Here is a 288,358-nt window from a genome sequence, read left to right as displayed (position 1 = left end):
ATATAGTCTACATGTCTATAAATACTGACTGAATGAATATCCCACATCAAGTTAGTATAAGCTCAGGAAGAGCCACACAGCACCCCAACAGAGTTAAGGCAGGTGAGCTTTTCTTCCATTCTTTCCTGAAAATTAGATTCTTAGCTTTGATCAGTAAATCTGGTTGAAGGTTAGGAGCCATCTAGAATAGGTCAGAGAAGGTGAGTTTTTTTTTTTAAATAAAATATGATTCAAGAAGTAAAGCACCTGCTTTGCAAGTGAGAAGCCCTGGGTTTTAAACTCAGTCCCCCACAAAAAGAGACCCACATAGAAAATACTGGGCTGGTAGAATGGATCAAGTAGTGGAGTGCCTGGCCCTGAGTTCAAACCCCAATGCCATCAGAAGAAGGAGGAGGAGGAAAAGAAGGGAGAAGAAGAAGAAGATATAATAATAATTATTATTATTACTATTATTATTATTAGAGGACTTGGGATTCTAGTTCTAGACAGAGAACAAAAGCAGAACTGATTTCTCTAAATTAATGTGGACCATATATAAGAATATTATGTAAGTGATTGCATGAGAATACCATTTGGGCCTAAGGCCTGAGGTAAAGTCTCTTTCTGCCACTTCATAGCTGTGTGACATTTGAGTGACTTTTTCCAGGCAGATTCAATCCCTTCATCTGTAAAATGGAATAAGTCCTTCCTTGCAATGTGGTTGGGAAGAGTAGATAATGTGTGAAGATGCTTAACTTCACATGATAAACAAAACACACTAAACAGTCTTATCTCTGTTGGTACTATATTGCTGTTTTATTCAGTTCTAAAACTCTTTCAAAAAATAGATTTGTTCTCCTTCCAATGATCCACACAGTGCCATTCAGCCCCAACCAAATTTCATGAAAAATTCAAGGCCTCTTCTCAATGTACACATTTCCTTTGGCATCACCACACAATGTAGAACATGTGTGCAATTAGAAAGGAGAAAACAAAGCTTTGTGGCATAAATTATTGATATGTTTTGGAGCATATGCAAAATGAGACATGGGGGAAGGAAGAAAGTGAATAAAGGGATGAATTTGAAAGAAACTCGGTTTACAAGCACAATTAAATCCCTATGAAATGATCCTGGCCAAATAACAATAATTTAAACAGGCTGACTATAAATTAGGGGAAATTAAATTCACTAAACTTGTTTATTGGCAGGGATGGGTGAGGATGATTATTCTGAAGCCATCTACCTCATATTTCCCTCAACAAACAAGGTTTATCTTTAGCATGAAAATAATGTTGCTGTAATCCAGTGTGTCTTTTTTTGAGTATTTTCTAGGGGGAAGCCAAACTACAAATAGTAAGAAAATAAACCACCCCCCTTCCCCACACATGCATGCACATACATTTTATTGACGTAATTAACAAGTCATGTTCTTTCCCTGAAGTGTCTTTAGGTATAGAGCTTCTCAATTAGCGTGGGCTCTTGAGAGGAGCACAGTATGTATTCTTTAGAAAAGTGAAATAACCCGCAAGTATGCTCTCAGTTCTCTTCCAACTGAACATTTCATCTAGCCTTAAAAACAAATGTCAAACAGGAGCTGAAGAAATTGATTCTACCTAAGCAGACTTTTCTTTCCAGTTGAGAACAGGTGAATTGCACCAAAATAAATAGATCTTCAAATAAAAACTGAATGACTAGTCCTGCAGAATTTAGACTATCATTCATCTTAGCTTTGTTTTCACTTTCTTTTCCCCAATTTCATCATCCTTGGAATGTGAGTGACATGTTCCTATAATTTCTTAACCTGAAACTATAAGAAATAAGATTGCTTCCAAAAAGACAGGTTATATAAGAAACTGGTAGAAAGGAACAAAACCAGGTCTCTATAACTCATGTGCAAGGGGACACTCTCACAACTATTTTGATGTGTATTAAATTCTGTGCTCACTTAAAATTTTTTCAGCTACATTTTATATCTGCAAGGCTTCTGTGTACAGCAAGTCTTTGACTCTAGTGTTTGTCAAATTTTATCTTGCTGATTGTTGATGGGGCTGGTTTGCTCAAAGAAATACAACCCCATCCTCAAATGCTCATGAAAGCCAGAGGAGTATAAATTATAGGCCAGGTCAGATGGCTCTACCTTACATAGAGATTTAGTGTGTGCATGCATCTTCAAAGAAATTTATTCTTCCTCATCTTTCTTAAAGATATATTCATCTGAACTTTCTTTCTGCACTGCTGAATCATGCATGCATGCAGAGAAGTATTTTTTCTTAATTCTCCATCGAGGATTTCCTCAAGCTTGGTGACAAATGGCAGCTTGTGATGTGCTATGGGAAAGACAATAGCCAGTGTCAGGCCCATGGAGAACCCAAGGGGGCGAGGCCTCTCCCAGGCAAGGTGGGGGCTGCTCAGCAACTCAGTGATTAAGAAAACCAGGAGGATTATGGCAGACATGATTAGTGCTTCTGTAATTAGAACTGTTTCTGGCCACAGAAATCAATCGATAAACATTGGTTGTCATTATAATTGGTGTCATCATTGTCACTGGTTCAGAACTGGTGGGCTGGAGATGACATGAGAGTTAGTGCTCAGTTGAGTCAGAAGCTGTGACTGATTTACATTAAAGAAACTATTCACTTATCATTTCCATTCAGGCAGAAACTTGTTGTCCTCTGTTCCTTTACCTGATTTTCTCTCTTGAGAATATTCCTCCTCCTTATCTCAATGTCCAGAGGCTAAACCCTTCATGCTCAACTCAAACTTCAATAGCTTCTGTTTGATCCACTCCTATGTCACTCTAGAATTTGAATTTTTACAGTCCCTTGCCCAGTCAAGTGCTAGAGTAGGTCTTGTGTCAGCTGGCATATGTAGCAATAGCTAAATCTTTAGAATTTTCTAAGCCAGCTGTTAAACATAGTGTAATTAAAAATCAAATTATATCAAAGTAGAATTCAGTGAATGGTATTAAAAACAATGATGACAAAATACTTCCTAATCATTTTACTACATATATTACTATCTGTGTTCTTAGAATTATTTAGGAGAATCCCATCTCTGTGGCCAAAATATTGCATGACAGTGGGTTACTACTGTCTCTTCCCAATCCTGTGTTCAGTGATTTCAGATTAGTAGTTTAAAATTATTATGATGGCAATATTTATACTATGGAAATCAGCAATTGCTATAAATTAGGGCTTACTCCTACCACACAGCTCAGAGTCAAGTATTAAACATTTATGGGAACAACACTGCTTTTACCTTTTTTTGAATACTCATAACTTTTTAAAATAAAATCTGTACCTTTCTTAAGACTCCATGTTTTCCTTTGTATTACAGATCATGTGTTACAAGCCCATAAAATTCCTTCTCCACTACATATCCCTCTGGGGCAGGGGCAATATCTTGTTCACATTTTTATTCTCCTACCTATCTAGCACAGTATGTATTCAATATTTACTTATTAAATGGAATTAATTAGAAGTCATAACTGAGTTCTGGGGAAGTGGCGAGATGGACTAAGGCATTACAGTTAAATAAAATGCAGTTGTTTCTCAGTGACTGAGGGGGATTTGTTCCAGGACATCTTCAGATACCCAAATCTAAAGGTAGGTACTTGAGTCCTACATAAAATGGCAGAGCATTTGCACTTCACCTATGCATATGTTACATAGACTTTTAACCATCTTTACGTGACTTATTATAACTAATGCAATATATGTGCTATGTGTACAGTGGTACTATATATTATTTGGGAGACTAGCGATGAGAAAAAATGTTGTACATGTCCAATGCAGATGAAAAAAGTTAAAAAATATTTTCCATCCACTGTTGATGTACTCTGTAGGTGTAGAAACGCATAAGTATAGTACAGTAAAGTCAACTGTACTGCACTGTCCTGTGCTTGGACCCAATCAGCAGAGAGAGAGTTGCCTGCAGGGAGGCCATCCAGAAACTTATTGCCAAGGAAGCAGTCACTACAGGAAGAGACATGGTAAAGGGTGATGTGTTCCACAGTGTTAACAGATGAAAAATGGCAGAAGGGGGAGATCTAATTTGAATTCAGTCTGAGGGCCACTGATAATATCAAAGACCTTGTTTTCTTTTTCTCTTATATTGGGATTAAGAATTCTCATTCACAAGGAACTAGGAATGTGCCTCAGTGTTAGAGTATGTGCTTAGCTTACACAAGGACCTGGGTTCGATCCCCAGCATCACTACCACCACCACAAACAACAAAATTTCCCTACACAAAATTGCTGCTTCCTCAGAAAGTTCTCAGTCTTGGAAAAGGTTCTTTCGATAATAATATCAGAATGGGGACTACAGTGATTTTCTATGCCAACACCTACTGTGAGATGTCAGCTGATACCTTCCTCCTTACCCACACCTCCTTCTAAGAAGAACCTCCAGTGCAGAACCACTGCTGCTCACATGACCAATGCTTTCTGCCATGCAACCTTTCTTCCATAGCAAATTGGCTCAGAGATGGATATCTGACACAACAGGCTGCCAATGACATGCTACATGAAAAAGAGCTAAGCCAGCAAGTCATGTCACTGCACTTAGGAATTCCACCTGGAAATCAGAGTGAACTTGAGCCAGTTAAAATTTGTAGAAAGAGTCAAATGTTGTCACAAAGTTGTTCTGAATTAGAAGTGGTGCCACAGCAAACAGAAGCCATGCTATAAAACAGCAGGTTTTTGAAAACGCAGAAAGAGGCATTTAATAGATAAAGAAACTTGCAGCAGAGAGAGAGAGAGAAATTGTAGCCAGATCATAGGAACTATTTTAGTTCCTTTGTTTAGAAGTTATATTACATGGTTTTAGACATAGAGAATGTAAGTAATTTATCCAAGGTCACATATAATAAGCAATTAGACTCCTCAATCCCAGATGGGTAATTTTCCAAAAAAGATATGTGGTGTATTTGCTTCCTCTCCCACTCCATGCCCAAGATAGACATGCCTGATTAAACCAGGAACATTTATTTTGAATCTTGAATTTAACTTCCAAACTTTTCTCAAACTGAGCTCCCAGAAGCCATTTTCTGTGATTCAGAAGTTAGGAATGATTGTTGGACACTGGTGGCTCACATCTGTAATCCTAGTTACTTGGGCAGCTACATCAGTCCAGCTAAGATTCAAGGCCAGCCCTGGTAAAAAGGTTGTGGAACCCCATCTCAACTAATAGCTGGGCACAGTGGTACATGTCTGCTATTTTAGCTATAGCAGAAAGCATAAGATAGGAGGACCGTGGTCCTGGCCCATCTGGGCAAAAAATGAAACCATATCTTAGAATTACCAAAGCAAAAAGGGCTGGTGGTATGGCTCAAGCAGTAGAGAGTCTGCCTGGCAGGCCTGAAGACCTGAGTTCAAACCTCAGTACCACTAAAAAAGAAAGTTAAGAATGATTGATTTGGATTTCCTTTATGGCTAGAGATGGTGAGCATTTTTTCAAGGGCAGGTGACCGGGAAGTAGTAAAGAGGTCTGGTAGAGATGAATCAATTCGGGTTGTAATACACTTGTGCATGGAAGCAATACTAGGAATCTCTCTGCATAGCTGTCTTTATCTCAAAATAGCAAAAATACTATGTCTTTCTTGTTATTGCTTATGTATACTCTTCAACACAATTGGAGAAGAGGGCAAAACAGGTTCTTCCTGGAAGCGAGAGGGGATGAGGGGAGAGGGAGGATGTAGGGGAGGAGGAGGGGGCAGGGAGGAGAAATGGCCCAAACAATGTAAATGCACATATGAATAAATAAATAAATAAAAGAATGACTGAGTCTCAGCCACAAAGAAGAATGAAATTTTTGTCATTTTCAGGTAAATGGTTGGAACTGGAGAACATCATCTTAAGTGAAAATAACCAGGCTCAGAAGGCCAAAAGTCACTTGTTCTCCCTCATATGTGGACATAGCCCTAAAACAAATGTAGCAATATTATGGGATGAGGGTCACACTAAGGGGAGGTCACTCACAGGAGGGATAGGACAAGAGAAGGAAACCAAAAACTTGAATGTGACTGATGTGTTCTCTGTACAGGAATGAATATAGAAACTTAAACTGGCTGAGGCCATCATAGGAAGGGGCCTAGGGAGGAGTGAAGAAGACTAGAGTTGATGAATCATTTGGGGTTATAATACACATATGCATGGAAACAACACAAGGGAACTCTCTGTGTAGCTATCTTTATCTCAAACTAGCAAAAATGTCATGTTTTTCCTTTTATCTTTTATCTTTTTTCTTCTACAACATCAGAGAACAGAAGAGCAGAACAGGTCCTATGTGTGGGGTGGGGGTTGGTGCCAGTGGGAAGGTGTAGGTGGCAAGGTGGCAGAGTTAGGGGATAAGAGGCTGATTATGGTGCAAACAACATATAGACATGTATGCAAATGCAAAAATGATACCTGTTGAAACTGTTCCAGGAATCGGGGAAGAGGGGATAAAGCAGAGTAGTGGAGGGGCTGAATCCAAGTATGATATATTTGATACATTATAAGAACCTTTGTAAATGCCACAATGTACCCCCACCGAGCACAACAATAAAGGGGAGGGGAGGGGAAGCAAAGCTCAAAAAACAAAACAGAAAAAAAGAACGATTGAGTCTAGGGTTAGAGGTATGGCTCAAGTGGTAGAATTTCTCTAATAAATGCAAGCAAGGCCATGAGTTCAAAACCCAGTACTGTAGAAAAGAATGATTGAGCCTTTTACTTATATGTGCATTCTGTTGTGAACTCTATTTTGAAATATTGTTAATATTGGTGATCCATTTCTTCTCAAAAGTCCAAAGAGAATAAAATTATTCATCTAAGATTCAAATTGAATGTCCAGCAAATAATCTTGAAATGTTTTTTAACAGGATCCTTTCCCATCATTTTGGTCAACTATAAATGACTTGGATTGATCAACTGACTTTTTATTCTTTTTTTTGAATTATCATGCATGAATAATACAGGCAGATATCACTGTGATAATTCCATACACATGTACAGTTTACCTACCTTAAACAAGTCCACCCCCTCCAGCATATTCTCATTCCCCGTCCCGTCTCCCCTTTCACAGTGTCTGGTGGGTTTCATTATGCTGTTCTCATATGTATATACGTAGCATACTTTCATCCTCTTCACCCCTCGGTATCCTTTACTTGCCCCTCTGCTAACACCCGCATATACAGTCCCCTATATATTTATGTCCTATCATCATAATTATCACTATTTTAAGTGTAGGTTTCATAATTGGATTCATGCATTTAAAAGAAGCAATTGTTTTATAGTTGAACACATGGCAAATAAATTAAAACTTATTAAGAAAATTGTTGAAGAAAGAGTATAAGCAATAATAGGAAGGACCAAAGGTTTTTGCTAGTTGAGATAAGGATACAGGTTGTTGACTCACATTGATTTCTTGTGCATGTGTGTTACTATACTCTCTATTCAACAAAATTAGAGATAAGGGCAAAATAGTTTCTGCCGGGTAGTGAGGGGATGGGGGGGAGAGGGAGGAGGAGGGGGGTTAGGGAGGGGGGTGGAGAAAAGGGGGAGAAATGACCCAAACATTGTATGCACATATGAATAAAAAAAGAAAGAAAGAAAATTGTGCTGGGAAAAGATAAAACATTAAAAAATAAAAGAAATTAAAGCCAGAAAACAATTGGCCATCTAATGTAAGATATTTCTGACTGTATCAAAGAGTAAATTATTCAAAATATGATTAAGATTATAAATATAAATTGTACAAAATAAGTTGTATGTAACACACTGTATGATTAGTACTCTGGGTATATTTTGTCTTAAAGGACTTCCAAATTTACTAAGAAACATCAAATCAAACTTGTTAGATATTTTTCCACATTTTATATTTTCCAAGGAAGAATTTCAGTTAAGTATGAAAAGTTAGTTTCTGTCATGCTGGATGGTATTCCAGGTATGTTAGGTCAAAACTTCAAAGTCAGTTCAGCTAAAAAGTAAGAAATGTAAGATACCTGTATTGCTTTGCTCCACTATAAGATTTATATTGAAAGTATTTCTGCTCCATTTTCTAAAGCAGAATCTATGAAAAGCATCACGAGTGCAATTATTTTAAAATAAGAACTTCCAATTAAAATATAGTATTCAAATTGAAATGTACTTTTAACTGTAAATATGCACAAAATTTCAAAGATTTAGTCATAGAATGTAAAATAGCTAATAATTTTGCATTGATTAAATATTGATATGATAACAATATGGATATATATGATTTAATGAAATGTATTACTTAAACTAATTTTATCATTTCTCTATTTAAAACATGCCTGCTAGAAAGTTCAAAACCACATATGTAACTGTACTTCTGAGATAGTGTTATTCTAGAGATATGACAGCTCTATGTTGTGTTTTCTGTCTTAGACTTCCTCAGTTAATAAAGCAATAAGAAACCGAATATATTGTAATTTCTACTTTTCATTGAGGAATTCTATCACACTTCAATTTGAAAATCTGGAATATTAATTTTGTAAGCTAACTAGTTAAATCAGCATCCTACTCTGACAAAATAGAAACAGCCTATCTCTCAAAAATAAATGGAAGGGTGTATTAGACCTTTTGTTGCTGTGACAAATACTTGAGAGAACCACTTAAAGGGGGGAAAGATTTATTTTGCCTCACAGTTTCAGAGGTTTCAGTCCATACTCTGCTGGTCCCTTTGCTATGGACCTGTGGTGAAACAGAACATCATGGAGGTAAGAGCATGTGTTAGAGCTAAGTTGTTTGCTTCATGGTAGCCAGGAATCAAAAGGAGGGGGCAGGGAAGAGAGACAGAGAGAGAGAGAGAGAGAGAGAGAGAGAGAGAGAGAGAGAGAGAGAGGAAGAAGCTCCCGGGACAAGCTATTTCTTTCCAGGGCACACCCCCAGTGATTCATCTCCCCCACCTAGATCCCACCTTCTACAATTCCATCACCTCCCAATAGTCCATTCAAATTTTGAATTCATCATCCATCAATTGGTTAATCGATTGATAAAGGCAGAGCACTCATGATCTAATCACTTCCCCAAAGCTCACCTCTGAACACTGCTTGCATTGGAGACCAAGACTTCAACATATGAGCAAAAATTTCTGAGAGGACACTTCATATTCAACTATCTGTCAGACTATTTTGAAAATCTTTTGGGTTCCTTTAACTGTACAAAATACACATGACATAAACAAACTTTCAGAATCTTAGCCATTTTTCTAGTATATGGCTCTGGCATTAATCACATTCACATTGATGTGAAGTGATCACCCATCTGCAAAGCTTCTCAGACAAAAATTCTGACACATTTGTCATTAACTCTCCATTTCCCTTTCTCTCAAACCCTGGAAATCTCTATTTCAATTTCTTTCTCAATGAATGTGACCACTCTAGGTACCTCATGTAAATGGACTCATATAGTAAATGTCCTTTCATGTCATTGAAAATTATAATTGTATCTTCCAGTAATATATTTCAAAGTTTGATCACAAATTCCATTTCCAATGGAACATCAAAAAACTATACCTGGGTAAATATGTTATAGTAGTCAATTTCTGTAAAGCATGCTTTGTCTTTTTACTAGGGGGAATTAGGTTTAATGTCAGAAAAAAATGTTAACACATCTGCAAGATTATATTAGGGTGATGTTAGAATAATCTACATGGGTCTTAAAATAGTTCTCAAGATCTGTGATAACTCTGTAACCATGCAAGATCATTAGGCCCTTCAACGTGCTCTGATATTTGGACATGTATGCTGGTTCAACAGAAAAACAATAGCATAACTTAGTCAACATGATGGCAACTTTAAGAGTTATAATACTATAATTCAAACAATTCTCAATAGTAGCAAATGCTGCCATTAGAACACATATAGCAGTGTTTTCTGTTAGGAAGAAAGATGGGTGGATGAATGGATGGATTAGATTAGATCTAAATTTACATGACGTAGATATAGGATATAGACTGTTCACATTTCTTTGCCTTCCTTTTCTTTTCCAAGAGAAAAGTTAAATATCTTTAAACATATCAACAACCAACTCATTTTGTGATTATATGTTTTCTTGACTCTACAATAATTGTTTACATAATCTGTGCCTGTAAACACTTAAATACAAGTTTGTAGGTTTATAAACAACCAAACAACAGAAGGACAATGGACCAATGTGAGGAAAATCAATAAACCTCTAATTAAATTCTTCTGGACAAATGTTTAGCTTTGCCTTGAAAGTTCATCAGAGGGTTAAAAAAAAAAAAAGAAATTTTGAGTAGGGGAAAAAGTGTGATGATAAGGAAAAAGAACTGAACCAAGTTTCAAGTTAGTACACAAAGAAATCTTGCTGTTCCTGAAAACATAAAACATGAAAGAAAAAGAATTGTTTCCTGATAGTGACCAAGTCAAAAACTGGAAGAAACTTGAGTATTCACATCACTATTTAACTGACATTTTAGAGATGACACTGAGGTTGGGGAGAGAGGTACATGTGACTAACCCAAGGTCATGGCTGGTGTTATAGCAGAGCCCCACGCCAGTGCAATTCATTATTTGCTCCATCCCACATGGTATTCAGTCCACATCTGGACATGCAAAACAAACAGAGCTTTCATTTATTTTTTTCCTTCCTAAATGCAGGAAGTTTCTGCATTTCCAAGGAAAATATTTAGTATTTTTAAAGTGGATTCTAAGACCAATTGAATACACAAACTCAAACAAACTAATCTACTTGCCTGCTAGCCAATGCCTGTCCTAGGCCCCAGTTAAAACTAACAGAAAGTTTAATTCTTATGACAGAATTTAATTTTGTTATCTTGCTTTTTGGAGGAACAGATGCTCTCTTCCCTTTATAGTCCTTCTTCCAATGGATGCCATGGAAGCAGAAGCACACCCAGGCAGGAGTAACTTGAAAACCTAAGTGTTGTATTTCAGTTATTTTTGAAGGAAATTGGGTGGGTGGGCAGTGAGCATTTTAGGATCCCCTTTTCATTTCAACTCAGAATTACAGACTTGTTAACCCAGTGTCAGCAGACATTTGGAGAACCATTTTTCATTTAAGATTAGCCAACATAGCCTTTTCCATTTTAATGGAACAGTTACAAAAGCCCACCAAGGAGTCACTACAATAGCAGGTCACTATCTCAACACCATGTGACTCCCTCAGCTCAATAGCCAGAATAATCTCAAAAAATTAAAGTGACACAATGGCATCTCAGGATGCTTCACAAACACAAAGTGATTGTTGATGGGGGTAAAAATAAGCTTGAGTCTGAGTTTTCTTGCATTTGAATAGAGTGTTCACTTTGTGGCTGTGAGAACATGAGGCCTTGATTTCTTCCCCATGGTCATGTTGATTAATTGGTTAATGTAAATTCTAAAGAATCTCATTAGTTAGATTAAAGAAATAGCAGTAGGTGATGTTAAGTTTAAAATTAATTATAGAACTTAATGATCACTAACAACCACGAAATTCAACTCTGTCATATTTTCCAAAGGCCAAATGAAATAAAATGTAATAAACAAGAGAGCATTATAAATATTTAATTGGTGCCCTTCCTCATCTAGACAACAGTGAAGCTCTAAAAAGATCCACATAACTGCTGTTCAAACAAGTTTCTTCTGGTTTCTTTTAGTAAGCCTCTAATGACATATCTACTCCAATGTGGGTCTCTTCATTCTATATCTATTCATTGTCATCTGCTTGCTACCAAACCAGGACAAAGGCCAACCATCAATAATTGCTGTCATTGGAGGCATTGGACCACAGCTGCAAGTTGGGCTCTTTCTCTGACCCCATATACAAGATTCACTGAGGGATGACCTTGATCAACCTGAAACCTGCTCAGCAGACCTCTCCTTGGGTTTGGTCATTAGACTCCAGGCCCCAAAGCTGCCAGGGTCAGGGTCAAGAATTCTACATACAACTTATTGTTCTCACCAGCATAGCTTCTAACGCCTTCTTCTAGCTTGACAAGAGGCCGTCTTACAGATGAACAAGTTTATGACATCAGTGCTTTTTTTGTTGTTTAAAATTTAGTCTTATTGGCTCTACCTCCAAAACTACATCTCACTTCTGTTCCTTCTGGTGCCTTGAGTATTCCATTTCCACAGCACATCCAGTGAGCTGTCTTCTCTCACCTAAATACTAAAATGACCTCCTTTCTTACTGGTCTTTTTGATTCTACTTTTCATACCATTCACCTGTGATCTATTCTTCTCCAGGACAAATTAATTAATAAGTAAAGAGTCTTCAGAGTATGAATCACAGCATATCGATGTTTAAATTCCTCTAAGGGCTTCTCTAACCATGACCTACAATGACTCCCCCTAAAGTCCACCATATTTACATACAGGACTAGTGAAAAAGTTTGTGGGGGCCAGTGCAAAATGATAATGAGGTATCATTTGTTCAAAACTTATTACAAATCTCAAAATGGCAACAGAAGAGTATTTTTAAAGGGAGGAGATGGTTGCATTTTTTTTTTCACTATGGTCACTGTCTTCTTGTACCTCCTTGGAACAGTAAAGCAGCAGGCCTGGGAAAAAATAGGAATAGTCCACTCCTTATTTTTACTGGTATATCCACAAGGAAATGAAAGTTATGGTTATAAAACAAGTTCTCATGACATATTTTTTAAGTAAAAAGAGAAAAATATCACAGAAACTAAAAACAAGGAAGCCATAGGTACAAAAGCATCAACAACAAGATTGACAAGTTGATGACAGTCTATCTGCCATTTCCTAAGTCCCTTTTATTGGCTCAGCCCTACTGCCCTGTTTCCTGCTTTGTAGGCATTTGTCTAGTATTCAAGTAATTTTAGCACTTTTTGGAGCACAATTTTTAAGGTTGTACAGTAGTAATACTAATCATAATTGTGATATATTGAATTCTTATCACATATCCAGCCATGTACTTGTGTTTGACTTACACCCATATGTTTTGCAGGGTAGGGGGACCAACTTTTGGTTAAGCAAAATAAAGCCTAAGAAAGTTAAGAAATTTGACCAGTGATCAATGCTGCAGCCAGACTCATGCCCACTGGACTTGCCTGTTCCACACAGCGCCTTATTTCTGAAATGATGACCAATAAACACCTGTACCCAAACCACCTGGGAGCCTGTTAAAAGCACAGAGGACCTTCCTAAGGCCTAGAGAATCAGAGTCCCCTGTTGGGGTCCAGGGTGCTGAATGTATGTGCCACACATCTGTGTGTTTCAGCAAGTCCCAGGTAAATCTTATGCAAACTAATTTGAAAATTGCTGCTCCAACTATTCTTCTTCATCCATTTATCATGTTATTTCCCCCTCAGCTGGTTCTTTCTGCAGATATTTGATATTCTTGTTGTGTTAGTCACATTTCTGTTAATCTAGCAGTATAGCTGAAGTCATAAACTTAGACAGACAAAAGGTTTCCTTTAGCTACCAGTTTTGGAGGTTCTATGGATAGTTCATTGACCTTGTTTCTTTGGGGGTCATGAGGAAGAAGGACATCAGAAGCACATCATGGTGGGGAGTGAGTGGTAGAACAAGCTGCTCACCTCATAGTGGCCAGGAAGCAAAGAGAAGGAGGAACAGGAAGGGGCAGGGTCCCACCCTCCTCTGCAACGTCATGCTAGCTATGATCAGAGGACCCCCCCATTAGGCCCTATCCCCTAATAGCACCAGGCTGAAGAGAAGCCCCAGACACATGGGCCTCTTGGGGAAGCTGGCAGATCCAAAGCTTAGCATTTGTCCTTCTTTCTCCCTAGCTTGATGGTGGAATAGAGCTAACCCTGGTGAAGCAAGTTTTCAATGCAGGTAGGCTGTGCAATTTAGCCAAACACACAGCGAACAAAGTTAACTAATCAACAAAACCTACAGCAGATCATTTTCCCACACATGGTATGAAACTAGATATGCAAAACAAGGCTTTTAATGCTATGATATGCACCTTGCATGTGCCTCCATGCATGGAAGGTCATTTGTTACAACACATGTAACATTCCACAGTGCAGCCCAGCTCTGAAGATCATCAGCTGAGCAGAAGAGTGAACCCAAGAGGATGATGCAAAACAGGCACTGAGATAAGAGCCATGTCTGACCTCAAGGCCATTCACTAGATCACACAATCAGCACTGAATTCTATGAGTTAGGCCAAGCTTAAATGCAATCTGAGTTCCTGCCTCCTGCCACAATGCAAGGCCACAGCCTGTGTTTTCCTCTACCTCATTTATACCTGGCCATTAAATTCTAGCCCATATGTAGTTTCCAAATACCCAGTCATGATGTCATGCTTCTGACACTGCATTCTATTTTAGGACTTAAACCATTTCATATTCTCTAAATTCACTTGAATATTGTCGTATAGGGAAACATGTACAGGTTTTGATTACCTCTCCCCAGGGGGAAAAAATGAGAAGGAGAGAGGAGGCCTGTTTACCAGAATTATCATCTGTCTTGTGAAGCCAGAAGACAGAGGATTAACGGAATCTGGCCCCAGGATGTTTAAAAAGTAGTGAGGAAGGGAAATAAAAACATTGCTTGAGTAAAGAATCTTACACCAATATTGTGAGCACATCCTGTGAGGCCAGAATTCATCTGAGTCCAAATTATAAATAGATGAGAAAGAAGCAACATTATCAGGTTTATGTTTTCTAGTCAGCATTCAGAACACAGAAGCTCAGACAAGACGCGGAGTCACGTCTGTGCATGAAGTGTGGCACTAAAGGCAGATTCATCACATCTCTTTGGCTCTTGTCTCAGGGAATCTCACTTTCAAAGGCCTTGGTTTAGAACACTCTTTGCTGCGGTTCAACAGACTTTGTGACCCTCAGGGTCCTGTCCTGTAGCAGACAAGCTTCATCCTAAAATGGCTTTTGTCACAACTGAGCATTTATTTTCTCAGGAGGACTGAGGCCACAGCACTCTCAAAAGACCCATGGACTGTCTAAGAATAGCAGGAACTTCACTTGATCAGGAAGAGGGAATTCTCAGAGAGAGGAGCAAGTGTGTGCTAATGGTCAGCACGTTCCCTAAGCTCTCACTCAGATTTCAGCTGTTCGCTGTGCCTTACTCCACTAAAACCCAGTCATCACCATGCTCATTTTCCTTTGAGGAACAAAGACTAGTTTAGGGGATGCTGACCTTAAATTTCTTCTCAAAGGACTCATTGTCTGCTTCAAAGATGCCCGAGTTTGGAAAGACAAAAAAAGCATATGATTTAATGGGTATGTAACATCAGAGAATGTTCTTTTTTTAATAGAAGAAAGACATTTACCATCTTCAAATACGAAAATATCATAAGCATCAGTATGAAACATTAATGAAAGAGACATGAATGTTTACAGTGGATAGGAAATATAAATATAAAATGGTACTGCCAGTGCCAGACAACACATTGGGCCTCCAGGTATACCATCCATGGCTTAGAGTCCAGAGATGTATAATATCTTGTATGCTAAAGCATACTTATTTTATTTTAATATAGTGAAGTCGTCTAATTCCAGTCCAAAGAACAGCAGTGTTAGGAGTTATGTTTGTATCCATGTACATTTGTAAAATGGTGAAGGGCACTCTCCCAACTGGGCATACAACATCAAGTCACAGAATATCAGTATTATTCTGCCTGTTTTCTACATAAACGGTTGAAATTATATAAATAACCTTACCCTAAACCCTTTACCAGAGCTGCTCACATAAATTCATTATTGTAGCTATTTCTATGACTGTGACTGTACAGAGCAGAGATATCACATTGTCGGCAATCAGATAATGTAAATTACATTTGCTCTGAAATAGCAATGATTGTTGCTTTTGAAGCCAGCCAAGGTCAAACTTTCAAGATGGGGAACACATGCCCATATGGCTTCAGCACTAGATGAATGCCTATTTAAAATCTCAATTCCTTGAAACTCTCAAGAAGACAGATGCTAATGGGAAAGCTCCCATACTTGTAAAATACTTAACTGTACCTGCTTAAGGAAGGCACATGGCATTATCTCACCTAGTGAACTGAAAGGAAAAAAGACTGGCAGATGAGGGGAAAATGGTCACTGCACTGCATCACTTACATCAATCACCACTTGGATGATAACTAAAATAATACCTTTCATTTGTGCTGGGCTTCACAGTTGCAATGGATGCTCATGCACTTTTTCTTATAATGTCGGTTAAACTTGTCATCACAAATGTGCAAGTGACACAAGGTTACAAGTTTTTGTTAGAAGACAGAATCCAGGTTTCAGGCTTTAGAAGGAAACAGTGGGTCATATCCAACAAGATTAAGTGGCTGGGGTAGAATAGTGCACCCCTGTAATTCCATGTTAAGCAGAGGCACAGGTAAGAAAATCACCGTCTGAGTTTGACCAAGGGCAAAAAGCATGAAACCCTATCTGAAAAGTAACTTAAAAAAAAGGGCTGGGGGTGTGGCTAAAGTGGTAGAGCATTTGTTTAGCAAGTACAACACACTGAGTTCAAACCCCAGTACCACCAAACAAAACAAAACAAAATTAAGGGTCACAGGGTATGTATAAGACCAATCAGGTGTGTTAGTGTGAAGAGGAGGCCCAAGAGCCAGCAGAGGACCTATGGAAACAATTCAAGGATCCTGGTTAATAAGAAGTTTGACAGTTAGAGTCAAACATTAATGTAAATAGGGAATCATACATTCTACCTTAGGCTTTGTCACTGAGGGTCTAAGTGAGGTACCAACCACCTTACCATACCTCAAGTGTGGTAGTTCCGTACTTAGGACTCTTACTTGCTGATGCCTTACTTGCTGTATGCTTTCTACACTAAATATGTACAGGGACTATGCTAAACCTTTTATATAGATATAGAGAGAGATGTGTACATCTATATATTATTTAAACCTCAAGACAACCAACAAGGCAGTCATTATTATTATTCTCCACTCCCAAGTAGCAAGTAGAGAAGGAATCTGTCCATTGGCCTATCCAATATCCACTCTATTTTTGTTTCTTTGGCTAACTACCTCTCTACCATTATGTACAATCTTAGTGAAGATCAGTCAATATCCAAGTTAAAGGGTAGAATGTAAACCAAACAAGCCCATATCATTATCCCTTCCAGGAGTTTGAATCTTGAGTGGAGTCTCACAAGGACATGAAGTACTAGACCTGGTGACACCCTAGCAGTACTGCTCTGAAGACCTGGACCTACTATTTTGGTCCCCACACTCTTCTTTCTGACTTTTCTAGGTCCTGATTTTCTTCCATCACACCTCTTAACCAGTGCATGTGTTGCTAAAAACATTTAATAAAAAAATCCATGTTCTTATCATTTAATTTATCCAATTACTATTGCTTATTATTCAAAACCATTAAGTGACCTGCATCAAAGTAAAACTAGATTTAGTTTACAGCCATACCACCTTCATCTGATCTTGGAAGCTAAGCAAGGGTGATCCTGGTTAGTACTTTAATGGGAAAAACTAGATTCAAACCTTACAGACTGACTTCAGAGCCCACACACTTAACTGGTACAATAAGAAGGTAGTTGCAAAACTACATGCTGCCTGAAAATGTCAACATATGATATTTTATGCCTATAGGAATATTTCTATATATTAAAAATATATGTGATAGAAATAATTTCAGACCCTGGAGAAATTAGAAGGAGGAAGAGCATGGGGACCAAAGCAGTAGGACCATCTCTTTGGAGCACTACTGATAAAGCATTACCAACTCTATTAATTTACATCCTTGAAATACTCCACTCATGAAAAGAAAAGGGAGACCAAGAGGGAAGAGGCTAGGAAACCATGTGAAGACCAGTTATAGAATGCTTTGTTTTTTTCTAGAGAAAGACTGACATGGAGGTAAGTAAATATCTTGAAGTAATGAGAGGGCAATTGTTTGGAAGAAAGATTAAAGATGTTATTTATTCATTGTTTTCATAACACCATTGTATTGAAATCATTCAGGCACTAGGCTTGCAGAAGTGAGTAAACAGGAAATCCTTGCTGTCATGGAGCTTGCAATCTAGACATAAACACATGTTAGGAATAAACACATCAAATTTCACATGAGACATGCTAAGATAGACTGGATGGTTAGAGAAGACTTCTCTTGAGATGGTAAAATGTAAGCAGAGACTTACAGGAAGTGAGGAATCCAACCATGAGCCTATGTGAAGGCAGAGCATTCTAGAGAAAAAGAACAGCATGTGCAAAGGTTTGGGTTTATTTTAAGATATCCAGGACTGATTAGAGGATTGTGAATGAGACATAGAGGCAAGAGAGTGAGCCAGAAGTGGGATGGAATCACAAACCCTTGCATGTCTACATGATGGACACGCTGAGAAGCCAATGGCAGGTATTGCTCGGGGGAGTAACATGATACAATCTATTCCTTAAAAGCTTCTCCTCTGTGTGCTGCATAGACAACGATGGAGGGAGGCAAATATGAAAGCATGGAGCCCAGAGGGGAGATGAGTGCAGTTATCCAGGTTCAAGAGTGAAGGTAGCTCCTATGATGGTGTTTGACATGGAGATGAAAAGTGATGAAGTTTGGTGTAAAATTTGAGGGAGATCTGATAGTGTTTGTGGATGGACTACAGAGGGAGTATAAGAAACAGAGAAGAGTAAAAAATAAGTCTCGGACTTTTAACCTGAGCAACTGGATGGATGATGGTTCTATTTACCATAGAGCCTTCAGGGTGGAATTAGGATGGTGGGCGGCCTGCGATGCTATGTAAATGAGGTATTTCCAGCAGTAAAGTCTGGCAACAAGAGAATGAGATGCTTCCGAAGATGATGAATCATCCACACAGGCAGTGGCTCAAGGAAGCTAAATAACATTCGGTGAGGGCTTTGCAAAGAGATTCAATACTAGTAAGGGGTGGAACTAAGTCATTTGAAACAGTCCTTCCAATCACAAAATTCTGCCAATTATGAGGCTTACAGAATTAACAAGTAACTGATTATCTTTTGAAGTTCATGCCTCTAAAATGGAATAAAAAATACAGTCAAATTTTATTTTGCTTGTTTCAAACTTGGGCAAATAAGGGAAAGTGAGTGTTGGTATATCTGTCCCGTGACACTGTTTAATACTTAAACGTAAGACAATCCCTTTTCAAACTCAGAACATACTCAAAACCCACAGGGTATGGTTTGTTATTCTTGCACTTTCGTTTCCTTTTCTCAGGGTAAAGCAAGAAAATTCTATGCATCTGTGTAGTCTGGTAAGGTAGCAGACTATAAAAAGCAATGGCTGGGATCTGGTTATGCTTTATTCCTTGTGTTAGCCATCCTTGGAAAGATTATAAAAGCCATCCCAGACAAACCAAAGGGAAGGAATAATAGCCAGGCTCCCCAACTTCTAACTTGTTTGGGAGAAAAATACCTTCTATAAATTTGATAAAGAACATCTTGAGTTTTGTAAGATACATTTAAAGCTGGTTCCACTTGTCCAGTGAGTGTAAAGGTTCAAACTTTACTTGGCACTGATTCGATCATGCTTTCTTCAAGTTTACAGCTCCCTCTCTAGATATCCATGTGTCCTAATCCCCTAGGAACAAAGTTCAAAGTTGTAGATGTTCTCCAACCCTATCCCATTCATATCTCAATAAAGAAGAAATCAAGGGGCAAATATATACCATGATTCAATTTCATTTTTGATGCTCACAGTCTTTCTTTGCTTGATTCTCAGAGGCCCATTCCTTGACAGGACTAACTCATGAGCATGTATCCATCTTTGCCTGATCCTGGTGGGAACTTCCTCACTGACTACCCACTCTTCCTGCCTCCTTCACAGTCCATCATGCTGTGAATTCTTTTGAATCCCTGTTTGTGTCCAACACTCTGCCAAGGTGTGGAACAGGAAAGACTCCTCTCCACCCCCTTCCTGGCCCTCTTTGTTCTGGTTGGTGAAGGAGGGTTTCCAGATTAAGTGTGTGAATTTTGGTTGTGAAGCTCCTTCTTGTTCTTTGTTGGAAGATAAGTCTGGATACCCAATGTCAATGGTTCTTGGTATAGAAAAATATCTCCAGGAATCTTTGAATATACAAAGGAAAGTCAAGGCAGGAGTTTAGGAGTAAGACAAGAGCTCACCTGCTAGCTATAAACAAGTGACCAAGACATGGGAGCTTTTGAGTATTGCGGATGGGGACTGCTATTGCTATTAGGCAGAAATTTTTCTGGAGTGAGGAATGGTTAATATGATTATAGGAAAGAGATGTCAAACATTAAATCTGGAATCATATCAGGCTATGGTCTGTTATTGCCAAAAAATTCTCTAAAAGTCTCCTACTCACCACATTTCTTCTTATAGAGCTTTGAGCTTTGAGCACAGGAAAAGGATCTAGTCCAGGATAGAGGTGGTAAGAAAGGATGGCAGGGCCAAAAGGTAAGACCAGAGGCTGCACAGAAAGAACACAGAAAAAGAGACCACAGTGGGGACAGACAGGAGGTGTAAAAAATAATATTTTGGACCTGGACTCACTAAGTAGACTGTGTATCCCCCCTACTTTATATTCTATCTCCATGAATAATACCTTTCCCTTTATGCAGCTTTCATATCTATGCATATATGCCTATGCTACTATCCTATGATTTCCCTGAGAGTAGGATTATTCAACCAAACACCTGCTGTATAGTAAGTCAGAAACAGGTTCTGGTCATGCAAAGGTGAAGACGATCCAGATTCTTGATCTGTTCTTGGTGAGCTCCCTATCTAGAAAACCAAAGGTACAAAGAAAACATATTTTCTTCTCATGTCTTTACATGCTGAAAGAAGGCGGGCTCACAATAAATACTCATTAAGTGCATATCTGCATTGAAAAGGGACATAATTTGGTGATAAATACAGCCCACAAAAGAAACCATCCATTAAAGAAATAAATGTAAGTGAGTAGAATGCATGTGCTTCTATTCTTTGGAATTATATGGGGAGTAGTGACTGCCTTGTATGAGAAGCTAATCAGAGTACATTTTACATTTTCTTAATGTCACTTTGATAATTCACAAGACAAGAATGTATCTTCATTTCTCCTCTAATGTCACCCTCAAGAGCCCAAAAGATATACTTTCTGAATGTAATTTTAAAACTCCAAGACAATAATGGAAATTCAAAGTTAAAAACCACGCAGGGAGTAGATGACACAATGCTACCAAATCAATAAAAAATTCAATACAGAAAGTGGGACAATGTTCTTTCTCATACTGTTACTTGGCTTTATCTAAAGAAGCTCCACTTACATTTTTCATGAAAATTTTTCCCTACTGTTGCTGGTTTAATCCCAAGCTTCCAACTTTTTTAAATATTGCAAACCAGTTGAATGTTGTCTGGTCAGAAAGGAATGAGGACTGCAAGAAAAGCAAATGCCAGAAAATTATTAATGTTTAATGATATTAAGAAACAAGACCACTAAAGTAAAAGGGTAGGTCATTGCCTGTGCTCCCCATGGGGTCTCTCAGGATAGATTCTGACTTAATGATGACCCACCAGGCCAGGACTAAGTGAAAATGGGATACTTTGTTAGCTATGGTCCAGTTCCCCAAACTGGCATACTAGTCAGGGTTATTGCTTATAAACAACAGAAACCTCTTCTGGCTGATTCAGAAAAAAAAAAACATTTATTGGGAGGATATTTGATAGCTTATAGGCTCAAAGAAGGCAAAGCCACAGCTCAGGCAGGAAGTAGGAGGAGGCATTGGAAAAGCCAAGCTTAGCCACTGGAATGATCTAGAAATTTCTACAAGACCAATTGTTACTACCACAGAAAGCATTGCCACCAACTGCATGGCTCTCTCCATGCACCTTGACTCTGAGTGCTGCAACAAGTCACATCCACCTGCTGCTGGGTCTTTGTGTCTCTGCCCTGCTTTAACACTTGAAGCTTCATGCTAAGATCAGGAGTTCTTGCTTTCCCTGCCAGGAGCAGGAGAGAGAGCACATGCCTCTCCCCTTGTAGGTTTTGTAACAAGAGGTAAACCTAGATTTGTTCTTATTTTGGGATGCTCCAATGTAGACTATCCACATGCTCCGCCAGAAAAATGTCAGACCTCCATCTTTTGGGCCAGGAGGCTGGGTCCCAGGCCAATATTGTGACTGAGAAAGGACAAAATTGAGCCAGAGAAGCTTCTCCAAAAAGGAAGCTAAAGCAACATTGAGAGGAGCTGGGAAATGGGAGCAAAAGTGCTTTGCAGTCAAGCTCACATAATCAGAAAAGTCATGATCAGGAATCAGTGGGTCACAACAGTGACTGGGACATATCGTATGGCTGAAGTCTACAGGCAGGTACCCAATGGCCATGCATAGTGTTTCTCCTATTCTTAGATATTTAGGAGTAGATCCTGACTATGTAAAGGGTAGAGACAAGCTATTACCAATTCCCTTTGCCCTCCAAAAACATCTGCCATCCACCTGTCAGCACAGGACCTTCCCCTACCTCAGTGTTTCTAGCCGTGATACCATCAAGGTTATCAGTAGTGATCTTTTAGATGGTTGTTAAGCAAAACTTTTCTCTCATAGTTATGCATTTATTTTAATGACTTTCAGAACTGTACGATGGAAAGTAAGTCTAACTCCATAATGGGCCCTCCTCCAAGTCCTTCACACACAATCACACTCGTTTTACCTTCTCACCAACCCAAGGAGGTGACCATGACTATCATTACCCATTTTGCAGAGGATGAAACCAAGGCCCAGAGGGGTTAGGTAATATGTCAAGGACACAGGGGTAGTGACAAAGGGAGCCAGGATTTCCACTTGGGAGGTCTGGCTCCAGAGTCCTTGTTCTTCCTATGCCGTGGAGAGGGACACTGTTGTACGATGAGTAACTGCTGGAGCACAATGAGAAAGCCTATGATTTCACCCTCTTTGTTTTTAATAAGCATGACTATTTCTCTTCATCATAAGCCATTGAGAGGAGCAATAGCTTACACTCACACATAGCATTTAATGCATAGCAGGTACGGTTCTAAGTGGTGCACAGGTAGTGAACTCTGAGGTAGAGGATCTCATCATCCCCATTTCACAGGAACAGAAACCAAGGCACTGAGAAATTACATTGCCTGCCTGAAGTAACCTAGTCGGTAGGTGACAAACCCACAATTTGAATCATGATCATCAGGCTCAGAGTCTGTTCTTGCCCATCCATTTTATAGTCTCATTAGGCTGTCTTCCTGGGAGGTAGGTACCATTATTAGGCCATTTTGTAGATGAGCATAGTGAGGCTCAGAGAAGCAAATTGCCGTGCATCAGGAATCAGCAAACTTACTTGCAAATACCTAAATGATAAATATTTTTGACTATGTTGGCCTTAGGTTTCTGGTGCAAATATACAAAGATGGCATAGCATCACAAAATTAGCTAGCAATAAAACTTAAGTGAATGGGCATAATTATGCTCTAATAAAACTTCATGTAGAGACACTGAAATTTGAATTTCATATAATTTTCACATGAGACAGATTACAAGTCTTCTTTTGAGTTCTTTCCAACCATTTAAACATGTAAAAATCTATTCTAAGGTCCAGGACCATTCAGGAGACAGGATTGTGTACAGACCCTAGTTTGCCAATCCTTGGCCTATGTTACCAGCTGAATTGTGTCTGCATCCAAAGCAGGGTTCTTTTCCCTGAGTCATTTAGCTTTCACAGAGACAGAGAGAGAGAGAGAGAGAGAGAGAGAGAGAGAGAGAGAGAGGAAAGGGCTTATCTATGCCAGAGAATAATATAATGATAGCTCCTTCCTGGCCAATAGCATGGGGTCAGCTGTTGATAATCACAAAAGCTGGGCCATTCTGATGGATGGAAAAAAGGTATAAAGTATACTAGTTCTGCAAAGAAACCTGGAAGTAACATAGAGTTAGTTAGATAGAGTTGACTATGAAAAGCACCACTTATAACCTCAAAAGTAACTCATACTTTTGGAACCTTTTTTTATAAAAACGTCCTTTCCATCACAGAAATAATACAAATTATTTTCAGTCATGATGAAATGAATAGTTCTGAACCATGGCTTGAATTTTCCCCTTTACCTCAAAGAAAATCAAACTATAAAAGCACAGATTTCCCCGAGAGGGCTCTTTGCCCATTCAGCCATGTCTTCTAAGGGGTTTTGACTTACTGAAAAATAGAAACCACTCATGGTTGTAAAACCAGTGAACCTCTTTCCTTTATTTAACCTATTGCCCTTGAAAATTTACTTTTTTATGGTTTGCACGTGATTCAGCCAAATCTGTGCTTTGTTCTCCTTATGCATGGGTTATAAATAGAAGCACTTCAAAGAGAAAAGAGAAAACATGCATAAATTCAAGGTGGTAGTGTACTCCAATCCAATCTTCACTCATAATGGGGAACTCCACCACCAAGTACAACAGTCTATTATTGAGAAAGGAGTTTGTTGTTGCATGCTCTAGCCATGCTTCCTCTCCCCTAATCCATTTACCATATTTGTGTGTGCTAGCTCTTGGAATATTATCATGTCCAACAGCCAGCACCTACAGCTGTCTGTCAGCAAGAGCCCTTGGATGACTTGAGAGAGGTCTTCCTTCCTGCAGAAGAGCTAAGGCAGGAGTACCTGGAAATTTATTCACCCATGGGGTGGGAGGCAGCTCTGAATCAAAGACTAATTGGTCTGGAGCTCTAAATACTCTTGCTCTCTCATCCCTGATGGGGACAACTCTGAGCTATGAGGCACAGTGTTCAGAGCTCCTCCATAAGATTGAATTCACTTCAGCAGGATGGTATATAACCTGGCATCCTTGTTTGATCTCCTTCTCTGCCTGGGTTCATGTCTCATACTTCTCCATTGGTTTTTCCTTGGAACATTTCCCAATAAATTGCTTTCACACAAATCCTCATTGAAGATTTTTCCTTCTGGGGGAGTCAAAAAAAGCCAGGAGGTTAGAACAAGAATCTGAAAGTTATGCCTTCTAGTATATACTGTACTTCAGTTAAAACCCATTTTTTTGAATAGCCCTAAAGCATTAACCAAATGCTTTTAGAGCATTACCTATAGATATTCCCAATTAATATTATTACCTCCATGAATCAGATGAGAAAGTAGGCTCAGAGACAGTGAAAGACTTTGCCCATGTGACACTGATAGGAAGTAACAGAACTGAGGACTCCTGGTAGTAGCTGTGGCTTGGCCAGTTACCCAATTATTATCAATGGATCTATGACCACTATTGAAAATTAAAGTGCAATAGGGCATTTTCTAAAATAAAAATATGAAGAGATTCCAAGATGGCTGCTAGAGGGAGGAAGCAGAAAGCGAGCCTCCTATAGTGAAATCTTGGAGAGATGCTGGAAACACACTTTGCAGGCATAATCACTGAGAAGAGGCATAACTTTGACCCCTCCACACCTCCAACTGGCACAGAGAATCTCCACTTCACATTAAACGGAGAAACCAGGAAGGCCCCCGGGCCGCCAGTCACCCACACCCAGATGGCTTGGGAAGACACGGACCAGGTGAGCTTCACGGTACTGCAGTACTCCCACAGACAAGCCTGGGCCAGAGCAGCATAGCCCCCTGCACAGATTGACCTCCACCCGGGGAAAAAAGAGAAACTGACTAACAAGCAATAAGAACAATTAAGACACGCGGGAAAGAGGGTGGGGTGCACTGAGTGCCGAAGATTAGGGGAAGGGAATCTTTCCTGGGACTGTAAATAAACAAGCCAGGTGGGCCAGAGAGGCTCCAGCAGGAGCCAGGTGCGCACCCAGCAACCAGGAGTGGGAAAGCTTGTGAGAGTGGTGGAGGGAGGAAAACTCCACAGGAGAGGGGGGAAGACCCACCTCCCACGTGAGCTGTAAACAAACATGGCGGCTGGCAGGAGCAGCAGCACCACCCAGTAATCAGGAGCAGGAAAGCTTGTGAAAGTGGCAGTGGGAGGAAAACTGCACAGGAGAGGGGGAAGACCCACCTCCCACATGAACTGTAAATAAACACGCAGGCCTGACAACATGGGTGCGGTGTCACCTTTCCCAGTGTGCTTGGAAAGGGGAAAGCTTGTAGCAGAAGCTCCCGCACAGGAGAACTCTGGGTAATCAAAGCCTGCAGGGCCAGGTGACTGCTAAGCTCACCCCAGAGATCTGCATAAATAATGCCGGCAGCAACGGCAGGCTAACAGCAGTGGGCAGGCAAGCCACAGCTGCAGATACCATTCTCAGAACTGTCTCCAGGCTCTTTTTTTTTCTTTTTCTCCCTACCTTTGATGAGTGAACAACCAAATTACACCTGCATGCTGAAAAACTTACTGAAACTGTATTGCATTTGAACTGGGAACACTTGGTAGGGTTTGTGTGTGTGTGTGTGTGTGTGTGTGTGTGTGTGTGTGTGTGTAGTTTTGTTCTACTTTATGCGTCCCCTTTGATGAGACAACTACAGAACAACATCTGAGGTACCATCTCCAGGATTGGAGACTGAGACAGACACCCAAATTATTAAGACTGAAACTTCATTGCATTTGAACTTGGAGGTTTTCTGGTTTTTTGTTTTTTTTTTTTTAATTTTCTATTTTCCATTTTATTTTAATTCATTTTTATATATAGATATTTCTTTCATTTACTTATTTTTTATTTTTATTCTTATCTTTATTTTTTTTATTTTTGATTTTCAATCCTCTCTCTGTCTCTCTAATGTCTGTTCAGCTTACTGTCAATTAGTACACTAACGCTCCTTGTTTATACCTTTGAAACTTTCTTGTCTGAAACCTTGTTCTGTTTTCTCCTTCTTGTCTGTGTATTTGTTTTTCCCTTTTCTTTAACTTCTTGCTTTCCATCTCAGCTCACCCTTCCATTCTAAATCTTACCATTGTTATTATTACAAGCTAGAAAATACTTAATTGCACACAGTACAGGGACAGTAACAACACCAAAGACAATGACGGGAAGACAGAAAAAACAGGGAAACCAGTTTCCCCACAGCAAAAAATTAGTACAGGAACCAGAGGGGAACCTATATTCAAATAAATTTGAAAATCTTAAAGAAATGGACAGATTTCTAGATACATATGATCATCCAAAACTGAACAAAGAGGAAATTAATCACCTGAATAGATCTATAACACAAAATGAAATTGAAGCAGCAATTAAGAGTCTCCCCAAAAAGAAAAGTTCAGGACCTGACGGATTCTCTGCTGAATTCCATCAGACCTTTAAAGAAGAACTGATACCAACCCTCCTTAAACTGTTCCACGAAATAGAAAGGGAAGGAAAACTGCCAAACACATTTTATGAAGCCAGTATTACACTTAACCCAAAACCAGGCAAAGACACCTCCAAAAAGGAGAACTATAGGCCAATCTCCTATATGAACATTGACGCAAAAATCCTCAACAAAATAATGGCAAACCGAATTCAACAACTCATCAAAAAGATCATTCACCATGACCAGGTAGGCTTCATCCTAGGAATGCAGGGGTGGTTCAACATACAAAAATCAATACATGTAATAAACCACATTACCAGAAGCAAAGACAAAAACCACTTGATCATCTCAATAGATGCAGAAAAAGCCTTTGATAAGATCCAACATCATTTCATGATAAAAGCTCTAAGAAAACTAGGAATAGAAGGAAAGTACCTCAACATTATAAAAGCTATATATGACAAATTGACAGCCAGCATTATACTTAACGGAGGAAAACTGAAACCATTCCCTCTAAAATCAGGAACCAGACAAGGATGCCCACTATCTCCACTCCTATTCAACATAGTGCTAAAATTCCTAGCCAGAGCAATTAGGCAAGAAGAAGGAATAAAAGGAATACAAATAGGTAAAGAAATTGTCAAAATATCCCTATTTGCAGATGACATGATCCTATACCTTAAAGACCCAAAAAACTCTACTCAGAAGCTTCTAGACATCATCAATAGCTATAGCAAGGTAGCAGGATATAAAATCAACATAGAAAAATCATTAGCATTTCTATACACTAACAATGAGCAAACGGAAAAAGAATGTATGAAAACAATTCCATTTACAATAGCCTCAAAAAAATCAAATACCTAGGTGTAAACCTAACAAAAGATGTGAAAGACCTCTACAAGGAAAACTATACACTTCTGAAGAAAGAGATTGAGGAAGACTATAGAAAGTGGAGAGATCTCCCATGCTCATGGATTGGTAGAATCAACATAGTAAAAATGTCGATACTCCCCAAAGTAATCTACATGTTTAATGCAATTCCCATCAAAATTCCAATGACATTCATTGAAGAGATCGAAAAATCTACCGTGAAATTTATATGGAAACACAAGAGGCCACGAATAGCCAAGGCAATACTCAGTCAAAAGAACAATGCAGGAGGTATCACAATACCTGACTTCAAACTATATTACAAAGCAATAACAATAAAAACAGCATGGTACTGGCACAAAAACAGACATGAAGACCAGTGGAACAGAATAGAGGACCCAGATATGAAGCCACACAACTATAACCAACTTGTCTTTGACAAAGGAGCTAAAAATATATGATGGAGAAATAGCAGCCTCTTCAACAAAAACTGCTGGAAAAACTGGTTAGCAGTCTGCAAAAAACTGAAACTAGATCCATGTATATCACCCTTTACCAAGATTAACTCAAAATGGATCAAGGATCTTAATATCAGACCACAAACTCTAAAGTTGATACAGGAAAGAGTAGGAAATACTCTGGAGTTAGTAGGTATAGGTAAGAACTTTCTCAATGAAACCCCAGCAGCACAGCAACTAAGAGATAGCATACATAAATGGGACCTCATAAAGCTAAAAAGCTTCTGCTCATCAAAAGAAATGGTCTCTAAACTGAAGAGAACACCCACAGAGTGGGAGAAAATATTTGCCAGCTATACATCAGACAAAGGACTGATAACCAGAATATATAGGGAACTTAAAAAACTAAATTCTCCCAAAACTAATGAACCAATAAAGAAATGGGCAAGTGAACTAAACAGAACTTTCTCAAAAGAAGAAATTCAAATGACCAAAAAAACACATGAAAAAATGCTCACCATCTCTAGCAATAAAGGAAATGCAAATTAAAACCACACTAAGATTCCACCTCACCCCTGTTAGAATAGCCATCATCAGCAACACCACGAACAACAGGTGTTGGTGAGGATGCGGGGAAAAAAGAACCCTTTTACACTGTTGGTGGGAATGTAAACTAGTACAACCACTCTGAAAAAAAAATTTGGAGGCTACTTAAAAAGCTAGACATTGATCTACCATTTGATCTAGCAATACCACTCTTGGGGATATACCCAAAAGACTGTGACACAGGTTACTCCAGAGGCACCTGCATACCCATGTTTATTGCAGCACTATTCACAATAGCCAAGTTATGGAAACAGCCAAGATGCCCCACCACTAACGAATGGATTAAGAAAATGTGGTATCTGTACTCAATGGAATTTTATGCAGCCATGAAGAAGAACGAAATGTTATCATTCACTGGTAAATGGATGGAATTGGAGAACATCATTCTGAGTGAGGTTAGCCTGGCCCAAAAGACCAAAAATCGTATGTTCTCTCTCATATGTGGACATTAGATCAAGGGCAAACACAACAATGGGATTGGACTTTGAGCACATGATAAAAGCAAGAGCACACAAGGGAGGGGTGAGGATAGGTAAGACACCTAAAAAATTAGCTAGCAGTTGTTGCCCTTAATGCAGAGAAACTAAAGCAGATACCTTAAAAGCAATTGAGGCCAATAGGAGAAAGGGGACCAGGAACTAGAGAAAAGGTGAGATCAAAAAGAATTAATCTAGAAGGTAACACACACGCACAGGAAATTAATGTGAGTCAACTCCCTGTATAGCAATCCTTATCTCACCTAGCAAAAACCCTTGTCCTTCCTATTATTGCTTATACTCTCTCTACAACAAAATTAGAAGTAAGGGCAAAATAGTTTCTGCTGGGTATTGAGGGGGTAAGGGGGAGAGGGAAGGGGCGGAGTGGGTGGTAAGGGAGGGGGTGGGGGCAGGCGGGAGAAATGACCCAAGCCTTGTATGCACATATGAATAATAAAAGAAAAAAAAATAAAATGAAAGTTAAAAAAAAAAAAAAAAAACTTCAAGCTGAGCATAAATATTGTTATATTCCCATACAGAAGCAGTTCCAGTGAGAAGATGCTTTATGTGCTTTTTCATTTTATGGCTCAGTTTCTTCAGCTCCAAAAGAGAATTGAAGTTGCATTCTTGTGAGGCGGTTAGAAAAACCTGGTCTTATGATACAATCCATTTGGCCATGAAGTAGAAGAAGCTTTTTTCTCTTAAACACTCTATAAGATTGAACAAAGCTTTTAGCTCACAATAAGGAAAAAGAGCATAGAAATAAAATCATAGAAAAGATGGTATGGAGGAAGTAGAAGACAGGAGACCTCAAAGCCAAGACTGGAGCGAGGTGGCACCTTCTAGCTTCTTCATGTTCTTGCCTCCCAGGCTGGTCTTGAGCCACAGCCCTCTTGCCTCCGCTTTCAAAGTAGCTAGGATCATAGGCCCGAGCTGCGTGCCAGGCAGTGATTACTTCAGACTCCTATTCATCCATCCAGTTGTCCTCTTGGATGTTAATGAGAGACTGACTGATGACCATTTCTCCAGCAAGGACTTTGATTCTTAGTGTCTGGGTCCAAAGTGTTACACTTTCTCAGACTGTGTTTTCCCCTTCTTACCTGATTATCCTGTTCAAATTTCCCAGCATGACCCAAAAAGTATACTTGGAGTATAGATTTGTTATAAATTAAAGTTAATTGAAGCAAAAAAAATAAAATAAATAAAATAAAAATATAGTCACTTATAAGGCAAAGGGAAAATTATTGTATTAAATTATTCATTTGTGCCACGAATATCTACCGAATGCCTACCACATTTCAGGCACTGGGCTAAAGGATACAATATAACAGTGAGTTTTTATGGAGATTAGCTTTCCACAGGAAGATGAACAAGGGGAAAGAACTCAACTACACTGGCAATAATTGCTATGAATAAAATCTACGAGGAACTGAAAAAGAGAAACTCAGGCCTGTCTTTAGATAGAGGGGTAGGAAAGGCCGCTCCTTTCCTCTTCAAGGAGTTAGCACTGAATTTAGAATTAAAGATGAGCAGGAGTTGGTGGGGCAAGTAGTTAGAGAAAATGTGCTCCAAGAAAGAGAAACGTACGCTCATCCTTGGTTTAGAAAGGTGGCACTCAGACACGGGGTGTTATTATCGGTTATAGGATCCAACAGATAATGACATTTGTGGCAGAATTTCAGAGCCATCTACAAGTACTAAGACAAAACACCTGCCACTCTACTGGCCTGGCCCTTTCAGTGAAATATGCACCATTTGTCCATTCTCTAAAGATACTGTGCGTGAGTTCAGTTGGTTGACTTTGGCTCCACATATGCTGGTAACTGGCAGAGGAAAGTGTTAATTAGCATACGTCCGGTATCACACAGACTAGTAGACTGACCCTTGATAAACCATTCTCAACAGTGAGGACTTGTGAATGGCTCAAAGCCCAACACCCTAGATATGACCATGAGTAGAAAGGGCAGAGAATGAAGACCTTAGTTTGATTCTATTTTACTATTTAGTCCCAGTGTGACCTGCAGCAAGTTACTTATCTCTCTGCACCTCTGCTTCCTCCTTTGGAAGAAAAACAAATATGCTTTGTCTTAGTTTCTTCTGGTATCTTTAACAAAAATGCCACTGGCTGGGTGGCTTAGAAACAGCACGAGTTCATTCCTCACAGTTCTGGAGGCTGGGATATCCAAGATCAAGACACAGAAAAATTCACTATCAAGTGAAGGTCTATTTCCTGGTCTGTGGATCCATCTTCTTTGTGCTTTCTTTTGCAACTTCACCTAGTAGGATGTGCTAGCTATCTCTCTGGGGCCACTTGTATAAGGGCACTAATGCCTTTCCTGAGGGCTCCACCTTCATGACCCAATCACCCAGCCTCCTAGTGCAATCATCGTGGGGACTAGGATATCAATATATGAATTTTGAGGAGATACAAACGTTCCAACTTTCACACACTTACAGGTTGCTTGTAAAGACCATAAGTAATGTGTGTAAAGACCATAAGTAATGTGTATAAAGAAGGATCTGGCTCAGTTTCTAGAACTCTGAGAGAAATTCAGTATTAGTAGTGATGTTAATGGTAGAAGAATTGTAGTAGAAAGTCATTATGATTGTAGTAATCAGATTAGTAAGCATTGATATTGATATTGTTAACATGGCCCCCACCTATATCTCAATCACCCCAGTAATAAATTAGCACTGAAGGATGAACAGCAATTCCCACAACAGCAGTTGTAACCTGGTGCTGTGGGAAGTGACTTGAGGTTTGGAATGTTTCCAAAACATCACTGTCCTATAGAAATATAATGCACCCACATATGCAAGACAATTGTTTTTGGCAGTACTGAGGTTTGAACTCAGGGTCTTGTGCTTGCTAGGTGGGTACTCTATCACTGCTAGCCCTTTTTGCTTTCAGTTATTTTTTAAAGAGGGCTTTTCTTTTATGCCTGGGCCAGCCTGGACCACAATTCTCCTATTTATGCTCCCTGCTTAACAGGGATGACAGGTGCATGCACCACACACAACTATCGGCTGAGATGGAATTTTGCTAACTTTTGCCTAGGCTAGCCCCGATTCACAGTCTTCTTGAGATCTCCTCCTCACGGTGGTATGAGCCACCATGTCTGGCCTAAGATAAAATGTTCTACTAGTCACGTTTGTAAAAGTAAGAAGAGGTAAAATTCATTTTAATAATGTATTTTCTTTAACCTTATATAATTAAAACCATGAAAACCATTGATTTTGAAATGAATATGAAAAATTATTGGGAGATAGCTTACTTTTTTCACACTAAGCCTTCAAATTGCAATGTGTACTTTACACTTAACACATCTAATTTCAGACTAGACATATTTCAAGTGCTTAATAACACATTGGCACCATTTTGGGCAGCAAAGTCTAGAGAATAACAATATATTCTAGTGACTAAAAATAAAGTGTCAGGGGAGTTTGTGGAATAGGTTACATGTTCCCAGCTCCAGAAAGGAAAAGTCACTATTATTTGAGACATAAAAAAAGATCAAAAGAACATAAAATTGACTGTATAAACTGAACATAAGAAGCAATTCTATCTGTTTTCTAATGGTGGAATTTTTTCTTTTCCTCATCAAGATAAACATAAGAATTCTGAGCCTTTTGGTACAACCTGGCTAAAGTATAGCCTTAAATCCCACTTTTTCACCTCATTCAAGTCTCCATTCCAACATTACCTCCTCAAAGAGGTCACCACCTCACACTTACACACCTCTGCATGGTTTGGAACACAGATGTCTTCTGTCATTTGTGATTCCAGTTATATGATTTTTTTCTTGGTAACTGACCAAATAAAAATGCCGTCAATACAAAAGTCTCTCCTTTTTCTTTCTGACAGTCTTTCAGGGGCTGTATGTCACCAACAACCAAATCATTTGACTAAGTCGTATTTTAGATCTCCTTTCCTTATCTCTACTTTTTCTCATCAGAATCAAAATTCTTAGAAGAATCGCTAAGTCTCAACATGTAGGGGACAAAGTCACCTCCTGGACATTACTGACAGCTCTGGACTCCAAAGTTACGCAGACTCCATCATCTTCCTCCCCTCAATGCCATACTTAATGCTAATCTTTGGAGCCCCAGTTTCCTCACCTGTAAGATGAAAGTGTTAGACCAAGCCAATGGTTTTTCAATACTTTTGATAATGCAAACCCAATTCACATTTTAAAAATGATAATTTTGGCTGGCACCAGTAGCTTACGCCTATAATTCTAGAGACTCAGGAGGCAGAGATCAGGAAGATCGTAGTTCAAAGCCAGCCTGGGCAAATAGTTCACAAGACCCTATCTTGAAAAAGCCCATCACAAAAAAGGGCTGGTGGAGTGGCTCAAGGTGAAGGCCCTGAGTTCAAGCCCCAGTACTGCAAAAAAAAAATAATAATTTTGAAATATAGAAAATTGATATAATTAAATAAACATTTAAAAATGATCCCCCCAAATCATTCAAATTTCCCAGAAATAACCATTTTAATACCAAGTAACTATTTCATGTGATATTTCTATATATAAGAAGGCAAGAAAAACAAAAAATGAAAAAAAGAAGGGGAAGGGAGAGGTAGAGAATAAGAAAAAAAGGGCAAAAAAAATTATGAATTTAAAACAGTCCATATGTCAGCAAAGCAGACCATAGAATGAATCTGGATCCATTATGCCATGATTGAACTATGGAATAAATCAACCCTGACCTCCCACCTACTTCTGACTCACAACTTCTTAACTATGGCTTCCTTGGAATTGCCTGGAGTGCTATAAAAAATAAAGGCTTTGTAGTATGAATTCCAGAATTTCTCTTTTAATCGATATGGTACCTCTGAGGCAAGATTGTTTGAAGCTACCAAGATGACTGTAAAGTGTAACCAGAGAAGAGAACAACCGTTAATAAATCCACTATAGTTTAAGTCAGTATTTCTTAAATTCTAAGGCACATCTGAATCACCAGGAGATCTTATTAAAACACAGCTTCTGAGTCAGTAGATCTGGGGCAAGGCCTGAGATTCTGCATTTCTAGCAAGCTTCCTGGTGAGGCCAATGCCGCTGCTAAGTCACACTTGGAGTAGTGAGGTTGTAAGCCACTTTGGATCTGCTCTGTTCCTTACAGCCAAGGGCATCCAGATGAAATATCCCCTTGTATGTTTCTGGATTTTCTGCCCAGAATACTCCCATTCTCCGAATTGTCTAAAAAAAAGTTAAGTAACATTAACTTCTCCTAGAATATACCTTCCATTGTAATGTATCTTTTTTCCAAGGACATTGTGTAACCTTTTTGTCTCCAAATTAAAATGTATATCTCAAGAAAGTTTCTTCTGTTTTATCTCTATACATAATCATCCACTACATTTGTGATTATTCTTCTTCAGAAACCCATGATGCATATTTTCTAGCTTCTTTGTCTTCCACATCTATCATCTTTTCTACAATTTTATGTTATTATTTTCATGTCATTGTGCAGAATTTCCTCGAGCCTAACTCCTGTTTGAGTTATAATTTTTTTGTTCCATTTAATACCGGTTTCATTGTGCTTTTATACTCTTGCATGTTTTTCCTGAAATTTGCCTTCTCACTTTTCATCCTCTTTTATTATCTTGTAGCCTCTTCTTCACACCTTTTTATTTCTAGTTAACATATTTTCTTAATGAGATTATGTTGTATAGAATGCTTTTGAAATTGTTTCTATCATATTTCATCTATTTCTTTTCTTTTTGTGTATATGTGTGTATCACATAGAGAGAGAGAGACAATATATATATAATTTTCTGGCTTATATTACTTTTCTACTTTTTAATGCATCAACTCCATGTATAATCGTTTTGCTATTACTTGCTCGTCTTTGGAATGGCATACAACCTGCTGAAAACAGTATTTTGTAATTACAGAAGTGCTAAAGGAACCTGTAGCCTCCATTTGTGGGGACGGACACTGTATTGATGTTTCATCTCAAGCCTTTGTGATGGCTAGGCAGGCGCTCTACAGCCTGAGTCATACCTCTAGTTCTGGCTATTTTGGTGATAGGGCCTTGCTTTTTGTCCAGGCTGGTTTGGACCACAATCCTCATATTTTAAGCTTTCCATCTTTGCTAAAATGACAGGTGTGCACCACCATGCCCAGCTTTTTTCTGTTGAGATGGGTCTCACTCACGTTTTTGCTCTGGCTGGACTAGAACCTTGATCCTCCCCATCTCAGCTTCCCACATAGCTTGGGATGACAGGTATGTGCCAATGTACCCAGCTAATATGTTGAGATGGGCTCTTCAGAACTCCCTGCCTGGACTATCCTGGAACCACTATCTTCCTGATCTCAACCTTCCAAGTAGCTAGGCTTAAAGGTATGAGGTATGACACCTGGCCCAGGTTTATGCTCTCTTATAGTTTCTGACCAATCTATAATTTTTATTTCCTGGATACGTATCTCCTGTATTTTTGATAACCTCAAAATGCAAATATCTCAGTGCGAATGCCCTAATGAGGACCTATTCTTGCCGTTAGAAAGTAGAGAAGTGGTATTAGGAAGATAGGCTTATACAAATTATCAGGACCTAGTTGGAGGTCAGAAAATAAAACCAGCAAGACTCTTATGTCCTGAATTAAAGAAATACCAAAACACAAAAGCCAATACAATCCGTTAACATTGTTAATGAACTTGTGTTTGGTACACACACTAGCATCTGCAAACATTTGACAAAGGGCCCATGTCTGCGCCCCATGTGCTATTTATTCTGTCTGTAGTAACTGCCTTGTCTGCATGTGGATTCCTGACCTCCTTTTCATTCAGTTTCATTTATCAGCTGTTCACCATGTGCTCTCATGGAATTTGGTTGTGTGGTGAGACAAATAGTAAATAAGTAAGTTGATAAATAGGTTGTTTCAAAATGTAAAGGTATAAGAAGGAAATAGATGGGTGTTGAGATGAAGAAAGACCTGTGTTCAGAGATGGCCTGACCCTAAATCTGGACCCAAGAGACCTGTGAAGAGCTGGAGGTGGGGAACACACCTGCTAAGTAGAGGGAACACCACCAGGAACTCACTGTACAGTGGCCTACATATGTCCTCTAACCAAGAAAATGCTGCAGGACTAAATGTGTGGTAAATGCTTTGATACAAAATAACATGAGACACGCAGATAGGAGGCAGAGCAAACAACGAGGATTAAACTCTGCATCCTACAGGAAGCAGAACAATTCAGTGGCCACAGTGAGTGGATCAAAAAGTCACTGGAAAAGACTTGGACTGCTCTAGTTGTCCTGGAGAGGGCTGGTGGTCCTCACATTGGGGTGAAGGCAGTAGAGACAGAGAAAAGTCTGTGGAGTTGGGATAGATTCCAGAGGCAAGGTAGACAGGATGGCTTGAATATGGGAGGTGAAGAAGGAGGAATGAGAGCAGTCTCTTGGGCTTGGAAACCACAATTGCATGATTCTTTGCTGTTCTCTTCATGCTTCATTCAGAAATACTAAATCAAACCCAGCTTCAGACAGCATCCTCTGAGGGGCACACAAAAGAATTAGGCCTTCATACTAGCTCTTGTCTCTGTTCTGAGCCTGTTATATAAAAATCTAAGGCCAGGACCACCAGAACAACAGGGATGTGACTAGGTGTCACATCTGCATTTTCATTCCACATGCAAAGAACAGAAAGTCAGCATTTGCTTCCGACTGTCTGGAAATACAAGATGGGCACCAGTGCAGTAAAAGGTTCTTCTTTACTTTCATGCTTCGGGGGGTGGATTTGGCACATCAAGTATGAATTGCCAAGCTTTTAAAATGTAATGGTTTAGAAGTGATCAAAAGGTAGGTTAATTCTAAAGTTAAAAGAGGTTTTTATGTTCATTTCCTAAGAAAACTACCTCAGTTCTATTTGGGCAGGAAGGGGGAAGCATAGCGATGAAGGAGAAGAACCTGACAGCTTTTTTGTTACATTGAAGACGTCACTTACTTATTATGAATTTCTAACCATCTGGAAAATTCATAAAAGTCAAGCAGGCCCAGAAAACCAGGTACTCAATTGAATAATGTGTGACTGAAGGAAACGAGGAGAAATAATTCCAGGCTGAAGGAAAAAAGAAGTTGATGACTTTTTGTTTGAAAAGTAAACACTTCATTCTTTTCTCCTGTTACTAGGTTTAAATAATTTAATAGCCAGAATACTTGTCAGAGTTTGAAATATTATCATTACTGTCTGCTGTCTTTTACATTTTCCCTGTCAAATCACCTCTTTGCTTTATTTGAAGGGAAGAGGGGAGTGCATGAGCAGTTTGAAATAATAGCCATATCTAATAAGTCATGTTTGCATTAATTTTGTCTCAGAATTATGGAGAAGTTTGTTTTATGGAGCCATGGGATTCATTTTCCTTTTACTTCTGCTGTCTGGGGACTTTTCACCGACTAGATCAGGAAGGAGAGATGTTGTATTAGGATGAGTTAAATGGTCATAACAAATAAGGATAAAAAGCATGATGGCATAATTGCAATAAAAATTTGTTCCTTATTCCATGGAATTTGTCCTGAAGGTAGGTTGCTCATACCCTCACTGTCTTCCATGCAGTAATTCAGAGACCCAGTCTCCCTCCATCTCCAAGTTCCACCATCTTTTTCTTGTTGAATCTCCTATGAATCCAGTAGTGGAAGGAGAAAAGGAACATGGAAGAGACATGCCTTCCTCACAAAAATGTTGGGCCATATTCCATTGTGACCATGAATTCCATGAGTGTCCCACCAGTTGGTTCTAACTTGGCAGCCATTCATAGATGGGGAAAATAGATCTGGGATGGCAGTCAGCATCCAACACTACAGAAATCTTCAACCTTCCCACTATGTGGAATCCATTGAAACCCATTCATGGAATGGTGAGTTCAGGCTCTGGCATCAAACACATATATCAGAAATTCTGCTTGCTCATTCAGAGGTATTCAGAAAGTCTTGGGTATGTGGGGGGCTTATTCTCTTATTATCAAGTGGGAGAAATTATATCTACTACATTAGGTTTGGGAGGATTAAATGAAGTAATTTGTACCTTCTTTGCGAGGTATTTGGCTTAGAGTATGTACACTGTATATGACAACTATTATTATTGTTATCATTATTATTCAGCTAAACATCAAGTTCCTGGATATTTATTTCTGCTTAGCATGATAGCTTGTAGTTCGAGTTATTATTTTTGGACATTTCCACTTGTTCATGTCTTCACAACTCCATCCTCTGGGATGTGACTTTATAATCTGTTCAGGCTCTCTCCTTATTTGTCCCTGTTCCAAGGCTTCCTTAAGCCCTTACATGCGCCTTCCATCCAGGACCCTAAGCAACTTTAGCAAAGGCAGGTAGAGACAGGGCATAGCTGTGAAGCCAGGCACATGTCTATAGCTTCTTTGCAAATTCATAGCTTAGCACCGTGCTTTCACAGAATACTCATAAGAAAAAGATTTGAGTAGGCTACCCAGGTTCTGGGTGTGTGTGTGTGTGTATTATTTTTGTGCACACACATGCTTGGGCACACATTTACATGGGTTCGCATGTGTATGTATTAAAGATCTTCAGAAGTGTTAATGTCAAGATGCAAGGTACTGCTTACCTCATGTGCTCCTAGAACTACAGCAGAAAAGATATTCTGTCCTTTGCAATGTCTGCCAGGGGCTACCTCAAGCTGTCATGTGGTGGCAAAGTCCCCTACAGTCTAGTTAACAGAGTAAAGCCCAGCTAGTTATCTCAAGAATGTCTGTGACCTATCTCAGGTCCAAGGAAAGGTAGGGTGAGTGGCTCAAAGAGATAATACACTCATCAAATCTGTGTTATCCACTCCACATACCCCCTCAGGCCAAACACCATTAGTCCCATTCAAAAGATGAAGGAACTAAGTTTTGGAGAGATTATGGAACTTCTCATAGTTATCCTTATAATTGCTAGTAATAAGTCTTAAAAACCAAATCAGATTCTAAAATACATGCTCTTAATATATAGTTAAACTATCTTCTGCAACCATTTAACATACACACAGGTGCACACACACAAACATATCTATGTCCTATCTAAAGAGCCCCATCCTAAACCCTTTTTTTTTTTTTACAGTGTATAGGTTCACTTAAAGGATTCTATGGACCTTGAGAAAAATTTTGGGCCAAGGGAGGTGGCTCATGCTATAATCCCAGCTACTAGGGAGGCAGAGATCAGGACGATCATGGTTCAGGGCCAGCCTGGGCAAAAGTTAGTGGGAACCATCTCAACAAATAAGCCACATGTGGTGGCATGTGTCCATGATCCCAGAGACCATAGGTAGGATTGTGGTCTCAGGCCAACCCTGGGCAAAAATGTGAGACCCAACCTGAAAAGTAAGTTAAGTTACAAAAAAATTTTTTAAAGACTGGAGGTGTGGCTCAAGTAATAGAGCACCTGCCTAGCAAGGACAAGGCCCTGAGTTCAAATTTGACACCAGAAAAACAAGAAAAGAAAAAAGGAAAAATATTTTGATTTTATAAACTCAGAAACAGAAGAGAGGAATTTGAGACAGAAGACAAAATCTAATTGTCTGGCAAAAGAAAGTAATGCAAGAGAATTAAGTAGACCACACATATCCACACGTCTTCTGCTAAGGAAGTGCTGAGACCTATCTGAATGCTTAGCCTCTCACTTCAGATCACATGAGGAGTGGGAGAATGTAGAGCACACATATTTATCTGCATGTGAATTCAAAATGTGGTCATATAAATTATTTCTACCTTTATTAACAAGAGAGCACTACATAATAAAACATAGTGCATCCAATTTAGCCTAGAAAGTACAGGATTAGAAATGAATAAATTTTGAAACCAAGGACAGAATACAAACCCATATGTTCCTCTGAAATCCACAAATGCACTAGCATAAGCAGATTTTTGGCTGCTGGGGAAGGGAGACAGGTCTTTGTCTTATGGGAAACATGAGAAGTAAGGAAACCCATTCTCCCTTGTTGTTTCTTCTTAATTCTCTGATCAGCAGTGAGAACACTTCTACCCACTGTCTGCATCGCACGAGACCCATCTTTGTTTTTCTCTGTAATTACTAATTTCTGCTTTTTCCTCAAAATTGCAATGTCAATGAGTAAGTCAGTCATCAAGCATTTACTGAGTGCCAATTATGTGTGCCAAAGAAAGACGAACAATGCATCAATAATCAAAATACTTCCACAAGGAAATTATAGGCACCTTTCAAAGTAATGATTTAGTGGGAGCATGGGTGGTTGTTCTCCGAGAAGGTGACTATCGGAGCCAGCCTGTGTGAGTTGGTACCTGGCCTTGTGAGAAAGCTCTGACAGGTGACATTGAAGCCTATATAGGTAGGAGTTATGCAGGAGATAGATAAGTGACAAGGGGGTAAGAACAGGTCCCCCAAAAGCGTCAAGTCCCTCATGGTGCTTCTAGAAGATTTAAAGAGACAAAGGTGCCCTGAGTGATTCATTAAATTTCTGTAACACAGAGGTTGGCAACCAGGGGTGATAGCATCCCCAGGGAACACTTAGCAAGGTCTGGAGGCATTTTTAGTTGTCATAGGAGGAAATGGATGCCACTGGCCTGAGTAGATAGGCACCAGAGATGCTGCTTACCATCCTATGCTGAACAGCACAGTTCCTAGCAATGAAGAATTATTGGTTCCATGGGCTAAAATAAAGTATGATTATATAGCAGGGATACATCAAGAAACCTCTTTGGACATTGACTTTGGAATTAATAACAAAAGACAGGACTATTAAATAGGTACAGTGTCTGGGAGACAGGAGGGTGAATGAAGGAGGTGATGGCGAGGGAATATGGTTGATGGACTTCATATACTTACATGAAATAGACAATGAAACCTCTTGCAATTGCTTTAAGGAGGAGAGATGGTGGGGAGGTCTAACCAACATACAGCATAAGCCTATTTGTAATTGTCACAATGAATCCTCCCTGTACAACAAATGTATCCTAATAAAAAAGGTATGATGTGATGAAGTTCTAGTTTAATGACTAATGAGGTGAAATTCCTGAATCTTTTTTAAAAATATATTATTAAGCTACTTTATTTTAACTTTGAGAAAAATTCACTGAGGAAATTATATTCTGAAGATCCATGGCCTGAAATTTCTCTTATATAATAAATGTTAGTAATATTATCAAAGTGTAAAAACAAGAAAGACTTATTCGTTCCAAATTTCCAGCAATGCCACATTTGAGTAACTCTGGACAGAAGCCCAAATACAGAGGTCTAGACAAGAAAGGCTTGTTTTCTGTCATCCCAAATGGGATGACTTGGCTGATGTGGCCTGCTCTACAGTGCCATGAGTCCTGGCTCCTTTTATCTTTTTGCTCTGCATCCCCCAGTAGAGGGATGGGCAAAGTTTTCTACCAACGAGCAAATAGGAAATATTTGGCTTTGTGGGTCATGAGGTCTTTGTAGCAACGTCTCAAGTTGGATATGATGGTGGAAAAGTAGCGTGGACAATGCCAGGTGAACTGGAATATTGTGTTCCAATTGAACCTTATTTACACAAACAGACAGTGAGGACTGTGTATGGTGGTATACACTATAATCCCAGTTACAAAGGAAGCAGAAGTAGGAGGTCACAGTCTGAGGCTGGTCCCAGGAAGAAGTTAGTTCAAAACCCTAGTTGAGAAACAAACCAAAGTAAAAAGGACTGAGGGGTGTGGCTGAAATAGTAGAGTGCTTGTTTAGCAAGTACAAGGCACAGAGTTCTCTCTCCAGTACCACCAAAACAAACAAAAAGAACCAAAACCACCACCACCAGCACCACAAAATCCAGATGGTGAGCTCTGTTTGCCTGTGGGCTGCAGTTTGGAGCTCCACCTGATCAAATGTGCTTGGAGTACGTGTGAGACAGTAGGAAGAGCAGAAGTGAAGAGCTGGCCCCTGTCCTCTCACAGGCCTCTGTGTGCCCTGTTGGCTAGACCTAAAAAAGGGCTAGAAATGGAGTTTTGGGTCCAGCCTCATAGATCCAAGGAAAACTCAGCCTCTTTCTTTTTTTTCTTTTTTAATGTAAGGAAGAATGCCACTTAGGGGACAACTGGCCATGTCTTCCTTCGCTGGAGTGTGGAAGTAAAACTGAAACACCATATGAGGCTGGCAAGCCAGGAGAGTGAGCTCATGTCCAGCCTTCAAGGGGAAAGGCAGGGATCACGACTTTTGTCTGAGGAGGAAAGGCAAGGTGTTACCTGGTTTCAATCAGGGGTAATTCTGGACTGTTGCTTTCAATTTTAAGAAGCTTGCTCTGGCAGCAGTGTGCAGAATAAAATGGAAGGTCCAGGCTTACAGTGTGGGGGCTACTTTGGTAAAAACTGGCACCCTCTAGGTGACAAAGATGGCGACCTCAAGGAGGATGGTGGCAAAGAAATGAAGTCCATGCATGGCAGAAAGATTTAGAAGGGAGAATCGGCACCCTTTTTCAGGAATTTAGAAAACTCAGTTTTATTAGTCACATTTTACTAAATGCTAAAAGAAGGCTGGGTATCCATTTCTAAGTTCACTGTCCCTAATAGGGATCTAACTACCTTCATCTCATCCCTTCTGAACAAGTTCATCACTGTCTCTGAGGAAAATCCCTCTGGCCCTCCCAAGTGTGGCATGCAAGGCTTTAAGTGACCCAGGAGGTAGATTCAGCGTTTACACGTCCCAAATACAATGAATGAACAACTTCAGTGCCCGACATAAGCAAAATGGGGATGTGGCATGGGTTTTGAGACTGACTGGCACCAGGGGAGACAAAAGTCTATGGTGTAATTATGCCAAACACATAAAATGATGCTATCTATGACTGTCTCCAGCTGGGAAAGGGCTTTGAATAGCAGAATGTTCCAGACCTGTGTGTCTGTGCTGCTGGAAGCCTAAGAATGAATGCCAGCACCTTCTCTTCTTTTTGTCAGCAATGCCATGGTCATTTGTTGAGCACCCACCGGGTGTCAAGGACCATGCTCGATCTGAGGGATGCAGAGACATGAACTTGCGACTTTCTCAAACCAAATGTTTCTGTCACTTGTTTAAAAGGCGTTTCCAGAAAGGAAACTGGCATCTTCATTGGCAGTGTCAGTTCCAAGTTTTCTACAGAGTTTCTTTTGGTTTTGTATTCAGTGTGGCAGACACATTTGGACTTGAAAGACAATGCCATCTAGTCAGTCACTTTCAAGGAATTGCCTGAAAGACTTTTGGCAACATTTTTTCCTAAAGAGAAAGGAGAACACATTCTTTGTGTCTTCATTTGTTTATGTGTTGTCAAAATTGCTATAGTGACTAACTGGCTAATTCACAGAATTATAAATAACTCCAGGAGAGAATGACTCATGGAGCTCTGATATGGCCTCTGTTTTTCTTTATTATTTTTGTTTTTGTTTGTTTTGAGATAGGGTCTTGCTCTGTGGTCCAGGCTAGCATTGTACTCGTGATCCTTCTTTCTCAGCTTTATGAGTGCTGGGATTACAGGTGTGCAGCATCACACCCTGATGATACAGCCTCTTCTTACCTCTGGTCCTCTAATTTCTTTCTGGCAAAGTTTGTCAGCAAACTGTTTTTTGGTACTGTTCCATCAATTCCTCCACATCCATAGTCTACAGGTATATGCATAGTATCTTTGAATTCTGGATCTCCAGGGCAGAGAACCTGGACTGGGTTGGTGGGTGATACCTTCAGGACTCACTCTAACACTTGCACTGCTTACAGCCATTCCTTCCTTCCTAGGGTTATTCAGCTCAGGATGTACTGGCACTGTGCCAAGCACTTTACTTGTGTTTCCTAATTTAAATGTTACAATATTCATCTATATGCCTTCTATGAAGCAAGTACTAGTAGCATCTCCCCTTACAGATGAGGAAACTGAAGGGAAGTGGGTGACTTGCAAAACTTGTATAGCCCATAAGTGATAGAACCTGGATTTGAACATAGGTTTTTCTGACTCTCAAGCCCATAATACTGACTTCATAGAACATCAATTTCTGAGCATCTATGTTTTATAAAGTCCATATTACTCTAGTTCATTATGACGGCCTTAATGGTTTCGAATTCAGCGGACTTTGTCTTGCCAAAAAGCAGTATGTTTGTATACAGCAGGTATCAGCAAACTGAAGCCTGTGGGCCAAATCTAGCCCTTTGGAAAACAGAGTTTTATGGGCACAGAGCCATGCCCATTCATTTACATATTGTCTCTCCCTGTTTTTGTGCTACTTAGAGTTGAGTAGCTGTGACAGAGACTTCATGGTTCACAAAGCCAAAAATATTTATTATGTGACTCTTTATAGAAAATTTTGCCAACCCCTAGTGCAAGTCATATGTATTGTTTCTTTCATGAAGTTCTTCCTAATGAATTGACTGGTGCTACACAAAGACTGTGGATCAGTTAGCTGAAAAAATGAATATATATATATATATATATATATATATATATAAAATTTGTTTAATTTAATAAGTTTTCATCAAATGCTAAAAATACAGTGCCAGGAGTCAGTCCATGGACTGAATTCTCCAGAAACGAATACACACTGTATCCAATTAAAGTGTGAAATGTGCTACTCCTTTTGATCTTTCTCAAAAAGATATGTGTGCAATTCCTAGACCATCACCCCCCCACCCACCTGGTCACATTGCATTTACAGACCTGATAGTTCCCATCATGGTTCATCAGTTGCAGCCCCTCTAGAGAGAATAAAAATAAAAATAAATACCTAAATCACAGAAGTGAGAAGTGCACTTTCACTTATCTCTTTTAGTTTAAAGAACTATCAGAGACTTTGGAGTTTCTGGTCTAAGGAGAACCAGCAAGAGCACTTGGTTCATCTTTATCTTCATCTATAAGCTTACACAACCCGCAGATAAATTATAAGTTACTGCAAAGATTCCCACCAATGGTGAACTGACTCACTGTCCTCTGAGCGCTTTCATCTCCTGGATCCCACTTCTAAGACTCTGTCAAAATGGAGTACTGCTTGCCAACACAACAGAGGGGATGCCAGCATTTAGACACATTTTCCATCTTTCCTGAATAGAAAAATATTACCACTGGTGAAGTTTTTACCACGATTCCTTTTCGCCCCCGTAGAAAGAAGCTGGTATCATAGCCAGTTTTGTAAAACTCTTCGTGTCTGTTCTTGTACAGCAATGAGAACAGAATGAAAGGCTAAAGTGACTTTTGTTTGTTAAAATACAACAAACGATTATCCTACGAACACCATACCATTGCAGGACTATTTTAGTGAATGTTTTGTTTTAGTTTTGTCATCGCCAAGAGCCCGCTTGATCTGGGGACCAAAACCGCAGTTTTGGGACAAGATTTGAAAGAACACTGATGTCCCTTTTTTTTCTTTGTTGCTGATGTCTTTAAAAATCTTCTGCCTGAAGCCCTTCCAGAAGAATAGAAGTTATTCTTTGGTCATAAAAATGATAAAAAGAAACAGCAGAAAAGGGCTGGCCCTCTCTTTTGGTGAGATCAAAAGGCGTTTGTGCAGGAAGGGTGGGAGGTTCTCTGGAAGTCACCATTTGAAGAGCTGTAACTGAATCAGTGGTGCTCAAATAGATTTCTATTGATACTAATGCCAGAGCAGTTGACATTTTTCTGGAAAGAGACCCCTCCATTCACGAAACACTGACTACAACCCTGGTTATCCAAGGCACCATCCTATCACAGGATTTAGCTCGTCAAATCAATCAGCCCTAGGGTGGTGCAGGTAATCAGAAGCTTAGATTCCCATAGAGCCAGCCACGTTACAGTCTGACCTGACAATCTATCTGCCTGCAATAATGCTTAACACCTATGTGATGTCTTCACAGGTTTCTACACATAAAAATTAGTTAATTAGCAATTATTACCGCATGCTAGGTAAGCACTGATTATTATTATCATAATTTTACAGACTGAGTAAATGAGAGTGGAGAAGAAGGTGCCAGGAGAAAAATTAAAATTAATAAGTTCCTAGATCATAGGCTGGAGAGGCAGGGACTTTAAAGAGCTTGTTTACTTTAAAGAACACAGTGTGAAGTGATACTTGATGTCTGCAAAAGGGGACTTTGCAAATTCAAGTTTCTCTGTTTATGAATGGAGTGCAGGCGGGGGCTCTGTTTTGCATATATGTTTCTTTTCGTGATACCGCACCTTCATGGACATCTGTGATGGTGGTGTCACTTTATTTCTGAAAGGGAATTTGTGTAATCACAGGTTTCACTCTTTAAACCCCTTTCTTTGATTTTTTTTCTTTCACTTTGGGAAGATTCAAGTGGCTCTGAGGTTTTAGAAACCTAAAAAAAGTGTCTGAAGCAATACATACTGGAGTAATTGCATAGGCAGTCAACATGATTTTTGAGGGTAGGTGTTGAACTAAGGGTCTTGTACTTGCTAGGCAGATGCTCTACCACTTGAGCCATATCCTCAGTTGTTTTAAATTATTTTTCAGCTATAGATTCACTATTGCCCAGGACTGGCCTTGGACCACAATCTCCTATCTCTACCTCCTATGTAGCTGGGATTACAAGCGTGTGCTACCATACCTTGTCCTCTACATGATTATTGAGGGTCCACTTTAAGCCAGATCCCATCCCAGCCCTGGGGATTATTGAGGGTCCACTTTAAGCCAGATCCCATCCCAGCCCTGGGGATATAATACTGATGCACAGAACTGCTGCCTTTTATACTTAAAAATTTTTTTACGTTTCAATTTCATTTTAGAAATTATACCTTCATGTGCTTTGCTTTAGCTAAAGGAAAATGGTCTGTTGTATAAAAATACTTTTGAATGTATTTACTTAAAAGAGTCTTTTTTCCTCTACACAAATGATTGCTTCAAGTCAGGGCATAACTGATAATGGATAAAGAGGCTGATATTTTTTTTTAAATCATTTCAAGATGATAGTTAAATATAGAGTTCACAGGAGATGTTTTTCCCCTTTTAGGATTAGTGATGACTTCCATAATAAGATTGTAGTGAGCATCAATGTTTGCCTTTTCAGCATCTCTTGGGAACCACAATCTTCTCTACCTTCTTTCCTTGTGATCCGGGTGAGACTGTCCCTGCTTTCTGGTTCAGGAATGGGCAGATGGCCTGAGGTAGGCCAGAACTCAGGCCTTGGATGTTTACAGTAGCTATTAGGAAAATGATGGTCTTTGTCCTAGGGTCCATGAGCTAGTACGACACAATCCTGGACTATAGGGGCTCTGTGAACAATGGGAGAGAGACTGTCTCAGAAGGAAGCCAATCCAGGGGAAAGTGGAGCAGACTCCTGTGGTGCTTATGTGGACATCTGGATTCAGCCATACCTGAAGACTTTTATACCTCATGGAATTTTCAGAGACATCTCCTAGAGTTTCCCTTCCTTCTTTCCTTCCCTCCCTCCCTTCTTTCCTCCTCTCCCTCCCTCCCTCTTTCTTTCCCCTTCCTTCCTTCCTTCCTTCCTTCTTTTCTTCCTTCCTTTCTCACTTTGAATATGGTTTCAGGAACTGAAGGTAAAATAGTGTCCTAATGTAATTCAATTCAATGATCTTTAAAAACATAGTCTTTGGCATGAATAGGAAAGTAACCCATGTTCAAAATATACAAATGTAGAAAAAAATACCTTATTCATGTGTAAAGACACTTGCATAGTGCTACTTGTATCTAACAGTATCATTCTCTTCTCTCTTATTGACAAAACCTTATTTATATTGTATTTTTATAATAGTTTTAGTAAGATATAATTCACAAGCCATAAAATTCACCCTTTTCCAGAGTACAATTCAGTAGCTTTTAGTATATTTACAACTATGCAACCACAAGCACAAGTTAATTCTAGAAGATTTTCAGCACCTCCAAAAGAAAGCCCTACTCACTAGCAGTTACTCCCCACTCACCCTTCCTATAGCTCCTGGCAGGTATTGATTGAATGTCTGTCTCTATATATTCCACAAAAATGGAATTATATAATTTGTAGCCTTTTGTCTCACTTTCTAGTTGCTTTTTTTTTAATTCCATGGTTACTTGGATGTTTTGTTATATTGAGCCAAATTTTAATTTTTTGCTCTTGCATGCATATATGTTTGCAGGTATGTATATTTACAGATGAATGTTTACAGATGCATATGTATGACTGTGCACATATGTGTGTGCATATAAACCTAAATTTTCCTATATTAACAATGCTTCAAATGATGACACAAACTCTAAATAGGCCACGGAAGCCTATTTCATCCATACTGTGGTCCGTCCATCTCATGCCAGTAGCACTGACCTGTGCTTAGGATCCTAGAAACAGGAACTTCCAAGGATCAGGAAGAGGAAGGAGTGTTTTATTCAGCATTTATTAAGTACCTTCTAAGTATTAAACATGGAGGACAGAATGTGGACATGATAGTCCAAGACAGAATATAGAATGTAGGATAGAAAGTAGACACTGATCAACCTGTGCCTTTCCATTGTCCCAAAGCCTTCAGTGCCACCTAGCACTTAGGTTCAACTCAACATCTTCCTGTAGATGCCTGACAAGACCCTATATTTTGGGCTGTTGCTGACTTCTCCATCGGTATCTGATTTGCTTTCCCTTGCTCCCTCAGCTGCACACTCCAGGCATGCTGTAACTTAAATAGACCAAAAGTGTGGCTCCCTTTGACCCTGGCAATTTCTGTTGTTCTGTTTAGAACATTATTCTCCCAGGTATCACTGGAGCCTTCTCCCATCCTTCAAGCAATAGCTCACATTTTGTCCTCAGACTTGTCTATTTGAAATGGCCTCAAATTTCCCTCTAGCTCACCAGTTTATGATCTTGAAAACAGGACTCCTCAAACTTAAATTGTATACAAATCACTAAGGGATCCTGCTAAAATTCAGTTCCTTATTCAGTACAGCCAGGGAGGGACCATAAGATTCTACATTTCTAACAAGCTCCAGGGTTATGCCCATGCTTCTGGCCCCTGAACCACACTTTGAACAGGACTGCTTTAGATAACCTATTACATTTCATATTTATTTCATCAATTATATGTCTGTTGATAGTTGCCTCTCCTTATTCTGGAACGAAGACTTATTTGCCCATCTTGTAGACCTCTGCAGCCCTATCACAAAAAATAGAAGCATGTAGTAGTTATTAAATAAATGCAGACCTTTCAAGTGTGATCAGTGTTATACATGGCTCTCTGGAGGGAAGGAGGTCTCTCCAATTTGCAGAACTAAACTTTGAAGAAGCATTCATCAAGTCTTTTTCTACTTCTATCCAATGTCCCCGCTGTGATAGCTTGGCCTCATTTACCCAAGTTTTCAAAAGTCTCCAAGATCAAATAGTACCTTTTCTTCTTCCTACTCTCTAAACTGAGGCCCCCAGGATGGCTGGCATTGACCTTGTGAAGAGGCAAGCAATCTGATTGACATGTTTCACAATTGTCTGAGGATGACTGCTATAACTTACTACTGTCTATGGTGGTGCTACCATCTGGCAAAGAAGATTTTTTTTATCTAATTGTATTGTGCTGTTTCGCCTACTTGAAGTATAAATATTAAGCCTGGGGAAGCTAGCAAAGAATCTAAAACTCCTTGACTTTTTTGTTTTCTGTAATATTGAACTCACAAATGATGTGCATGCTAGGGGCAGCTGAGGATTAAAACATGGAAAAAAGATGAGCAAAGATGGAGGTGTGGCATGATTCTCTGCATCATTTGTAATGTAGTACCTCCCAAGTAAGGGTTGATGGAGCAGAAAGCACAATGTTCACAAGGGATCAGACTAAGGATGCTGGAATCCTGTCTACGTTCATAACTGCCACTTACGGAACTTACATAACCTCTGTAAACCTTCATTTGCAGAATGAGCTAACAACACACGTACCCCTTGATGTGCTCTGAGGATTAATGAGATAAGTGCTAGGCAACTAGTATGAGCCCAAAGATGGTAGACGTTGGTATCATCTCCTGATTAAACATGCTGAATCAAAGGACAGGAAGAACAGAGCATCCAATCTGATGAGGAGATACAGCATTTCTATGAGGCTCAGGCTTTCTAATATTTTTGTTAGAAAGTACAGTATCAGATTATAAAAGGAAGTGGTGGTGGCAGAGGTGGTGCAGGCTGTAAAAATTTCACAAAGTGACCAAGTCATCTGTGCGGAAGGAATTTGTCCGTATGTAAACACTCATATGCTTCTAAGACAGTTGAGTGTCTAATGTATGTCGGACACATCAACTCCTTTTGTCAAGACACTGCCAGCCAAACTTGCCTTCCTGCATTTCGGTTCATGTTGGCTAAGTGGTGCCTCCTCTTTTCAGCGTGACTCCTCTGTACGCACCAGCCAGTTGAGGATACGATTGAGCAGCACCTGACTTCAGTGATGAACAAAAGATTGTCCTAAAAAACTGTGGTTCTCAATCTGGGGACTATATCCCTCCCCGGGGGACATTGGCAATGTCTGCATGTCACACCTGGGTCTGGAGGGCAGTGGGTTACTAAAGATTCCACATGGCAAATGATAGCATGTTCCCCTGGTTCTGACAGTCCAGAAGGTTTTTTGTTTGACTTGATTTTTGCTGACCTCTAAGAAAGAACTTTAATACTAAAGCTAACTAACTAACAAGACTTTCCTTTGCTTAAAGTGGCCAAGTGACAACAGGCAATAGCTTCTCAGTGGCCTCAGCTGTAGCATTTCATCCACAACCTCTCAGTCTGTCACCAGGCAACACAGAGGCCTGGAGGGACAGCTCTGAAGAGAAGCATACATCCCAAGCAAGCACTAATTTCCCATTTATGGTATATTATGGTGTTCTCCTTGTTCCTCCAAACCAGTTTGGTTTGAAGATTATCGCCTTGTTGACACTAACCCACTCTATGAGACTGACAAGCCCACACACCTTAGAAAGAATCTTTTTCTTACCCAGTATCTGAGAACCTAGGAGCAGTTTAATAAACAGAATGATGGAAGGTTCCTTGGCACCAGTTTATCTGAACAAAGGCCAATAATAATCTACTCCACTTGAAATCCTATCAGAGAAATGCATTACTTCATTAAAGCAATTAAGAGAAAGCATCACAAATAGACAACAAGTGCCACCAACACTGATTAAAGAACACTGCCCAGTGATCTCAGCCCTGCAAAGCAAAATCTAGTGACAACTTTGCAAAGGCCAGTTCAGAACAACTAATCCTTATGGACATCAAGGCAATTCTTTCACTCCAAAGAAGCAGTTCAATAGTGAAGGTCATGGGTTTGTAGCAGCCACACAAAGGAAAGAAGTAAAAGCAATTAGACAAAATGGATGCTGTAATCCCACTTTTCAGGCTCTGGAGCAAGGACACTAAATCCCAAAGTCCCCACTTTCTGGCTTCACTGCTGAGAATCTTGGAAGCAGATCCCAAATGAAAATTCCATAACTTGATTTCACTCTTACCAATGCTGACTCGAGTTTCTTAGGAATGTCGACAGCCTTGGGAGGTTAAAAAAGCTTACCAAATGCACGGGATGATGCTATGAACTTTACACTTAGGTTGGAATCCTGAAAGTATCCTTTCAACGCTCACAAGGGTTGCTGGATACACAGGCAGACTCGCTGTACTGCTTAAAAAGCTTACCCCAGAGTAGAAGAAAAGAGTCACACCCATGGATGGCCAGGATTTTCCAATGAAGTGGAAATCCATGGACCGGTATGGTCCAGCAGCTCTGGCATCACCCACTTGGAGGTTGGATCAATGTGGAGAATGTTTGGCTCCACTCCAGAACCACTGGGTCAGAAACTGCAGCCACGTTAACAGGAAAAACACTGATCTATAGCAACCCACGGGACTTTTTTTTTTTTTTCTGCCTTGTCCCAGTCTAAGTTTTCCAACAGGAAGATGGAGCTATAACAAAGAGCGTACATAGGAGAAAAAAACAAAACAAAACTTCAGGAACGTAGTTGATGTGATCATGGAAGTGGGGGTTGTTAGAGGGAGTTGAAGCTCTACATTTCTGCAGTTTTCCTTCTAAGACCACCATTTCGTCTTTTGTAATCAAGGGAAAACGGTTTTCAAACGGAGCTAATACTGTCTCACACATCACTGTACAGATGGTTTTTAAAGGAACCGATTTAGAAGTGCCAGCACAAAGCTTGCCACTCTGTAGAGCAGATTCTTCAGAGATGGTAGGTGAAGTGGACAGAGCCAGCTTGCCTGCGTCTCCCACCACGACAGCGGGCGAGCAGCTCTGGTCCCCGCAAATTCGCCTCTTAGACTCGCCCTCCGGTTCCGGAAAGCTCCGCCTGCTAAGCGCTGAGGTACACAGAACCTCTGGTCGCCCCTGAAGTTTCAGCAGGAGAGTCGGCAGCCTGGGTAACTTTCCCTGGAATGAAATAAATAAAGACCGTAAGTGCTGAAATAGCGGGCCCCTCGACATTTTTCGTCCTCTAGGCACAGAGGTCAAGAAAAGTGAGGGGAGTAAAACGTCCTCATCTGTTGCGAAGGGGCTCCGGGAAAACTGGTCTAGGCGAAAGCCCCAGCCCCAGCCCCAGCTCCAAACTCAATGAGATGATCTCGTCTTGCATATCGTCGCCTACAAAGAAAAGTCCAAGACGACTCGGACAGTAGTGCCCCGAGAGGGTTCAGGTTGGCGTCCAGGGCAGGTCAGTCTTGTTCCGCAAATTTCAGGGTGCCTCAGGGTCTTCCCAACCTCCTCTGCCTCGCCGACCACCTCTCCTGTTCAGAGGGAGGACGGGAGGCCGCCGAGGGAGGATGTTCGTGCGCTCCCTCTCCCGCAAATACGGCCAGAGGAGTCCTGTTCCTCGGGCATTTTCCGAGGAAGTCTGGAGCAATTAGGCTCAGTCCGGGGAGAGCGAGCGAGCGAGCGAGCGGGCGGACGGCGCAGCCGGCGTGTCTGGGCCGCCTCGCAGAGAGGATAGGGGCGGCCGGCCGCCCGGCGGCGACCCCGGGCCCCGGCCGCCACCATGGGCTTCGAGCTGGACCGCTTCGACGGCGACGTGGACCCAGACCTGAAGTGCGCGCTGTGCCACAAGGTCCTGGAGGACCCGCTGACCACCCCGTGCGGCCACGTCTTCTGCGCCGGCTGCGTGCTGCCCTGGGTGGTGCAGGAGGGCAGCTGCCCCGCACGCTGCCGCGGTCGCCTGTCGGCGAAGGAGCTTAACCACGTCCTGCCGCTCAAGCGCCTCATCCTCAAGCTGGACATCAAGTGCGCGCACGCGGCGCGCGGTTGCGGCCGGGTGGTCAAGCTGCAGGAGCTGCCCGAGCACCTCGAGCGCTGCGACTTCGCGCCCGCGCGCTGCCGCCACGCGGGCTGCGGCCAGGTGCTGCTGCGGCGCGACGTGGAGGCACACATGCGCGACGCGTGCGACGCGCGGCCCGTGGGTCGCTGCCAGGAGGGCTGCGGGCTGCCTCTGACGCACGGCGAGCAGCGCACGGGCGGCCACTGCTGCGCGCGGGCGTTGCGGGCGCACAACGGCGCGCTGCAGGCCCGCCTGGGCGCGCTGCACAAGGCGCTGAAGAAGGAGGCGCTGCGCGCCGGCAAGCGCGAGAAGTCGCTGGTGGCTCAGCTGGCCGCCGCGCAACTGGAACTGCAGATGACCGCGCTGCGTTACCAGAAGAAGTTCACCGAGTACAGCGCGCGCCTCGACTCGCTCAGCCGCTGCGTGGCCGCGCCGCCGGGTGGCAAGGTAGGCATTAGCTGTATGCCCGCTGAGACACCCTCCCCCCAGGCCAGGCCCCTGGTGACCCAGGGCCCCGCCCTGTTCCTTTCAGTATAGGGATGCCAGGAGCATCCTTGCCAGCTCTTTCCCCAAGCGCAGGTCAGTCGCGCTCAACTTGCCTAAGCTCAAAAAGGACCGTCCCTTCAGGCTGGACACATAGGGCAAGGCCACGTACAGCCACTGCAGTTTTAGGGGGTTGCAAAGACTGGAAGGAACCCACAGCCTAGTGTAGGTTTAAAAAGAAGTGTGCAGCTCTGGAGTCAGATGTGTCTTCAGAGGCTTTGCCTTGCACACTAGCTGCGTGATCTCAGGAAAGTTGCATACCCTCTCTTAAGATCTGAAATCGTGGGCCTTATGGACGAGACACCCAGGGTGAACGGTGTCCATGCCCCCTCCGCGATTCCAGAAAGAATAAAGGAAACCTAGAGCCAGTGTGAAGCAGGTTGAGAAGCATACCGGCTTTGAGGCCAAGTCACTGGCTGACCTTGAGCAAACTGCTTAACCTTTCTGAAGTTGCGCACTGACGTTCCAAGAGGCACCCTCTGAGCTATTCATCGGGGGACTTCAGAACTAAGTGAAGGATCCCTTCCCCCCAAGAAGGGTCAAGGGATTGCAAATCTCCCGGAGTTAGAATTGTTTTCCAGTCTAGGCTTTTTTGCTAACCCGTAGAGTGACCTTGTGGCGTTATGTCCACAGGTGCCTCAGTTTCCCTGAGTGTTAAAAGTTGTTTCCTTCGGAGAGAGACAGAGAATATATTAAAAGGCCTGCCACAGTGCCTGTCCATGCTGAACACGTGTTACCTACAATTACTTTAAACATCTCCTCCTGAGTCGTCCCCTTGTCTGTGTAATTATAACAGCCTCCACTAAGTGCAGGCTTACTTTTCGCCAAGGCCCTGGTGCTTAGAGCTCTTTCCCATTCATTTCCTTTTTCGTGAAGAGGTAGGTGTGATGGTTCCCATTTCCTAGATGAAGAAAAGGAGGCTCATGGAGAGGCAATCTTGGGTCACAAATTTCAGTTGCCAGAGGTTGGGTCTGTGCCTTTCTCTAACCCAAGCTCTTACCACTATTGCGCACCTCTCAATGTGACCACTGGGAACCATTTATTTTGTGTTTATTAAGGGCCAGCCACTGTAGGAAGCACTTTTTGTGTATTCTATGTTTATGCCTTTGAGATGAGAAAACTGGCTGGGGACATTATGTGACTTGTCCAAAGTCAGTGACTAAGGGAAAAGAAAGAGCTGGATTCAGAGTCTACCTCGGAGAGTAGGCAGGTTCAGCGGCATTAAGTTCAGCCTCTGCTTGCATTGACATTTTGCTTTGGGTAACTCTTGGTGTGTGTTGGGGGGGCGGGCAGAGCCTGTCCTGAGCACTTTTGGATATTTAGCAGTATTCCTGGTCTCTACCCCCTGATGCCAGTAGATGTCCCTCCCAAATTCTAGCCACCAAAAATGTCTCCAGATACTGTCCTTTGGGGGACAATATCACCCAGGTTTAGAACCTCTGGTTTCCCTAATTGTAAGAGCCACGTTTTCAACAGCTGAGTGCTTCTGTCTGTCTGGAGAGGGGCATGGGCCCTGCTTCTGCCACTCTGGTTCCCTATTCCAGATGGCCTGGCAAAGAGGGGAACATATTTGCCCAAGGGGTCCCCAGGGGCCTGTGTCTGCTCTGCCTCCCCCTGCCCTCCCCCAGCCTCCCTCCTCCACCAGGCCTGCAAGTTTTCCAACCCCCTCCTCCCTTCCTGGCCCCCAGCCTGTCTGTCAGCTGCAGCCTCAGCAGCTGGCCAGCTCTGGACTAAGGGCAAATATTTACAGCTCCGTGGTTCACCCAGGACCGCACAGGCACACAAAGGACTGGTGTGAGCTCGCAAGTCACCCAAACAGAGGGCAAAACTTGGTTTTCAATCAAGCACCAGCTTTGGGGCAAAGGAGTTCCTGAGTTTCTGCTGTCATCTGGATTTCCTGCGTTGTTTTACAAGTGATGCTTATTTATAAATAAGCCATTCACTCCCTCAGAGTTTATATATCATTTATTGTTGAGCTAGTTTATTATTTCTTCTTGCCTTTCTGTTTTCTTTCCAGAATGTTTGGGTAAATGCTGTCTTAGAATCAAAAATACGATCCTTGAATCAAAACTGGGGATGTTTTTGAAGCTCTTGGATAAGTGGGGTAGAAAGTCAAGGGCATTAAGCCTGGGAACAACATGTTGATTTGAGAAAACAGTGAAAATTTCCTTCTATCATTAGAGCTGTGCTCGGGATTTTCTTGGTCTTCCAAGCCAACCGCAGGGACAGCCAAGGATAGCCTGGCCCTGAACCTGCCCGAGATGGCTTCTCTGGCCTCAGACCCTGGCTGGTGTTAGCTCAAGCTTGGTGGGGAGTGGGGGGGGAAGCTTGTTCCTCTTGTCCTGAAGTTGACACTGTAGGGCCCCTCTTCCTGGGTCAGCCCTGAAATCCCTCCCACTGGAAGCTGTTTAAGAACTTGTCTATTTCATTGGGCGACTTTCTGGCCCTGCTGGGTACTGTTTATTCTTTTTCCAAAAGGCAGAAAGATTCCTAAGGCCTGGATACTCTCATGTACAACACTTTCATTTTTTTCGAAGTCTTAATGTCTGCTTCTTGATTATAAGCTGACGGAAATAAACACTCAGTAGATCTGTAGTATCAGCTCTACAGCCTAAAATTCACTCCATACCTGATCTGGCCTTCTGTAAGTTATCTTAGTTTCTTGACCCCTGCTGAGCCCTTCAGGTTTGACAGTGTGGTACCTACACAGGCATTGTTTGCTCTGTTAAAATGTGAGTTAGAGAAGTACACTCAAAACCTTAGCAGGATAAGGCCCATTGAGCTTGTTAAAAACCACATTCCTGAATCTCAGCCCTAGAGATTCTCTATCAAGGCTGGTGTGGGGCCTGAGATTCTGCATTTCTAAGGAGCTCCTCAGTGATGCTGGTCCTTTGAGTAGCTATTGAACTAGGTAAAGAATTTAGGTTCGAACACAGACCTAGACCCAACTTGCCTTGGTCTTCTCTACATAGCAGTGATTTCTCTTATCATTATTTGTTTTTGCAGTGCCGGAATTAAACCCTCATACATGCTAGACAGGCCCTCTACCACTGAACTACATCCCAGCCCTGATTTACTATTATGGAAGAGAAGCAGTGTTGGAGATTGAACCCAGGGCCTCAAACGTGATAGCATGTTTATACCACTGAGCTACATTCTCAGCCCTCTGATCGTTGTCCAGAACCTCTTCCTAAACATTTTAAGACCAGGATAAGCCAGATGTGGCAGTGCATTCTTGTAGTCCCAGCTACTAAGGAGGTGGAGACAGGAGGATCATGGTGGAAGGCCAGGTTGGGCAAAAGCATGAGACTCTCTCTGGAAAAAAAAAAAGCTAGCAAGCACGAGGCTCTGATAGTACTGCAAAAAACAGAACAAAACAAAAAAAACCCACACTGACCACAGCTAAAGGACAGGTGACTTGTCCAAAGAGACATCTCTAACTTGCCTGAGGCCACAACTAGTCTGTAGGAGACCTGACCTTGCCACTTAAGTTAAAGAGACTTGCTCCCAGCTTCAGTTTTCCAATCTGATTCAACCTATTTGTCTCTAAGGGCAAATCTGTTCCAGAAGAGTTTCTTTTGCTTTCTGGGAAAGGAAACATTCTAGGTAAAACTTTCTTTGGAATTAGGGAGAAACCTGAGAAACCTTCTGTTGTTCGACCTCCACGTTCAGTCTCCCATCAAATCCTGTGGCTTGTACAGCCTGAGTGCATCTTGAATCTGTTCGTGGTTCTCTGGCTCATTCAAACGATGACCTTGGTCTAAACCAGGGGGTCCTCAGCCTCAGCACAGTTAACAGTTGGGACTGGGTAATTCTTGGCTCTGTGTGTGGTGGTGGAGGTGGAGAGGAGAGGTAGTTTTGTGCTTGGTAGGAAGTTTAGGAACATCACTGGCATCTACATATCTTGGGGAGTAGCACTTCCCCAGTCAAGAAAATCAGAACTATCTCCAGACGTTGTCAGATTGGAGGCAGAGTCGCCTTTGCCTTGGTCACCATCATCATCTCCTCTCTGGACCATATCCATCCTTACATATCCTTTTGCTGCCCTTCAATTCAGTCTTTATGTAGCACTGGGGAAAAATCTCTTAGAAATGTAGATCTGACCTTGCTCCCCCTTCTTAAGGCCTTCTTGTTTGTCTTGGGTGGCCATCAGGGCCCTGCATTCTTGGGATGCTGCTGGCCTCCAACTGCCTGGCTTCTTCTTTCTTCATTCCCTTCTCCCAACTTCACTGGTCTCTGAGGCTTTGTGGTTATGCACCTTCCTGCCTCTGGGCCTTTGCACTTGCTGGTTTTTTTTCTTTTTCCTACCTGAAACAGGTGCTCCAATGTACTCTTCTCTGGGTAACCTGCAAGTTTCCCATTTCTCTCCTCCTGCCCCTAGCCTTTCTGTCAGCACTTAGAGTTTGCTCCTTAGTAGGTCACCGTTCTTTCTAACCTTCCCATTCCAGCACCAGAATGCTAGGCTTCTCTGACCTCACAGACTACATCTGGTACCCTACGACTCTCCCTCTTTTATGGCATTCATTACAGCCATCACCAAATAATTGGGAGTGTCTGCCTTATTCAGGGCTGTGTCCCCACTACTACATCCACTGCTCTTGGTATCATAAACTCTGTTTTGTGGATTAAGTTCAATATTGAAAGGGCTGGCTTATCAGCCATCCAAACTTTTCAAGAGTAGACTTGTTAAAAAAGAATGAGTTTTTCTGTAACACCCCCCTCCAAACACAACCCCCACCCCCACCCCCACCCCCGTTAATAAAATTGTTTCCAGGTTTTTGGGAGCCATCATTTTTCTTCCATTTAGATCCACCCAGATCAAGTTGTATAAAGCCCCAAATCCCAGAAACCATTTGTCCATTTCAGAGCTGGAGATAAGTGAATCTAATAGACAATTGTATCAAAAGGTGTTCCAGATGTGAGGAGGGTTTGAAATGTAGCTGTCAGAGTGTTTATACCATTCAGTAAATTCTGTTTCTGACAAGCTTCAACAAACAGCCGTTCCACAGTGTATCTACCCAACAGCCTACTTCAGCTAAAAGAACTGCAAGCTGTCACTTCTTTTCCATTTCAGTGATGTATAAAGCAAATTAGGATTTGGTTTACAGACATGTTACCTAGCTACACTGGATTAAATGAGCATAACTGGACGATTCAAATTGGAAATTCTGTTGAGATTTATCTGCAAGTGGTTCTTTCTCTGTTCAGAAATGATGCTTGCCTCTCTGTAAAAATATTTCATGACTAAGAATCTATTTATAAGACAGTTATGTATTGGACTGTAGACCAAGGAGGGTAGAAAATAGTATTCACTGTGTTCCTCTGGGTGCTGTACATTTAGGGTGCTTTTTTGCATGTACATAGCTTCTTGGGCACCTTCTTCATCGGGTAAATCTTTCCTCCCTCCCTCTGTCCATCCCTCCATCTGTCCCTCCGTCCCTCCATCTGTCCCTCCGCCCCTCCCTCCTTCCCTCACTTCCTCTCTCCTTCTCGCTCTTTCTTTCTCTTCTTCTCTCCCTCCCTCCTTCCTTATTTCTTCCCCATCTTGTTTTTTTCCTTTCTTCAGTCCCTCCTCCTTTCCTTCTTCCCTTTCGTCCTTTCAGGAGGGGGAGAAACAGTTTATAAAATATTGTAAAGCAGCTTGACTAAAACTAGAAGTTTAGATTTCTAAGTGTAGAACTGGGATTCTAACCCAGCATTACCTGACTCCAAACTCATATACTGTTGCTAAAATAAGAAAAGCCATTTTTCCTGAGCAGTGGCCCCTCTGAAGTCTCATACAGGCTCTCAGAGGACTGTTATTGTAGATGCTGAGTGACGTGTGGATTGACGGTGTGCAAGTGTTCTTTAATTTCCTCCTTAGAAGGGTCCTGTGAGGTAGGCACTCCTACCCATGACCTGTGACTCTCCATATTGAAGATGAAAGAGAAGGTGAAATACCTTGTCCAGTGGGCTCTCTGGCACATTTTAGTTTGTCTCTTGGCTTCCTGTCCATCGTGGTGAGGTGTTTGTCCCATGCTGTAATTCCCATTTTCGTTAGTCTGGTGTAGAGCACATGGGGTGTAAAACAAAACAGATCCTGACTATAAAAGAGATTTAGACAAAACAAATAAAAAGAAATAAAGACTTGTCCTGGACGATCAGTGCCTTGTTTCTTTCATTTTTATCCGAGTTATTTGAAGAGTGGTTCATGGTACGAACTCTATGAAATCCTTCCCAATGTGTTCTTGCTGTTCAGTTCCTCACATTTTTATATCCTGGGTGCTAGGCAACATTGGATACAAAGGTGAAATTGAGCAACTTTAATCCAGAGGCTGAGTTAGACACCCACTTTGAAAACACAACACAACTCTTCTCTTTGCTCACCCAAGCTTTTGAGCCTTAGGTTTGCCACTGTCTCCCCTTGAGTAATGGTGTCCTAGTAAACCGGTTCCAATAAGAAAGGGAAGTGGTGTAACATAATGATTGCTCTTGTAAAGAAAATAACTAACAGATGGACCTAGCAGCCATCTTTCTCACTCATTCCATATGCATAATTATAGGAGACTAAAAGAGCAGAGACACAGTGTCACCTTTGTGTGAGCAGGTCCTGCAGCAACTCCACCCCCCAGAGATGAGTCATTGACTGAGAGGTCACCCTGAAGTTTTGCTAACAGCTCATTTCAGGACCCCATGTCTTAGCTGCATGGGGATCAACAGAGGGACGGAGGACTGTATGGTTGTGGGGTCGGGTTGGATGCAGGAAGCAGAGTACCCTGGGTAGAACTAGAGCCTAGCCCCTGGAAACAGTGCTACAACAGTCATATGTTCCTTCTCTCCTCTGTTGTTGAGGGACCCTGGGAGAATCTCTAACCCCAGCTAGGCCTTAATTGCCTTGTCTGTAAAATGGGAGAGTTAAATGCCTGCTAATAGGGCTGTTATTAAAATGAAGTGATAGACATCAAGGGCTCAGCAAGATTTATTGAGCATCTATTGACCATTGCTAGGGCTTAACACTTTTCCAAATGGATTGCCAAAGAAATGTTAGAAATTTGAAGCTATTGTTGTACAGCAGGAAAGAGACTTTTACTCAAAGATTCATAGTTTCATTGTGACCCTCATGATGAGGCTCCCCACAAGTGACCTAGTCTCTGGTTAGCTATCCCCTGTTTTGCAGTGGTGGAAAATGTGTGAAAGAGGGGAATTCAGATCATTTTCATTGCCTCAAGGCAGCAATGCTGGGCTAATCTGCAAAGGAAGAGTTAAGGCTTATGAATAATATGAGGGCTATAGAGTTAATATGTGTATTTATTTATTTTTATTGTTTTTTTTGCCGGGGGGAGGTACTGGGGTTTGAACTTAGGGCCTCATGGTTTACCATTTGAGCTATTCTTCCAGCACTTTTTACATTGGCTATTTGGGGATGGGATGACCCACTTTTTGGGTGGGATGGCCTGGACTTTGATCCTCCTACTTATGCTTCCTCATGTAGCTGGGATGTCAGATGCATGCCACCACAACCAGCCATTCGTTGACATGGGCTCTTGTGAAATTTTTGGTGGGGCCTCAATCTTACCAATTTCTGCTTCCCAAGTGGTTAGGACTACAGGCATGAGCCACTGCACCTGGCTTAGTGAGTGATTTATGCTTAGCATCTCCAAATTAACAAAACTAAGGAGAGGCTTGGCCAGCAAAGCGCCTGTGTGCCCATAAGCGGGAACTTAATGTTTTATAGCTAGGTAGTCTTTGCGCTCAGTAATTTGGGAAAGAAGATGTTTCACATTGGATAATTGGATGTTTAAAGTTCAAAAACTTTAATTCTACCTCTTGGGAGGCTGAGGCAGAAGGATCTCAAATTTGAGCCAAGACTGGCCTAAAGAGACCCTGTCTCAGACAAAACAAAAACAAAAAAAATTCAGAAATTCCAGCTGCCTTGCTTAGTCTGTTTGGGCTGCTGTAACAAAAGTACCAAAAATTGGGTCATTTAATTCTCACAGTTCTGGAGACTGTGAGAAGTCCAAGATCAAGGTTCTGGTACATTCAGTAGTCAGGTGTACTTTCTGATCCACAGACTACCATTTATTTGCTGTCTTCATGTGGTAAAGAGGTAAGAGGCAAGAGGGCTGTCTCTGTTGGGTCTTTTTTATGAAGGCACTAATCCCCAACCTCATCTCAAAGGCCCCACCTGCTGACACCCTCATCTTAGGAGTTAAGATTTTAGCACATAAATTTTGAGGGTGCACAAGCATTCACACCTTAGCACATCCCATAGTCAGCCAAGTGGAAGTACTAAGACCCTGCAGATGGTGATAGTGGTAGTGGTTTGCATTGGTTTGGGTTTTTTATTGTTGTTGTTTGTTTTCTGCACAACTGGGGTTTGAACTCATGGCCTTTTGATTGGTTGCTTGCTTGCTAGTGCTCTACCACTTGAGCCATGCTCCCAACCCTTTTTGGTTGTTTTGTAGATATTCTCCAGAAAAGCAGATGAGTGAATGACAAAAAAAGTTAGAGATACAAATTTGAAGCCAAGATCATGGAAATAGAATATTAGTTAAGAATTTCTCAGGTTATTTAAATACCATAAAAATGATTTCTTTTTTGACTAGGGAAATACTGAAAAATTTTATTTCTCTTACATCATTTTCCAAAAATATCTTGTTTGGCTTATAGATATGTACGTACAGTTCTGCAGATGGGATGACTCTGGAAAAGCTACTTCTTTGTTCCCTTTGCCTGTTTCCCCAGGCCCTGTGTCTCTTCTCACTCTTTCTACACCTATTTTGATGGCAGATATTATCCTGCTGAGACTTCCATTGACCGTCTCATCCAGTTTCTTCTGATTTTCCCTCATTGTTCCCCAAACTGTCTTCAGTCTTATGCCGAGTCACCCTTTCTGTTCCTTCTCCAAGAATCTTTCTTTAGAACTGAAGTTTCAGTTTCAGGGAGGGCTTAGTCTGCACTGCTTCATTAAAAATTATAAAGTTTGAGCTACAAAGAGGACAAAGCATGTGAGAGTTGGGAGTGAAGACATCCCCAGTTCTTTAGTGCAGAAATGCTGGCAGCTTGCTCTGCCTCTTGGTCCCCCCAACCCCCAGCTCAGTATATTTTTGACGGAGATGGCCAAATATCCAGCGCTTTCATGTCACTAGTCCACACACAGAGCTGTTTCCCAGCTGTATAGGTCTCTGGGAGCTTTGCATAATCTGATGCTGAGAGGTGACATGTCACCCCAGACAGATGAAGCCTAGCGGTCAGGCAATTCCTCCCCCCTAAGCAAGCTGGGCAGCGTTCCATCATAGGCGGGTCTCCACTTTGAGCCCACAGCAGCAATGGTTGGGAAATACACATAACTGGGCAAAAAAGAGTCTTAGAAAGAGTCTGCAGTGACAGTGACACAAATAGACTCCTAGAGCCACCACACTGATTAGGCAATGGCATGCATCCAGGCTTCTGAGGTCAGATTATTTGGAGGAGGCCAGTGACAGAGTAATAGTGAAATAAAAAGGGAATTTTACTATAAAAGATTATTTACATTCTTGGATGCTTAAAAAAAATCCTTCAGAGGATTTCTTTTAGACAAAGTGTAGTCATACAGGGATATATTCTGGGAGATGTGTCGTTAGGTGATTTTGTCATAGTGCAGACATCATAAAGTTAAATAACAAATTCAGATGGCTGTGATGACACTAGGTGTTACCATCTTACGGGATCACTCATATATAAGGTCCGTCCTTGAGTGAAAAGTCACTTGGTAAAATCTCATTATAGGGTACCTGGCTGTACATTCAGTATGTGATTTTTCACTGTGACATTTCTTCCCCTCTCCAAATTCTTTAACAGCTAGACATTGAATTGAAAGTTGAGCAGATTATGTTTCTAGAAGTATTAATGGTGATTCAGCAGAGACAAGTTTGAGTATGATAGCAGAGCTTATTTTAATAGACTGTATGTTTAACAAACTGTATGTTCCTGACCAGCAAAGTTCCATGTCTTCTGGTAACTTGTTGGCTTAAGAGCTTAGAGTGGTTCATACCATTGTTTAGGTCTTGATAGTGACAGCTCCTTCTCTAAGGTTGATCTATGGCCTTTCTCAATCATGAAGACCTAAAGCTCCCCCCAAGGAGACCTGCATCATGCCGGGGCCCAGCATGACGCTTCCATTTATAGGTTCGGTGGTGGGGGCTAGGATGCCCAGGGTCTGTTAGAGCTCCCTGCCCAGTTTCAAGCAGTGATATCACTGAGCTTCAGGATATGACTAGTCTTCATTTTCTACCCCACCCCCAGACCTTTGGTAGGAGCTCCTTTGTCTCCTGGCTGCAAGGCAAGAGGCACCTGCCACCTGGGAAGGGCTATAGCGTAGGGCCACCTTAGGAAAAGCTACCAAAATGGTCTCACCTCACTTCTACTTGCTGTTGGTTTTCCTCTCTTCTTCACCTGATTTTCTTCCCAACCCCAAGAATTACTCTTCTGGTAGGATTTACAGCAGGCCAAAGAGCCTAGTAATTGCCCTGGAACCTGTGCTCCCTAACACTCCTCTTTTTCTTGCCTTTACTATTCATATCCAAGTGCACAGTTGTTTCTTGGACTTGGTGTTTCTCTATCCTGTTCTTAGCCAATATTTGTTTCCCACCCGCTTTGCTCCCAGGGCTAAATCTTCCAGGCCTGGACATGTCAGGAGACTGAGTTCCCCTCTTCTGGCCACAGTCCACTTGGTCAGTGTCATCTCCTCTTACCTTTGTTCTGCTGAGAGTCCTTGTCTTCCTCATCATGGCCCCTTCCACCATGGTGCATCCCCACCCCACGGTGCATTCTTCTAGTATAAATAATGTGAGTCTGGTATTTACTCCAGCAGTCTCTTACAATGTGCCACATTTTGTCCAATCTTGGAAAAAAGGGAGATGCAGAAGAATACATGCCAATCTTTATTTACTTCCTTCAGTCCCTAGCTCTCTCAAGCTTACTTTAAATTGACTAAATTAACTTAGGATTAGACAATCTCCATTGCATAGATTTGTAGGAGAGTAGTACTTTATGGCTTAAAAGGACATCCTGGCCTCAGTGAGGAACTGTGCTCATCTCAGAATTATGCCTTTGTTGTGTTTGGAGCCACGGTACTAAGGTACTTACTAATACTTAGAAGGAGTATCTATCTCATCCATAGTCATGGTAACCCTGAGACAGAGGAAAAACTGATCTCCAGTCCAAGATCTTAGCTGTTATGCTGTTCCTGTTGGGGCATAATACTCCCAGGATACTCACCAGATCATAAAAGACACTCTTAATGTTTGCCATTATTATTGGATAGTTCAGTATACCTTTTAAACTGTAACTACAAAGCTATTTTATTGCCTTATCCTTCATCCCAGGGTCAGTTTCTAAAGGCCAAGGGATTTAGGTTAGGGTACAAACATTTGCCATCATCATACAATAGAGTATGGGCATTGGACTCATAGGGACTGGGATTCTGATCTTGACACTCCCACGTTGCCACTATGTGATTTTCTCTGAGCCTTAGTTTCTCCAGATATAGAGTATTGATACAGTGGCTGCCTCATAAGATAAATGTGTTGGTTAATCAGTCTTATACATGAAGTAGGGCCCTTTCCCTGCTTTGGTTTGTGTACCTCCATCAGGTTATGGAGAAAATTGCAAAGCGTGGGTGATGATAAATTGCCCAAACACACAAATATAGGTTAAATTTTCCTATGAAAGGTACCAGTATTCACACAATGTGAGCCATCGATTTTGTTTATATTTTTGTTTATATATTTTTGGCACTGGGGTTTGGACTCATGGCTTCACACTTGCTAGGCAGGCACTCTTAACTGTTTGAACCACTCTGTCAGCCTACTGTGAACAGTTGAGAATGCAGCATTGGTGAGTCTTTACCCTCATCCTGTTCATATATCTCTTCATTTAGTGGAATATAATTAGATGTGAGTCATTTCAATGCACTCTAAAGTGAAGCATTTGGAGCCCAGGAACAGGTTAAAGGGTTAATCAGAGATTAATAATAATACGTTCAATGTGTTATATGGAGTCTAGTGTTTAAAATGTCTATTAATATTTCCTCTGAAAAATTAATGTAGTTAATGTTGTTAAGGAAGAGGGGAGTGGAAAGGAAAAACCAGAGTCAAGCACATGGTGAAAGAACAGAATATGACTCTTGGTAGTTAGGTGAAGAAGTGAAAGCAATTCAGTTAAGGCTGAACTTTTCTCTGATTTCATCCCTCCCAGCATCCTGGGTGAATCTTCTGTACATTCATTTACTATTCTGGATCAATGCTAAAGTAGACACTGCCATGTAAAGCCAGTGTCTCACTCTCCTGGGCAGCAGACTAGTTCAAGGTGCTGTAGAAAATACGAACACTCTTCTTTATTTCCAGCAATTGTATCTGGTAGGGAAATGGAGGTCAATTTGGTTGTTCTAAAAGGTTCTTTGCAAGCTACTATTCAGTGAAAGTGTGTGTGTGTGTGTGTGTGTGTGTGTGTGTGTGTGTGTGTGTGTGTGTGTGTTATTGTACTGATGCCATTTACAAAAGTTCTTACAATATATCATAGTTGAATTCACCCTCTCCATCATTCTCCTTTATCTCTCCTCCCCCCCATTCCTGCATTGTCTCATTTGTCCCCTGGGAGACATCTCTGAGGCCATGGCTAGACTTCATTGTGTTTGGTCACCTCAGATTCTATCTCTTAGAGATAAAAAAGTTCAATGAAAACAGCTTGGAATTTTGTACTGACATTGATCTCTTGGGTAAGCCCTCTTGTAAATGAATTCCTTTCTGGAACTTTAACAGTGAACCCTCTGGGATGTTACTAGCCTACGTGTAATGTTCTTCCACATTCTGCACTGAGAGTAGTATGGAAGAATAATGAAGGTCTAGAATTGAAAGACATGGAGTTAAATACCAGCTTGATCTTCTTTCTACTAGCTCTTTCATGGGGGACAACTTTCCAGTCTTCTACCTCAATCAAGAGGATGGCAACAGTGTCTGTTTATAAGATTGGTTGGATTAGTAAGTGAAGTAAAGTACTTAAGTGTTCAATATAGTTTCTGGCACATGAAAAGCAGCTAGTAAATGTAGCTATTACCATCAGCAATGCAGTATAGTAGGATTCTTTTCTTTGCACTCCGTTCTTCTTTCCTTCCCTCCTTCTTTCCTTATTTCTTTTCTTCCCTTCCTCCTTCCTCCCTCCCTTCTTTCTTCATTCCCGTCTTTCTTAACTGGTTATCACACAGTAGACATAAAACTAATCTTTGTGATCATTTGATGGTATGTTCTTCTTTGCACAGCATTTGAGATTATCAGACTAAAGCCATCTGCCTTGGATTATGTGTAACTGTGCAGTTTCTATCATTGATTAGTTATGAAAGCCAGGCATGTAAGATAACTTGCTCAGATTCCCATGTATTTCTAACTTTTTCACCCCTGTAAAATAGCAAAGCATTGGCCTCAGTAAGATTTCCAGTGTCAATACAGAATGGTACAAACTCTTTCCATTTGATAATGATCACGTCTCAGAACATTTACATTGATTCTAAATTTTTATTCTGATATATCGGTGATTTGTAAATTAGTTACAAAGATTGATATCATTGGTTGATGCTGTGGATGGTGGTGTTGCTTAATGTTTTGTTAACAACTAATGAAACAGGCTATCATTGAAGAGATTCTGTCACTAAAGAGGTTTTTCTTTTATGTTAAAATTCTGTATTTTGTCTATTGAGTAAGTGACCCTTCTGAAGCAAAATGTTGTGTTTTTACAGAACACTCACTTCTTTCACCAGAAATTGAATGTCTTTTTCTAATACCAAATTCCCATTTTTGTCTTTAGAAAGATTTATAATTAAAGCTTAAGTTCACATAAAAATTTTGAAAGTATTTTCAGTTCAGCTATATACCAAGCAGTCATGAGAATGAGCCGAACTGTAATTACCAAGAACTTTGAACGTGGAGCTAATTCTATTTTGGGAGTTCCACTGGTCTTTAATAATCTTTTGGAGAGAAGAGCAATGTCAGGCACAGGTCTAGCCTGAGGTCATTGTTTTCCAGTGGCTCAAATGTTGTCATTGTTGCCCCCAGAAAAGGTAGAACAAACATTTGATTAGGAAGCGGTAATTATCAGAATAGAATCTTTTCTAATTAAACTGCCAGTGTTGTTTTTTAGATAGCTTATTATGAAATATTACATAGTTCCAAAAATGCATTTAAATAACGCCATGATTAAACAGAAAAACATAAGTGAAGCAAACAGAAGTTTTGCATATCATTCGTATGAGTGGAAACATTTCAGAGGTACATTAGTGAGTTTAATGTTGAGAGGACGCCAAGTGACACTTTGTGTATAAGCTTAGGTCTATTTTTATTCCTCTGTTACTTGAGAGCATTGGTTGAGGTGCCCTGGCATCTCTGTCACGTCTGTGTGACCTGCCTGGGTGACTTGTGCTTGTTTGATTTAAAGATTTTCCCACTGACCACCTTCCACAGAATGATCTGTGTTCAGCTGCTTTACATTTTGTGTGGACTGGACAGTAATGACTTTGTGAAAATCACCCCCCCCTTTTACCATTCAGGACTGTCTGTTTCCCTCTACGTTAGCATCTGACTTAGCCTGTGCTGTTCCCCCACACACATACCCAACCCCAAGTCACCAAACAGAGATGGCTATTGAGGACCATGCATGCACTCACACTTCTGACAGGATTGCCATTTGACCCTGTCGTGACATGAAATGAATGCTGCCTTGAGAATAGTCGAGAAATAAGTAGAAAGTAGCCGTCTAGACAGCTGGCGTCCAATGGGCCAGTGAAAAGCAAGCTGCATTGGCAGACCACGGAGTCATTGATAGGAAATGTTCATGAGGCAAGTCTGGACTCTTCAGACAATTCTTATGTGGTCAACTCAGGGTTAGATGGTATCTAGACATGTTTGCAATCTCCTCGAGGCAGGACGGAATTTCTGATTGGGTTCCAAAAGTTTAAACACTTCCCAAGAGATAAAGGATTTATAAAATGATTAGCTGAGTAGTCCCAAGCCCACTTAGATAGAAAATTCCTACCATTGATTTCCTGTTTGTAAATAAACACTTGAACTCATTTGTTCCCTGCAGGGTGAAGAAACCAAAAGTCTGACTCTCGTCTTGCATCGGGACTCCGGCTCCCTGGGATTCAATATTATTGGTGGCCGGCCCTGTGTGGTATGTTAATTGCTAAAACGTGTCTTTCCTTTCCCTGGGTTGGCTAGAAGGGGGTAAGGATTGGAAACCTTCCTTACTTCATTCTGCTCTCTGCAATTAGAGAGTTCGTTGTTTATCTAGTATCCTCACAGGCAGGGATATTTATTTTGTTGTGGTCTCCTAAAATAGCATTGTCCTAGTAATACAACAGCTCATTCAAACCGTTAGCTTTTTGGGGTGCATTGCTGGTGGTTGAAAGAAATTGTGTGAGATGTGTGCAAATGGAAACGGGTAAACGGTCACCTCCTAAACTGAGCTGGAGTATGGGCTCCCAGACTAGAAGTCTGACCTTGAGTTCTGTTCTGTCACGTCATCATTACTCAGGGGCAATGCCTGCATCTGTGGGTTGTTGCATGCCTTCACCTTTCCTACCACTGCAGCTATTTGGCCATCCCTTCCACTAGAAGGAAGAGGCCAAATTCCCATCTGTCAATTTAGCTTTGAGGAAAATGCAGAAAGTGCTCTGAGGAGTAGCAAGGGATGTGTTTCAGCCAGCCTTCCTTTCCTTTCCTTTCTCCTTCCTTTCTTCCTGTACTAGGGTTTGAATGCTGGGCCTCCTGCTGGCCAGGCAAGTCCTTTACCACTTGAGCAAGTCCTCTACTACTTGAGCCCAGTCCTTTTGCTCCCTTTCATGGGGGAAAATCTGAATGTATGTCATCCCTTGCTTTATTCTTTTGCTATACACATAAGCTTAAATATGTACATAGAAGTACATATAGTTGAGTATGCTTAATTGTGAAAATGAGCATATTTAATTAGCTATAAAATATCTACATGTGTATATTCACCATTGAACTAATGTTGTGTGCCTTCATGCAAAATGGAGAATTTTTTTAAATGAAATTAAACTTTGAATATGTTCTTTCATCACCCATCACATTATAAGCATTTTTGTGAACCTTTTTGAAGATCACTGAGCTACAAAACAATGGATGGGCCCCAAAGTGAGAGATTTGGCAGTTCCTGCAAGCCTGGGGAGGGGACAGAAGGTGGAGTGATGGAAGCTACAAGTAGAATAGGATTAGAGTTGTCTGTGAGTAGGGAAGTGGTTGGTCAGACAGAAGCCAGGAGAAGGAAACGGGTTTGATCCCAAAAGACCCTACTCAGTCCTAGAGTCTGGGGTTTGCATTAGCTCCATAGTTAATGGATTAAAAAAGTGGCTTTCTCAAAGGGAGTGATGTGAAGAGATTTATGATTAAATTCTCTTAGCTTTTGGCTAAAGCCATAGTGAAAAGACCAGACCAAAAAGTTTAATTATAAAAATAACAGCTTAGTTATAAGTGATAGGTAGTTGTTAATGATGACCACTACATGTCCTGTACAGCGTTTTAAGTGAAGACAGTAGACCGTAACTATGAAGGTGATGAGAGCAGCTATTGTTCCCACTTTGCCAGACCAAAGGGATGAGCTCACATATTTGTGTTTGTCCCATTTTCTCTTGGAATGTCTAAGAAATGGTAGAACATGTGAGGATGGCATATTTTTACTTCTACACCACACCAGTTATTAAGATCCCAGGCTTCCTGTCCTCATGCTGTTTGGATCTGGTCCTTGAGAGTGCCTCAGCTTTAGGAGGGGAGGAGAGAACCACTGGAACTCAAGTACACAAGCAGTTGACCCAGGAAACACCAGAATGGGACTTGGCCTCTTAAGTTCTTACAGAAAACACTTTCGCTCCTTAGCACAGAAAGTAACGTTGGGTTCTCCTTGACTTATCTTCATAATTATCTCCTCCTCGATCCACCTATTGTTACCAGTTTTAAGAAACAACTTTAATAAACCTAAGAACCACCTCGCTTAATAATGGTTTAGAGGCTTCTATAGCTGAACTAGGAAAAGGTGTATTCCCTGCCTCAGGTCCAACCACATCAAAACCCAGTGTTTGTAAAACACGGAAGTGGAAAGGCATGCCTCTGGTTTGTGGTTGTTGAGAACCTATTATGTCAGGGCCAGTGAGGTAGTTTCTCTACCTCACCAGGGGTGAAGTGCCAGGTCCAGCCTCACTGGGAATACATTTCTTACTTGTGCATAGCAAAGAGCGCATTTCTGCTTCTCATTTTCCTTTTTTTTTTTTAAAAAAAGGACTTAAGTACAAGCCAGACCTGATTTTTGTTGCTTTGTTACGTGTTCTCAGTTGATGTGGTCTTTTTTGGAAGAACTGCATGCATGTCCTCCAGGGGAAAATTTAATTCCTCTTGGATGTATCTGCCATAGTGTTTTTTTTTTTAAACTTGTTCTGATTAGCATAAATAGCATATTGAAATCTAAATGCATTCTACACTATTGCCTGGAAAATCTGGCAGGTCGTTGAATACATAGTAAAAAAGCCAAGATGAGCAACAATGCACATGCAGCACTGTTAGTACTGGAAGTCGAATGCAAAACAAATGATGTGTGCATTTCCCAAGAAGTCCTGTTAGATGCTTGGATGTGTGGTGAAATAGTCCAGCCCAGGGTTCTGATAAAAGGTTTGTCATTGCATGATGCGGTATGGAATGCTCTCAACAAACCCACATCATTCATTTGTTAGTTTCTCATGACCCTAAAGAAGCAATGGCCAGTGTACATCAGATGTTTCACTTAAGCCTGCAGGAAGTATACTTTAATGCCAGGTACCCCTGGGATGAAACAATCTCTTTCTTTTTTTTTTTTTTTTTACTCAAGCCAGCAAAACAAAATAAATCCCATCATGTTAGTTCACCTTGATAAATCGCTTTGACTTAGAATGTGTTCGGAGAATAGCCAAACAAACTAAGAATAAAGAGATGTCTTCTCAAAGAAAAATCTAGCTTTCAAAAATGGGTGTGATTTGGTATTTTGATTTTCATGCATCCTGTTTTCTGTCCTCACTCCTCCTCACTACTGTCTTTACCTAAATTCTAGTTTTTGGTTTTACTTGCTCCTTTCTGATATTTCATGGAACTTTCTAGCACTGTCTTAGAATAATTACTTATATATAGTATACTATTTTGTAAAATAAACCAAAGCCAAAATCTCATTCCCTGTCTCTCTCATCCTTTGCAGCCAAGAAATACAAAGTAGTTAAATCAAAAGAAGTACAGATTTTTATTTTTAAATTTGACATTCGTATCATCTCTTAGGAAGCTCAAAGTTGCTCCTAAATCATCTGTGATCTAATGAGACTCTACAAGTTTCTCTTTTGGAATATTGTGTAGGAGTTTTCCTGTTGGGAAAGACAGAGCATGTGCAAAAGAATTGCTCTAGCTTTGATATGAAACCAAGATAGGCCACTTCTTAGTTGTGTGGCCTTAACTTATTCTCTCTGAGTTGCAGGTTCTTTTATCCGTGGGATGGATAATGATAGAAGTTACTGCTTGTGGTTATTGTGATGATTGAACAATACACATAGAACACTCACTATGTACCTGATGCCTAGTGTGTTCTCAGTAAATAGACACTGTTGTACCACTTTGTACTTAAATTTGAGGTGTGCCTGTAGGGAAGTATCCAGGTGTGTTGGGACTAGTGTGTGAATAAAGGTGCTGTGAGAGAGAAAGGAGGTACACAGATACCCAGCCAGAGGCAGGGTTAGTGCTCAGGAAGCTGGTGCAGAGCTCTGTGATGCTAGGCAGGGATGTCTTTTGAGGATAGCTGAGCTAGCACAGCACCCACAGCACCCCTGACCTCTCTCTTGGAAGACTGTTGATGGAATCCAGATGGCAGTAAGAGGCACATCTTTGTCATGTGGGGATAAATGTTGGGAAAAGCACTTAATGTTCATTTTAGGTTGTGATTTGGGTTTCCTCTGATGAATCGTGTAAATATATATATATATATATATATATTATGTACATACATATATATGTGTGTATATATATGTACATATATATATTATGTACATACATATGTATAGACACATAGAGAGAAAGAGAGAGAGAGAGAGAGAAATGGATGGCGATGCAAGGAAGGGAAGAGAGGAAGAGGACAGAAGGATGCATTTTCTCCACCTTAGTTACTGTTGCTGCATTTGCAGGGTTAGATTGGACCACTTTCAAAGTCAGCCTTACCCTCTACATTATGGGGGGGCGGTTGCTGTTTAAAGAGGAAAATGTTAGATTTTCATAGTTATTTTTGACAGTGGTATTTCTACACATTTATATGCAGTATAAGTATTGTTAAAATAGATCTTCATATGGCATTATGGGAAGGAATTTACACTGATGATAGATTTTGGAGTTTTGGTGGAATATCCTGAGCTTACTTTTCAAATGACTTTGTTTGGAAACAACACATGCTTGTGCTATTTAATTTAAAAATCCATCTGTTAATCACTGGAGATTTAATCCAAAACTTGGAGAGGGTTCATCACAGTGCTGTTTGGAAAGAAGCTGGGAGGGTTTTTATGAGTGCGTTAGAGCCTTTTGATTTTAAGGAAGGGAGGGAGTTTAAGCAGTGAGCTTTCTTCTTTCTCAGAAAGTTTCAGTCCTGAGGTTTAATTCAAAGATCTTTAAAGAGATATGAGGAAGTTGCAGATCAAAATTTATTAGGGTTGGAATGGTGGTGGTAAGCTTTTCTGATGCATATCAGAGCAAAAGCTTAATGATACTCTGATACTGGCAAGCTTAATAATACTCTGTGCAGTGAGGATATGGAACAATAATTCAGCACTATTTATCATTGCACATCTTTGACCCAACAGCTGTAATTGCTAGGGATTTTCCCTAGGTGTACACTAGCAAAGACGTTTCAAAATCTAGGCAGGAGGCTGTTACCTGTCACACCATTGCCATTAGAATGGCAACAACAGGAAACAGTGCTCATTCTCCATATGGTAGCACACTTCAAGAAGTGGGGTAGCATTGGGTGGAGCAGCTCAGTTCAGTCCCCAGCACTACCAGATAATGAAGGAAGAAAGGAAAGGATGGATGGACAGACAGAAGGAAGGGAGGAGGGAAGGAAGACCTGTGTAATTGGTGATAGAAAATCTCCACAGTTTCTGTAGTTAAGTGAGAGCCAAGGGCAATGGAGAAGCCTTGGCACAATCCCACATATGTCACATATTCAGAAAAGTGATAAACTAAAATATTTTTGAGAGGACACATAAACTCAAATAGATGCTGTACAGGGGAGTAAGAATGATGGGTTAAGAATAGCAGGCACTTAGTATTTTCTGACTTTGGCTCAGGTGTGAAGTATTTGACCATGAGGATGTGTGTTAACTCTAGTCTGAAACAGAAATTAGCAGAAACAAACAGCTTTTAGCCTGTTGCCACTTTTGACAAGCAAGGGTCAATGACTGTTTTGAGAGTGTAAGTTTTTTTTCCATCCCCAACTTCATGCTTAGCATTCATGTCTGTGTTTTTTTAACCCAAAGGACAATCAAGATGGATCGTCCAGTGAAGGAATCTTTGTATCCAAAATAGTTGACAGTGGGCCTGCAGCCAAAGAAGGAGGCCTGCAAATTCATGACAGGATTATTGAGGTATGTGAACACTGGCCAGTGTCTTTGAATAGGCCGAATGCCATCCCGCCTTCGTCTGGCTCACAGCAAACTGTTTGGTTGGGGAGGGAGGTCTTAAGTGGTGGATGGCTGGGCAGGAGGCACACTTCTCCAATCGTGTGGGACAAGATTGAGTGTTGATTGCCTTGGTGTTGAGTTTTTGTTAAATGTAGAGAAGCTGGATTATGAGTGGCATGTTCACGATTTGGCTTCTTTCATGCAGACTTGCATCTGTTTTGTATGCTTCAGTTACAGCTTTGTGCAAAAACACTGGAGGGTTGTATGTTAGTTAGAACCAGATGAACAGTCCCTGTTGTACAAATTGCGACTGTTTATATGGGTTACCAGGGTACAATTGTGTCAGCCTTGGAGTCATTCTTATGTCCTCAGAGCTCACAGATCATATATTTCTACACAGGCACTGCTGTCTGTTTTGTCTGACCTCTTTGCTATTTGCCTGTTGTATGACTTGCTCATCCAGAGGAATGCAGGCCCGAGGTTGGTGGTAGGATTCACTCTATCATCATCTCCCTTTTCACTTCCAGTTCTTCATGCATTCATGCCTTCAAACTTTCCTACAGAAGGCGTATAGATTGGTGCTGAAGGGAGTAGCTCTCTCAGCCCTACCTTGGGGCACTTTGGAATAGGGTTACGTAATGTTCTGGCATGGTTTGAGTGCCTAAAAGGGAGTGAATTGGGTTTTGCCTCTTTACATGGGCTCTTTTTGCAAAGTTTGATATACAAAACTATTTTTTCCCAGTCTGATTTAATGGGTACATCCGTGGGCTAAATTGTTGGCTGTGCTATAAATATGAGCCTCCAAGATGATATCATAGATCCTGTTAAACTCACTCATGGACCATCTCCATAATACAGTGCATTCAATAAGAAACCAGAAAAACAGCCCTGATACCAGTGGGTGTTTGTTGTTCCAGACACATTTGTGAAGCGTCTGTATTTCCTGAGTATTTTCATGACCCACTTTGAAACTTTGGCCCAAGTGGGAGCTTACCATGAGCTAAACCATAAGCAAAGTTCACATCACTCACTGGCATGAGGCCAGACGCTCCTCCTGGGGAAAACAGCGTCAAGAAGACAGAGAACAAAGTCTCAATTTTCCAGTCTCGTGTGGATGAACTGTGCAGTGTGCAATACAGTCATTTACATTTGCAGGAAAATACACAGTTAAATCTCACAGGGAACTGAAAGTGAATGAGTTAAGGCATAAGAACCATTCCTCTGAAGGAGCAGGCAGTGTGGTCACTTACATATGAAACAGATACTTCATTTTGTCATATGGACCATATTAATAGTGCCACATCCCCTTTGACCTTCAGAGGGGTCCTTAAAAGTGGAGTTCTTCTTGCCTTGTGCCTTAGGATCAATCTTTGTAGTTCCCAGGTCAGGAGAGTGGATTTTCCCTAAGAGGAATTTTTTTGGGCAAGAGCCATTTCCTAAGAATCAAATGCATTACTTGCTGTCTGTTTTTTTGAGAGTGAATACATTTTCTGAGACTATTGTTCAAAAAAGATAAGTACAGCCTCTGTTGCCAAGGGTTTGGTGGAACAGCCAGTTTCTCTAAGTAATGGAATTTCATTGCTCTTATGTTTTGCAAATGAGAAATCTACAGCTGGGCAGGATTTTCTCTTGGCAGAGGATGGTCTGTATTTGAAATGTTCAGTACGGTTTCTGGTAAGTCACATTCCCCTTTTGGACACTATGTAAAATATTAATCATGTCCCAGTGTTGAGATGGAAAGGAGGATGATCACAATAGAGAAAGGATACATGTGTAATTACAATTGACACACCGTGCCCTTCTCAGTCAAATTCTAATCTTTTTTGACATGATACCATGATTCCCGTGACTGGAAATACGTTCTCTGGTTCACCTCAGCTGTGTTGGAGTTTATTACCAGGGGGCATGAATTTGATTACTTTATGTGTGTGCGTGTGTGCATGCATGTGTGTGTGTGTGTGTGTGTGTGTGTGTGTGTGTGTGTGTTTCATCACTGGGAAAAGTCAGAGGCTTTCCGGTTTTGCACCAAGTACCTCCCTTTTTAAGGGAGTGAGCAAATTACCACCAGATCTTCACCATCAGAACTTTATTTCTTGCAAAAGGGTGCCTGATTAAATCCAGAGAGACAGCTTGAGTATTGTCCTGTTGCAGAGTGACTGTGATCTGCCTGGGGTCTGTTTTCTGAAACCAGAACAGTGTCCTCAGCCACATCAGAGCTTGACCGACTATCCCTTGACACTCTCTGTTTTTTACAATAAGTATTTTGAAATGTCACCAATACTGTCATAAAATGGAACTCACCAAAATATGTGCACATATATACCTGCAGAATTGTGAAGTTATAGACTACAATAGGAAAATAAAAGGAAGATAATTTGTAGTAAAGTGTGTGTGTTGGTGCCTAAGTACTTGGGCACAGTGACTTTAAGAGACATGTGGATGCTGTGAGATGATTGTGCCTCTGTGTGGCCACTTGCAGGGAATCAGAAGTGGTGCTGGTAGCCCAGGGCATTGTTGTCCACATCACAAGTTTCCATAGCAGTGAACAGGTCACGGTCAAATTCCAGTGCAACAAAGTGCCATCTTCCTTGACTTTTATAGGAGTTGCATTCCTGGAAATGTGTGTGTGTGTGTGTGTGTGTGTGTGTCACGAAGTACATTCAATGTTGTGTAACCAACACCACCATCCATCTCCAGAACTTTCTCATCCTCTGCACTTGAAGCTCTGCATCCATTGAATATTAACCTTGCCCACTTCACAGCATTCTAGAAAACACCATTCTATTTCCTGTCTGTATAAATTTGATTTATGAATAGAATCGTACAGTAATGACTGTTTTGTGACTGGCTGGTTTCACTTAGCATTTTGTCATCAAGGTACATACATGCGGTAACAACCCATGTTCTAATTACCTTCCTCTTCAGGGCTGAGTAATATTCTGTTGTCTGTATGTGTACTACATTTTGTTTATCCATTCAGTTACTGATGGACTTTTGGATTTCCCCCACCTTGGATGATATGAACAAATTTGTTTTGAACATGGATATGTAATCTATTTAAACTCCAAAAAAATCCTTTGTGTTTATATATAAAATGGAGTGAGAGTCTTATGTGTGGGTATGAAAAGGTTGTTTTAGCTTCATGAATACCTGGTGGGATAGGTGGAGGTTGTGCTGAAAGCAGAGTAATTCTTCTGCATCAGACTCTGCATTTTAGGACTTCTGTTATCCTGGATGAGGGAGAGAAATGCTCCCAGAGACTTATAAAATGTCCACTGGGCAGTGATGAGGCACCATTGAGAATGGTACAGATTTGTACTATTGCAGATCCAGGAGATGGAATCTGAGCTGCTTAGGAACAGAGTTGTCAACACCCCTCTCTTCCTGGACTGCCTAAGTGACAGCCATCATGGAAGTCCCTGCCTGGGTGTTCCCAAGGCCTGATATGAAAGCATGAGCTAGCCTGTCCTGGAGCTGTGGTGTTGGGGCCTGTTAGGTTAAGTGCCCTCCTAAACCTGTGTGGCTGTAGGAGTCCAGGATATCCACTGGTATTTGTGTCTTCATTTACTGTGGGTCTGGGTGGACAGAATGTCATCCCATCTCACATCTGGTACGCAGCAAGTTCTCACTTATTCAGTGTTCCTGATTTTTTGTATTGCCCCTGTACCCCCCATATTCACAGCTAACCCTAGGCTGTTTTTGTTTTTTTTTTTTACAACTTCTGACCCTACCTTGGATTGCATATACTCAGTTCCTGTTAAGAAAACTAAATGTAAGTTCCTCTCTAGTATCGTTTAGCCCTCATTTTAAACCATCACGACCACAGTGGTTTTAGTTTCCTGCCTTGAAGCCTACCTTCTGAGCTGGCTGTTAAAGACAGCACGACTCTTACTTATACTTTAACACCTGCAGGCTTCGTAAAGGAGCTGTGTCTTACTCTTTTGAACAGTTTGAGAACTTTGGGAGAATCTTTCCAGTGCCCAAAGTGCTGGTGAGCCAAACTAAAGCCAGTTTCTTCACAAATATAATACCTTTCTCTGTGGACACAAAAGTCTACTCCAGACAACACCTTTTAAACTTTTGACCTCTGTCATTTCAACATGTTCCCATTTTGAGCATTTTCCTACTTTTTGTTGCAACAAAGATGTTTTACATTCATCTTCTACTTTCTTTGCCCCTCTTCTGGAATCGAGCATTTTTTCCAGGTAACTGTAGCTCCATTTACTAGATAAACAGAAAAACAGGTGCTAGGGTACTCTTATGATTGGGGCTCCATTGCTTCCAGGCTCCCTTAGCAAAATGTAAATGTGTACTCATCAAAGCACTTACACACACCAGTGACTCAACCTCTCTATTTCTGCATCCATCCTTATACATGCTTTGAAAACTATTCCTATATCAATAACCCCAGTTCTAGTCCAAGTCCACATGGTTATGTTATTCTTCCTCTTTCTAGATTTGTAATTCCTAGAAGAGTACCTTTGGAAATAGTGATCAGTGTGCTTTTTTCCTTTGAATCAAAACTCCAATCTTTGCTTAGATATTACCAGAGAACTAAAACTCTGGTGAAAATTATTTAAAACGCTTTCATTTTATTTTTTAATTTGATTTTAGAGAAAAATAATTCTGTTCACCAAAGGGATTTTTTTATTATACTTTTCATTAGAGGAGTAAGGAAAGCTCTGTAATTTTTGTGTAACTACCTACAGGAAACTTGTTATTCCCAAACAGACGCAAGTATGCATAATCCATTTTTTTGGGTAATGTTATACCTGTTCTCAACCACAGTAACTGATCCCTATTGACCATATTGCATTCAACAGAGGAGTATGATGAATTCAGTGACGGTTAAGAAAAAACCAAACAAAAAAAAGGTAAAAAGCTAGCCACTAGCCAGTATGGTGGTTCAGGCCTGTAATCCCAGCACTCAGCTGGCTGAAGCAGGAGGATAATTAGTTCAAGGACAGCCTGAGCTTCATATTAAGATCCCATCTCAATCAAAAGGAAGGAAACATACAAAATAAGTAAAACTTACTCTTGTTAATTTGAAATGTTTCCTTAGTTACCCAATGATTTTGTTTTGATGAGAGAGTCTTGGTATAATTGGAGCTGTGTTGAGAAGAGCCTTTGCCAGCTGCAAAATAAGCAGATTCTGGAGACCAGTTGTTAGTAGAGGGCTCTGACTCCTTATTTCACCAGATTTGTTTGGTTGACAGTGAATCAACCATGACTGGACTGAGTGGCGATGAGTATGGTGACTGTTTAGTGATGTTTACATGGGCCTAAGGGAGGAGGGGTTACATTTTGGCTGTGTACAGTATATGCAATCTCTGGTGGACTCACTTAAATGACATTTTTGGAACTGTTGCACTGTCATCTGGAAGTAAGGAGTCTCTTCTCCTTGTTGTAGTTGTGTACTCAACACTAATGAACCAGTCCATCTTTTTGGTCTTCAAATGCAAAATAAACTGGACACCTGCACAGTATTTCCTCCTGCACTGTTTTTCACCACCTTTATTGCTTTCACTTTATCATAACACCTGACACTGCAGCAACAGAGGACTCCAACAAGATTCTGTAATGTTTCTCTAAAATGTGGCTGACCTTAGCCTTAGAAGGACCATGTTGGGGTGAGAACAGTCCTGTGCATTCCATCAGGAGATGCAGACTGAAATCGCTACCCAGAAATTCATACTGTGGTCCTGGTATCCTGAATGTTGAGCCTCGATTTCTTCATCTCTAAAATGGGAAGAGTGTTTCCTATTGGTCTTTCCTACCTATCAGGCTTTCTAGGTGAATCAATGAGATAATGGTGGTCAAGGGATTTTTGAGAAATGTGAAGAGTTGTTATTTTAAAGTAAAATTTTGGTATGGGATACAAAAAGATAGCAAGAGTCTTTCCGAAGCCTGTTTTGTTCTTATGAATTTCAGTAAGAATGTGGTGCTGCCATTGGAGCGTTGAGAACACCTAGAACTATTTCAGGAAGACATGCTTTCCAGAATTAACAACATGACCATTTAAGACTAAATATTCCCTCCTTACTCCATGATTGCCTTGTAAAAAAAAACCTCAAGTATTAATCTCTTTCTGATGACTGCACATAGCTCATTGTACTGCTGAATGGGCTTTGTTATTTTTTACTATTGTTTTATTTTATTATTTTGCTATCAAAACCAGACTTCCAAATGGACATCTTTGTAACATCCGCCACTCCATATCAATCAGATCAACATAAAAATTAAATGGAAAATTGGTCATATAATCCAAATATTGTTTATTTTAAGACATTTATATATATTAACTTCTGTATAGGAAAAATAGTCTGAGTTTATAAACATTTTATAGTTATTACAGTTATTTTGTATGATGGAATTAAGGGGGACTTTAAATATTTACAATCACATTTCTGTAACTATCCTTAGAGTTCTCCAAAGGGAGTATATATTTTCTTTTTTATAATGCAGAAAAGAGAAAAGGTAAGTTAGCAGTTTCTTTTGAATTTTAAATACCACACAGCTGACTCTTGCTTGTAGATTTCCTTTTAAAAATTACACAACATGGGGTTTGGATGTGGCTTAGGGATAGAGCACTTGCTGAGCCTTCACAAGGCCCTGGTTTCAATCCCTAGCACCACATTAAAAAAAAAAAAGAAAAAATCATTCTCGTTTGTACAGCGCAGAGCACTGGCACCAGGTGTGGCATCTGTCTCCTCTCAAACTCCTCAGTTTGTTGTTTGCCTTGGGCAGATCGCTCTCCTGTCCTGTGCCCCGTGATCAGTTTACTTCCTGCTGAGGCTGTGTACTGTAATGGGAATGCTGACTGCCCTGAAGTTTTGACTCTATCTCACAGTCATCTTTGAAAAAGAGTTAGTTAGATCACAAATCATCTTAAAATCAACATGTGATTTTAAATCAGAAGTAACTGTGTCCCCATTACATATTTCAAGTGAAGACTAGGTCAAAGTATTAAATCTTGGGTAATGTCCTGAGGACAGCAAAACAACACAGCAAACCCTTGACAACATCCCAGATAAAATGCCTTTTATATGAAGACATCTTTCCACATGAGATCTGTATAGTTAGCTTTAAATATTGGTGCTCACAGAGCAACAATCCTTACCTGTTTGTTAAAAAGGTAAGTTTTTGTCCTTCCGTCTGTTGCAATAAGACAGAAAGAGACAGATGTATAGATGTATTTTTATGGAATCTGGTAAGTGTGTTTGGGATGGTGTGACTTACATGACAAAATGTTAAGTGTATGTAAAACAAGTTTTGGGGGAAATCCTTTAAAGCAGTAGATAGATGTAGTTATGAAAACTAACACTAAGCACAGTGCCTATGGAATAGGGTGTTAGGGTTCCGGGGTGTGAGGAAAAAGTGTTGACAATCAGCATTGTTCCTGGGAACTGGAATTAGAAGACACCAGGATAGAATGGCAGCTATGAGCACTCATTTGCAATTATGCCACTTTCCCTGGGCAGACTTGAGCTGAGTGCCTCGTGATTTCTCCTAATGAGGATTAATGATTCCGCGGGATCTGCTGGTGTGAGGCAGCTGGCATAGAGTTAGTCTGCCACACTGAGTGCCACTCCATGGAGACCTCTGACTTCCCCTGCCTTTGTCTGTTTTGGTAGTCATGAACTGTGCTTAGCCTGGGGCCCACCCCTTCTGAGAGGTGGTGCTCCCTGCTGCCTTTCTGGCTGTTTTGATTCTCTTCTTTCTGTCTTTTCATCACTTCCTTTTTTTTCCTGCTTTTCTTAGGAGGTCTTTTGACAGCTCTAAGGAGTCAGGAAAGCCCAAAGCCTTGAGAGAGTTTGGGTTCATAGCAAACTCCACAGCTCTCCAAAGAAAAATTCCAGGCAACTTTTAAAAATTAGCAGAATGTTTACTTTTTGTATTTTAATATTTGGAGGAACTCGGGTAGGACAAAATCAAAGCAATCACTAATCAGGGGAGTTTTTGTTCTGTTCATAGAATGATCTTTGCTAGGAAATATATTTCCAGACACTTCAACTTCAGAATTCATTAGCTAGATATCTCCAAACTGTATCTAAACATGGTTAGGTGTTGATTTAAAAATAAGCAGACATGAATTACATAGAGTGCTCCCAAGGTTATAGATTCAACACCTTCATGAATTCATATGAGAACAGTGGCAAAGCCACCATGAGCAACTTCGTGTTCACTTGCTGGATGTGTATTGAGTACTACAAGGTAGGTCAGGATATGTAGGGAGTTAGTATGAGTGCCCTGGCTCTGGGAAGTTTACATGTGAGACGTATGCATGGAGGAAGATAATGACACTGGTTATTTAGAAGGGCATTTAGTGTAGAAAGCTCCATGGACTCTGGTATCAGATCAGCTTTTGAAGTCTAGTTCTACCATTGTTAGCTTCGTAACCTTGGACAAGCTTCCTATCTCTTTTGCAAAATGTATAAAGTATTACTTCATTTGGAAAGTTGCCACGATAAAATATTGCATGTGTCTGAATACTGTAAACTTAGTCCCAGAACAAATGCTCACCAGGAGTGATTAGTTACGCTGTGTTGTTTCCTGTAGGTCTTTAGAGGTGGGGCTGGAGAGGCCTTCCAGCCAGCCAGTGCTTCGTTGATGGGCTGTATGGCAGAGTTTCATAAACCTGAAATTACAGTTGTGAATAGGCCATTCTAATTTGGTTTAGTCTTCTTTTTGAAATTAGTGACCCTGTGAATCTGGATTGAGTAAGAGCTGCCACTTCCTAAGGCCATATAAATCACGATAATTGATCAATCAGGAGTAATTCCTAATTTATGTCTTCGTGTGAACAGCATGGTAATTCATTGCACGTGTGCTGACTTAAGTGTTCTAAAAATAAAGTGAAACAATTGCACGTTCAATATCGGCTATTTTAAAAGTGCCAGGACATATTAGCATTTCCCTTTTGACACTGGCTCCTGAGGGATATTGGGATTTTCTTAAATTTCTGAAGAGTTTGTATTTCTTTAGCAAAATATCTTCTTAAGCTTGCAAGTTACATTTAATTTATTTTTAGGGTAACATTTTCTTATATAGGCAGTAATGCAGTGCAGCAATGTAGAAAAGTTGGAAAATGCAATAAAGATGAAAATAGGAAAGCCTTCTTGATACTAAGATCATCATGACAAAAAGCTTTATCATTTCAATCATGTAGAAGGGGATACAGTGGCTTATATGCTGCTATCTGAGGAGGCATGGAAGTTGTATGGGGAACACATAATATTTCTATTACTTGCTTGAAACTCAAAGTTAAGTGAAATGGGAGAAGCTCAACGAAACAAGATTAAGTAAGATTTTGCTGCAGTGTCGTTATTCAATTCCTGGTGGTTGAGATATCTGAACAGTCAGGGTGCTATGAGAAGCTTTGGGGAGATAGAATTAACATAGATGGGATGGGGTCTTGGATTTGATGATGGTGAGGTATAGAAGAGAACTCAAGCAATAAAATTTTTTCAGTGAAATCTTGAAACTTCTTCGTGCTGTCCATGGAATGACATCATCATTTTTTTGATTATTAAAAAGGTGAATTTGAGAGCTAGTAAAATAGAACTCTTTCCCTTTTCCTTTTAAGGGACTCCTGGTGACACAGCCAGTGTTGTTGAAGTTTGTAATGTCACCGTTCCATTGCTGTAACCAGCACTTTGCTGGAGGATTCATTTCCTTTGGTATATGAAAAAGTACAAAGAAACATGACCAACCCAGGAAGGATGCTAAATGCTGCCTTCCGTGGAATTACAAGGAAAGCTTCCCTTAACCTTGGCTTTGCATTTTAGTCGAGTTCCAAGCTGCACTTTTGTATTTATTTTGATGTAGTGTTTTGACAAGTAAGATTTTTTCTGACTGCCTAGAGTTGCAGAGCTTACAAAAAATGTGTGTGTGTAACGCTACATATGTACATCCCTGTGAATCCATGCAGGGATGGGCATGCCTGCACGCACAGCCTTTTTTTGGCTTCACATGAGTAACTTGTGTGATTTTTGCCTTCAGTTTGTATCAGTCACTTATTAGAGACCCAAGATCAATTGGATGATTGAGCTTTTTGAATATAAGCCTTGTTTACACTGTGTTAGAAAGGAAAGGAGAATCTTTGGGAGTAAGGATATATTGTGTAAAGTGAAGGCAAGAAATCTTTGCTTTGATCATGTGACTTAATTGCCTAGGGAATCCTAGGCAGAGGTACGTTTAAGTTAACTTGCTTGGTACAGTGAGTAACTCAGAAGTGACAGCCCAGCATCTCCTCTGGCAAATTTACAAGATTTAACAGAGTGCAAGGGGATTACACTGATTTCGAGACAGTGTAAGGAAGTGGTTGTTATCTTTATTGAAATGGTAGGCATCTTCCTTTTCTCCTTTAGTTTGTTTGAAAATTGTATCCATATCAAGTAAATTCTGGTGTTTTGCCATGATGCAGAGATTAAAGTCAGTCAGTAACATGAGCTGTGGGTGGCCCTTCCTGATAATACATCCCCATTTGAACTTAGAATAAGAAGAGAGAAATCCAATGTGAAATGCTTCTTTTCATGCTGAACCAGCTTCAGCTTTAGAGCTGAACACTAAACTTCCGAAGATTATGCAAAAGAGGAAATTAGTCCTTGAGCTATATCATGACGCAGGAGAGAAAGTCCACCTTCGTCCAGGGACTGTCACAGAGTGAGGGATGGCCAGTTAACCTGGTTAGCATTTCCCACTCATCTGCAAACCTAAACAAGTTGTTCCTCAGGCCTTAGCCAGTCATATACCACCTGCTCGCTTTTTCCACCACCTGTTTTGCTAAATACTTAACATTTTTCTTAAAGCAACATTCTTTCAAATTTATTTTAAAAGGAAGCGGATATTCATGACCATAAAGCGGAAGCCATTCTCATTTGCTGTAAATAGAAGATAATGGTAAAAATAAATATGAGAAAACATACTAGATTTAAGCTTTCCCAGGACTGTAATTCCTCAAGTCTTACTTTCTTTTTAAGATCCAAATTATTTTATGGCATTAGAAATCAGGATGGTGACTGGGAGCAACCTCCAGGGGAGCTTTTCGGAGAGCATCCCATTCTGTTCTGAGTCTGGGCAGTGGATTGAGGGGTTCACACAGGAGGAGAAATGCTTAAAGATGTTCACTTTCTGCAAGTCTCTTACACTCAAAGTTTATTTCTAAAAATGGCACTGTGACCATTTAGCCTCACATCGAATTTGTTCATTAGGTAGAACTGGATGGATTGGAGAGGGACAGCAGAATGGCTTGCTCATGGTGTCAGTCAAAATCCTTAATAGAATAGCCCAGAGGCACCAAAATAATGTCAGTGGGAACTGCATAAAATAATGCAGAGCCCTCTGACTTCACTGTGTCTGTGGCTGCCACTACCAGCCTCAGCTAAATCCTTTGTGTCTCTACTTTGGTTTGTTTGGTAGAAGAAGAAGGAGCCTTTGGTGTTAGAATCCACCTCAGGGAGGGAGAATCCTTTCATTGTTAAAGAAACTCAGAGTCGGAAAGGTAAATATGTGAGGTTCATAGGCCAGAAATTAGGAAATTCCTCTTTCTGAAGCAGTTTAGATTTTCTTTCTGTCTTTCTTTCTTTCTTTCTCTTTCTTTTCTTTTTTATTGTTGTTGTTGTACTAGGGATTGAGTTCAGTTGAATTCAGGGCCTCTGTTGCTTGACAGGCAGGTGCTGTGCCACTTGAGCTATGTTCCCAGCCCTTTTCTGTTGCTAGTTTTTGAGATAGGGGCTTGCTTTATGTCTGGGCCAGATTGGACCATGATCCATCTATTTGTGCTTTCTCATATAGCTGGGATAACAAGCATGTATAACTGTACCTAGCCATTGGTTGAGATGGGTCTTGCAGCTTTTTGCCCTGGCTGGCCTTGAACTGAGATTCTTCCCATCTCCACTTGCCTCCTCATCTCTAGCTTCCCTGGTGAGGAATACAGGTGTGAGCCATGATGCCTGGATTGTTTTTATAGATTTTTGAGAAACTGTATTATCTGCATGCATTACAGTTGTAGGTATTTAGCATAAGTACATTTTTTCAATTAGTGCAGCCCAAATGTAGATAGAAGTACAACTCAAACCACTCCTCATACCAGACTGCTTTCACAAGCAAAAACAATCTCCAGCTGTTTTGGTGCTGACCTATAGCAAGAAATATGACTTACATATGACCCAGGGCAGCTCTTAAAAATGTGAGCAAAACTGTTTTATGTGCATAAAAATGGAAACGAGCTTCACGGGAGAGATTTTCCTTACTGCAAGCCATGCAGTCTGATAATTTCTATTTTATTCATTTTCTTTTAATGCTGTCTGCCACCCACTAAACTAATTTTATGGCTCACTAAAGGGCAGTGGTGTGCCCCCCACCCGTCTGAGATGTTTTGTTTTGGAAGATAGACCTATATCCTGGAGTCTGCCAGGTCTTCTAATGGCAACTCTGAGAACCAACCTGTAGCCTAAAGGATGGATTCAGATTTTATATTAATCAAAAATAAGACTATATTCATAAAAATAAACACCTGTCAGCTTTCTACTTATGCCCTTCCTGCCTGAGGCAAAATTCATGGGCTCTGCATGCTACCAACAGATGGATGAAATTAGCAAATAGGTGATGATGGAGTTGCATCATCATGGATGTACCACAGGGATCTGGATCTGAACAGAGCTGTCATTAGCTGAGCACCTCTAGAAGTGCAGTCTCAGGTCCTGCCCTTGACCTAATGGATTTTATATTTCCTATGTGCATAGAAGTTCAGAAAACAGTGGTTTACAATTCATTCTTTTCATGAATCTTTACCCATTAATGATGTATTTTCTTTCTCTTTTTTTTTTTTTTTTGACTGTGCTAGGGTTTCAAGTATGTCCTTCAAGGAGAGCAGGTGCTCTACTACTTGAGCCAAGCCTGTAGCCCTTAATGTATTTTCTTAACATTTATTAAATCCTTCCCTTTCACTGGCTCCTTTGTAACTATAAAAAAAAACTTAAATGTGACCTATCTTAAAAAAATAAAATTCACATACTCACAAAACAGCAATTAAAAACAAAACAAAACAAAAAACCCTACATTCAGCCTTCAGAAACCTAAGTTGTTTCTACATGTGGACCTTTGGTGTGCAAGGTAATGTCTTCTCTCCTAGAGATTTGGGATAGACTAACGTTCAACGTGGATACTTTGGGCACATGTGCTGTGTTGCAGTTTAGAAGCTATTGGAAAATTTATAACCCATACCTGTATGGTGGACTCATACAGACCCTGTGATGAGGTGGCCTTGTGATGTTTGCAGCATGTTGGGGAACATGCTTAAGTGTGTAAGCACCTGAGGACAGGGCCACATTGACTGGGCTCTGTATATCCCATATTCCTAGAACCTAGCACCAGCCTGGTGAAGAGTAGCTTATTGTTTGCCTGACTTAGACTTTTAAGTCACCTGATTAACTTCTGAGAGTAAAACAGCAGGCAATCTAACATTAGAAGCGTTCAAGGCAGGTGACAGTATGTCATGAGGCCTGAAAGACATATGATACTTTGACAACACCTCCTACAGACAGGTGGAATCCACCAGCTGTCCATACAGGAATAGCAACAGGTTAAAATAGATCTCTCTCTTGGTGCCAGGAAGAATTCTGGAGCACAGAGTTCCTTTATTTGGAAGCATGAGAGAGAATGGACTTACCAGAGAGAAATCATGAAGAAGTGCTAATTCTGCTTTAAAAGTATAGAAACATAATGGCATCAGAAGACAATCAGAAGTTCAAGTTGTAGTATACAATGTTGGGCTTTATAAACTAAACTTTAAAGAAAGAACTATGATATTTTCATGAATTCCAGTCTTTATCGTCTAAGTCAACATTTTTCTTAATCCTGTTTAACAATAAGATCCAGAAAAATGTGTTATTTCTTTCTATGAGATTCTTTAACATTTGAGCATTTTGCTCATGAAGCTGTAGGCTATGCCACCATTTTGACAAATATTTAATGTTGGTCACCTTCTTCCTTGACTTGGATCTTCTTGTCAGAGCCAGGTTTAAGAACATAAGATCAATAGCACATAACTGTTGCTATTGGCCATTTTTGCTCACTTCTGTTTTGGGTGTGCCATTTTCCTCAGTGTAAGTTTAGCCACTATTTGTCACCACAGATTTTTTCAAACACATTCCAGGAAATCATTCCTTTGCAGAGCTCCCAGTGAAGTGATAAACCACAGTGGAACTTTCTGAAGGCTTCTCTGAGGATGGGAATGACAATGAAAACATTAAAGAAGGTCCTTGGGAAACAGCATTCATGACTTCTCACCACTAGACATACCTCAGGAGGAATTTGATAAGTGAGATGATGTTAGAAACCTGCGATAGTAAACAGATTTATTTTTCCTTTTTACTGTTATCTGTCTACCAAAATGTCTGAGATTTGTGTTTGCTGCTGAACTAGTAAAAAAAAAAAGGTAACAAATGAAAATAGATGAATGTCCTCATAGAATGAACATTAAGTTGAGCAAAACGTAAATCAATGTTTTGAAGTGTTAAAATAAAAATGTTTTAATAGACATTTCCTAATGTGTATATTAATGTTCCTTACAAAAACTCTTCAAAACTTGAACTCCTAAGCTTTACACTAATAAAACTAATACAGAATAACTACCTTAGGTTTTCCTTTAAATACATCATACAAGAAAGAAAGCTAAAATTGTTTAGACATAGTGGGACATTTGTCATTCAACTTAAGGTTGAAATGTTCTCTCTCAAATGTGAGACAGCCTAGGCCTCACATTAAGATGGTTTATTTGGGGAAAAAATGTTTTCTGGAGTACAGATTTAAAAAACGGAGCATTTTCTCTGTCCTTAGGGGTATGTGATGGAAAAATTCATTCAAATGGACTTTAAGGATAGAGGCCAGTTCTCTGTGCAACATGTGTGGTGATTTGAGTGCACGGAAGGTAGTGTTTTGCTTTTCTTGCTGTCCTAACAAGAATATGCAGAATGATGGGCTGCACTGTGGCGTTTGCGTTTACTTTAGAGAGGCTGCCTTGGAATGACATTGTTTCAAGATGTCCCCCCTGTGGCATTACAACCTATGCCAGAGTATCTGCTGTAAGTGATGGTAACAAACAAACAAACTACGAAAGGGCTTAATAATAATAAAACTTGCCTTTTCCCCAAATAAGTTTTTATTTGTTTATTTTTATTATTTATTTCTTTTTGTGCTGCTGGGATTTGAGCTCAGAACCTTGTGCTTGATAGGCAACTGCTCTCCTACTTGAGTCATGCCCCAGCCCAGTTTTCATTTATTTTCTTATGCACACCACATATGTATATATACACACACACACACACACACACACACCATTAATTGAGCACACCGTTAGCCATTTCCCATTGGGACACAATGTGTTTGTTTTTAGTGCTCAAGTTCAATTCCATAGTGAAAAGAGTCTTTCTTTACCTCATTTACAGGGTGAAAGTGATTCTTTTTTATTTTTTAATTCCTTCCTGTTTTGTCTTCCTTCCTAACTCAACCCCCGTGGCACCTGAAGTTCACATGCCATCATGAAGATGCTTCTGTACCAAAGATGCCAGATTCTGCTCGTGAAGAGCACTGAAGCAGAAGTCTTGAGTTATGAACAGAGTGCTTCTTTTCTTTCTTTTTTTCTTCTCTCATATACCACACCAGACAGAGGGAATGTCCTGGCCCTATCAGAGAGAGAAAAGAATGGGGCTAGCGTTGGAAGTGAGAGCATAAGGCTAATTGGGGGTGATTTAATATTACAGACCACCTAGGAGACAGAGGTGGAACTTGAGATTTTTTTAGACTTTTAGGGAAACTGAAATGCCCTTTTGATTTAATTTAGAAGAGTCCTGAATGTGGTGATACACATATTGCTGAATGATTCTGGAAACGGGTATGACGTTAGGGTCACCTATATGTTTAATAAGCTGGTCACTGGATTCTGTCACTTGAACCCAATGTGCGAGAGTTCGTTCCATCATAAGCAGATGAGATATTCAGTCACGAGCGTCATTTACTGAGCACCTCAGGAACCAGTGAGTGTATACGTAGGAAGCTCAGGCAGTAGAGTTAGCTATCCTCCTGTGTTTCTCCATGTCATCCTCCCCACCATCCTGCAATAGCTGGTAGTCTTGTTCAAGTGACACCACTGGCTAAGTCCGGCTAAGTCTCTCATTAGGTCACATAACTGGCCATTGAAAGTGACAGGATCCAAGTCACATCTGACTCTACTTTGCTTTATGCACATTTCTTCCCAGCCAGACACCAGTGGCATGCTAGTGAAGCCTCAGTAAGTGCACAGACATGTTAAGAGGTCTCTCCTTTTGGGTATATACACCCAAATACAGACAGTACCATTATAAAAATATATAACCAAGATGGCATGGTAGGGCATGCCTGCAGTCCCAGCTACCAGGAGACTGAGGCAGGAAGATGACTTGAGCCTAGGCAACATTGTGGGACCCTATCTCAAAACAAAACACCATAGAATCAATTATGTGTAGAATATAAATTTTGTTTTCAGAAGCTAGTCAGTGTATGAATAGGAAATAATGAGGAATTATAAGCAGCATTCTGGTAGCTACCCCTAACTTGAAGGGTGGAAGGAGTCAATGCTGAGACCATTTTATGATACTCAGTTCTCTTTCATTAAAGAAAATGTTTAGTGGATGTACCACTCCCCAAAGTTATATTTTGTGCAGTTCCCAAAATCATTGAAATAATAGAAATTTTTAAATGGAAATGACAAATCTCCACCTACCTTCCTGTCCTTCTTATGCCCTGAGATGAGCAGTGAGCAGCGTGGTGCAGGGACTGCCACACTCTTCTCTATGATCACGAAAAACAGAAACCGTGTGGGTTCACATGGGGTGTCAGCTTTTACTTTACTCTCTCTCTTTTTTTATTTTTTTGTCAGTACTGGGATTTGAACTCAGGGCCTTGTGTTTGCTCTATGGCTTGAGCCACGCCCCCAATCCTTTTTACCTTAAGTTTTTTTTTTTGGCCTGAGCCAACCTGGACCGTGATCCTTCCACTTAGGCCTCCAGCCACACCTAGTTTATTGATTGAGGTGGGATGGGATCCTGCTCTTTCCTTTTCTTTCTTTGGCCTAGGCTGGCCTTGAACCAGGATCCTCCCAATCTCTTCCTCCTGAGTAGCTGAGATTATAGGTGTGAACCATTACATCTGGCCTCTCTTTACTTGTTTTGATCATCATCTTACACAGATGTAATCCTACCATTGTCAGTTTCCAACATGCTTTCTTTAACAATGTATCATGCCGATTCTTCCAGTAAGTGCAGAAGTAACTCATTGGTCTGAAGAAGTACACCTATCCACACTTTTTATCATGTAGCTATGACTCCAGCTTATTCAGTGAAATGTTTAGTGACCTACCCTTAAATTATTTTGCATTTTTGATACTTTGAAACAGTACTGTAACAATATTCCTGCAGCTATTTCCTGTATTCCTGGGACTTGGAATCCAAGAAGTTGAGTATATACTATAAATTAATATAATTTAAAAATTATTTTACACAGAAAACAGGTATTTATAATCAGAAATAAAATACCAATAGCTAAATGAGCACACAGTCACACTCACACATACATACCCACACAAATTTTGAGACTGGTTATTGAAAGTCTGTGTATTAATTCTACACATTAATGGGTGACATTTCCATCCTTGCATATAGCATGCATTGATCATGTCCACCCTCCCTCCTGCCCTCTCCTCCTCTTTGAAGGGAGCCCCTTCAAAGTCCCTAGGCATCTCTCTTCTACTTTCATCTTGCCTTTGTTGTTTCCTCACATGAGGGAAAACATTGATACTTGTTTCTCTGCGTCTGACTTATTGATTCAGTGTATGTCCTTCAGTTCCATCCATTGGCCTGCAAATGACAAGGTTTCATTTGCCTTTGCAGCTGATTAATACTCCAGTGTGTGTATATGTACCACATTGTCTTTGTACGTCCATCTGTTGAAAGGCACCTAGGCTGCTCCATATCTTGGCTTTTGTGAGTAGTGCTTGATAAGCATGGGTGTGCAGATGTCTCTTTTGTATGCTGACTTCATTTCCTTTGGCTGTATACTCAAGAGTGGTAAACTGGATCATATGGTAGATCTATTTTCAGTTTTTTCAGGAACCTCCATACTGTTTTCTGTAGTGATTTTACTAATTTTCATTCCCACCAGCAGTGTAAGTGTTCCTTTTGCTCTACATCTTCATCAGCATTTATTATATTTTGTAGTAGTCATCCTAATTATTGTTTTTATAACAGTCTAACTGGGATAAGATGGACTGTTACTGTCGTTTTGATTTGCATTTCCCCGCTGGCTAAAAATGTGGAGTATTTTTCATGTATTTGGCCGTTTGTGTTTCTTCTTTTGCAAAATGTCTGGTCGGGCACCAGTGGCTTACACCTGTAATCCTAGCTATTTGGGAGACTTAGATCAGGAGGAACACAGTTTGAGGCCAGCCTGGGTAAATAGTTTGCAAGACCACATCTCCAAAATAACAAGAGCAAAATGGACTGGAGGAGTGGTGCAAGTGATAGAGAGCCTGCTTTGCAAGAATGAATTCAAATCCCAGTCCTACACAAAAAAAGAAATGTCTAAATCAGATCTTCTACCCATTTTTTATTTGGTTACTTTTTTTTCAGTTTTGAGTTGTTTATATATTCTGATTAATTTTCTGTCAGATAAATAGCTGGTAAAGATTTTATTTTTTTAGCATTCTGTAGGCTGTCTGTTTACTCTGTCAATTGTTCTTTGGCTGTGCAGTAGCTTTTAAATCTAATGGAATTCTATTTGTCAATTCTTGTTTTCTGAGCTATTGGAGTCTTACTTAGGAAATCATTGCACCAATATCTCAAATTGTTTCTTGCATGTTTTCTTCTAGTAATTTCAAAGTTTCAGGTTTTACATTAAGGTCTTTGATCCATTTTGAGTTGACTTTTTTATACTGGGTGAGAGATAGGGGTCTATTTTCTTTCTTCAGCAAATAGATAACACAGAGTTCCCAGTATGATCTGTTGAAGAGGTAGTCCTTTCTCCAGTGTAGCTTTTGTCACCTTTGTCGGGAATCATTTGTCTGAAAATGTGTGAATTTATTTCTGTATCCTCTATTCTGTTCCATTGGTCTACATTCTATTTTTATACCAATTGTCTGAGGTTTGGATTTAGAAATCAGGTGAAACAAAGGCTCCAGCATTGCTCTCTTTGCTGAGGATCGCTTTGGCTGTTTGGGGTCTTCTGTGTATTCATATGTATTTAGGATGTTTTTTTTTTTTTCTTGTTCTGTAAAGATTATCATGGGCAGTTTGATAGAGATTGCATGGAATGTGTAGATCAGTTTAGGTAGTAGCGCCATTTTAACAATATTGATTCTCCCAATCCATGAATGTGGGAAGTCTTTCCATCTTTTAGTGTCTTTTTCAGTTTCTGTGTTCATTGTTTTGTAATTTTCATTGTGGGGATCTTTCATATTCTTAGGTTTATTCCTAGATACTTTATTTATTTGAGGGGTCTCTTGTAAATGGGATTTCTTTCTCAGTGAGTTCATTATTGGTATATAGAAAATATACCAATGTCATTTGGTATCTTTAGTACAAACTTATGTCAATTTAGCATCCTGCTACTTTACTGAATTTATTCATTAAATGTGCAGGTCTTTTGGTAAAGACTTTTGTGTTTTCTATGTATCGAATCACCTTATAAGAATGGGAAAATTCTTCCTTTCCTATTTGTATACTTTTTATTTCTTTATCTTGCTACTTGTTGAACATTAATTCTATTCAAAAGGGTTGAACCCTAAAGACTTAATCTGTCCTAAAGGTCCCGCCTCTTAATACCATCACGTTGGGGCTTGAGATAACAAACATACGAGTTTGGGGGGACCCCAACGTTCAGAACATAGCAGGGACCTTCAGAAGTCAGTGTAACCTCAAAAATTTTTGTCTTCAAATTTTACTGAGTTAATTTTCAAAATCTAGGAAATGGAGCTAGAAGGAACTGTGTTTAACCATGTAGTTGTCCTTTGGCAAACAAGTTCCCATGTAAGTTTTTCATTTTGTTCATGAATGGAGAAAAAAATGCTGTACTCCTACCCAAGCAGAAAGGGTAAGGGAGGCAGGTTTCTCCAAGGCAGACTTAGATTTTTGGCTGCTGTTATCTTTTACATAAATAAGACTCCTGTAGATCTTTAAGGTACTGACTTTTAAGACTTCACCCATAAAAATGCACTCATTCATTCACACTCTCTCTCTAAAGCCCTTCCTCTTTCGGTAACTCATTCTCACTCCCTTTCCCTGAAGAAATCTTAACTTTCCTTGTCCCCTACATGGTGGGAATAATCTTATAGCAGTGAGGGCTGTGTCCTTCAGGACCCCAGGAGTAAACAAATGGTGCATTTATGTAGGATAAACAGGAGACGTTAGTAAAAGGACTGTTTTCATAGGAAGAGCGTAAGGTAAGGTCAGTAAATGTTTTTCTGTATAGGCCCAGTAGAGAACATTTTCAGCTTCATGGGCCATACAACCTATGTTTTAACTAGTCACCCTTCCTATGTGCCTTTTCTGCATTCATGGATTCAGCCAACTGCAGATTGAAAATATTTGGAGAAAGATTGTATCTGTACTGACCATAGACATTTTTTTTGTCATTGTTCCCCTAAACAGTGCAGTGTAACAACTATTTACAGAGTGCTGCCATTGTGCTGGATGTTGTATGTAATTTACAGATGGTTTAAGGTGTCCCAGAGGATGTGTGTAGGTTCTCTGTAAATACTGTTTTACATGAGGGATTTGAGCATCCGTAGATCTTAGTGTCCCTGGAGATCCTTCATGGATGGATAATTGTTCTCAGCTCTGCTGCTCTAGAGTGAACAGCCATAGACAATACCTACATAAGCAAGTACACCTACCAGTAAAACTTTATTAACAGAAACAAATTGGGGGTCAGATCTGTTCCTTAAGCCATTGCCTGTTGACCCCTGGTGTAAGGGGAAGTGCGTGGGACAGGGCAATAACTTGGGCGGGTAGCAGTGCTGTGACTTTGCAGTGCAGGGGAATAAGGAGCTACTAGAATGTAGAGGGAGTTCTGTGGCCAGAGCCAAACAGATGGGAGCTGTGGTTGCTGGTGGGACTCAGCTGTCGGGAGTCTGCTGACATCGGGAACTGGGGGGACTCCTATCTGGACTTGTTTCTCCTCTCTCCCTGGTATGCTTCATGGACTGAACCTAGCTAGAGGCCATCAGAGCAAGGGGACCAGGAACCTACTCTATTACAGGTGTCCTTCCTGGGGACAGAGAGCGGGGTGGAAAAGGGGAAGCCGTCTGGCAGGAGAACCCCATGAACTCTGGCACATGATGCACTTAGCACACAGCACCCAGGGCTCCATGAACCTTTCTTCCTGTTGTTGTTTACTAATCTTGGTCACTATAAACATCTGGTTCTCTCTTACATGTGGGGTGTATGTGTGTTCTTTCAGTTTATAATCTAAAGCGTAAATAATGAGCAAAACTTTCCACAGAGACCCACTCACAGCAGACATTCATCATATAATACTTTCTTATTCCAGCGGCATTTAGGCTGTCCTCTGGATTCTTTTTGCTGATGCTTTTTGGATAGACATGATATTAACCTGTCAACTAGGGCTTGAAAGCAGGGAAACCCTCTTTGTTAGAATGAATGACTGAAAATTGACCTTTCATAGAATGATTCATCCACCATACATGACTGTGTGACTCCATTAAGGAAAGTACTAATTTAGTCATGTCCCAAACCATCACATCACATCAAAGATTAAGGTCAGCAGAAATGAATGTTTTGACAGTCTTCAACAGAGGCATTGAGAAGAGGTGTCTTGAGAATGGCTTATTCTGAATTTTTTTTTATATTCTCTAGAAATTTCCCTTACCACTGGGACTGTGACTCCTTTATGGATAGCTCTCAAAGTGAGCTCTCTAAATGTATGGTAATCCACACCAACAGGATATGATTTCTGCAAACTTTTCCGGGACACAAGATAAACAGGTATTAGTTTCTCTCAACAAGTGTACTTACTCAGTGAGTTCAGTTACCCAGAATTTTAAAAGGATAGAGGATGATCATTTCAAGCAGCACAGTGGGAAACTTGTGTTTACAGTTGATGTTTGTGTTCTAACAAGCAAATTATCTTGAAGATAAATTTCTTAGTACTTTGGGAGAGTTTAGAATTCTACTTACATTCCCCTGAAAATGTGTTTAACTTTTTTTTTTTTTTTTGCAGTTTGGATTACTGACTTATTTTACATACACAGAGAGAAGAACATGAAAGTTCCCTGCTAAAAGTTAGTGCTCAAGCATCCTTTTTTGGTACTCTGGAACCTGGAGAGTTGAGCAGTTGTGGCTTGAAGATTAGTGATGGGGAAAAAAATGCAGCTTAGGTCTGGAGGTTGCAGTTCTTCTGTGCCTATTCCACTTATTCAGGTGATGGTTCTTTTATATCAGAGTTAGTTTTGAATACCTTTGGGTGACACCTTTATTCAGGTATGTAAACTATATTATTTGAATTTAGTCTTTGGTCTCTTATCCTTAGTTTCCCAGCTTGACTGGGAGATAGTAAAGGAAAGATTTTGTCAGAAGATAGGCAAATCCCTACTGTGTGCTGTGTGTGCTTCATGTGTAGGTGTGTGTACAAACAAATACAGCTGTGATTTCTTCCAAAGGACATATAGCTATTCCTTGCAAAATGATAGCAGCATAACTCACAATGATGGGTTTTGTCTCCTTTTCTTCTCTCCCTTTGTTCTTCATTCCTCTGCCCCCCCTTTTTTTTCTTCCTTTCTGTATTTCACCTGAACTTTCAGATCACATGACTGTAAGAAATTTAGGCAATCAATTGTGTTATTTAAAAAATGTTTGCAGTACTGGGGTTGAGCTCAGGGCCTCATGCTTCCTAGGCAAACATTCTACCTCTTTAGTAACTCCCCTAACCCTTTTTGTTTTAATTTTTTTTCAGATAGGGTCTCATGTTTTTGTCCAGGACTGGCCTCAAACCATGATCCTCCTGTCTCTGCCTGTGAAGTAACTGGGATTACAAGTGTCAGTCCCCGTGTCTGGCTCAAATGTACATTTTTAAAGATGGTTACTCCTCAAATAATATATAAGAATTAATTTGATGTAAATAGAGGTATATAGAAAAAATTTACAGATACTGAGAAGGCAGTTGAATCCATTCCCTGCTTGTATAATGAGAAATCAGAGGCCTGACGAGCTCGAGAACTTAACTCTAGAACTAACTTAGTTTTATGTGGCTGCTTCACAGAACTGGCCATACATATTTGGAAAGGGGACCTGTGTGGGGTAAGCATGAAGATTCAAAGAAGATCAGATGGCTGAGGCTTCAATACTGTCTTCCCAGGCAAGAAGGACATGGGGGCAGTGTCAGCAGTTCATAGTATTAGTAAGTGGTTTAGGTTGATGGATGGGCCTAAAGAATAGACAGAGTGGCCTGGGACAATGTTCTTCTGGGCTGTAGGTGTGATGTTTGATTTTCAGTCTGTTCCTGTCTGGGATGAGTTTAATCTTCCTTGTTTAATGAAATTTCAGTAAGAAGATTAAAGGCAATTGTGTTCCACTTTAGTGGATCAGTCTTTAGGAAGGTAAGGAAGTTTAGAGAATCTTTGTTGGATCCAGAGAGATGGGGGTGGGGAGAAGGCGAGGCTGCTGCTTTAGTTCAGCATGCCAAAGCACTGTATGTGGAGGTATCATTTTCTGAGCCCTAACACTTGCCTTGAAAATGAGATCTCCCCGCTGTCATAGAAAGAGAAAGTATTACAGGAGAGCCAGTCCTGCAGGGTCAGCTCTCACAGGAACGGGGCACTTTGGTGATCTGTGAACAGCACACACATTGTATTTGCTCTTGTGAGCTCTCCAGAATCAGCTGGATAATTATAAACCCCTGTTTTCTTCCTTTTAAGTACAGTATAATGCTATTTGTGGCCATTTCTTTTATAGGCTATCATGCTGAATTACAGAAATACTAGTTTTTATGAAAAAAGATGAAATCCTTCAGAACTTAGAGACTTTCTGCTGTATTAACTTGAGTTAAAAAAAAAAAAAAGAAAGAAACAACTGAGCATCACTTGGCTACATTGTACCACACTTCAAAGGGGTGGCATCTTACTGTAGCCCTTTGGTGAACTCAGAGGTGCACAGCTCAGTCAAGATTGACAAGGACCAATCTGTAAATAAAGTGATTGTTCCTTACAGGACTGAGATAGGAGAGGGCTGGGGAGGGAAAACTGATTCGTGTTGATCCTCACCTTCATGACTTGTAGGTTGAGTCACCTTTAGGTTTTTTTGCAGTTTGACTGGGCTCATCAGCTGCATTTCTGTTTTTAAAGCTGGGTTTGGGTGGCTAAGAAGCATTTCTCAACTGTACCAGCTCCCTCTGCCTGGTTAGCATGGGCAGGACTCAGTTTGCTTTGGAAAGCTGTGTGCAGCTGTGGCTCAGAAGGCACTTCTGTCCTGAAGCCCTTTGCCCAGTGGAGAAGAGATTAGCGGTCAAGAGGCTCTGAGAGGGGTTAGAGCGTGCTTAGCTGCAGCCTTTAGCCCTAGAAGGTAATTAACATTTGACATTTTTTCCCTTTACTGGCTGAGTGTCAAATATCGGGCAGGGCTAGGGCCCGCTCCTTAATCCTGACAACTGCCAGTTCTCTGGGATGGTAGAATAAAGGGGATTTGTCCTTCCAATTCCAGGCCTTCTTGCCTCCTGCAAACCACTCAGGTCCGGAGGATGTGCTAAGAGCACAGCGACATGCTCTTCTTGACTGCCAAACGTATGCATTTATGGCAAGGCAGAAGTGAACAGCTTATCTTGAGGAGACTAAAGACACCTTTCTGTATTTGTGGTGGCATTTTTTTTTTTAAATGTCACAACATGAGTTCCTGTTTCTGAGTATGGTAATCTTTGGATGTAAGTGGGGTCAAATACACACACATAAGACTGTTTTAAAAGTATTTTTAGAGGGCTTATGTAGATTTGGAAGAATAAAAATTCATCTGTGAAATTTACCTTTTGCCATTGAGGTATTCACATAGAACAGGGGAAACTTTTCATTTAGAAACAGTAAAGGTTTTTGGCTTTGGGCACCACACAGTAAGTTGCAGCTGCTTGTGCCATTGTGGCAACAAAGCCACTGCTGAACGTGTATGTCTGCATGGTTGTGTTCCAATAAAACTTTATTAGAAAAAAAAACAGCCACGGGCCAAAAGTGGTGGCTTGCTCACTATGACTAGAAAGTTCTGCTTCTGACACGTAACTCTGTCTCTGCAGCTAGGTTTCATCTCAGGGACACTTGGCCCTCTCACTGTCCTGTCTTACCCCTCCAGCACACTTTCATTCCATATTGCTACCTCCTGCACCCTCTAATAAACACATTTGATCTTGGAATACTTTGGTGCACTCTGTTCTTCCATGGCAACTGAGGGCCCTGGAACTCTTGGCTCTTTGCTGATCTGCACTGGGGTCCTGCCCTGCTAGACAAGGTCACCGTAAAACCTCAAAGAAACTTTTGGAGTGAGTAAGAATGATCAATATTTTTGTAAGCCATCACTGATTTCCAGCCAACTATCAGCAAGCAGCCTCTGTATCTTGCTGTGAGCCCTGAGATAATGCTAGTCCCAGAGGCATGCTGTGGGACACAAAGCAGATCTTAAAACCTCCCTCTTGCAAGAAGAAGATCTAAAAGCTCTGGGAATCATCTTTTTGCAGGTGTCTCAGTGAACCATTGAAATCCAAGAGCTGAATGCACAGAGTTTTCACACTGTGGTTTTCATCAGAAGGATGGGGAGGTGCTCCTACAAATAAAGCTGCTGCTTTGCCCTGCCCCTCTTGGTTTAGTGTGATTATTTCTATTAGGACCCAACTCATAGTTCTCCTTTCTGTCATTGCTGTCTTGCTGCTTGTACAGACTCAGTTGTGCTCAGAACCAGAATGCAACCAACTGCGGTTGAGTTCTGTGCACTTTGACAGCTGGAATGTATGGTGTGATTTACAGCAGTTGTTCACTCAGAGATCACCTGATAACTTGGTTCCCTGATATGCATGTGAGGTTTTGAGGCTCACAGAAGAGAAATGTGCTCCAAGAAACCAATGAAACTTCTAAGTGTAGTGATAAATTGATCCAGGGCTGCTTTTTTCTTATAAGTCAACTAGAGTCTCTTAGAATTGAGCAAGGATTTGGATTTTCCACACAACTGGGTTAGCAACTAGCTATTTAACCACCTGAACTTTGATACTCTGGAAGAGCTCATTAAAACCTTTGAAAGAGGAATAAGAGATACAGGAAGAAAATCAATGTGACCACCTGTGGTAGAGTCACAACTTAGCTGTGGACAGACATTTGATTTCTTATTTCTCATTGAAATACATTTTTCTGAAAAGAAAATGCCTTTGGATACCCAAATTCTAGCTGTTTACTCCAACTTGCTTATCTGTTGGAAGGGAAGAGACTAAATGATTTTTAAGATTTTTTTTTTTTTTTTTGGTGAGTCACAGTTTTGTTGCAACAAACAAACCTTATTAGTTTTCTGAAAGCTATCACGCTGTCCCTTGCTTAGGTGAACTACAAAATTGCCTAAGGGTTTTTTGCTAAATGTAACTCCCATCTACCATTCTTCACTCTGCCCCATCTCAACTTGAAAATCCTGAGTGAGGAGTGAGTGAGGAGGGCACCTTCTTTTCAGAACAGAACTCAGGACCCAGTGGTCACAAGTCACTTTCTGTGGAACTGCTCTGCTCTTCGGCATTGTAGTAGCTGCCTTTGAGGTCCACTCTAGGAGCAGGGTGTGTTGAGGTGATGGGGGCCACTGCCCAGGGGCAGCTGAAGGCAGAGGGAGGCCAGAGGGAGATTCTCCCAAGCAGGACTCTCACCCTGGCAGCTGCGGGGCTTTGATTGAAAAGATATGTGGCCCTGTGGAGCTGACTTCAACCAAATGGCATTGGCCTTTGAAAAATGTACCTTAGCCCAGCACCTGTGGAACGTGTTTGCTTAAGGATTGTGCCCTGGCTTAGAAGTGAGAATGTGACCACAGCAGGATGGCCCTTCACTGAAGGCCCTGGCTCTGAAAGTGTCCTCTGCTAATATGCTTAAGGATTTATAATGAAAACAGTCATTCTTAAATAAAGGAACATTGACATAAAAAGCCGTAATGGTTGATGCTATCTGTTTTTGAAGATAAGTGTTTTGCCACAAAGGCACGATTTATTGTGGGAATACTGAGCAGAGGTGATAAATCACTTCTCTCACCACCAGAGATGGAGAAAAAGGGATAGAAAGACTTTTTAAAACAAGAAAAATAAAAGCACACTAGAGCATTTAGTGGGTGGAAAACTTAGTAGAGAGTTTTTTCAGTTGGTCTGAGACTGTGTGCCCATTGTGGAACACAGTGTTTTAGACTCATTTTGAGGGAGACTGTCGTTAGGGTTTACTTTGAAAAAACTGAATCTTGAAAAAGTTAGTCCTTACATTGGACAGCATCTTCTGACACTCTTACGTTAGGGTTTTCTTCCATGTTGGCCAAGTAACTATGACAGCTATAAGCATCAGCATGTGTTTTTCTCTTTATCTAACACACAAGTTTTCCTACTCACTGCTTCCCATGGTAGATAGACAGGAGGAAGCGAAGCTAATCCTGTTACTTTATGGGATATCAGGGAGAGAACAAAGCTAGTATTGGAAGATACTTTCTTAGGAAGTTCTTAGAAGGTTCGAGGTCAGGGAGGGGCTGGAGTCTTCTTTCCTGGGCATCTCCTCACTCTCTCTGTGCTGGTGGAAATGTGACAACAGTGTCATGTGGATGGAGGATCCCAGAGCCACCACTCTTGCCTCTTTGTGGATAGGTAGGCTCTGCCCCACATCATCAAAACTTTCATGGCAGCAGCTGGTCACGTGGAGTGATGGGTTTTTTTTATAGAGCATTCATTCTTTTCAAGAGGACTCTGTTGAAACCTAGGTCCATCAGCGTAAGCCTGTAGGCTCCTTATATAATGCAGAATATGCGGCAGGGCAGTGCCTACGGGCCTCCTGTGCCTCCCGGCATGAATTAAAAAATCAGTGTATTTTCAAGAATTGTCCTGAGGTACACCCCCTTAGTTTATGACCAAAAAAAAAAAAAATGCCTGTGACTGTTGCCATAAAATAGCAGTTCATAGTGTTCCATTTTATTAACAGTCATCAGGTTCCCTCTAGACTATGTACTTCAGGAGCTGGGGAGTCAGTGTTCATCCTTCACTTGTTTCCTTGTTCATTCATTTGTGCACTTTAGGCCTCTCACATCAGCCACTGTCCTGGGTGTCAGTTCATAGCAGAGAAGAAACCAAGAGTCCTGTGTTTAGAAATCATGCTTATATTTGGAGATTTGGAGCCAGGCAATAAACCAAACACAGCCAAACTGGGTCATAAGTGCTTATGAGAAAAATCAGGCAGGTCAGAGGCACAGAGGTGACAGAATCCTACAGTGGCATCATTTTCTCAGCCACTCAGGTGCCAGTGTCTCCTGACCCTTCTCTGCATCCTGCCTTTCATCCTGAAAGCAGCTCTGGGATGAGGTGGACAGGACTGTCATCCCCATTTACAGATGAGGAAATCAAGGAACAGTGTTAAAGAGATGGCCAAGGTGCCACAGTGGGTAAAGGTGGTTCACCCAGAGCATCTGGACAGTCTTTGTCTTCACTGCTACTGCTCCCACCCAGCCTTCAGGTCAGGTGAAGGGTCTTGAGTATCTGTCTGATCTCAGAACTCTAAGGCACTGTGCTGATAACCACTAGGGATGAGGAGAAACCTCAGATCCTGCCTGAAGAAGACCACAGGCTAAGAAGAAGGGGGCCTGGGAGCACTCAGGCACAGTGACCTGAAGCAATTGGATGGGTCTTGGTGTAGGTTCCCATGTCTGTGTGTTGGTGTGGGGGGTGGGTGGCTGAGAAGGCTTCACTGCCAAGCACCTGACTTACTAAAAGGCAGAGGAGAAAGGCATTTTATGCAGGGAAATTAAAAGAATGTGGTCTCCCAGAGACAGGAGCACATAGTATTGTACAGCTATTTGGTGCACGCGCAGCTTCCTCCCTCCATGCCCCCTGACTGAGGATCATTCACCTACACGTTCCTTCTGTGCACCTGGGCTGTGTGTGGAGAAACTCAGTCTTCACTGCTTATGACATTCTTTAGGTTTCTCTTGCTCCTTTTTATGAACTAGAATTTTTATGCAGGATGCAGGGCCATCAGAAATCTGGTAACTCCTGATTAATCAAAGAATAAAGAATGGAGCATGATTAACTCCGGGGAGCAGTAATGTGATGACAGAAAGGGCCATGTGACTTGGGATCACATGAGCATGGTTCCAGTTTCAGCTATAGCACATATTTTGGGCAAGGATTTTTTTCTTCCTTGAACATAAGCTTTTTTTCTCTCCTGGAAATGGGAATAATGATATCTACCTACTGAGAAATCAGGGGTGGAACAGAAATTTCAACATGGCTCTGTAATTTCAGTTATCCTTCCCTATTTCAATGTAGATCTCTTAAAAACTACAGTTCCTGCTCACCATAATCAAAAAGGAGCCAAGTCTGCACAAACCGGGGGCTCTCTTCCATGTTTTAATCACACAGTTTTAGTTTTTTCTTTATGCCATGGCTGATTATTTAATTTTTATGTAATTGTAGAGCAAATATCACATGTTAGGAGCTTGCACTATAAAAAGAGTGTGCTACAAACAGGGTTTGGTGGGCAGCCAGGGAATTCCAAGCTGCCTCGTGCTATGGTATCATATGAGGTGTCCTGGGATCTTTTGCCAACCATTGGTCTGCCTCACACAGGGAACCAACCGTTGGGAAGGTAGCTCTGTAATGTGGTTGTGTTGACCTTATACTAATGGCATACATTTGCCCAGTTCAGTAGGAAAGTGAGGAAAGCTCTGTAGGAAAGCTGTGGTGTAGACACAGATATCCAAAGACTATTATCTCAAAGACTATGAAACTTCCCCAGTCAAAGCTCGCTCTAATTTTACTGCTTCAGAGACTCAGTATGGAACACAAGACAGCCAGCCATGGGTGTCTATTTTTGGAGCAGCTAAAGTCTCTTAACTTTCCAAGAGAAGATTAATATTAAAGGCACTTAATCATCTGTAGGGCTTTTAACCTTGAGTTTACAAAGACTAGGCCATTCCTGTGCATCATTGAAACTAGCTGCATGGAGGCAGCCGGTTAGTGGTGAGCTGTGCCCTTCTCCAGGTGAGATCACTGTGTGGTTTGTGGCTTGGTTTTCAGCGCCACGTCTCGTCTCTTTGCCTCCTGCCTTCTCAGGGCTCTATCCCAAGCTGGCTCCTCCTTCCTTATCCTGAAGATCTTGTAGCTTGAATGTTACCCTGGCAGAGGCCCTGCCTAATTTCCCTGTAGGGGATTACAATGTCTTTTCTGACCTGTTGTTCCCCTGTAGCCCCTCTTATTTCCTATGAACACTGGTCACTGGTTTGTTGTTGGTAATAAAATAATTTTATTAATTGGTCCATCTCCACCATTAGAGCCTCTATTCATTTTTCTGTTGCCAATAACACAGCACCACAGACTGGGTAAACTGGTAAAAGTAAGAGGTTTATTTAGGCCCACAGTTTGGGAGGTACAAATCATGGGGCCGTATCTGGTGATGGTCTTCTGGCTGGCAGAGTCCCAGGGAGACACCGGCATCATAAGAGACAGGGTCTCTACTCCTTCGTGAAAAACCACCAGTAAGTAAAACATGGGGACTTTACTCTGATGGCCTTATAGAACCCATTCACCTCCCAGAGGCCTCACCTGTAGATACCATAGTTGGATTAATTTTCTGCTCTCTCATTTCTTACACTAGGGATTCTATTTCAGTACATGGATCCTTAGGGGATTCTCAAATCACATTCAAACATAACAAGGCATAAACTCATACACCCCGTGAAGCCAGGGGTCCCATCTTTACATCTCTGTGGGATACAGTGCCCCAGGCCTTGGGAGTGCTTTAGAGAGGAGGACCCTAGCTAAAGTCCTGAATGCCAAACCGTTTGTGAGTGTTTATGTCCAAAGGCAGAAAAAGAAAGGAGGAAGACTTTGAGATGAGAGGATTGTCATAAAAACGCATTTTCATGCAGGAACCGAGGTTTATACACTCATATGTATAGCATTCTCTGAATGAGTCTGGCAGATAAATAAGACTTCCTTTGAGGGATTTCCCCCCTCCCTAATGGACTGAATTAGAAGCAATTTCAGTGCTTGTTCTGCCTGAGTAGAATTGATAAAATCTGTTAATCATCAGTTTTGCTTTAAACTCCTGAGAAATTTTTAAACTCTGGGAACTCGGGCCATGATTTTGAACTTTTATTTCTAATAATTATACCTGGCACATGTATACAGATTTTTGTAGTTGCTAATTTTTAAAATCCTTATTGTATCCATATGTAGTTTGAAAGTCTTGTTTCTAAATCCTCATCCTTGATATTACTCATTCTGACACATGGGGATTTTAGACCTAGCCTATTTAATGTGGAAGTATCCAGGTGAGCTGTGAAAAGGTCCCTCCTCAGGGACAGGTGGCCATGTGGTTCAAACTACTACGTTTTTCAAACTTCTTCTTGCCTTATGGGTGAGCCAGAACAATTGAGTTTCAGATGACCTTTACGTAGGGCATGTCTAATGAACAACTGGCTTTTTCTCTTCTCTTTTCCAGCAGTCCAACTCTATTACTTTGGGTAATTGGGGCTATAAGTAACACCCAGTTTTAAATCTAAACAGCTCATACATGTGATTCCCCAGGTCAGAGAGTCCAGAAGTTCAGCTGGACTCAAGGGTCCACATTTGTGGTCATCCTTCATGTATCAGAGTTATCTCCTCATGGTCAAAAGCAGGACTGCCACTGACCCAGGCACTGAATCTAGTCATGGTGTTCTCCAGAGATGCCACCATCAAGGTGACATTTCCTTGTCTCAGTAAGTGTGAAGTAAGCAGTTTTAGAAGGTGTAGATACACTGCTCCTCGTCAGTGGTTTGCTGGACATAAATAACCATGGTTGGCTTGGGCCAATTGGAGTTTATTCTAAGGGCAATAAAATATGGGTGGTGTCATCAAAGAAAAGGAAAAAAGGTGAGTGAATACTAAGTGACATCCTCACTAGGTTTATCCTACTGGGAGGCCCCTTCATGGATATGTTTTGGGTTATTCTTTTTTTTTTTTTTTGCTCATAAGACGAGTGTTTCCCAACATTAGGATAAAGTGTTTATTCTTTTGATGAAAAGTTTCCACCTAAAATTCAGATTTTCCTCGTGAGGCCACTCTTTCAGTATTTCCTTTTACAGAATGAATGTTGTACTCACAGGTCATGTGAGCATTTTGATAAGACTTTAAAATTGCATTTTAATACATATTTTTAATGCATGCCCTTTGATCAGTTGAGGATTTCTGCACTCTTTATACTAGAGGAGGTGCCTTTCTGTGTAAATCAGGAAGGGAAATTAGTTTGAGTAGTCTAATTGCAAAACTGCAAAATCAAACTATCACTCCTTTTCTCTATTACAACAGAAATGTGAAATCTACCTTAAAATTGCCAAACAATCACTGCATTGTGTCTGGAAATTTCAGGCTTGTACTCCCTTCTCTTTTTTCCTAATGACCTTAATACTCTGGGTACTCAGGCTTTAAATGTTTGACTTTTCTGAGGTTGAGAAAAGCGATGTCGTTTATTTGTCCTTTTCTTGGATGTCAGTCACTTCTTTGACATAAAAATCCTTATCTCACAGGATAAGCTCCAGGAAATGATTTGAGGAATGAACACAAACCTGGCTTTTATGAGAACAGGAACAGTTTTCATTGGGAAGCATTTCAACAAAGAGTCAGTTTAGAAACTTGTAGGATTTATTTTGTCTTCCCAGGACAGAGTAGAAGTTGAAATCAGCCTAGAGGTTTATCAGTCTTACTCTTAGAGGCATTGTGCAGAAACATTAACTACAGGTTCATCCACCTTCTCTCCTTTCCACATAAGAAATTTAGGCCTAGAGGGACTGAGTGACTTCTTGACCTCTGTTTATTTTTGGTAGATTCAGTATTTCCTGGGACCCTAGAGAATGGGCATTACATATGATATTGTATAGTGTGTCATTACTTTATTCTATACGTGGGTAACTGTGATATCATAAAAGTAGCAATTGGTAGGGGGGGTAATGAGGAGGACAATAATAAAAATCCTAAGAGGACAGCTTTCTTTCTTTTTTCTTTTTTGGCAGTACTGGGGTTTAAACTCAGGGCCTCACACTTGCTAGGCAGGCGCTCTACCACCTGAGCTACTCCACCAGCCCAAGAAAGCAACTTCCTGACATTTATGAGCACTTAGTGTCTGCTGGCACTAATACTGAGAACTGTACTGACAGCACAATAATTCTCTTACTGCCCAATTTACAGCTGAAGAAAGAGAAGTTTAGAGGGTAGGCTTGCTCAGCTTCACAGAGCTGGTAAACAGCAGAGTGAGGATTACAACTCAGGTCTGCTCGATTTCATCCTGGGGTTCCCAGTGGTGAGGTTTGCCACTAATTCAGGGGGAGGAAAAAGAGGGTGCTGTGCTGATGAGGGAAGTTCCTGAGTGGCATCAGTCCTGGCCTGGAAGAGTGAAAGCCCTGGGAGGGTCTGGATGACCAGTGGGATAGGGTATTATGTACATCTGGTGAAAAGTGGAATTCCTCCGTAGCCCAGGAGAGACATCGTGGGTGGGGATGAAACCTCAACAAGGGGCCCAAGCTTTGGAACCAGAAGTTGCTGCAGATGCTGGAGTTTTGGGATGGAGTACAGATGGGGCTAGGGTAAAGATCCAGGTCCAAATAACACACACTGCAAGCTGAGGCCACAGGAAAACAGACCCAGGTATTGGCTTCAGTGATAGGTGAGAGGAAGACACCTGGGTAGAGAGAGCATGCAGACAAAAACCAAATTCTGAACAGCTTCTTAAGTAGGCTGGTTGTTCCCTTTACTACAGAAAACATTTCTCACATGGAAACATGGAATTTCAGCAATGTTAAATGACAACCCACAGTACAGAGTCAGTCCCCTGGGCTTGTTAGCTCAGATTTGGATGTAGAGCTACACAGGTTGGCTCTAGAAGGTGTGGCTCAGGCAGAAAGCTGGAGGAACCAGGGAGAGAATGGAGTAGCAAAGCCTGGGGAATTCTGACCTCAAAACCACAGCCATGTCCACAGCTGCCTGAGAGCCCAGTGAAGAGCATGTATGTTCAAGACAGTGCATGTTGATGATTCTAATTACAGCAGTACGGTTAGCTGACAAGTTCCTCTGTGGTTGGGAGCCTAGACTCTAGAGCCAGATTGCCTTAAGTCCTTGCTCTTCATCTTCTTGCTGTGCTACCGCAAGCAGACTGCTTCCCCTCTCTGGGCCTCAGTTGCCTCTTTTTGTAATATTGGGACAATAATTATACCTCATTAGATGTTTAAGAATTCAGTAAGCATTTAGAGCAGTGGTCAGAAACCCTTTTTAAAAAAAAAAGACTTGATAATAAGTAATGTTGGAACTTACATCCATAATGACTACTTACCTCTACTATAAATTGGTGGAACACTCAGGCATTTGAAAAAAAATCTCATTTATAACAATAAAAATGCACAGTAGGCAAATGTAGGTTAACTCATAAATGAACTTGTGTAAGCCATAGAAGTTAGCATTCAGATTGCTGATTATCAACGCAGATGCAGAAAATGGGTAATGTCTTAAAACTAGTGTAAGGTTTTTAGTATAAGGTTTTTAGTTTATGTAATTGTGAATGTGAGAGACACACTCTTTCTGAAAGTCTCTTAGTTTTCTCCTAGACACTGCTTTTGATTGATCCAGTTTCAGCTCATCTACCTTTTATTATTATCTTATTTTACCTTAAAGATGGTTCTAGGCACTTGCTAGGCACGTGAGCACCTTGAACTATGCCTTCAGCTCTTTTGCCCTGGTTATTTTGGGGATAGGGTCTCGCTTTTTGCCCAGACTAGCCTGGACCACTGTCCTATTTTAAGCTTCTCATTGTCACTAGGGTAACAGGCACACACGACTATGTCCCTATGCCTGGGGCATTAGTTGAGTTGGGGGGGGGGTCTCATGAACTTTTTTTTTTTTAATTGGCCTAGGTTGGCCTTCAACCTTGATCCTCCCTGTCTCAGCCTCCCATGTAGCTAAGATTATAGTCATGTACCACCTGGGCTTGGCTTACCCTTTTTTTTTTTTCCAATAGAAAATACAGTGTGGTAAATTACATCCTATGGTTAAATAAGTACCAGGAAAAAGTTTAAAAAATGTTTTCTATTTATGGAAAAGAGTGAATGTAATTTAGAAATATATGCTGACAGTACCACTTAGATACACACATTTTTAAAGTAAGAAGTAATTGAGAAGTGTATCTTAGGACCCCTCCCCCTTCCTTATTTTTTTTTTAAAAAGAATTCTCTTCTCTCCCCAAGTTCAAAAGAGGGATAAAAAGCAAAAAGGCCATATCACTGTGCTGTCTCTCCAGGCTTTGATTTTTGGAGGAAAAAAGCCCATGCACATCCATTATAACCCAGATGACATAAACTTGACTTGCATTTGTGCTAAGTGAGGGCCAGAAGAGGTGGATGGCGTGCATTAAATCAAGCTGATCTTGGGAAGTAGTTGGCGGGAGGAAGGAGAATTTGGAATATAGTTTCTCTAAGACCAAATTGAGGTCTGAATAAAGACATATTTTGTCTGTACTTTACAGGGAATGGGGACCTTTTTGTATATTTCTTTCAAAGGGACTCTGGAAACCATAATCAATTTCGATCTAATGAAACACCTTCTCAAGCCAAGGGTTTCTCAGGTCATTGTTTTATAGTGAACCCAGCTCATGTCCATCTCATAGATGTCCTGTGAACACTTATGCTGTGCCTGGCACTCACCTATTGGATTTTTTTATTAGCTTTGACCTAGTGGTTATGGGGAGGCTCTCTTGACTTTGTTGTCAGTTTGCATTAGTGGATTAAGTGATCATTGAGCACCTAGTCTGTGCGGGATAGAGAGGTGGGAAGGGAAGAATGAAGGGTCTGTTCAGGCACACTGCCAATGTGGGTGTCATGAGGTCTTGATCTTTTCTGTGCTGCTTCAGGGATTAGAAATCAGCTCAGATCAGGAGATGGCTTAGAATCAAAATTTGTAAATCTTCCAGGGCATTCTGCAGTTCAGGAAGCAGATGTATCTTCTTAAAATTCAGCAAGCTTACATTGACTTCTAATGGGAAACAAAGAAACAGCTTTTCCAACACTAAAGATGACATGTATCTCTCTGTGATGTCACTTGTACCAAGTTTTTATTTGTTCTAAAAAATCACAATAAGAAATGAAGAAAGAGATTTAAAAAAAAAAATAGTATGAGAATCAAAACATAGGATTCCGTGAGTTCTACAAGTTCCTATACGGGTTCCTCAGAAAATGGGTACATATTGGGGGCATGGCTGAAGTGGTTGACTGCATGTCTGGCAAGCACAGGCTCTGAGTTCAAAGCCCAGTACTGCCAAAGAAAATGGGTACACATTTGCACAGTTACCCACACATGAAGATTGCCTGCAATTTCCTTCCCGCATTCATCTGTGAAACATACAGTTTTTCAACAATGACTCAGTTCAGCATTTCTCTGATAATACCAGTCCTTGTAAGAAAAATGGACCTGCAGGTTCAGACGCTGAGAAATTGTAAGAGCTTCCACATTCCTGAGCTCAGGTTGTTTAGGACACAGTTGAGATGTCTCCATTAGCAAATGGAAACAGAGCCCCTTGCTCTGGAGGCCCTAGACCTCTGCATTTCGGGCTTTCCCTGGTGAGCCCAGTGGTCTTTTCCCTTCCCAGGATGTTGAGGAATCAGCTGTGATGGTCTTGCTATTGCAGTCACTGAACAAAAATGTGATGGCAGCATTTGTGAAGCCTAGAATAGGTACAGGCTTAGGAGCTTATGAAGCAAGGCTGAACCCTCTGGGTGAAAGGTTGGAAGCTTTCAGGTTTGCCACTTCTCTTAAAGCAGCACTGCCAAATCGGCCTGGTAAATTAGAAACAAACACTTATTTGCTTGCAGATCTAGGATCATGTGTCCCAGTCAAATCTCAGACAAAACACCCGTTTTTTCAAGTAGTCATTATATCAGTGAGAAGGTGAGAAAGTCATTTGACAGTTTATTGTCTGGATCCTTTTACATGCTTACGTTATGTTAATAGAGAAACTCAATTTTCAAATGGTTTCCCTAGCTATTTACATAGCCACTTGCTTGTCCTGCCCTTCCCAGCCATCTGTTCTATTTCTGTGTAACAAACACCATCCAAACCCAGCAAATAGATTGACTGTCCAAACGTACCAAGCCCACTTCATGCACATGAGCCATGAGGTCCCGTTGACTGTCACCAGGGACCTGGGAACTTCCTGTTTTAGGGAATCTTAAGCCTCACAAGTAGACCCTGACCTTCAGACTATGAATGAGGCTTGGCTCTGGAAGTGCTGACCCAAAAAGAACTCTGGTCTAAAGACTCCATCTCTGTAAAATTAATCTGATACACAAGGATCTGTGTACTAGAGGCCACTTCCAACCCAAGTTGAGAAAAGGGGTAGACCTGGTTGACAGAGCTCACAAATGTGCGGTTAACACTGTTGAGTGAGTAGGCTGAGTATTTCCTGTTAGGGAAATACTGCATGTCATGGAGCGGGTTTGTATAAATGACTTTCCTGGTGATTCCACATGCAGGATGATGCAGGTTTTCTTATGGAATGCCCTGTTTGTTTGCACTCCAAGGTTTTGTTCCCAAACACATCTGTGTAGAGGTGGGGATGCTCAGCCTCCTTGTCTCTCTCACTGCATCCTTCTTCACCTCTGTTTTGTCACCAGGGCTGGGATGACAGCAGTACTAAATGATAGGGTTCTTCTGGCAATGGAATGGGGGGAGGGCAGTGCAAATTGGCTACTTAGGACAAAAAAGGGGTGCTACAAAACATTTCCTTCTCTTGAGATTTGAGGAAAACAGGCTTCAGTCTTACTGGATCAGATACCGATTGATTACTGGTTGCCTTAAATCTCTCTCGACTCTGGGGAGATGGTCCCTGCAGAGACCTAACTTTTAACATTGCCCAGGCTAATGACATGAGTTTGGGGACAGTGGGCATGGCAAGGCTGCTTCTGCCTTGGCAGAAAATATCACATGTGATTTATAAATGAGCTCTCTGCTCACGTGTTTCTGGAGAATGTAAATATTGATTCTGAGGAAGAGCTATGATGATACCGTGCTGACATGTTGTCTAGTTGTTTAGCTTTCATTTTCTTTTAATTGCCTACACATTGAAACTATATCCCAGCCTTGGCCAGACTTCAGTCAGTCAGATACCACTATCAGGTCTTCTTCCATATTGTAATGTAATATATTTATTTAAATTCACTGTCAAAATGTAAATACATTTAAAAGCACATAAGTGGTAAATGGGTATCACATGCAGTCACTAGAAGGTGGCTTTAATGAGCAATGAAAACAGCAACTTCATGTCAACGGAAAACTCCTTTCACCCCACCCCCTCAAAAAATACCTGTACAAAAAGGAGATTAGTGAGCTAGGCTTGGTGGTGCATTCCTATAATTCCAGCCACTTGAGAGATGGAAACAGAAATAGGAGGATCACAGTTCAAGGCCAGCCCAGGCCAAAAATCAGCAAGGCCCTGTCTCAAGAAACAGGCCAGGTATGGTGGCACAAGTTTGTAATCCTAGCTACTTGGAAAGTGGAAGTAGAGGATTGCAGTCTAAGGCTGTCCCTGGCAAAAGTGAGACCCTTCCTGAAAAAGAAACTCAAAGCATAAGAGCTGGGCGTGTGGCTCGAGTGGTGGAGTGCTTGCTTAGCAAGTGTGGAGGCCCTGGGTTTAGTGAGCTCATGAGGGGTGTGGAAGACGTCTGCACACAAGGTAGAGCATTCTCCTTCCTGGGAACTCCTCAGACAAGTTCCAAAGGATTCTGGATTCCTGTTTCAACATATTTTGTAGGTTACACCTCATTTAATGTCATAACCTAATCGTTTATTAACACCTTCATCATGGAGGGGTTCCTGGTCTCTTGACCTCCCCATGAAATAGCAGAATAAAAGTCAACAAGTTGCTGGGTGAATCATTTTTTTAAAAACACAGCATGAGTAACTTTCTTAGACAAACCTTCAGGTTGGAAGGGACACTGTCAGATAGTCATCATGTTAACTCCAAAACCACAGAAAGACCTGAGCCAGAGACAAGGACAAGATCCCTCCTGCTACTGGCGCTTGGGGGAGGCTGCCCGGTGTTGTGAGTGCTTGGTGCTCCTGACTGGGCCCCTCCTGAAGAACAGGAGCTCTGTCTCAACCTACTGTAGCACTTCCCTTGCCTTCTTAGCCTGTGGGATCAGTGACGAAGCTCATAGGCTTCTGGGAGCACACTATTTAAGAGATTATTGTAAAGCTTACACAGCATATATCAGTAATAAAAGCTTCATTGCTTACCGCTTTCTGCGACTTAAGAGTTCTAAGAGGTCCTAGAAGCCAGCTGTGTCTGCCTTGGAGTGGATTCTCTGAGGGGTGGATGCCGCCTTCTTTTCACTAACCCTCTCAAGTGGACTGGGGTCAGCCCCAGATGGGTAAAGGGAGGTGGGATGCAAAAAAGGAGCAAAGCGAGAGTGTGTGTTCACGCTTCTGTGAGTGTGGCTTGAGTGCTTCTGCCTGCACAAGACCATGAGGGAAGGAATCATTCAGCTCGGCCAGTTTTGCCTTTATTTTGGTGGTGAGTGAATACTCTAGAGTTTATTCTCATTAGTGTGCGTGTGTTGGGGGAGGATGTCATATGCTAGATTAAGAAAATTTATATTTCAAAATAATATTTTTGAACAATGCTGACTTATACCTTACAAGAACTCTTGTGCTGTACAAAAGCTAGGACACCAAGTAATATGAGTAGTACTTATTTTTTTAACTGTCTGTGTACTGACTTCCCAGACTGGCTCTGGCAGATTATCTGTTCTTCACATACCCACGCCTCTTTCCCCCCATAGCATAGAGCTAGCCAGACACTTTGTTTTAACTGCATAAACATAACTAGCTGTCTACATGGGGCTATTTTTAGAAATGGGGTTTCTATATTTGAATTCCTCAGTCCTAAACCAAAGACACAAAGTAAAGTTATAAACTTTTCCCCAAATTATAAAAATAATATATTTCTATTTTATAAGACAGCAAGACATAATCTGATGAAGTGAAATCCCACTAGCTAAAGATAATCACTTAACATTTTGGTAGTTTCTTCTCTTATTTTTATATGTAGAAAAAGTAGACTATGCCACTTAACTTACTTTGAATTTTCTTGTGTTTTGCTTCTTTCTCCTTGTCTGTAAGACCCAAGTGGAACTAAATAGTATTTAATGTTTTGCAGCTCACTGCTTATAGAATTAAATGATTTGAAAGGTTTGAAAACCTTAATTATATTTCATGTCTTTTCAATCATTGTAACAACATATTCTCCTGTATCTTTAAATATTCCTTACAAAGCAAATGTTAATCATTAGACATAAGACATGACATTTAAATATTAAATGGAAGAAAGCAGCAATGTGGTTTATTAGTTAAAAATGCCAAAATAATCCCAGATTTGTAATCACTTCTATATTTTGTACCAACATTATTTTGATTACATAGTTTGAAATATGAGGACTTGGATTTAAAATGTATCATTATTAATCTAAATTGAGAATAAAGGATAACCACACACTCAGTTTTATTGTTGCCACAAGAAGGAAGAATTCAAATCAGAAGATGAGAAATAGTCACGGAAATCCGGCTTCCTAACTGAAAACTAGTGATCAGGTTCCAAGCAAAGATAATTCAGATTTTATTAACTTGAAGCAGCTGTTGTCTCTACCGAGGTACATTGTTTCCCCCCGGAAATGGAAAAGATCTTCTAAAATAAAGCATGCTTGTGTTTTTTTTCAAGCAGCTGGTTTCCCAGCATTGAGCTGTATTGGAGTGCAGGAGCACAGGGTCTCTATGTCTCCCTTGTGAGAGGCAGGGCTGGATGTTTGCCTTGTGAGGGAGCTGGGAGGAGGGAGAAGAGGACATGGGCTTTGACCAGCTTCTGGGAGGGTCTGGCTGCAGTGCTATGGGTGGGGGGTAGGGAGGTTCATATCTTCTTTCATTTGAGCACACAAGCCCTACTGCTGCGGCCCACCACTGTAACCTTCAGGAATGGGAGGTACGGGGCAGGGAGCAATCCCAGGGGCTTGTTGAAGGGGTGAGAAGAGGCACCCAAGTAGATTCCAAGGGTCAGCCAAAGGCAAGGAAGTCAGTTGTGCAGTGGGGAACTCTTGTACCTTTGATCAACCGTGAAATTCCAGATGGGGTATGTGAATCGCTGCCCAACATTCTTAAAAGAGACAAGAAGGGAAGACCCTTGGGCTGGAAGCAACTTGAGTTCCTGGCCTGCAGCTGCTAACTCACTACATGACCTTCAGAGAGCTGCTCAGATTTCATTTCTTAGGGCTGCCTTTGATTCTTAGCGTGAAGTCATTTCCAAGCTCTGGCTAGTCATAGTCATCCTGACCATGACTTCTAGTTATATATTAGCACAGTAGCCCCTTCTTATCTGAGATTTCACTTTTGCTCTTTCAGTTGGTGTGGTTAGCCAAAGTTTAAAAAAAGTTAAATGGAAAATTTCAGAAGTAAACTATTTAAATTGTATGCCGTTTTGAGTCGTGTGATGGAATTATGTACTACTGTGCTCCATCCTGCCTTGGATGTGAATCATTCACTTGTCCAATGTATCCACCCTGTATATGTTGTTGGCTCAGCAGACACTTAGTAGCCATCTTGGTTGTGAGAGTGACTGTTGCAGTATTGTAGTACTTGTGTTCAAATATCCCTTGCATAGTAGTCTAACACTACATTGCATCTCGTGTGTGAGTCCCCTCACTTCATCCTCACATAAGCAATGCTATCCTCTCAAATTGTTATCATAAGATGTGTGAACACAGTACATTAAAATATTTTGAGACAGGCCACATTCACATAACTTGCTACAGTATTTGTTATAGTTGTTATATATCATTATTGTTAATCTCTTTCTGTGCCTAATTTATATTATAAATAAACTTTATCATTGGTGTTTACATATAGGAAAAAAGTATGTGTGGGTTTGGTGCCACCCACAGTTCAGGCATACACTGGGATAATGGGAGGATTCTGTGGGATTATTTGATTAAAGTCTTCCTCTTCCTGTTTTATTCACTATTCTATCTCCAGCAACATATACCATACCTAATCCCTGAAACCATCAGTAAATATTTACAAAAGGCAAAGGGGGCCTATTTGTAGATTATTTTACCGCTTTGCTTTATTTAGATGTCTAAAATACCTGGACAAAATATTCACGTGAATTGTGATAGTTCTTTTTTTTTTCTCCAGAGAAGTTAGCATTACATTTCCTAACAGAAAAAAGGCAAAAGTATATTAATCTTTGTATTATTATATCTTAATAAAAGTTTTATGAAATAGTCATGTGCTACTTCGTATGCACTTTACATCACTAAGTATCTGAAACCACTTTTGGCAAAGTCTTCATTTCTTTTTAAAATTCAAACTTTTTTCTTGAGGGAAAACAGTTCATAGATTATGATTATTACTTCTATTTAAGATATTCTTGGCATGTAAGCCACCCTAAAAATTTCAAAAAAGAAAGTGTCTAACTATTATGTTTGCTGTAGAGATGAAGGTATTGAAAATGAAGAGGATTTCCCAATCAGTGGTGCATTTAGGAATGAAGCCTGGGAGATAGGGAGGATTTCCAGGAATTCTCTCTTAGGAATCATTGAGCACATCATCTCAGTATTGCCTTTCCCAAGCCACCCTCTTGAAGGATCAGCACATTAGCCTGCGTACATGAAGTATTGGACTTGCTTTTCAACTTCTGTGTGTATTGGTTATAGAGAGGGGAAGGAGGCCATACATCCAGGTACAGACAGGCTTGTGTTTAAGTCTGTTCTCTTTATAACTCTACATTTTAAACAATAATTGCTTTACTGTTACTGTCGACCCTCTGTTTTACCTCTCCAAAGCTCAGCTCCTTGCCTTGGATCTTTTCCTAGCCCTTTCCCTTCTCCTTCCAATGTCACCTTCATCTTTCCAAAGCATAAGACTTTGTAGGAGCCTTGGACTCAGACTCCAGCAGTGTATGTAGATCTGGAGGTCATCACCCAAGGCAAGCGTAAAGACAGCCCTGATTTTTCATACAGAAAGTGTTCCCTATGGAGAACAGTACTTTTAAGAAAATGTCAGTGGGAAAGTTTTAATTACTTTAGAGAGTTCAACTCTTTCTAAACATCCCGGACTGTAGGAGTCTCTGCAAATTAGAGTTCTCCCTGTGGGTTTGTGGATTCTGAGTTTGGCTCTGCATTTTGATAAGCAGCGCAGCTGTTATGTTTTGTTGTTGTACTCTGAGAACAAAGGTGTTGGTTTTCAGAGCTTCCCCAGGGCCGCGGACTCTTCTTTTCTTTGATATCTCAAGCAACATGGCTATATTTTAGTAACTAGTGCTTGCTTTAGGAGAATAACATGGTGGTTCCTTTATGTCCCTTGAGAACATCAGTGATTATGGTATAATCATCTTCTGTGAAGGAGAAAAGAATTACTGGCTCTGATTCAAAACATAAAACACTTTAGCTTAAATTCCTAACTGCCTCAGAAAAGCAAAAATAGAAATGTTTAATTTTTCAATACCCTCTGCATCTTATCTCCTTTGGTGATTAAAACAGGCAACATCCAATCATTTCTGTTGGAATCTGGCCATTTCCTTGCCACTGAGGGCTTGGACTCAAGTTTTGTGTGCTTGGCCCTGCTAAAAACATCAGTCCAGTCTAAATAAGGGTTTGCAAAGGAAGTCTCATTTTACTGAGAAGTTACTAAGACACTGCAAGGTTTGTATGAAAGACATCATGGTCACTGCCTTATTACAGTTAGTGGGCATGGATAGGAATTTGGAATATCACTTATTATCACTGATCATTTCTCTTCTATGTTTGGGAGGTTTATCCAGGTGGAGATGTATATTTGTTTTCTGTCATTGTAACAAGATAGCCAAGCCTGGGAACTTTATAAAGAAAGGTGGCATATTATCTCACAGTTTGAAGGCAAAAATTCTTTTTTTTTTTTTTTCTTTTACTTTTTTTATTTTTTTTTTTTCATGATTTCTTTTTTTTTTTTTTTTTTCATTTTTCTTTTATTATTCATATGTGCATACAAGGCTTGGTTCATTTCTCCCCCCTGCCCCCACCCCCTCCCTTACCACCCACTCCACCCCCTCCCGCTCCCCCCCTCAATACCCAGCAAAAACTATTTTGCCCTTATCTCTAATTTTGTTGTAGAGAGAGTATAAGCAATAATAGGAAGGAACAAGGGGTTTTGCTGGTTGAGATAAGGATAGCTATACAGGGCATTGACTCACATTGATTTCCTGTGCGTGGGTGTTACCTTCTAGGTTAATTCTTTTTAATCTAACCTTTTCTCTAGTTCCTGGTCCCCTTTTCCTATTGGGAAGGCAAAAATTCTAAACAGCATGGCAACATTCTGGTGAGGGCCCCCTGGTTGCATTGCATCATGGTGGATGGCATCTTGATGACAGTACATACAAGAAGAAGAGCTTGCACGGGGAGACTGGGAGCAGAGTGCATGGAGGGGCCAGGCCTGTCTTTTATAACAACTTGCTCTTCTAAGAACAAACTCAGGGTTTCACAAGAACTGCATTAGTTCCTTGTTGTACGGAACCCCCAATGACCAAGTCACTTCCCACTGGGACACATCTCCTTAATGTTTCATCACCATATCATCGCCTCACTGGGTACACGAAGAGGACACACTGTATCATTCATAACCCAGATCATATCAGGGTGTGTAAAAGTCTGCCCCAGTTTTTAAAATTGGGGTTTGTTTCTCTTTTTTTCATTATTGCAAAGAATCCTGCAGGCCACCCATGTTTTTATCAACAGTAATGATGACAGCAGTAGCAACAAACACATTCAAAGCACTTCTTCCACTCCAGACATTGTTCTTAATGTGGTGTGTATGTGCACACACATGTGTGTGTGTGTATCACAACAGTCATGTAATACAGCTTTCTTATATACCTATTTATTTCCATTTTATATTTGAGTAAAATGAGGCACAGACGTTTTGTGATGACCAATGTAACAGAGCTATTAAGTTTCATGGCTGGCATTTAAATCCATATAGACCCTTTTTTTTTCATTGTACTAGGTGTACATTGAGACATTTACAAAAGTTCTTATAATAACAGAATATTATAAGTGAGGAGAAAACTGTTCATATCCATGTTCCTCCTCACTGGGTGCTTTCTCCTTTCCTGAGTGGTGCCTGTTCTCCAGACCCAGTCCTCGGTGCTCAGTGCCTACCTTTAAAATCTACGTGTCACCTGCAGTCTCAGCAGCTGCGTGCTAGGGATGCCCAGGTTTCCAGGCTTCCCTGACTCCTGCTTTATGTCTGCAGAGACCAGTAAGCCATTTGCATGCAGTTGTAAGTTGCTTGTTCCCAGCCCCCACCTTTCTCATTCTTGTTTCTCTTTAGTCCTCTGAGGCTGTGGTTGAGAGGAACTCCCTTGTCATATGTGTGCCATGCAGATTTCAGTATCTCCCATCTACCCAAACCCCACCAGTCTGGATAGCCTGGCTGTCACACTTGCCAGCCATTGCAGCTTGTGTGGCGTTTCTTCCTGTGTGTTCTGGAATTGCACAGTGGAACTTGGCACAGCAATTGCCTTCAGACACTGGGCTGAGCCACTGTGCTTTGTGACCTCCAGGTTCCTCAACTGTAGAATGGGGATAATAATTCTTACCTCACAGAGTCGGGGGCGGGGAGTAAAGGAGACCATTGTGTTAACGATGGTAAGGGTCTTTTGCCTACTATTTTCTGTCTCTCCTCTCCTTGTAGTCTCTCCCTTAGCCTTTCATTGTTCTATTTTATGTGTTGCCGTTGCCTTTTTAAGTTATTGGGGCTATGGCCAGATGATGTTTCTCTAACCAGGAGAGAACCCAGCCACTGTGGCAAGCACATAGTAGGTCTTGTTTATTTCTCTGAGGTTCCAGTAAGTTAAGCTGAGGATGCATGAGTCATCTCTGTGAGCGCTGTAGCACTGTGCTGTGTTTACCCTCCAGCAGAAACATTGACCTTCATCTTGAAGGTTGTTTTCCAAATCCCTTACTTGAGTATTTTCACATTCTAAACAGTGTATTTGTCATACTTTCCCTAAGCAACATCACCAATTTTTCTTTGGTAAATTATCTATAAACATTTAGATAGATCCAATTGGAATTCTCTAAAATAAACACTAATATCTCATCAGTAATTTTTACATCATCTTTCTCTTATTTTCTTCAGAATCTAGTCGATAGATTAGAACTGTACTTTTGAACGCTATCATGGAAACATGCGTGTGCACACAAATCTTCTCATGCACACTGCGAATATCTTTGCATTTCATATTTTTCCCAGGGAACCAAAATACCCTCATTTTATAGGAGGAACAAATTAGATAATTGTGCAACTCCTCAGTGAATATGTTACCAAGATCCAGTTATTATTATCCTATAAAAGTTAGTCACCTGATGAGAGGAAAAATTTTGAGTAGTAAGAAAATGAGTAAGATAGAAAAGATCTAGTAATGATTGTTCACACACTGCTGCATATCAGCACTGCTCTGAGCTCTAAGGCACATAGGTGTTTAGGGATAGATACACATGTGTACAGACTTACTCCTTTAAGTCCCATAAAAAAGCCAAGAGACAATGGCCAGGTAGGGACATAGGATGGGTCCCAAGAAGATGAGAAACTCTGGGGACTGAAGAAGAGGGCTTTTGTAAGTGAGAAGTGACTGGTTCCAAGCAAATCATGTTTTCTTTGCAGAACTGACCTTCCACTCAGAGTAGAGGACTGTTCACACGACAGACAAGACTGTAAGGGGACTGTGTGGTCACAGGCATCCAAGTCACTTGGACATGAGTAGTATTTCAGTTCAGTCAATTCCTGCATTGAAGATATACTAACTTCCCTGGGACTCTTCCTGGGTTCAGTAAGGGAAAGAAAATAGCCTTTGTGTTGCCGTGAAAAAAAAATCACATATAACCAAAGGCTTAGTCTACTGCCTCAAGGTGGAAACACTCAATAAAATATGCACGGTGTATCATGCTACCCCTGGCCATTTCAGCATCTACCTCTAAAAAAAAGTATGTTTCTTCATTAGCTACAACAGAAGAGACAAAATTAATCCTCACTTAACACTGGCAACACCATACCTCTAGAGAATACTTAAAAACATAGTCGATGTATTGATGATTTTGTGTTCATTTTTTGGCAAGAGCAAAAATAAAATCTCAAGGGTGTGTATGTGCTGTTTTGTTATTGTTTTGCTTACTTAAATTTATTTATTTATTATCACATATTTAAAGTATATTGAAGTTCAGTGGCTAGTGAGTAAAGAATAGATGTGGGCAAATTCTGATGTCTGTTGATTGACATTTCACCATAATGGCTTAGGTGTTTTCAAGGCAGAGGACAGTTGCCTCACCATTTCTAGCTCTGGTTGATCCCCTTGCCTCGCTTCCTCCATCTCCAGATGTGTAAACACCACTCTGAAGGTGGTGCATGACCTTCCCATCTCTGTGCATTTTTAAAGCCTGGGGAATTAAGACAAACATGTTTTTTTGCACCGAGTCAAATATGAAATACAGTATTCTTTCATCCCCCATAACTCCAAAGTAAGTCAGATCACGGTCCACATTTTGCACATGTGAAAACATCAGAGTGCTCTTTCTGAAGGTGCAAAGCTGAGAGGAGAGCAGCCAGATGCAGGGCCCGGCTGGTCTGACCTCAACATCTGTGCTCCCTGTCCAATGCTGTATTATTTCTCTTCCTTGCAAATTATAAAATTAAGATGAAAATGAGCCATTCGTTGCACTAAGATGAGTTGATGTGGTCTGAGCATGCTCTAGAATGGAGACGGTTAATAGGAGCAGCAAGACTTAGGAGTCAGTATTCAGGAGCCGAAAAGGGAATTTTCAATTGCTGAAGGCTTTCAGGCCCTATAGAGGAGATGATAAACTTTTGGACTTTTTAATTTCGAAACAAACATAGCCTTTTCCTTGAAGGACTTTAAAATGTAAGAGTTTGGCCCACGATGAGCAGGGCAAACATATATTTAATGGAGTGGAATATTAGATACAGAATTGAGGGCTTTGGTAAAGAGTGACATTAAGAAATAGGGGAATAGCCAGGCTTTGTAGCTCATACCTGTAGTCATAGCTACTCAGAAGGCAGAAGTCTGGGGGGTTGTGGTTCAAGGCCAGCCTGGGCAAAAAGTTCATGAGGCCCCATCTCAACCAATAAAAACTGTGGTGACAATCACCTGACATCCCAGCTACATGGGAAGTGTAAATAGGATAGTGGCCCAGGCCAACCCAGGCATAAAGGCAAGACCTTATTCCTCCCCTAAAATACTAAAAGGATTGGGGGTATGACTCAAGTGGTAGAGCACCTGCCTGGGTGTACAAGGCCCCAAGTTCAAACCCCAGTATGCCCCCCTACCAATGCCAAAAACAAAGAAGGGAAGGCACTGGAAAGTGTGGAAATGTACACTGAACCTCTTTTTTAGGGCGTCTGACGACAAAAATTTAGGATGTCTTCTGCGGTGAAATTGAAATGAGGTAGCCATCCCTTTTACAGATGAGGTAGCAGAGCCAAAATAGGGCCTTGAGTTCTTTGGTGTGGCCCCGTGTCCCTCGGGAGTTGTGTTTCAGACTGGTGCGAATGACACTTTCCATGTGTGTGGCCTGGAGGAATGTGGCAGGAAGGTGGGGTTGTCACCTGCCCACTTTCACATGCCCAAGACTGCTGGCCAGAGCCAGTCTCTCACCAGGCAGTAGCCAGCTGGGACCTGCCACTTACAGTGATGTCTGATAGTGTTTTACTTCATTTGAATTTTAAGGGAATGACTTTATAGTTCTTGTCACCTTACCAGTTCCATGAGAGCATCCAGAGCTCTTTCCTGTGCTGTTCAGTTTAAGCTAGATTTTTTTTTTCTGCTGCTAATCTCATCATAAACATTACAAAGAAGAACATTTGACTTCTGCGAGACTGACGCTGCAGAGCGTTGCTGTCCATGCCATCTGAGGGAGGGAGGCGCAGAAGTCAGCTTTTTCGTTTTGTTTTTGCTTGTTTCAGTACTAGTTTGTTTGTTCATTCTCCCTTTTCCCTTGTCACTGCCACTTATCTTTCTTTGTTTTTGTGAGACTGAAGATTGAACCCAGGACCTTGCACTTGCTAGGCAGGTACTCTCCCACCTACACCGTGCCCCCCAGTCCTTTTGCTTTCAGTTTGTTTTTCATATAGGGTCTTGTGCTTTTTCTCAGGCTGTCTTAAACCATGGTCCTCCTACCTCCACCTCCCCAGTAACCGGGATTATAGATGTTTGCCACCATGCTCAACCTATTTGTATTTCTTTATAGTTGGCAGTCCCAAAATTAGACTAGATTATCCTTGGGTGGAAGCCACAGTACACAGTAAGCCCTCATTTTCAGCAAGCAGCACTTCTGCACCATAAAGCTGCTCTGAGGCCCTTGTCCACAAACATGACAGATGTTAGCGCCATGAAGCTTAGCTTGAGGCTATGCGGGTAGGCCTACTTACCCATGGCAGTGGTTTTCAGGTTTTTTGGTGGTACTGAGGTTTGAACTCAGGACCCACATCTTGAGCCACGTCACCAACTCTTTTTTTCAATAATGGTGTTTTTGAGATAGGATCTCATGAACTACTTGCCTGGGCTGGCTTTGAACTGTGATCCTCCTGATCTCTGCCTCCTGAGTAGCTAGGATTACAGGTGGGTTTTCAGTTTTGACGGGGCAGTAACATCAGTTGGGGAGCTTTTAAATACAGACTGAAGCCTGGGCCCCTCCATCAGAGTTTGCTGACTTAATTGATGTAGCCCATGATCAAGTATTAGTTGTTTTAAAAACACTCCAGGTGTTTGTAATATGCAGGATGGATTAAGAACCAGCACCCTGGAGCAGTCATTCTTAAACTTGAGCATGTAGCAAAATCACCAAAAGGGCCTGTTAAAGACAGATCACTGGCTGTACCCCTAGAATTTCTCCTTTAGTAGGTCTGGAGGGAACAGGGCTGAGAGTCTGCATTTCTAACAAGATCTCAGGTAGTCCCGCTGGTGATAATTCTGGGAACCCACTTTGAGAACCACTGGCCTAGAGGAATCTTTCCAGTAGCTTTACATGATTTTACACCAAGAGGAAAAAAATCAACATGGATAATACAGATAAATACCCAGTGTCAGTTTTAGCAAAACTACACTCGACACCAATCTGAAAATACTGTGCTTCCCACTCATATGTAAGTTGGACTGTTGCCTTGTTCCCATGAGCTAGCATCCTTCATACCTGGCAGGCAGTTGAGGCCCAGGACCTGAAAGGAACTGAACTGGAGGCAGGTTAGGCTTTGTTGTTGTTTACACTTGATCTTAGCCCAGAAGTCCAGTGATTGTTTTGACTATTTAAATACAAAATGCTAAGGAGTCCATAGAGCTGTTACTCAGTCCAGCAAGTTACCCATAGATTGTGCAACTCTACTGAGACTGTGGAGCTTGGGACAAAATGAGAGACATTTCTATAATGCAGCTTGCTATATGACACAGAAGTGCAGAGGTGACTCAAATGTCATATTTGCTCCCCCTCCCGCACCATGAGAGCTGTTTAGCTGAAGAATATACACAGTCTATGGCTGGACGTATCTATTCTGCATTTAAGTGGACACCCTAAATTTCCCTATGGTCCAATACTTGGGACTTCAGCCCCATTTCCTTTTCTACACATTTCCCTTCAACTTTAAGTAGACAACCCATTGGGCGCTGTTTGGAGCTCTAGGATGTCATCTTTGCCATGTGCCAGCTGTGTCCTATTCATTGCTGTCCGTCTCTCCTTACGTGATCTTTATGGACATGGGAACTTGTTTAAGTGACTGTTCTGCATGCAAAGACCTGAGCTTTGGGCTTGTTGTATTGAATTTGAACCCAAGCCTCCAGCAGACAGTACAACTCACTCTTCCTTCCTGCCACACAACTTCTCTCCTTAAAGTGCCCTTTGCTGGCTGATAGAGAAGAAAAGAGCCCATTCTACACATCTGACAGACCCCTAATTGCTAGCAATCATGAAAACTGACGTCTGCATTGCTGTTGCATTCACCATTGTGGCATTAGCAATTCCTGAATTTGACAAACAGGGCATCCCTTATTCTGCAGTTAAGTGCAAAATAATAGTATGGCTTCAGCTTTAAGGAAGGAAGTGTTCAAGGGCAGCCTCTGTATAATTAAACTTAACATTATTGTCAACAGAAAGTGATTGTAGTTGTGTTCACAAGGAAGAAGAGATAAGCTACCAGCCATTTGCCTTATCAAAGATAATGGTTCTTGTGATGTCTGCCATCCCCTTGACAGCCAGCTACGGGCTTTACGTGAGGCAGGTGCCATTTTCCAGCTGTTTTCAAGTTCTTTCTCATTAGTTTCTTCAGACTGTCTGCCTTTACAATATGTGTGTGTTTTCCATTTTTCCTGTCTTCCTTACCAGTGTCTGCTTTTCCTCCTTCTGTATTTTTGTTTTTGCTATTTTTTTCTTCTGTGTAGAGAACCTCTTTTCTTGACTTGGGTACACAGACTTTCTGACCTATGAAATTAGAACACTCTATTTAATTTTTATCCGAAACAGGTGTGGAATGATTGACCCTGTCAGTGGCTCCCTCCAGAAACCTCATTTGCTCCCAGCTTCTTGCACCCTTACCTTAATGAAACGCTGTGTGAGAAGGCAGAGGCCAAGTTCACAGACATACCTTGTAGATGTCTGCCCACCTCCCTCCCCAGTCCATATAGGGGGGATGTGAGTAACAACGAGTTCCAATGGGGGGGGGTGTCACAGCTGCAGAATATGGTCCCAGGAGAGCCTCAACTTAGTGTATACTCACAGCAGGACTCCCACTTTGGCATCTTCACACACCTTTCAGGGAAACACCACCCACATTTCTTTTAGTAGGATGTTGGGGACATAAATTTTTCATATATTCTGCTTCATAATTCCCAACAGCCAGTACAATATTCAGCATTTGAGGACTGCCCACAGAAAACTTCCAGGCACTCAGATGTTATCAGAAAATGCCACAGTCCTCAAGTGCTTGTCAGGTTCAGGGGTGCAGAAGTTTTTGTTTTCTGAGTGCCTCAGGTGGGCTTTGGATACCATGGACCCATAGAGGAAGGGGACCAGGAGGTCATCCTAGTCCTCCTTCAGGTTTAGCAAATGTCCGAAGCTCCCCCTTAACATTTCACCAGAGCCCAGATTCATGGTGGCGAACACTCCCCCACCTCTTCTCTCTGCAACCCCTGTGCATTACGAAGGAAATGAAATCCATATGTTTCTGATTCATTTACATGTAGCTCATCAAAATGTAGTTTTGTAAGAGCTCTTTGGTGTCCAAGAAGCCTTTGCAGCCTTTTTTATGAGATTTTTAACTACCCCCCCCCCTCAATTTTCCCTTAGAACCAGGAAGTTGGAACTTGCCAAGAGAAAATAAAATCAAGCTTTGGGGTTGACTCTGGCTCTGGTCTGGCCCACCTCTGGTCTCTGTCTGCAGTGGACTCACAGCTTCAGCAACAGGAAACACTGATTCTTTCCCAGGTGCCAGCAAGTCCACAGGACAGTGAGTGTGGCTTCACTCTTGGCACCTCCAGTGAGTAGCCAGCAAGCTCCACCCTGTTGTTTCCCAGCTGAGCCTCTTCCCTCTGGCCTGTGAGCCAAGAGCAAAGAGAGCCCAATGGCAGTGCCTGGACACGAACTCTGTGTTTCTCCCCAGTCACAGGTCCCTAAGCTGCATCTGGAAGACTTTCTAGGCCACACATTTTTCCCAAGGGGTTTCCTTTGCAACAGGAGCTTCTGTCCTTTTATTGGAAAGGTGACAGAGGCACCCACTCTTACAAAGCAAAATGCAGAGTGGCATTGTTGACACTGCTATCATTTGATGGCATTATTGAGTATTTCTTCATCAAGCAAGGCTTATATGTTTTCTGGGGAAAAAACTACCTACTCCTGTTAAGACTCCAAAGCTTTCACTCTGCAAAACCACAGAAATGAACTGCGTCAGCGTCTTTGCAGAGTTGGGTTTAGGGAGAGGCTGTGGGGGTATTTTTCACCTCTGTCCTGGGATGATGAACGTGGAAAGCAGACCAACTGACAACTTAGGATTCCTAGTCAGGCTATTATCTTGAGTGGGGGGGAGAAGGAATTCTGCCCTGATATCTTTGCACGCACTGGCTTGTTTCCTTGACTCAGGGTGGCGGTGAACCTCTCAGGCCAAAAGCTGGGTGTATGGAAATGCACACACATGCTGTGGGGAACAAAGCCAACCCTGGCTGTTCTCCCCACATCTTCCAGCTGCTGAACTCATGCCCTTTACAGTGTATATTTATTTCTTCATATGCACACATAACCATAAAATAAAAAAAATCATCCACTCATTCATAAATTACATCAACTCCAACACACACATCTGTAGAAGCATGCTTCATCTTCCTGTACCTGTAGAATTGAATAAAGTTATTGCTCAGCTCCCAGAGACACTACACTTGTGTGTTGCCTGTCCACGTTCTTTGTATGTGTAAATGGGAAAGCCATTTTCAGCAAATTTCCTGAGCACAGCAACTATACAGTGTTTTAGAGGAGAAGGTAAGTGGTCTGAATTATATCTTGTGAAACCTTGAGCTGTAAACTCCACCTGAAATTCCATGGCAGAAAGAAACATTACCAAAAAAAGCTTGCATTGAAGTCAGTTCCTCATCAGTGAATGGGCATAACACAAGTGTTGTACATTTACTTAATAGTACTTATTTCTTAAGATGAATCCACTACTTCCGTGATTGAGGGGCAGACAGCAGTCAGCCCATTGAAAAAGTGCCTTCCAGTGGCTTGAAGTGTGCCTTATTATCGGTGACCATTGTTGGATGGAATAGTAGAATTTTCTTTATGTCTTACTGCCTCCAACTGGCCACTTCTCTCTAGTAATATTGCTTTATAGATAATGAAGGGCAGCTGACATCATCCACTGAGTTCTCTCTTTCTCAGTGTCCCAGTAGTATTGTACCTGGTAGAGAAGCAGAAGCTTAATTTGACCAGGGAATTCTTTCTCCGAGTTTTACTCATTCATCAATGTACGCAGTCATTCAACACACATGGAGAACCTTCCTGTGCTGGGCCACATTCTAGACATGAGAAGAGTGTTCAAGACAAAGGTCTCTGCCCTTGCCCAACTCTGTTCCTGTGAGGCTTATGTTCTACTGGCCAAGGAAGTGACATAGCCAGATGGTGAACTTGGGATATCTGCTTTGTATTACTGTAACAAAAGGCAGAGATCACTGACTTAGAAAGGAAAGGTTTATTTTGGCTCCTGGTTTCAGAGAGCCACTACACCATGGTAGGGAGCATGTGATAGAGGAAGATGTTTACCTCAGGATACCCAGGAAGGAAAGAGAAAGAGGGAGAGGGAAAGGGCGAGAGAGAGGCAGCCTTAGGTCCTGCTGTCCTTTCAAGGGCCTATCCCCAATGACCTAACTTCCTCCCACTCGGCCCCATCTTTTAAAAATTCTGCCATCTCCCAATAGAGCTGCTGGCTGGTGACCAAGCCTTTAATACATAGGACTTTGGGGAATACATTCAGACCATAGCCAGCCTTGTCCAAAAACATTGTGATTTTCCTTCCCCTCAAATGCCACAGCTGTCTTCTTTAACAACAGCCCTTTTATTATCACGTTAAATCCACACGCTACCTGATAAATCCATGTCAAATCCTTACACTAAAAGCTTCCTTCAAGGGCAAGGCATTTTTGTCAGAACATTGCTGTGGGCAGGAGGTCTGAAGATGCAAAACTTTCACCAGCATGTTCTGAGAAGTTTCTAGTCAAAGGAGTCCCAAAGGCTGGAGCTACTAGAGTGCCCCCTGTGAAGTTTTCTTTTTCTTATAGGTCAGGATGGCCAAATGTTGGCAATTTGTTATTATTCAGGCTGATTCATACCTTCCTTCTTCATGCCTGGTATCAGTAAGTGCTTAATAAATACACACAGAGCTTCTGTGTGTGTATCCCAGGCGCGCAGACATTTCTGAGCACTTTAAACCATTTGCCTTTTGTCCACTTTACGTTTTTCCTTAGGTAGCTGAAGTTGTGGAAGATTCTAGTGAAACTTGGTTTTCATAGCCTTTCTTTCCAGCAGTAGCTAATAGGATTTCTCACAGTGGGAGCTTTCCTTCCCCAAAGGTCTCCTCAACCCTTCCACTTATGACCTGGGGGTCTAGGGAAGTTTCTGTTATTATTACCTCTTGTGGCTTTAAGAAAAGCATCCTGAAGGTGCAGGAGAGAGACCTGCACATGCAGCCCCTCGACCTATGGAGGCTCAACCCCACCCCCAGGTCTGTGAGATCACACCAGGTGCTTGGTGCCCAGCCGGGCTCAAACAAGGGAAGCAGCTATGTTGGGCATTGCTTTTAAGCCCCATGTAGGTAGGAATGCTATAAAATGAACAGGGTGATCTAAGTGCACTTTTGTTCTTTTGTGTCTTCCCTTGTAATTATTTTCATTGCTGCTGGTGGTATTTCTGTATCTGTGCTTGTGCGTGAAGGTGGGGGTACAGCTCTGGAGAGTCCGATGAGGACACTCAGTGTGAGGTTCCACTGCCATATCTGAGATCTTTGAAGAAGTGTCCCACAGGGCAGTGCCTGGCACTTCATATGCACCTGAGAAAGTGCTGTTGTTAAGAACTCTAAGCAAAAAGCACCAGCTTTTGTAGCATTTTCCTTCTACTCTTTAATGTCAGGGCTTCTTGTCAACTCAATCTTTTCAGCTAAAAAACAAAAACAAAACAACAAACAAAAAGCAGAACCCAGATTGTGGGGAACCACAAAAACTCACTGAAACTGAATGCCATCACCATGGGGTGATGGTGTCCTGAGAGTAGTTGTCTTTCTCTACAGTAACCCTCAGTGTTTCCAATCCAAATATATCAAACATCAGGAAGCAAATGGAAGCTGTGTGAGATGGTCAGCATGTTAATTGGCTCCATTCTGGTGGTTTCACCATGTATACCAGCACATGACATCAAGTTGTCCTGTGAAATATATACAAATCTTGTTTGCCTAAACCCCGAAAAAAGACACCCACTAAAGACCTAATGGGACCCCACCATGTGTGTAGCTCAAAATGCATTGTTAAGTAAAGGAGCAGGTTTAAAAGTACTTTTTGTTTTGTGGTCTTACCTGTGTAAAATAATACAGATGGGGTGGATAGTGTGTAGAATAATAGAATAGCATTGGAAGAAGCAGGCCAAGGGGAACTGCCAGCGGGGTTGGGAAGGTGGGCAAGTGTAGAAAACTTCAATTTGTATATGTTTCATTCTTTAATATCTTTTGTAATGAACACATACTTATTCTGATGATAACTGCAGAATCTGGTTAGGCGCGCTGCACGCTTGTTGGTCTCTGGTCAGGGTTAGTCATCTGCTTCAGATGTTAAAGAATCCGATATCCTGCGTTGTAGCCCCCAGGACTGACTTGGCTGAGCCCATTCCCCCGTGGCGCACTTCATTTCTGAGTTAAATTCTTGGTCTGTTTTGTAAAATGTTCCTGTGGCATCTGTCAGTGCCAGCTGCATCGAGAGCTTTAGAAACACCAGTTAACCTTAAAAAATATATTTCCCATTGTGAGCATGCAATAATATCCTTAAAGTGTGCATGAGATGCCTATTTTGTGTGCAAATCAAGGCACAGTGTTGTGGACCTTTCAGAAGAGGAAGCTCTCATCTGTCAGGTTCCCCTCCCCCTCCACTGCTGAAGCTGCTTCTGCAGCCCTGGGCATAAAAAGAGCCGGGTGAATGTGCATAAAGTGACTTTGCTGTGGCCTCAGTGCCCCAGCCCCAGACTTGCTTTGTCTGCTGAGATCAGATCCACAGTCCCCTCTCTGCTCTGCTGCTAGTGACATTTGGAAATGAAAAGAAGTCTGAGACCTTAGGGTTTCTCTCTGGCTGCCATCTTTACCTTCTTAAAGCAGTTGTAGATACGAGCTGTGTATTTGCCTATGTCCCAGTAAAAGATGAATCCCAAGATTGAGCTTCTAGTGTCCAAAGGTGCCAGACCTTGTAGTGCACATAAGAAAGTGTCACTCACTATGGCACACCCCCTCTTAGAACTGATCTAAAGGCGCGAGGTGCACGAAGTGCCAATTCTGATAACATTCCACGTAATTGTTAGAGTGTGTGTGAGATCCTACAATGATCTTCAGCGACAGAGCCTTAGGCTGCTCTTTGCTTAATGTCTTGGTCCACTCGAAAGAGTTGTTTACATTTAACTTGTAAATCACCTTTAAAAATCAGTCACTGCAGATTCCCTGAGACAATGTGGTTGTCCTGGGGTTGAACTGGGCATCGTGAGGGCAAGGCTGTTGCTCTTAGTGAACAGATGAACAACACAAAACATCAAAGTGTTCCTGCCTGGGCACTGGCTACCTGTGGCTTTCTGATCATCCAGAGAGACCTGTGAAAGATTTCTGCTGCTTTCTCTTTGGGTTTGCATTCCTCTGCCCATACTTACTTAATAATAATAATCTCAATATGGGAATTTCACTGTGTACTTCTGTTCTCAGATCATTTATAAAACTATAAAGACCCATCCCAGCATTAGCTCATAAATAGTTCCCTCTACACAAACAACTCAAGCTTATTCTTATGTTATCTAGCTCAAGATCTAGAATGTTTCCAAAGGGTTTTATTTTGAAAATTAACTTTCAGCTTACCACTGCCAAAAGTTTGTTAAGCATCCAAATATTTCTAGTTTACCAAAATTTAGGTCATATCAAGAAGTTGGGAGACGAAAATATATAAAATGCGATCCTTGCACTCAGAGACCTGTGGCACACATTGAATTTATATGATAGCATAAAATACTATTTGAAAGGGATAAATTAGCCACTTAGGAGAAATCGATGTGGATTTGAAGACATTTTGGTAAAGATGAAACTTGGCTTCACAACAATCACAATAAATGTCTACTATGTACAACACATACACACGTACGGCAGAGGAAAAATGTCTGAAAGGACACAGCAGAACACAGCCAAGTAGCAGCAGAGTATGCAGTGACTCAGGGCTTTTGTCTCAAGCCAGAAAGTCTAGCTCTTCTCCTTTGGCTCCTGGACCATATAACTAAAATTTATTGAACCTCTCTCTTCACCGTATCCTCACTTGGGATCAGGACAACCTGTGCATGGCTCATAGGCCTTGGTGAGGAAATGAGTTAACACCACTATCAGACCTACCTTGGTGCTTAGTGAATGTTAGCTATATTGGACATACATGAAGTGTGGGCTTAGTGGAGGCGATTATATTTCCTTCACAGTCTTAAATTTTCTATAATTCCTACAATGAATATGTGCGATTTTGAAAGAAGAAAAATATTTTTCAAGTCAGGTCTTTCAGTAAGGCTTTTGAAAATATATATGCCACAAATGAGTCATTCTTAGATAACGGAAAAACCATGTACAACACATTTTCATCAAGTTAGGCAACATTTTTGCTAAGTTTAACCCAAATTCTTTGTTAACCTCCATAAATGGCATTAAAAAAAGTCTTCAGAAATTCCCGAACTTCTTTGCACCTCAAGAAGTTTTAGCATATATTGGTCTGTTTACCTCCTTTATTTCTTATAACAGTAAAATATATTTTGAGAATTGGATAAACAGGCAACTCAGTAGGTAATTTAGTTAGCTGAAATTGTTTCTAAGAAATAATTATACATTTTTATAGCTCCACAAGTAGCTGTACACTAAATTGTACTCCTCAACCACTTGTACTTTTTTTTGCTTTATCATTTTAAGTAATACTGCATATGCCCACATACATAGGGCAGTTTCCTCATTTCTCCAAAGAGAAGATTCAAAACCAAGATTTGTGGGTTTGGTTTGGTTTGATTTTGGAGGGGGCCAACCAGAATACGTAAACCTTTATAGATGTAGACAAAATGATCAATTCTTAAAAAATTTCATATATATAATATTTTATATGTTTTACATAGTAAATATTTATACATTAAAGATATATATTTATATAATATATTAAATATTTTATAAGCATACATTATATATAATGTATATTAAATATTATTTATTATAGAGATATCCTATATATATAGGATCATAGACAAACTACATGGAAAATAATAAGCTAAATTAGAAACACTGCCTTTTACTTAAGGTTGTATTTCATAAGAACTTTTATTAAAACTTCCCTTGTGTACTTAACACCAGTACCTCCATCATCTCACAAGAACTGCTTTTCTTCATCTAACAGGTTTTCAGAGCCAACCTGGCTGACTTTCATCTGAGTTGTTAGAACCACGGTGCTTCTTAAATCGATAATGTCACAGGAAAGTTATATTCTGAGCCATAAATCCTCATCCATGTAGAATTTCAACATATTTTTCCATTCATCTCATAAAATTATATTTATGCTCCCCACAATTAACCACTCATTGATTTACTTCTAAAATTAATCTTCAAAGGACTTTTTTCCAGGGAATCTGGCACTTAGGATTGTGTAGATATTCCCAGTGGGAATTATTCTATGTCAGGTTTTTTGTTTTTGGTTTTTGGTTTTTTTGGAGGGGCCTGAGGTTCAGTTGTTCATTTTGCTGTGTAAGAAACCATCCTCAATGTTATTGCTTAAAACTCCCATGTTGTTTTGCTTCTTGTGAATCTTCAGGTTAACTGGCCTGTTTTTCTGTTGTTCTCACTTGGACTCACTCAGGTGATAGCTGAGATGGCTGGATTCTCCAAGATGGCCTCCATGCATGTCCAGCAGTTGGTTCTAGGTGTCAGGTGGACCCCTCTCTCCAGTGGTCTTTCCTGGTCAAGGAGGCTTACTCAGGCTTTTCCCTGTTCCAGTTCCATACCACCAAGACGGCAAGAACAGAAGCTACAAGGTCCTTGAAAACTCACACTGAAGTCACGTTCTCTTGGTCACCATTAGTTGTGAGGTCTTCCTAGATTTGCAGTGAGGAAATAGATTCTTTTTAAAATCTTTTTTATTATTATTTTTGTACTGGAAGTACATTGTAATATTTACCAGAGTTCTTACAATGTCTCATAATTGAATTCACCCCTCCATCATTCTCCTTTACTCCCCTCCCCCCACTCCGGGAACAGTTTCAGCAGGTCTCATTTTCCCATTTTTACCTGAGTATGCAATATTTCCACCATATTCACCTCCTACACCCTGGTATAGATTCCACCTCTAGATGAAAGAAGAAGGAAACAAGGTGTGGCCGTTTTCATCCCACTACCACTTCATTTTTAATGGACACTCTAGCACCTTCTAGACATGGCTAAATCTTCCCTTGAATGAAATGCTCTGAAAACTGACTAGTCTTTCCTCAACAGTAATTTATGGTTCCAAACTAAGTAAGAGTGTGATTTGTGCTGTGAAGACCTGCTTAAGGACTCAAGTGAAGTTAGTGAGGCTGGCCCTCAGCGAAACACAGGTCTGTTGTCCATCTTGAAGGCCAGGAACAGAGTTTATAGTGCCCTAGTTAAGGGGGAGAAAAGCACTGTATACTCTTGTAAAGTTAACATGTTTTTAAGGACAGCCTTTGTTACCAGAAAGCAGCTTGGTCAATGTACATCTTTTGTAAGCAACCAGATTAAGGAACAAGAGACACCTTAGCCAACTCAGCAGCCTGTTGGGGCGGGGAGCTCATCACTATGATTAGCAAACATCTCGTGTACATCAGTTGAGCTGCCATGAGGGTGTAATTACCCAGCCTTAGCATTTGCTTTTACCTACATCGTTGTGTAAAATTAAAACCAGATGAAAAATCAAATGTTCTAGGCAGGAGAAAAATAAATGCAAAACAAGCCTGCAAAACTCTTAAGTGCTCACTCGATATTGCTGAAGGTTAACTAGTTTGCCGTCCAAAAGCAATGGCCAGGAGACTGCTCTGAATGAGGAACCCCTTCAAGAAAGTACAAAAGAAAGAGCTCAACATAATAAATACATTTTTTAAATGCATGATACGCAGCACAAAAGGTGGTCTGCAATTTGTGAATTATGTATCCTATAAAAGCACATCAGGTAAATACATGTAATTGGAGTCCCTGGTATTCTGGCCAAGCTCATTTTCCCAACTTTCAAAAAACTGCAGAACTTTTTTTAGGAGTATTATTTTGATTTGAAAACACCATTCTTTGCCAATGAGAAAAAAAAGTGCAGTACTTAAAATGAGACAACCACATTGTACTTGAATGTGTGTAGTGTGTGCATGTTCTGTGCAAGAAAATTAAAAATCTCTGCTTTCCATTCAGATGCAATTAGAGAATGTCTTTTGTGACTGCTAGAAAACAGATGCAAGACTCCCAGAAGTCTGAAGTGGAAAATGAAAGCAAAATGTGTGCCTGGGTGTCTCAGATCTTCAGGTAATGGTCCAGGCCTAGGACAAGTGGACATATTTCCATTTGCATGTCCACTTGAGATTTTGTAGAGCATCAGAGTCATTTTGGTCTGAAAATCCCCATTAGAACAGTAAACTGGGTGCTGATAGAACTAACCACAATACCTGGAAGAAAGACCTGCCATTTCTTAAAGATAATGATTGGGTCTTCATGGCTCAATTCCCACGGTGGAAAGCTGAAGCCAGTGCCTGGGGTTTGATGAAGCCACATATTAACACATTTCAAACACTAGACAGTTAAGACTCACCAGTTTAAACCCTCTGATCAAGTAAAAGCAAATTTATCACTGTTAGAGTGAGCTAACTGTTACAACAAACATCCCTTAACCTTGGGAGGGTTAACACAATGAATAGTTATTACTTATTCAAGCCAAGGGCCAAGTGCACTTCAGCAGGGACTGAGCGTTTTGTTCTTTGCATCTTGTGAACCCAGATCCTCTGAGACTTCTGTATCTCTCAAAAGAGAGTGATGATCTGGTGGTGAGAGGGAAGGGATGAACCAGGCTCAGATCACTCTCCACACCTTCACCTTCTATTGGGCAGAACTTGGTTACATCACCTGAGCTAACCTCAAGAGTACTTGGTATTGCTGAGAGGCATAGCCAAGTTCAGAATCACAGCTACATCAGTGAATGGTGGTAGTCTCTGCCCTCACTGCTTTGCTGAGGAATCAGGAAGAGGGTGATCTCAGCCCGGATTCTCAGATATGGTCAGACTGAGCACTCACGTGAGGAGGCCTCTGCAGGGACCCTGGGTGACATGCAATAGGAGAGTCTGTCATATGGAGAGTCTCATCAAATAAAATGTCCTCTGGAGCTATCCAGAGCTCACTTCTGCCATTCCCTGCCATCCTATAGAAGTAGAGGCACTTGGCCATACCTCCCTCGGGATCCATTTCTCCTTTTCACATCTCTGACACAGTGGTTCTTGAGTGTGGAAAACCTGCCCTCCTTGTGTAAGGACCTGCCACCATGAGGAATTTAAGGACAGGGACAGCTGAAGAACACATGTAGTATTCTAGACACAGAGCTCTCCTTCCAGTCTGTAAATTATGGATATTGGTTTAAAGATGTCTTTGTCTCTTAAAATAAGTTCTCGTGCTCAGGATTAGAACCAGCTGGAAGTCTTTTCGATGGGCAGAACTTTCAGATGTGCCTCTGTGTATTTTTTCAGTAGGCACAACAGATGCTCTGAAATGACATGCATACCTGTCATGCCAGCCGAGCCACATCCTTGGGTGTCTGCCCTGGTAGAAGTGATGCTGGGTTGTTGAGGCAGGCCCTGGACCACCACAAGCTTTCCTGCTGTGGAGCCCATTGTGGGAACCTTCCCTGAATTTCCGTCCTGTCTGCTTCCCTGCAGGCAGGCTGCCAGGACTGCATTTGGAATGGTGCACCAGAACCAGATTGCTTGCTCTTGATATTGTATTAATTGGTTCAATTTAGTGAAACTTTCAGTGTCTCTGGGATACACAGTTTGTATCTGGGAGTTATTTAAGGTAGATGGTAAGGTCTGTTACAAATGGCTCACTGGAGAGTGTGTGATGTGGTCCTTACTGTGAGCAGAAGTTGTGGCTGCAAAAAAGAAATATATTCCTTAGGATTTTTGTGTTGTTGTGTTATCTCCCTCGTATTTATTAAGTGTGTGTGTGTTAGGGGGCCTGTCTAGATCCTATCACATTTTTCTTTTACATTGGAGTTATGTACTATAATTCAGGAGAAACCCCACATTCATATCCTAGTAAATTCTCCCTTTATTTGCAGTTACATCCTAAGCTGAGTTACTTCAGGGTGTAGCTGGGGTGCTCTTGCTTGTTTATGCAATGTTCTACACATCTGGGTATGAAATAAATGCTGTTCTGCAGTTACCTTCAAGGTGCACATTATGTGCAAGGTCCACACCGTTTGGAACCACAGGGTGCTGGAGAATGACAGTTTAGGAAATGCAGGTTATAAGTGTGCAATTATGCTAATTATGGACCTCTGTGGAACTTGACTGGTTTTCACACTGCAGTCTGCCCATGTGAATTGTCAAGTGAAACTTTCACAAGACATTCTCCCCCCACAAAGCCAGCACTGTGGATGGTGGATGAGTGTCTGCTTTTGTTTGTTTGTTTGTTTGTTTAATAACATTAGCAATTTTATTTATTTTTTAAATTTTATTTGATTTTTAAATTAGCGTACATTAATCGTACAAAGGAATTTCATTGTGATAATTCCATGTAGGCGTGTAGTATCCCTTAAACATTCTTACCCCCTCTGTTATATTTCCATTTCCTCCTCCTCCCACCCTTTTTCAGTGTTTGGTGGGTCTTATTATGTGTCTTCAAGTGTGTGTGTGTGTGTGTGTGTGTGTGTGTGTGTGTGTGTGTGTAGCATACTTCAATCCTCTTTCCCCCTCATATCCTTTCCTTTTTTCCTCCCCCTCCTATACTCCTAGGGCCTTAACTTTCACTTTAAACTTACTTTGGAGTAGGGATAGCTCATGGCTAGCTGAAATACATTGATCTTTGTTGTCACTGAACGCTTGGATTGCTGATGCTCTGGGTAGTATCCATACAAGTGTAGAGATGGGAACCCTTGGTTATAAGTATTACCAAGGCCTTATTTACATGTCTTTATAACAGACTAGAATGTGAAGAAATGAATGGTCACAACAAATGTCATTATATCACACTGTTTAGCCTAAACTCTGCTTCTGTAATCGACGACTTCTGAAAATTTCAGTGTTTGCAGCAATGAGTTTATTTCTTGCTCTTGTAATATTCCGCCTTGGGTTGGCAGCTACTGTGTTTTGTGTCTCAGCCTCCCAGAATTCAGACTAAAGGAGCTGCCTGCCACCTGGGATTGCTGTCTCAAAGCAGAAATAAAAGATAACCTACAAAAACCAGGTAGTGCTCGGGAGGGGCACAATTCCCCAGAAGCCTTCTATTTACAAGGGCAAGATGCACAGGGCCAGGTAGTATCTTCCCATAGAAAGAAGAAGTGTCAAGGAGCACTCCGAGTGCTCTGTTCCACCCTAGGTGAGGCACAGTGATTTTTTTCAGGGCTCTTCTTTGTGCACTAGGACTGATTTGCACTGACTATTGGAGGCTGAATGGTGCACCATCAGGAAGACAGAAATGGGCACGTTCACTCTTCTCTGATCTTCACTGCCATAGAGGTGACCAAGAATCATGGAGGTCAAGAGGTGTTATCTTGAAGATGTAAAGGGGATAGGAAGTCTGTGAAAAGATAGCAAGACTTGAGCTTGCAAGACCAAGAGGCTCCTACTTCTGTAAATTTTGATCTATGGCTTTTGGAACCTCCTGAGGCCTGATGGCCCGCATCCCATAAACATATTCCTGTCCACTAACATTTTGTCCCAGAAGCACACTGAAATGAGTCTGTTCCTTTCACTGAAACCAAGAGTTAACAATAGTAAAATCAATACATACAGGATGAGATTAACTAGCTATAGAATTCACCTCCAAAGATGTGGAAGGTAGCCCTCACTTCAAAAAAAGAAACAGAATTTTACCTCCACTCAAATCTTTTTTTAAAAAAAAATTGGCACATCATAATTGTATGCATTTATGGGCTATATATATATATACATATATATATATATATACATATATATATATATACATATATATATATATATATATCAAAATATCAATATATAAAATATATATAGAGAGAGAGACATGGTTTGTCCATCACTTTCTTCACCTGTCATTTTTTATAGTGAGACATTTGAAACACTCTCAGTTATTTTGAAATGTACAATACATTATCATTGACTGTGTACTCTTTCATTGACAACTCCCCATTCCTTCCCTACCTACCCACTTCCTAGTCCAAGTTCTCTCTACTTCCATGAGTTCAGCTTTATTAGAGTCCGTATATAAGTGAGATCACGCCATATTTGTGTTCCTGTGCCTGACTTATTTCACTTGGCATAATGTCCTCCAGATTTATCCAAGTCACTACAAATAACTTGATAACCCTCTCTCCTTTTAAAGTTGAATAGTGTTCAGTTGTGTAGATATCTCTACTGGACTCTTGATTAAACACTGAAGAATGATATAGCCTCACAAATGGAATGAGCAGTGTCTCATTCATTCCTGCACTGATTCAATCATACATTACTACCTGGCAGGCATTTTTGTAGTGGTGGAGAGACAAGCAGCATCCCCATTCCTGCTTCAGAGGCATTCATGTCTTTGTGGATGTGGAAGATAGCTGATAACCTCTCCTTTGTTCCATTGTATATTAGTTTATTCAACAAATATATCTTGATTAATTATAGCTGCTGGAGAATCAGCAGTAAGCAGAGTCACAAAGATACAGCCCTCACGGACATGCCATTTTAGTGGGAGAGTAATTAGGAGATCAACTGAGGAGTCCATGTATAAGATGTCAGTTGGTACTAAGCATTGTGACAACTAAAGGGGAGTGGGGAAGGGAGTGGGTAGAGTGGGCAGGCAAGCTATTTGGTATAGGGTAGTCAGGTTAACCTCATTGAAGAGGTGGCCACAAGAAGGGGAGGAAAATATCAGACAAAGGGTGTTCAAGAGTGAGGGAACAGAATGTACAGGGTGAAACATTCAATAATACCATGCTTAGCTGATTTCTTTGGCTTTCTCTGTACTGACTTTCTTACTTTGTATGTTATACCTTTGAAAGAGCTTCCTTTTCCTGGTGCAGAGATAGTTGATGTTTCACAAAAATCACAGTGGTTGCTGTGGACATTTGGTTGGATTTTCTGCCTGCTGTGTGGAACACGTCATCTGAACAATTCCAGTAGGCCTCTTTGGTCACCTAGGGTACATGGGAATGTAGTCCCATGTAACCCTTTCCTGGTTTATTTTTTTTAATAAAAATTTTCCCTTTAAGTTCATGATATGTCCTGCATTGATGTTTTATCAGTGCATTTATTGCATTTGGAGTTGAAAATAAGGAATAACTTGATATGTGATTAAAAACTTCAGTTGTATGAATAATTGAAGTCTGTTTTTGAAACAGACTTTCAAAATTGAAACAGTTAGAGCAAGAGGGTGGGGGTGGAAGTTTTGGGAGAGCCTCACAGTGGCTCTACTGTCAAATCAAGTGAAGGCAACTAAAAATTACAACTGGCCCATGCAGTCATTTTGGACTCAGCTGTGTTTGCTTTAATTTTTGCCAAAAAAAATAAGCATTTAAGAATATGAAAACTTGTTAAGTTAACTTAATTAAGATTGCGAGATGAAGTTATTAGACCTCTTTTGTAAAGTGCTTTATTCTGATCCATTTGATGTTGAACCCTTTTTTCCTCTTTGATGTTGGAATAATCAAATTAAAATCAGCTTGCTACATGTGATACCTAGGAGTGTAGGGATCACTGAGTTAAAAGCTTCTAAAAAATTGGCAGTTTTGCTTCTTAAAATTATTGAGATTAATTTTACTTGCAAATATAGTTAGTGGCCAGATTTCAGATTTTTTTGGCTAGCAACCCACCAACCAGCAATCACCACCCAGAAAGATATACATTTGAAATGTGTTCTGATGTACTGTTATTTCTTGCTTCTTAGATTTCTGCAGTTGACTACTGACCCTCATAACAACAGGCGTGACAGAATATACCCCAACAAATAACCTAGAGATCTGTCATGCCACCCTACTTACTTCCCCAAGACCTACCAGGTCCTTCCTTTGAAATCTGTTTTGTTCTTTATTGGTGCTAGGTACAAGTCATGTGATTTAGTGGGAAGCAGGTAAAATTTAAGTCATGCAGACCCAAGTTCAAATCCTGCTACTGCCTGGCCATGAAAACTAGGAAAAGCTCTTTTCTAAATACTTTCTTCATATGTTTTACTGGGGTCAGTACATAATAAGGATCAAAATGTGATGATTCATGCAGAGCAGTTAGCTCACAGCCTTGCACATGGCAGACCCTCATTATTTGTGGGTCCTTTGCAAATGTGTTGCTATTCAGGTTTCCTGACCAATTTGGGAAGCCATCCCACAACTGGCAGCCAGTGGGCTGGATATGGACAAGAGAAGGTTTCATTCAACTAACAGTTTTTTAAAATGACTGGAATTTGTTGCTAGCATTTAGAAATCAGATTTTTACAGGAAAGTCTGGATTTCTGGCTTTACTTGAAAATTGAGACTGTCTGGCAGTAATGCAACTCCTCCTGCTTTCCCACTGGGCCAGCAGTCTGGAGCTGAGAAGTAGCTACTTCCCGTAGGTGGAGATAATGAGTGTGTTAAGTTCCCTTCCCTCCTTCACATTCCCGCCTGCACCTTTAGGATGCCTGGTGTTGTCAATACCCAGTCTCGACACTGGGCTTAGTGAACAAATGTGCATACTTCCATGTGTGAAGAATCTGGAATCTGGAAGATTACTTGTCCTTGAGATTTGTTTGGCTCTAGCCCAGGAAGGTAGTCCTGCACACCTCTGAATGATGAAGAGGTACCTACTAGAAGAAGGAGGGCTATCTTTTTGATGAGAATGCAGCTTCGGCAGCAATTCTTCAGAAGCAGCATTTGGAACATGAGCTAGGACACTGGGTTAAGCAAAAAGACGATGTTAACAACCAGCCATGTGATAGACACACACTCAAGTTACCTTCAGGAGTAACCCAAGCAAACATGTTACTGGCAGAGATTATGAAAGTGGGAAATTAAAGCAATAGCATCAATAGTTAGGGCATATAATTGACCAGGGGAAGGCAGGGAAGAGACAAAACTCAGCTGTTACAAAACAAGCGGGATACTTTATCACGAAATGGGATACTTTATCATGAAATGGGATAGAGTCAATGCTCTTATTCAAGTCAGTATAATAAAAAACTATAGTCCAGTAATAGTCTTTCTGTTTTCCCTGCCTTTCTTCTCTTCAAAGCTTTGTCCCTTATCTGATCTCCATCATTATCTGCTGAATTTGTCACAACAAAGTGACAGAAGAGTCACCAGTTGATCTGCGGCTCTATTCAGTGAATTAGGGATATCTCCTTGATATTTCAGGTTTTGGTTGATTACATTTGAGACACACCACAAATGAAAATAAGCCAAGTATTTCCCTGATTTTACCCTTACGAAATAAATTCAAGTCTTCTGGTTTAAATTCACTTAATACAAAAGAGTAACATTTGATCTGTATTGTTCTCAACACAATTTAAGAGAGTACATTTAGCTATGAATGACACTTACAATTTTATAGGCCCTTTGCTTCTTATATTTGACCCAGATCTAGCTTAACCAGGTACATCAGGACTTTTTTACAAGATCTGTTTAATGGTTACTTTGATTTTTTTTAATACTCAAGGCATCAAATTTTGCCCTGGTTTTAATTTAAAAAATCTTGAATATAGTGTCATTGATGTTGAGACTATTCGTGTTCACTAGTCGTTCTCAGCTAACATCCATTTCTCTAGAGTTTGGTAGTGAACCAATGCCTAATCGTGGTTTTGTCATTTGGTAGTGGTCTTATGTAACCACTTAATTTTTATTGCAGGAGTGTTAAGTCATAAAAAGTGTCTACACGTTGCTCAGTAAAAGAACCAGACCTTTCTAGACATCATTGTGGTCATTATTCCAGCATGCCAGCATTAACTTCAGGCTAGTAGAAAAGTTGGTTCAACCGAATCACTGTGATGAGGCCAGAATTTGACCCACAGAGTGAAAAGGGAATCTGTGTTCTGTGGCTTTGCGTTAGATTTTCGTAGTAGCCATCGGCAGTTTAAGGAATGATGATGAAGTGAATGTGTTGATGCCAACAGCAACGATGATGGTGACAGCTAACACAAACAGCACTTGCTTACATGTGCCAGGCATTGCTCTAAGGTCTTGCTGTGTATTAATGCATGTTACTTTCATAGCACTCCTATGAAGAAGGAACTGTGACCTACCCTGTTTACACATGAGGAATCTGAGGCCCAGAGAGATTAAGTACATTTAGTGAAGTTACAGAACTTAGACTCAGCCTGAAGGACATTCTTTACTCCTGTGTCTTCATTTAAGATCAGGTGAAGAAAACAACCACACAAATACAAACTTTCATTTTCATCTGTTGATTGACTCACTCAGTGGCCCATATGGTTCTTGAGGCAGTAGCAACCCTTTTTTTTTTTTTTTTCTGGCAGTGCTGGGGATTGAACCCAGGGCCTTGCACAGACTAGACAGGTGCTCTATCCCTGAGCTATATTCCTAGCTCCAGTGCAGCAGTTCTTGTCTTGCACTATCAGGATGTGAGTTGAAACCTCCTCTTTGAGTGCATCTGATATGAACAGTTTTGTGAAACTCTTCATAAAATGCAATATACTTTCCTCTTGCTTAGAGAACATGCAGTAGGTGTAAATTTAAGTTTCTGTAGGTCACACTGACTCTTTGAGAAGGGCAGTGACTATACTTCCTTTCCAAAGAAGTTAGTGAGTCAAATTCTTTAATTCTCTTTATAGAACTTTAAACTGTGTACTTTGGAGTTCACAGATCTAGTTTATGTTGTGGGTGTTTGTTTTCTAGTCTTCTCTCCTTGCTAGTAGACTACTGGCAGCTGCTGGATTTTTAGTGCAAACTTCCCTCCCCACCACCACCCCATTCACTCATCTTTCCTCTTGGAAGTCAGTCCTCTGTCTCCATGGTTCCCTATCCATGGATTCAGCAAACCACTGATCAGAAATTTTCCAAAGACATGTTACATTGCTGCTGACATGTATTATACAGTTAGACCTATGGCAGTTGCTGGTTGTGTTTGTACTTGAACATGTTCAGACTTTTTCCTTCGTAGCATTGTTTCCTAGACAGTACTGTATAGCAACAATTTACATAAGATTTGTAGTGCACTAGGTAATAGAAGTACTCTAGAGATGACCTAAAGGATATTGGTGGATTTGTGTAGGTCATATCCATACTACTTCATTTTATATAAGGGATTTGAGCATCCACAGATTTGTGTGTCTTCAGGGGACAACTGATTTCTCACTTTTAACGTGTTATGATTGGGGTATAAAGTCCCCAAGATGGCAGCACAAGTGTTCTCAATGGGTCCACAGGGACAGGAGTGGGGGGTGACAAACCTCAGGTCACCTGTTGACTGCCCTGCATATAGGTAAGCCTTTGACCTGGCCTGAGTTCCATGTTGCCTTCATGCTTGGATGAGCCCACAGATAACGTGCTGGTGGCAGGTGATGACATCTAGTGCCTCCACAGTCTCTGTCTTGCAAGTACTTAACAAGACACTAGACCTCAGTTCCTGAGGTTTCTTAGTCTTTGTTTAGAAGCACCTTAAGTGAAGCCCACCCTGTGTAAAAACTGTGCAAGATTCTGTTCAGTGCAGTGCCTAATTTTTATTTGTACACCTGAACCCCATTTCTGAATCCTTCCTCTACACCCCAAGCCATCATGACATAAAACAAAGCCACAGCCTCTTAAATATTCCTAAGTATGTATTCATCTTGTCAGAGTTCTTTTGACATGTTGAGTGGCAAGTTTTATTTTCCTTCAGGTTGGATATTTCTTACAGTGTTTTAAATCAAATCTCTGTTTGCTGTTCATTGTTTCTTTAAAAAAAAATTCTTTGGCCTAAAAGTCTCTGTCTTTTCTTGTGGTTGTTCCCTTCCCCCATCTCCAAAAGGCTGCCCAGAGCCCTGCACCTGATTCTGTACCATGTATGAGATCCTCTACCACTCTCCCTTTCTAGTTCCTGCTGTTTCACCAGCCTATAGTAATGGCTCATTTTATTAGTTGTCTTTTTGCTTTTTATCTTCACTTATATAGCTCTGTTATGCCATGAATATTATTATAGATGCAACCAGAAGCAGCACAAAGAGTGGTATTAAATTAAACGTTTAAATTTGAAGTTGGAGTTGAACTTAGAATCATCCACATTACTTCATAATCATGTATAAAATATCCAGTACCTGAGTCACTTGTTTATTCTTGACAGTTTCCCCCAAGAGTCTCTGTTCTTCCTTGGGCAAAAACTGGGCCATGTTGTCTTTCTGTAGCTTTAGTCTGCCTATAATAGACTGCTACTGTATGTTTCATGGTTATCCAGTTTAATGGCACCAGCTCCATTGGCCACTGTTTTCCCTGCCATGGCTGTCTTCAGACTCCATAGGCGGCTTTCTCTGGCCTTCAGAAGGGACGCTAGGTCGTTGAGCTGTTCTAGCACACTGGATGTAAGCAGGATGGGGCATTTGAAGGATTAACCAGCACATTTTTTAAACCAGCTGCTCAGTATGCCAGTTTCTCAGGCAGGTTAAGCCACAAAGGATCCAAGACCTCCACATCAGGAAGAGGGAGAGATCTTGCCCTGGGCCTCCTTAGTCTTTGCTGGGAGGCCCTTGACCCTCAGAGCCTCTGCCCCTGACCTTGGCAAGAGTAATTTGTCTGGGCTTATTGTGTGTGGACATAGGCCAGTGGGCTTTTGCTTTGCTGGTATGAAGACTTAATGAATGGAACCTTCTGTTCACCTCTAGTCATCATGGGAGAAGAGTTCTTTGTCCCCACTTCTTTCTCAATCTGAGTAAATAGAAGTTTATTTCCATCATTTCAACTTTCAGTCAAGTGGTCTTTTTGGGTGGGCTGGGGCCTGACATGGAAAGTGATGATTTAGGATTTCTCTTGTCTTTGCAACAATGCTAAGTGGGCCTCCTTTCATTAGAGTGAGGGAAAATGAGTCTTCCTTCTATTAGAAGTGGGTGCTTTGTTTTTGTAGTTAGTCTGATCACTTTAAATAGCCCAGAGATAGACAGCCACTTTCTTCATGGACTTGAGACCATGAAATGAAACACTTAACAGACCAGCTCAGGATGTGTGATATTCTTTTTTTCTTTCTCCATGTCCTAGATTTAGGAATCAGAAGCAGCCAGGCTGACAGAGTCTAGTACAGATGGAATTTTTGATTCTTCAGATTGCATCATAAAAGATTTGGAAACTCTTAAGAATTGCCCAACGTGGTATGGCCTGCAAATTCAGGGAGCTTAGCAGTTGAGCCTCCCTGTACCCTGAAAGCAAAATGTCTGCTTCTGATGCATTGTCCACGCAAGATCAATGAGATCCATAAGACAGTATCACTGTAGTCTTAAAAAACATTCATTGGTTCCTATCTTCTAGGGGGTCGCAGGAAGTGAGTAGGGGAGGCCTCCTTTCTGAGCAACTTCATTTGAATGCTCAGCCCTCTGAGAGGCCATCTCCATATATCACCTCCCTTTTTCTTCACTACAGCATATCAGGGTAGGTTATATAATCCCTATTTCACAGAAGGTGAAGACTGAAGCATAAAGAGACCATGGAACAGGACTAGAGAGTATCCACGCACTCTCCAGTAAATAATTGATTATTTAATAAAACTTGTTTCCTGGCCACAGATTTGTTTTTCAGAGATACACTGTGTACTCTGATTCTCACCACTCCTGCCCCTACTAGGATTGATGTGTAAATGTGTCATGAGAGACATGGGACAATAATATTCTGAGTTTTTACTGGTGGGGCGGGGAGGGACTTAGGAAACTGAAGTTTTTGGCTAGCATGGAAACTCAGAGAAAGGCTCTGATAGTCTTCCTAGCTCCTGTTGTGGCAAATAGGTACAGGGATTCTTCATGTGTTGTTGTTAAAAAGAATATATATATATAAAGTGCATTGTTTGAAATTTATTCAGCATCTTTTAGTATGAGGGTCATGATTGGCATTAGGTATACAGTGGTGAGCAGTAATGATGCTTATAAATGATGCTCATTTATGGGCTTATAGTGTGCCAGCGATCACGTTAAGTGTTTTATTTGCATCATCACATTTGATTTTAAGCACAGAAGGAAGTGGGATAGGTACCATGAATGCTACCTCTACAGAAGATGAAGAAACCATTGCCCAGAGAGGTTCAGAAACTTGCTGAGGTTGCACAGCCAGTGTGTGGTCTAGCTGTGATTGGGACTATTCATCTCTAAAGCCTATATTTTCACATGACACCATACTATCTGTGCTGTCCTGACCTAGAGGGTCCCTGTTCTGAAGTGAAGCAGACATAAAGACAAACGCACTGTGCCAAGGACAAAGAAGTCAGACACAAGATGTGATGAAAGCAACTAGCAGACAGAGCTGAGATTGGGGAAGCAGGAAGGAAGGGCTCTCTGAGGCACGGGACCTAGAAAATGCAGCCCTGAGACAAGTGAGGTTACAGCCTGCTTCAGCAGGGGGACCCCATATGTAAGCCCAAGATGGGAAAATCTGGAAGCCAGGGGCGCTTACAGAGTGGCTGCCCATCACAAAGGAGCATGGTTATTGGAAAAGGACACTTTGAGCTTTAAAAATATCCACAATCAGTTGACAGAAGAATCTGCAGCTGCCCTGTGGATTCCGTGTGTTCTCCATTTTATTACATATGTTCAAATTTATAAACATGAAAGAGAGCCAGCCTTTTCATGAATGTCTATAACAGGCCCCATTTCACAAACCCTCTCCCATCTCCCAAATGTGGGAAAACAAGGAAGGAGAAGTTTTGAAGTTGTGCCTCTAGATATTTCCTTCATGGTCTTTCACAGGCCTTGCTTCCTTCGAACCTGGCATATGTTCATAAAACATGATGTTCCTTTATATTCTTCGGAAAAAGAAGAGTACACAGTCAGAACTCTGAGCAAGGAAGCCCTCAAAATAGCCTCGCTATTACGGACGCTAACACATGACATCAGTGAATGCTAATTTATTTTGCTCTGCCTCTCACAGAGCAAGATCATGGAAACCACAAAGGTTTTGGAGAAAAACCTTTCTTCTAGTCCTTAGCTTTAACTTGAGATTCTGCCATCAGAGGCAATATTTGTTTTAAAAAATATTAAAATAATATCTTTTCTATTACTGAAATTATAGCTCCTGTCCCTCTATGGTATGTTCTACCTCCTGAGACACACTGGTCATTTTCCCAAAACATAAACTAGGATTATGTTCCCTTTTAATATGCATGCCTGGTTTACAATGTCACTAACCTTTGCTGTTTCTTTATAAATGGAAATTAATTAAACTGGAGCCTGCCAGTGAAAACATACCCTTCTAAATATAGATTTCAACTCTGTCTAGGCAAAAAAAAAATTTCCCTTTTATTAGAAATTGCTGATCTCACATCAAAGCATCAAGAGAAGACCAAGTTCTCTTTCATTTTTAATAAAGAGGCTTTCTGATCTCCAAGGGCACACCTGACTACAATGCTTATAGGACAGGCAGCCTGCAATGAGTGGTCCACGGGGGGTCAAAGCCTGCTTTGACAGGTCACTGCTTTTTTTTGTGATCTGTTTAGAGGGACTAATTTGTTAATCAGAGAAAACTTGCAATCTCCCAGTTATTTCCTGCAGACTGCTGGTGGTAATTTGCATCACTACAGTTTTTAAGCTTTTTAAGGGATGGATTTTTAATACCATTAGGAGAAAGGAGTTTTGTGTTTCCTACTTTACTTAAACTGCCATGTTTTTTCTTTTAGATCTGTCAGCTAAATTTTTAGTATCTAAAGTTTTTCATATATTTCTAAACTTGACTATTAGAAAAGATGACGGTGTCTTGCTGTGTCTTTCTCTTTGCAAAATTATAAAAGTAAAAGTCAGCCCTTCCAATCCAGATGTCTTTCAAACACTCAGAATACAAGCGCCTGGTGGAAAGAGAGGTCCCAGGGAAGGATAAGCACGCCTTTAGTATCTGTATGTAAGAAATAGTTCATGATGTCAAAACTGTCCATCACCAACTTGGGAGTTTGGTAAAGTGGCTTTCAGGCTTCATGCTCCTTTTACAGAGCAAGCACGCTGGGAGCCAGCTTGGCACAGGTCTCGGTGACTGCATGCTCTCCTTGTTCATTTCCTGCTGCTTTTCCAGCCGTCTTCTCCTTCCTTTCTGCCATTTGCATCTGTTTGCTCCTAAGTGAAAGCAGCTCCCAGAAAGCACTGGCCAACAACATCTGAGCAATGGGGGTACTGTGTGTAGTCCTGCTGTGCTATATTGGTCCTGAGGTTTGTTTGAAGCCCTTCCATCTCTGTATCACCCCACCATATTGCTCTTTAAGCAACTGTTCCATTTTTGTGCTCATGTATTCAAAATGTTACATTCCATTTTCTTTTATAACATTCCTGTGTCCCTCAGTAAAACATTGTGGTTTTTTTTTTTTCTGCAGACAACCACTACTCACTTCATTTGCTGTTTGATATTTTGTATATGCATGTGGGTGTACATATATATATGTGCCTATACATGTATAGCTATTATAATTGACAACTAGTTTTGTAGTTTTTGTAAGTTTTGAGGTAGCCTACTGTGTCATCTCTAAGTAATAAAAATTTCTCTCTTGAAATGTCTTTTATTGCTTTTTTCTTGTCATATTTCATTGTCTAGAACATCTTGCATCATGAGCATAACTTTTCATTTAGACACATATCATTGAGGTCTGAGTGAATTCATAAAAATAAATTCCTGTGCTAGAGTTTAACTCAAATTTTGTCATTAAACATAAAAACAGCAATCTGACATAAGTAATTCATTTTAGATACAAACTTCAGAGAGCCATGGAGTGATATATTCTTCAAAGACAATGAGAACAATTGTAGTTCCATATATCAAATACTTACTAGAATCAGGTCCAGGTAAAGAGCTAAACGCTCACTGTATTTCTTAATTCTCACAGCAGTCTTTTGAGAGTAGGTCTAATTGTTATGCCCATGTTACTGTTGAGGAGACTGAGGCTTAGCAAGTAGGTTACCTGCTAGACATTGTCATAACTTGGTGATAAATGTAAGCTCTTATGAATATCTGTTGTGTACACTTCAGAACTTCAGTGATGTTTTGATGTGCTGTATATACTTTAGAACATGCTTTCTGACACTTACACCACTGTGTTTGTTTTTTTGATGTTTATGCTAAAATGTCTCTGATGTGGATCTGCTTATGTACTATTACTCTGTATCAGAGGTCAGCAAACGTTCCCGAAAAGACCAGAGAATGAGTATTTTAGGCTTGATGGGATATTCCATGCCTGTCTGACATAGCATAGAAGCAGATGTTGACAAGATGAAAATGAGTGGGTGTGGCTTTGTTCCAATAAAAACTTCATTTATGAACACCAAAATCTGAACTGAATAACATTTTATATATTATAACATATTATTATTATTATTTTAGTCATCGAAAAGTTGACAAGTCTTACAAAAATGGACTGTGGGCCAGACTTGTCTCCCTTGCCATAGTCAGTCACCCTTGCTTTGTATACTTAAGTCTTAGAACTTTGGACCAAGTGTAAGGTGTGCCTTCTGCCAGCACCTTCTGCAACTCATCCTTGCCATGACAACCTTTATTTACCAAGCATGTTTGAAAACCTGCTACAGCATAGCTGCACCAATTCAGACAGGAAGGTCCTAGAGATAAACAAGATGATCTTTGTCCTCAGAAACTTTCTAGCCATGATGCACAGGAGTGACAGGGTGGATGTGGTAAAACGGGGACAACACAATGTGGAAGATGCATCAGAGTCACCGCAGAGTGGCACAGTTGGCTGCAGCTCTGACTCCCAGAGCCTCTGCAGCTGCTTCTCTGCCTCTGGGTGTCTTGGAGAGGGCCGAGTCTTTTTGGAGACACTCTCTAGTTTCTAGGTCATATGATGGAGTCCCGAGTCCACACTGCTGTGTGGGAGGCGACTCAGAGACCGCAGAGCAGCAAGCAAACCCAGCATCTTTTTCATCTGACGCCATCTGCCCGCCTACCCTCCCTTAGTGTACATTTTGATCCTCCGAAGCTTGGCGAAGCTCTCCTTGGCTGATCTTAACGCTTCACAAATAAGGATCCAAATGGATGAAGAGGCCAAGTGCCAGCTCCAGAAGCATGAAGCCTTAGCCCCAGCTGAGAGGGGAATGGGGGCTGATGGAGCTGTATGCACACCAGCCAGTTAGAGGTCCCCAGCTACAGGGCACTCCTGAAGGGAAAATACTTGTCACCTCTTCTTGTACCCTTCTCCTTTTTTTCTTGCTGATACATCACGCTCTTGCCAAGAGTTCTGTGGTTGTACTCCTGCTGGCTTTTTCCAGCTTCCTGGGTTCCAAGCCAGGTGCGACATGCTCCTTCCCAAGCCCCTGTTCGAAAGTGCAGAGGTCCTCAGGGTTCTGTCCCAGGCCCACTGGTTTTTCCAGTGTTTACACACACACACCCCCTGAGTGACCTTATCTTTGTGTGAAGTTGCATTACTACCAGGGCTGATGGCTTTTGGATCAATACACCCAGCCAGACCTGTCTCTCAGCTTCAGGCTACTTTCTCAAACTTTTGCCTACCTGGAGAGCACATCTCACCTCACTGAGACCTGCTTGTCTAGCTGTTTCCTTCTGTCTCCATTTCTCCCTGTCTCTGTGTATGTGTGTGTGTGCACGTATGCACATCCATGCTAAGTAAGAACTGGGGAGTTTTGCATCATCTTCCTTTATCTTCCACTTCCTCCCTGCTCATTAAGAATCAAATATCTGTAGTCTGGATTCAAGGCTTGATTACAAAGACAGCATGAATTTCATTCATGGTGGCGTTTAGTTTATTGTTGAAATAGCTGTTTAACAGCCCCATGGATACAAAGGAGACAGAATGACTGGATATAGCTCCCTACTATCTTTCTCCTATCTATCCAGGAGGCCAGTGGTGCCTTTCCAAATAAACACATAACCATTTCATCCCTCTGCCTTAAAACCCTTCTCTCCACTTCTCACTGCTTTAGGGACTGCCAGGTATGAGGTGCAGGTTGTGCACTGGCTACCCCCAGGAGACTCCATTCTCATCCTAGTCTGTGTGAATAGTGCCTCCTGCAATTGTCCATTGAACAGACCATCCTACTGAGGCAGCCCTAGCCCACAGAGTTCAGCAGCCTGTGGTCTTGAACTCCTGTACTGCCACATCGCATTCAGTTCTCCCCCTGGAAACATCCCTAGGGTGTCTGCTTCAGTAGTTCTGAAGTCAGGCTGAATGCCTACATTTCTACCAAGTTCCCACGTGATGTGGTACTGCTGATCCTGGGAACATGCTTTGAGAATCAGTAGTATAGACGTGGCGTGACATGACTGGATGCTGTTCCTGTGGCACCTGTTTCCTTCCTTACAGCTTCTAGGACATGTCTGGACGTGGCTACTCTGTCCAGCTTTGCACAAGGCAGAGGTATCCCCATTTATCAAAAACAAATGGTTCCATTACGGGTTTTTTTTCTTATTATCAGTGTTGAACTGTACAGGGGACACACTTGGAAAGAGGTTGAAACATTACAGATCAGAGCAAAATCCCTTTGGATTTCCTCATCTCTGCCCCAGATACTAGTCCTCTTGCCACTTTGTATATAGACCTCTTAAACTCCAGTCTGCATTTGTGGGTAGTAAATACCCTTTCTTCTTTATTCTCTTCTTACCAGAAAACATTGTACTGGATCCCTGTTCTGCACCTTGCTGTGTTTCATAGTCATGTACAGTGGCACCCTCCCCATTATGCTGTATGTAGACTTTGTAGAATCTTACTGCTCTCATCTACTCTCCTTTCTTTCCTGCCCTGTTCTCTAACCAGGGAACTCCAACAGCCAATTCCAATGCTCCTGGCTTCCAGGTGTGGGTGGCCAGTGGGAGCCCTACAGGAGATCAGAGGGAGGAAGGAAAGTGGCTCCCCTGCTCTCTCCCTGCGAGGTTGTCTCAGGCTAGCTGTGCGTAGGGAGGGATGTTCTGTGAATTCCCTGCCCTTCAAGGTGCATTCTATAGGATTCACTTGTACTCCTTTGCTTTTGTTATTTTTGTTTTTTTACTTTTTTTGAGACAAGTGCTCAAAAACTTGAGACTGGCCCCGGCCAGCTTCAGACTCAGCGATTCTCCTGCCTTGGCCTCTAGAGTGCTGGGATTACAGATGTGTGCCACCACTCCTAGCCACTTGCTCTCCTGTGGACCTAAGCATGGTGTTAAAGGAATGGTACCCAGGACTGTTGGTGCAGTCATTGCTCTATTCCTTGTGACCCTCAGCTCCTACTTTGCAAGTCACCCTGTCATCAGTTTCCTGTTGGAAACCTCATTTCACAGATGCTATGATCTGAGTATTTGTGTTCCCACAAAATTCACTTGTTGCATCTGAACACCACGATGGTGCTTATTGGAAAGTGGAACCTTTGTAGGGTGATTTGGTCACAAGGCTGGAGTCCTCATGAACAGGATTAATGTCCTTGTGAGAGAGGTCCAGAAAACTGCCTGTGCTTTCCACCATGTGAAGACAGATATAAGGCACCATTTGTCAACCAGGATGTAGGCTCTCTCAAGATCCTGGGTCTGTTAGTACCTTGATCTTGGACTTACTAGCTTCCAAAATAATGAGAAATAAATGGAAGCCACTCACACTGTGGTATTTTCTGACTGAGATGACTTGTATACCTCACTCTTTTTTTTAAAGTTTTTTTTAAATTGTGGTAAATTATAACTAACAAAAGGTTTACCATCTTAGCCACTTTTTATACTTAGGACATCCATGTAGTTGTGCTACCATCACCACTATCCATCTTTGGAGCCTTTCCTCATCTCAGACTGAAACTCTACACCCATGAAATACCAATTCCCAACCTCGGGCACTCCCCATCCTACTCTGTGTCTCTATAAATGTGACAACTCTCGCTACCCCCGAAGTGGAATCATAATGGCATTGTCCTTTTGTGACTGGCTTATTTTACTTAGCACAATGTGCCCAATGCTCAATGTCCTTCCCTTTTAAGGCCAAATCATACCCCAGTGTGTGATGGTCACATTTTATTTATACATTTTTTCACTTATGGGCATTTAGATTGCTTCCATCTATAGCAATTGTGAATAATGAGCCTATTAATGTGGGTATGCAAATATCCAAGAGCCTATGTTGAGTTTTTTAGAAGGTACAGACCCAGAAATTCAGTAATTCTCCTGAATTTTTTTTATGATGTGCTAGATCCTTTTCAACTCCTAATATCAGTGTTTTCTTTGACCTAAACAACAGATATTTATATTTATCTATATGGTATTCTACATCAAAGGCACTTATTTGAATAATGCATGCAAGATCAGCTGTTTTTGTCTTAACTCATAATTCTGATGCTGGTATTATTTTGGTTCACATACAGTATTAGCAAAGTACATTGTAAAACTCTGCATCATCTCGCTTGTGAAATATGAAGCCATTTCAAAGCAGATGTGTAAATGACAGATATGGATTCAGTTAAATGGCACAACAATTATTTCAATAGCCACAGCTACAGGTCCTACAAATACTCTCTCATCTCCTTGATGATGTTTTCGGGTTACCCTCTTGCTACACCTCAGGCTCTAGCCTCTTAGAGGTTCTCAGCATCCTTTGGGGTCCAAACCTACCTGTGAAATGGCATTTGAGGCCTTTTGTTTGTTTTTCTAATATTCTTCTATAAGTAAATTTTATATGCCAAGGGTATTAATAAATAAATATGTTACGCAATGGGTAAGTTGCTTCTCCTTTTCATGTAGGAGGAAGACTTATTTGGGAAATCCTTGGTAGACTAGAATTATAAATTTAAAAGAAATTGTGATTTCTTTGGAATTGTATTTTAACTTTCCCAAAAGTTAGTCACACTAACTTTTTATATAAAGAATTACTTTACATACAGATGACAAGTCTCATTTATTAAGTATTCGCTCTAGCCTCCAAACTTATTGTAACATAATAGTTACTTTATTACTACATTCATAACCCTGAGAGATAATAGAAATACCATCTTCATTTGCCAGATAAAGACATTTGAGATTCAGAGAGTTTGACTCAATGAACCAAAGTCACAGGGCTCAGAAATAGAGGATCCAGAATTGAACCCTGGGTCATTCCCCTGTATCATACTTTGGATCCTTCCACATGTGGCCCTATGATAGGAAACCACACACATGCACACGTGAATGCATGCATGCATGCACATACACACTCCTTCCTCTAGTGTTTGGACTGCCTCCTCTCCAGTGTTAAATAAAATTAGTACTGTGCTTCCTCCGTGGTGATGGGATTTGAGAACCACCAAAACTCCATCATGGCTATTGTTAACAGCTCAGCACAGCAAGTTGAGCTCAGTTTTTCATTGTTTGTAGCTTTTGCTTTGACCTGAAAGAAGCCTCAAAGCCTAAATCTGTAGACAAATGACCACAGCCAACAACAGATCAAGACCATAAATGGATTTGTAGCATTGTCTTGGGAAGCTTTGGGCAGGTGTCCAGAACCCTTTGTCCTGTAACAAGTGTAGACTTTTTCTGGAGTGTTTGTTTTAAACGTCAGAACTGAGGATAATTCTGGCCAGAGATGGTTTCACATTTTTCATGGGTACATATTTATAGGTCTGAATCTAAATCTGTTTTCTTACCCAGAGCCATAAAGACAAAGATTGATCATTTGACTATACAAAACATAAAACTTACATATGGCAAAAAATATAATAAAAGGAGAAAACCTGGCAAGGGTAGAGGAAGGGCTGGATTTCTGTTTTCTTCATGTGCTTCTACATGTCAGTGAAAAAGACAAACTGCCCAGTAGAAAAGGGAGCCAAGAACATAACCAGTAAACTTACTCAAAGGTGCTCAGCTTCATTAATAATTAAGAAAATTATGTTAGTAGAGATAAAATAATCTGATAGTATACAACACTGATGAGTGTGCTGACATAAGCACTGTCATAAACTGTTGGTGGGAGTTTAAATTGGTGCAGCTTTTGGCAATATCTATTAAAACTAAAATGCGCATTTGGTCTAGCTCATAAATTCCATAATCTACACTGAGAGTATAATCACAAAAGAGCATGCCAAGATGTGTTATGTGCACACATACATATACATGCAGAATGCTGCCTATAACACTAAGCAATGGAAAAACACCACCATAGTGATATATCCCTCTTCCCCAATTAGAAACCAGCTAAATGATAAATAAATGACAGTACATCCATGCAGTGGATGAAATAGATCTGCAAGTGCCCTGTTGGAGAGAGCCTCAAGCTTTGTTGCAAGTATTCATGGAAGTTGTTTCTTCAAACCATACCTGCATCATAGTAGATACTCTTACCTAGAAGCATGTATTAAGACATAAATGAGGTTCAAGTTGTAGGACTATTGTTTTAGACTTGAGTTTAATTCTTCTTACACTTTTTTAGCAAAAAATTTCCCCTGTGCATTCTGTTTATATAAAAGAGGAAAGCTTGTTTGAAACCCATGTAAAAAGTGTCCTAACAATTTATAGATAACTGAATATGCCTTGGTTTGAGCTATACAATACAATTATCCAGAGCTATGCTTTTGGAATGAAAAATAGCAGTTACCCATAACAGGCTGGAAGCTGATTTCCAAAGTTGACTAGATCTGGATAAACCCAGGGCTCGCTTTTCTGTACAAATCCATCTTTTAAAAGCCTTGGGTGCAGTTACATTTCAAACAGAGATTCAGTAATGCTAGTGAGGTCATTTCCTGGTTGCAATTGTTTGAGATTTGAAGGGAAGTACATTTATTTTGAGGTGTTTACACAAGGGTCATTTTTGGTGAAAAAAGGAGGTTCTTCCAATTATCTGTCAGAAAAGGACAGCCTGGACTTTTGTATTCTAGGAGCCCTTTAGTGCTAGACCTCTAAGGAGCTGTGACATCTCCTCCTTTTTAGGGAGTTGGTTATTCACTATGGGAAATGTAGTCAGATATGCTAGACTAAGGTATGGTACTTTGTTTCCTCACTTTGTGGTCTAGCTCAGCTTGTCTCAACTGTGAAATGGAATTATGAAGAAGAACCCCCTTAGAGAGTTGTTAAGACTGAAAGGACATCGTTTGGTGAAATGGACCTGGAACATGATAAGCTTGTGTTGTTTGACCACAACCATAGAATCTAAATCAAGAATCTGTTCATGTAGCCACATTGAGCACAGCCAGCTTAAGTCATTACTTGGGATCCTGAAAAGTACTACCTTGGATACAGAGCCCACACTGGTCCATCACCCAGGAAGTCAAGTCAGAGGGTTAGAGCTCAGAACTGTTGGCCAGGTACCTGATGTATAGTGCTCAATGTAGAAGATTCCGAAATGTTGACATTTCTTGGATCAGATATTTATACAAATATAGAAATTTAAGGATATATATGTATTTTGTGGCTCTCCTGGCTCAAATGAAGACCTGAAAATTTGCCTGGATAACACCTGAGTAAAGTACCACCCTTTCTTCACTCCTCCCACTCAGCCCTTTTTAACCTTTTTTAACCCAAATCTTGATAGAATGCTGTTTATTATTGAGCATTATAGTTCATTTCCTACATTAATGGTGAGCATCAGGATTGCCCCAACAAAGGAGTAACTGAGGGCGCTCCCAAACCTTTTCATGCATTCATTCAAACTGAAACTAAGTAGAGCAAACAGACCCTAGACCACCTACCATGGTGACCCAGCTTTTCAATCTGTTTTTAATCTGCCCTTCCAACATGATCAAAGCAACATTCCCTAATCCTGAGGACAACACAAGTGCTTCTAAGTAGCCTGTGTTTGTCTTGCTTATCCCAACTAAAGGTGATTTCACATTTGCATTACTAATCACCCTCTTCAAATGCATATTGTTCCCAGAATTAGATTAACTATCACAAATGGTTCTCCTCTGTTTGACAGTTTCAGCCTGGCCCTTAAATATCTGCTTGGCCTGTCTTTGAAGAGACAAAAAGAAGCTCATATAAGGCTTGTATATAAAACTGAATAGAATTCTTCTGTTCAGTCATATCTTTTAAATATAATCTCATCTTCATGCCTTAATTGTGTGTATGTGTGTCTACTTTCAAGAGTAATAAAATTAATTCAAGAATAAACACACTAAGCTATTGCCACTCAGTTCTAGAATAGAAAGTTGTTTGTTGGAAAGCAATATTGGTTTGTTTAATTATTTCAGTAACAGTTCAAGAATCCTAGAAAATTGCACCAGCTTCAGTCTTAAGTCTCACTTCAGGACCTACTTGTTAAATGTCATGGCTTGACACACAGAAGGTGAAAACTAACTTGAACTTTGATTCCCATAGATGGAGAAAATTCTGGGGAGATGGTTCTGGACAGACATGTGAATGTTAACAGGTTTGCTTCTCTGTAGTGCTGGTTAAACAACTTCTCAGCTGGCCAGAGTCCAGCCTGTTAATCGTTAACCTAGCACTGAGCATTTGCGGCCTGTATTCAGGATTAGTTTATCATTACCTCTCACTACTGCCTTTTATGGTTCCTAAGAGCTTCTATGAAACTTCTTATCAACGCCAAGCCTAATCTTCATTATCAGGGCAGTGCACTGATATTCTTAGTTGGACCAGAGTTAAGCAATTGATGGTCAATGGAATAATTTTTAATTACAACTGTTAAAAAAGAGAGAAAAGCAGCAGCTCACTCAGGGTGGTTTTTGGAGTGTGTTCAGAAGTTTATCATCTTATGACCCACTTGGTAACCCCATGCCAGTTTTTTCTTTTTGACTTTGAAGGTTCATGGGGTAAAGTCAGAGTGCCCTCCTTGGCAGCCTGGGATGGAGGCTCTGGCTCATGCCTCGCCATGCCTGGGAGCTTGTTCTTGGTAATTCTCAGACATACTCCCTAGCACACTAGTTTCCCCAGTATCTCCATGAATGCTCTGAACAGGTTCCATCCTTTCCTTTTTCTCCCCCTCCTTCCCTCTGTGGATATGTGTGCGCAATATTTTAGTTAATTATCGAAGTATCCATTAAAATAATTGAAAGCAATGCTTATCCATGGCTGTGATAGAAAATCTGGATGATACTAAAACTAGGCAGAACAGGCTTTTAAAAATTTAATCTTCAACATATAAACTGAGCTAATTTTCATTTTACTGTTTAAAAACGGCTTTTTAAAGCATTATAAAGGGCTCAACATGTTTAAGAATGAGGGAATGCTTGGCTACAAGGCCTGCCGTTTAACTCTATCCTGTAGCTGGAGGTTTAAATAATCAATTACAGTAAAGCTGCTCTAAGCCTCCAGGAGAGCTTTTCTGGGTCTTATTTACTATAATAAGCAAGTTAGGGAAACTTGACATTAATTTATATTTCAATTGTTTAACACCCCCCCTTTCAAGAAAACAAGTATGATTTGATTTGAGCTTATTTATGGCAGGAGAGAGTTGTCCTTCCCCCAAAAAAGCTGAAATTCCCTTATGACACTATTAAATGCCCGCCTTTGGGTTTTATGTTTCCGGGATATCGTCCACGTGAATATATGCAATGTTAAAAGAATGTGGGCGACCAGTAGCATGTTCGCTTTAGCCTTCTGAACCGAGGGTTTATGAAACTGGTTGGAGAGTGTTTTATTGAAACAAGACAAATATTTATGAACAATTCAGAGTCATCTGTTTTGAAATGTAAAGTGTGTTCCGAGTGGAGCCCAGAGGTCCAGGTGTTTCCTGTCTGAATTTGGAATGGTCCTCTGCTAGGGCTCCAGCGGCTGTGCCTGCCTGGCTGTTCCTAAGAAGCTAAGAATCCCTCAGCTTCCCTGCTAATGCCTGCGTGGCAAAGAACACACTGCATTTAATGAGTAGAAAGCCTTCCTGAGGCCTGCCCAGTGTGTGTGTGTATTCTGATCTGTGCCGTTTGTCACTTAATTTTTAAAAAAATACGCAAAGAAAAATCTTGTTTGTAGAAGGAGTGTGTGAACCCCTGCACATGTATGCGCTCTGGCTGTTGAACACATTCGGACTAATCAGACGTTTGCTTTCTGGTCTCCCTGGCTTCTGTCTTCTTACCGTCCCTGGTTCCTGTGAAATAGAAATACTGTGTATTCACCCGTGTAAATATGGGCCCTTGTGACTTAACTGTCAGCTCGAAAGGCCCTGCTTCCGAAGGTCTGCTTTTACGCGGAGCACAATGAGGAGTCTGTTTTAAATGTTGCTAACAAGCCTTGGTCTAGGTTCATGGATTTGTTTTCCGTTCACCAGCAAAACTGCTTTTTCCAGCAGACTCTGCTCTGCCTGCTGGTGCTGTGGATGGAACCTCTGAGCAGTGAGAAATAGGGCCATTTTCTGTTTTCTTTCCCTGATCTACCTCAGGCCAGCTGCCCAAAGGAAGGATGGGATTTCAGGGGGTGGGGAGACAGCAAAATCATGAACTTCAGGAACAAGTGGGAAAATCAGAAGGGAAATGTTTGCCCCTGCCCAAATGCACAAGCAAAAGCAAGTGTGGAATCCAGCTGGATTTGCCGGCCCATGACCACTCTGGGGCTGAGCCTCCTGGGTCCTCTGCCTATGGAAAGGGATCCAGGGAATGCCTAGAGCTGGGATGGGGTGGGTATAAAGATGGAGCCTTTTTCTAGCACAGATGAGAGGGGTTTAGGGAAGCAGACCCTGCTTCCTGTTTGTGTAATGGGAGATTTGTGCAGGACCAAAAGCTAACATCCTACCTTGCTGGCTTAGGTATTTAGCCAGAAGAAAGTTTGGCATCCAGGTTGGTCTCCCAAAGCTGAAGAAAGCACTTCATGGACAAGGAAGGGTGAGCACAGAGGTAGGAAAATTTATTAAGAGAACGAATGAAAACTCCCACAGGAAGGGAGGGTTCCTAAGTGGGTTGCCAGAGAAGTGATGTGGTCTGAGGTTTTTATCCATTTTCTTCAGGGCATTGCTTAATCTCCATGTTAATTAGGTGTGTAGAAAGCAGCATTCTGGTTGGCTGTGCCTGCAACATTCTGATTGGTTGTGCCCTAGTTCTCATAGCATACTTTTTCTGGTCCATCCTGCTTTTCCCTCTTTCTACCATTTAAGGTCACAGGAAGGTCATAATGGAGGTTTTCAGGGGCCCTTTTGTCTTACTTGGCCTTTTTTTTTTTTTTTTTTTGTATTGACTAATGGGTTCTTCAATAGATTTCATTCTCCCTAATGAAGAGAGTCCATGAGATCACATAGGATAAAGTTTTGCTTATTTGTTATTTATTGGGAGTAAAGGAGGAATTTAGAGGAAGATACACAGTGAAATGAAGTCCCCATATTGTTACCAACACTGGTGACATTTTGCCATACCTGTAATTCAGTATTTTGCCTACTACCTTCTGTGTGTATGTTGAAAAGAGATACAGGAATGTATTTTTGTGTTTATGTTAGAATTATCAAGTGATACATATATAACAAAAGCCCTCCACAGATCTACCCCTTCTTAGCATACTAGACCCCACCCCACTGCAGGGGTGAATCCTGCTGTGAATTTGATGAGTGTTCTGTCCATCTATGTTTTATATGGAGGTGATCTTTCTAATTTTTCTGGTTCAGGCATCTTTGCCAATCTACAACACAAATTTTACTCATTGGGCTATTATTGAGTATTTAGGTTTGTATGCAGATCTCTTTGCTTTTCCAAGCAGTGCTGCTCTGGGTTTCCTTATACCTCTCTCCTCATGTATATATGTTTCCTCTAAGACCTAAGAGAGGCTTAGGAGTGGACTTGGACCCTGGGCTGAATCAGACTTTAAACATCACATGCAAGGAACACTAGTTTTGCCTACCTATGAATGGTACTTGTGACAGTTGGGCTCCATTTCTGGCTGAGGAATTAATCATAAGAGGAGAAGGGATGGAGTCAGCAGCAAGAAACAGAAAGAGTGCACAGGGATTCTATGGAGTCCTCAAGCTATGTACTTTCCCAAGCTGCCTGCAAAGCTATAGAGTATTGTCCTGATTATCAAACTCCTTGCCTTTGATAGGATATTTGTTTGAGGGCCTTTTCTTCCCCACCCCAACTTCCAGTGTCCAACAAATGAATCTGTCATGGTAGAAGAAACAAATGGCTTTTTGTTGTTGCTTTTTCTTTAAAGATAATCGGTTGTTTTCAAAACATTCACAGCTCTTGCTTTCAAGCAAAGGGTGGCAGGAGGCCCTGGCCTCCCAGGTTTCCCCAGGTGGAAACATTTGCAGTGCTTTTCAGAGATGTCACAGGAAAGAGCAGCCCTGTGCCAGGATGCAGGGCAGGAAGTTGTCTGTTTGGTATTTACTCAAGCATCTTGGCAGGCATTGGTTATTCGAGAGGAACCAAAAGATACTGCTTGCAATTGCTTAGGCAGCAAGGGAAGACCTAGAGGCTCCAGCGTTACATTGTGAGTTAGACGCTTGTGCCCTCCAGGACTCACAGCCTGGCTTATCAGTGAGTTAGTAAATATTGACAGTGCCCCCTTCGGCCATGGCACCATGAGATTCAGCAGTCCCAAAAACTATGGAGCCTAGTGTCTCAGTTTTTCATAGACAAGGAAACTGAAGCAGGCAATATGAAATAATGAGCTTAGTTCACACATGTTGGAGAAATTATGGGACAGACATAATGCAAAGGGCCAGGTTCTCCACCTTCTGGGATCTGAGACCACATGGATCTGTGTGGCCTACAAGGTCCTCTCCATCACCTTCCCAGTGCCTGTCACATGGGAGGTGCTCAGTGAACATACTCTCTTGAGAACACAGGGCAACTGTTTTCTACTTCTTCCAAGGGGCTTGGAAAATAAGAAAGGAAAAATCAAACATGAGAAATGTAAATAACTGTGTAAGCCTGCCTATTTTTCAAATTGTTATTTATATCTAGCCTTCTTCCACAAAGGATTTAAGGCAGCTTATGAAGCTAAACCCCAATACCAAAGGCCTCACTAGTCAGTGAGGAAGCAAATGCCACATGAGGCTTCCAGATAACAAACGCTGGGAAGCCAGGTGGGTGAAATTGTCTTTGCCACTGCGGACAGTTTTTAGGTCTGTCTGCATAAACCACAGTCACAATATATACATAGGAACACCAGAGGCTCTTTTGCCTGAAGTTTCTTTCTCTTTTTCTTTTGGAGGAGGAGGTCTAGGTTATGACTAGGGAAGTGGACAGGAGAGAGAAAAAAAATGATCATTTAACTTACCAATTTGGTGTGTCATACCCTCCCTTTTCACAGATTTCTAATAGAAAGTCCTTTGTGATTACATTTCAAGAGAATTTAAAAAGAAAGGCTATGGTTATCTTTAGAATTAAAATGAAAAGCAGGCCCTACCTGGAAGTTGGTACTTCCAGTGACAAAAGGTTGAAAATTACAGGCTTTACTTGTCTCCCTGAAGATGGAAAACTGCTCATTCCTAGATCGCCCCCTAGTGGTCCCAGGGGTCGTTTACTGTCCATGCAGAGGGAGCAGCAGAATAGGTCCCAGCTGGATGCCTCATCAGCCCACAGCATTGCTCCTGGGTGAAACTGGCCATTGTGGTGACAGGAGTCTACAGGGAAAAACTTTGGTTGCTTCTTCTTTCATTCATTTGGTTTTGCTTTGCTTGTCTGCTGCTGTCCTCAGCTTTCTGGAGAGTGATGTAAGACTAACTTGGTGCATGAGGCTTTGATGGACAGAGGGAGGGAAGCTGGCCTGGAAATTACTTTGTTGGAGGCCTCTGTTACTTGTTCGAGACATTATGGTGGGAGGGGTTATTTGGAGGCTGACTACAGCACAACAGTGGTCCCTAGCTCATTCTGAGGTCCCAAAAAGGTTTTCCTAAAGCAAGTTCTAGTCAATGATAGCCAAATCTATTGGAAGAAGAGGAACCGGACTGGCAGAAGCTACATCTTCATTCAGAGTGCCTTGCCCTCTGCAGTGTTAGATACTGGCTCAGACTTCATAGAACTCCATCTCTTCTCGGCCAAGTCCAGCTGCCAGCAGTGATGTCTCCCTTATGAATGGCTCTAATGAGACCTGGCATGACCAAATTCCATTACTCTTCCAAGTTCATAACAGTCCATTCCCAAAACACACTGAAAACCCACAGTGAGAAGTAACTGTCATTTCACAATATAGAAAAAACTGTTATTCTATTATATGTGCCTATGTGTACATTACAGGGTTTGGGGTGTGTGTGTGTGTGTGTGTGTGTGTGTGTATCTGTGTTAGAAAATGGAGATGAGCCGGGTGCCCATGGCTCACACCTATAATTCTAGCTACTTGGAGGCAGAGATCAGGAGGATCTCTGTTTAAAGCTAGCCCAGGCAAATAGTTTGCAAAACCCTATCTCAAAAGATACCCAACACAAAAACAGGTTAGTGGCGTGCGTGGCTCAAGTGATAGGGAGCTTGCCTAGCAAGCATGAAGCCCTGAGTTCAAACCCCAATATTGCCAAAAAAAAAAAAAGGAAAAAAGAAACTGGGGATGAATATGTATGCTTGCACATTTTTTTGGACAATAATGTATTTTGAACTCAGAGCCTCATGCTTGCTAGGCAACTCTTCAATTACTGAATCCAAAGACATTGAAACTTTCTCCATCCAATTAGATCACTTTTAGGCCTTAAAGTCATAATAAATCCAAAAACTTGAAATAACTTCTTGTATCTTATCAGATCATAATGTAATAAAAATATAAATCAGTAGCAAGAGAAACTATACTAACCCATGAAGATTGAACAGTACCCTTTTGAGTAGTCACTGGGTCGTTGAAGAAATGAAGAAGGAGATTTAAAAATCCCTAGAGTAAAATGAAAATGAAAACATAACTTACCTGAACCTTTGACATGTAGAAAAGGCAATTCTAAGAGGGAAGCATGTCACTTTGAGTGCCTACACTTAAAAATCAGATCTCAGATAACCTAATGATACACCTCAAGGTCTTCAGAAAACAAGAACAAGCCATACACCAAATTGGAAGACAGAAAAAGTAATAAAGTTTGGGGCAGAAAATAATGGAATGGAGACTAAAAGATTGATGAAACAATGAGATGGTTCTTCAAAAAGATATACAGAATTGACAGATCCATAACCAGCTATCCAAAAGAAAGACAGAGACCCAAATTAATAAAATTTAAGTTGAAAATGGGGATCTTACAACAGATACTGTTGAAATCCAGAGGATTATTAGGAAGTATTTTGAAAATGTATATTCCAAAAATTGAAAAATCTAGAAGAAATGGATACATTTCTAGACACAACAACTGATCAAAATTGAACCAAGAAGTTATAAGAAACCAAACTAGATCTATAGTGAGCAGAGAAATTAAAGCAGTAATAAACAGTCTTTCAACAAAGAGAAACCCAGAACTAGATAGATTCACAGCTGAATTCTGCCTATCTTTAAAGAACTAACACCAATGGTCCTCTAGCTATCCCATAAAATAGAAAGGGAAGGAATGCTTCCAAACTCATCCTATGAAGGCAGTATTTTCATTACTAAAACTGAATGAGGCAGCAAGAAATATATGAAACTATAGACCAATTTCCCTAATAAGCATATTTGCCAAAATACTTGCAAACCAAATTCAACAAAAGATTAAAAATAATCATACCATGATCAAGTTGGATTCATTTCAGAGATGCAAGGATGGTACAACATACATACATTGAGAAATGTAATATAGCACATAAACAGAATCAAGGGGAAAACGTCACATGATCTTCTCAATAAATGTAAAAAAGACCTTTGACCATATGCAGCATCCCATTATGATAGAAGCCCTGAAACTAGAAATAGAAGAATCAGACCTCAACATATAAAACATACCTATAGCCAACATACACTGAATGGGGGAAACTGAAAGCTTTTCCTCTAAATCAGAAATGAGGCACTTCACTCTTAAACAATATAGTGCTTGAATTATTAGCCAGAGCAATAAGGCAGGAAAAGGAAATAAAATGGATACAAATAGGAAAGAAAGAACTCAAACAAAAACAAATCCCTGTTTGTATACTGTATGGTCCTATACTTAAAAAACTCCCTCAGAAAACTTTTAGCTTTTTAGCAAAATAGCAACATACAAAATCATTATACAAATATCAGTAGATTTTTTATGTACCAGTAATGGACAAGACAAGAAGTAAATCAGGAAAACAATCTCAGTTGCAATAGCCTCAAAAAAATAATAAAATACCTAAGATTAAACCTAACCAAATAGGTGGAAGACCTGTCCAATGAAAACTGTAAAGCACAGAAGAAGGAAACAGAAGACACTTAAAGAGAGAGAGAGACCTCCCATGTTCATCAATTGGCAGAATATTTTGAAAATGGCTATATAAGCTATCATAGATTCAATGCAATCCTCATCAAAATTCCAATAACATTCTTCACAGAAATAGAAAAAAGACCCCAAAATCATATGGAAATACAAAAGACCCCCAAACAGCCAAAGTAATCCTGAAAAAAAGAAAGAGAATTGCTACAGGCATTACAATACCTGACTTCAAATTATACTCAGAGACATGGTACCAAAAACTGCCCTGTACTGGCACAAAAAGAGACACAAAAAGCAGTGGAATGAATTAGAACAGAGCATCCAGAAATAAGCCCATGCAACTACCGCCACCTCAACAAAAATGCCAAAAACATACATCAGAGAAAAGACAGTCTTTACCCTGTATAAAAGTCAATTCAAAATGCTCAGATATCTTAATATAAGAACTAAAACCTTGAAAGTACTATAGGGAAACACTTGCAGTTATAGGCATAGGCATTCTCTCTCTGAGCAGGACTCCAGTAGCTCAGGAAATGATAGGAAGAATCGACAAATGGTATTGTTTTCACATTAAAAAGTTTCTATACAGCAAAGCAAAGTTAGCAAAGTAAAGAAACAACCACCTAGCTATTCATCTGAGAGGCAATTAATAGCCAGAATATATAAAGAACTCAAGAAATTAACAACAAAAAAGTAAGTAATCCCTTTAATAACTGGGCAATAGTTGAACATAGAATTCTCAAAAGAAGTACAAACAGCCAATAAGTACATGGAAAATGTTTAGCAGCCTTAGCCATCAGAGAAGTGTAGATCATAACTAAGATTTCATTTCACCCTAGTTAGACTACTATCATCAAGAAAGCAAACAACAAATGCTGGTGAGGATGTGAATGAAAACAGAACCCTTGCATACTGTTCATGGGAATATAAATTAGTGCAGCCACTATGGAAATCATTATGGAGGTGCCTCAAAAAACTAAAAATAAAAGTGCCACACCATACAGCTGTGTCAGCCCTGGGTTGTCCCCAAAGGAATCTAAGTAACGCACAATAGAGATACCTGCACACACATGTTTATTGTGGCACTATTCAAAATAGCCAAGTTACAGAATCAGCCTACGTGCCCATCAACAGATGAATGGATAAAGAAAGTGTGGTCTGTATATACAATGGAATTTTATTCAACCATAAAGAAACACAAAATTATGTCATTTGCAGGAAAATGGATGGAACTGGAGTTCACATGTTAAGCAAAATACACCAGACTTAGAAAGTCAAATATTGCACATTTTCTTTCATCTGCAGAGTCTAGATTTGATTTAAAAAAAAAAAAGACATGAAAGTAAAAGAGAAAGGGATGTGTGGGAGGGGAGGGAGGACAAGAACATGTAATGGGAACATTGAATAGGACCAAAGTACACCATATACTTGCATGCAAATATCAAAATAAAACTCATGGTTTCATGCTACCACTATGCACTAATAAGAAAAGGGGAAAAAGTTCCAAGAAGTAAATTCTATGACTTAATTCTGAACCAAATTCTGTGCCTTGAATCCTGGATCAAAGTGACTTTATGGGACTCAGGTTTCTTTGCAGAAGAGGAACACTTCATATCAAAATCGCCCCAAATGATTATTCATGGGAAACCCAGTTACATAAAATGGCTTGCATGTTGAGAAGTGTAGCTTATTTCTTAATAAAAAGAACAAAAACTTTTGCCTTCAGCTCAGTAATCTCTCTCATCCTCTTAAATTCTGAACCATCTCCCTTGGGTGTCATACTATCTTTGCATAGAAGGGGGAATTGGCTGTAAATCAAAATCTTGATAGAATATCATTTCTAAAGAGCCGGGAGCACTTGCTGGAGTTGCTACAGAAACGATCTTTTTCACATCATAAACACATTCGTATAAGAACATGGGTGTTTTGTTTTTCCAAACTTATTTTGAGAGAATTCTCCTTGAAGTCCTTTTGTGTACCCCGCCCCACACCCAATCAGTCATGTTAGTACCACAAAAAATTAAATTATATGCACGTGCTTAACTGATACCAAAACAGTTGTCACTTATCATTTTAATATAAAACCTAGCAACTTCCTTGGGTATAATACCCTCTTAATAAAAAGTAGTATAAGGTTGGGGGTGTAACTCAGTGGTAGAACGTTTGCCCAACATATTCAAGGCCTGGTTCCATCCCCAGCACCCTCCCTGCCCCCCAGAATAAAGTGCTGTACTTTAGAGATGAGAACAGCAGTTCCAGGGAGTTGTTGAGTCAGAGCCTTACTTCATTTCTTGAAAATGCAGCACCCAGAAGATGGACTCATTGCAAAATATGTCAGCTCTGTAATCACCAGCTGCTGGTGGCTTGGCAGAGGCAGCCCTGGTTAATAATGGCTGTTCAGGAAAGAACGTTGAGATGCCTGTCAGGCCCGAATTGAGTCTGCTGCTGTGGCTGAGATGTTGACTCCAGAAAACATAACACTCTCTGTTTGGAACCAGAAAGGTTGTCATGGAGATGAAAATCTTCCTGGTACCATAAAAACCCTTCTTGTCATCCGATGAGAGCCCCATATTTGCACAGGTGGTTCTGCGAGCCAAGAAGGGCTGAGTAAAAACAAATCTTCCCTTCCTGAATGGCGCCTTTATGTGTCCAAAAAATATGTTTTCTTTCTGAGCCCCTCAATTAATGCCCCATTATCAGCTAATTAAATTACATGTAAATTTTATGTGAGTTCATTTGGTATACCACGTTGGCTAACGCACCCTCTATTCTATATGTTAACCATGTAACTGTTTTAATTAATGGTGAGAATGAGATATATTGGATGGTCATCTGGAAAGAATAAAGATGAACTCACAAGACACAGCCACAGCCAATAGTGTAATTTCCATTTAATAAAGAAGGCTGAGTGTGAGTAACTGGAGGCCCAGCACATGTGTTGTGACTTCTGGATACTGCACTCACATCTATGTTCTCTGTGGAAAAGTCACAGGGCTGGGATTTTTATTTCACTGAGTTCTGTTTCAAGCACAGAGGCCAGCTACGTAATACAAAAACGCATCTGTCCCACTTCTCTCCCTCCCCCTCTGGCTTTTCTTGCCTGTGTATCAGAGAGCAGAACTTGATCTGTGTATAAATTTGGTATAAAAGCTTTAATTGTAGGGTTTTTATTTCAGTCTGTGATGCCTTTCTGTCCCAAAGAAGTTCAAAGCTTTTACCAAGTTTCTTGAGGCGCGTTTGCAGTAGCATTGAGAGAGTTGAGTTCAGACACAATAAATCCTGTGTTGTATTTTTGGAAATGTAGTTGTATTCTGTCATTTAAGACTTTGCAAAGTGCTTGTGGGAAAGCATTAGATGATGTCCTCTGTAATCAAAAACAACCACACTAAGCAAGAGAAGGCTTCTTCACTGTGCATCAGATAAGAATGAGTAGATGCAGCGAGAATAATATTTTCAACAAAGAATGGTGGATAAAGGATCAATTTAAAATGAAGAAACTGCTTCTTTTGAAACCTGCTATTTAAAGAATGAAATCATACTTTGTTAGAGTTTAAAAATAAAAAATTGTTAGTGTGTAATATTAGACTTTGGTTGTGTGTCCCCAGATGGTTACCACACCCATCACTTATAAATGGCCCTCACGCCAAATTTATGACCTCTGTGGACTCTTCATGTAAATAAATGACCACTTACATATTTGCTTGTAAAGATAGCACCTAGGAGAAAGAAATTTGAAGAAACTATGAAAATAAGTCAAGATTTAGTTCATAAAGGAAACTCGGGTCCCTAAAACAAGTTGAGTTTCTTCACACAAAAAAAATGTTGTTTACAGAGTTCTTCATGATGGTATTTTATGTTTATAATAAAATGTTAAAGTTTTAAAGTTGAGATCAGGAAAGCATTCAGATAAAATTGCTTAATTTAAAATAACAAAACTGCCAGCTACGGTAGTCTAACCTTCACTGACTAGCAGTCCCAGTGATGAAAGCCACAATTGTACTTTTGCATCTGTCCCTTTCACAGTAATAAAGAATCTCATTTACCTGCTTTCTTTGAGCAGGATTGAAACTATCACTCTGGAGAAAGAAGTGTTAGGTACAAAACATCGGCATAATCATGCCAGAAGGTGGCACTCTGACACCACATGTCTTCACAAGTCCTTTCCATTGAAGACACTTGGGTTTAGCCTCCCTCTTCTCCACACTCAGGTTTTCGGTAAGATGCCACACCACTGATCTTTAGAAATACCTGGCCTCCTAGGGGATTTGTTTCCATCTGACCACTTAACATGCTTAACCAAGCCTCCTGCTATACAACTACACAGTTGAAATTTATCATTTCTTGCAAGTGCATGGATGATACCAATTCTAGAACATCGCATGCTACCAAGCAGAGTTCTGATCATGCAGCCTTACTTCCAGGTAAGATCTGTAGTCAAAGACAATTCAGAAAGAGGGAGAGTAAGTGTAACTAATAAATACTGAAGACAATAATTTTGACTGTCAACAGCCTTAACTTATGGGGAACAAAATATCTTTTCTCACATCCATTTGATAATTCCCTTCTTAGGGGGAGCCATTTACACACTAAACAGCACCATTAAAATGGAAATTTTTTTAAGAAAAATAAAACTATCATTGTGGTTGCAGCCAAGTTATAATTTTTTGAGAAAACAATAATTACTTCAGATGAAAGGTTTTACACTTGATTCTGGGCCATGGTTCTTCATCATGATTCTTCACTGGATTCTTCATGATCCAGTGAAACCAGGGGCCTTGTATAGTGGCACCTTATTTTCTCTTATCACCCACCATTGTGTCTTTCTCTTTGCTTAACAGCACTGCTCTAAGAAAAATGTTTCATTGAGTTAGCAAACTGGAGACAATTCAAGGAGCTTCAGTTTCTAATGACTTCAGTTGACAACTAACCTCATTCTCACCAAATACAGACTCAGAAGGCCAGATGTAACATGGCTTTCCTTTGACACCCTGAGAGCCCAGCATTGTATCTCTTTTCTTTCTAATGTTACTTGTGTTTATATGGTAATCACATGATCTGTATGTGTTGAATGCACTCTTGTTAGATTGGAAGTGAAAACAGAGGGAATTGTTAGAGTTGGCCCCTGAAATCTATGGTTTCTGCATCCTCAGATTCAGCAAGAGTGGCTCAAAAGGATTCACCAAAAAAAAAAAAAAAAAAAAAAAAAACAAAAGTTGCATCTGTACTTAGCACATGGAGACATTTTTCTTATCATTATTCCTTAAACAATGGAATAATGAAATACTATAAAAACTACTTATATAGTATTTACTTTCTATCAGGTACTGTGTGTAACCTACAGGTGATTTAAAGTATACAGAAGGTTATGCATAGGTTATATGTAAATGCCATGTCATTTTGTATAAAGGGCTTAAGCATCCCTGGATTTTGGTAGCCCCTGGGGGTCCTGGAATCAGTCCCATGAGGATACTGAGGGAGGACTCTAGTTTAAGAGTATTCTGGAATCATCAAAGACAGCCATGGTAATAGTCAGTGTAACAAGATGGCAGGAAAGTTGGAGACAGGATTCATATGCCCTGTTGGAAGCACATGTCATAGAACCTTTGAACAAAGTACAAAAACGTGTTTATTAAAAGTAGATGGAACTCTGAGTAAAGGGTGTCACCTCAGAAGCACATGGCCTCTCTGACAATGGAAGGACTTAGACAGATGCCTTCGGCGCAGTCAGAGAGCAGACGTGACCTTATTCAGAGATGGACATCAAGAGCAGAAGTTGGTTCAGTTGTTAAGAACCCCAAGCAACCAAGTCAGCTGTGGGTTTGTGTTTGATTTTGCAACTTCAATCAGGTTAATGAAGTCATAGCCAAATTTCAGTTAAGAGTTGAAAAGGATAACCTACCCAAGGTGTTCCAAAGATTCCAGGTATTTCTGTATTGTCTAGAGGGACTTTGGTAAGGAAAGAGAAGAAATAGTGGATTTCAAAAAGAGTATATGATCCCATGCTTGGTCTTGAGATGTTTAGAGTCTGTCTTGGGAAACCAGATTTGCATATAGCCAGCAAAACCCAATCAAGCTAAACAAGAAAAAATAAATGATACAGCTGAAAATGAGCAGAAGAGCTGGTGGATAGATTCGCACGGGCTAAGCTTTGAGAAGAGATTAAAGCTTTAAGATAGAGACTTGAAAAAGAGGTTTCTTTCTTTCTTTCTTTCTTTTTGCAGTACTGGGGTTTGAACTCAGGGCCTACACCTTGAGCCCCTCCATCAGCCCTTTTTTGTGATGGGTTTTTTGGAGATAGTGTCTCATAAACTATTTGCCTGGGGCTGGCTTTGAACCACATCCTCCTGATCTCTGCCTTCTGAGTAGCTAAGATTACAGGTGTGAGCCACCGGCACCCAGCTAGAGAAAGAGGTTTCTTTAGAAGACATGGCTATGGCGGACAGAGGTACAAATGACCTGGAATCCATTTGCAGGTGGTTTGAAGAGGCTGAGCCTGCTGAGCGGAGGCAGGAACTAGCAGTGGCTAGGCCAGGTGAGAAAGATGTCCCCTGAAAGCATGAGGAGCATCTGTCAATCCAGTCTGTGACCAGGAGCCATTGTGATGGGGAAGAGCCTGTGTAGGCTGTATTTAGGAGGATTACTTTGGTAACCAAGCAGACACAGACTGGAGCCTTGGTGATTAACATCAGACAGTGCTAGTAATGCACTTTACAGATTCTGGCACGTTCCACATGGAAATGGGATGGGGACAGTGTCGGAAAGAAGTTTAAAAGGCCAATATTATGAACACATTTTTTTTTTAAAGCTAGGATCCCCTTGTTCTCTTTATAACCTCAGTTCCTTAGGTGGTTGGGTTTTCCAAACAATGTGAGAAATCTATGGAACTGAATAACAGCCACAGCAGTAACACTAGCTGATGTCCCTGGGACATTCTGGTAGCTAGCTCTGGTCTAAGCACCGAGTATGCTGTCACCTCATGTAACTGTCACAGCAGCACACAGGTAGGGACCATCATTGTCATCATTTTATAGGCAAGGAAGTAGCATCATGGAGAGGTTATACAACTCACCAGGAAGACACAACTAGTGAGCAGCAAACCCACCCCTCCTCTACACTTTGGACATTTTGGAGAATGTCACAACATTGAAGGGTCAGCACTTTATTGCCATCAGGCAGTGACTAGGATAAGTGCAGAATTGGGATAATTCTGGAAAATGGGACTTGGGGTAATTAATACGTACAGCGCTGATACTAAGAGAAGTTTCTTAAGTGCTTGTCTTGGGAGTTTGCTGGCATAAGGACTCATAGACAGGTGAGTAACCACAGGTCATGGCTGACAGCCCAGGAGGGGAGCAGCTCATGGCTCCCCCTCCACATGTAAAAACAGTAGCTGGTGACATCATCTGGGACCAGCCTAGGCACTGTGGATTCGTGACTTGGTCATGGATGATACCTAACCACACTGTCAATTCCAAATGGAAACCCAGTGAGACCAGGCATGGTCACTCTTGTTCACCAGTGCATCTCTGAACCCAGGTGGGGAACAGTTCTGGCACCTGGTATTTGCTTAAGGGAACCAGGAGGAGGCATGTGGTGGACAGGCTGCTAAAGGGACCCAGTGTGCTCAGCCACATTCCTGCCCAGCCTACAAATGAGCTGGGTGGTAATTTGACCCTTTCAGTGGTGTCAGTGGCCATAGGAAACCCTTGCTTCCACCTCGTCCTGCAGGATCACAGTGTGTGGTTTCTGCTTGTGCTGGAAGGTCCCCCTTCAGCTTTCGCCTCAGAAAACAGCAGCAAGGCTGGGCAGGGGTTCACACAGCCACTGCCACAGCCATTGTCCTGCCCTACCTGTGAGGGCTCAAGAAAGTTCACTTGGGAATCTCTGTGGATTTGGGGCCTTTTACCTTTTCTGCTCCTGGCACAGAGTTAGGTTGTAATGACTAGCAAATAGTACATTGTGGCTGTAACAATAGGAAAAACTACATTTGCTATATCGTTTTGCAAATTCCTAATTGTGTGTGTGTTTTAATTTTTGAATAAAAGCAGTGTTTAATCTTGTGTGACCTTTTGATATGTGGGTACCAGCAGTAGTTTTTGTGTCACTGGTACCACCTGCTGTCCTCAGAGACTGACTGCTCAATGTCCTGTTGTCCCCACTGAGGAGGCAAGGGCCTGCTCAGATTGGTCAGGGCACGTATGAACTTCCCCATGGATGGACCCTAAAGGAAAACTGAGTAGTGTCAGGAGAATAAGGGAAGAGGGCAGGTATAGGAGGGACTTTGCAATGGTTCTAGGCTTGGTGATCTGCCACACCTGGCAAGATGGGCACGAACCTGAGTTTTGTGTCTATGTGTGACAGAAGCAGATTACCTGGATTCATGGCCTTAGCTTCTTCAGGGTGATTTCAGAGATAGCAGAGCTGTGCTGGGAGCAAAGGGAGATGTGCCAGTTCAGCCTCTCCTGTCACCACCCCTTTTGCAGGTTTCTCTCCAAATTCAGCCCATCAAACCAAAAGCCCTTTTTCCCTGAGGAGGGATCGGGGTTCAGGTGGGCATGGATCCAACAAGCACGCAAGATATGTGTAAGTCCGTCAGCTGTGCCAGCTCGGGGAGTTTTCCTCCTTTCCTTACATTCCTGAGATACTCATGGGGGCCAATCAATCCCTGTGTGATGTCACTGCTGTGCTGTCGTAAATGAAAATATTTGATATTTTCTGTAATTTGGGTTTTTTTGGTGCTGAGGATTGAACCAAGGGCCTCTTCTATGCTAAGCATGTGCTCTGCAACCGAGCTGCATCTACCAGCCTCCTGTGTGATTTTGTAATATTAACAACCACTTTTCAATTTCTGAGCCTTTCATATTGGGGTTTTCTTCAATTGAGAGATAACGCCTATAATATAAACAGTAGGAATGATGGATTTGCTTTGCAAAAGTAGCTAGAATTGTTCAGCTGAAAGATGAATTCTCACATACTCCTCAATATTGATAACTACACCAAGGAAGGCAGGACCTAACCCTACAGAAGCCTTGGGTTCCTACATTTACCTAGCAGTCTCCCTGGCAAACACGCATGTGCCTGGCTTTATGAACAGGCATAATTTTTTTTCTGAGCATACAAAGCAAACAGAACAGGGAAGCAAATATTCCTGAATGGCTGCCTTTAAATTAATCATAGGCTTCCTTAAAGAAAGCAAAATAAACATGCTCTAAACCCAGATTCTCCATGGTGTTTACCCAATTATTTTTAAGCTTGGAAAACAGGGCCCAAAGCGTTTATTAGTCACATCGTAACACTGTAGTCATATAATTTAGTTCATTTGTTAACCACATCAATACACTCGTGAATTTTAAAACCCCACCAGTTGCTGGGTCCATCCCTTAATGATTCTGCTGTACATGGTGGCAGATAAAAGGAAGGGGGAGAAGACAACCAGATTTCCCCTGGCTTCCTTGGCACAGCCGGTGATTATACGGTAAAGCTTAACTGGGCTGCGTGCATTTTTTAGGGGAACACTGGCCAATTGGTCAGGTTCTCAGTAAAATATGTTTTCAAATAATACGGGGATTTTTGTTGTTGTTTTACTTGCTTGTATTGTTTACCTACCATTTTATTTATTTGTTTGTTGATGCTAACTGTGAGAGGATAGTTTTGTGCACTGAGGAGATTTGAGTATGGATAGGAGTTAGAAAGAGTTAAGAATTGTGTTACATGTGACAAAGTGCATGGTAGTAGTTTTTTGTTTGTTTGTCTTTGTTTTAAACTTCCAGTGTGAAGTATCTCAGCATGAAATGAAATAGCCTCTGGGATTTGCCTTAATGTATTCCAGAAATAAAGTAAATGGGGTGGGTCGATGGAACAAGGATGACAAAACGTTGACCATAGTTCAAGCTGTGTGTTTGGTAGGAGATGAGAGGTCATTAAATTATTCTCTCTACCTTTGGGTGTGTTGGAAAGTTTCTATAATAAAATGTTAGTTCAAAACACGGAAGGGAAAATGAACATAGTAGTCAGAATAGCGTCTGTTGCTGAGAGGGAGGAGAATGGGGAAACTGGGCTGGAACCCCAGCAGGCATAAGTGGGGAGAATGTCCTTAAGCCAACTGGAAGCCCAGGTGTTTTGTTGTCTGTACCGCGTACTCCATTCTGTTGTACGGATCATACATTTGACTTTAAAGTGAAGTTCACCTGTTGGAGTGGTGTCTTCAATTGCCAATCTTGACTTGTGACATAGTAAACATCTTTAAGGCTATACTTTGATGAATAGACAGTCCTTCTAATTAACACATCAATGAAGAGCAGATATATTGATGCTGAAATTCTTGGTGGGTGCCTGGGGGGACAGGGGAAGGATGGAGAATTGGGGGAAGTAAAAAGTCTCTGTCAACTACCAGCAATGGTTTTTCATCTTAATTAAGCAACCTTCTTTAAAGATGCAGCAGTTCTTGGAAAGCAAGAAAAGTGATTAGAGCCTTAAAAATCAAGAAAGAAACAACTATTGCTCATGTAATCTTTCTTTGGAGCTGTGTTTTTGCTGGTTGACACTCTCTTAGTAATCTATGTTGCTTTATGGAACAGCCACCTGCCTCAAAAAGTGAGAACAGGGCTGGCGGAGTGGCTCAAGTGAAGGTAGAGAGCTTGCCTGGCAAGGGGTGGGGGCAGGTTCAACCCCCAGTACTGCCAAGAAAAGGGAGGCTTATGCCAGCCCACGAGAAGTTCTTGCCTGTGTGAGGAGGCTTAGAGATGGATGTTCTTGAAGCACTGTTCATAGGAGGGAAAAAGAAACTCCAAACCATCCTAAATGTTCTCAGCCTCAGAATGGTTAACTAAAGTATGAAAGTAAAAGTGATAAGGCAGTGTACGTGAATGAACGAGGAAAGGTCCCTAAGACCTACTTGTTAAGAGACAAAAGCAAGTTACACAATAATACATAATTATTTGGGGCTTTTTGGCAGCACTGGGGATTGAACCCAGGGTCTAGCACATTTGAGGCAAGTGTTCTTCCACGAAGTTATATCCCCAGCAGGTGTGTGGCTCAGACTGACTGACCTTGAACTTGGAATCCTCCTGCTTCTACCTTCCTAAGGCTACAATTACAAGCATGGGCCACCATCCCCTCAGTACATAACGTTTGATAGTATTTATGGAAAGACATGCTCACACCAAATAGTATAGCTCTAGGACCAAGAAAACAGTGAGGGCACACACCAGAGACCAGTGACAGTGCTGTCCTTTTGAAATGGGCGCTGGTCAAGAGGAATTTTAGCTGTCAGGCATGTTTTCATTTTTTTTAATAGGCAAAAATTGTTCACATATTACTTTCATAGTTAAGACTTACTTTGAGAGGCAAGCCACTTGCTAAGTGAATCTTGCTATTAAAAGAAGCTTTTCAAGAAATTATTTCCTAAAGTGATTTTGTGGGGCAGGAACGTTACTAGGCTTTGAACTCATGGCCTCACACTACTTGAGCCATGCCCATGGCCCTTTTTGCTTTAGTTTATTTTCAGATAGAATCTTGGTTTGTTTGCCTAAGTAGACTTGAGCCAAAATCCCCCTACCTAAGCTTCCCTCATAGCTGGGATTATAGACGGGTATCACTATGCCCAGCCTGGGCATCTCACTAACTTTTTGCCCAGGCTGGCCTTGAATCTCAGTTCTCTGAGTCTTTGTCTTCCAAGTAGCTAGGATTACAGATGTGAGCCACCACACTTTTAAAAAAAAAAATTAAGTTTTTTTATAATACTGGATTTTTGTCTATTTGGTGTTTGAAGAGTAGGATTATCTTCTAAATTGTGATAAGTTAAGGAACCAGAAATCAGATACGCTTTAAAAAATTTTTTTAAAAAGACAATTATGTGTGCTTTTTTGATGTTGCCTTTGACACTGAATGGTGAGTGGGACTAAATAAATGAGGTTACATGTATGTCCTTAAAATATTGCAGAAGAAAAAGATCATAGTGAGGCAAACACTACTTTGTCAATGAAGCTTCCTAAAAAGAAGTAAAGAATTATATCCCAAACCAGCATCTCCTTAATAAAATAAAAACACATATTAAATAAGCATTAAGTATAATTCAATAAAAACAATTCATATTAAGTTGCCACGAAACCATTCCATAGATTTCTACTGTCATAAATGTTGGGTGAGGTATGTGAGTTGCATTATTTGGGGTTATGGATGACAGCAAATGGCCCTACGTGAAGTAGGCACAAATTTTTTCACACACCCTCCAGGAGCAGCTGTATGTCGATTTATCAGCACAGTCCTGCTTTCAGCTTCACAGATACTACACTTTTAACCAAAAGGCCAAGAAGCAATTTTCAAGTTTCTCAGTTAACCACGGACTCTGGGTTATTTTGGGGCATAGTTAGATTTGGACGTCTAACCAAAATTTGTTCCCTACTGAGTAAAGATCTGTAACTACTAACATAGATAATGAAAGTAGCCTTTCACTTTTTTAATTCTCTGATTTTATTTTTGTGGTTTTGTAGCTTTAAAAAAAAAAGGTAAAAGCCTTAGTGTGAATACATGGTAACCAGTGAAGAAAGATTTATATTGGTCTGGAATGCATGTATCAAAACCCCAGCCTAAATTAGCCTTGGTTGAAAACAAAACATCACACATGACAATTTATTGGCTCAAGCAGTGGAAAAATACAAAGCCTGTCTAGTTTTAGGCTCATCTCTCTAGGCATTCAAATCTTGCTGTTGGATGTTGGTCCCTTTCCATTTCCTCATTGTGCCTAGCTCTGGTGGCTTTGTTTGGGGGTGTGTTCTTTAAACAAGGTGCTAAAAGAAGCCTCTAAGCATCTAAGAGCAGTATATCATCCCAGCAACCCAAGAGTAGAAGCTATTTCTCTCCTGGATAATTGCAGCAACAGACTTATGGATTGGCCCAGGTTAGGTCATGTGCAGTGGCTGAACCAATCACACCAAAGGTCTGCTGCAGTCTGGTTGGCCAGATCTAAGGCACGTGCTCACCACTAAAACTAGTGCTATTGGAGTCAGCTGCTGGAGAACCATGTGGGGAGAAGAAGGAAGAAGAGAGGTTGCCTGAGGAGAATGAGGAACTGTTAACAGCCAGGGATGGTCGGAGACAGGCAGAAGGAAGAGGTGTGCAGTTACCAGGTACATGGATCTGTTGTTCATCTTGTGTTCCCTGGGTACTCAACTTCTTGGGGTGTGCATGAGTGTACACATGTGTGCAAACACACCAGTATCTTCTGGTTCCTTCTCATCTACTAGGGTGCTAAGCCCAGGTTTACCATACTTCCGAGATAAAACTCAACCTTCCACATTACCACTTTAGGATCACACACCATGCGTATGAGGTCATAAGCTTTGTCACTGACTTTCTTCCCACCTACTTTCTTCAGTCACATACTACTGAATTCTCTTTTCTTTGCTATGTCACCCTCCCTCCCCTACTCTGTAGGGCTTTCAGAAAGATGAGTAGAACATAAGAGTCTGGAGAGAGCTTGGAGTCCCTCAAGCGGTGAGGTTCTGTCTGGGCCTCAGAGATCCTGCAGCTTTGGTAGGGTCCCTCTGGGGCTGAGATGTGGACCTGGAGATGCCTAACCACCCCGCCCCCCCCCCCCTCAGATTCCATTCTAACTTTTCTCGTGAGAAATGAGTCTGCAAGCTTTAAGAATAAGAGCAAGGGTTGAAAGCCTTACATGTAATCCAGCCCAGCACGTGCTCAGCTTTAAAGGGGCCAGGAAGGGCCAGTTGACCTGTCAGTGCGAATGCATCAAAGCCTGTGACTCTACTTCCCCTAGTGCCTGTCCTCATGTGTACCTCTTACGGTTCTCACCTTTCTCTGCATTCTTCACACTGTTCTATGAAGAGGAGTGCTTAACTCACACACCTCTGTCATCCCGGATGGGATCACTAACAACAGTACCTGCTGTGGCAAATCCCACATTTTTCAGAACATATCTGGGGTCAGGGTCATAAACTCAAATGCCACCTAAAGCCAGGAAGGCAAATCACAGGAGTGAGTGAGGTGGGGGCAGGACCTGTGACACAGCTGGGACTCACAGCCAGATGGTTATTGCTGCGAGGAGGCACAAGCCGCAGCTGCCTGCTGCATGTGCTTTTTTCTACATGTTGCCAAGAGACGACCCAAATCTGGGCTTTTCTGGTACATCTTCTGCTTATTTAGAATTTCAGAGGCCCCTTGAAATTGGTATAGCCCAGGAAGGGGTGGGTTCTAGGATTGTCGACAGTGAGCTACATTGGCTTAGGTGTCTTCACTGCCAGCTCGGACAGCTTTACCATTGCTCTTCTCTCTTCTTCTTCCTCTGTTGGAGGAGGGTGGTGTGGGCATGCACGTGCTGCACACACAAGTCCCCAAATTCATCTGTTGCTAGAACACAGGGCTCATCAGTCACGGTGCTTTTGATACTAGATCTCCGCTCCAATCAGGCACTTTCCACACGTGGTCCTTTTGTTCCTCCCAGTGACCCAAGTGAACAAGCCCTCTTCTCCTGTGGCCTTATACTCCCTGTTTAAAATCTGTGCTAGAGCAAGAGTGCCCTAAATCTGCATCCTTTGCAATGGCCTCCGGTACCACATTTGTGGCCAGTAGAGCTGGCCCAGGACCCAGGAGTGCAGTGAAAGCAATTAGACAGCAGGATTCCACCTTGAGCACATGTGTGCTGGGAGAGGGCGTGAAAGGGGCCCTGGCGAACCATTGAGTCATTTATAGGCTAATCTTAGTGCAGTCCCGCAGTAGGGAATGGCATGGGCTGCAGGAATTCCTCCTAAGCACTCCGGAGAGAATTCCTGTGATATAAAATACGAGTTTCTGTAACCCGAGCAGTTGCCGCATGGTGGAGGGCTCCTGTAGCCTGCCTGCCAGGAGGCCAGAGGGTCGCACTTGTGGGTTGAGCCAGTGGGGCTGTTGGGAATCACAGCCACCTTGTAGAGCTTTCCTGGAGAGAGCTGAACTGACCCTGAACTTGACGAGTTTGCCTGGCAGGATTTTGCTGGCTCCTAATGTTGTCATTTCAGCCTGAGGGGCAGGAAAGAGAGGCCCAAAGCATTCAAGGACTGCTGTGCCCACACTTACCTCAGGCCAGGAAGTCCTTGGCTGCTGTTTTCTTTGGCTTCCAACTGGGCTGAGTTGCTTGAATTTCTTTGAAGTTTAGAGCTGCGGGGAGCAGAAGCCCCTGCATTCCTCACTCCAGAAGGCAGGCCTTGGGGGCTGGGGTCACAGAGCTGCCAAGTACCAGGCCTTCCTCTGAAAAGTCACCTTGGTGTAACTGTACCTTCCTCCTCCTGTGGGCTTGCACGCTGATTCAGCAGTAAAGCAGAGCAAGCCCAGGCCTCAGTTTGTATTCACTTTGGAATTGGTAGCTGGAGAATGGTGAAGAAAAATCCTTTGTGTGGTCATGGATACAGATATACTAGTGAGGATTTTGCCCACACCCTGCTGGGCAGTTGCCCATGCAGTACAGAGAAACCAGAAATGCTCCTCCTCACTCCTCCTCCTCCTCCTCACTCTTCCTCCTCCTCCTTCTGCTCCTCACTCCTCTCTCCTCCTGCTCCTCACTCCTTTCTCCTCCTCACTCCTCCTCCTCCTTCCTCCTCCTCTTCCCTCCTCCTCTTTCCTCCTCCTCCTTCCTCCTCCTCTTCCCTCCTCTTCTTCCCTCCTCCTCCTTCCTCCTCCTCCTCACTCCTCCTCCTCCTTCCTCCTCCTCTTCCCTCCTCCTCTTTCCTCCTCCTCCTTCCTCCTCCTCTTCCCTCCTCTTCTTCCCTCCTCCCTCCTCCTCCTCCCTCCTCCTCCTCTCTTCTTCTTTCTTCTTTTTTATTTTTATTTTTTGGTGGTACTGGGATTTAACCCAGCACCTTGCACATGCTAGGCAAGCACTCTACTACTCAAGCCCCTCTCTCAGCCCTTTTGTTTGTATTTTGTGTCTGACACAACCATCTCACTACCATTGTCTGAGCTGACTTGAAACTTACCATCCTCCAACCACGTCCCAAGAAGCTGGGATTGCAGGTATGTACCACCACACCAGGCTGAAGCCAGAAGTCTTGCAGTGAGTGCTCTGAGGGGTAAAGCCCCCTTCCCAGCTGAGGAGAATGTGGCTCACGGGCACATGCTGGTCGTAGGTAAATGTCAGTGTCCTCGCGGCGATGGTGTAATGTTTCTTCTCCCATGGTGGACTTGTGGGGTCTGAGGTCTCCACATGCAGTGCAGGGAGTGAGGCCCTGGGGTAGAATGGTCAGTGTCATTCCATTCATGCTGAGCATACCCTGTAGGACTGTCCTGTAAAACACCAGAGAGGTGCTCTGTGCTGCTGTGGCTGCCTCCTCCCTGGGGGAGAGCTGAGCCCTCCAGGGCTGCAGGTATGCCCAGTTCCGAAGCGGAAAGGAGTGGTTTAGGAAAAGATAATGTCTCGAAGGTTTGATGGGGCAGACAGAGCCAATTAGAAGCGCTCCTCAAAGGATTTCGTAGTCGGTGTACACATTCACTATGAAAAGTTGTGATTGTAAGTAGCAGGGCCAATCCTAATCATACTTGTGGGCCAAAGAAACATTCTAAACCATCCCTACCTTGAGTACCTGTGGGGAGCTGGCACACACCAAGCTAGGACACCATGGATATTGTTGTGGCTCCTCTTCTGCACAGCCACCCACCAGGTCCTCCTCCTGCCCCTCTACCTTAGACCATTTGGGACAGACAATAGGGTAAGAAGAGTTTGAGTGTCCATGCTTGCTGGATGCTAGAGAGGCCGTCGATGGCACTGGCCACACAATTTGTGGGACCAGTGCAAAGTGAACACAGAGGGCTCTATTGTTCCAGAAGGCAGCAAGAAGTGCTGTTGGAGGGACTAAAATATAAAGCTTTATCTTTTCTCCACAGCCTCTCTGACTTCTTGTCATCATATTTTCATTTGCTGTTTGACACCTGGTTTCCTTGGGTAGAAGACACAGGACACATGCAAAGGGCACCACGGGCAGCAGCTCACTTGCTGCTGTGCCCCATCCCACCCGCCCATCTCCTGCCCTGTGTGCTGTGCCTCAGCCCGAGGTGGGCAGTGGAGCAGGGTATCTCCCCATCCCACAGCCTCACAAACCTGTCCCTCACCCTGCCCTCACCCAGCCTCACCAAGGACAGAGGTCAGCCTCAGTGCAGGAAGGAGGCCAAGCAGGGCCTGCAAGGTTCCCCATAAGCCAAGTCTCCAGGTCCTCAGTACAGCTTCATGGTCTCATCATATTCCATTTACAGAACATAGATTCAAAGATAAAATTGTGGAATTTCTATAGGCAGTGACTGCAAAGCCTTAAGCCACAAGCACAGACCCCTTCAGACTGCAAGAAGCCACTTCTGTTGATATGGGGAGGACCCCCCACTCCCCACACAAATATACTTTCTACTTAGGGCAGAGAAAGAAAGAAACAGGTCAACACAAAGAAAGACCAACAAGATGAGAGACTTTTAGACACGGTAAGCAGAGAGCTTCTTGGACCACAGGGCATTTTAAGTTAGTACCCATGCTCTGAGAAGGTGGCAGTCGGAGAAGAGTTGGGAAGAAGGTTGTTCCAAGCAGAAGGAACAGCATATGCAAGGGCCCCAAGTGCAGAAAGAGCTCATTGAAGAAACTCACAGTGGCTGGGGCTGGGGATTGAGGTGAGATGCCTGACAGAGTGGGAAAGACTGATAGAAGACAGGCAAATACTTGGAGTCCAGAGTACGTTTTAGCTCTTTGCTCCCTGACTACCATGATGTGAGCTGCGTTGATCCACCCCACCCTCCCTGTCATGAAGGACAGAAACCTCTAAAAACAAACAAACAAGTTTTCTTCATCATAGCCCTTGGTTACCCCATGTGGTACCTGTGTCTTCCTACCCCTCACCATCCAGGGTTAATTCCTTCCTGAAAGACACAGCCTGTCATCCCAAGGAACCCTTTGTGGGAACATGGAGGTTTAAGATCATTTGTTTCCTTCTGAGGGGGATTCATCAGTAGCTAGGGGCCTGTGCTGGCACATCTGTTAGCAGTTAATCTAAAAATCTACACGCATGCTGTACCTCCCTTTTACCTCCTCGAAATACAACAGCCTGTGTCTCTCCACATTGAGGGAAGTCAGCTTGCTCTAGATACATAATACCGGGTTTTTTTTTGTTTTGTTTTGTTTTTTTCCTACGCACTGCTGTGAGATAAGGAAATGCTTTCTAGGACTCTCATTAGGGAAGTTTCTGAGAGCCTGGCTCTGTTGTGGAATGGCCTCAAAGGTGAATAGTTTCAGTAATGAGCAGCCAAAGTCCCACTTTTGGTGTTGAGCAAGAAATCCTTCCACAAATCATCTGTATTCACCTCAAATACTGACACAGAAATTATTCAGCCTACACAAAAACTGTTCTTAGATGCTCACAGAAAATCAAGATTGTGAACCACTTGGCTGTTTAATGGGGTATATTTGACCTGAATTTTCAAGGAAAAAAAAAAAGATTTCTTAGCTTAGTGTCACATGAGACAGAGCTCGGAGGTGACCCAGACAGCCTGGGCAGTAATTACCTAGGATCGGGTAGTTGCAGCATCTCATCTTGCATATCATAGCAAACTGATTACCATCCCACTCAGAAATGTAGAGGGTCCACGTTGCTCTGTGAGGCATCCAGACTGGATGTATAAAATGACTCCTTCAAGTACTACTCAGCTGTAAAGAAGAATGAAAGTATGTGGTTTGCAGGTGAATGGATGCAACTGGAGGACATCATGTTAAGTGAAGTAAGCCAGGTTCAGAAAGACAAAGGCTGCATGCTTTCTCTCCTGTGCAGACAGACCCAAAAGATAAACATATACAAAACCAAACATGATCATGTACACTTATAGAGGACATTTTGCAATAGTAGGACTGTTCAGTGGGACTCGGAAGGAGGGAGAAGAGAAGAGAATGACAGTGAACAATATAGAAATACATTGCATCTGTGCAGGAAGAGGGCATGAGGAAATACACTGACAGCTATTGAATAAGAAAGGGTAGGGGGAAATCAAAGAAATACAGGATATTCACAGCTGAAATACCATCATGAAATAATGCAGACTTGAAAATGCAGCACAGGATTGTAAAACAGGTCCTGGTGAGGGGACAGGTACTTGTGGGAGGGGGAGTATGGAAAAAAAGGGTGGCTTCTTCAGTTCCTCTGCTTTATCTTACCTTTTCTCTACTAACTATACAGATGATTCTTCCCCCTGTGGTAAAAAATGACTTGTCTTCCCCCTAAGAACATAGCCCTCTAATGAGACAGGATTAAATGCTATTTAAAATCAATATTTTGGGGAAAGTGCCTTGAATTTTAGAACCTGAAACTTTGGAAATACATCTATCCATCTAGAGATACTAAAGTTATTGGAAAGATCCCCCATCAAAAGTCAATTAGTAGTATGAGATTCTATAATTTCACTAGGAGAACCCATTTCAGTTCCATGTGGATAGGAAATTTGAGTAGCTATATGCTTTGACCAATTTATAGGGGGAACAAAGTATTAAATACTTGAGCATTAATTTTGGAGCAAAAACCATGTAATTAGATAAAAGATTGAGATTTTGTCCAGGTTTGTTTAGGTTTTGTCCTATGGTCCACAGACCATAGGTTTAAGGCAACTTCTTAGGTTCATTTCTTCATACCTTTCCAGTCCCCTCAAAATGATTAGTCTTCCTGATACAAAATAAAGCCCCTGACCTTTGATGTGGCTGACAGTAACGTTTACATGTCATCAATGCCTTAGGTAGCTGTCAACTTCACAAATAACCAAAACCATCCCCTAGCTGTACCTCCCACCTTACCCAGTGCAATGTCAGGGAAACTTTCCTGCACCTGGTAAACTAAATGTATGGCATTTTCTTTCTTTTTTTTAAAAGCAGTGGTAAAATATAGATAATAGTTATCACTTGACTCATTTCTAAATGTACAGTTCTGAGGCAGCATTCATTACATACTCAGTGTTGGACAACCATCACTGCTGTGATTCTCCTAAACTCTTCTGTGACCCAGAACAGAAACTACAGCCTTTAAGCAAATGTGTGGGGCTTTGTTTTTGTTGGTTGGTTTAATGGGGTCATTTGGGTTTTTCTAAAAACCATTTTGACCAGTGGAATGCTTTTTCTTTTTTTTTTTTTCCTTCCTCTTCACATTTCTCTCAAGTCTTAGAGCCTCAATTCTAGCGCTGGGGCAGTTCATTCCCAGCAGCGCACTATGACTGCGTGGGACACCCAGCCTCCCCCGCCCCCCAGTCATGGACTCTTGCACAGGCCATTGGAGTTACTGCCCATTGGAGTCGGATCTAGGCTGTTGACCTAAAAGCCAGCTGTTCCCAGCCACGGCATCTCTCGGGCCTCGCTGTCTGGTTGTGTGCTTGCTATTTTTTAGTTTCTTGCACCACAGCCTTGGATTTTTCAGTGTGTTTCTTCCCAGTCTGCTGTCAGCCTTATCCACATACTTACTTCATCTGATAGAAATGAAGGTTTTGTGCGCAAGGGCTGCTTGGCCACACATCCCATGCTGTGTGCTGGCAAAGGCATTGCTGATAGCTTTAAAACTCACTTTGAGAAATAGGTAACAGCGAGTCACATGCAGTCATCACCAGATATGCTAGAGTTGATGGAGGTGCTGCATGGGCTGCTTTTGGGTTGTGTTTATAGGTTCTTCGTCATGCTTGCCTGGCCTGTAAGTTTTTCCTAATTTCTTTCCGAACATTACACATGGAGATATATGGATCAGCACACATCAGATCACCTGTCAGCTTCTGCAAAATTGACCTACCTGTCATTCTTTGCACCCCACCTACATTTCTTTCGGGGTGGCATTAAAAATAAATAATTTTATAATTTAAAATGAGCATTTCCTGCTACCAGGCTGTTTGGGTCTGACAAAGGTCTGAATTCAGGGAGTTGCTGGAAGATATATGGACTGTCACTGTCCTCAAATTACAGCTTAATTCTTTGTGAGACCTCATAGCTGTGTTTCACTTTGAAGCTGTTGGATGTTTCAGTAGTCAAATAGTGGTAGAAAAACTGTTACCAGAACTGGTGGCACGCCAGGGAGGAGGTATACAAAAGGAAGAAGGCCTCTGTCTGGCCCTTGGGTGGTATTGTCACAAAAAAGGGCTTTAGGGCTTGGAGGGAGAAATCAAGAAAGCTGATTAGTAAAGCAAAGCAAAAGAAAGATAGAAATGTAGTACACAGCCCAGACATGGATGCGGGCACATCTGACAACAGGTGCAGTGAGGGCTATAACATCAGGGATATTTATGCTGAAAAAGTAGGTTGGGTGTTTGGCTTGAATTCACCTTAGGAAAAGTGCTCTCCTTTGTTCTGACACATGGTATAATTAGCTGTTTTTGCTGTTCCACTGTCTCATCAATTGGGCCCACAGATTTCAAGGTTGGGCTGCTCATTACATTTAGGTCACTGTGACATTTGAACAAAGGATGAGTCCTGCCATATTCTCCCTTCAAGACAGGAGTCCATCCTTGTGATAAGTATTTTCCTCTGTAAACACGTTGTGTGCCCAGAGGAGTCATCTTCTCAAGAGTTTTCCCCCAAGATAAGTGTCTGCAAGATACCCTTGCTCAGTTCTCAGAGTGCACTAATCATTTTTTGGGCAAGTGGGCAAGATTGGGTAGAGAGAGCTGCTTCCCTCCCTCCCCCCCCCCTTTTTTTTCCTTTTTACTAAATGTTGCCGCTTGTTGAGGGAGTGTGGAATTTAAAGCAAAGAAAATACCACCTTTGTGCTTCAGCCAGTTATTAATACAATGTTTGTCTTTGAATTCCTGGCTGCTGTTTCTCAATTTACCAGATCTGTCCTGCCTCAAAACTACTTCAGTTATGAACAGTATCTAAACTCTGGAACATTCTTGCATGGTTGACTTGAATTCTGTAAAGACCTCATTCTGTAAAGAAGTTAGGACAGTTGGAGGACTGGGTATGGTGACTCACATGTGTAATTCCAGCAACTTGGGAAGCAGAAACCAGAGGCTTATGGTTCCAGGGCAGCCTAAGCAGGAGTTAGTGAGACCCCCATCTCAACAGACAAGTGGGGCATAATGGTGCACTCTTATCTTCCCAGCTGTGCCAGAAGACTGCGGCAAAAATGCAACACCCTACCTGAGAAATAAGTAAAGCAAAAACAGCTGCAAGTGTGGCTCAAGTGGTAGAGCACCTGCCTAGCAAGCCCAAGGCCTGACTTCAAACCCCAGTTCTGCCCAAAATAAGAATTGGAAGAAACAATTCCTTATTCCACGGCGATATGCTGATGCTATTGAGACATTAAACAGTAATTTTACTGAGTGCTGTCTGTGTGTGTCAGGCTTTTTACTTGAGCTGTGAAATTGTATCATCCATCTCATTTTATGCACACAAGAGGTGTCTTTATTCTGCTTGTTTTACAAGTATGAGAACTGAGATCTATAGACAGCCTCTTTTCATCCTGTTTGGGGAAGAAGAAAGTTCAGCGTATATGCCCCTTCTGGCTTCATTTACCAGTTCATTCCCCTCTGTTTTAACCTCCACTCCCTCTTGGAAACACTGGCTGTACCTGTTTCCAGGGTCTGAAGACCAGGTGTTCTCTATGCCTGGCTTCTCAGACTCTAACAGCAAACATGTCAGCTGCACTTCCTGCAAAGAGGCAGGTTGGGACTGATTTCCTCTGGGAGTCTGAGGTTCTGAATTCCTCTCAAGTTCTTGGGTTTGCTGCCTGCACTGGAGACTGTTGGATGTGCTGAGCAGAGAGGCTCTGATTTCACTCCTTCCCATGGCTGCTTCCTCCTCTTCACAGTACTGTTACTTCTCCTATCCTTTACTACTAGTCTGTCCCTTGTCATTCGGTGCCTGGGACTGACACAGGCTGTTCCTCTCCCCGCTCTCTGTGAAGCTCTTCTGGCCAAGGACCATAGGCACTCCGTGCCATTCATATCCAGCAAGTGCCTTCTGTCCTGTGGGACATTTGTCCAGCCATCTCCCTGATTGGACGGTGAGCCTAAGACCTCCCTACTCTCCCTTGTGCTCTGCATCATCTCACGATGCTTACAGCTCCAAAGTCACCATGCCCTGCTCTGGAGCCCAGATCTGCATTTCCACCTCATCTGGGACATCTGTGCTCTGATGCCAGCCTATCTCAGAGCTGAGGGAGATAAACCCAGACTCCTTCTCCTCGCTCACTCTCTTCTCCTCTTCTGCCTTCCCAGTGTTACTCAACGTGAGATGCCTTGGGAGATGTTCTGGTTTCTCCTCCTTATTCACCCACCCGTCATCTCCTGCCCTTTCTGACAGCATTGTCTTTCATATCATCTCCTCTCTGCCTGTCTACTCTAGGATTCCCCCCCTCATTCACCAGGACTGCTAAACCTCCTTCCTTATTTCCTACCTTCCCTTCATTTTCCCCTACCTCCAGTCCTTTCTGTTATACTATCTAGCATTGGGATTTTTCTAAATCTCTGATTTTGTACATCTTTTCCTAGTGAGAAGTGGAGCTGGTTCCCTATTGGAAAATAAAGTTCCATATACTGTGTGTGACTTCCAGAGCCCTCCCCAGCCTCCCCCAGCACTCACTAAGATTCTAGCATGCCCTGCATGATCCGAACCTTACAAGCCAGCCAGGCTGTCTCCCAAATTCATGTGCCTCTTTGCCTCCACTCTCTCCTCCTTCTGGAACACCCTTCCTGGCCTTGTCAATTAAATCCAACCCCTTTTTATATTGATTGGGTTGCACTTTTCATTTCTAGAAAAGGGACTTAGAGAATTGACTTTCTGTCTGTCCCCTGAAAACAAACCAGAGAAAAGCAAAAGCAGAGAGAGCTTGCTGCTAACCCTGAAGCATGTGTAGGTCAGACCTAGGTCACTGGCACCATTAGTGGCCACCTTTTCCACCAACTTCCTATTAGGCCCTAAATGGATGGTTGGTACAGTTATGGTTGTGCCTTCATTCTAAATCCTCCCTCATTGCTCCTCTCCAGGGCTCTATTCTGTGAACACCACCATCAGCCAGATTATTTGCCTTACTTCATAGCACATGGAACTAGTTTATGTCTTCTCTCTGTTTGCCTTTTAAAGAATAGGTATGTGTTGGCGTAATTACATGCCAGCCACTTTCCCCAGAGGAGAGAGTGGCAGGAAATTTGGAAGAGCATTTTGATAGCTGGCACAATAGCATCTGGTGAATGCAACAAGAAATTTCTCCTCCTCTGTAAACACTGCAGTATTTGTAAACCCAGGGTGCCTTTCTTCCTGAGACAGCAGCAGCACTGTGAAGATGCGGTTGACAGAGCTTTCTGCTCAAATTCACGTCCAGCTGAAGTATGTTCTGCTAACTGCTCTGGCACACAACTTCATTATGTTGACTTTGCAACTGCGGGGGAAAGCAAGTTCAAGAAGGAACATCTTTGTGGCACAGTTTCTTATAGATTGCTTCAACTTGAAGCCCTTCCCTTAATCCTTATAGATTTTTTTTCTGTTACCATTGTCTCTCTGAGGGCTTTGAGCAGCCCCTGGGATGCCTGGTATCTCTCTGACAATCACAGCAATCTTTTCTTCTCCAACTGACCTCCTCTGAAGTATACAGAAAGTGTCATCCTCTGCTCTGAATTGCGAAGAGGCATGTGTGTTTGTTCTCTTCACTCACTAATGCACTAGAGTTCAATTTACTATAAAATGAGTACCATCAAGAGTAATTCCCTAAGCCCGGTGTTATCCAAAGAAAACTCTTGTGTTTGTGTGTGTGTGTGTGTGTGTGTGTGTGTGTGTGTGTGTGATGAAAATTAGAAAGCAGTGCTTACTTGGGATTGACTTGGAGCATATAGGATAGCTTTGTGAATCTGCCCTGGAGAAAGACACGGTGTGGCCTGTGCTCAGAACTAGTGTAAGTCTAAGACCCCATAAATGCTGTGTCACTGTGTAGGATGTGTGTGGCAGCCTCAACTCCTGTACTCTTACTGTTCAGGAACTACCCAGACCAACCCTGGGCCCTCCTCTGTGGGGTGGTTTAGGTATTGAATTGAGTTTGCCCAGCAGAATCCCAACATAGAATAGAGACCTTTCTCTTAGTACATCTTATGCGTGCTCAATTGCCACCTTTGGGGTAAATGATTTTTTAATAAAATGAAGTTGAAGACTCTTAAGACTGAAAAGAAAACTCATGTTTTAAGAAGCCAGGCCATGAATTTGTGATTTGTCCATCCTAACATAGCCTACACAAGTGATGTTGCAGTAGACAAGAAGGAGTTTCTTCCAATTTTTTAAGAGAATGAAGAGTTGAAACTCTCTAGTGGGTTTGTTGTCTGTCTTTTGTGATATCTCCTTTTCCTGTGGCTTTCCTCTAAGGATGAGTTTATAGTTCTGGGGTCCTTTGTTACATATCAAAATGTTTTCTCTTAGAAACAGAGTTGTGATAGTCCAGTGAACTGGTCTCTGGATATTAATACAGGTGCTTTTGCTATAAATTGTGAACTTATTACAATTAAATAGGCATTGCACATTTCTGTGAAAAATGACCTTGAAAAAGGAGCACCTAGCTCTTCCATTCTCCCATCCAATCCTCATTAGTCAGACGTAACTAATCAATCATCGCATTCTTACCCTCAGAGCCCACCCAGAGCTTCAAAGTCTTCTTGGTGTATCACTCCAGGCAGTGACCACAAGTTATCAGACATGTCCTCAGAGTTGAAAGCAATTTGCCATCCTTGCACAATGAAACAAAAACTAGGGTGGGAATGGACACCTGTGTGTAGTCCTGGAATTCCACTGGCTTGCTTTGGGGGTAGGAGTTGTGGATTTTTTGTTTTCATGAGTTTTGTGTTCTCTTGCACTCTTCTGGTCCTTTCTGTTCTGTAAAAATGACAGGGTAGTTACTGATAACCACTGCACTTTCAAAATCACATTTTAAATTTCATGAACACCCTATTCATAAATTTGAATATTTTGTTCCATTTTTTCGAAGAGTAAGAAACAAAAGCAGGAAGTTGGCTGCTGATGAGCTGACTGGGTATCCATGTTCCAGCTCTTTCTCTTGTAACAGGTAGAATCCTATCATCCACCCTTTGTAGAGATAACCAGATGTATTCCGTCCATTAACTGTTATTTTCAAATAGGGGGAGAAGCCCCTGTTCTGTGAAGTGGTACACCCTGGAGGGGCCCTGTGACCATTTATCTTGTAAGTATCAGCCATCCTCTGTGTGTCAGAGTCTCAGAACCACAGGAACTGCATAAGAACAAGGAGTCTAGGCACAGGTGACAAGGACCACAGGTTTCCACATCATGACAGGTTAGAGCCAAATCCCAGCTCTGCTGCTTACTAGACTGCCATGACTTTGGACAAGTCACTTCCCCTGGCTCTGATTCCCCAGCTATAATTAGGAATGCCATGAGTATCTAATTTTTGGAGTTAAATGAGATCGTGTATATAGATAGGCCATCAACAACTCCAAAAAAGTCAAGTACAGCAGCTGGCTCTCCTCTCATATTGACGGGGGAAAGAGTTCAGGGATGCTTAGAAAGCAGTATGAACAGAGGAGCACTGGCAACTGTGTGTGTGCTGGATCAGGAACTAGGGCATGGGGGAGGACGCAGTCTCAGTGGCAGACTATCATCTGGTTACATGGTTGTTCTGGATGCTCAGGATACCAGGAAAGAAACGTCCTCACTCTTAAGGAAGCACACAACTTGGTGTGGGAGAGAGGTGGCACATCAGCCCTCCTCCCCATCCACTGTGGTTCCAGAAGCAAGAATGTCTGTAGGTGGCAGGGCAAGGAGGAGAGAGCTTTGTAAGTCAGGCTTGAATGCTGACTGGAGAGTGTGTCCAGGGGAAGCAGGGTGCTAGTGAGCATGGGCTAAAGAGGATCATGGTATAATTGGGAAGCCTTTCCAGCCCGAAAGCCCCTTGTGCAGAGGACCAAAAACGTGAGCCCTCTCACCTGCATGTCGAGTGACATCATTTCAACACAGGCGCAGTATGGAGGGTTAAGTGAAGTAGCAAAACCCAGACCACAAAGGTACTTGAACCCTCACAGGCATGAAGGCTTATTTATCAACCACAGTTTTGATAGCAGGAGCGCGGGCCCGCCTGCTTCGTGCCCTAGTAATTTTAGGATTAGGATACTCTCTGACAGGCAGTCAAAACAACCACAGGCAGATACAGCGTGTCTGGTGAGGAGGAGTATTAATACAGTTATTAATAGTTAGACCCTGGCCTCAGGTCTTACCCCAAGGATGGTGGCTTGAACTTCTCCATAATTGGATTGTCCCCAATAAAATCAGATTACAAACGAAAGGGTTTATTGGAACACCTGGTGCCTGTGTCTATATTGGAATTGTGTTCCAGTGTACCACACTGTCCTTACATCTAACCTAATTTCCTCCCCTCCCCCACTGTCACCTGCCCCTCCCACTCAGTTATATCTATAGCTTTGCCTTCCCCCACCTTCCCCACCACCTCCAGTCGTGTATGAGTGTTCTTTTTCTTTTTTTATTGAATACATAAATGTTTGTGAATACTGAACTGAGTCTCCCCTGTTCCTGTTGAGAATAGGCGTCAGGCAGGGCAGGAGACACAGGGTTTCATTGGGTTCACCATTCAGCTGGTTATGGTATTTGAAAAAGGCAGAGAGTAAAGGAGAAAGGAAAACCTCATTCCTGTGGGTCCAAGTTCTCATCACAGAGATAGTCTCAAAGTAGTCCCCAGTAGCTGCACAAGTTGGTATCAACACACAATCACAGGTTTGATCAGTCCCAACAGGTGCCTGCCCAGGCAGGTGACCACTGCCCCAGATGTACTTGGAGAGTTATTAAATGTGACAATGATGGAACAACAGCAGAAAGGGAACACACAGGTAAGTATGTGCCAGCAAAAAGGGGGAGACCTTCACAGTCAGGCTCTGTTAATCGCTCCTTGACAACTCAAAAATGTGACAAACAAAAGAAATTTAACTTCTTTGAGAGCCAAAAGAGCACCGATTCTTGAAAGGCAGTTTTATTTAAAGTTGCTGAGTTACTCTGATATGATGATGATGGTATCATAACCAAGTGAGATCTTAAAAAGCCAGGATCTTCTTTGAGCTGCCAAAGGTCAAAGGAGGAGAGAGATCTTGAAGGTAGAAGAGGATTCATGATCTGTAAATCCCACCCAGTAATGAGGGATTTGAATAGAGTCTGAGGTTCTGGTTCTGAGAATCAGTTCCTTCTCTAAAACTTGGCCAAAGTGTGTTTTATAGGCATTATCAGCAGGCAGTTTCTGTTGATTCCTTTAATCTTTTATGGGTTATCACTCCACCCAGAATGCACTAAAGAAGAAGAACATAGGTGAGAAAGCCAGGCCTGGGTTTTGACTTGAAAGATGTGTAGTTTCTCCTGAGTCCCAGAACGCAGACTCTGAAGTCTCAGTTTGTGGGCAGGTTCAGGGTTTGGCCAGAGTCTTCCTCGTTCATCCTTCTGTGCTGGGATCCCATTTCAGAGACAGCTATGACTTAGGAACCCGTGGCAGTATTTAGCCAGTTTCATGCTTTAAATATCATGGATACCAAATAAAGTTTAGACCAAATACAAATCTTGATTTGTTATGGCCGTTTTTGGCTAGTGAGTCTTTGCTTTCATTATTTTTGCATGGTGGAGAATATTTTTAGACATCAGGAAATACTATTGGCTTGGTTTGAAGCCTGAACCAAAGAATTTTTAATGTGAATAATCCAAGACTATGGACAGTCCAGGAATAATGTGTCTTTGCTTTAGCATACATGTTGGTTTGTTTGCTGAAGATTTCATTGTCGGAGGAGGGATTCTGAGTTAAGAATATAGACCTAGATAGAAAGACATGGAATCTGTCTGTTGCTTCCTAGCTATGTGGCCTAGAGCCAATACTTCCTGTTGCTGAGCCTTGGTTTCTCTCTTTGTCTAATGGGTATAATAATTGTCTTGATAACTAACATTAGTAAGTGCTTAGCATGTGCCAGGCACTGCTCTGAATTCATGACCTATCACTTAATTCTCATGTTTCTAGAATAATAGTAATGGTGCCAACATAATAGAGTATGATGCACTATTAAGGAAGAGTGCTCACAAGAAACAGTTCACATGCCATCTGGTATATTACCAGAACTCAATGTGGTGTCAACAGTGGTTGTGATAGTGTCTATTGCTATGAAACAAATTGCCCAAAATTTAAGGTTTTAAAAAATAAAGCTGATTCTCTCGTAGAGTTTCTGAGGGTCAAAACTTTGTGAGAAGCTTAGCTGGTGGTTCAAGTTCAAGGTCTCCTGCTGCTGACTGGGACTATTACCAACTAAAGGCTCAGCTAAGGCTCAGCACCCAGGAAGTTCCACTGAATAGGGCTGTTGTCGTGGCCTCAGTTCTTCACTGGCTATTGACCTGAGTTCCTCATCACATGGACCTCTCTAAAAGGCTGACTGCCCTCCCCTTCAGCAAATAAGGAAGGAAGGAAGGAGAGGGAAGAGAGGATAGATTTGATGGATGGATGGATGGATGGATGGATGGATAAATAGTTAGGTACATAGATGAATAGATAGGTAGATAGATAGACAGACAGAGTAAGCACACATGTACAAGAATAAGCAAAGCATGGAGCTGCAGTATCTTTTGTAACCTAATGTTGTAAGTAGAGCATCACCACTTCTACCATATAATGTCCAAAAGTGGCTATCTTGAGACAAGGTAGGGGAAAGGATTAAACAAGGTTGTGAGTGAATACCAGAAGGGAGGGGTCATTTAAGTGCCAACTTGGGAGCTGGCTGCCATAGTTGTATTTGTATGCTATGTTCCTAAGAATTACATACCAAACCTTGAAGGTGGCTAGCTAACCAATGATACTAGGAAAACTTCCCCGCAGTAAGTGCACATTTTCCACCACAAGCCTGTCCACCTCAGCAGTCAGTATGTGGTACGTTTTGTAGATCAAGTGCAACCACTGTGCTTGTATGAAGGATGCTCTCTGTGACTTTTCATTTACACGCTCAGAGTTGGTGCTAGACAAGTGTATTTGCCCCTCTGCTATTTGTTCACCCCAGCTTTGATTTTAATATTCTGGTACATATTTTTTGATCTCCCTCCACTGTGGGTGCAGCTCATCTTACAGTCAGTTTAAAAAGTATATAGTAACCCCTAGCTAAAGGTTCATTTCATTACAGACTGGCTGAAGGCAGTGAATTTATATTCAATCATCAGGCTGAGTGTTTTCTCCCCAATTTTCTGGGGATGGATTCACTGCAGTATTCTTTCAAATGGATTTTTTGGCCTTTCTCTCAGGCCTCCATTTGACATTTTCTCAAGAATGTTTATTTTTTAATTTACAACTTTGAGAGGTTTATTTTATGAGATAGGTTTTATGCAACAAAATATAATAGGTTCAGAGGAGGGGAAAGCCCTGTGAATTTGAAACCAACTGCCATGAGGAGGAATTATTCATTTCATTTGTGGGAGAAAAATGACAGCTAACATGAAAGTAGAAAGGTTTCAGGTCTCAATTCACAGATGGAACCAATCGCCTTTCATAAGTCAGTTCACTTGATGTTTTGTATTTGCCATAAATATCTGTTTGTGAGGATGGAATGAGGGTGTGAGCTCCAACTAGAGGGTTTTTGCAGGCTCCACTTGGTAAAAGGGATCTTTTGAATTAAAACTAAAGAAAATGAGAACTTTTGCCTCATGAGAACATCAGAGCCTGGAGTCAAATGAGCATGTCCTCATTCTTTCTCCTTTTGGGGTTCATGGTCCCTTTTGCTTTTTTCCAAAAAGAAAATAACTTGGACCCTCCATGCTTTGGCTTGATCGTTCTAATAATATAATGGTGAAACAATAACTTATCAAAGTAGTGGGAGCTTTAATAACAATTCTGCCTGACTCTGAGCAGAAAGGATGGGGTGGGGAGAAGCAACCTGCTCCCTTTCCCACCCTCACACCCCACACTACTCCATTAATTTCCAGGCATCGCTCTTCATTAGCGACCCCATGGCTGAAGGACTGCATTCTGAGGCTGCAGGGTCATGAACCATACCGTACACCCTTCGGTTCATTTCACAGCTTGCTCCTTTCTTAATACCTTATGGCTCATTTTCCCCCCTTCACTTGGTCAGAGGGACCTTTCCCAGGGCCTGAAATGGATGGACCTCCTGCTGCTCCTCCTTTGTTTAACGTCTCCCTGTTCTCTGCGATTAAAAGTGTACACTGTCACTCTGGGCTCTCACTATGATCGAAGCAGACATTGCAAGAAAATGATGGACCTGCTATGTTTTAACACAGGCCTCCTTCTTCCTGAGTCAGTGTTTAAATGAAGATAGAACACAAGAGGATGATCTCATTATTCAGTAAATTTGCTGTAATGCTTAAACCCCAAGGTGGAAGATGGTATTTGGTGAATTGAATCTGCTGTACCTTTTTTAATAAATAAGGTAATTACAGGATATGATTATATTTACTCATTGAATACCATTGAGAGCATTTGCGTTAGAAATATTGCATGTGTAAAATGGACCCCTAAACTGATAGAAGCCAGGAAAAGGACACACCTGCTAAGTGCTGAGATTTCTCCCATCTGTCTGAACGACAAGCTATGGTACTGCTGACCTTTTCATTTGGTGATTGACAGGCTGCTGAACACCATGGCTCCTTCTGAAAGTGCTGACCGACGTGGCCATAGGAGCAGGACTAAGGCACGTGTGCCCTTCCAGAGGGGTGCCAGGTACATGAAGGAGTGATTTAGACACTGAGGACAGGGTTGCACCTTAGTTGTGCACGTGGGCTCCATAGCCAGGTAGGCTTGGGGCTGAGCCAGTCTCTCCCCTTTACTAGATGTGATGTGCTGCATGCAGTAAGTGACTCCAGCACAACAGAGCTCCAGAGAGCAGCCATTTCTTACATGTCACACTTCCTGCATGCCAGGAATCAGGAGGGGCTCAGCTCCCTGTAGTTCTGTGGCACGGTCTCTCTCTCACAAGGCTGTGTTCAAGGTGTCATCTATGGCTTGGCTGGAACTGGAGGATCCACCCTTAGGTTCACTGCTATGGCTGACGGCAGGAGACCTCAGATACTCACCAGGTTGTTCTGCTCATGACAGCAGCCAGAGCACCTCACCTCTCATTGCTTCCATTTCTTTACCTGTAAAACAAAGAAATAATAATTCTTCAGTGGGTTATAGTGAAGACTGAATTTTAATACAAGTGCATCACCTGATTCATAATCAAATAACAAACTCACTATCACCTACCCTTTTTATCCTCATCATCATCTGCCCCATAATTCCCAGCGTTTAAATGTATCACCAAGCCTTGCTTTTTTCTCTTCGCACCAACTAATCTTCCATTTTCTTGAATGCTGCTCTCTTCCTTGGCTGCCTACAGTCAGTATCCTTTAGAACTTCAGTTCCCAAAGACCAGTGGGGAGCCCTGCCCAGTCTCCAATGGCTTCTAAAACATCAAGGGTATAGTTAATTATGGAATTTGCAGGGAATATGCATGCACAAAACATGGGCTGTGTCATTAAAGCAGTATGAAAAGAGTATTTCTGGCCATGAGTTTTGACCAGAGAACTAATACTAAAGTATGAGGAAAAAAAATGAGAGGCCCAGAAAAAAAGTTATAGTGGAAGGTGTAGCACATGCCCTGTCTTATTCAGTGGAGAGCATCTCGGCCTGTCATTCAGTGTCTGACGAACTCTTTGGACCAAACCTCTTCTAGAAATAAGGCTCATGTGCACTCATCCACATTGGCCCAGGATTGTGAGAAGTGCCCAGGTCCCTTCCATCCTCTTCAGATTATTCAGCACTCTCTATGTCAAAAGGGCAAACATGCCATAAAGGGTGATATACCATGTCAAGTTCTAGTGCACATTTTTATTGGGAACGGAATGGCAACTTTGTTTTCCTTTTTACATGTCACACAATCATTTCTGCACCCACACATATCAAACTTCTGGTATTTACAACGCACTTGCTTCCCCAGCTTTCTGAACGATACCAGCTACCCGTAATTTGTTTTTCTCGGCCATGATGTAATCATTAAGTTGCAGTAATGAAGATTGAAGGTTTAATAATGGAAAGTGTTACAAATTTCAATTTAATCATTCCTAAATTGATTAGCGACTTTCCCCCAAATGCCTGGCCATGGAGAAACAGAGGACTAAGAGAGACAAAGTACTGTGGTCCAAGTTTGATAAATGGTGCTTTGGTGCAGCCGTAATTGAGTTATCGAATTTACTCATCTTCCAAATGATGTTTGCATTGTCTTAGCCATATGTGTTGAGGGCCAGAGAGAGGTCATTAGAATCTTCAGACCGAGGGCATATGTGGGTTATTGCGGTTTTGAACAGCGACATGGAGGTTAGTCAATTAAAAGAAACACCCAGCAAAGTGTCCCTCATCCTCTTGCTGCAGAATGGTCAGTGGTGAAATCCCAAAGGCCTATTTAAAAGAGCCTGAAGCTCCTGTAAGTAAATGTCTACTATTGGCCTCGGGCTTTTTAGCCTCTGACAAATGACATGGGTGAGCCCCTGCGGGCACATTGGAAGGAAAAGACACCTATAAACAAATCCAGCACTGGCAGCTCTAACAAAGCCAGGATTGAAATAATTAAATAACAGCACCCGCCTCGCTCAGCAGAGAGAGGAACTGTGGTAGTGTTCTGCATTGCTCTGCGGATGCCAGGTGGGAACTTGCTAACTTCTCAGGGAGATGGTCCTCTACAGCAGTATCTTAGAGTAAACCCGTGTTACACTCCAGGCTGGAAAATCCTAAGAAGTCTGTGTCTTTTCTCTTTCCTCCTGCAGTCCACTAACATCTGTGCCCACCTTGCAGGTGAGTGCAAGTGGTAGTACCACTGCATGTCAGCAGATAGAAAACAGACTTCCTGGTTTCCTGAATATTTGTGTAGCTGTCATATGGTAAAATTTTAACCTAAGATGTGATCATAGGAAATCTATTAGAATAGTGTGAATAGTGGAACTAATGCCAGAAAGCCCTTTTGGCCTGTGAGCTAGAAAAAGGCAGGTCTGGAAGATGTGGACACCAGAGGTCATGAGCAGGAATAAGCCAATGACAGACAGACAAGGAGTCCCAGCCCTCATTGCGGGTAAACTGTGGGGAGCGCTGGCTGGGGCCCAGCTGCCAGGTGGTGTGGGTGAGGCCCCCATGACCACATGGCATTGCTCCAAGTCCTGCATATGGCAGGCACAACTCATTGAGAAGCCCCTCTGAAAACTGTTTGCTTTGTGCTCATAAAAATACAAGGATAGTAGTCTCTCCTGTCCTCAAGGGACACTTTCAAGACCTCCAAGGCCTGCCTGAAATTGCAGATAATACAAGCCCTAGATATACACCATGTTTTTTCCTGTACATACATCGACAAATTGAGTGCTTTTTCCATCCTGACTAAGCACTTATCATGCACCGGGGCCATAACTTGCAGTTTGAAATATGAACACAGAAAAAAACATGAATTTTTTTGTCCCCTATAATTTCACCAATAGAAGATTCATCCTTGCATAGATCTTAACTGCCTCAGCATACATGTTTTTCCTTTCCATAAATGAAGAACTTTCAGTTTTTCACTTCAAAAGCACTTTATGGCTTCTGTTCACCCTATCAAGCTGCCAGCATTGCTGTCCTTATCCTTTGGGTAATTATTAAGTAAAATAAGAGTTACTTAGCATAAAGACAGAAATACCATGACATAACCTAGACACTTACCAAGTGACAAATGGGCAGGTAGCATATACAGTGTGGATACATTAGGCAAATGGGCAAATAATGTCCCAAGTGGGACAAAGTGACATGTCCTGAAATTTCATCATTCTCCTCGGGGTAGTACACAACTTAGAAGGTAGGAATTGATTATTCTTAGAATTTTCCATTTTCTATTTTTAGGAGGTGGTTAATTGTGGATAGCTGAAACTGTTGGAAGCAAAATCATGGATGGAAGGGGAATTATTATATTCAAGCCTCTTTATAAATTTGTCACACAGATGCTATGTGAGTTTTTATTAGGATTGCAGTAACAAAATGATACTACAAGCTAGGTGATTGAGAAAAGAGAAGATTCAAAGTTCTGAAGGCTAGAAATCCAAAACCAAGGTGGTGTTGTCAGGGTGATGTCTTGCAACCTCCAGGAGAATCTCTCCTTCCTCTTCCTCGCTTGTGGGAGTTTGCTGCTGGCAGCCTTTGCAGTCTTTGGCTTGAAGAGGAATCACTTTAAACCTCTATCCTCCTCTATCTCATCACATCTCCCTCCCCATGTGCCTGTCTTTGTGTCCAAATGTCCCCTTTTTATGAGGACAAGAGTTGTAATGGGTTAGGGCCCACGCTAGTGATTTCATTTTTACTTGACTGTCTTTGAAAAGACCCTATTTCCAAATAAGGCCACCTTCTGTTGGTTCAGATTTCCACGTATCTTTGGATGAAGGGGAACACATGTAACACATTATAGGCACTAAGTTAAAAATTGCAAAACAAGGGGCATGGGTCAGGTGATAGAGTACTTTTCCAATAAGCATGAGGCCCCAAGTTTAAACCCCAGTAGAGGAAAAAAGAAAAACCCTGCAAAACAGTACCTAAATTCTTTCTTCTTTCTATCTAAGATCAGTTTCCAATGTGTTTCTCCAAGATATCTTCATTGAAATGTAAAGTTCTGGCTGTTTAAGGGGAACAAGAAGAATAGCAAATACTAATACTGGTCCCCAAGATGCGAGTTTGTAACTAGTTGGTTTGGATGATTGGCTTGGTGGGTCTTTGGTTCCTTTGGTGTTAGCTTGCATTAGCCATTTCATGTAGCACTAGCTCACAGCTGTAGGTTCCTCACCAAGGCTGGTATGCCTGTCTGGATGCATGTGCAGAATTTCCAGAAGGACTTGTCAAAGAGTACCTGCGTATCTCCCTCCCACTCAGCAGTGGCATCTGCGACATAAAGCTTCAGTAGATGACATGGGACACTGTTCGCTTGGGTGACTCACAGCTCTAGATTCAGATCCTGCCACTACCTCTTATTAACTGAGGACAAAACCGTGATCATGTTACTTCTGAATGACCTCGATTACATTACATAGCTTTCCATGCATAGCTTTTCAGAGCCCTCATTCCTCTTCCATAAAAACAAAGGAGGAAGGTCAAATGTGATGGTAGGAACAAAGTACTTAGCACATAGCACGTGTCTAATAAAAAATTCCCAAGCAGTTTATCCCTTGTACAGTCCCTGAACACAATGGTATAATTTTAGCACTCATTAACACTGTACAGTTTACAAAGCAACTTCACGTATTATTATGTTTAATTTATGTTTATTGATTGAGATACACTATTAGAAATCCAAAAATGCTTCTTCTAAATTATTCACAACTGGTGGTCATAACCATGAATCTTCCTGTGTTCAATATTCTAATTATTTTCTTAGCCAACAGCCACAGTTAGTAACCTCAGAGCTGATTTCATACCCTAGCCCGGGAGTAATCACCTGGAGGGGATTTTTGCCCTGGGGTCATGTGATGATATTTGAAGATATTTTTGGTCATCACAAGTGGGGTGGGAGGGTGCTGTTGACATCTGCTCTGGCTGAGCAGAGGCCAGGGATGCTGTGCTATTAAACCTGCTGTGATGCACAGACAGCCCCCCTTGTCTTTGATTCAGTCCTCCCACACAACACAGACGTATCCTTCCCAAGATGTCAGGAGCACCAAAGTTGGGAAACCCTGCATTATGATAGCAAGATATTTTCATGAGTACATGCCCACCTTCCATCAAGGCATCCAATCAGAGGATGGGTACCATGTAGAAGGCACTTTGCTTTTTACTTCCACTCTGTTAAGAAAACTGTTTAAATGAGAGGTGATATTTTCTAATGTTATGAAAGAAAAAAAAATCCTGCAGCCAAGTTAATAAGCATTTGATGAATACATACCCGTGGGGTGTTGTGTTGCTGACCAGTGTCAGCTGTGGGCAGACCTGGCATTCTGGCCAGGCTTTAAATATCAAATGGCTAAAGCCCTTGGGCTGGCCCTTCATGCACCATGCACAGCGAATGAGCACAGAGCACTGGTGGGTTCGCTCAAAGCTCACCACATAGTGCCATTCCCATGAACATGCCTGTGCTGGCTAGATGGAAGACTGAAGTCACCGTGAGTCCTCATGATGTGGACTTCAAAATGTCAACAGGCTGGTGGCAGGAGCTGCTCAGATCTTACTCATATTAATGTACTGCGCCTGTGTTCTAAAGAAAGAAAATAGATATTTGGTAGAATGCCTAGTGAAATTAACTATAATCATGATGATAGAGCCAGTGTTACTTAAACACCTGCAGGGTGCCAAGCCTGAGTGAACAGTTGACGTGCATCTTAATTGATTCTCACAGCAGCTCTTTTAATGGAGGTGCTAACTATCTCATTTCAGAGATGCGGAAATTGAGGCACTGGGGTTCAGTGACAAGCCCAAGTTTATTCAGCTGCTAAGTGGCAGAGCCAGGTTAAACTCAGAGTTGCTGCAGGCTCCATGGTACATACATGTGCATCAGCCAACACAGTGGTTTTAAAGAGACCACTGTCTGCAGTTGAGTTTATGGAGAACATCTTAAACACCTCTGCAATCTTATCTCCAAGGTCAAGCCTGTGTAGTCCATCCTGGGAAACTTGGTTTACCTTTTACAGCCCAGGAGATAGCATAGGTGTTTGCCAAGCACCAGGCGTCCACACGCCTTCTTTGTGGTGTTTTCATAGATGTGTGTCTACCTACCTCATCACCATCTTTCCCAAATGTGTTGTAATCGACTCAAAGAAGATACATTGGGTGACTGTTTGGCTGAAGGAGGGCACGGGTGGAAGGTGCTTAAAACAACACAAATTATTATGTTATAGTTCTGGAATCCAGAAGTCAAAATGAGTTTCACTGACTAATCAAGATGTCAGCAGGGTGGCCTTCTCTGGAGGCTTTTCTCCAGGGGAGAATTGGCTTCCTTGCCTCTTGCTGATTCTAGAGTCTGTCCTCATTCCTTGACTCCAAGTCCCTCCCTCCATCTTCATAGCTGGCAGCTGTAGGGAAGCTGAACCTGCTTCTGTAGTCACAGCTTCATTTTACTATACTCTCTGCCTCCCTACCCCTACCTTTAAATTTTTGGTAAAATACACATAACATACAATTTACCATCCATAACCATTTTAAGTGCTCAGTTCAGTAGTATTAAATACACTCAAATTGTTTTGCAGCTGAATTCCAGAACTTTGTCATCATGAAAAAAATAGAAGTCCATACTCAATAAATAATAACTTTTTTAGGGAGAGGGGGCATTACTGGAACTTTGAACTTAGGGCTAGACACTTGCTAGGCAGGCACTCTATCACTTGAGGCATACCTCCAGCCTGATAACAACTCTTGCTTCTATCCCTTCTTCCCCCCACCCCCACATACATCCAGCCACTGGCACTCTGCATTCTACTTTCTGTCTCCATAAACTTCACTAGTCTATGGATCTAAATAAGTGAGGTCTTACTTTTTCTTGTGTGTGTGACTGCCTTATTTCACTCAGCCTGAGTAATTGTATTCCCAGCAAGAATGTCCTCTAGTTTCTGCAAGTGGGGTATGAGCAAGGCTTATCAATAGAATGACCCTACAAATGAATGCAATGAAAATAGTTGCTCATTAGATGCTAGCTGGTTTCTACTGTCTGACACCGATGTTCTTATCTCCCTGTGAGATTAGCAGATATTAGCAAGGTGCAAAAGAGATCTCAACACCAAAGCAAGACTCTTCTATAAATCTGGAGGATGGCCAGACATCGAAGAAAGCAGTACTCTGTAATGGTGTGAATCAGTGTTCATTAAAGGCCTGTCCCTATACTATATAAGAACAGCTCAAGGGCCAAGCATGGTAGCTTACACCTGTAATCCAAACTACTTGGGAGGTAGAGATAGTAGGATCTCTGGCTTGAGGCCAGCCCAGGCAAAAAAGTTAGCAAGACAGGCTTGGTGGCACACGCCTATGGTCCCAGATATGTGGAAGGTCATAGGTAGTATGATCATGGTATGAGGCCAACCTGAACAAAAAAAAGAGACCATGTCTGAAAAATAACTAAAGCAAAAAAAGGTTAGGGGTGGGGCTCAGAGCCCTTGATGCCCTGAGTTCAAGTCCCAGGTCTGTGCCCACCCCCCCCCCCAAAAAAAAAGACCGAGTGAGATGCTAGTGAAGATTGCTTCATAGAATATTTGTGCAGGAACAGTAGACCAGGAAGCAGTGTAAGTAGAGAAAGACATGTTATTTCTAGAGTATCCATGTGTGTCCTTGTGTGTGCTTCTTCCTCCACCTGGGCACACTGCAGTGTCTTGTCAATTATGTATCACCAGGTGGCATCAAAAGGCAGTTTAATTCCCCATGAAAATCAGGACTTCACCTGATTCTGTGCCTTTCCTGCCAGTACCTGGTGCTTGAAAGCTGCCCTAGGGACCCCCAACTTTAACTTGAGTCTCCATTTCCTGCCCCATCTCTGCAGCTGGGGTCAGATGGAACATCAGAAGGGGTCTGGCGACAGTCCCCAAAGGATGGCTGTAGGCAATAAACTGTGGGTATCTTAGCAGCGGATCCATGATGAACTGCTGGGGACCCATTTGTGGCCCTCTTTAGAATCTACCCAAATGGCCTTCAAGGCAGCATGAAACGAAGCATCATTTAATGTGCTCAGGAGAAGGACAAAACTCATTGTTCTTTTCCTGGAAAACTGGCATACTTTCCTGCTAGTGTTTATATGCCACAATCTCCTTTCTTCCCTTGGTTTGTAAATTAAAACAGAATTTACCTCAATGGGGCATAGGGTTTTTAACACAAATCGTGGTGGAGGGGCCACTTCTGGCTTACTCAGAGCAGTTTGGCCCTCACTAATAGTGAATTCTAGTGTTTCTATGTGTTTAAAGAGGAGGTGAAGATAAACCCAGATCGTTGCTGGCTCCTGTGTGCCTTTTATAATTCCCAGTCTCACCCAGTCCATGGGCCAGCCCCACCCGAGCATAACGGCCTCACTAAGGATTTTCTCCAGATGTGAAACTGCACTCTGATCAGCTGACATGAATGAAGGTCCAAGTTCTAGGTGAAGTCATTGATGTCATTTCCTCTCCAGCTCTCAGAGACACATCCAGATGTCTGCATATCTTACCTTCTTTTGTTGTGAAACGCCTTTTTTGTTATGAGTCCAAATTTAAGAGCTCCGTAAAAGAACTCCAGGGCCCCTGTCTCCTTTAACTGCTCTAAGTCCTGCCTCGTGATAACTGTGCTTGCTTGGGGCAGAGAAGAAACTTTGGTTGGTCATTTCAGATAGGATACCATATGTCAGATTTGTAAAATCTTGTTAACATTGTGTTTTCTTCACTAGAGAATTACCCTGTAGTAGGGGAAAATGGAGCTGCCAATTACGGCAGGCTCCCGCTGTGAGTAAACTGGTGTTCTATTCCCTGACATCAGGCTGTGCAAGAAGAGGGCCCCGATTGCCTTTGCCTTTCTTCCCTGATAGACAAAGCTTTAGAGTGAAGTGTAATTAGCTTGACTGACAATCAGGAAAATACAGTCTTCAGTGTCTGTTTTTATTTTAAGGTCTGCTTGTTTTGGAGATACATTCTGAAGCCATTCAGCAATTCGTCCCTCTGTGGAAAATTCAGTCAATTGAAGGGCCAGGTTTTGCTTAAAACCTTCAGTGTATGTTTCAGAAAAAAAAAAAAATAAGATAAATGAATCTACATAGCAACCTAAGAAACTTATGGAATATCAGACTAGAACTATTAAGAAAGAAACCATAAATCCCTGTGGCAGTAGCACTAATAAATTTTTTTAAGCTGGGTCCTTTGGGGGGGATTTGGATCCTACACTAAGTTCTTAATTTTATTGGGGCAGAGATATTGCAAAAAGACAATCGTTTTTCCAGCACTAAACACAAATAATGTACAACAATAATCGTGATTCCCAGAAGCTGTGTGCTGAAGCTTAGCTCACGTTAGCTCCATGACTGTGTGATGGTGGGGTTTTGTTCAAGTCCTGTCCCTTTGGCACTTTTCCTCATAAAATTAGAAAATAGGGTAGTTTTGTTTTGTTTTCATTTGGAGATTTTATTTTTCAAATCTCCTCCTGGGATTCTGCCACCTGGAGACAGGTGACTAGCTGCTCAGTTCACTTCCTCTCCCACAATGTATATTTAAGGCAGTTTTATAAACATCTGAGGGAAAGGAAGGGAAATGTACAGAAAAAGAAGAGAGACTAAGACTCAAAAATGCAAAAATATCTAAAAATAATTACAAAAGGCGATATAGCTCATCATTCATCAGATATTTAGTGTTCCTACCACAGACTGTGCTGGGCTCTGGGGGTTGGGTAGCAGATACTACGTCATCACCTCCACCTGTGAGAGCCATTCCACCTGGGGAATGGTGACGCCTCTGCCTTTCCAATAGAATCTGGACTCATTGTGTCACAGTTATTCTACCTGGAGACAACTTAGCAAGTGCCACTTGTGATCAAGTATGGTCAGGGGTGTTCAGAAATTTAGCAGAGCAGAATCTGGGTTCCAGATTTAAAAAGATATGCTTTTCTAAGTTGTAAATTCTCTTAAAATGAAGTGTCCAAATAATGAAAAATATCTGTAAGAAATACCATTCCCATGGTAAGTCATAAAGTAGCCACTGTGCAGTTCTTATCTTGGGTCCTCTTGGGGACAAAAGCCTCTGTACAGCTCCCATGTAGTCCCATATCTGTAACATCGGCCTCTTCCATCTGTCTGAAATCTGTGCTTCTTTCTTGCGTAGCCCTTTTCCCCTGTAGGTCTTCCATATGAGCCTGCAGGAGGTCACAGAGCAATGACCCCAGGAGAGCAGGAATTCTGTCTTTCTTCCCTCAATAACAGGGCCAGCTCTTTTCACACCTTGTCTTCTCTTCTCATACCTGTGCCCAGCCTTCCTTGTGTCTATTTTTTCTTCCTAACAGTAGTAATCCTAACAGTAAATGGTTACAAAATAACCAGAGAAAGTAAACTCAGAGCAGCTTTGATCATTTTGTCATGAGCACAAGCTTAGAAGCAAGACTGACCCAGTGGGAATGCTGTCTTTGGGCAGAGTAGTGAATCTGCTAAGATATCCTTTCTCATTTGTAAAAGTGGGATAAATACTACCATAGCCAAAGGTTGTAGAAAATAGCAAACATGAGAACATATAGAAAGTGCTCAGCATAGTACATGCATGGTGTCTGCTGGTGGCCACTTAGTGACTGCTATGCACTGAGAGGACGGGCTGCCCTCCTTACAGCACAGGCATAGGGACAAAGAGTTCCCTTGTGAGGCTCAGTTTTCTCTCAGTCTGCCATCTTACTCAAACTAAAGTGTTGTAGACTTCTTCCTGCCTTATACACTGTGAAGAAAACTTCCCAACCTTAAATAGCATTAAGTTCTTTTTTGAAAGGTTCACAAACTCTACCAAGTCTGCCTTTAGTGACAAAATTACAATTCTGTACCTGTAAAAGCAAAATTACCATTTGGATGGCTTTGAGCTGATTATCCCTGCCTTGCAACTACAAGCCTTCACAATCAAAACTCTGAGCATAAACAACGGCTTCATGGCAAACACATAATCTATTCAACATCTTGCTTTTTGTATAATTGAAAGAGCGTAATCTGCCAATTTGTGCTCAGGCAAAAATGATCTACGGTATCGATGCAAAACATGAGAGATGAACTTTAATTTTTTTCTCTTGTTAATGAATATTGAGCAAATACATAGAGCATTTCAAGATGGAAGAACATATGAGATTCTGTGTATTTATTTTCTTCATTACTCCAGCCACAATGTCACCCAGGAGTATCTGGAAGATGATAACCAGGCAATTAAAGACAATGTGTCCAGGCCTTGGCCCTGACAAAGTGAATCATAACCCTGTCTCTGGCCGCCCTATGGCTGAACCCCTGTCCTTGGGGGATCTTGCACTGTGGATGACTTGGTGCTTGCTGCTACATGTACTTCTTCATGTACATGCAACATGTCTGTCACATGATGCATATGCCGTCAGTCTTCCAAATGGCTTAATATTGTCTCTAGATCTTGCTTTAAAAGAGGAAGTCAGTATTCTGTTGAAAAAGCTTTGTGTTTTTATGTACAGATTATCACAAGAACTTTATGGTTCGCAGGTTCAAATGGGGAGACGGAATCACTAAGCAGACTAGCCATTTTTAACGTGTACACATTTGAGATAATCAACACCTGATGAGACAATCTCTGCTAGCATGATATTTATTTAATTAAATGGGACAGTGTCCAAATGATTCCACAGTTTCTAAGGTTTCCAAACTCATGCTACCTGCCCTAGGTCTAAATACCTTTCAGAATTATCTGCAAAAGTGACAAAAATGGCCTCTACATGCCAAAAATAAAAACATACATAGACTGTAGGCCTGAGTAATGGTCAGCTCTTTTCAAGCATGGCTATTTTCACTGAAATAAATGATAGGATTTAGATTTTTCAGCCATTTCCTAGCATGATAAGATAAGACCTAGTGCTGCTCTGTTGATTCATTCATTCTGAGACCAATTGTCACACACTGTAATGAGTAATGGCAAAAAGAAAATTAATCCTTGTGTTCCTGCCTGATCTATAATCAGACTGCAATAAATTCATTTACCAGATGAAAACAAGTATTGTTAATTTGTTTCCTTATTTTTGATCAATTTCTTATTAAAGAAAATGTTTGGTCTACACTTGCCAGATAGCTAACCCGCTCCCTGTGGAGAATTAAAAAGAAAAAAATTAAGTCATGAGAAACCTGTAGTTTCCAGTGGATGGTCAAGATAAATCAGAATTCAGGACTGCAGATTTGCAGTCCTGTTTATTGTGGTTTTAATGAGCTGCAATAGACAAGGGCCAGTTGCTTGCTTACTTACTAGAAGGGTAGGGACCCTTGGCCCTCTTGACAGGACACTCAAGGAAGGCACTCAGGCTCACTGGAGAGAAGTATAGCAGGAATCATTCTTTACCCAGCCATTTTTCTGTCAACCTCTATTGACAGTTTTTTCAGTGACAAGATTGTTTTGCTCAGACTCTTTCTTTTGTTCTTAGTTCTCACAATCAACAAACTTTTAGTTATATATTTAAAAAGCTCATGCAATGTATAAGAATTATAGCAATAACGGATTCTACCATCTGTTATGAACATTGTTACATATTTTCTTCACTTGAAAAAGGGTGTATGTGGTGAGCTCTAGCAGACAGCATGTGTGGGCTTCCACAAACACACATGCAATTGTGGTTTCCCCATGCCAGCTGGGTGAGCTTGGGCAAGTTGCCTTTCAGCTCTGAGTCTGTTTCCCTTTGGTAACATGGAAATAAAGAAGGGCGCTAGACTTATAAGGTAGTTTTAAGATCGTGACACGACGTAGGTAAGGTTTCTAGCATCATGCCTCACATACAAGAGGTGTTCAGCAAATGCTAATTTACAATTAATAAGCACAAAAGGTAGAGAAAACTTTCTCAAGTGGAAAACAGTTCATAAATATCTGTACCTTAGGCATGGGGCCCATTCACTGGGAAGTGATAACCTTTTTCAGATTCTTTCAGAGCAGCAGAAGAAGCCAGTACTCTCACTGGCCAGTCAGCAGATGTTATGGGCACCTACTGGACACCAGAGCAGAATCCACCACCAGGACACCTCTGGTGCCTTGTGTTTTCCGATCATGACGATGAAGAAAGCACAGCCACCCCCGGGGAAACAGTGAGCAACTGATGGGGGCCACATTGACAGGGGCCACTGTGTTTAATCCTTTAAGGGAAGAAAAAGACTAAAAATCAAGGGTAGACCACATTCGCCCAACAATAATCAAACCCCAGGTTGTGAACTGAATGTTCCAGGGCAGGTGAAACTGCTGCTGGTCTGCCCTTCCACGTGCGCCTGCATCCATTCAGGCTGTTAGAGCAAAACACCTTAGCCTGGGAAGCTTTTGAAGACCAGAAATGTATTTTTTCACTGTTACAGATGTTGGGAATCCCAAGGTGAAGATATTCCAAGACTCATTGTCTATGAGGGCCCTTCTCCTGGTTCATAGCTGATGCCTTCTTGCTGCATCCTCGTATGGTGGAAGGGAAGAGGCAGCTCTGTGGAGTCTCTTTTATAAGGGCACTGATCTCATCCCAAAGGCCTTGCCTCCTGACCCCTCACACTGGTGATTAGCTTTCAAGATAAGAATTTAGATGATAGTGATGTCCATGGGTAGCAGGCAGTTGTCAAAGGATGATGACAGACATTGCCCACAGAAGGGCTCAGTGTGGAAGAGGAGGTCACCGGGAGCCCACAGAGCACATGGGAACAGCAGGCACTCTAACAGTACGGCTGTACCCAGTATCCTCTGCATCTGTCTAATGGCCTCAGAGATACCTGTGGGGCCATTCTTCTCTCAACCGTTTCTTCACCAGCACCACTTCTCTGCTCCTGAGCCTTGATTATTCTCTTCCTGTGAGTGAGCTAAAATGGAAATTTCTTTGTAACTCATAAGCTCATTGCCATTGATTCTCCAAAGAAAATATTTTGTATTAACATGCCACCAGAATACATGCCTTTTAAATGACCATATGTGTTATGTACCATGATTTGTTTATGGGGAGACATCTCAGAATCAACAAAAGAAATGCATAGTACAGAAATCAAGTTCTTAATACTATTATTTCTTTGGCTAAATTTTACATCGTGTGGAACAGTGTTAATGTGTTTGATATGATTATAGCCGCCTTTTAAACAGTTGGCCAAGTTGTAAATGTTGATTATATACACAGCATGCAAGTACATTGTATATTGCTTAATATATTACATATTAATATGCACGTATACTAAGTTTGTTGCCTAACCAATGGATGGATACATGAATCCCCTTTATCTTAATTTCATCCATACTTAACAGTGTTATTTTGGTGGGAGACACACAGTCAGGTGTGCTGTTGTATCAATCATAAAAGTGTTAACATCAACTAGCTTCAAATTCAAAAATGGTGGCCATTTATTTAAAATGTTAGTATTAAGGCAAATGGTTATTTTTAAAGAGTGATTTTATTTTTATTCTCTCTACATCAATGGATATTACTTTTCTTTACTTCTGTCAAATCTTCATTCAACCATAAATAATTATCTTGATTGCATGTTAGAAGAACAGGACTGGCTCACTTGGGACTTTGTTTAGGATGAGCAAGGCTAAGATGGAAGCCAGTGTGATTCCAGGGTGAGTAAACATTTGCCAACTCGAAGCAAGTCTCACCATCTGACCTTAATTGCTCCACCATGGGGAGGGTGTCATCATGAAACAAAGGAAAACACAACACACATACACACACCACATCTCTCTTCCTCTTTCATGCCCACGAGTCAACATTTGTACTTATACTGTATGGATGGGATGTTAAATTTCTATACTGCCACCATTCCAAGAAAGCAAGGGTCATCTTCTGATACCTAGCACTTAGTTTTTAAGTGTATTTCTCTCTACCACCATGGCCACTGTTCTTAAGACACTCAGAAGTAATGGTTATTATTTATGCAGGCTTTGTGCTCCCTCTGCTGGTTTTGTAATTAACTAATAAGTCTAATTCCCATAACTATGCTGATGTCATCAATTATTTTTGTGCATGGAGATGGAATTACCCAAATCAGCATGTTCTGTTCAAACAACATCAGGAAAATTAGTAGGGGGTCAGATGAGGACAGTTGGCCTAGTGAAGAAAGCAAAGAAAATGTTCATTTTCACTTGTCTGAATCTGTGTTTTAAAAACTTGAATATAGTTTTATGTTTTGATTTGCTTGATGCTAGAGGAACAGGATCCATCATTGTTTAAATTGGGATATTGCATCCCACCTTCTCAGAGGATTTTGAAAGCAAAGAAAAAGGGACTATCCTTAAAAGACTGCTGTGAGAAAAATGGAAGCTCGGAAGTCATACCTGCCTGGCTGCTGAGAGGCTCTGTAGGCAAACAGTAGATTTCAGTAGGTGGCATTTAAGGGCCAATGCCCTCCTAAATCTGAAGTGTGTTTCTTTATCAATGTGCACTTAATGTCTTAATGTCAACCTAGCATCATGTGACCTTTAAAAGTGAGAGCTCCATAGTTGGGTCAATGCAGGTCTCATTTTGATTCCAGCACTTACTGTGTGATCTTGAGTCAGTTACACACCTTCTAGAAATACTGTTATAGAGCAATGTGTTCTTACATGGAAGGATCACTGTAAGGGTTAAATGAAGAAATGCATCAGCAGAGTCCTGCTTTAGGCAAATTGATGACGATCTGAAAACACTCTTTGGTCATTACTCATGAAGATTCCTTCTCCAACATGAAAACATCTTCTTTTCCTAATAACAAAAAATGTAAAGCCACTGGTAAAACAACTCCCTAAGAATAAAAGTTCAATTAACCAGGAAAATAAATACATTGCTGAGAAAATAGCTTAAAGTAGGAGGTGCAGGATTGGGTGCAACTCCAGAAGTCAGCTAACAGAGAGTATAGAAATCGAGACACAGCTTCTAGAGATAAGTCAGTCAGACTAAATCATGAATGCAAAAACAAATATTAACAAAGAACTTCTGTGGGCACAGAGTTATTTCCTGGAATGGAACATTAGACCACATTGTAATCTGGGGAAACTTAAAACTGGCTACTATCCCAATATGCAGAGTGAGATTTGAGTAAACATACTCTAGATGTTATATTTTTGTTTATTTGTGCTTTTTAAAACTTTACCTATATATTTATGTGTAAAATAATGCCATGCTTTCTAAGCTGTAGGAAAAACTCCTTTTTTTCAGTCAGCACCCTATTCTGGCCATCTTTCCATGGTAATATATGTAGGTCTTCCACACAGTTATGGTCAGTATTATGCTTGGCCTGCTTGGTCCTGTCACCCTTGGCATATATAGATACTACTCTGACCTGCTGCTCACAGACTTTGTTCTTTGCTAGTGCAGATTAATTTCAATAACAACGCAGGCAAAGTAAACAAAAGAGGTAAATCTGGAGTCAGAAAAAACTATATGTCTTTCTTCCCAAAGCCAGATAGCAATAACTTTTGACCTGTTCCTATCAGCCCCTTTCTATTACCTCCTCCCCAGGCCAGCTCTCTGAAGACATTTGGTGTTTCAGTGTCTCTCCCTGCTTATGGGCTTTGGGGAGGACAAACAAAGAGGTAGTGAGAGAGGCTGTCGTTTCCTCTCCATATTCTGTATTTCATCCTAACTCGCTGGCTTTTGGAGGCTTGGCTGAGCCGCCATGGTGGGAACATCAGCCCTGTGTCTGAAGGTCTTGTGACACGTAGGCACCTGTGGTCCCCAAGCCCAGGTTTACCATCCTACCCAAGGGGTACTGTCGTGTGTATTTGTTTTTAAGCTGGTTTGAAAATGGAGGAACCATGTGCTGGAATGGCTCTCTGTCATCTGATTATTTAGCTGTAATTTTACCTGCACTTTTCACAGCCTTGCCTGTGAAAATATTTGGAACTTATGCTTTAAACAGTGTAGACCACTTTGGTTGTTGATTTAAAACAAGCTAGAGATTTTATAATGGTTATTTATATTGGCTAACACTGACCCCTCTGAGAATGACCTGTTGATGTTGGACAAGGATAAGAGGCAGGGAGCACAATGCAGGGAATGGAAAGAGATCAAACAGAAAGAGCATGTTAGCTTAGTAACAGTGCTTCACAGCTTTACGTGGAGATCAATGGTCGGCATATGAGGTTTTCAGAATTGCATTGTTTGGCCCCACTTATAGGAATTAGGTGTTCTCTTCAGGGAACTAGAAGAAAGGTTTTCAAACTATGTTTTGCATTACAATATCAACATTGTTGATGTTATAAAATCATCATGGATTATATAAAATTATATGTAAATTTATACATCCGTAAAGCAGGAAGAAATCAATGTTCCTTTTTTACTTAAAGGAGGCATAACGGCCGTGAGGGAAGCAAGCATTTGTGTGAAGTAAGTCCATTTCCGTGGGCTGTTCCAGGATGAACAGTGAGTTCACTCGTGGGCCTGCCTGCTGGAAAAGGAGAGCGCCTGTTTTCTCCCAACCATTTTCTCTCATCACTGCTCTCCTCTTCTCTCATTTATTCAGTGGCCCGGTGTCAGTTTGTTGGAGGCCCATTTCCTGTGTCATTTATCACCGTACAAATGTCAGTTATGAGACAGGGAACACGCATGTTTGACAGCTGCCCGATAAATTATGCAGAAGAACAAGTTAAGGACAACTGCAGTGGACTTTTAAAACAACAGCTCTGTAGCCAGTTAAAGAATTTCCTTTGAAAGCTTGCCACCAGTCGTTAGCTCATGAATATCTTATAAAATACAATTATTCAACCATAGCCACTTAGTAAAGTGGGAGCCTGGTTTGGGGGATAATAGTCACTCATGACCTGGAACCAAGGAAAACTTGGTGCTGTGCAAAGATTGCTGAAAGGAAATATGTGTGTTATGGAACTCTAAGTATTAAACAAACACAAGAATAAGAACACCAGTTAGTGTGGGGGTGAGATGATCCAGAAGCTTGGCCCCACAGATTTGACCTGGCCATACGTGTTCTTTGTGAGCATGGAGTTCCCAACACAGGACTCTGCCAAAAGTTTAATTACAGAGAAAAGCAAATTGAAATAGGAATCCCTTGGCATACTGAAAGAACATACTACCATACCAGTTTTGGTGAACTCTGTGTAGTTATCTTGTGGTTTCTCAGAGAAAATAGCAAGTCATCTTCATCTTGTTGGTGGCAGAGAAAAGAAACGTGTCTGTTGCTCGAGTTTAAATCTACATCTTTGCCCCCACCTCCGCTGGAGACCCTACTGCTGCCCTACCACATCACTGACTTTGCTTTCAGACCTTTACCCTGCCCCAGGAATGGGTACAATTGGCTTTCTACATCTATGGGTCCTGCATTCATGGACTCAGTCAAACACAGATGGAATGTTTCTTAATGCAATTAGGGCAAGGGATGTAGCTCAGTAATAGAATGCTCGCCTAGCAAAAAAAGTGGAAAAAGCATCTATACTAAACATGCATGAATATTTTTCTTGTCATTACTTACTAAACAGTGCAGCATAACAATTGTGCATTAGGTATTGTACATAATGTAAAGCATAGGAAAGCAAGTGCACAGGTTCTAAGCAAATACTACACTATTATATATAAGGAACTGAAGCATCTGAGATTCTGGTATACAACAAGGGTCCTGGAGACAGTTCCCTGCAGATAACACAGTACAACCATATTTGTGGGATGATGACTGAGAGCAAGGATGTATTCTGTAGCTTCCAGACTGTTTGTCCTCTTTGCCTGGGAATGAGGCACATCACTGAGGTCAGGGTTGCATCTGTGACCTAACTAGCCCAGTTAACTGGAGCATAAAAACCTGGCAGGTTATTTCTTGCATAGGCCGCTGAAGATCTGAGTCTGTCTGGTTCTCACAATTCCTTTTCTGTGTTAACTGTTCTTACCAGCAATGGATGATTCCTGCTATTTAATAGAATGCAGTTTCCAGTAAACAACTCATACACATTTATCTTTAAATCTTGTGTTTATAGGGCTGTGCAAAGAATGAGAAGCTTGAATATATGTGGGATTCAATAGAGAGAAAGCTGATGACCTAATATATAACATAAAATGATTACAGCTTGAGGGAGTTACCTTGCGTCAGCAAGTGGGTAGTTATTTTAAGAAAGAGGAAGCAATGTTTTAACACAAGTGGGCAGATGGGCTGTGGAAGGAAAGATATTTTTCCTACACAGGTAGCATTTAATAGGTAATTGGCAGCTCAGCTCTTCTTTTGAGACCAATTTTGCTTTAGCATTTTTGTCACACTTATTTACTCTTTAGTGACCCTGTTTGGTACATCTTTGCACCAGGAACAAAGTGACAGACTTTAGTCTCTCTTGGATTAATCAGAAGACTCTTTGATCCATGGCATGTGTTCCCCATAGACATTTAAAGTCAACAGATTAAGTACTGTGGTCTGCCAGTTTAGAGTTGTAAACCGGGCTGATAGACTGGTTGGAGTGTTTGCATCCCAAAGACTTTCCTCCCCATCCCTCTCACATACCCACTCCTAACAACACAAATATTGACTGTACCAATCATTCATTAGCAGTAAAAATTTGAGAGCAATTATCTTTTACTGTGCTTGCTCTGAAAGACACCATTAATTACTTTATTGCCCATGGATTTGTGCCAGTTTCGGTGTCCCAGGAACCTGTCTGCTCCCCACCCAAAGAGGTATTTGCAACTCTGAGGAACACAGCTCAGGATGTCATCCAGCAAGCAGGGCACTGACACTGCCCTGTGAAGTGAGATGTCAAGGCTGTCCCCGCCTTGCTGGTGGATTCCTCCTGACTTGGAGTTCACAGGTTGGGATTGGTGGCAATGGTAGGAACCCTGAGTTTTCCACTATAAGCAGAGGTGGGCATAGGCGAAATTTGGAATGTGTCAGCTTCTTTTAAAATATTTTTTCTCAAAGGCTTAAGAAATGTTCCAGATATTCCTAAAGATGGTTATCGGGGGAAGAACTTGTTTTGGGGCATTGATTGTGGTGGCTGCCTCCACAGTGTGGGAAAAGAATTAAGGCTCCTAATAGACAGTGTCAGCCAAAATTTCCTCTTTTGCCTTTCAGTCCTGATCTTTTTTTACAGGTGGGTGTGACCCAAAGACAGTACTCTTGGTATTGTCAGATGGTTTTCCTTCTCCTACTACTCTAGTTAGCAGAAATACAGAAAGGCCTTAAGCAATTTAAAGTTGGCCCTGAATCAGCTTGACTGTGCATCTCTGCTCAAGCTACAGAATCCTACTTGCTATTTGGAATGTATGTGTGTATGTATTGAACTGCTCCCTCTGAAGAAAAAAATGCATAGATTGTATGTGACCTGTCCTCCTCCCCCAAACAAAGTGAACTGTGACTTACAAATGCTCCCAGTTACACAACAGGCCTCAAATTCTGTGAGTTGCATTAATCACCCCAACTGTAGCAGTTCTACACCACATGTATTTGGTGTGCATGTGAACTGTGGTCCCAATCTGTGCATCCATGAACAATGTCAGCCATTTTTAAATTGAAGTTGAAATGGTTTGATTGTAAGTTTAACATGGGCTTATGATTGGTAAATAAGCCCTGTAGATTAAAGAAAAATCACTATGGAGGAGGTTTGTGGGACGTATGTAATGTCAGTGTAAGAGAGAGTAATGTGGGGTGAACTTACACCATGAGAGGTAAGGCTTTCCTATTAAATGTAAAAATATTTTAGGAAATTTTTCCTAAAAGCCTTGGAAGGTCTTTAATAAATAAAAAGTAAATTAGTGAAGGAAAAAGCATGCTCTCTCCATTGCTTCCTGAGAACCCCTTTTCTTGTCACCCCTCCTCCACAGGAACTGCCCACAGTGCATCCTAGCCTGCTCTTGGCAGCTGGAGTATGAACTAGACTCCAACACTGTCTAGGGGGCTGGCTTTGTTTTTCTCAGCCAGTTGCCTTTTCAACAAAAGGCCTGTTTGGTATGGGCACATCTCATAAACTGAGCTGAAGCATTTCTTAGTCAGTGAAAGTCAATATGAGGGAGGGACTCTAGTCTTTTACAGCCTGTGTTACATGAATAAAAGTCCAGGTTGCCACTTATGACAGTTTAACCAAATGATCGATTCTAGCCTGTTTTGATTAAATTACATATTCAATTATTTTTGTTTGAAATTAAAAGCTTGATTATGTTACCAAATGCTGTGTAATTTTACACATGTCGTTCTCTTATTTAACAGTGAGGCACAGAGTATGATTAACAACGTAGCTGCCAGAAGAAAAAAGCAAAATAATTATTTTTTCAATATACAGGTCCTCATCATGATTCACAAATCAATATGCACCCATGGGGGATTTGTGCTCACTGTGGATTATGGACCTCAGGGTGGCTTCCCCTCATTTCCCTATGAATGTAAAACCTGGACACTTGAGTTTGCCAGGCAGGTTTTTATTTCTCTCCTTTTAAAAGACTGATGTTTAACTGCAACCACTGGGACCTAAATCAGAGCATCCAGTGCCCAAATATGAATATTAATCAGACGCCAGGCCATGGAGTTCCTCGCCGAGTTTGACAGTTTAAAGGATCAGTTAGTTAATTAGAAGATGACATGGCACACCAGGTCCCAAGGCTCTGTCCTGCCTTCTGTCTCCTCTTTTCATTTTCCTTTTTGACAAGTTGGATTACATCATTACTTGTAGTTTCACTTGTTAGCCCCACCATGAAATGAGAATATTTTAAACTTTAATTATCTGTGATCTCTTCCCACATCTCTGCGAAAACCAGGCTTAAAATGAAACTCAAAGAAGCAGACAAGAATTGGAGGTTCAAAGGCCTATGAAAATCAGCCTATGACTCCAGCCTCACTGTGTTGCAGGGTGAGAGGGAAGGTTCTCTCTAGCATTTGGATTGTGGTAGTCATGGTGATTGCTTTTCAATATGAAGGTGCTGAAGGTATGGATATGTGATTTCAGGTATTTTTCTGGTTGGGGTGACAGATCTTAAGAATGTCTTTAGAGTATGGCCACCAGTATTGTTGTCCTGTTTCTTGCCCATCACTACACCCCAAAGATGTGCCACAAAGTCTGAATAATTCTGTCCTAGAAACTTTTTCTTGCCATGATATCACCCTTTGGGGAATCATCTTTTTATATAAAGCATATATATGGTCCATATAGAAGCTTAGTTCCCAGGAGGAAAAGTAAGACTCAGATCAATGTTTAGCTCTTCAAATGAAGCTTTTCTGTCACCCTAAGTAGAATGAACTCTTTTCTCCTCTCTCTCCATTCTGCTTTGCATACATCTGTCATGACACATCGAAAAGTTAATTACACCATTTAGTTTACATGTCTCTGGGCTTTCCAAGACCCTAAGGTATTCAAGGGAAGGAAGTAGGGCTTAGCATCATCCCTTGTGAACATTTGTAGTGAAACATTTGCTATTACTGCTGTGAGCCAGCCATACTACTAAGTAATTCAGTCAGTACCCATAATTCTTCACAACAGTCCTGTGTGGTTGCATGAGGCAATGTTGATTTGAGAAGACAGTGGCTATGTCACAACATCCCATGCCAAAGAGGCTAAGATAGAATTTGAAGTGAGGCATTCTGATCCCAGATCCCCCTTTCTCCTGTACCTCACATGGTAGGTACTCACTACTGTTGATAAGAGGGAAGAATATTTTTAGATGTCACAGGACAGTTCTAATATACTGTACTCCATTGACAAGCTATAGAGACTGAAGAGAGGAAAAGATGAAATTGACATCCATGGTAGGTATTATGCTAACTATTGGAAAGTTGATGACATCTGAGGTGAATTTACATTTATTTAGGAGACTGGAGGAGGAAGAGACCCAGCATGGGATGCCAAGGGATCGTTGGAGATCAGGAATTTGTGCTCTTGGGAGGACCAGTGTGCAGATAAGGAGTCTGTGGTCAACTAGGGAAGTCAAGGCAGGTGATATGTTTAGGAGAAAGGATATTAGCATGGTAGCCAAGAGATTTGGAACACATCTCAGTTCTTCCACCAGGTAGTTGAACAACCTTGGCCACAAGGCCTCTAACTCTCTTGGTGGCAACTTAATTATCTCTAAAATGGTGGTGGTGAAACTTGAACTGCGGCCCCTCTGCTTATCCAGTTTGAATTGAGGACATAGAAGGTTCTTAGTGGTGTTTATTAAGAGCTCATCACAAGATTGGATGGGAAGGTTTAGTAGAATGTGTTTGGCTGTAAGAAGAAGAGTTGAGAGTACAAACCATGGATGGTGGTGAGAAAAAAGGGGAAGTAAGTGTAGATCATGGAGAAAAGTGGCAATGGAAGGAAGGAGTGGGGAATGGTTGGGCCATAGCAGATTTCAGTCATGAAGATGGAAACATCTGTAGAGGTGGGGAGGGGAGGCAGAGAGCAGGCACAAGAATAGACAGCCTCAGCCCCTTGAAGCACAGACCCACAAGTACCAAAAGCCCAAGTTTACAGTGAGTGAGTAAGGCCTCTGTCCTGTGACCTGGTCAGGGGGTGGGAGAAGGGGGGAGCAGCACAGCAGGAGGGAGGGCACTACAAGCTCATATAGTCAAGAAGGGCCATAGAGTTTGTGTTTCCACCTCAGAAAATACATAGATTGCAAAAATGTATGTAATTCCAAGAAGCAAGAACACTCAGTCCACATCAGGCTGAATTAGGAATCCTTCCATAACACATTCTGTCACCAGAGAGCTGGCATAAGTGGGAAAGAAATGACATGGGAGGAAAACAGCTGCTGGGTGCTCAGCTCTTTGGGCACTGTGAGATGAGACACAGAAAGCACTACTCAAGAGGACAGAGAAAGCCTGCTCACTTGATGCAGTGCAATTCAATATTTGAAAGGAGCTGAGCAGAAGAGATGCTGGATTTCCCAGTCTTCCATGACCCTCGTCCCCCTCCTTTCCAAGTAGGAGAAGTGTCAGGTCACCAGAAGCCATTTGGCATGTTCTTGTCCAGCTTCCCTGGGCTGTGTTACTGTCTATACCTACCATGGCTAAATGTCCATCCTGAGGGTCTGGCTAACAAGACAGTGTAATGAATATTTAGTAAACATAAATTGAGTCTACTTCAAAAATCCTTAGGTTATGTATAGTAATTCTTTCAATGTTTTTCTTCCAATGAAATTACTAACAAAAGATTTTTTTAAAATGTATATTTGGCCACTCAGTTGATCTTCAGCATTTTTCTCTTTAATTGTATCAGTCCATGAAATCCAAATAGTGAACCATACTGGTCTAAAGCACAAGGTACAATTAGTGATTAGCTGTTACGATGGGCAAGTGGGATCCTGGCATGGCTTGGTCAAGCAAAGCTGTGAAGAGGTATGCATTGTCCACACACCTGTGTATTTGTTCCTTTTCTTGTCATGAAATGCCACCCCTCAAGGTGGGTCATGACAGTTGGATAGAAAAAGAAGGTGGGCAGAATTCAGAATGCCAACAGGGCACCTCTGCCATGAAAGGCATAAAATGGAATAAGCTATTAATGCTCCTCAGCCCATTCCAAAAAATAGCGATTTCATAGCACCCACTTAGCAGCTTCCTTCTTGATATTACCCAGGACACTTCTGCAGGCACCCATGGGTGGCTCACCTGAAAGGTGTTGAGGTCAAGGCCTCAAAACACTTGGACACACATTAATGGCTTTTATATCTTTGTATCTCTCTGATATTACGGTTTTGCTTCAGCAAGCCCACTAATATCAGATATATCCTATCAGGGACTATTTTAAATCACTTCAATTTTCCCTGCCCCTGGGGTCTGGCTGTAAGACCAGAATTCTAAGCAAGTAGGTTGCCTGTGATCTAGTGTTTTACTTCCCCCATTTGTGGCAGAGGGAACTTTATCAGCTTTTTGACACACGTATATAGTTTCAATGATTAAGTACAAAGTCAGTAGTTCTCACTTGGCTCTCAAGTATACCAAGTTGTTATATGTTCCCAATGTTAAAAAAAAGTTAGTATTGCCATTTGTTGGAAGTATTTTTCTTTTAAAACAAACTATTGGTCATAATAGTGTTTACTTACTTATTCTCTGAAGTGCTGTTCTATATAGAAAGTAAATCCAGGGAAAAGCTTGATAAGTAATTTCAGACTTGATAGCACATGAACCGTATAGGTATAAATGACTTATGAAGTTTCACTTAGCAATATCTTTTGAGAGAGAGAGAGAGAGAGAGAGAGAGAGTATATCAAGTAAGTCTCTTCCTTGATACTTTTTTATCTTCTGCATAAAGATTTTTAAATATTGAGCTAGCTTCCCTTTGCTGTCCAAGTTATCCATCTAGTGCATGCTTCTAGCTCCAAATTCCTTCACACGTGCCAGCCAAGCAGCCAATTACAGACTGTTAAAAAGCACCATCAACTGTGGAGCCATGTCCCAAATCCTAGAGTCTGACCAAGAATTAAAAAGAAAACTGCAGAAAGATCCACTTTGGGTTCTTATTCACCCTGAGATCAACTGAAGAAAATACAAAGAAATTTGCTATTTGGACACCTAGTTCTGAATTGAGATTTGAGCTGTCCTGCTCTACCCCAGCACCTCCTTCTCCCTGTTTTATACCTTCCCCCCAGAATACACAGCAATCACAGGATTCTACCAAAAAACATCACTTCTGTCTCATCCTTCATTTGCCTTCAGGGCACTGTTCTATGGAGCTCTTCCCTGGGCTCCATGCCAATTCACAGCTTCACCTACTCAGGAAACTCTCCCTTGTGTTCTTCCTTCCATGTGGTCCCAGCCTGGATTCCTTTTCTCTGCATCCTGATTCTCTCCATCTTGCATCCACCAGCTCACACTGCACGAATGAAAAAGCCCACCCCCAAAGGCCTTCATTGGTCACACTCAGTGGGATTGTCCCTAGAAATTTTCTTCATTCACCTCTGCAGCACTGACTGTCTTTCCCCTTTGCAGTTTGCTCCTACCTCCCAGAAGTAAGCTTCTTGCATATAGCAACAAGGTCTCACAATTTCTCTGTGCTTCCTCAGCTGATAACACACATGCTCAGTGAGCAATTGCTTGTTGATTGATCATTGTAATGAAGCTGGTTATCGGTTATAAACTATTGTGGGGTTTGTCTTCAAGAATGTGTAGCTTTCCTCTTAGAAGAAAGATGCTGGTCCCGGTCACCATTCTATCCCAAACTTTTACCCACTTAGATTAAATGGTTGGGAGGACAGATGGACATGCCCAAAGAAGATAGCAGAATGTAGACCACAGCAAATGCTGTGACAGAGCACCTAGGAGCTGCAGATCAAATTTGATGGGTGAAATTGGGGTTGACTTTAATGTGCACCGGATTGGAAGGATGGAGTTCAGATTTCATGAAGAAAAAGCAAGTGTGGAAGATATATAACAGGGTCAATAAATGCATAATGGAATGAAAGGGTTGGGACAGACATCAGAAAGCAGAAGGACATGGAGCTAGACACAGAAGGCTGGCAAGATAGGTGTGGGAAAGGTCACAATGAGGCTGAAGTTCAATGCAAAGTAGATTTTCATTTTAAACATGATAAACATAGTGGGATGTCAGAAGTAGGTGGTATGTGAGGAGTCTCTTTAGTTCAGAATTCATGTGATCGCTTTATAGTAATTTTCATACATAGCAAGTAATACTGACTTTTTACTTCTACTAGGGATGAGATTTTATTTCAGAAATACATTTAAGTAAAATCAAGTGAGTAACTTTAAAGGAAAATATGACATAAATAATAGTAGAGGCCCTTCATGAAAGATCACCACGGTTCCCTCTGGCTAGGAGTCTGGAATGCACAGATGTAGAAGCAGGAAGACCCCACTGGGAAAAGTCATTGCAAAAATGTCACCCTGCCTGAGCACTAAGGGATGCTTGGAGTGTGGCAATGGGGAAGCCATGGGTGAACGTAACCAGAGCAGCTGGTATCTGGCAGTGGCCACAAGTGAGCTGCAGATGGCTGCTCTGTGACGGTAGGACTGTGGGGTGCTGCTGATCACTACACAGTAGTGCCTGGCTCCCACAAAGTGATTAATAAGAACAGTGAGTGAATGGGTGGAAGGAATGAGGTGGGGCTTTTATTTCCACCCCCAACACAGATACCACTGCTACTGTTCTCCCTCCAGTGCTTGGTGGGGCAAGGCTGGGAACAGCCTGGCTCCCACGCCCCCTCATGAAGGGAGCTCACAGGAGACACAGCCCCCTTCCAGTGGAGGAGGACAGCGGGCACAGCTTTAGCTGCAGCGTCTCCTCTGGTTCTTTGCTAAGGCTTCAATTTTAGATCCCAGTATAGAAGCAACACCAGAGGGCCTGCACATGGCAGTTTCAACAGGCCTGTGTTAGGACCTGAGGAAAGCTATGGCATAGGAAACCCATACCCCATCTCCAGGGGAGAGCTTTGTCCTGCCACTGCTTATTTTTGTTACATGGGAATGCAAAGTTCTGTATGTCAGATCATAGGAATTTATCAAAAGATACATTTTTTTATATTCATACTTTAGGTGATACCTGCTGATTTTTAAATGCTGATTTTCTGAACTACCACATAATTTACAGTTTTGACAATACTGCAACTGGCTCAGGATCCAGTTTAAAGCCTCTAAATTAATTTCTTTTCAACTTGATGAGATGAGATCGCATCTCTTCTCTCCCTCAAGGTCTTTTAATGCTTGGTTGCCCTCTAACCAGTCCTCTGAGGCTGTGATCCTCTGACTCTTCAGTGACACATGGGTGTCATTTTCATGCCTCAGTTCTGAGTCTCTTCTCCTTGCCCTGTCCTTCCTGGCTGTTCCTTTCTTTTCTCCTCACAGCCCTCTCTGCTCGTAGCTAAGCCTGGCTCCTCCAGGACGCTGAGGGATCCCTTAACTTCTGCCACTCCTGTCTTGACACCCTCCCTAGTCGTCCCCCTTCTCTGTCCCAGTTGTTCACTCTTATTTTCTTCCACCCCTCCTCCCTGGACCCTAGGTTCAAATCTCCTTTCTTGTTGTCCAGTGGAACCCCATTCCCAAAGGTCGGAGAAGGTCCCAGTATAGAAGCAACACCAGAGGGACCTGCACATGGCAGCTTCAACAGACCTGTGTTAGGACAGGCTTGTCATAGCTTCTGGGGTGTCTAGGAACTTGGTCAGGGTCAGAGAGCCACTGTCTCATTCTGAAAGAAACCTTTGATGTGGCTACCACATTCACACAGGCACAGAGACCAGGGGTAGATGTGAGGCGCTTTGTATCCCCTGGACTTGGTGGGTCAGGCTGTTTAGTGGCTATAAATATGAAAAGGGAGAACTATCTAGAATGATATAGGACACACCATGGTTTCAGCAAGCCATTCCTGATCCTGTCCACAGGTCAGTTATGTACAGATCATGTGTGTAGATCATCATCTTCAAGAGTGTGTTGTGTTTCTTAAGCTGTTTTCTTTACCAGCACCTGCTGTTTCCCACAGTGGCTAGTTTTTAAAGGCTGTCTGCATCATCAGCATTCCTAAGAGAGGTGTAAGGTCTTACCTGCTTTGGGGTAACACGGTCCAAAGTCTGATCTCATCTCTTCCAGGTGCATGCTGTGTGCTCTCGGGGTTGCATACATTACCTCCCTTAGCCTCAGGTCCCTCCTAGGTAAACAAGAATAAGAGGGGTCGCTATCTGTTTATATTATCAAATCACATTTAGCAAGTCATTCTTAGTTCTTAAATGAGAGAAAGGTTGTTAGAAAACCAAGTGTATATGAAAACCATGTCATCATAGCCAAGAAAAAAGCAACTTCAAAGATGTCAGAAAACACAACAAAGTCAGATGACTGGAGTAAACATATAATAGCAGCTATGTGTGCAGTTTTGTTTCTGAAGAGCTCTATAAGCTCTGAACAAGCCTGTGAGAATCAGAGAAACTTTGCTCAGTCTCTCATATAGTCCACAAGCCAAATTTAGCACAGAGCCTATCTTGGTGAGACCAGCAAACCATGAATGGGCTCTGTGGTTTGAAATGCTGGCTGCACTAGAACGTGCTGGAAGGGTGTCTTGGTCCCTCAAATTTGTCACTTTTGTTTTACTGCACACCTACAGACCGTGTTCCAAGAATTCTCATAGGCTTTTATTCAAATGAACTCTTCCCTTGCACCCCTAGAGTAGTGGCCACCCCATATAATGTGGGGAAACCCAGTTCCCAAGAAGCCATGAAAACCCCACTCTCTCTGCAAATTGTGCTGCTGGAGAGGACAGTCACCCCACTGCACTTCCCCACCCCACTGTGATGCCACACCACAGACAACGTGCTTGTGCCCTCATCTATTAGTGAAGCCTTCTAGGACAGGATATAGTTCCAGGCATTTTGGGGTTTCCAGGAATGATTTACTTTGAATCCCAGTCTCAGAAATTTGAAGTCTAGTTGAGGAAATAGAGGCACCCATTTGTAATCCATGATGGGAAGAGATGTTAGGGATAAGACCGTGTGCTGTGGACCCTCCAGGAAGTAAAGGTGTCTTTTGTGGATGTCCCAGAGGCTTCAAGTCCATCAGAAAACTTGAACTTTGTGTTGAAGCTGAGGCCCATCTGAGCCCCTTCCTGCCACTGCTGGGGACACACATGCCTGTGTTCTGGCCTCCCCATAGCTGGCCTCTGTTGTTCTTGCTGCATTCTTGTCCCGCAGCCTTTGTCCACAAAGCAAATCTTAGAGATGAGTGCTCCTCTGCCTGCGTGGTGTTTGAAGGCAAGCGTGGCATGCATGCAACAGGCTGCCTGCTGCTTCCCTTTCCCACCTCCTCGTAGGATGCAAGCATGGGCTTCCAAATCACCTTAAGTGTGTACAATGAGCTGTCAGTCTCCACCAGCCAGGGTGGTCATCAGCTTTCTGGAGCCCAGGGCAAATGCTCTGAGACAGCAGCCCCTCCATCAGTTTGGCAGAGAAAAAATATCCTTTCATTTTTCAAAATAAAATGTGGGGTCCTAAGCAGATGTTCTGAGCTTACAGAGCTCTTCAGAAACAAAACCACACTCATAACTGCTATTACAGCTTTCTCAAGTCACCTAGCTGTGTTGTGCTTTCAGACATGTTTGAAAATGATGTGGTTTTCATCCACACTTGGTTTTTCTAACAATCTCTTCCTCCTTGTTCAAGAACCAGGAGTAAGTCACTAACTGTGCTTCAGACAAGTGTGTAAAAGTCACTAAACGATTTCCTCAACTGGCTGTGATTCTCATTCTCTGACCATGACAGTAAGCAGGGCTTGTTGGAGTAACTATCTACTAAAGGCAGAAAAAGTGTTTTTCCAGATCTATGGCCTTGATCTTCCTGTGGGAACAGAGGACACTTGACTATTTGGTCACTGTTCTCAGAGCCCAGACAAGCACGTGGCACAGAGCAGGCACTCTGTGCATATGTGATGCTGAAATCGTTCAGCAGCTGTCAATGGAGCACCTCACAGGAAGGAGTCACTGAGCACAAGAAGCTGAATAAGGCCTCAGTCTTGTACCCGAAGGGCCCTCTCTCAGGAGGAAGGGAGTGGCGTGGACTCAAGATGGCTGCTTGCTATGACTCTGCCATAGGAAGTGCAGCAGCACAGTGGGGATGGTGCTGTGGCTGGGCGCTGGAGGTGAGGGATAAAAGGCATGCTGAAGGGAATGGAGTAGGCATTGAAGGCCCAGCACCGTACAGACATGGAGGCATGAAGAACCCTAGTGCAACTAATGCTGCTAGACTTCATTGTCCCTGCCCAGAGAGGACACAGGTAAGTGGGGAAAGCTAGGAGCGGTTGAGTTCCCACATGTGGGACTTGCACTGTGTCCTCAGGGAGCTAGAACTGTCGGCTGTGTTTGTACATATGTCCATATGTGGTAAGGATTATTCTAGCTGTGGTGTACAGGAGGAACTGAAGGAAGAGGGAGGTTTGAACCAGGAGAAAGGCAATTCATGCATCAGCACGATCCAGAAGGAAAATAAAAAGAATCTGAGGAAAGGCACAGCCCATCGACACTACCATCCAACTGGTAGATTTGGGGAAAGAGAAATCTGTCCCATGACTAGCTGGTACCACTCCGCCAGAGGCACTTGTGTGCCTCCTTGATCCTGTCCTTCTCCTTTTCTTCAAGTCTCTTCCCAGAAGTCCCTGTGGCTCCGCTGGAAGTTTGCAGTGTGGTGAGACTGCATACACTGGGGAAAAGAAGAGAGTCCCATTTCAGGTATCAGACAAACAGACAGCGCATTCTGGGTTCTGAAAATCATGTGCTCACAGCAGATAGCTTTTTCAGCAATGGAGTGCAGATGATTTCTTATGGATGTGCTGGCTCCAACTCCATCCCTGATGGCTTGTGGGACATTCGGAGAGTGATTATTAAGGATGTTCCATGGGCACTTTCAGCCCTCTCCTATATGCCCCCTCTGTCTGTCTGTCTCATGTGTTCTTGGTGACCCTTCCTTGCACTTAATTTTGAATTTCCATTACAGCAGGAAGAGGCAGGCACAGAGCACACTGGAAAAGTGCCTTGTGCTCTGGCAAGCTGGCTAGGCACCTGCAGATGATGCAATTACTAACTTGGAAAAAGACGTTAAGCATCTTCATCAAACAATGTGTGCCTTTGTGTGGCCAGCAGTTTTTCCTTTCTCCTGGGACAGCTGTGTCTCCGAAACAGTTCTATTGCAAATAACTTCCCGTCACTAACAGACTTTCTGTGCACTCACACTGCCCCTCGAATTGGTGATACTTAATGCCATAGTGCCTATCATCATGCATGTGAATCAACTTTTCACAACTATGTCGCTTACACACTCTGTTCAAACAGGATTTTGAAAATGCAGTTGCAATTCTAAATGTGCTGGGTAGTTTTCCCAAGGAAAGGATACTTTTTACTGCAGATAACCTCCTTGATAAGTCTTGCCTTAGACAGCATGGTGCATAAGTGATACGGACTTAACCCCAAGGGTAGAAATGCAGTCTTGAGTGGAATTTGTCTTGGTGTCCTCTCCCTTTCTCTTCCTACTCTCAAGCTGGAGGCTTGTAAAAACCTGACTCATTGAAGAGTCCTTCTGAGAAGCCATTTTCCATGGAGTTCAGGCATCCATGGGAGTTCTGGACTCTTGTCTCTCAACATTTGCAAGGTCAAACCATTTGCAACAAAATACCAAGACATTATTTTCCTCTTTCAGTCTCATTCTTCTATGAGTATAGTACAGTGGAGATTTCTAGAGGCTACATGACATGATGTCACAGGCATTTGAGTGTAGAAGCAAGCATGAAAATCCAGCTATATTCAATGTCAGTGGACATCCAAGAGCCTTGGGAAAATAAAAAATTCTGCCTTTCTCAAGCCTTGTATGCACATATGAATAATAAAAGAAAAATGAAAAAACAAAAACAAAAAAAAAAAAAAAAAAAAATTTTGTTTTGAAAAACATAGTCATTTCAAAAAATAGGCTATTTATATTAATATGTTGTTTGTTACTGCTATTTTTAAGTGAATGAATAACTTATATTTCTGATTATTTCCAATCTGATAGATCTAGCTCACATAAATAATAGCTCCTTGGAGTATTCAACAATTTTTAAGAGTATAAAAAAGTTCCTAAGTCCAAAAAGTTTGACAGATACTACCCTGAAGTGTAGTGAAATATGAACTGTAGTCTCCCAGCCTTGATAAGATTTGAAAGCTTTCTAACAAAGAGTAAAAGGTGTGTGTGTGTGTGTGTGTGTGTGTGTGTTCCCTCACTACTTAATTGATTCATTTCAACATTTAATTGTGGCTATGCAAAAATAAGCAACTACCGTGAAACCACAAATCCCAGCAACTCTAGGAGAGCGAAGCCAACCCTGGTGCTAGTCTTCCCTTCACACTGTTTCCTGCGTCATCATGGTACTGTCCAGTTTGCACTGTAACATGTGAGTTTGTGACACTGCCAGGTCACCCTTCATTTCTTCCTTCTTCCAGCTCACAGGTGTTTCCTGAGCAGCTCCCCAGGGCTAGGGCTTGTGGGAATTCAGCACAGACCCTGCCTTCAGATAGCTGAAATGCTTGTACACAGGAACAGTGAACAAACAGGCACAAATGAAAAGGGTCATTACTGATGGTGACAAGTGATGCAGTGTTGTGACTGGGAAGTGGATTTCTACAGGAGCACTCACCAAAGCTTTCCTTGGGTGGTGTCTGGTAAGAAAGAAGGAAGAGCAGTTTGCAAACCTGCAGGTGCAGAGGCCTGGAGGAAGGACGTGGCTCTGCTGGAGGCAGTGAGCACTGGAGCCTGTAGGAGAGGAGCTATGGAGAAATGGATGGGCAGTGACCACATTTTACAGGGCCTCATAGGCCCTGGGGAGAAATTTGGGTTTTCATCCAAATGTGATGGAAAGTCATAGGAGGGCTTTTAAACAGGTAGTAATCTGCTTTGGAAAGACCAGCCTGGTGGCTGGGGAGAATGAGCTGGTGAGTGGAGGTAACTGGATGGGCAAGAGAGGGAGTGAAGGGTGCTCTAGAAGACTCCTGATATGATCCAGGGGAGAGCTGATGGAGCGATAGTGCCAGGGGCGACAGGTAGAGATGGATGGATTTGAAACATAATTTGGGATGGAACAGAGCAGTCTTACTGATGGACCCAATGTGGGGATGGACAAGAGGGTGAGCCAGCATGACCTCTGGTTTGAGTTTGAGCAACTGTCATTTTCTCAAACTATTGCCTATAAACCTCTGAAAGATAGTTGGTGTCTTACCAAGTTATTTAGAGGTTAAGAAACTTCAGAGCCAGGAACTTACTTATAGACACACACAACCCTTACAGCAAGTCTGCACGGCACTGGGCTGCTGCCCAGACCCATCTGAGCCTCCCTTTCCTGGTGACACATGGGTTCATGTTCTGGCCAAGGACCTGACGTGAAGGCTCCCTTCAGCAAGTCAGGGCTCTGAGCTAACCCGACCACATTGCAGTGCTCCATTTTCTATCCGAGAAATGGGACCAGATGCATCTGCTGGCCACAAGCCCAAGCAGGGTTTTATTGGGGCTGGTTTACTCACATCACAGGTGTGCCTTAGCTCCCAGAAAAAGGCAGCATTATTCTTGAGGCCCCATGACACCGCTTGACAGGGGCCGTGGGAGTCCTCCTCAGACAGTTCCCCCTTTATCAGCAAGAGGCACCTGTGTGTTTCATTCAGGCAGCAGGGCAATTTTTTTATTTAAAAGAAGCAAGGACCACACTCCTTTAGTGCCACGTCTACTCACCCTCCCTGTGTAGGTTGTACTTCAGTGCTTTCTTGACACACATCACAAGGCCTGGCTATGGAGTCTAGGCAGATATGGAGTATGAGATCTGTATCTGTAGTAACCAGTGACAATTAGCTCAATGAGATAATCTCTGAAACATCTGTGACATCTCTGTAGCTGAGAAGATTGCATGGGGCTGACTGTCCCTCTCCCTTCTGGGTCCCTTTGACAAATAACACAAAATTATTTGGAAATGAAGATGCATTTTGATGATGGTATCCTTCTTTACCTGTGGTGCGACCTCTCTTCTTCCAACCCCCCAGCTACTTTGCATACTCAACGGATCTACCTTGCAATTTAAATTTTTATATTTTATTCATAAGTGAAGTCTTTTTCCTGCAACTTTGCACCACACCAAATGTTATAGAGACATTTTTCAAATGTCTCCATAAAATCCGTTTATATGCTGTCATGATCTGCAGCATTAAATACATTTTATATTATCAGAAATTTTATGATATATTTTAAAATGAATTCCTACTTAGCTGAAAAGGCATCAGGGATTATCCTAAGAGACCTTGCTAAAAAAATGCAGTCATGTTTACTTGTGACTGCCAGAAAATGGCTTGCAAAATTGTGTCTTTTATTATTCCCTACTATTGGAGCACTTGCTTGTTAATTAGAGAAATTTCAACTGTCATAGTTGGCAATTATAGCTTCTGTATCATTGTCTGTTATGAATAGTCAATGAGGGCTGGTTAATATGCATGAGCAGCAGTATATATAGTGTGAGCATTGAACCACAATCCAGCTGCCAGAGTGACTCGGAGGAGGGAGTGGGGCGTGTGCGCGTGCCTGCATGCCGGCAGGGAAGGAGGAGACCTGGAGGGGAGCACAGAGTTGCTCTGCAGCCTCGCAGAGCAATGCCAATGTGAAGAGGACTAGCCGCCAACTCACCTGAGCCCTTCAATGCCTGCACGCTGAGGGAGCTGCTTTCCCGAGTGCTGGCAGGTCCGGAAGCCTTCCTTTGACATTTCTCTAAACATGGGATGCAGCCTGTGCAGTGTGCAGAAGCAGGAGGAGCAGTACAAATTACTCTATGAAGTTTGTCAGGTAACGCGTTGCGTTTTATTCTGTTGACGGGTGCTGGCTGTCACCTGGCAGAGTGTAACTTGCAGTGCAGTGATCAGGGGATCGTGTGTGTGTTGTGCTCTGAATGAGCCAGCCTTTCTGACTTGTCTGTAGCTTTCCTATTATATCTCTTAGGACTTGTCTATCTGTAGCACATCAGTGCCTGTTTGAGAGTATAAATAACGGCAGTTGTCATAAGATAGGTTGCAAGCAGCTATGTCACAAAGCTTCTTGACAACTGAGCTCTCTGCAGAGCGTGGAGCTGGATGGACTGGTCAGAGAGTGGTCACGCACCCTTTGAATAAGTTGGGGATGATGGGGACGATGATCAGTGCTGGCAAGGTTTTGTCTCTGTTTACAAATAGTTACAAGCCATTGCTTTCAGCAGAGCACAGGCTCAGCTGACTTGCTCTTTCTGCAACTTCTCCTAACAGGACCTGTTGTTCAAATTTCAGTTTCACACTTGCCATTTCTGTCTCTGTCTCTCTAAAAATTTTAAGAACTTCAAGTTTCTTGTCATCCAGGGCAGGTGGCTTCCCCTCTTTCTACATCATCGCTCACAACATGAAATTTCAGTTGAAATAGAATATTTACAGTGCAGCCCAGATAACTTATATTAAATCTGTGTTGAGTGTTTTTCTTTTGCAACATTCAAGTCCTATCTTGAACTAGGAGGTTTGATACAGCTGTTGGTAACCTCACTTGTCAGTAAATTTTTCCCTCTCAAATCATTCTCCTTTAAATTTTTCTTCAGTAATTAGAAAAATAATCGCCTTGTAAGTTTTTAAAATTATCACATTAGAACGCTCTCATGGCAAGTAAGAAAAAAAAGCAATAAATGACTTATTGATACATTTTTTTAAAGAGCCAGACTTTTAAAAGAATTTGATTACCTATCATTTGGGTGTCATTTTTCACATGAGCCACCAGAGGGCGCTTACCAGTTAAGCAAAACAGTGAGGCACAAAGCTCAGAGTGAGTTGACTGCTTCTGTGAATGAAACCTAATGATGTATTGCCCTGGGTGCATAAAAGGTGTGTCTGTCTGTATGTCTGCCTTCCTTCTGAAATGAGGCATAGTAAAGATCAAAAAACCCTTTTGATGTTTGAGGTGACCCTTGGTGCAAAAAATAAACATCTTTAATAAGTCTTGGAAATCCACGTCTGGCTTCCAACTTCGTGCTCAGAACTCTGCAGGACAGTGTCCTTTCAGAGTAGCCCGTGGACACGTGGCAAGTCTTGGACACAGTGCTGCCTCCACTGGCAGTCTGACCCCCATTCCTCATGTGCTTGTGTGCGTTGTCATGGATCCACTCAGTTGAATAGCACTTTTTGAAACTCTATTATGTTTGGATTGTTGTTTGGGTTTGTTGTTCTTTGTTTTTGTTTTTTGCCTTATACCTTCAGTGCACCAAAAGTATTAGTTAGGATTCATTGCTATAGGTGTACTAATTGCAATGGTGCCCTCCAAAAGGTAATTCTCCACGTCTCCAGCAAATCTCTGTTAACTTGTCTTTTATTGTCTTTTACTCATTTGTATTACTTGTGTTCCCCACCCCCTGACAACTGCCCCCAAAAGAGGGAGCCTGGATTCTGCTTGTTTGTTTTTTACTAGGTGAATTTATGTGGAAATATTTCTGGCTGGAGCATCATGCAGTAAATTGCTGATAAATGACTTCCATCTGGAATACACTTTGTCAGCAATTTAGGAAGCCATGCAGATTTATTTTAAGGAAACTCAAACTACTTTTCAAACCCATTACCCTTGTGCCAACTAAGTAAAATCCCCCTTCCTCCTATTCTTTGGGAGTCCTGAACCATAGCATAAAGGAATTCACAAAACACTTGCAGGAATTAATAATTACATTCTCGCTCTTATTATGCAAAACCTTATTAGAGCAGAGAAATTAAGGTTTCCATAAATTACAGTTCCAGAAGGTCCGGTGCGTCTGGCTTCAGTAAGCCCTTATAACAGCAGCACAAAGAGGATCAAATATTCCAGGGCTCAGATTTTATCCTTTCCTCATCCAGAGATAATTCAAAGAGATGCTCTTCATTAGGGCTCTTGGCAAGCTGCCTACAGTTTCTTTTTGGGGCTGCTGTGAGTTTAATGATGCAGAACAATGGCTTTGCCTCTAGTTGCACACATACCTTATTGTACCTTTAATCACATTAGCAAAACAACAACAACTCATGAACTTGCCCGGCCATTAAAGAGCATCGCAAAGAGTGCAGACTTATCAGTGGTTGGCGCCACGCATTAAACGCTGTGTTGAGATATTGGAGACACTCAAGTACTTCCAAGAAGACAAGACAAGGCTCCTGCTTCCCCTGGGGTTTGTGAGAGCAGTTGAGTGCAGCAGTTCCTTGTGTTTTATGGTAACTAGGTGGTGTCCTGGTGGGGCATCAAGATAGGATCCGTACTCATTGGCAATGTAAAATTTCAGTGGCTACTTCATGCTTCAGGAAACGTTAGCCTGTCTTGGGTGACTCTGATTACTAGTGGAGTGAAGGCAGATGTCTGAGGTTATCAAGGGATATGGTCTTCTGCTTTGGGAAATTGATTATTACAAAGGAGCTCATGTTGTAGGGGTAAGGGGGAGGGCCATCGCTAGAATCCAGCTCAGGTTGCCACGGGTACCAGGTTACAGGTGGGGAGAAGGGGACAGGCAGGGGAAGGTCTGTGGCTCCATGACTGGGTGTCATGACTTCATGGCAGCACAAGGGAAAAGCCAATCTGTGGATGGTTTGAGGACGGTCTTCTTATGGAGGCCTGGGAGAGGGGGGGAGGTGTGGCACACCAGGTTGGACCTCTCCTAATGTCCCCAAGAGACTCTGTACAGTGGTTGCCCTTGCTAATTGGATTAGGCAACAGAAATAATTCTGGTTGGGACTTAGCCCTCCAAGTTGACATTGTAAGTAGCACATTCCCCTAAAGTCTCCATGCCAGTCATTGCACTGGTGCTCCTTGCAACACCCTCTGTGTTATATATTGTGCATTTACTATACTGACACTGTGTTAAGTGCCAGCTATGTGTTTTCCCACCAAATCGACACAGCAGCATGAAAACAGGTGTTATTAATACCCCCATTTCAAAGATACAGAAACTGACACACAAAGGAATTAGAAGTGGGCTTAGGAGTTAGGTCCACAGTGTGACTCCCAAGTCTGAAGATCTTGCCTTGTATAAATCCTTTTCAGCAATGCCAGGACTAGATGACCAACACTACAGGGAACACTTTGTGAGTCTTTTTAAATTGCTCTTGCTTTGTGTGGCTGAAGACCCTGCATTCTCTAACAGGTCCCCATGTGTCTGACAAAAACAGGGTTTCTATGGAAACTCTGGTCCCAGGCATCAGGGAAGAATATGGTGGGAGAACAGAAGTATGGTCAAGAATAGCACAAAGTTCCCAGTAACTTCCAGGGAAGCTCTCAGAATATATTCTAGAAAGCTCAGGTCCCTTTGCCTCTAAGTAATATGAGGAATTATCGTAGAAGATTTGTGCCTTTTATGCTACTTAAATTTGTTAGTTCTGAAAAGCAAAAATTTCACCCAACAACTGTCATCCCAGAAAACTACTGATGTGCATACCTGTGACTCTTTCTACATTTACTTATAACAGTTGGCTAGAAAAACCCAGATCTGTAGAGTGACTATGAATCAGAATCAGTAAGTTGATGGAACAGCCTAGAAAACTTGGCAGCACACAATCCTATTTTCATATTTAATTAGCTGCATGCAATGCTCAATTAGATGAGTTTGCTGCTGTAGTGCAAAGTAACTGTGAGTCTGCTGAGAATCAGCTGGGTCAGGGCATGATTAAGTATGGACAGAGTCAATACCAGTTAATTGGATGGACATAAACTTGACCTCCACAGAGCATTTCCTGCGAATAGGAGCATGTTTGCTTAAACAATCTACCAATTCTAAGAGTGCTGTTTTAGAAGCTATTTTTTTATTCCGAATTCATTCAGACAAAGTAGTGAAAACAGAAAGCCCACCTGCATAGGTTGGGGACCTTTGTTGAGTACGGGGTCTGTCTTTGACTGAGAAAGTCGCTTCTTAAATGTGGACATTTATCTGTCAGTAGTTATCATTTTCTCATCAGTGAGCAATAGATCATAAACCACTTTTATATTGACTTAGAAATGGGTAAGACTAGAGCTTACCTCTCTTCTGTCTCCTTGTCTCCTCTTTAGATAAAAAGCTTTGGGGAACCATAAGTGGATTTTCCTACCTTTCCCTTAGGGCTGAGGCCCCTTAGCACCAGTTTAAGTGTCCTCCAATGTTTTCCCATGATGCCCTGTAGTACTGCTGTATCTCTATACTGAGCAATCCCACAATACCCAGCCTACTGCTACATCCCTCTACCTCTCTGCTAGATTACGTGGCATATGTTAATGTGGTCTCCTCTATTATACCATGAATTCAGGGAAGGTTTCATTACTCTCCAAACATGGTGAAGCCTGTTAGACTTTATAGTGTTGTGAGGAACAGGAAATGAAGCAGGGGACCTAGTTAGACATCTAGAAAGTGAACCAATTATGGAACAAAATGATTGTGATCTGACCAAGACTGTCAGGATGGAGTGGAGTACAGAGCAGAAACAAAGCATTTATATTTGTCATTCATTCAGCCAACGCATTCAACCACCCAACCATGTGCTGACCGCCCTGTATTCATTCCCTTACTCACGACTCTCTTCCTGGTGCCCTTAGAATAGAAGGAACTGCTTGACTATTGTGGTGGGGCCTCTTCTAAAGTCTGCCATGTACCTCATGTGACACTTATCATCCCTGGTCCTTTAGGGTCCTTACAATACCCAGAACCTACCTCTTCCTTTCTACCTGCAATGTAGTTCGCTGATTCATTCTGGAGGACTCAGGTTAATGACCCAGTCTAGAGACCTAGGAAGGACCACACCCATGTTAATCTCTCCATGTGCTACTCTATACCAACCCTGTTACAGCTCACACAGTTTTTCACTTCCTTGTCATCAAACACTAGCCCCATGAAGGTATGAACTTTGTATTATTCTCGGTGATACCCTGGGTCCTGACACGTAACCCAGTAATCATCATGACCTGTTTACTAAATTAACTTCTGAATGAGAACTATATCAAGTGGGTGCCACTTTGGTCTACGAAGGCCTTTAGCAATGACAAATGAGTCCATGTCCCCAGTCTCCCATAGGTACAGCTGCATATTGCCACGAGGCAGGTGGTTTGGGGTCACAGTGGAGAAGGCAGCCCCTCTCTCTGCATTCCTGTCACCCACCCGCCATAGTGGGCATAAAGAAACATGGAACAGTGAAAAAATGCTGCTCTAATAAATAAGTTCCCTTGCATTCATTAATAATGCAGGAGAGGTCACAGTTAAAATGGCACATTTTGGGAGGGGCATACAGAAAAGGAAACCATTAGCAGCTCTAGGTCAAGACACACCAGAGCCGTGCTAACCTCCTGCATTTCTCTGGCCACTGTGGGATTAAGCAGGAAACATAGCCTTCGCCCTCTGATGTCCACAAAGCCAGTGTCTGGCCACACCACCTTCATTTCTATGGCAGTACTGGTGAAATGTAGTCAATCGTGCTGCCCTGAGAAACATCAGGAATAAATTTGACCTACTTAGAGTGACTGTTCCCACTTGGGTGGTGTGTCCATTGTTAAATTTTGACAGAAGGGCCCTTTTCCCTGTACTGGTTGCCTGCCTAGCAGGATAAAATATATATATATATATTTTTTTTTTAATCATACTCATTAGTAGCTCATGATAAAAAATAAGACAGGTGGAGAAGTTATTGGTAACTGTACAGCTGTGCTTACACACTAGTCTTGATTTGCAGGAGGGATCAAAGACAGTCTGTGTGACTGTAAAGAGCCTCCAGAAGTTTCTTCAGAGTCACTAGTTCTCAAACTATGGTCCGGGACCTGCCGAGCCTGTGATAGGCCCTACCTCTGATCTATCAAGCCAGCTTGACAGTGGCTAGGGCCATCTGTGTTCCATGGGCCTTCCAGGGACTGTGGTGCATGTTCAAACTGGGGAGCCTCTATTCTCACTGAAACCAAAAACACTGGAAGAGAGAGGACTCTAAGGTTACATAAGCCTTCTGGCAGTTTTTCTGAAGTCTTTTTCAGATGTCTAAGCAGCCAAGAAGCCATACTCCAGACATTTAGATACAGTTTGAAAATGTAACTGTTAATTAACACTTCAGAAAAAGTTGTATTATTTCGCTTGAGAGCTTTTCTCAAGTAAATTGTTCTGTAACATGTAGTTCACCAATGGAAAATTGAAGGTTATTGAAATTTTGTCTGTAAAAATTATATACATATATAATTTATACATTATATATAAATATTATATATATATATATATATATATATATATATATATATATATATATACACACACACACAAATTGAAGACCATTTCCTTCCTTACAATCACCCCAGGCTCTAAAATTGTCTTATATCCTCCTAAATCACACTTCTTCCTACTTCTGCAGACACTCCTTTCCTAATAGTAAACAGGAAAGTAATGTAATTAAACTAATTTCCAATAATGAACAACAGTAGGCAGCAGTCTCCTGCCAGAGAGGATCTATTTTTAAGTATGTTATGAGTCCTAATTTGCAGAAGAATTCTGGGGAAGATGAGTTTGAGCTGGGACCTTTTCCTATGACAAGCTTTTCCTAATTTCCTCATAGGAAATGAGGATCTTTTCCTATGACCATAGTGACAGGTTGTCGATTGGTTATACACCATACTTCTGGGGCCTTTCTGGTTATAGTCCAACTGGATCGTTCAATTAAACACCACCATTAGCCAATCTTTAGTAATTCTCTTCATGTGCATTTTAGAAGATGCACTGGGTGTGAGAATGAACATTTTTAGAAGGCATTGCCAAACTGCTCCTCGAATGAGTCTCACTGTGTCGTTCCCCCACGCCCCCCACTCTTGCATGAGTGTCTACCTCATCTTGCTCTCCACACCGCACTAGCTGGGATTGAAAGCTATTCTGTGACTTCATTTTTTTTTTCTTTTTTGTGTATTTGATGTCAGGGAGACAGAATGTAGAGAATGAAATCTCATTTTTATCTTATATTCTTATACCAGTCTCAAGGTAAAAAAAATCCTCCAGGGATCTTTCCTGGCTAGAAATTGCATTAGAGTTACCTGGAGGGTTTGTTAAAACACCAAGTGCTGTGCTCTACCCTCAGATCGTAGATAGTCCTGGTCTGGGGACCACCCTTCGGAGAGCCACTGCTCAAGGGAATGCATGGATAATTAGAGATTGGTGGATGGATGATAGGATAGGAGGGAGGACATTTAGGATATACAGTAGGTCTCCCTTGTGTATGGTGTCACTTTCTTTAGTTTCAGTTACCCACAGTCAACTGGCATTGTCATTATTCAGCGATCCTCCTCTTGAGAGATCATATTGTCAGGTCAGAAGTTGTCTAACACAGCTGGCAGAGACAGGCTAAGTGAGAGGTGATATGGGCTATAAACCACAAGGCCTAGCTCACCACACAACACACAGGCATCATTGCAAGGAAAAGGAGGAGTATAGTATAATAAGAGATATTGAGAGAGACCACATTCACTTAAATCATATCACAGGATGAGCTGGACCTGGTGGTACATGACTGTAATTCCAGGTACTCAGAAGGTGGAGACAGAAGGACCAGAGTTCAAGGCCAACCTGGGCAACAGTTATCGAGATCCTATCTCAAAAACAAACTAGGCATTGTGGTGCATGCCTGTTGTTCCAGCTGCTAATAGCATCAAGATTCAAGACTGGCCCCAGATGAAAGTCCAAGACCCTATCTGAAAAACAAAACTAAAAATAAAAAGCATGCAGAGTGTGGCTCCAGTGGTAGAGCGTCTGCCAAGCACACATAAGGCTCTAAGTTCAATCCCCAGTACCACAAAATAAAATTGGCATGGTACATTTGAATTGTTTTTATTAATTATTGATTTCTTGCACATATTCATAAACTTTACCGTGAGTATGAATGTACAGAAAAACTATACAGTGTACACAGGGTTCAGTACTACTCATGGTGTCAGTCATCCAGTGGGGTCTTACGGAACAAATCTCCTGGAGGTAAGGGGGACTACTAATGTCCCCCCTTCAGTTTTGCTAATGCCACTTACTTTTTGTCCTTCTTTCATCATGGTAGAGAAGTTCTAGTTACTCCAAACCCTACCACTCTTGGTGTCATCTCACTTCTTAATTTTTCCAGTGTAGTGAGTATGAAGAGGCATCTCATGATGCTTTAAATTTGCTTCATCCTAATAATTAATGAGGTTGATGATTTTTTAATTATCATTTTGTATGAAATACCCATTTAAATTTGATCATTTTGTTCTTGCTTTCTCAACTTCTGTTAGTTTGTAGAATTTTTTAAAGCATTATCTGGATACCAATGCATTGGATACAAGTGTTGCAAACATCTCCCAGTTAGCTGCTGGTTTATGCATTTTCTTTATGACTTCTTCAGATGAACCAAATCCCATAATGCATATTTTATTATGGCTTTTTTGCATCTCTGTGAGGAAGTGTGTTTTCTACCTCAAAATCATAAAAATAGTCTCCATTATTTACTTTCAAAACTATTTTATAAGTTTACATAAAATTTGTTTTTGCCAGTTGCTTTTTAAAATATATGGTGTGGTGTTGAGAGAATAGGGTCATTGCTGTGACTAAGCCTTAAGAATCACATGGTTCTTAAGACTTTGGAACTTATTTGTGGGAGGAATTTAGAAAAGTTTGAATATGCAGCCTAGAGAAGCCATAGTTTGCTCTAAGCAGAGCCTAATGGGCCATTCTGGTGGTATCTCAAAAGACCAAAAAGCCGATAGAAGTTCAGACAGTAAAGCAAGTGCTCATGAAGTTTCAGATGCTGGAAATTAAAGTAGAGGCCATTCATTAGAATGTGTCTACATTTTGTCCATACCCTAAGACTTTGTGGAAGTCTGGGTTTAAAGGTGAAAAACCAGTTAGTCTGGCAAAGGAAATTTCAAGGCAGCCCAGCATTCAGGCTATGACATGGTTATTTTACCCAGGTGTTCAGTGAAAATTGAGAGCAAAAGGCAGTGCAAAAAGATTTGAAAAACATTGGGTTTGGCCAGAAAAAAGGAGTGTCTTTAAAGTTTCAGACAAGGAGAATGTGGTTGTTAAAAAGATTACAGCCTAAAAGGAACTCATGTGCTTTGCACTAGAACAATAGGAAAGATGCCTAGAGGGCATCTCAGAAATTGGCTGGACCTCACCCATCACAAAGTCAAGAGTGAAAGGTTTGAATTCATTTGAGAGAGATTGCTTTGAGGAGATAGCTGCAGGTAACCAACCCTGCTTGCACAGAGCTACCTAGGGAAGTGCTTCCGCAAAGTCAGCCATGCAGACACTCAGAGGCCACTGCAGCTATGGTCCAAATGGGTCTAAGCTGGTGAAGACTTTGGTGTCATCTATGTGATGCTGGTTTTGGAGGCATGCAGAATGCAAGAGTTTTGGGGTCATAGAGGCTTCCACCCAGATTTCAAAGGAATGCATAAGAGGCCAGGTAGTGTGTGGCAGGGTCAGAATCTTTACAGCTGTGAGGGTGAAGCCTAAGCTGCAGTGGAGACCCCAGGAAGTTAGAGAAGCTAGAAATGTGGAACATCTGCTGAGGAAAGCCACAGACAATGAGCAAATCCAGCCTAAGATAATGGCCATGAGGGCTGCATATTGCAGGGCCTTGGGTGGGGCTGCCCAAGACCTCTGGGGCTCACATCTCATTCCCATGTGCTCTGGGTGCTGGACATGGAGCTAAGATTCAGTGTTTGCCCTGCTGGAGTTTGGTCTTGATTTGGTCCCATTCCTCCCTTTAGGAGTGGGAGTGTAACTCTGTGCCATTATATATTGAAAGAATGCAGCTTGTTTGGGGATTTTATAGTGGCTCATAGCTAGTTTATCATGGTTCTCAGAGGAGTCTTTGAAGTTGGACTTTTGAATGTGTTGGAACTCCAGACTATGAAGACTCTTGGAAATAGACTGAATGCATTTTGCATTATGAGGGAGACATGAATCCTTTGGGGGCCAGGGATGAAGTGTATTTGGATGACAAGGGGAAGACTTGGAGGTGATTAGTCTTCTTGATTACAACTTGATTACATTGAGAAGAACATAGGAGATTAGTAATGTACACCTCTGGGTGTCTGTGAGGGCATTTCCAGACAGAAAGGCCCATAGTGAATGCGGGCTGCACCATCCTCTAAGCTAGGGGCCTAGATAGCTGGCTTTTCCCTTTTTCTCCTGTTAGTCTATCACAGGTCACAGGCCAACTCACTCTCCTTCCTGGTCATCATGAGGTGAACTGCTCTGCTGTGCTCCACTGTTGCTCTCCTCTCCGTGGTGGTTCAAAATCTCTGAGCCTGTGAGCAAACTAAATCTTTCCTCCTTTAAGTTGTTCCTGTCAGATATTCTGGTTGCATCAATATAAAAGTAATACAGATTCCAACTTCATTTTTTACATAAATGGATTTTCTAGTACCACTTATTTTTTAAAAAGCCCATCTCTTCCCCATCAAGGAGAAATGATAGTTTCTTCATGAGGTTGAACCTGTTTCTGGCCTTTCCATTCAGTCCTGTTGACTGGTGTATTCAATGTCGCATGTAGAATGGCTGTTGTATTGCCCTATAGTTAAGCAATAAATTCTGATACCTCAGAGCTCAGGGACCTCGGCCACCACCTTGTGTTTCTTGCTGTTCTTTGTGCCCATCTGTAGACATGTGATGGTGTTCTTTACAGGTAATCATTGTAGCAGCCTTTACAATTACACATTTATATCTTAGAAACTTAACTTAATATTTAACAAAACATTAAGAGATCCACGAAAATATATTTAAGCATCCCTCTGCCCCAAATTCTAAAGAAAAGTTTGAAATAGAAGCATTGGCTGTAAAGATCTTTTAAAAGTACAAAATGTTGCTTCATCTTTTCTTACTATAAAGCATTCATCCTCAGTAAAAGAATTCTTTCAAACTGAAGTACTAGTTGTACGAGAAGAGAAGACATCTGTGAGATGACAGTTAGAACTGGTGGTGTTATACACACATCTACATTTCCATGCTTCAGCCTACAGAAGTCTAAAGCCAAATGTTTGTCCTTTTCATGAACAACACAAGAGCCACATAACACAAAAGAATTACTATTCACAGCATTAAACCAATGAAAACAGAGTTAATTTGTCAGACATCTGGGAGAATCGTAGTTTTCTCCCAGCATGTTAAGCAGTTACTGTGACATAGCCATATTCCCATTATGCCATACGTGGTCATCAATTATTCCCCTCCCCCACCAAAGTGCCAGTAGTTATGAGTGACATGCATTTTAATAAAAGAAAACACTAAAGATTACAAACCAATTTTACTTTATCAAACAGCTGTTTTCTGTTTGGAGAGTCTCAAAAACAGAAATTACTGTCCTTCACAGCAATATTTCAGTTGGCATCAGAGATGAAAAACAGCAGGTATCCCACCCCCATCCCACTGCCAGAGTCGCAGTGGCACATCTGTATCATGTTCCATCAGATGTAGTTATGAAACCACTGCCATGCTTCACTTGTAATGCATGGACTATGTGTTTTGATACACCAGCTACTGTCTTTCTGCACTTAAAAGGATGCATCCATGTGTTCCTATTTGAAAAAACTTGTTAACCTCTGTTTCCCTTGGCTTGGTATTTTTCCTTTTTTGTTTCTTTCTCTGGGAACTTTCCAGTATTTAAAGTCTGAGTTGATCCATGTGTCTGTCCAATCTCTCCCTATTTAAATAAACTTGAGCTTTGTGTTCAAATTCGTCTATGGATTAGAACCTGAGAGGGAGTACCTGTTCCCCAAGAGCAAAGGAAGGGAGGAAATGAGGAAATGGCCAGTGAGAAATGAGCAAAAAGGTTGAGCCTCTTCCCAAGTAGCTATGGAAGTTTCAGAACTAACCCTTCCCCCGTCCACCCATGATTAAGAAATATCCAGAGGATGACTGGAGGTGTGGCTCAAGTGGTAGAGAGCCTGCTTTGCAAATGTGAAGCCCTGAGTTCAAACCTCAGTCCCACCAAAAAAAAAAAAGGCTAAGAAATATCCAGAGGAAAAGTTCCAGCATCATATCCTTTATCTTTGAATTAGCAGGAAAGACCCAAGATGAGTATTTCCAGGGATCTGATTTGTCACCCTCATAGGAATGACGCGTAGCTGTGCTCATGCTTTATGGACAGGAGTCACAGACAGAATCTTATGGCACTCTCACACAAGAGTGTAGGGACTCTTGCTATTTCCACATTATACAGGAGCCAACTGACCGGCCTGACAGGTAGCAGACGCAGGATCATGACGCAGGACTATCTGCCTCGGTGACAGGTGTGCCATGGACTCCTCCAGCTCACATTAGTGGGTGCCTCAACTCTTCCTGGTACCATGCAGTATGATGGAAAGGAAAGTTCCTGTTGTCACAGGCTCCCATTCTAGAGAGAGGTGGGTCAGAAGCAAACATGACACTAGATAAAAGTAGCTCTATGTGGTTCTGTTATCAACACACCACAGACCTGAACAAGCCATGCTCAGTTTTGTCCTCTGTGAGATGGAGGTCATCTTGCACTACTGGAGCTGAAGTGAGGTTATCAGTGTGATGCCTCATTCAGCCGGAGTTCACCTTAGGGTTTTGTTAAACCAGGACGGGTATTCCAAATTATCCCAGTCTAGAATCACCTGGTTGTCCTAAGGGCTGTATTCATTGAGTGCCTGTTGTGTTTTCCCAGCAATGTGCAGATGGATAGGCTGAAAGCCACCTGTGCAGTGGTTGTGGGCAAGTCCATTGATCTTTTCCTCAGAGTGTGTGCTACTGAGTGGCTAGGGAAAGGTCTCTGAGCCCCTCTGAACCTTCAGCTCTTCCTCTGAAGCACAGAAATAAGTTCTTCTTCCTAGGGCTTTGAGAGTATCCGAGTGAACTATACTGTGTGTGCTTTCTTGGGACCTCTAAGGCCTGGAGGAGGCTCTCAACACTGACATAGATTTTTCAGGCAAGTTAATCAAGGCTCTGGGAACCAAAGGAGAAAACCAGCAATTCTTAAGGGGTAAGGGCAGCCAGACTTCCAAAGTTGGGTCCAAAATTAGGAATTTGAGTTCTCCAGGAGGCAGGTAAAATGTTGGGTATATCTCCAGAAATGCCAACCTTAGTTTCATTGGTGCTCAGTCATTCCCTTTAAAGGAACCTTGCATAACAGAGCTTTCCAGAAAAGTATAGAAGGCCAAAGCTTCTTTAAAATATGCAGAGGTGGCAATATACAGTAAGCTGGATAAAAGGCTCCAGTTCAGGCATTAGTTCAACAGGTTATTTATTGAGCCCGATAGTGATCCAAGTAGGGACAGCCACTGGTAACACTGATGTGGTCACAGAATTAATGTGTCCTCACAGTGTTTCCACCCAGAGATGGACAGAAACATCCACCAAGTCATCTTACAGAAAAAAATGTACCAGAGGCAATAATGAAGGTGGCTGGGGGCACCACATGGAGGCTGGGACCCAGTCACAGTGGCCAGGCTGGACTCCCTGAGCCAGAACAAGGAGCAGGGGGCATCCGTTAGAGGCTCCTGGGCTGGAGGTGGCATGGACTTCAAGGGAGAGCCTTTTGTGAGTAGTACTCTATAATGGAAAAGTCTCATCTGCTGTCTTTTATCCACAGAGAGCTTGGTTTGTTCAGGAAATCTCAAGTTTAACACAAAGTAGCACACAAGTGATACTGTATAACTAGTTATATTTAAAGGAAGTAAAACTACATTCCCTAAACTAAAAAGCTAACATAGGGAACGTGTGTTTTACATGGATGTGTATTTACAGTTACAAGCTCATGTAAACATACCCAGATAGAATTTGCATGCAATGCCCAGGACAGCGGTAAGGACATGTCTAAGGACCAGAAATCTCTTGCCTGGACACATCCAGCAGATGGAACCACCACAGACAATGCTCTGCCTTGAGTTCACATGTGAGACAGGCTGAAATAAGGTCAAAGCTCAGAGAGCATCAGACTGTTGGTTTCAAGCTCAAGGAAGAAAAAATTTAAAGGAAAAATCCCAGACCCAAACAAAAAGCAGGGAAAAATGTACTGTTGCCTAAGGCCACTAACACAACCCCCTGTGTCTTCTGTGGCTGCTCGCACCTTTTGTGTGATGGGGATCCATGTTTTTGCCGTCAGCAGTCTCATTGTTTTTGCTGAGATCACACAGCACTTTGCAGAAACGAAGCTGCAAGTGTGTTTCCACCCAGCTGGGCACCTTTGCACATTGCACGGTAAATGTAACCCTGTCATCTCCTTTCTCTCTGATAACTCTACTCCAGGTCAGATCCTCTTGCCAGCCTCAGGTTTGGCATAATCAAACTCATGGGTACACCCTCCTGCTCTGGAAAACCCCTCTGTTTCCTCACATTCTCTTTGCATTATCAAGTGTTTTGTTTGGATCATTAACTCTGTCCCAGATGATTTGCTCCTGGTAGGTTTCTAGCAAATTCTTCCCATGCCTAATAAATCATCTTAGAAAGTGCTGCAGGTTCTTCTCTATCATAGGGATTGAGCCCCCGCAAATGGTGGCATTCTCCTTCATTTTATAGAAACAATACTTTTGGCTTCATGGTGAAGACGCCGAGTAAGTTTGAGTGAATGTAGATGATAAATTTCAGAATTGTGGTTGGGGTGGGCCAAGCTGCCGAGGCCATTCCAGTGTGCACTTCACTGGAAGATACCCAAGGTTATTTTGTCATTTAAACAAAGTGTCTGTGGCTTTGTCCCCGGCTGGACCAGAGAGGCAGGAAGGTGGTCCACAAGACGTAGTACCTGGATGTGATACTACCATGTAATCAAAACTGAGAACAGGAAAAACCAAGTCAGGAGTTTTAACTGAATGTACAGAGGGTGGGAAAGGACTCGGAGTCCAGGTTCTACTTCCAGGATGTGATAGGATTGTGTGTCGTGTACTCACAGATGGTCAGGTGGCCTGAAGTAATTCAGGAGCACCTTAGGTAGCAGACAACATTAAAAATCATCCAGAGAAAATTTCCAACTTCCGGAAGAGGAAACTGAGTCCCAGGAAGGGGCCTCAGTTCCTTTAGACAGATGGGTACTATTTGGTTTACACCAAATAGTCTCTTGGCACACACACATATGAATTGGGTTAAAACACTACCAGATTCATACTTTCCTCAAATATCGTTCATGGTTTTAGTTCTGCTTAGTTGAACAAACTTATCATGGGCCTCCTGTATACTCAGATGTTCTTTGCTGCTAAAATAGGGAGTGATTTCACTATTCTCATTTTCCAGATCTTAATTTAAAGAGAGCAAGGATCAGTTGTTCTACTGAGGTTCTACTTTAAAGCCCTTTGCACCTGCAAAGCCGAGGGGTGAGTCATTTCAGTTCCGATTTTGCAGGTGGTAAATATCACAGAGCAATACTATTCTTCTTTCTGTAAGCTCCACTTAAATCTTAGAAACAAACTTTATTTTTGATTGATAACAGTTCTAAATCTTCCCCCATAGCTGCCTCGAGGGCCAGTCATTCCCACTCACTTTCACTGGCTCTTCACACACAACCAATATTTTCCAGAATTCTGCATTAATTTCTTATGACAGCCATTAGAATTTAAACATTCTTTTGAAAAGGTTGTCTCTGATTGCAAGAAAGCGTGTTAGGAAACTATGCGAATTTTAGCAATTCAGTAAAGGTATATCCAGGTTCTTTTTTTTGTGTGTGTGTGCCAGCCTGCATGAATGGAAATGTTGATCATATTTACAAATGAAATTTGATCTGGTAGGATCAAGAATTTTTCCCCTTGTAGAAACTTAATTCCAACTTCGAAACGTCTATACAGGCAAACAGAGGCAAGTATTTTCTTCTCTGACCTAAATTGAGCAATAATTTGTGATTAAAACTACAGAATTTTGTCCAGGTACAGGACAAACACCAAGCAAATTTGTGTATGTTAATTTTATATGTCACCTAGATAAATAATGAAATGGTACCCCCTCCCAGCTCACAGCATCAGTGTCCAAAATGATTCTACTGACTTATGCATCAGAATCAAGGATGGATTCACACTGTGAGAAAGCCTGAGAGAGGCATCCTGTGGTTTTCTTCCTGGGGAGAAAAGGAGAAAAAAGTCACCGTGGGAAATTACCTGTCATAATGTCCTTTTGAACTGTTCATGACTATGAAAGGTTACAGCTAAAACTCAAGGAAGCTTGCAACAGGTATGGTGTGGGTTTTTAAAGTGTGGTTCTGAAACAAATCATGCAGGGCAGTTCCTGTAAAGAACAAAGAATTTCAGGAGTGAGTGACTAGAGCCTGTGCCCCAGGGCTGAGGACTGGGTGCCCCATTTGCAGAGAGAAGTTGTGATAATTCTAACCAGTCAGCAGAATAAAGCATTCTTCTTCCTCCACCATCTAACCTCATTATGGACAGCCCTATATGATTCCAGAGACTAAGGAAGCAAAGGTTGCCTGAGGTTGGGACTAGAGCAGCCGGTGGTGGCTGTCCCTCAGCACACACAGGTGTTTGGGAGGGAAGTTCACTGTTCTGCTACTGCCTTCCAGAGTGGTGCTAGGGTCTCTGGATCCTAAGACCTCTCTGGGTCCCCGCTGGTTTCAGTGTTTGGAATTTGGTATTCATTCCTATTCAGACATCGCCAGGTATTTTAGCTTAGCAAACAGGCTGTACTTGGAGAAAAGAAGCCAAGATCAAGTTCTTCACACTAATCAAGAGAATACATAATAGCTAATAACCTTAGTCAGGTACTTAGTATCGGGTGGGAGGTGGTCTCAACTTCCTGCAAAAACGGGACATCTGACATGGTGCTCTCCCTAGATACTGCTGCACTCTGCCCGGTCATCGCCATGTCATCCAGGCTTCCTCCCACTGGGTGCTTACAGCAGCCAACTTCAGTGACCAGGGTTCTAGGAAACTTGAACATTTATCTTCTTGTCCCTGTCAGCTCTCAACTCCCTCTTCTATAATGTCAAAATCTTTTTCTTTTTTTTTTTTGTGATATGAGTACCTAAAATCTCTCTTGGCATATTTCAACTAGATAGCATAATGTTACAGAAAAAAGGAAAGGTAACTTTAGGAGGTGATAGTTATGTTACTTTGCTTGTAATCACCTATATATCAAAACATGTTAAACCCCTTAAATACATATAGTAAAAATGTTAATTTTAAAAAAACACTGTGTGTAGCCTCCAAGAGTTAGTGTGACCTGCCCGCCCTTTCAATTGTAACAGAACAGTCTGTGCTGTACCCATCCAGACCCCAGATGCACAAGGAGCCGCCTCACATTACCAGGTTTTCTCCTGCCACAGGACCTTTGCACATGATGTTACTGCTATCTGCAATACTCTCTTTCTCCCACTTGAATCTTGCTTGTTTTCCTTGTTTGTGTTCAGTATCTCTTCCTCATGGGCACTCCCTGTGCCTAACACCCACCTTTACACCCCTGCCAGGTTCTCTCTTCTTCCTTCAGTGGGATTCTTAGTAATCACCTCATCTTCACCAAACTACAGCTCCCTGAGGGGCTTTTCCTCACCACGAGGTCCACAGTCATTCTCAATAGTTGTGACACCAAGAATTAAGTGTAAAGCGCTTAAGCCGTACATAGAAAACACCCTGAAGTATCACGAATCGTCATTCCCTCACATAAGCAAAAAGTGGAATCCTTGCCACCGGGCAGCTCCAAATCCTCTCTGAGCAACATGTAAAGTTCTGGCCATATTCTTTAGGGTATCCATGGTGTGGAACTTTTAAAATGCTGTTTAAGAAACTTGAGGTGTTTGAGATCTATCATAATTTATTTAGAATGCTGATTGTAGAAAAACCAAAATGATCACTATTACAGGAAAATGAGAGAAAGAAGGAACCTGTTCTTTTAACACAGTGGTTTATTTCTGTCCTGACACCATGCTCTTTGTGTTGGGGGTGTCTGAATATTTCCTTCAATGATCCTCTTTCGTTCATTTTAATGGCAGTTTTACCTTGGGGTCTGTAAATAAATGCCAAGATGTCCTAGCTGTGAGCATAGGAGCCAAAATTAGCTCTGAACTCAGTGACACATATCACAACTTTGTTGCTTTGGGAAGAAAACAAAGCAAAAACAACAACTAAAGCCAAAGCCACTCTTTGTTTAAGTGACACTCAAATTTGAGGCACAGATCCACAAAATCCAGGAAACGGTATTTACGGTGGATTGGTTCTAGCTGATCTTTCTGGCATTCTTGGTTTGCAGGCTGACCTTTGTGTCGTCTGATGACAGTTAGGAGGTTCCATTATCTTGTTAAGAGGATCAAATGAGGTTTAGAACATGACACGCAATGCTCATTTTTCAAATTTCATTTTCTGCTGCCTGCTTCTTTTTACGATACAAGGGCTTCAAAAAAAAAAAGTGTGATGTTGCTTGTTTTAGAGTTTAACCAGTGACTGGTGTTGCTTTTGTCCTGGCTGCATTAGTTTAATTAGCTCCATCAGAAGGGCTCATACAGTGCCCGTGGGACCTTTGCGGAACACGTACATTGGAATTTGAAGAGACAGCGGACAGAAGGCATCAGGTTTTTCTCTATGTTCAGCGTCTCTGCAATTGAAGAGGAAGGGGCAGGCTAGCAAATATGCAAAACTAGTGTTTTCTCCACGCTGCGCATCAAACACAAACTACAGCCAAAGACGCCATCCTGGGAAAAGCCAGGAACTTGGCCCACTGAGCCCTTGCAGCTGCACCCAGCAAGCCGTCCTTGGGGAGGAGCTGTATTCCTCTCCCCCACACTCTCCGCACCTCCACCTGTTACCACCTAAACCTCCTGTTGCTTCGGGGCTCAAGTCAGGTTTCCCAGTAGTGACAGCACACACTTCGAGGCCAGCTGAGCAGCCAGGCTTCACACGCCATCTCTGTGTTCAGAAGCTGTATGATGTGTAGGAAGCTGCGTAGCTTCTCGAGCTTTTCATTCCTCATCTGAGAAGCAGAGATACCACCTACTCTCCCAGGCCCTCCCACGAGGCTGAGATACCATCAAACGTAAAGCGGCACAGAACACACCCTTGAGCTGGCCCCAGGACCGGGGAAGGCCTCCCTCCCGTGCTCAAGAGTATAGCATAAAGTGCCTTTCATCAGTTTGCTAAGGTGACTTATTTGAAGTATGGTTCTTGCTGAAATTTGGCAGGTAGAATTACAAGGAGCCCAAGTCTTTGCTAATAATTCCTGAAACAGGCAGTGGTCAGTGAGTACTGAGTAGGACCCTGGCTCCAAGCTGAGGTTCGTGCAATGACTTCCCACCCCCGTTTTCACACTAGGCTCAGGAAGACAGTAAGTCACCGGTCCTTGTTTGCACAGTTCTAACAACAATTGGCCTCAGCTTTACTCTTATTCATTCCATTGTCACCTATGAGGTATGTACTTAGAACCACTCTGGGTCTCATCTAGACTCCCAGCCATGCCAGCTCTCACCCAGGGTTATTAAACCTTGGTCTCCACCACATTAGCACCTGGCACATAGAGGATTGCCTAGTAATCTTTGTTTTGTTTTGCTTGTGGTACTGGGGCTTGAACTCGGGACCTACACCTTGAGCCACTCCCTCAGCCCTTTTTTCTGATGGATTTTTTTGAGATAGGATCTCAAGGACTATTTTCTCAGGCTGGCTTTGAACCACAATCCTCCTGAATAGCTAGGATTATAGGTGTGAGCCACCGGCACCTAGCATTGCTAGTAATTTTTGCAGTCATTGAGAATAGAAGGAAGTTAACATCCATGGAGCACTCGCTGTGCTCTGGCCATGAACTCTAAGTAGTTTTTCTGCAGCTCCTGATTAATTCTATCAACATGGGGAGTTGGGTCCTGCTCTTAACCCACATTACAGCTCAGTAAACTAAGGCATGAACATGTGAAAATCTTCTCAAGGTGACAGCACGTCAGTGATAAACCATACACTTAAGCCCAGGCAGTGAGATTGCAAAGCTAAGCTTTCAACCTTGACCATGAACCTTTGTCAAAGTGAGACTTCTACTTTTGTGCATTTTCACAGGGTGTCCAGGAAGATCCTTCCCCAGCTTTGAAACTCTAATCACTGTGGTGACGCTAATCCTAAAACATCACTGAACTCTAACAGTGTTTCCACATTCTTTGTGACAACAGTTCTGAGGATGGAATATTCCTGTATGCCTTTCTGTCTGATGACCATAGGTTTGTGGGATGTTTTAGCCAACCCTTTAAAGTTTACACTAGGTATTTATGAGATCAATGGAAAGCTTACAACAGGAAGATGGAAATGACAAAACAAAATAAGACTTCACGTGTGATACTTAAGAAACCTAACCACCCCTCCTCCCTCAATGTGTGGCTGTGTATGCTTTCATAGTGGGAGATAATGCCAATGAGTCATTAAATGCAGTGAAATGGACATGAAGAAAAGCATGTCATAGCCCAGAGTGGTGACACATGCCTGCCTTGCTAGCACTCAGGAGGGAGAGACAGGAAGATCTCAAATTTGAAGTCAGCCCAGACCACATAGTGAGACTGTCTCACAAAACCAAACTCTGTGGAGTTTGCCTAGCACATGCAAGATCCCCAGTACCAAAAAAAAAAATTTTTTTTTCTTAAGCATATCATCACCTGTATCCTGTACTTGGCCTACATTTCCTGTACAAGGTACACCACTGAGCTGCCTCGTTTTTGCCTGTAAATGGGAGAGTGTATCATACCTCCCATGGGAGGATAGTGTGAGTAACTAGGATTGAGGTTTTCAGAATAGGTCTGGCAGACAGAAAGTGCTGCAGTATGGCTTGGTGTGGCTGACGGCCAGGAAACTCCAGCATGGTACTTCCGGTAATAAGGGGAGCATTGAGTGTCTGCCTTCACAGACTGTGCACCCTACAAATGCTTGAAAAGACACTTCCTCAGTCCTTCTGTATGTACAGATGAGGCTGCTCAGCCCCCAGGAGTCCCTTCCTTGTGTCCAGGACTCATGCAGGCACTTTGGTCCCTTTCCATGGGGCTGACACAGCTTATAGACCACCTCCCTCCCTCTTGGCCTCCATGCTGGCATGTTACTCACAGACATAGCTCTAAGCAGTGTTCTGCAGAGAAGGGGAGGGATTTCTGTCTCTTTTATCTGTTTAGGGATGTGGGGGCATTCCTTTTTCACTCGAAGCATCCCCACCTTGTGATTGGCAGCACAGAACTCTGGGACAGCAGGAAAACTTGGCCCAAGCCACCCTGTTGTTTGCAGAGGCTCCAGACCTCTCTGGAGTTCCTCCTCCCTGTTCTGCACACAACAGAGGATTCTGTCCATAATGCTATGTTAATTATATTGAAAAATGGTACAGAGCCAAGCGCAAGGTGACTCACCAGTAATCTTAGCTACTTGGGAGGCAGAGATCAAGAGGATCAAAGTTTGAGGCCAACCTGGGCAAATGCTTTGAGAGACCCCCCCCATCTCCAAAATAACCAGAGCAAAATAGACTAGAGGTGTGGCTCAAGCAGGAGAATGCCTGCTTTGTAACCCAGTCCTACCAGAGAGAGAGAATTTACGGGAGAAGGTGCCCGAGTACCAAAGGAGAATGCAGGAGGAAGGAAGACTGGGCTATAGAAATAAATACCCACTTTCCCAGTATTTGGAAGCCACTGGATTTCCTATTCTTTCAGATGCTGGGATGAGGTTTTAAATGATCTCCTTTAAGACTGTTAATTTTAAGATGTACAGTCCTTCAAAGCTACTGTAGATTCATGGGCATGGGTATGCCATCACTCAAAATGAGATTTCATGGTGTTATCATAAAGGATAATAGTTAAGGATGTAGTTAAGGAGGTGAGCAAGGCATTGACCAAGGTGGTATTGGTATTTAAAACAAAAGTATTTTATATTTGCAGACAAATGCTATCTCTCTCTCTCTCTCCTCTCTCTCTCTAAGATACATCATCTAATTATTCAGAGGCTGGTAGCCAGAAATGCTCTCTGTATTTAGGAAAAAGATTAAGAATTTTAAAATGGAAGATACTTCATTTAGGCACAAGGAAGACTCCTCTAATGAAAATTACTGACAGGGGGTGGGGTGGGGTGTAGCTCAGCGGTGGAGCCCTTGCTGAGCAAGCATGCACACGCCCTGGTTCATCCTGACAACCACATAACACAAGAAGATTATTCAGGCTACAAACTCGTCTACAGGTCACTTTGAATGAAGGAAGGACAGGCACCTTGCCAGTGCAGAAACACTATCAGGACACGTTTAGAAATTCCCATCGACACTCTACCCTAGCACTGCACAGAGACCCAGGCTTTACTACATAGGTCCTTGAGGGCGCAGTCCTTCTGTTTGAAGGTGCATACTGTCCCGAGAAACGAAGTCTTTGAACACCATTTGTTCACTGAGACTTTAAAAGCCACCAAGCTCACATTTTACACAAGCCACCTTCCCTTCAACAAGCCCTAGAGCAGACCATAAATCGGAATTAAATGAAGAGACAGAGTTTCCGGAGTAAGAAAAGAATTTTTTGTTCAGCCTAAATCAGGGCTTACAACCTTTTACTTTTGTCTGTGTGGCTTATTATCATCTTGCTTCCAGTGGAATCTAAGTTTTAATTAGTTTGAAAACATAGGTGTGATATTTTACAGAAGGAAATCACTGCTCCTGTATTTAATTAAATGATCCCTATAAAAGTTGGATTTTAGCCCGGGGCACAATTTATAGTGGGCTGGATTTAAAATTGCATTAGCATTTTATGTTGGGGTCATTTGCACATGTAATAGAAATAGAAGGGACTGTGATTGGCTGAACCTGAGAAATCCATTGTCTCCCCCAAAACAGATACTTATTTTCCAACTTGAAGAGAATACAGTGGCAAATGGGACATTTTAAAGTATCCTGAATGGCTTACAATTAAGTTATACAAAACTTTGAAAGCTGCTTGAACTCCTGGGTTTTGAAAGGTGACACTGCAATTGACAGCCAGTCACCAGTAGTACTTTAACAGAGACCAGGCCAAGCAAGTCCAGTGACAGTCTGCATGTGCAGTTTCTAAGAGCTGTCTGGTCAGCTCAGCCATATCAAAGTGCCCATGTGCTGTCTTAGTGAAATGCCACCTATCATGTGTTCTGGCCATTTTCGAAGTGGCTCCCAGCTACAGTGGCCTCATCAGAAATACTTCCAGAAACACTTCCAGTGCCATTCCAGCAGCCAAGAGGGGAGCCAGTCTCACGAAGTACTTTCACTAGATACTACATGAGTGATCAAAGGATTGAGACCTAGATGTGCCATCAGTGAAATTTACCCCCAGAGGGAGCAGCCATCAGTCCCTGCTTGCAGAGAGCAGCAGCAATGGTATCCAGGCTTCTATGCAACCAGGAAGGAATCCTTGCAGGCCCTCAGTGTAATTGTCTTGTGGCAGACCCTATGCTAAAGGACCTTTTTAAGGTTCCTTAGTGTCGTGTCATATTTGTGGTTGTGCTGTTTGAGTCTCACTGATTGGATTTTCACCATAATTGCACCTCAATCCCAGGGGACCAGCCTTAGGTGAATAACTTAGGCATTTAATTTATAATGAAGATAAACTTTGCAATCAGCATTTCTTGTTCCAAAACATTCCATTTACTTGGTTTTAGAGCTGCATAAACTGTTTTAAAGGCAATCTGCTCAATTGGGCGAGTTAATGATATTTAATGTGACCGGGCCAAACGTCACTGGATGTGCCTCCTGTCTGTAATCGCAGCTATCATCAGCACCGTCTTGGGTAATGTACATGCAATGCTAATCCTGAGAATAAAGGTTGTCATTCTCGGTTGACTGCCAGCGTGCACCAGAGTCATAACCTCACTAAGTCTCTCAGCGATGTGATTCCGAGATGACAGTGTAATAAGTGTTATGTGCGCAAGGTAATTCAAAACAAATTTGGCTGCAAAAATGGATCGTCTAGTATAGTAAACTCCCGCCTTGTCGCATCGTCTTTTAAGAGGATGGAATGATCCCTAAAATACCTTGTCAAGAAGCTTGTGTGGCAGGGGTCAAGTCCTGTAAATTTATCTGTTACATGTCCCCACACCCTCCCACCCTGAGAATCCCAAGTCAAGGACTGAAAAATCTCCATGCTATACATTGGTAGCCTGGGAACCAGGATGGGCAGGAGTTTGAAGGCTTTAGGTAAACAAGTCTCTCTCAAGCTCACATCATGAAGCTTGAGTTTGCTGTTTTGATTTCTAGATTGTTTTCTCCTGGAAATTGTAGCCACTGTGGTATTGGCGCTCCCTGGGCACTGGTAGCTATCTTTTTACATTTTTATCACTGCCATATTATGTACTATATCTACTATAGTTAGATACAGGTTATCTCATTTAAGCTTTGCAATAATGCTAAAAACATCACACTATATTTTATAGATGAGGAATCAGAGACAATAAATTGCCCAAAGCCAGGATTCCACCTCTGGTCTAATCCCAAAGTTACCATCTCTGACCTGTAAAAAAGGACATTGCCAGACTTGTGGAGAGATACATGGCAACTGTGTTTGATGGAAAAGTACATGGCACAGGGCCCCTGAAATGATTCCCCTGGGCACAGTTGTCTAAAATGTCTTTCTGTGGAACCCAGTCACAGCACTGGTGATATGCTTGTGGGGCCTGAAAGGGTATTTCTCAGATTCCCGAAGTTCTGGGCCTCCCTCTGGGGTCTTTAGGCAGGAGACATGCTCCCAGATGTTCCTGGACAGATGCAGAAAACCATCTGCTTTTTGTCATTGAGTGGCTTGAAGCCCAAGGGAATTCTTGGTCCCCTGGCCTAGAAGTCCTCCTAGCCTAGACTGATCCCAGTGGGTCCTTCCTGCATGGTTTTCTAGGAATCATTTAAATATCCATAAAGTAGGTCTAGCCCAATCTTAGAAGATCTCCAAAAGTAAGGCAGCAGTTGCCCCCACTGTTCTGCAGACATGAACTGACGAACATGCACCTCTGGTCAGTAGGCATTTTCAAGTAGTTCTTTTTATAGGTAGAATATCTTCAGGAACAACTGAAAGATCTATCTGTGCCTGATAGGTTGTTTTAGACTGTGAGCAGATAAGATCCAAATCAAATGGCTTAAAGTACACAGAACGTGTTATTAAATATGACAAGAAGCCTTGCACATAGGAGGTTCTAAGACTCATTAGTTCATTTGCTCAATGATGTCACCAGAGGACTGAATGGTCCCACTTCTCTGCTTCACCATACTCAGTATATTAACATGGCCTCTGACCTTAGTTCCCCACCTCGTCCCAAGATGTTGCTACAAATCTAAGAAACACATGCAAGTGACTTGCCCCTAGTGGACTTCCTATTTTAACAATGAACAAAACCTCAAGCTCCCTAGCAGATTCCCCCTCCATCCGATCAGCCAGAATGACATCACACACCCATATCTAAATCCATCACTAGGCAAAAGGAACAAGACACCAGGAGAGACTGACACCAATCAAAATCCACATCTTGGGGCTCCCCCAGAGGGTAGGATCTCTGATCTGTTGGAAAGGATACAAGGGAGAGCTCTCTCAGCAGAGAGAAAGCACAGGGAAGCTTGTTGGCCAGGCAGCTAACACTGCCTGCCTGTGGTATAGGCAAGACTTAATTGTGTGTGTGCAAGTAAAGCCTCCTGGGGTCTAATTCCCCTTCTTCTATTCACTTAGCTTTTGTGTCTTTTGAGAAGACGAATATGCCAAAGAGGAAAAACCAGTATCGGAACCCCAGTAATGACACTCCATGTTCATTCCCTTGTAGCACAAGGTCCAGTATTTATCTGTAGACAGAGATTGCACAGATTTTGCAGGGCCCACTCACAAATCTTAATGTCTGAGTTTCCTGTGTAAACTAACTTTGGTGCATGCCATCTCCAGTGAAGAGCAAGAGCTGAAGACCACTGTGACTGGTTAACACTGGCCACACCCACAGCTTCTAGGCTGCTACACCTGACATTCATATTTACTATTGCACTGGAAATTCCTGGGAGACAGGTTTAGCCTTCCTGATTCTTAAATATGAAATGGTCTGAAATTCAAAGTTCATTGAGAGCTATAGCTCAAAATTCCACATTTTGAATTCAGATTTGTCATTTTGGATGCACAGCCAGTAAAGTCTTAGGCAAATATTTCAAAAAGGGAGGAGGGGCAGGAAGGGGAAGAGGAAAGGGAAAGGAAGAAAGAAACTCTTAAGCTCTTCTGACCTAGCATTTTGAATAAATGATGTGCAAGTATTTGACTCCTGGTGTCACATATTAAAAAAGACCTGACTCTTATCATTCCTCCCTGGCATGAATTTCCAAGCTGTTTTTCATCCTTCTTCCCAACTCCCAGCTCAAATCCTCAGCATTCTGGATATTAAGCTGGGAAGGAACCATAATAGGCATCTGCTTTGACAATCCAGAAAGAATTCCTCTGTGTCCTTTTATTCTTTGCTCAAAAGAGAAAGCATGGAGACAAGGTGTAGATTAAACCTAGACATTCCCAGTTCTCCAGAGTGGGGGATTTAAGTTTGGTATGCAGTCATTCCCATATTTAACAATGCACTAGAGTCCTTTTGTAACCCAGAGTTCTTGTTCTGCTTAAGTGGATTGAATTCAAACCATTAATAACCTTGGCATGATTCATTTGGGCTTCATGATGGGGTAAGGGATAGATGTCAGATTCATTCCCTAACAGTTGTTTACAGTGCACTCCAACCTAGCAGTTGTCCTTCTGTTGAGTCAGAGTAAAAAGGTTTAGAAGGAAAAACAGCTGTCTGATCAATACTTGTTCTGTGTGGACAAAGAGAAATCACACTGCCCTCACTTAGATCACGGGGCTAATTGTCAGCATGCTGTGAAGGCCAAGATACTAAGAGAGAAGCTAGTATGCAGGACCAGTTGGAAGAGGCTATAGTTCCAGGCTCATTTTGACATTTGTAAGACAATGCTGAAACATGTGTATTGAAAAAATACACTGTTAGTCTAAGAGATTTAAACTCAGGAAGCAAGTATAATGAGTCAGTGTAATCCTCCACAGAAGATCTGAGAAGTTCACAAACTTCTGCCACCATATTCTATGAAACACCATTCATATGCCATCATTATATATTTGATCTTATTAGGTAACCAACCATTTGGGAAATAATATTAAAATATTTTGGACCCTGATAAGATGTCACCAAATTATCTGTGCTACCTGAAAAAAATTTCTTTGTTTTAGAGGGGAGGTGGAGGGAGACAGTAAATGAAATGGATGGATTTCCATGTCGCTTGGAATGACTTTGCTCTCTACAAATAAGATTCTAGTTTATTTTATATAGTATTCGCTGTCCTGAAGACAGGGTTGTGTTGCACTGGTGTTGATGGTACCACTGGGAGAACTCTGGACATAGCATCCATGATTCCCATCCACCAGGAACTAGCCATGTTTTTACATGTGGTTTATCGGAAATTGGTCAACATATTTTGGGTCCTTCCTATGACAATGAAGAGAGATATCCTCATCTAAGTCATGCAGTAGATTGTAGGCACTCAATAAGTATAAACATTGGGGATTGGGGCTGCAGCACTGTACACAGTGGGAAACAACACAGCAATTAAGCTAGCTGTTGTCTTCCCAGCTCTTGCTCACTGGAATTTCCTTGTGATATTTGGCATCTCCACCTATGGCCTATGCGCTCATCTACTTAATATTTTCAGTGGACTTTTTAAGGAAAAGCAAACCAGTGACTTTTAAAAGGAAGCCTAGTATCACCTGACAGAAACTAGAAAAATACACACCATGAAAACTGAAGACTGTAATTAATTTCTAGTTAGCTATCACTGCCTGATGAAGGCTTGGAGCCTGAGGCTGCTCTTTTCTTTCACGGGGAAGATTAGCAAATGATGAAATTGCATTAAAGACATTCTGTAGGAAGCCCAGGCATCCCTGCTGTGAGATTTATTATTTAACACCAGATCTACACACCTCCCATCTTGCCCCTTTCCCACCAGACATTCTTTGAGAAATCAGAACAGAGAGAATAGAAGTTCTCTGACATTCCCAGTGTGCTGGCTTCACCCAAAAGCTCTCCAACAACACATTGATCTTTCCAGTTTCTGCTTTATGATAACCTTGTCCCACCCTCAATATTTCTCAACAGGTCAACGGCAAAGACTTATCCAGAGCAACTCATGACCAGGCTGTGGAAGCTTTCAAGACAGCCAAAGAGCCCATCGTGGTACAGGTGTTGAGGCGGACACCTCGGACCAAAATGTTCACCCCTCCCACAGAGTCACAGCTGGTGGACACAGGCACTCAAACTGACATCACCTTTGAACACATCATGGCCCTGACGAAGATGTCCTCTCCGAGCCCACCTGTCCTGGACCCCTACCTGCTGCCAGAGGAGTAAGTAACCCAATCATGGCTCACAAACTGCTGAGTATGGTAAAGTTGACTTCATCCCTTCCACGTGGAAAAAGAAATTAATGCATCTTATAATTTTCCTCCAAGTTGCCCGTGTTTAACTTTATTGTTTATAGAGGCAATAAATCGAACCCTGCTCAAAAGCGCTCTGACATATTAATGACTTTATTATAACCCTGGAGCGGAGTTATTCAAATTATATTCTAAGAACCAAACTACTTACAAATGTTGTAAAAGTTGTCTCAGAATAAAATTTAATCGCTGCAAATGGTAATTTGAAAATTTTGTAGTTATCATGGGAGGGAATATTGGTTGCTTTCTTAAATAGACAACAAAGGAAGTTGTGAGGACAAAGAGAACCCTGCAGGTTATGCCTTCTGCTTCCTTGAGTCTCATTTCAAACCTACAGCCAGTCATCAAGCCCACGTGTGCCCCCTCTCAGTACAGCATCTACCAATTAAGTAACAGCTGCTATTCAACATACCTCAGTTTTTTCCCACTTTATTCTTACTTTCAGAAACAGTTCAGACCTTTGCATCAAACAAACCTGATGGTCAAACTAATTTCTGACTGTGGAAATTGAATAATTTATTTCCCTACGCTTTATTTTTCCTATCTTGTATTAAAACAGGAATAAAATTCATATTGATCTCATAGGATTGCTGAAGGATTAAATGAAATAATGTGTGGGAATTTTGTGACATGAAATATGGTAAACAATAAGTGGGAGTTATGGGTGCTAATTTTGTGACTCACATAAAATATTCAGGAAAATAGGAAGAGTCAGAAACTTTTTGAGTTAGATTGCTGGCTTAAAGATGTCCAGTTAAATATAGCTTTTTCCATGTGACTCTGGACTCCTTAGCTGATGTGAGGCACCCATTTCTTCCCAGCTTGACTCCATCTGGGTTTGGATAATTGACGCAATGCCTAATTTCAAAGGACACTTTTCCCTCTTGCAGGGAAAATCTCTGAGCGATACCTGTTGGATTTCTATTAGCAACTCAGTAGCTGGAGCAAGCACACGTTTCCTGTGGTTGTGTCAAATTGCAGCCAAAGGCTTGCCTTTTATGGCTCATGTTTAGTGGCTTGCTGTCAGTGGCACCCAGCACTAATTCCCCAGCCTTGACCAAAATGAGTTCCGCTGCAGCTGACAGCTTGTAAAGAGAGAGGACATGAAGAGCTCGCTCGTTTCTCACAGTTGTCCTTTTGCATGGATGGGCCCTGCAGACTCACCAGGTTCTATTCAGTGTAAGGTGGCAGTGCCAGATAGAAAGCAGGACTTGTTGGACCTCAAGTCCTAGCTCTTAGCCATGACACTCTGTAGTGTGCCAGCTGGTCCATTCCCTAAGCATGGCCATTCAAACTAGGTGACGGTCCAGACCAGAATGGCCTCACATTATTGATGAGGCCTTTAAGGCCACTTGCGACTCTCAGATGTTGAACTGTCATGGTGATAGGCCTTTTAGACACCAAACCTCTAATTTCCTCTTAAGTCTAGTTAACATGACATGACTTATTCCCCAGAGGTGACTAGCAAAATGTCAGAAGAATCCAGAGGTCAGGCCTCTCCGGTTCTGGCCATGAGGTCAGACAGCAGCAAGAGCATTGCATCAGGATGGAGCACAAGGTATTGAGTTGACGCCTAAGAGCTCCTTAAGTGCAGGCAACATATTTGCCCAACGGGTCTGGAAAATTGAAAGCCAGTCCTTGTTTGAATGGCCACTCATGTCTGATCTGTTGTTTCAAAATTAATTGTCTGACCTTCAAGAATGCAGAGGTCTGGCTCCCTAGCCAACAGCAGACCCAGGCAGAAGCATTCCAGCTACTTCCATTCTATGGACTAGAAGCTCCTTCAGAGCCTCCAACTGTGCATGTCATCATTTATAGTCCTTCTCCCCGGCCTCTGCTCCTAGAGGTCCTGTTTCCAGGACATGGTAGGCTCTGTGCGTTGGGTTTTACACATGTTGTCCTAGAGAAACACTGGCCTGGCCTCCCAGCAGGATCAGTGTGTGTGCACACATACACACATGCGTGTTTATGTTTGCATGGATGTGCAGCTATTGTGCCCACTAAGCATGTACTGAGCTGTGCTGACAAACCATTTCCTACTTCGGATATAGCCCAGAAAGTTTGAAGAGACAGTGTCCTAGCTGATAGAATAGCCGTCTCCATCAGAGCCTTGCAACTTGATCTAACAGGCCAGCACATATCTTTGAGTGTCTCCCCAGGGAAAAAGAATAAAATGACAAAACAGAACGTGGTAAGTAAGGCCTGACTCCTGACCAGAGACCGAGTTAGAAATCAGTGACCATGAATCACGTAATAGTGGGCTAGAGGATGGATTCTGGAACAAAGTCCAACCATCCTTACTTCGCATTTTGCATCTTTACCTCTTCCAGACGAAATGCACTTTAAGGAAAATGGTAGAAATGTGAGGGTAGAGGACCTGACCATGTGGACAGCCACATCCTAGGGGAAGAGACATGGAGCTAATTGTCAGCATGCTGTGAAGGACAAGAAGGGAAAGCAAGAGAGGAAAAGGCCATGTTTGGGGCTCATTTTGACATTTGTAGGTAAATGCTAAAACATGCATATTGAGAAAGTGAACTATTAGTTTGAGACTCAAACTCCTATATGAAATGTGTCACAATCAAAGAGCCCACACCGTGAAACTGTGAGGGGCAGTTCGGGGAGAGTGGGTAATAAAAACAGGTGCTTATCTTGGAAGCAGGGCTTTAAAGATGTTTCATCTTTTTGCAGGCACCCCTCAGCCCATGAATACTACGATCCCAATGACTACATGGGGGATGTGCATCAGGAGATGGACAGGGAGGAGCTGGAGCTGGAGGTAGGGAGCGTGTCTTTTGTCTCATTTGAGGAGTCTTTACTGAGCACGCAGAGTGTCTCCTAGGTTCTCTACAAGCATAAATGAAGCTGATGGGATTATCAAAAGCAGGAGCCCTTTCAGTCATGCCCTTGGAGAGGCACAATGAACTTTTTCTTCCCTCCCTCCACTCAAAACAAAGCCTAACAACCAGTCCCTGAAGCCAGTCGTTAGAAGATAGGACAGCAAGTCCGGATCTCAGCCTTGAATTCCAAGCAGCATGCATGTTCTTGTAACCTTCCACTTTCCTGTCTTTTATGTTCTCACCACTTTTTACTCAAAGACAAATGCTCAAGAATAGTTTGGATAAATCACTAACACGAATGCATGTAGTGTAGAAAGGGCTTGTCCCCCCCATTCTCATCCTTCAACTTTTCTAACACCCATCTTGAAAAACTAAGCAAATCCATAACTCCCCTTAAACATTATTTAAGGACAAAAAAAAAATACAACTTGGGATTCTAGACACCATATAATGTCAAGCTGCTTTCTGTTGAGTTTTGAAATATTTAACAGACACCAAGGAGCCAACAGAGTTCTACTTCTTATTTTTCCTTTTAATCAAAATAATAGGAAAAACATGCAATTCCATGATGAAGTTATTTTTAGAAAAACATTGGCATGTTTCCATGTGCTTTCAAAAAATACAAGAGCATTTTAGAAAACTGACTTAATCGCACAAAGTAATAGGGCACCTGATGCTGACAGGTAAGCCCTTTGGCAGCCATGAGGTCAGGTCAGCCAGGGGAAATCCAGTAACACTTCACCCAGTGTTATGCCCATTGCTATCTACTCTAAGCAACACTACTGAATGTGATGTAGAGCTTCCTACACTGTGGCAGGACAGCTGAGTAATAGGACACAGCTGGGTTCTTCCAGCATTCCTGGACAACTACCAAAAGTTCTCATTTCCAAACAGGATGAAGGCCATTGCAAGTGTACAACCAGCATGGAACCGGCTGCTCACCAACAGCCTAATGTGCTCACTAGAGGCACAAATGACTCAGTGACATTTTATTTCAACATTTATGTCTTTCCCTAACTGCATCTGGTCTAAACAGGAATGACAATTATTCTAACACTGGTGATTACTTCTGTGTGTTATCAGCCACCAACCAATAATTACTCCCAGAAATAAAGCCTTGTTCTCCCCCCACACCCCCAAAAATAGAAAAAACAAGCAGATATTAGGGATTGTGCCTCTGAGTTACAGTTACACTCTCCAATCTCTGCAGGTTCAAGACTCACTCAAGAAGCACTTATGACTCCCTCAGGACTCTTGAATGTACCTTCTTCCCCAAGGGGCACCTTGCTGAGATCCATTTGGGAAATGCCAGAGTAGATAAAACCAAAGAAATTTTTTAGGAGATTAGCTAGTATTAATGAAGCACTAAGACCAGCCCAAACAGATTCCTCTTCCTAAAGCAAGGCCCTTTCTCAGCAAGACTACCTGAGAGACTCTTGAGTCAAAATGTTTAAAACAAGTGCCCAGGACCTTGATACTCAAAGTGTGGTGTGAGGCTCAGCAGCCAGTCCTCACTTGGGAGATATAAGAACTACAGGACCTTGACCTCTAGACCTACACAACTGGAACTTATATTTTAACAGGGTACCTGGTGTACCTTACAGTCAAGGAGCCCTGGCGTGGAAGCCATGGGCTCAGATAAGGAAGTCCTAGCCTCCATGTCTCCCTCTGTTCCAGAGTCATACCAGCCATCCTTAGGTTGTGGGTGTCATTCACCACAGCATAGAGATGTACTGCCACATCACTAACACCACCCACCCTGTCCCTGCCGAGGGATGTTGTCAAGGGCTAGAGAAGTATCTGAGGTTCTTGTAGAAAAGCAGCACTACTACTAAGAGTCTTTTCATGAGTAAAAGCAGAGGCAATGAATCCAAAGGTTTAGAAAGCTCGTGACGTATTTCAAACTAGACTTTTGACATCAGAAGACTTTACATCCATGCTTAAGTCCACTTGAGCTTTTCTGAGCATCTGTTACATTGAGTCTACTGTTTGTCACTTAGAAATACAGCACCAGGAAGTCACCACCTTGCCTGCCCTTAAGGAATTCATAAGTCATCAGGACCATAAGAACTTAGCTTTTTGTTTCTTAAACATCTCCAATTCTAGCTCTTTTGACCAGTGATTACAAGGAAGTCCTGGTGGGAAGGTGGTTTCCCACTGTGGTCTTTTGCCTATGGTAGCTCAAGTGTCACCTGGTTGTGTCTATTCATGAAACATCTCCTACAGTACACTTGCCAGTTTTGGGAGCAACTGTCTGATGTTGTGAGATAGAAGAGGCTGTGTCGGACTACCTCAAGACTGCAGTAGGGTAGGGATTGAGTGGGCTCATGCTGGATCCAGTGTGACAGTGTAGAGATGGGGGAACCTTTGAGACATTTAGCCAAGTGGGAGGTAGTTAGGTTTTGGGGGCATTGCCTTGGAAAGGATTAATGTTGGTCTCACAGAGTCCTAAGGAAAGTGAAGCTATCCCCTCCACTGGGACTCTTGCTTTTCTGTCTTGCCTCTCTCCTCCCTGTTCGTACTGTGCTCTTGAACCTCCAAAACCATGAGCTCAGTACACCTCTTTTCAGAATAAAGTACCTAGTTTCTGGTATTCCATTACAGCTACACAGAATGGACTGAAATGCCCAGTCCTCCTAAGGATCACTGCAGCCACCCCCCAGCAGGGAATCCCATCAGTGAACAGTAGCTGTACCTTCAGAGTGTCTTGGAGTTATGTGTATAAAGGGCGTCTCATCAGTTTGAGGAGATTAATACCCCAGTTCTAGGACTAGAGTTTCCTAAAGTGGACCCACTTCTCAGCGAGCCTGGCATACACCTGTCACCCCTGCTTCCCATAGGATTTCTGAGAACGGTCAACAGTCTCTCTTGTTCTAACTGTGGAGTTTGATTGCAGAAGGATCAGGTTTGTTTTCAAGAAGGGGGCGCATTTACTTATTGCCCCAGTTACATTAGAACAAAGCCAGCATTTTGAAAGGAACAGCTAAGTTCCACCAACATTATATGCAAGTAGAATGTATATGAGAGTGTTGGGATATTATTGAAGCCAGTACAGAGAGAAAAACAGATGTTCTCTCTTTTAAAGTACACAGAATGATCATATTTAGGTAAATGTCAGGTCCTTATGATTGCAAAATTGCTTAGAGTTAAAGGGATTACTCTCAAGTATACCCTGAGAGCAAGCAACCAAATAATTACCCATGAATTTTCAGGTACTGAACACCTGCTCTAGGCCTTCCTATAGGCAATTAAGAATGAAAATAGATGTCTGAAGGAGGGCTTTTCCTTCATCTATTCTTTTAATTTCCCCTGTGATTCAACAGTAGCATCCTAGCCATGCTCCAAAGCTGCTGTCACCTATACTGTTTTGATGATGTCATTCTGAGACCAGAATGATAAGGGAAGCTACAGTTTCAACAGGGGGATAAAATGATCTGTAACACTAAGTAGACCAATTAATGGGAATTGGGATTGTCCTGAAGGAAATTCAGGAAGCTCGAGCCCATCTGGAAAGTTCTCATTAGCCTGTAAGGCACCAAGGCTCCTTTAAAGAGCCTGGTCTGCCCTCACTGATTCAGCCTCCTCAGGACTCTTCCAGTACAATCAGAATCTTCACCATTTTTGTAGTCCCTCTTGCACAGCAGGACAGTCACACCTGCTTGCATGGCACTCCCCCTCAGATCTTTGCAGAACTCAGTCCTTCAGAGAAGTTTCCTTGACCACTCCTGTGACAGCAGTGGACAGTGTTATCCATTTGTCTGTCTCCCATGAGAGGCAGGCTCTTCTATTCCTTGTGCCTAAACAGTGCCTGGCATATAGTAGGCACCCAGTATTTAGCTACCTATATCTTGGTTGAAAGAAGGAATGTTTTGTTGCCCTGTCTCAAATTTAAGGTCCTTAAGAGAAAATGCAGTCATTTTAGAGACGTCACCACACCTCATATAACATCTTAAATGGAGGTAGAAATTCTAGAGATAATTTAGAGAAATATATGCAGCAGTCCTGAACCAGTAAAGTGAAGGGTTACACATCCAGGAGCTTCAAATTAGCGTTTGGGATCCCCGAATCCCTTTTCATTAAAACGGCTGGTGCTGTAGCAGAGGCTGAGTTACCAAGATGGAATGGTTCCTCTAATACGCCTAATTGAAAAAGCGTGTCCCTTTCATCTGTAATGCCAGGCTTAGCTGTTCTTTTTATCAAACAGTGCATCTAGACTAGTAAGCAACAGGATACCAGTGATGCGGGTAGCTTTAATCCAGATAATGTTAATACATTATTCATACCGGTTTGATTAATGGTCTTCTGTGAAATCTTATCTCCATCATCACAGACAGATATGTATTGATAACCTCAGTGCTTTCAGCCATAAGCTCGACAGTATAAGGCTGGCGCAGAGGCAGAAAGAAATGTTAGCATTTACAAAGCACCTGGTAAGTTTGAGGAATTTCAGTTTCCACTGAGTCCCCAGATACTGTGTTTTAAAACTGTAGGATGGCTGAGAAGTTTGCTGAAGAGACTTTGCCACCTTGCCCATTAAATGTGGCAGAGCCAAGCCTATTTTCATTTAGATCTTCATTCATCCTTGGAATCTCAAGTTCATTTGTTCAGTCTTATTGAACACCTACTGTGCACAAGATTTGAGGCTAGACACTGTGTTTACTGCACAATTCATTTTTCTACTACTAATGCCTCCTGTGATTCCAGCCAAGGTAAACCATGAATCTGGATAGATCCAAAGACAACAGCAGCTCTTCCATTTCTGTTTCTCAAGAGCTTCTGGAAATTTCACTCTGTGCTTCAACCACTATTGCCAGCCTCTCCTCTGGTGTGAATACCACCCAGAGACACTGAACACCCAGGGCTAAGTTGTGTCCTATGCCTTCTAAATGGTTTTCTGGCTTTCATTTAGAGTCTATAAGAAGGTCCAGATAAGGCAAAGAAATGTAGCTCACACCATCCCATCCCAACATCAGTGTCAAGTACTTTCCTAAACTCCAGAGCACTCTTTGCTTATTATTTGATTATATGCTTTGCCAGCATTGGTTTCTTCAATACCACTCATCCCTGTAAAACACAGACCACTTCCAAGATGGCCACCCATTCCCAGGGTACTCCACTTAAACCAGAATGGCACTGCCGTTCTTAGGTCTGTTTTAAAGATCAGTTCCTAAAGTTTTGCTTCACAACGAACTAGAATTGGGGGAAGAGTAGAAGAGCAAAGCTTTGACATACTCAGGGCAAGTTTTTCTACTTAAAGTCAGTACTTCCTTCACCCTTCCCTTATGCATGATCTGTGTCTCACACCAGAGCCAGGCCTGGCTGGACCACTTGCCCATGTGAAGGATGGAATTTTCCCTTTGCAATATTTAAATCAAATACAACCAAACTGAGAATATGATATGACAGCCTTTCCCGGGAGAATCTGTGACAGAAGTCAGAGGCTAAATGCATTGTTGGTGCACACCCCATTCTGGAGGGGCCTTCGAAAACCATGTCTATCAGGGAGAAACCTTAGCAGTGGAACCGTCTTCTCTCATATGCAAAAGCATCAGGCAGTTAGCATTTATAGAGAATATATTACAATTATGATTGTGACCAAAAGAGCTTTCAATTTTGGCATATTTGCACATACATAATGAAGTACCTGGGGGCTGAACGTGAAATTCACTTATGTTTCATATGTGCTTTATACACATAGCCCAAATGTAAATATGTATAATAGTGCACCTATGTTGTGAGATACACCTAGCACATGAGGTCTGTAAGGACTTTCCAGTTGTGGAATTATGTAAGCACTCAAAAAATTTGCAGATTTTGGAGCATTTTAGGTTAGGGATGCTCAACCTGTACTAGTTGCCAACCACATGTAGGGTTGGCGACAGACAGCACATAAATTAAGTAAGGATGCTGAGTGGTCATTGATTTAACTATCAGCAATTCTGGTGAAAATATTTCAAATTGTTCATCACATGACTAATCTATTTGTGGTAAGAAAATTGATTATGTCAAAGGATTCAGGAACAGTGTACCTTCCACCCTCCTGGTTGGCAAGCAGACACATAAAATTCAGAGCAAAGAATTGCCTGGCTAAGTTTCCATGAGATGGATCTTCAAATAGGCTCATAGTTTATGGCTACAGAACCATGCACAAGTCATTGGAAGAGTGGGTGGCTGCTGACTTGGCCTGTTAACACTTTCAGGAGCTCACAGTGTCCTCCAAAAGCTCCCATGGTTTTCAAAGTTGTGACTTCATTCTGAAGTGCAGACTAATTGGCAACACAATAGCACTCCCTGTCCTCGTGTGTCCCATATTTGGGCTCACTTTGCTTTTTCTTACTTAATCTGCACTAACAGCGGCTGAAACTAATTTCTCGACTGTAAATACCACAGCTGTTGTGGAAAACATTAATTGCACACTATCACATTACTCTCCTTTCTTGGATCAATTTATGCGTAATCTGCTTGCAAGTTCTATGACTGAATATTAAGGGAACGCAATGTGAAATAACCTCACCAAACACACTGGAAACATTTGTACTGAAATAGCTAGATGGCTGGGGATCTGGAAACATTATCGTTCATGGCAGACACTGAAAGAATGCTTTTTAAAAGCTCTACCCCTGAGGTCTTGACGCTGAGTAAAATATGGGTAATTTTTCTTTGGGAGAATCAATAAAATAACTATTTTCAAAATGACTTTATATTGACTGAAAGGTCAGAAATGCCCCGAGCATTGATCCTGTGTCCATAATCACTTTTTGTTCAGTAAGTTAACCGGCTCTACACAGTCGAATGCAAGGAAACCCAGTTCATCATTTAAACAAAATATTTTCCAAGCATTTGACATCCTCCCAGCTCTCACTGCCTGCCGGAGTCTCACCAGGAATGTTTTCTTTGTCTAGGAGGTGGACCTCTACAGAATGAACAGCCAGGACAAGCTGGGCCTCACTGTGTGCTACCGGACAGACGACGAGGATGACATTGGAATTTATATCAGTGAGGTACAAATGCTAATTTTTAAAAAATTACAACATCAAGCCTGAAACCCTAACTCTAGCTCCTGTGGAAATCTTTGGGAAGACAAAGACAAATGACTTGTCCTCTTCAATACATCCGCGGAACTGCATCTTTACACGGGGTTAAGTTCTAATGTCAGCACATACAGCAAAATTACCCTTGAAACCGCAAACCAACCATAAAATGGGGCCGTTTACATGGTTTTGTGTGTTCAGCCCTGAGGGAACAGCAAAGTAACATTTCCTAACTCGTGGTCATTGAGTGGAATGGTAGACGGAATCACACTTTTAAATCCCTCTCTCTTCCTTTTGGCAGACTACATATCATTCAGTTCATACAAGTTAAAAGTCATTTATATGTACTGATCAGAATACATTCATGAAAGCTGTTTTAATCTTCACAGAAAAGGCAGTCAAAGCAACTGATTTCAATACAGCCACTCTACAGTAGTACATGCCTTCCTGGCGAGCACAGAAACCCTGTTCATCAGGAAATAACATTCCTCTCTCCGGGCTGGACCAAGAGCTATGTCTGCTACACTTAATGACTATCCACAGATATCCCACACCTACCCAGCTTTGCATTTTGCATTATTACATTTTAGCACATCCCTTCCATACTTATTCCCACTTGCCTCAATTAGACTTTCTGTCTGAAGTTATTCCCCAAAACTTAATATAGGCAGTGGGTAATCAAAGTAGGGTTACTGGTCAACATAATGAAGGGTACCCTTTAACCTGTTCTGCATTACTGATTTCATTTTAATTACTACGTGTGCAACAGGAGTCAGCTCTGCCTCCTCCCCGCTCCCTGCCAAGCTCTGCAGAGCTTGCATGACGCTGTATAATAGGGCTGCCGGGTGGGGAGCTAACAGCAGGCCCTTGAAAGGGCTTGGAAGCAGATTGGTCCATGTTTGTCTCCCCATGCACGAACCCTAAGTCTTGTTTATGTCTGTGCGAAACAGAAAGATAGGGATGGCCTCTTTGGAAAGCACTCTTGTTTCTTTTCATGCATGTCTGAGGTCATGCTGAGATGTCTGCTGTGTGTTTCAGATTGACCCTAACAGCATCGCAGCCAAGGATGGGCGCATTCGAGAAGGAGACCGAATCATCCAGGTAGGTCCAACCAGTGGTCTCTTGGTGTGCCTGTCACCAAAAGGATTCAAATAATAGTTCAGATGGAAATTCAGGAGAGGTTTAAGAAACCAGGGACCACAAACTGTGATGTATAGTGAGGAGCAAGTTAAGTAAAAGAGTGAGCAAATGGAGGGAGGGGAATAAAGGAGAATGATGGAGGGGGTGAATTCAACTATGATATATTTTTATAAATGTACTCCCAGTACAATAATAATAAAAGAGTGAACCAAACTGGGAAAGCAGATGCCAAAGGTGTGGTGAGGACAGAGAGGCTGCCCCATCTAAAGAGGACCCAGTGGGACACAGACCAGTGCCCCAGCATCACTGAAATCAGACTAACAGTTTGCAGCTTATGAACCAGGATGAGTCTCACCTTAGGTGTCTTTGAAAGATTAATTTTGGACCGAGCACTTCAAGGTGGCTCTTGTCTTGACAAATTTAGCAAAACTGATTGAGACATCTTCCATTTCAGGACTCAACATTTCACAGTACTGTCGGCACATCTTGGGGCGGCAGCTCTACCTTGTAACCTACTGTTCCTTTTAGGTCCCATGAGACCATTTATTTCTCTTGCAGTCTTTTTTAATATCAGAAATTGAGATTCTAGGTTTCATTATGTTCCACTCACAAGAATTAGCTTTCTGCCTCTTTTCAGTATATCTTATTTCTAATCCACTGGGTTTCTTTTGCTCATTACATACACACCATGTAAATTTCTTTCTGCTTCCCCAGTCTTTAGCCACAACCTCAATTGCTGAGGCTTCTTCCCTAGGAAAGGGACCTCCACTACCAAAGAGTCAGAATCCCCAGCACACCTCCTTTTCTAGGTTGCTACAGTTTTCTATTAACCTTGACCCCTGAGAAGGAAGGAGGAAGAGGAGCCCCATTTCCCCCTGGGTATTTCAGGGTTGGTCACGCCATCCAGTGAAATCTCCCCTTTTGCTACCTCTTGGTGCCTTGGCATGAGGTGGTGAAGAGGTGAGAGCCTTGCTTCCCGAAGTGGAACCATTGTGATGTTACTTGGAGGAACAGCACCCCTGGGGCTAAGACATGCAAGCAGAAATCCCAGCAAAAGCTTGTCAAGAGTCACACCCTGAAGTGTCAAGCAGGACACAGAACACCACATGTAATTCCATTCCCGTCTCTGCTCTCCACCTCCCTAACATTTTCAGACCCACTGCTGCCTTTTCTCCCATATCAGTAATGATTCTTCCCTATGCTCCACTTATCCTCCTGCCTAAATGTGGGGTCAGGTTAAAGTGCTCAGTTGTGCCCTCTACACAGCAGAACTTTTTAATCAAGTCAACTTCTAGATTCTTCCACATCATAGTTGCCCCATTTGTTACACCTGTGGATGCTCTGTCATAGCGCAGAGAAGCTGCAAGGTCTTTCCTTCCCCAAGCAACCCGGAAGGTCCATGTTCCAACTGTGAGTGGGTAACAAACGCAGACCTAAAATAAGACAGAATGCTTTTGGACGATCTAATCACGCAATTGTCTACTCATACCCATGTTGTTTTTAGATTAACGGGATAGAAGTACAGAACCGGGAAGAGGCCGTGGCTCTTCTGACCAGTGAAGAAAACAAGAATTTTTCATTGTTGATTGCAAGGCCTGAGCTCCAGGTGAGTCAGCTTCCTGCAGATGAAACCGGGTTTGTATTTATTTCGAAACCAAAACTCCCATCTTTCAGAACAGTGCCCGGTTTGGAGTCAGAGCTTGAAGGTGCTTCGCACCCTGGGAAGGTAATTGAACTTCCTGTGGTTTAGAATGTATTTTATGATTTACCTATTTGAGGCTGCTGACACGCCCCCTTCATTCTACAGTGTGTGCACAGCATGCTCAGTAAAGTAGGGACCTTAAGTTGTCTGATGTCCCCAGGCCTGACAAATGCACCAGCCTGGATCTGTGCATACCCCATTTACAGAGTGTGGGGAAATAGGTCTTCCAAAAAGGAAAGAAACATTGATTGATAGATATGAATGGACGTTCAGTGATCACGTCATCATTGTCCAGTCCTGCACAGAGCACACTTCCTATCAGTCAGCCTTTCTGGGACACTGATGTTCTTGGGGTTCTAACATTAACCAGAGAATGTAGATTCTGAGTGACAGGTTTCAGAGGAATTCAGGCCCAAGTAAGCTGATCCAGAAACCCCCTCCTTCCACAGAAGCCATTGTGAATGTGGACCTGGTGGTGGCTCTCTTCACTTACTACTGATAGTCGCTCAAAAAGTGGGCAGTACCTCTGGCAAAACAGTCCAGGGGCAGTGACATAGAGGGTGTCTGATTTAATGCAGATGGCAGCGTCACAACCTTGTAATCACCCAAAATCACGTAACTTTTTCTTAAAGGCCAGATAATATTTATTTGACTTGGGTGGCCATATAATCTCCATGGCAATTGCTACAGTCTGCCATCGAAGCCTCAAAGCAGCCATCGAGGATGCATAACAAACGGTCATGGTTGTGTTCCATTTAATCTTTTCATTAAGAAAACAAAAACAGATGGTGGGACTGTGAATTATAGATGACCAACTCCCATGCTCTTCTAAAAGGAAAAAGGATAAAGGCGCAATGATAATCCCTGCCCACACCAACCAGCGACAAAGAACCCTTTCCAAATTATCAGTAAACTTACACAGGTGCCAGTCAGCACGAGGCATGGCTCCATGCACCTAACCCTCCTACAGTGGCCTTCTTTACCAAAAGTACCTGGTGTACATGAAAAACGTGCCACCCTGATAAAAAATAAATAAAAGTGAGCACTGGAGCCTTCCCAGGTATGGTGTAGGATCAGAGTCTCTTCTGTGTAAGGACTGTCTGTGTGAGGATGCGGTAGTTTTGCAGGCATCTTGCTTTTTGATGACTCCTGGAGGGAGCCCCAGAAATGTCTTTCCTTGAGAGAGAGAAAATCCTTAAGGCACTGTTGGTCACTTTTGTCCCCAGCTGGATGAAGGTTGGATGGATGATGACAGGAACGACTTTCTGGATGAGCTGCACATGGACATGCTGGAGGAGCAGCACCACCAGGCCATGCAGTTCACAGCTAGCGTGTTCCAGCAGGTAACACCCCTGAAGTCCCCACCCCCCAACAAACAGAGCGTCAGGAAAACAGCTCCCTTCAAGATGCTAAGGACTATCAGAAACCCACTCCCCTTGAAGATGGCAGGAGAGCCTCTTAAGTGCTTTTCTGTTTGCAAGAGGGAAATGCAAGCTGGTATGCTCTCTGACCCAGCTTTTAAGGCTGAGCAATAATGGCAAGGCACGTGACCTTCTGATATTAGGAAAACGTGCTCTTGTTCACACAGAACATTAAACAACTCCCTGTGTTTAACCTGAGTTGTCCAGAACCCTCCAGCTCTGTCCTATGCTACTGCCAGACTCAGAGCCACAACTACTCGCGTAGTGGTTCCTATCCACAGTGAGTCATTTAAGAGTTAGACCCACTCATTGAGATAGATACATACTATTGTCCCCATTTTACAGATGAGAACGAGGGTGAGTGGCCTAGACACAGGGAGGGAGGGCTGGCCAATTCTTAGGTGCCTGACCAAGTCCTAATATGAGATGCTAGACAAACACAGCCTGCCCACTCTGAAACATTTGCCCTGCAGAGAAAGGCAAGAGGAGGCTCCTGCTCCTTAGGCTGCCCTCACCATGACCGCTTGTTCTTTTTGCACTTTGTGTAGAAGAAGCACGAGGAAGATGGAGGGACCACAGACACAGCCACCATCTTGTCCAACCAGCACGAGAAGGACAGTGGTGTGGGGCGGACCGACGAGAGCACCCGCAATGACGAGAGCTCAGAGCAGGAGAACAACGGTGACGACGCCACAGCCTCCTCTAACCCGCTGGCGGGCCAGAGGAAGCTCACCTGCAGCCAGGACACCCTGGGCAGTGGCGACCTGCCCTTCAGCAACGAGTCCTTCATCTCGGCCGACTGCACGGACATGGACTACCTGGGCATCCCCGTGGACGAGTGCGAGCGCTTCCGCGAGCTGCTGGAGCTCAAGTGCGAGGTGAAGAGCGCCAGCCCCTACAGCCTGTACTACCCCAGCAGCCCCCTGGACGCGGGCAAGAGCGACCCGGAGAGCGTGGACAAGGAGCTGGAGCTGCTCAACGAGGAGCTGCGCAGCATCGAGCTGGAGTGCCTGAGCATCGTGCGCGCGCACAAGATGCAGCAGCTCAAGGAGCAGTGTCGCGAGGCCTGGGTGCTGCACCCCAGCGCCTTCCGCAACTACGCGGCGGCCATGGACGTGCGCCGCCACGAGCTCTCGGACATCACCGAGCTGCCCGAGAAGTCCGACAAGGATAGCTCGAGCGCCTACAACACGGGCGAGAGCTGCCGCAGCACCCCGCTCACGCTGGAGATCTCCCCGGACAACTCGCTCCGGAGGGTGGCCGAGGGTGGGCCGTCCCCCAAGAACCTGCTGGCCATCACCGAAGACCCCGAGGTCGCCCCCCCAAGCTACAGCCCTGGGGCCAAGGAGCTGGACCCCAGCCAGGCCCTGGAGAGCAAGGAGCGCCGCGCCAGCGAGGGCAGCCGCAGCCCCACGGGCAGCCCCAAGCTGGGCGCCTACCTGGCATACCCGCACTCGCCCTACAAACACGCGCACATCCCGGCCCACGCACAGCACTACCAGAGCTACATGCAGCTCATCCAGCAGAAGTCGGCCGTGGAGTACGCGCAGAGCCAGATGAGCCTGGTGAGCATGTGCAAGGACCTCAGCTCCTCCAGCGCCGCGGAACCCAGGATGGAGTGGAAGGTGAAGATCCGCAGCGACGGCACGCGCTACATCACCAAGAGGCCCGTGCGCGACCGCCTGCTGCGCGAGCGCGCGCTCAAGATCCGCGAGGAGCGCAGCGGCATGACCACGGACGACGATGCCGTGAGCGAGATGAAGATGGGGCGCTACTGGAGCAAGGAGGAGCGCAAGCAGCACCTGGTCAAGGCCAAGGAGCAGAGGCGCAGGCGCGAGTTCATGATGCAGAGCCGGCTGGATTGTCTGAAGGAGCAGCAAGGCGCCGACGAGCGCAAGGAAATGAATATCCTGGAACTGAGCCACAAGAAGATGATGAAGAAGAGGAACAAAAAGATCTTTGATAACTGGATGACCATCCAGGAACTCTTAACACACGGCACAAAATCTCCCGACGGCACTAGAGTATACAATTCCTTCTTGTCGGTGACGACTGTATAATTTTCACTTGTGCGCTATGTACATAAGAGAGACCACTACCGTTGGGGTAGAGATTCCTGCCTCGTTCAATGCGGCAAGTTTTTGTATATAAGATAAACACGGCCATCATGTTTATAGTCCAAATTTGCCATCCCTCCAACTTTGGGTGTCGTAGCTCTGTGTTAAGTGGAGGTAAAACACACCCTTACTGTTTTGGAAGGCAATATGAAACAGCTTTTTTTCAAACAGCAACGGTACTTTTTTACTTGCTACCTTTTACATAAAGTGTTTAAATTTCAAAAAGATCTTTTACTAAGCATACTTTCACAGAATAATTTGTTTAAACTATATTCATATAAAAAAAAAGTTAAACACGCTTTTTTTCCTGCCTAAAACACAAATACAACGTCCACTATGTATTTTTAACGCAACTCTATTTTATAATGTTACTTTGCTGAATGTGTTTCATACCTTGTGATCTTTAATATATGACGTGGGTCAAGGTTCAACTCAAAACCAACAAACTCTGTGGCTAACAATTTAATACACATAACCAAACCAGCAGTGTTTAGAGTTGGAAGATACAGTAGAACATTTTTTCTGGTTAAGGTTCCCAAGAGAGTGTAACAGTTTTAACAGAAAGCAAAATTCCATGCAGCTTTAGGGAAGTTTAAAGCATGTTTGCAAAGTTGCGGCCTGTGGGAAAATTTTGCATGTACAGGAAAGTGTCAGATGGAGTCAGTTTGTGGAATTTTAAGTGCTCATTGTAGTAAGCCTTTGCTTTGTAGATTTGAAGGCACAGACTTATCCAGGCAAGTTCATGAAATCACGATTAGTTACAAACAAACATTAAGTAAAAATGAAGTTAAAATAAATTATTATTTTCTATTTGATATGTTTTGATGTGATTCCTCATTTTGCCGTGGTACTTATAAAATAAAAGCCTTTTGCAGTGTTGAATTTCTTCCTTGGTTGTATTACCTGTTACCTCGAAAGTATTTAAATCTTTCAGACCATCTGATTCCTTCAACCCAGTAACAGATGTAAAACCAAGTTCTACCAGCAGAGAATAAGGAATCCAATACAGCATGTGAGCTTGTATTCTGACAGCCAACTCAGAAGGCTTCAGCCTGGCTCGGTATCCTATAAATAAGAATGGTAATGAGCAAGTTTATCAGTCAAGGTCATGTGTCTTTGGTTTATTGCAGAGATCACTGGTGGTCAGTAGTAACTAGCAACTCTGAATGGCTGGATCTAGCTTTCCATTTCTGTGACATGCCTGCAAATAAGATGATGTTTGCATAGAATTATGGGGGTCACCAAATGGATGGGCTTCAAGCCTGGTCTCTTTCAGGCTACCACACTCACCAGATTCCTAAGTGAAGAATTTGCTACAAAACATTCCCTAATTACACTGTTTACACCAATTTCAGCTATGATACCTACTGAAAAATGACAATAAAGATAAGATTAGGAAGGTTCTCATTTTCACTTGCCATGATGCCAGACATCTGGTTGACTCACTGATTTAATTGAAATTTTGATTGAAATGGCAAGGTATTTTCAACGTCTCAGACATCAGTTTCTTCCCACAGACCTGTGGAACCCAGATTCCTCTTTTGGTCCCAGCATCATAAGACTAATGACTAATTACACTTGTAATAAAATAACTTAATGAAAATAAAACACTGAGATGCTTATTCCTCTCTATTAAGATCTCTCTTCATTACCTCTCACAGAAGCAGGCACTGCTCATTACATCTGCATAATTCTAATCAACTCTCTAAGGTGAAGTTTGTGCAGAGAGGACTATTAGGGCCATGGTGTCACAGTAGTCTCCAAATTCAAATTCTGAGACACAATTGAATCCTCAACTCCTAAAAGAAGCTTCCCATCCCCAGCACTCTTGCCTAGAAATACTCTTGCTGTCTTTCTAGTTAATGTTGGACAGAGAACACGACCAGTCAGATGAGTATAAACTGCTATAAGGCATATAGAAGCCTTGTTCTGTGGGGAGATAACTTTCCTCCCTTTGTGTGTTCTCAAGGCAACATGGCCGCCAGAACACAGAGCATCAACCTAAACAGTTGTGAGGTACCAGAATCAAGGAGGGACTTCTGATCTGGGCTCCCTGAGTGCCTGTGGTCTCAGGGGTCAACCTGAGAGGTAGACAGATGTAGCATTCAAACATTCAAATTCAATTCTAGATCCTTTGATTCCAACTTATTTTTCAAATCACTTCATCACCTATCTACCTATGGTTCATTCTAAGTTGCAATGTAATCTGAGATTTCTCAATAGCAAGTCAGCTTTTAAAAAGTTAGAAGAGACCTAAGAAAATCACTCTTGTCAATTAGCAGAAGATTGGAGAAGGCAGAGAAATGCAAAGCTCCTCATTAATAACCAACCTGGGCCTGGAATTTGGAACCAACACTTGGCGCACACATCTCTTATCCATCAGCCCATTCACACAGGAGAGGTAGCGCTCATGGACAGTCAACTTCAGTGTCTTCAGTCCTGTGCCCTCAACCAAACATACGTGCTTTCACCAATGGATGCCTCAGACAGAGCATAAGCCAGAAACATGAATCTGCCATTTCTTCCACAAGCCTGTGCTCCCAAGTGTCCATACTGCAAGCATTTCTGAGCTGGTGATGGAGTTGACGGACTTTCCTAGCTAATGGTGAGGAGGTAATTTGTAGCTTCAAAAGCCATTAAGGTACAACCCTATATTCTTTGTGGTATAGCATCTACTGTCACCTGCAGGCCTTTCTACAAACCCTGCTGCCAGTATTTTATTTGTTAGGCCTAGTTAAGAATGTCATGAAAGCTATGGATTCTCTCTGCAGACAAAAAATATACTGATAATATGTAACACATAAGTTATGTATAATTTAGGAGGCTTCACACACACCCCAAAGTCCACTCATGGACTCTTTCTACTTGTAACAACTCCAAGTTTAGACCAACTAAATGTGATACCTTTGTGGGTTTATCTCCCAAACTTTTGCAGGTTGCATTTTATAGCACTATTTGATTTGAGTGCCCACTTTTAATATCAAAGAATACGTTTTTCTTATTAGAACTATTGTTTGAGGTTATTAAAAGTCAACTGGTCACTAATACCTATCATCTTGCAGGCATTGTGCCAATGGTTTTGCTCACAGCTAAACAGATTCACAAAATACGAGTGTAGATTCTCAAGTCTCTACAGCAGCCACTCTACTGGCTGGATGACTCTGGTTTAAACTATTTCTAGACTACAAAGGGAAAGAAATGAGACGTGACTGTCTAGAGCTACACTGTCCATTGTAGTAGCCCCTGGTCACATCTGGCCTTAAACACTTAAAATATGGTTAGTCCAACATGGGCTTGACACCTGGCACTACAAAGAAATGAAAACTGGTTAGTCTAAATAGAAATAGTCTGGAAAAAAAAAACAGATTTCAAAGACTTCATTTTTAAAAATAATACAAAATATTGCAGTAATTTTCTGCACATTGAAATGTTTTGCATACGTTGGGTTAAATTCTTAATTTTAATTTTTTTACTTTGTAACTTAGATACTAGAAAAATTTCATACACAGCTCACATTGTACTTCTCTTGAGAGACACAGATATAGATGGTAACACTTAACCGCATCACCTTTCCAGTTCCTGTTCAATTCTTCAAGGCCAGAGGCTCCATCAACAATGTAGACTTTGCATTGTTTGCATAAGAACTTTGCCCAACTAATGCAGAGATGTGATTTGAACCTGCAGCATGCAAAGCCAAACTTCTCCCTCTCACCACTGGTCCTCCACCCTCTCCTCAAGAAGCAATCCCAGTATTTGTAACACTCATGATTAGACTAAAAGAAATTGCTTCAGAGTGACAGGCATTGCACTGAGTGCCCTTCAAGTTCTAAATCAACCATATTCTAACTCCCCTGACAAAAGCATGCGACACTGTGTTCAAACAGCAACATGGGGCACAAATTCAGCTTTTTATCTTTCAAATGAAAACAGGAGATCCCAAGCAGCAAGAACCACAAACATGAGGTGGGAGGACTGCGTGTCACCTGTGGAATACTGCTTGGAGGGCAAAGGAGGATTAAGAACTTAAGAAAATTTACCAAATAATCATCGACTTCCAGCCTTCACAAGTAGGTTACAGGGTACTGGTTAGCAAAATTGCCCAGAACCAAGAAAGCGAAGCCAGCTCTGCCTTAAGCAATTGCAACTCCCACTTTTGTTTCTCAATTGTTTTAGCATTTGAGGATTTCTATGCCACATCCACTAATTAAAAAGACATCACTAAAAAACGAGGTAAGATGCAAGAATTCTCCCAGCAAATGCTGAAGTCTTCGCTTTTGATTAAACGTGCGTTCCCTTAAGTGATTATAGAACAGAGTGTGGTTATTGGGGTTTCGTTCAGGTAGGTTTTTCTGTTTAAATGACCCATTTTTCTTTAGCTTCTACTTGCAACTTATCCTGAAAGGTCACAGTTTGTGTGGACCTGTGATTTGCCTGGAACATGGTTCCCTGTCCAGTGGTAGAAGGCTGACTTCAGTGCACCCAGCATCACTCAAAAATGAAAAATGGTGCTACTGCAGATTTAAACTTGCTCACCAGAGTTGCTAAAACCCTCAAACACCAAATAGCACTCCCTAGACCTCATCAAAGTTTCTCAAAAATAAACCAAGTGTAAACTGTGTGTGTTTAGACCTCTTTTCTTCAGGTGCTGTCCCCGGTGGGACAGGTTTAATGTGGTTCTAAGGAATCTTGGCCACCCCTGTGCTAGCAGGAGCTATGTCAGAAGCCAGAAGATTCCTCCAGCAAGGAGTTCCCATGTGCACACTTGGCTTCGAGCATTGGAGACTTTTCCCAAAGCTTAAAGTCTAGTGGGAAAGAAAACAGTAACACAATCATCACACAAATGCTTATAAAATGCCAACAAGATTGATGTGGGGACAGTCAGAGGGCCAAAGTCACAGATCAGAGAGAGTCTCCTGAAATATTTATGGCTGAGTTGAGGTAAACGGAAATTAACTAGACAAAGACAACGGGTATATTCCGTGCAGAGGAACAGCATATACAAAGGTCCTGAGGTAGAAAAGACATGAGTTATTGGAACCAGAAAAAGGCAGTCAATATGACTTGATATCAGAAGGCAATGAAGGAAAGAAGAGAGAGGATTTTGTGTAAAATGAGGGGGCATGTTGGACGGAGCAAAGTCTCTACTTGACCATAAATACCCATTTGATACAGCCAGCACTTATTGAGCACCTAATATGTACTAGAAATTATGCTAACTGTCCTGTATGCAGTAACCCCCTTAACCATAAAGAGTGGGATATTATCCTTATATAGCCTCTCTCTAAACAAAGAAGGCATAGAGAAGTAACCAACTGGCATGGAGCTGGGGCGTGGGAAGTGATGCCACTTGTTTCTGATCCCTCTTAATCACTGTGCAGGGAGGCAGCCTCTCCAAGATAGGGGTGTGAGGAGGGAACTTATGGATTCCCACCCTGTGTGAGGCTCCGATTTTCAGCAGAGGCCTTCTGGCAGGTAACAGGGCGACCATGTTGTGCTCTGCCTTTTTCCATCTCTGTGCTAAATCTCTTTATAACCAGGTTGCTGCCTGCTTCTAAGCCCCAGGAGACATCAGACTGAGCAAGCTTCAAGTGGGTTGTGCTGCACAAAGTCAGCCAAGCAGACCACTGGAAAATCCTTCTGCCCCATCCAGGACTGTGTTCTCCATGAAACACAGCTCAACAGCATAGAAGCCCACCTCACCCCCTCCTCCCCAGCCCAGGCTCTCCCTGCCATCTCTTATGCTGCCCCAGAGACCTGTTCTGATAAGGTGACCCACTGAATGCATAATGAAAGAACCAATTTAAGTGCCTTTAGTGCCACACACCGTCTGATTGTCTACCCTGGAACACGTCTCCTGAATAGTGCCTTGCTGTGTACAGTAATGGGGGTGACTCCACAGTGAAGGGGCGTCTGGCAACCCCTGCTGCCTCCCAATCAGGTCTTCCTCCACCAATAATCTCCAAAGCCTTGTAAGCAGAGGCCACCAGGCTCCAAAGGCAGTGAATGCTGCCACCATAAAGTGGTTTCACGGACCCAATACACTGGAAGCCCAGGTATCAGAGAGGGGCTAAATACATTCCTAATTAGAATTTCAGCTTTCCCATTTTCTTCAAAGCAGGAGTTTCAGACATGGAATGTGGGATTTGCAAATGCTGAACAAAGAAAGCAAAGCAGTGTGTAGAGATTCAGAGCTGAGCCTTACGGATGAAGTCGATTGGGTTCTGGTGGAAATGGTCCTCTGAGAACCGCCTCCAAGGGACCCATGCCTTCATAGCAGGACCCTGTTACTGTAAGCATATGGGCACACTCAGCCTCAGGACTCTCTGCCACCAACATTTTGATAAAAGTCATCTTGAAGAAGACTTCTATTTGGCCAGCTTTTAAAATCAGCTGCTGAATTTTTTGGCTCCTTTTTTTTTGACCCAGCCTTTGTTTCTATTTTTAGTCCATCCACCCTCCTGTTTCAGCCCCTCCTTACTAATGTCACCTCTTTAACACTTATGGAAGGCATCATGACCTTATTTTCTTTATGAACAACAGGGACAATTGAGAAATGAGGCAGAGTTCATTCCTTCCTGTAGCAGCCAGCACCATTCCACAAGTATCTACAGCTCTTTGGAGCTGAGCAGTTCAAAATATGTCCAAGGGATGAATGTGTTTCTTCAAAACCAGAATAGCCTAGTGGATGTTCAGCCCTATGATGAAAACAGGCCTGTGAGGATGTCAGGTCCACTACCAAGCTCAACCCACACGGTCAAGGTCTCAGTGGACAGTAAGCAATGTGTAACACATACCTTTCAGTAACACACTGGGGGATCTCAGGAGTCAGAGCCCCAAACCATCAGCCAGTAATTCATATTAAGCAAAATGCTTCTCCATCATTGGCACAGAGGCCTGGTTAAAGGTCCAGAGGAAGAACAAATTTTACACAAAATTTGGGGGTTCAGAGAACCAGTGTGCTGCCTACAGCAAAGACATGATAAATGAGGACTTATTCTCTTAAACCATAAAGACTTGGACTTGGCAATAGATTCTTAGCTAAAATCTCAAAAGCATGAGCAAGAAAAGAAAACAATATATAAATTGCTCTCAAACTTTTGTGCACAAAAGACTGTTATTTAGAAAGTAAAAAGACAGCTGTAGAATGGAGAAAAGCATATATGAGTTGTACATCTGGTAAGGGTCAACTATCAAGAGAACAGAAAGAAATCATGTCCTATTCAATTAGGGGCCCACCTTAATCCAACTCAATAACAAAATAAGAAACTAATCAAAAAATGGGTCAAGGACTACAGTAGATTTCTCCAAAGATGGCAGTACAGATGGCCAATAAGCTCATGGAAAGAGGCTCACTACTCATTAGGGAACTGCAAACGAAAGCCACAACTACGCACTGGGTTGGGTAGCACTGAAAATACAGACAGTAACTAGGGCTTGCAAGGATGAGGAGAAGCTATAACCTTCCTGCGATCGTAGTGGGAATGTAAAAATGGCACAGCTGGTCTGGAAACCAGTTTGGTGGTTCCTCAGAAATATACAATTGTCAGATGATGCACCAATATCACTTTTGGATACAAAACCCAAATAAAATTAAAAACAGAGATTTGAACAGCTATTTTTAGACCATATGTTCATCACTGCTATATCCGCAACAGCCAAAAGATTCAAACAACCCACAGGTACATCAACGGTTAAATGGATAAACATAGTGTGTGATATACACACAGTGGAATATTATTCAGCCATAAAAAGGAAGTTATGATACCTGTCACAACATGGAGCAACTTGGACATTATGGAAGTGAAATAAGCTTGACATGAAGGAACAAACACTGTATGATTCTAGTTACATGAATTATCTAAAATAGGCAAATTCATAGAGACAGTTTAAAATTCATTACCAGGGCTGCAGAATTATTGCTTAATAGACACAGAGAGGAAGAGAAGGAAGAAGGGAGGGTCATTCTCTCTCTAGAGAATGACACATAGAAATCACCTGATTGGCTTATGTGGGCATGGTTTTGTGGCCTCACGGGAAAATTCCATAGCACACACTTCCCTGTATCACACCAAACATAAAAAAAGGAGGGACTTCTCAACATGAGTTCTCTCACTGCCCAAATTCTGGAGACTCTAAAAAAGCACCTGGAGGTTCCAGTGCCATAGGGACTGTGCTTGTAAAACTGCCCTCCCTTGTGTTAGCCATTCTGTCCTGTGGACACCCACCTCTCATGCTTTCTCTCTCCTCTCGTGACCGTGCCTGCTTTGTAATCTTACTCTTCCATGGCTTGACCCACTTTGCTCCGCAGTCACCTGATTGCACCTGAGAGATTTGTACCAGCAATGAGAAGCTCACTCAAGGTCTGCCAGTTCTGCCAAGAGTTCTCATGGAAATGGAAGAGACTGAATTACAAAGGGCACACAAGGAGGAACAGAAAGAGAAGCTCTTCCTTGCAACCATTCTTCCTGCCTTCCCCTCTTCGAGTTTTAGAGAGTATCTGTGATGTGTGGGCTCCTGGGGAAAAGGCAGAGACATTCTCCCCTTCACAGTGCCCATTCCAGGAGGCAGAGAAAGAAATAGGAGTAACCCAAGGAGGAAGAGGAACAATTGAAAATCCTGACAAGGGAACATGCACAGGAATGAAGGAGCACCACCCACTAAACCAGGGGCTCTCAGTTAAGGCCCCTGGGCCCATTTCACCAGCAACACCTAGGATATTGTTGGAAATGCAAATCCACAAGCCACACTCCCGACCCACTGAATCAGACACACAGGAGAATGGAGCAAGCCATCTGTGTTACCAAGCCTATCAAATGACTAGGATGTGTGCAGCAGGGAGTTTTGTTCCCCCACACTATTACATCACATGCACTTCAAAAAATAAGTTAAATAAATCAATGAGCAATTAGGGCCAGGTAACTAAGTTGGATTATTAAAGAGGACATGTCTAAATATTTCATTTGAAACCCAAGGTCGAAGGAAGAACCAGCCATGTAGAGCGAGGCAGGAATGTTCTCTGCTGACTAAAATGGCAAATGGGAAGGCCCTGGGGCTGAGAAGCACCTTCTTCCATACCAGGCTGTCTGACAAGCCACATTTTGCACTTCAGGAGTCCCATGTCTGAATCTGGGGTCTAAGATCTTAACCAGGAACACAAGGATATGTATCTTCTTTGCTTGATGATTGCTTAAAAATGTCCCTATTCTCTGAGAACAATTGCTTTCTTGTCTGGCTGTGCATGAAAAACCACCAAGCAGGGCCACGCTGTAAACGAGGTCATCACTTACAGGGGCTGGCTTGCTCTGGGCCAGAATGAACTCTCAGTGACCTTGGACACAGGGGCTCCCA

The 288,358-nt window shown here is 41.9% G+C and overlaps 1 protein-coding gene across 3 annotated transcripts; it reads left to right on the top strand.

The window, feature by feature from the left end:
* The first annotated feature begins 53,231 nt into the window (after window positions 1-53,231).
* Pdzrn3 (PDZ domain containing ring finger 3) lies at window positions 53,232-279,892 on the top strand. 3 transcript variants are annotated; one of them, XM_074044249.1, is made up of 10 exons: window positions 53,232-54,084; window positions 69,274-69,360; window positions 74,735-74,842; window positions 262,422-262,669; window positions 265,451-265,538; window positions 272,502-272,600; window positions 273,669-273,731; window positions 275,275-275,376; window positions 276,699-276,815; window positions 277,442-279,892. In XM_074044249.1, exons 1-10 carry the CDS (start codon window positions 53,362-53,364, stop codon window positions 278,951-278,953), a joined length of 3,147 nt encoding a protein of 1,048 aa, XP_073900350.1. In that variant the 5' UTR covers window positions 53,232-53,361; the 3' UTR covers window positions 278,954-279,892. The 3 variants fall into 3 exon arrangements, with proteins under 3 accessions (XP_073900350.1, XP_073900352.1, XP_073900351.1); XM_074044251.1 differs by lacking the exons at window positions 53,232-54,084; window positions 69,274-69,360; window positions 74,735-74,842 and adding an exon at window positions 233,919-234,134; XM_074044250.1 differs by lacking the exons at window positions 53,232-54,084; window positions 69,274-69,360; window positions 74,735-74,842 and adding an exon at window positions 233,919-234,236.
* The last annotated feature ends 8,466 nt before the right edge of the window (window positions 279,893-288,358 follow it).

Source organism: Castor canadensis, chromosome 10, assembly GCF_047511655.1.
Source record: "Castor canadensis chromosome 10, mCasCan1.hap1v2, whole genome shotgun sequence".
Classification (NCBI taxonomy): domain Eukaryota; kingdom Metazoa; phylum Chordata; class Mammalia; order Rodentia; family Castoridae; genus Castor; species Castor canadensis.
The sequence above is the reverse complement of the archived record's forward strand: the minus strand, read 5'-3'. Positions and strand labels throughout refer to the sequence as shown.

Coding starts and splice junctions, on each gene's coding strand:
- Pdzrn3 (XM_074044249.1), top strand. CDS start 53,362: ATGGGCTTCGAGCTGGACCGCTTCGACGGCGACGTGGACCCAGACCTG. Junction 54,085..69,273: donor CCGCGCCGCCGGGTGGCAAG/GTAGGCATTAGC, acceptor TGTTCCCTGCAG/GGTGAAGAAACCAAAAGTCT. Junction 273,732..275,274: donor AAGGAGACCGAATCATCCAG/GTAGGTCCAACC, acceptor TGTTGTTTTTAG/ATTAACGGGATAGAAGTACA.